The following is a 240,140-nucleotide window of genomic DNA, read 5'->3' as shown; positions in this document are numbered from 1 at the left end:
GGAGGGACCAGAGGCTAGCTCCTTGGGAGTCGGCACAGGCCACTTGTTCTCAGCTCCTCCTCTACGCCTCAGAGCTTTCTTCTTCTTGGGAGGCTTCCTGTCTATTGGAGTCATCTGTGCTGACCCAGTTCTTTACTGAACGGGAGTAAATTTTTGCTATTCTTCGGGACTATCACTTGGACTCTTTACCTCACAGGCTTCCAGGATTTATTTAATCCTGGTCTACTGATGATTTTTTCAGGTAGGTTGTGCCTGGGCCTGGCTGCTGGAGCAATTTCTGGAAGATTCCATTTTAATCATTAGTGGAGGGAGCTCTGTGTGCTGAAGCATCCCTTCCGTGAAGAGATGCAAGAACTCACTGTTGTCGAGGGTGGGGAGTCTGGTCAGCCAAGGCGCAGCTGGCTGCAGCCTAATTTGAAGTTTGCTGGTAAACTCCTGCAGCTCTCTCGGGGCAGGGGCTCTGACACGCCCTTTTGGTGTCCTGTCCTGTTCAGAGTCGTCTCTTTTCCCCGTTTGTCTCATTCTGGTCCACATGCTGCTTTCATTTCAGGGCACGAGCTGCTTCTCCTTCAGCCTTCCATTCTCAGTTTAGAGGGACTGACTGGACTGTCCAGGAATTGAGGGATGAGGCACACAGCCTGGTGCCCCTAACCTCATCCAACCTGGGCAGCCCAGCCCTTCCTTAAGTCAGGTGAGGGCCTGGAACCCACTTCAGCAGAGATGGAGAGAAGGAGCAGTACTCCTGAGGCTGTTGGGGGTGCCAGCATAGCAAGGAGCCAGTGCTGTTGGCTTCAGAAGGACTACGTTTGAGGATGGGTAAGACAGGAACAGCCTGAAGACAGCAGTGGTGGTTGGAGAAGGCGCCTCAGTTGGAGGCACTGCAGGTGAACTGGGCCCTGCCGGTAAATATTTGAGAACGAACTTTGTGCTAGGTGCTGTTCAACGCAAAACACTGCTGACAACAGAATTCATCCCTAGCTTAGCTGAGACAAGTCACTGACACATGCTAAGAAATGCTAGAGCAACATTAAAAGGATAGCAGTGCTGGATCATCGAAAAAGCAAGAGAGTTTCAGAAAAACATCTATTTCTACTTTATTGACTATGCCAAAGCCTTTGACTGTGTGGATCACAATAAACTGTGAAAAATTCTGAAGGAGATGGGAATACCAGACTACCTGACCTGCCTCTTGAGAAACCTGTATGCAGGTCAGGAAGCAACAGTTAGAACTGGACATAGAACAACAGACTGGTTCCAAATAGGAAAAGGAGTATGTCAAGGCTGTATATTGTCACCCTGCTTATTTAACTTACATGCAGAGTACATCATAAATGCTGGGCTGGGGGAAGCACAAGCTGGAATCAAGATTGCCGGGAGAAATATCAATAACCTCAGATATGCAGATGACACCACCCTTACGGCTGAAAGTGAAGAACTAAAGAGCCTCTTGATGAAAGAGGAGAGTGCAAAAGTTGGCTTAAAGCTCAACATTGAGAAAACTAAGATGGCATCCAGTCCCATCATTTCATGGCAAATAGATGGGGAAACAGTGACTGACTTGATTGTTTTGGGCTCCAAAATCACTGCAGATGGTGATTGCAGCCATGAAATTAAAAGATGCTTACTCTTTGGAAGGAAAGTTATGACCAACCTAGGCAGCATATGGACATTACTTTGTCAACAAAGGTCCGTCTAGTCAAGGCTATGGTTTTTCCAGTAGTCATGTATGGATGTGAGAGTTGGACTATAGGGAAAGCTGAGCACTGAAGAATTGAAGAACTGATGCTTTTGAACTGTGGTGTTGGAGAAGACTCTTGAGAGCCCCTGGGACTTCAAGGAGATCCAACCAGTCTATCCTAAAAGAGGTCAGTCCTGGGTGTTCATTGGAAGGACTGATGTTGAAGCTGAAACTCCAGTACTTTGGCCACCTGATGTGAAGAGCTGACTCACTTGAAAGGACCCTGATGCTGGAAAAGATTGAGGGCAGGAGAAGGGGATGACAGGATGAGATGGTTGGATGGCATCATCAACTCAATGGACATGGGTTTGGGTAGACTCCAGCAGTTGGTGATGGACAGGGAGGCCTGGCATGCTGTGGTTCATGGGGTCACAAAAAGTCGGACACGACTGAGCAACTGAACGGAAGTGCTAAGAAAAAAATTATAAAAGGATAACAGTGCTACTTAATATATAAATTGGAGGAAAAGTCCCTTTGATGAGGTGACATTTGAGCAAAGATTCGGAAATGAGATAATCATTTCCCAGTTGTACTTGTGTCTCCACCAGGCTACAAGGCTCTGACCTTGGTGGGGACCTGGTGTGCGAGGCCATCCCCTACCTTCTCACTTTTCCGTACTTCCACGGGCTGCCGCTGTCCACCCAACCCCGCCCCGCCCCGCCCCAACACACAAACACCGCCCCTGGCATGTGTGGAAGAGATGCACCTCTCCTCCAAGCCCTTGGGCGATCCAATCTCTGTAGAGTTCATTTTCTCAGTCGTGTCCGACTCTGCGACTCCATGGACTGCAGCACGCCAGGCTTCGCTGTCCATCACCAACTCCTGGAGCTTACTCAAACTCATGTCCATCGAGTCAGTGATGCCATCCAACTATCTCATCCTCTGTCGTCCCTTTCTCCCACCTGCAATCTTTCGCAGCATCAGGGTCTTTTCCAATGAGTCAGTTCTTCGCATCAGGTGGCCAACAAAGTATTGGAGTTTCAGCGTCAGTCCTTCCAATGAGTACTCAGGACCGATGTAGAAGCAGTAGAAACCACTGTAGAAGGCTTTCAGACACCAGCCTAAGACGACCATAGGCGGGGCGGAGCGGAGGAGCTTTGCCCATCATGGGGCAGATCAATAGCTCGTTTCGCCCACTGGATGCAGACGGGCCGTCCACATTTCCGTTCTATTTTGCCTCCGCCCCGCTAGGGGTCGCTGTGGTGCGCTGGAGTAGGCTCAGCGCGTCCCAGGCTAGGCGGAAGCGGCTTTCTGGCCTGCGCTTTATAGGTCTCTCTTGTGCTTCCTGTTTCCTCTTTTACCAAGGACCCGCCAACATGGTAGGTGTTTTGGCTCCAAGTTGGTGCCCACTAGAATCGTCCTCCATCCGCTGTTTCCCTCAGCTCCCAGCCCGTAAGGAGGCGCGCACTGCCCTGTGAGGCTGAAGCCTTCTTACGTTGCTGGTTTCCGCGTTGACCCCGCGCTCCACCACTGCCCGGCCGGGCCTTTACTGTACCGGGCTCAGCCCCAGCCCACGAACCCATCTCGGGTCAGGGTGTGACGCCGCGCTGTTTCCTGGAGCGGGGTGGTCCTGGCTCGCGAGTGACCCTATTTTCTCCACCCGCAGGGCCGCGTTCGCACCAAAACGGTAAAGAAAGCGGCCCGGGTCATCATTGAGAAGTACTACACGCGCCTGGGCAATGACTTCCACACCAACAAGCGTGTGTGCGAGGAAATCGCCATTATTCCCAGCAAGAAGCTTCGCAATAAGATCGCAGGGTGAGTCGAGTCTGCGTTCGGCTTCCAAGGCCTCCGTGGCCCCCGGGTGGGTCCTGGGAGCTGTGCGTCTGTGGGGTTTCTTGGTGAAGTTGTCTTGTGTTCACGTTGCATTGATACTTGGTGGTTTGACAGCAATGGCGCTTGGACGAAGTTAACCCCAGTCGATCTCTGGAAGAGAATATTTAAAGACCTACTTGATTTATTGCTGTATTGCGTAAATTGGAGCTCGAAGGAAAGCAGATGAGGGTTGGGAGGGATCGCGAAAGTTTTTTGGAGTATTTGGTGGTTTTACAAATGAACATGAATACAGAGGACAGGCATGCCTGGTTAAGCGGAGCTGCGTGTAGAGGTTCTGTTTATGTAGAAGATTCTTAGAGCCAGGACTCCCAAGATGATGATGACTCTCCCTTCTCACTGCGGGAAAAGAACTGAAGCTCCTACGTGCACATCCAGACGTGCTGTGTACCGTGGGGACCAATGTGTGTTCTTGGGCGCTTTGTAGCTACGTCACACATCTGATGAAGCGGATTCAAAGAGGCCCGGTGAGAGGTATCTCCATCAAGCTGCAGGAGGAGGAGAGAGAGAGGAGAGACAATTACGTGCCTGAGGTAAACTTTCTGGGGCTTACTCTGGACCTCTGGTTCATCCTGAAAGATAAAAGCAGGTCCCTGAGAACCGTTTCAGGTACTTGGTTTCCAGGGGCACCTCAGCTGCATCTCCATAGACCACCCCCCCTACCCCCACCCCCGCTCCTTAAGCAGCTGAGCTGTGCTTAGTGGCTCAGTCGCCTTGGACTCTTTGAGACCCCTTGGGCTGTAGCCCACCACGCTACTCTGTCCATGGGATTCTTCAGGCAAGAATAGTGGAGTGGGTTGCCATACACTTCTGCAGGGGATCTTCCCGACCCAGGAGTGGAACCTAGGTCTCCCATATTGCAGGCGGAATTCTTTACCACATTCTTTACCATCTTAGCCACCAGGGAAGCCCATAAGCAGCTGTTGGTGCCCGTAATCTGTTAATACCTGCCTGTATGTTGTGTTCTGCCCTGTTAGGATCATGTAAGTTCTGTACATGAGAACCTTGAATGATTGGTGACTTACCATGTCTTCTGGCTTTTTTTTTTTTTTTGCTTTGGCATAATATTTCTGGAGTACAGCTATAAACCCAGTCTTAAGGTTTTTTAAGTACTGAATTTGTGGGATACTATTCGATCCCTGGGTCAGGAAGATCCCCTGGAGAAGGAAATGGCAACCCACTCCAGTATTCTTGCTTGGGAAATCCCATGGATGCAGGAGCCTGGTGGCCTACAGTCCATGGGGTTCCAAAGAGTTGGACACAACTGAGCGACTTCACTTTCACTTTCTACTGTATCCCCTCTATGCTTCCCCCCTCCCCCAATTTTTCTTTCTCATTTAAGAATCTTGTAGAAAAGGCAGGGAAGGTGAGAGATTTTCTAACTCATTACTATTTGGGGCCTGCCTTGTTTCTCCTAGGTCTCAGCCCTGGATCAGGAAATCATTGAAGTAGATCCTGACACTAAGGAAATGCTGAAGCTCTTGGTGAGTGTTTGATGAATTCCTGAAGTAGGGTTTCCCTGGTCACCAACTATCAGTAGCTCTCTACTATCTGTAATACCACTGGGTAACACTTGTTGAATCTTTAAAATATATCAGGTAATCTCCACATTTTCTGTATGTTGTTTTCCTCACTGTATCCCTCGAGGCATCTCCTGTTGTTTACATTTTATAGATGTTGGAGTGGTAATTTCAGGTTAGTGGGCGGCAGAGGTGGGAATCCATCCACACTTGTAACCACTAAGCTAGACTACCTCCAGAGGGGGTTTAGCTGCTTGCTAAAGGTTGAGTTTGCTGTCCACGTGATGATAACTCCCAGATCTAGTGACCGTTGCTCTTCTTGCTCTCCTGTGTCCACATGCTAGCCACTCACATGAGCTCTGGTTTCATTTCTGGTGCTGACAGGGCACTGCTTGAGTGGTTCAGCTGTCTTCAGCACACTGATAAGTGTCTCTTCTGTGATTTATCTTAGTACTTCTGCATTTTGGTGAAAGCATGAGCTTCAAAGTCCAGGAGGCAGTTGATTTCGAGCAACTTCATTTTTCCCTTTTTTATGATGATGAAATGTTTAAGTAATAGCATGAATTCCTATATACCTACCACCCGGCTTCAGAAAAACATCACCAGTATAGCTAAAGCCTGTTACAGATTATTTTCTCCTGAAATAACCACTATCCTGGAATGTAGCTTTTTATTTTCAACTGTAAAATTGATCTTTGAGCATGAAATGAGGAATTAATTTCTGGTTATGTGGTGGGGCCTTGGTTTCACTGCACTTACATTGAGCCAGCTCAGAGGCAGGCCCTGCCCTTGTCCCACCACTCCTCTTCCTGCTTCACAAATGCTGACTGCATGAGTGATGCATCCTATCTGAGACTGGTCCTGAAAGTGAAGGGGCACTGCATTAGCCTTAGAGCAGTATTCTCAAAGGGATAGATTTTGCACCCAGGGGACATTTGGCGATGCCTGGTCACAGCTGGGGGTACAAGCAGACTTGTGGGTAAAGGCTGAGGATGCTGTTAAAAGTCTTAGAATGCACAGGACAGCTCCCTTGTGACTGTTGGGTTGTAGGATCCTTCAGATGGAGTCCACCCCCTTGTGAGTTTACTGGTCTGGGGTGGGGAGAAGGCTGTCAATTTTCTGCAGGGTCCCAGCAGTCTGACCCGAGCTGGAGGAGGTTGGTGAAGCGTAGCCTAATGGTGGTGCTGGGACTCTGGACACAGATCTTGCCAGAACAGCCACATTAAGCCCGTTTTTATCATTACAGGACTTTGGCAGTTTGTCCAACCTGCAGGTCACTCAGCCTACAGTTGGGATGAACTTCAAAACACCACGTGGAGCCGTTTGAGTCTTTCTGCTGTGCTGTAATATTTTCAATAAACCTCAGACAACAACCTTGCCTGTGTCATCTATGGGGTTGGGTCCTGGTGGAACTAAGGACAGGAATTCTTTCTCCCAGGAGAAGTGTCCTGCAGAGCACCTGTGGGCAGTGCCCATACAGACAGTGTATGTATGAGAAGGCCTGGTCCTGGCAGGTCCTGCATGCTCACTCTGCTACTGCTAAGTCACTTCAGTCGTGTCTGACTCTGTGTGATCCCATAGACGGCAGCCCCCAGGCTCCCCCGTCCCTGGGATTCTCCAGGCAAGAACACTGAAGTGGGTTGCCATTTTCTTCTCCAATGCAGGAAAGTGAAAAGTGAAGTCGCTCAGTCGTGTCCGACTCTTAGCGACCCCATTAACTACAGCCTACCAGGCTCCTCCATCCATGGGATTTTCCAGGCAAGAGTACTGGAGTGGGGTGCCATCGCGTGCTCACTCTGGCTTCGGGCAAAAGTCAGGAGATGCTTTTCCCTCTTTACCCCATGTGTCCTGTGTGTTTGAGCTCAGCCCCTCCTGGGTACATGCAGTTTGGGTTAGTGAACCTTCTTGTCTTGAAAAGGTAATGTTCCTCATATGTATGAGGGTTGGGTTTTCTGGGGATGGGAGATAGAATACATGTGGAGCACAGGAGACTTGAGTGTGAATGGATGTGTGTGTGGAAGGATCAGTGAGACCATGGGATGTGTCAGGTTAAGGGAGGCAGAGCTTGCTAGGTGGATCCTGGGAGATGGTTCTGAGCTTAGGGATCCTGCTGAGGTAGTGGGTCCAACTGTGTGGTGGAGAATGCTAGGTTGGGCTGGTCCTTGCTCACAAGTAGCTGGAGGAGCAGTTGGAGCACTCTGATCCTGGGAAACATTCTGAAAACATCTACTGTAAATACACAAAGTCATAACACCTGATATAATTTCTAACTTGAAATGTTGCAAGAATATAGTATAAAGAACTTTTAAATACTCTCTCCAGAGCTCTCAGTTCACATTTTCTCCCAATTGCTTTATATATTGTCTTTATATACACATCTTTTTTCTGATCCATTGGGATTAAGTTACAGATGTGCCGTTTTGTTTGAAATATCTTGTCAGTTTCCTAAGAACAAGGACATTCTTTTAACAGCCATAGATGAATGATCGTAATCAGGAAATCCACATGGATATGATAACTGCTACCTAACCCATCAATTGTGTCCGACCCCATGGACTGCAGCATGCCAGGCTTCCTTCACCATCACCAACTCCCAGATCCTGTTCAAACTCATGTCCATCGAGTCAGTGATGCCATCCAGTCATCTCATCCTCTGTCATCCCCTTCTGCCTTCAGTCTTGCCCAGCATCAGGGTGTTTTCCAGTGAGTCATTTCTTTGCATCAGATGGCCAAAGTACTGGAGCTTCAGCATCAGTCCTTCCAATGAATATTCAGGACTGGTTTCCTTTAGGATGGACTGGTTTGATCTTGCAGTCCAAGGGACTCTCAAGAGTCTTGAACACCACAGTTCAAAAGCAATTCTTTGGCGCTCAGCTTTCTTTATAGTCCAACTCTCGCATCCATACATGACTATTGGAAAAACCATAGCTTTGACCAGGCAAACCTTTGTCAGCAAAGTAATGTCTTCTGCTTTTTAATATGCTGTCTAGGTTGGTCATAGCTTTTCTTCGAAGGAGCAAGCATCTTCATGGCTGCAGTCACCATCTGCAGTGATTTTGGAGCCCAAGAAAATAAAGTATGTCACTGTTTCCATTGTTTCCCCATCTATTTGCCATGAAGTGATGGGACTGATGCCATGATCTTAGTTTTTTGTATGTTGAGTTTTAAGCCAGCTTTTTCACTCTCCTCTTTTGCTTTCATCAAGAAGTTCCTCAGTTCCTCTTCACTTTCTGCCATAAGGGTGGTGGTATCTGCATATCTGAGGTTATTGATATTTCTCCCAGCAATCTTGATTCCAGCTTGTGCTTCATCCAGCTGGGCATTTCGCATGATGTACTCTACATACAAGCTAAATAAGCAGGGTGATGATGTCCAGCCTTGACGTATTCCTTTCCCAATTTTGAAAGAGTCTATTCCATGTCCAGGTGAGTGCAACTGTGTGGTAGTTTGAGCATTCTTTGGTATTGCCTTTCTTTGGGATTGGAATGAAAACTGACCTTTTCCAGTCCTGTGGCCACTGCTGCATTTTCCAAATTTCCTCGGATATTGAGTGCAGCACTTTAGCTGCACTCGATCTCACACGCTAGCAAAGTAAGGCTCAAAATTCTCCAAGTGAGGCTTCAACAGTATGTGAACCAAGAACTTCCAGATGTTCAAGATGAATTTAGAAAAGGCAGAGGCACCAGATCAAATTGCATATTGAGTGCAGCATCATCTTTTAGGACTTGAAATAACTCAGCTGGAATTCCATCACCTCCAGTAGCTTTGTTTGTAGTGATGCTTCCTAAGACCCACTTGACTTCAGACTCCAGGATGTCTGGCTGCAGGTGAGTGATCACACCATTGTATTGTGGTTATCTGTGTCATGAAGATATTTTTTGTACAGTTCTTCCATGTATTCTTGCCACCTCTTCTTAATATCTTCTGCTTCTGTTAGGTCCATACTGTTTCTGTCCTTTATTGTGCCCATCTTTCCATGAAATGTTCCCTTGGTATCTCTAATTTTCTTGAAGAGATCGCAAGTCTTTCCCGTTCTATTGTTTTCCTCTATTTCCTTGCATTGATCACCGAGGAAGGCTTTCTTATCTCACCATGCTATTCTTTGGAACTCTGCATTCAGATGGGTATTTCTTTCCTTTTCTCCTTTGCCTTTAGGTTTTCTTCTCTAATCCATAGTCCAATGTAAAGTGTTGCCGGTATTCCCAGTAATTTCTTCCAGTTTTCCTGGTTGAGGATCCAACCCAGAATCACTGTATCTACTTTTCATGTTTTTTTCCTTCCATGTCTTTCATGATATTTTTGAAAAGTGTTGGCTGACTCCTTGTAGAATGTCCTTCAATTTCAGTTTGATGTTGTCTTGCACTTAGATTTAATTTAGGTTTTGTTTTTTTTTTTTAATTTTAGAAATACGGGTGGTTTGATTTAAGATTTTTTGACTAGTATGGTGTGGAAGTGACAGGCATTCAGTAGAAACTACTTCAGATAACTGAGTTTTTATCTTTTAACAGGTTAGGATAGTGGTGTAACTTATGACTGGGCAGTGGCAGTGAGCCACAGCTCCCAGTCAGCTTATGTGATCTCAAAGCAACAAATACATTTAACTATTCTGTAGTTATACATTCTATTTCAGTACAGTGTTCAGTACATGAGACATTCAATCACAAATTCGAGTCTGAGTGCAAGCCCATGGACTGCAGCACACCAGGCTCCTCTGTTCCCCACTACTTCCCAGAGTTTGCGCAAATTCATGTCTATTGAGTTGCTTATTCTACCTCTGATCGTCTCATCCTCTGACGCCCCCTCTCCTTTTGCCTTCAGTCTTTCCTAGCCTCAGAGTCTTTTCCAATGAGTAGGCTTTTCTGTATCGGGTGGTCAAAGCATTGGAGCTTCAGCAACAATCCTAGTGACTCTTCATGGTTGATTTCCTTCAGGAGTGATTGGCTTGATCTTTCACATATGAGAGATACCCAGTGCTTTATTACAAAGTGGACTTTGTCTTAGTTGATTTGGCTCAACTGAGGTTAATGTGTTAGGATGTTAAAAACAGCCTCAGGTAGGCTATGATATTCAGCCATGTCTGACTCTGCATCCCCACAGTTTGCCAGGCTCCTCTGTCTATGGGATTTTCCAGGCAAGAATAATGGAGTGGGTTGCCATTCCCTTCTCCAGGAGATCTTCCCTACCTAGAGACTGAACCGGCATCTCCTGCTTCTCCCGCATGGGCAAGAAGATTTATAATGTTCAGTAGGTTGTGAATTAAATATATTTTTGACTTAGGGTATTTTCAGTTTACTATGGGTTTATTGCAACATAACCCCATCCTAAGTCAAGGCACATCTGTATCACAGAAGTGATACTGTGTACTCGATGCATCATACTGAGAGACACAATATCTGTCACAGTTTTAGTGATGTTTACTTTGAGCGCTTGGATTAAGGTGTATTTCTCAAGTTTCTCCGCTGTTAAGTTGTAAGAAGGTGTTTTGAATTTTGTGGTTAAATACCCTGTTCTTCAACTTTTCACTCACTGGTTTTAGCATCTATTGTTATTTTACCTCCATGATTACCTTATATTTATTAGTATTGTACAGTAGGGAAGGAGCTTTCTCTTCTTCACCAAGAACATTTCTTTCCATTTCTTGGTGTGGAGTCGGGCATTCTCAGCAAGTAACTTTGCCTTCTAAATACGGCTATGTGTAAAGAAGCCTTCCCTCTTTTGGTTTCTATATGGGAGAGAAACTAGAGCTAGTTTAAAATGACTAGTGGGTAAGAAAATTAAAATACAAGGCTGCGTGCTGTGGTGTTTGCCGCGCTCCCCCACTAGGAGGCAGTGCCATCGCTGACCCACACCTGCACGCTGGGCGGCCTCTAAGGCCCCGTGCTCCAGGTGAATGAGACGAGGGATGGGAAGGGTCGGGGAGGAGCAGGGGCGGCACAGAGAAGCGGTTTCATTCTCCATTAACGTTGAGGAGCTTCTCCTAGGCCTTAGTTCTTGCATCTGTAAAATCAGCCCTGGGCTCGTTAGAACCTCCCGTGGAACTTGTTAAAAGCAGGCGGTGAGGCGCTGCCCCCAGCCAGAGATTGCGCGGCTTCAGGCGTGGTGGGGCGGGGTCGCGGCTCAGGTGTGTCCGCTCGAGGTGCCCGTGGGGCTAAGTGTGCTCGCGGGCAGTTGCATCCCCGCTGGGCTGGACGCCGCCGGACTAGCGTCTCTCCGGTGTTGTTTGCGTCTGATAATGTCTGTTGGCATATGGCATGAAATATGATAGACTTCTGCCTTTTGTGTCACCTACTCTGCTGCTTCAAGATTTCAAAGAGTCCCAGGAACGTTTTGAAGGTAATTTTCTTTTTTTCCCCTATATTGTCCTTGTGGGCTGTGCTAAGTCGCTCAGTCGTGTCCGACTCTCTGTGACCCCATGGACTGTAGCCCTCCAGGCTCCTCTGTCCATGGGGATTCTCCAGCCAAGAATACTGGTGTGGGTTGCCATGCCCTTCTCCAGGAGATCTTACCCACCCAGAGATCGAACCCATGTCTCCTGCGGCCCCTGAATTGCAGGCTGATTCTTTACCGCGGAGCCTCCAGGGAGCCCATATTGTCCTTAGTTTTGTTAAAGTACAGTTTTCAACAAAGTGAAATGACTGTCACACAGATATAAAATGAACTTGGTAAGTATTTTTTAAAACCCTAATTTTTAAAAAACCGGTGTTACAGTCAGTTGAAAGGAGAAGTCAGAGACAAATTTGGAGGAAGGGAATGTTGAATTTATAAATGGACACAAGACCGACTTCTTCCACCAGAGGGAAGTCAGCTAAACCTCTAGCCAACAGAATTTATTTACATTTGTCTGTGGAGATCAGCCCTGGGATTTCTTTGGAAGGAATGATGCTAAAGCTGAAACTCCAGTACTTTGGCCACTTCATGCGAAGAGTTGACTCATTGGAAAAGACTCTGATGCTGGGAGGGATTGGGGGCAGGAGGAGAAGGGGACGACAGAGGATGAGATGGCTGGATGGCATCACTGACTCGATGGACGTGAGTCTGAGTGAACTCCGGGAGTTGGTGATGGACAGGGAGGCCTGGTGTGCTGCGATTCATGGGGTCGCATAGAGTCGGACAGGAATGAGCGACTGATTTGATCTGATAGGTAAGAATTATTTGCATTGTCAGGCATCTACAACTTAGAGAGTTGTAAAATAGCTCTAAGACAGAGAAAGATGCAGAGCCTTTCTTTAGAATCTGAATCAAAACCCAGGTTGGGGATGGGAGGGAGGCTGGGGAGGGAGGGGATGTGTATATAATTATAGCCTGATTGGCGTTGTTGTATAGCAACACTTGTAAAAATCAAAAAACAACAAAAAATTTTTTTAAGTTAAAAAAAAGAAAACAGTGGTAAGAGGAGCTCCTCTGGCTGAAGCATGGGAGCTCTGCCAACGTCCTTCCCCCACTTGGCTGACTCACTGCTGTTGAGACAGTGTCTGAGCTCCTAGGTCATTCTGGCCCTCCTGGTTTCTACCATGGGACAACTTGGCCTGAGCTCCATGTCTAACTGAGAATCTGGGTCTCCCTGACAGTGGTCTTTATACTGAAGGTTCTCAGACCTTTTATGGGTTCCCAGGACGCTGTGAAGTAGTCTCTCTGACTGACAGAGGGGAGATAGAGCAACAGTCAGGGTCCTTTACCCGGTCTTTGAACAGAGCAGCTCCACTTCCACCTTTGTGTGTGACGAGGTTGATTTTAATATGCCCCTAAGGAGAAGCTTCCCACTGCCAAAAGTTTCTGAAAAGATAAAGGAAGAAAGACTCCCACCTGAGGGGGGGCCGGGGGGGGGGGGGGCGGCGGTCATTGTGTTTAACAATTGAAGCACAAGTTTCGCCTCTACCTGAGGGCAAAATTCGTGGAGGTATATCCTATCTCCGTGAATATGTGAATTCATATTTTGTGCATTGTCTATGTCATTAAGATTTTCAGTTTTATTAGTATATAATTGCAGTTTTTCTCTCATAAGTAGGAAAACTCCCTGTTACTGTGAATCATTTTAAATGTTACATTTGGTTTCTAAGTTAAATGTGTCAGGTGTTTGATTATTTTATTGATAGTTTCTGAAGTTTTAACTTTCTTTTTACTTGAAGTTGGCGCTTTTCCTCATTAGACGCTGGAGGAAACAAACAGCCGGATTCAATTGTGAGGAATGTGAGTAAAGCTCGTTTTCTCTTTTTCACCTGCAGGGGTCAGCAAACTGTGCCCAGCTGCCCGTTTGTGAATAAGCCGTGAACTAAAAACGATTTTCACATTTCTAAATGCTTTAAAACAGGGATCCCCAACCTCCAGAATCTAATGCCTGATGTTTTGAGGTGGAGCTGATGTCATAATAATAGCGTGAAAAAATTCCACGAAACCGGTCCCTGGTGCCAGAAAGGTTGGGGACCACTGCTTTAAAACCCAGCAGCAGCAAGAGGAGAATCCTGTGGGCTGTGGAAATTCTGTTAAATTGAAGTCAGTCTACATACAGAATTTCATTGGGACGCAGCCACATTCTTTTGTTTACAAACTGTAGACGGCTGTGTTCCTGATTCAGTGGCTGGATTTCATAGTTGCCACAGAGACAGTAACGAGGCACTGTGATCACTTCACACTACAGATTGCAGTTACACATTTATAACGCTTCAGTGTTGTGAGGGCCATACTGGTCACCATGTCGTCAACATTTTATTTTTTTTACAAATTGTTAGTGCACACTTTCATTGAAAAAAAGAGAAAAGTGGGCCTTCAATGTTAAGGTATGAGTGGCTCATTCGGTAGGTGGGCAGGGGAAGTGTTACCAGTGCTGAGTTTGTTTTCTCTGCACATGTTTCTTCCAGATAAATTAGCTTATTTAAAACTGTTAGTCTTTGGGTGAGAGTGGTTGTTTAAAGAGCTGAAAACATTGGGAGCAATATGAATAGTCAATTTAAAAAAAAGTAGATAATTCTGAATGGTTTTTCTTGACTCTTGATAAGTCAAAGAATGTTACCAATACTGCTCAGTTATGCAACAGTCTGTGCCAACTTTGAAGAGTCTGAAGAATTAGTCTGTAGAGTAATCTGCATGGAACAGCTACTGGTGAGAATATTTTTAAAGATGATAAATTACTGATTCAATAGGACCTGAAGTGGGAATTGGCTGAGCTAATGTTATAGCTGATGTTGGTAGAAATATGTGCAAAGCAGAAAGGACCTTATTTGGACAGAATTCAAAGCTTGCAGAAATGGAAAGTGTTTAAAACCTGTGCTGTTCATTGCATTACTCATTAATATATATTCTACAGAAAATAAATCTGTCAATTACTGAACCAGTAACTGTTCACAATGAATTTTACTCATAGACTTAATCATCATCATTTCCATGAATTTTGGTCAAGTGTTATTTAACTGTGGTAAAGTTTTTTTAAACATACAATATTTATTATTTTAACCAGTTTGGAGTACAGTGTACAGTTTGGAGGCATTAAATATGGTTACAGTGTTATGATAACCACAATTGCTATATTTAAAGCCTTTCATCATTCCCAACAAAAATTCTGTACTCATTAAACAGTAACTCCTTATTCCCCCATATCATATTTTGTTCATCCATTCATTTTATGGTGGGCATTTTGGTTGCTTCTGCTTTTTGGTTCTTGTGAATAATGCCACTATGAACACAGGTGTACAAATGGCAGTTCAAACCCCGGCTTTCAGTTGTTTTGAGTACCTACCAAAAAGTGGAGTTGCTAGATCATACGGTAAATCTATGATTAATTTTTTTGAGGAAATGTTGTACTATTTTCACAGCAACTGCACTGTTTTACATTCCTACTAGCCGTGCACAAGATTTCTAATTTCGCCACATCCTTGCCAAAGCTTCTTACTTTGTGAGTTTATTTTTTGATTTTTTTTTTAAAGTATTTTTATTTTTGGGTGTACTGGGTCTTTGTTGCTATGTGGGCTTTTCTCTAGTTGCAGTAAGTGGGACTGCTCTTTGTTGTGGTGTGTGGCCTTCTCATTGTTTTGGCTTCTGTTGTTGTGGAACACGTGGCTCTAGGTGTGCAGACTTTACTAGGTGTGGCGCGCGGGCTCAGGAGTGATGCTGCATGGGCTCAGGAGTTGCAGCGCCCCAGCTGCAGAGCACAGCCTCAGTAGTTATGGCACATGGGCTTAGTCACTCTGTAGTATGTAGGATCTGCCCAGATCAGGGATGGAACCTGTGTCTTCTGCATTATCAGGCAGATTCTTTACCACTGGGTCACCAAGGATGCCCCTGTTAGGTCTATATATATGCACACACACATGTATATATATATACACACACATACACACACACACATATATATATGTATACACACATAATAGCCATACTCATGAGTGTGAAGTGGTATCTCATTGTAGTTTTGATTTGCATTGCCTTAATGATTAATGATGTTGAGCATCTTTTAGTGTGTTGATTGGCCATTTGTATATCTTCTTTGGAGAAATATCTGTTCAAGTTCTTTGTCCATTTTTAAGCTGGGTTTTATTGTTACTGAGTTGTAGGAGTTCTTTGTATATTCTGGATATTAATTCTTTATTGGATGTGGTTTGCATGTATTTTCTCCCACGCTGTGGGTTGCCTTCTCTGTTGATAGTGTCCTTTGATGCACAAAAGTTTTAAATTTTGATGTAGTTCAATGAGTTATTTTTTCATTGCCTATGTTTTTGGTGTCATATCTAAGAATCCTTTACCAAATCCTCATGAAGAATTACCCCTATGTTTTCTTTCAAGAATTTTATGGTTTTAGCTCTTATATTTAATTCTTTGATACATTTTGTGATAATTTTGGGGTGTGATTATAGTTTCTTTTAACCTCTAAACTTTATTTTGTGTTGGGGTGTAGCCAATTAACAATGTTGTGGTAGTTTCAGGTGAACAGTGAAAGGACTCCTCCATTCATATACATGTATCCATCTGTGTTAATTTTTGTATATGCAGTGAGGTAGGGTGTCCAGCTTCATTTTCATTGCATGTGGAAGGCGAGTTGTCCCCAGCATCATCTGTTAAAGCGACTGTTCCTTTCCCCTTGATTGAACTTGAGACTCTTATCAAAAATCAGTTAGCCATGAATGTATGGGTTTGTTTCTGAACTCTCAGTTCTGTTCCACTGGTCTGTAAGTCTGTCCTTCCGTCAGTCCACAGTGTTTTGATTACTGTAGCTTTGAGTGAGCTGTGAAGTAGAAGTCCTCCCACTTTGTTCTTTCCAAGATTTTTTGTTTGTTTGTTTCCCTGGGCTGTGTAAGTTTGCTAGAGCTGCCATAGCAAAACACCACAGACTGGATGATTTTCTTACCATTCTGGAGGCTGGAAGCCCCACATCAAGATGTGAGCAGCTTTGATTTCTCCCGACTTTGATTTCTCTCTTCTTGCCTTGTAGCTGGCAGTCTTTTTGCTGTGGCCTCAAGTGGTCTTCTCTTTGCATGCACAGCCCTGGTCTTACTGTGGGTCCAAATTTCCTGATCATATAAGGACACCAGGAGGAGTGGATGAGGGCCTCATTGTGACATAGTTACCTCTTTAAAGGCTCTGTCTATAGGTGTAGTCACATTCTGAGCTATTGAGGGTTAAGACTCCTGCATGTGAATTTTGGGGAATACACTTCAGCCTCTTACATGGACTCCATGCATTTGAGGATCAGCTTTTCTGTTTTTGCAAAAGAAGCCCCCTGGAATTTTAATAAGAGTTGCTCTGAATTTTGTAGATGGCTTTGGGTAGTATTGACATCTTGACAATATTAAGTGTTCTAATCCATGAGCATGTGATGTCTTTCCACTTATTTACATCTCCTTTAATTTCTTAGAGGAATACTTTGTAATTTTCAGGGAACAGTTTCTTGTACTCCTTGCTTAAATTTATTCCCAGGCATTTTATTCTTTCAGATTGTGCTATTGTGATAAGTGCATGTGTGCTAAGTCATTTCAGTCATGTCCAACTCTTTGTGACCCTATGGACCATAGCCTGCCAGACTCCTCTATCCGTGGGATTCTCTAGGCAAGAATTCTGGAGTGGGTTGCCATTTCTTAGTTGAGGGGATCTTCCCTACCCAGGAATGGAACCTGTCTCCCACCTTGGCAGGCAGGTTCTTTGCCACTAGCACCACCTGGGAAGCCCATTGTGATGTAATAAATTTATATTAAAAAAAAGATAGATATTTGGTCTTTCTCCCCAGTTCCTGGCACAAAATCTTCTAAAACCCTTGGGATTTCCTGAGTATTAAAGATGGAAGCCCATGATTTATTATTTATGAAGAGAAGAAAAGTAAAAATATTAATCCCTCAGTTGTGTCCGACTCTTTGCACCCCATGGACTGTGTAGCCCACTAGGCAAGAATTCTCCAGGCAAGAATGCTGGAGTGGGTAGTCATTCTCTTCTCCAGGGAATCTTCCTGACCCAGGGATCACACCTAGGTCTCCTACATTGCATTGCATTTGGGCAGATGCTTTGCTGTCTTAGCCACCAGGGACCCCCCTTTTTTTTTTTCTTTCTTTTTTCAGGGACCCTTTTTTGTTAATTCATAATAAGCCCTTTTCAACCATACCTAAGTTTATGCTAATCAAGTGAATATTGATTGGGTATAGCTTCCAGATGGGGGCTGGTTGCTAGAGGAACCAACCAGGAGATTAGAGGATTGGAACTTTAAGCCCCATCCCTGATTTCTGTGGAGGGGAGTTGTTTAGTCATTCAGTTATGTCCAACTATTTGTGACCCCATGAATTGCAGCACACCAGGTTTCTCTGTACTTCACTGTCTCCTGGAGTTTGCTCAAACTTGTGTCCATTGAGTCAGTGATGCCATCCAACTGTCTCATCCTCTGCCACTCCCTTCTCCTTTTGCCCTCAATCTTTCCCAGAAAAATAGTGCAAGTAGCAATCTTTATCATGGCAAGGGGAAAAGTTTTATAATTTGGGTATCCACTTTAACAATGAACATTATAAGACTTTCCAGACTATCATAAACCCTTTCTAAACAATATTTTGATGGTGATATAATAGTTCATCAATAAACGTAGAGTAATTTATGTAACACAATCATTGATATTTTCACTGTTTTCAGTTTTTGGCCAATGATGCTGCAACATGCATTTGTATCTATAAAGTTCTGGGAGAGGCTGTTTCCTTAAAGAGATCTAGAATTGGAATTGTTGCATCAGAGGATGAAAGGTTGTAACTGCTCTTTAAAAGGTGGCATCTCAGAGAATCCACTGAGGCAGAGAAACCATCATCCAGGTGTGCTGAGCTCCTTGCTTCTTCACACCCTCACCTCTCTCATTTTCCACTGCCCAAGTTTCTTTTGTAATTAATTCAGTAGAAAATGAGTTTATATGGCATTTCCTCTATAACTCACGAGGGAGATTATTTCTCCATATAACTATTCAGTTCAGTCGCTAAGTCATGTCCGACTCTTTGCAACCCCATGGACTTGGGCACGCCAGGCTTCCCTGTTCTTCACCATCTCCCGGAGTTTGCCCAAACTCATGTCTATTGAGTCGGTGATGCTATCCAGCCATCTCATCCTCTTCATCCTCTTCTGCCTTGAATCTTTCCCAGCATCAGGGTCTTTTCCAATGAGTCAGCTCCTTGCATCAGGTGGCCAAAGTATTGGAGCTTCAGTTTCAGCAGCAATCCTTCCAATGAATATTCAGGGTTGATTTCCTTTAGGATTGATAGGTTTGATCTCCTTGCAGTCCAAAGGACTCTCAAGAGTCTTCTCCAGAACCACAGTTTGAAAGCATAAATTCTTGTCAGTTCTTCAGTGCTCAGCCTTCTTTATGGTCCAGCTTTCACATCCATTCATGCAGAGTGCTGAGAGGCTAGAAATTGAGTTAATCACCAGTAGCCAATGATTTAATCCATCACATCTATATAATTGAGCCTCCATAAAAACTGTTAAGTGATAGGGGTTAGTGAATGAGTGCTGGGAGGGTACATTCCATACTCCTTGGAGACCGAAGATCCTGTGCTCAGGCTCCTTCCAGAACCCACCATGTGTAACTCCTCAGTGGGCTGTTCACCTGTGTCCTCTATAATAAACCCGTAATAATAATGTTTTCCCCTGAGTTCTGTGAGCTGTTACAGCAAATTACTGAACCTCAGATGGGGTCAAGGGAGCCCCCAATTTGTAACCAAGTCAGACAGAAGTGTGGATAACCTGGGGGCTCATGGCTGAAGTAGGTGGATTGAGATTTTAAACCAGGGGGGGATTCTGTGCTAACTCTGGGTAGTGAGTGTCAGAACTGAATGAAATTGTAGGACATCAGATGTTGTCGACAGAGAATCTGAGAATTGCTTGGTGTGGAAAACCCACACACAGATATTACTGTAAATAGAATTGATTTCTCAGTTTTCTTTTCTAGCCATTACTGGTATATAGGAACAATTGATTTTTTTCAATTTTGAGAATTTGTTGATTAGCTTCAATAACTTTATGGTACATTCCTTGGGATTTTCTGTGTGTAGGATCATGTCACCTGCAAATACACATATCTTTACTTCATTTCCAATATGGATGCCTTTTATTTCTTGTCTAATTGCTGTGCTAGAATTTCTAGGACAGTGTTAAATAGCAGTGGTAAAAGCAGGCATTCTTGTCTCATTCATGAAGTTACAAGTAAAGTTTGCAATCTTTTCTTTGTGGAGCATAATGTTAGCTGTGTTTTTTTCGTAAATGCCCTCTATCATGTTGAGGAATCGTCCCTCTACTCATAGCTTCTGAGCATTTTTATCATGAAAGAGTGTTGGCTTTTGTAAATGCCTTTTCTGTATTAACTAAGATGACAGTATTTTTTCTCTTCCTTCTACTACTGTGATATATTACATTCATTTTTTTCTTATGTTGAATCCTTGCATTTCTATTATAAATTACACTTTATCATGGTATATAATCCTTTTAACACACTCAGTTTGATTTGCTAGTATTTTGTTGAGGATCTTTGCATTGCTTTTCATAAGCAGTAGTGATTTCTAATTTTCTTTTTTGTGATTATCTTGATATCACTTTGGTATCAGGGAAATGCTGATCCCATAGAATGTGATAGAAACTGTTCTCTCCTACTTTATTTCTTTGAAGAGTTTGAGAACTGGTGTCAGTTTTTCTTTAAACTTTTGATAGAATTCACCAGTGAATCCATGTGGCCCTAGACTTTTCTTTGTTCAGAAGTTACTGATTACTGAATCAATGTTTTTACTTGTTATAGGTCTAGTGAGATTTTCTACTTCTTCAGTCAATTTAGGTAGTTTGTGTATTTCGAGGAATTTGTCAGTTTCATCCAGATTACCCAATTTTAGAGCCCAAAGGATTCCAGTTCTTTCTTTTGTTAAACCTTGGCTGTTAAGAGCTAGGGTGTGAGAAAGTGTCCATGTATGGAGAGGTAAATATAAATGTATAAAAATAAATTTGTGTTTATAAAAGTGCAATTTGATTTAGGACTTAACAAATTCAGCTAGCAAAGCAAGTTACAGGTTAAGACTATTTTCCTTCTTAAAAGAAAATGAATATTTTTAATTAAAAATTTTTTTTAAATTATTTGAACAGGCAGCATGTACGTGGTTCACAGTTCAAAAGTTACAAATGAGTTTACAGTGAGCAGTTTCCATCCAGCTCATTTCCTTCATCCTGCTGGCTCCCCCTTTGCACATGGAGCCCTGTTGTCAGCTTCTAATGTGTCCTAGATATGTTAAACATACATGTGGCAGGTTTTAAAGTGTTGTTCAGTCGCTAAGTCATGACTTTTTGTGACCCCATGGACTGCAGCACACCAGGCTTCTCTGTCCCTCACCATCTCCTGGAGTTTGCCCAAGTTCATGTCCGTTGGATCAGTGATGCCATCCAACCATCTCATGCTCTGTCTCCCTCCTCTTCTGCCTTCAGCCTTTCCCAGCATCAGGGTCTTTTCCAGCGAGTCAGCTCTTCACATCAGGTGGCCAAAGTATTGGAGCTTCAGTACCAGTCCTTCCAATGAGGTTTGATTTCCTTTAAGACTGTCTGGTTTTATCTCCTTGCTTTCCAAGGGACTCTCAAGAGTTTTCTCCAGAACCACAGTTTGAAACCATAAATTCTTTAGTCAGTTCTTCATTGCTCAGCCTTCTTTATGGTCCAGCTCTCACATCCATACTTGACTACTGGAAAGACCACAGCCTTGACTAGACGGACTTTTGTTGGCAAAGTGATGTCTTTGCTTTCTATACACTGTCTAGGTTTGTCATAGCTTTCTTGCCAAGAAGCAGTCGTCTTCTGGTTTCATGGCTGCAGTCACCATCTGCAGTGATTTTAGAGCCCAAGAAGAGAAAATCTGATACTGCTTCCACCTTTCTCCCTTCTATTTGCTATGAAGTGATAGTACCAGATGCCATGATCTTAGTTTTTTGAATATTGAATTTTAAGCCAGCTTTTTCACCTCCTCTTTGACCCTCATCAAGATGCTCTTTAGTTCCTCTTTGCTCTCTGCCATTAGCGTGGTATCATCTGCATACCTGAGTTGGTTGATATTTCTCCCGGAAATCTTGATTCCAGCTTGCAAATTCATCCAGCCTGACATTTTACATGATGTGCTTTACATATATGTTAAATAAACATGGTGACAGTAACCAGGCTTGTTCTACTCCTTTCTCAGTTTTGAACCAGTCAGTTGTTCTGAATAAGGTTCTAATTGTTGCCTTTTGACCTGAATACAGGTTGATCAGGAGCCAGGTAAGATGGTGTGGTATTCCCATCTCTTAAAGGGTTTTCCATGGTTTGTTGTGATCCACACAGTCAAAGACTTTGGCGTAGTCAATGAAACACAGAGGTAGATGTTTTTCTGGAACTCCCTTGCTTTCTCTTGGACCCAGCAAATGTTGGCAATTTGATCTCTGGTTCCTTTGCCTTGCTAAAGTGAAAGAAAGTGAAGTTGCTCACAATGAAGATTGACCTTTTCCAGTCCTGTGGCCACTGCTGGGTTTTCCAAATTTGCTGACATATTGAGTGTAGCACTTTAATAGCATCATCTTTTAGGATTTGAAATAGCTCTGCTGGAATTCCATCCCCTCCACCAATTTTACTGGCAGCAGTGCTTCCTAAGGCCCACTTGCTTCACACTCCAGGATGTCTGGCTCTGAGTGAGGGACTGCACCACTGGGGCTGTCCAGGTCATTAAGAGCTTTTTTGTACAGTTCTTCTGTGTATTCTTGCCATCTTTTCTTGATCTCGTCTGCTTCTATTAGGTCTTTATTGTGCCCATCTTTGGGTGAAATGTGCCTTTGATATTTCCAGTGGTCTTGAAGAGCTCTCTAGCCCTTCCTCTTCTGTTGTTTTCCTCTATTTCTCTGCATGTTCATTGAAGAAGGACTTCTTGTCTCTCCTTGCTGTTCTCTGGAACTCTGCATTTAGTTGAGTGTACCTTTCCCTTTCATCATTGCTTTTTGCTTCTCTGCTTTCCTCAGCTGTTTGTAAAGCCTCCTCAGATCAATGACTTTGCCTTCTTGCATTTCTTTTTCTTTGGGATGGGTTTGTTCACTATCTCCTATACAATATTATGAACCTCTGTCCATAGTTCTTCAGGCACTCTATCTACTAGATCTAATCCCTTGACTCTATTCATCAGCTCCACTGTGTATTCATAGGGGATTTGATTTAAGTCGGACCTGACTGGCCTAGTGGTTTTCCCCACTTTCTTTAGTTTAAGCCTGAATTTTGCTATAAGGAGCTTATGATCTCAGCCACAGTCAGCTCCCAGTTTTGTTTTTGCTAACTATATAGAGCTTCTCCATCTTTGGCTACAAAGAATATAATCAATCTGATTTCAGTATTGACCATTTGATGATATCCATGTGAAGAGTCATCTCTTGTGTTGTTGAAAGAGGGTGTTTGCTATGACCAGTGCGTTCTCCTGGCAGAATTCAGTTAGCCTTCGCCCTGCTTCAGTTTGTACTCCAAGGCCAAACTTGCCTGTTACTCCAGGTATCTCTTGACTTCCTACCTTTGCATTTCAATCCCCTGTGATGAATAGGACATCTTTTTTGGGTGTTAGTTCTAGGAGGTCTTGTAGGTCTTCATAGAATCATTCAACTTCAGCTTCTTCAGCATCAGTGGTTGGGGCATAGACTTGGATTATTGTGGTGTTGAATGGTTTGCCTTGAAAATGAACCGAGATCATTGTCGTTTTTGAGATTGCATGCAAGGACTGCATGTCAAACTCTTGCTGACTATGAGGGCTGCTCCATTTCTTCTAAGGGATTCTTGCCCACAGTAGTAGATATAATGGTCGTCTGAATTAAATTCGCCCATTCTGATCCATTTTAGTTCACTGATTCCTGAAATGTCAATGTTCACTCTTGCCATCTCCTGCTTGACCACTTCCAATTTACCTTGATCCATGGACCTAACATTCCAGATTCCTGTGCAATACTGTTCTTTATGGCATCAGATTTTACTTTCATCACTAGACACATCCTCAATTGGGCATCATTTCTGCTTTCACCCAGCCTCTTCTTTCTTTCTCCACTCTTCCCCAGTAGGATACTGGACACCTTCCAGCCTGGGAGGCTTATCTTTTGGTGTCATATCTTTTTACCTTTTTATACAGTTCATGGAGCGCTCACAGCAAGTATACCGAGGTTTTTGCTCCATTCCCTCCTCCAGTGGATCACATTTTGTCAGAACTCTCCAGTGTGATGTCTTGGGTGGTCCTGCACAGCATGGCTCATGGGTTCATTGAGTTATGCAAGGCCCTTTACCACGACAAGGCAGTGATCCATGACGTGTGTCCACGCATTATTAAGACTCCCTCCCTTCAAGAGGTGTAGGTTTCATCCCTCTCCTTGGTTATGGGCTGGACTTAGTGACTCACTTAACAGAACATGCCAGAAGTGGCAGTCTGTAACATCCAAGACTAGGTCATCCGAATACTTTGTGACTTCCTTGGATTAACTGCTCTGTGCGAAGCCAGCTGCCTTGTTGGAAAGGCACTTTGGCAGCCTTTTGAGAGGTCCACCTGGTGAGGGACTGAACCCACAACCACAATGGGAGAAAGTCACCTTGGACGTGGGCCAAACCTCCAGCCCCAGTGACTGCACCCCAGATAACATCTTATTTTTTAATAGAGACATAATTCACATATTATAAGGTTTGCCCTTTTGAAGTATAATCATAGTGGTTTTTAGTATAGTCCCAAGATTGTGCAACCATCACCGCTATCTAATTTCAGAACATGCACATCATCCCCAAAGGAAGCCTCGTACCAATTCCCTCCCCATTTGTCTACCCCCAGCTCTTACCTAAAAATACATAAATAAGTAAAACAGTACTCATTGGTTTTGGGCTGCTGGGTCTTCATTGCTGTGCTCGGGCTTTTTCTAGCTGTGGCAAGCAGGGCTGTTCTTCATTGCAGAGCACAGGCTCTGGGCTCACAAGCTTGAGTAGTGGCAGCACATGGGCTTGGAGCTTGCGGCTCACGGGCTCGAGGGTGCGTGGGCTTCGGTAGTCGTGGCACACACGGGCTCAGCAGCTGCAGCTCATGGCCCCTGGAGCACACAGGCTTCAGTAGTTGCGGTGCGTGGGCTTCGTTGCTCCGAGGCATGTGAAGTCTTCTCCGACCAGGGATGGAACCATGTCCCCTACGCTGGCAGGTGGATTCTTAACCACTGAGCCAGCAGGGATGTCTCCACTAACCTGCTTTTAATTTCTATGGATTTGCCTGGAAATTTCATATAAACAGAATTGTATAATATTATGGTCTTTTGTACCTGGCTTCCCTCACTTAGCATCATGTTTTCAGCATTCAACCATGTTTCAGTATATCAGTATTTCACTCCTTTAAATGGCCTGATAATATTCCAATGTATGGATGATACCACATTTTGTTTATATATTTATCAGTCTATGAACATTTTGGTTGTTTCAGCTTTTTAGTTATTGTGAATAGTGCTGCTATGAACATGTAAAATTTTTGTATGAATCTAAGTTTTCATTTCACTTGGGTGTGTATCTAGGAGTGTACTTGTTGATGTCCCACGGTAACTTGATGTTTGACTCTTTTGAAAAGTTGCCAAACTGTTTTCCAAAGTAACTGCACCATTTTACATTCCAGCAAGCAATGTATGGGGTTTCCAGTTCTTCCACATTCTCAGCAAAACTTATTACCTGTCCTTTTTTGGTGATGTCATACTAGAGTGTGTGAAATGGTGTCTTATTGTACTTTTGTTGTGCATTTCCCTGATGGTTAAGGATGTTGAGCATCTGTTCATGTGCTTATTGACCATATGTGTATATTCTTTGAAGAAATGTCTATTCAAATCCTTTGCTCATTTAAGAACTGGATTATTTATCTTTTTATTGTTGAGTTATAAGAATTCTTTATATATTCTGTTTACTGGGACCTTATCAGATATATGATTTGCAAATACTTTCTCTCATTCTATGCGTTGTTTTTTTTCACATTCCTAATAGTGTCCTTTGAAGCACAGAATTCTAGGTTTTGTTGAAATCTGATTTATCTGTTTTTTCCTTTGGTTGCTTGTGCTTTAAAAAATCATTGCCTAACCCAAGGTCACTGTGATTCATGCCTGTGTTTTCATCTAAATACTATACAGTCCATGGAATTCTCCAGGGAAAAATACTGGAGTGGGTAGCTGTTCCCTTCTCCAGGGGATCTTTCCAATCCAGGGATTGCACCCAGGTCTCCTACATTGCAGGCAGATTCTTTGCTGAGCCACCAGGGAAGCCCAGGAAATAAGAACCACCAGGGAAACTTCTTCATCTAAAAGTTTTGTAGTTTTAGCTCTCATGTTTAGGCCCTTGATCTGCTTTGTGTTAATTTTTTTATGTGGTGTGATGTACGGGTCCAACTTTATTCTTTTGCATGGAGATATCCAGCTATCTCAGCCCCATTTGTTGAAAAGACTGTTCTTTTCCCCATTGGAAGATCTTGGCACGCTTGTAGGAAATCAGCTAATCATAAATGTAAGGGTTTATTTCTGGACTCTCAATTCTACCCCATTAACCTGTACACCTGTCCTTATGCAGATATTACACAGTCTTCATTACTGAAGCTTTATAGACGGTTTTGGGCTTCCCAGGTGGTGCTAGTGATGAAGAACCTTCCTGCTGATGCAGGAGACATAAGAGATGCAGATTCAGTCTCTGGATCAGGAAGATCCCCTGGAAGAGGGTATGGCAACCCACTCTAGTACTCTTGCTTGGAGAGTCCCCATGGACAGAAGCCTGGTGGGCTTACAGTCCATAGGATCACAAAGAGTCAGACACAACTGAAGCAACTTAGCACATATAGAAAGTTTTAAAGTGATGAAATGTGCATCTTCCAACTTTGTTCTCTTTCAAGATTGTTTTGGCTATCCAGGTCTTAGGTATTTCCATATGAATTTTTAGGATCAGCTTGACAAAAAAAAAGGCAATTGGGCCTTTAAAAGGGGTGGTGTTGAATCCATAGATCAATCTGTGGATTGTATTAGCTTCCTAGGGCTGCCATAGTAAAGGACTACAAACTGGGTGTCTTAAAACAACAGGGATCAGCTTTCTCTTAGTTCTGAAGATTAGAAGTCTGAAATCAAGGTATCTTCAGGGCCATGCCTCCTCAATCCTATAGGCAGATCCATCCTTGTCTCTTCCTAGCTTATGGTGGTTTCCCAGCAACCTTTGGTGTTCATTGGCGTGTAGGTGCATCACACGTGGCACCTTTTTATAAGGACACCAGTCATATTGATTTAGGGGCCCACCCTATCCCAGTGTGACCTCGTCTTAACTAATTACATCTACAAGTGACCCTATTACAAATAAAGTCACTTCTGAGGCATGGGGTTGAGATTTGAACATGTGGCTATTGGAAGGGTATATTTAATATACCAGGAGGAGCAGGGGGGCGACAGAGGATGAGATGTTTGGATGGCATCACTGACTCAGTGGACATGCATTTGAGCAAACTCCAGGGAAGAGTGAAGGACAGGGAAGCCTGGCATGCTGCAGTCCACGGGGTCGTAAAGAGTTGGACACAACTTAGTGACTGAACAACCACAACAGTATATATCATTGATTCTTTATTCAGTATTTATTATTGATTCAAACAGTATATATAGTTGATCTTTTTCCATTATAGATTATTAGATATTACCTATATTTCCTTAATTTCATTCTTAGTCATTCATAGTGTGTAGAAGTAGATGATTTTTTATTGAAATATAATTGCTTTACAATGTTGTGTTAGTTTGTGCTGTACATGCAGTGAAGTGATAGGCTTGATTTTTATATATTGAAATTGTATCCTGCAACCTTGCTGCTTTTGGAAGGAGGACATTTCCCCCTACCCCTTTTGAGTTCTTTTGGCTGGTGTAATAATCGAATAGACACAAAACAGATTAATGGGAGGGAAAGGAACTATTTTGTACACATGGAGGTCTCATACAAATGAGACTCCCAAAGTGACCAAAGCAGGATATTTTATATATCAATTCTGAACAAAGAAACAATTATTTGTGAAAATTTAATGAAGGGGCTTGTGCTTAAAGTTGTAAAACTTGTTTATACAGCTTTCTTAGCCTTGAATTCCCTAACTCTGGTGATAAGGATGCTTTCTGTTCTCCTGGTATAGGGAGGAGATTGTCTTCCCTCTTTAAGGGGGAAACAGGGAGGTCAGAGTATTTTTTATATCATTTTGTCCTCTATTTCTCAAAGAACTTCAACTCAAGATCATCAGTATGCCATGGTGGCATATCTTGGAGTGGCCTGCTCTGATCACAAGTGAAAATGAAAGTGAACATTGCTCAGTCGTGTCTGACACTTTGTGACCCCATGGACTATACAGTCCATGGAATTCTCCAGGCCAGAATACTGGAGTGGGTAGCCGTTCCCTTCTCCAGGGAATCGTCCCAAGCCAGGGATCAAACCCAAGTCTCCTGCAATGCAGGCAGATTCTTTACCATCTGAGCCACCAGGGAAACCCCTCTGATCCCCAACATTAGGTCTAATGGGTTTGTGTGTGTGTGTATTCCTTGGGGTTTTCTATATATAAGATCATATTGTCTGCAAATAGACATAATTTTAATTTTTCCTTTCTGATCTGGAGACTTTTCTTTCTTTTTACCCCCCAGTTTTCCTGGTACTTTGCCTCAGTACAATGTTGAGTAGTATTGAGAGCAGGTATCTTTGTTTCATTCCTGATCTTGGGCAGAAAGTTTCCAGTCTTGCACCACTAAGCAAGAAGTCAGCTGTGGGTTTTTCTATGTCTAGTTTATTGGTATTTTTTTTATCATGAAAGAGTGTTGAATTTTATCAAATGCTTCTTGAGATAATCGTGTAGTTTTATTCTTTGAGTAAAATGTGTTACAGTGACTTTCCAACATTGGACCAATCTTGCATTCCTGAGATAAATCTCACGTTTTTATGTGTAGCTGCATTCAGTTTGCTAGCGTTTTGTAGAGGATTTTTGCATCTGTATTTATAAATGACACTGATGATAGTTTTCTTGATATATATTTGTCTAGTTTTGGTGCCAGAAGGGTAATACTGACCTCACAAAATGATCTGGGAAGTGTTCCTTCCTCTTCTGTTTCTAGGAGGAATTTGAACGGAATTGGTGTTAATCCTTTTTTAGATGTTGGTAGAATACAGTGGTGAAGCCATCTGGTCTTGAGGTTTTCTTTGTGGGAAATTTTTTGATCACTACTTCTACCTCTGCTTATTATAGATCTATTCAGCTTTTCAATTTCTTACTGAGTCAGTTTCATTATTTTGTGTCTTTCTAGGAATTTGTACATTTCACCTAGTTATCTCAAGTGTTGTTATATAGTTATTCATAGTATTCTTTTATAATCCTTTTTATTTCTGTAAGGCTGGTAGTGTTGTGACCCCATCTTTCATTCATGATTTTCTCTCTTTTATTTTCTATCTAGCCCAAAGCTTTTCAATTTGTTCATCTTTCAAAGTATCAACTTCTGGTCTTGTTGATATTTCTCTATTGTTTTCCTGTCTTTGTTGCAATTACTTCTGCTATAATCTTTATTATTCTTTCCTAAGGTTTGCTTTGATTTAGTTTGCATTTCTTTTACTAACTTATTAAGGTAGAAAGCTGTTGATTTGAGTTGTCATCTTTTTAATGTATAATTTACAGCTGTAAATTTTTCTGCAAGCACTGCTTTCGCTACATTCCGTAAATTTTAGCCCCTTATATTTTCATTTTCATTCATCTCAAAGTATTTTCTAATTTCTCTTGTTATTCATTGATCTTTTAGTGATTAAGGATTATGTTGTTCAACTTCCACGTATTTGTGAATATTCAAATTTTCCTGTTATTTATTTCTAGTTTTATTCCATTTTGAGTAAAGAATATACTTTGTATGAGTTCAGTCCTTTTAAACTTATCGAGCCTTGTATCATGGCCTGTCATATTCTCCAGGCAAGAATACTGCAGGGGATCTTCCCTCCTCCAGGGGATCTTCCTGACCCAGGGACTGATCCTGTGTCTCGTGTCTCCTGCATTGGCAGGCGGGTTCTTTGCCACTATTGCCATCTTTGAAGCCTAGTTGCTTTATAGTGTTGTTCAAATCTATCTCCTTGTTGATCCTCTGTCTACCCATCATTGAAAGCGGGGTATGGAGGACTCCTCCGATGATTAGGAGTCGGACACGACTGAGCGACTTCACTTTCACTTTTCACTTTCATGCATTGCAGAAGGAAATGGCAACCCACTCCAGTGTTCTTGCCTGGAGAATCCCAGGGACGGGGGAGCCTGGTGGGCTGCCGTCTATGGGGTCGCACAGAGTCGGACACGACTGAAGCGACTTAGCAGCAGCAGCAGCCGATGATTATTGTTAAATGGTCTAATTCTCCGTTCAGTTCTTTCGGTCTTTGCTTCATGCATTTTAGTGCTCTCTTATTAGGTATATGTTTATAATTGTTAAATCTTCTTGATAGAGTGCTTCTTTTAGCATGATAAAATGTCCTTCTCTGTCCCTGTTAACAATTGTTTGTTGTTTTAAAGTGTATTTTGTCTGATATCAGTATAGCCACTGCAGTTCTCTTTCAGTTGCTGAGGGATAGATCATTTGTATCCTTTTAGTTTCAACATGTTTTGTCTCTGAATCTAAGGTGTGTCTCTTGTATTGATTGGATAGCATGTAGTTTGATTGTTATAACCGCCCCCCCCCTCAAAAAAAAGTCCCTTATGACAGTCTCCACCTTAGTTGCAGTGTTTGGTCCACTTGAGTGTCCTTTCTGACAAGGTGGGATTTACGCCTTCCTTTTGGCTATTTGTTTTCCCTGTGTCTCACATCTTTTCTGTTGCTCTATTTTTCCACAACTGCCTTCTTTCTGTTAAACAGATATTCCCTAGTGCACCATTTAAATTACCTTGTCATTTCTTTTGTGTCTTTTGAATTATTTTCTTAGTGGTTGTTCTGGATATCTTCATTTCTAATAATCTGATCATTGAGTTCAGATTAATACCAACTTTATTTCAATAACATGTAAAATTTTGCTCATACGCATTTCTATTTCTCCCTTGCTTTGTGTTATTATTATCCACATTAAATCTTTATATATCAGATGCCCACCCACATCCCAGTGCCATGGCATGTCACTGCCTTCTGACCTCCATAGTTTTATGATGAGAAATCGGCTGCTGCTCTTATTGAGGATGTCTTACACATAATATGTACTAAGTCACTTCTCTCTTCTGGCTTTTGAGATTCTCTTTCTCTGACTTTCAATAGTTTGATTATGATGTGTCTTGGTATGGTTGTCTTTGAGTTTATCACATTTGGAGTTCATTGAGCTTCTTGGGTCTGTAGGCAAATGTTTTTCATCAGATTTGGGCAATTTTCTGCCATTATTTTTCAAACACCCCTTTTGCCCTGTTCCTCTCCTTCTGGAGTTCTCCTTATGCTCTGCTGGTGCACTTGATGCTGCCCTAGTCTTTGAAGCTTTGTTCAGTGTTATTTTTCTTTCTGCTTTTCAAGACTGGTAAACCCGATTTACCTGTCTTCAAGATTACCAATTCCTTCTTGCATCTGCTGAACTCTGCTGTTGAATAGCTATAGTGAATTTATCATTTCAGTCATTGTACTTTATAACTCTAGACTCTTTATTTATAATTTCTCTCTCTCTATTGATACTCTCTTTGGTAATACATTGTGTTCATACTTTCCTTTAGTTCAAATAGTATTTCCTTTAGTTCTTTGAATATATTTTAAGTACCTGATTTAAAGTCTCTAGTCTGGTCTTTGAAACTATTTCTTATTGATAAGGTTTTGCCCCCTGCCCCGCCCAGTATCTGGATCACATTTTTTTTTGTTTCTTCGCATGTCTTGTGATATTTTCATGAAAATTAGCCACTTAAATTAATATAATGTGGTGGCTTTGGAAATCAGGTTCTTCCCTCATCCTCAGAGGTTTCTGTAGTTGCTGAAGTTACTTGTTGGGTAACTTCTCTGAACTATTTTTGTAAGGTCTGTATGCTTTTTGGTGTGTGTCCACTGACGTCTCTGCTTAGTTAGATTAGTGCTAACAGTTGGTCAAAGATTTCCTTTAATGCCTGGAACAATAAATCACCTGGTCATTGCCAAGGGGTTCTGTATGCTTGTCGTGGTATGCCTTCAACACTCGGCCAGAGACTTAGTAATATCTCTGCCTTGCACTTCACTTTCTGCTTGTAAAGAGCCTCGGTGTCAGCTTGTGGTGAGAGGGCCTTATCAGTTCCTTTCTGAGCATTTACACAATCCTACTACCTGTGCCTCAGCCTTCTGGATTCTGGGGAACATTTCAGATTTTCAAAGCCCTTATGGACATCTCCTGCCCTAGATTTTACTTTTAAACTTTTTGAGGTAGCCTGTTGTTTGCCTCAATAGCGTGCAGTAGCCATAGCATCAAAAAAAATTACCTTGAAATGTTTTTACCAACACCCTCAGGGAAAAGACTTTCCTCACTGGACAAGCTCCAAGTCTAATCAATTAGGGCAGCCTTGCAATCGAGGCTTCCGGGAGCTACCAGACAGGTCACATGATGGCAGTTCTGTGGGAATGAGGCTTTCAAGAAGCGCCGACCCCAGCTTGCCTCTCCTGCTGTCTGCCAGGCTGCTGTTTTCCACTGTGATTGTGGTTGTTGATTTTCAAGGCTATCATGGAGCCGGAGAGAGGGGGGTGGAAATAAGACAAGTTAAATTGCCCCAAAGCTCACTGTCGTTACTGAGTTTTGGTCACTTTTCTTGATTGAAACTTCCCAGATTGCTGAAATCTTCTGGTTAATTTCCAGATTCTGAAAAGCTGGTTCTGACCACTTTTGTCAGTTTTCTTACTGCCTTTCTGGAGGTTGGTTAGAATTTTTGAATGTCCTTACTCCACTTTTACTGATACCACTGCCTGGGTAACATCTTGACTGTAACTCTGAGAGAGAGACTAAACCAGAACCATCCTACAAAGGCACCCCCAAATTCTTGACCCACAGACACCGAGATAATAAATGTCTGTTCTTTTAAGTTGCTAAGTGTTTGAGTAATTTTTTAGGTCATGATACCATTTGTAAGGAAATACATATATTTCTCTCCTCTTGCTGCTGCTAAGTCGCTTCAGTTGTGTCTGACTCTTGGCAACCCCATGGACTATAAACCACCAGGCCCCTCCGTCCATGGGATTTTCCAGGTAAGAGTACTGGAGTGGGGTGCCATTGCCTCCTCCAGTGCATGAAAGTGAAAAGTGAAAGGGAAGTCGCTCAGCTGTGTCCGACTCTTCGCGACCCCGTGGACTACAGCCCACCAGGCTCCTCCGTCCATGGGATTCTCCAGGCAAGAGCGCTCTACACCGTGTTCTACAAGTTTTTTACTTAGTGAATAGTGGTTTCTTTCTTATTTCTTTAATGTTTGGCTGCATCAAGTCTGAGTTGCATCATGCAGGATCTTCTGCCGTGGCACACGGACTCTACTTGTGGCGCGTGTGCTTCGTTGGTTACGGCGTGATGACTCAGCTGCCCTGTGGCATGTGGCATCTTAGCTCCCCGACTAGGGATCAAACCAGTGACTCCTGCATTGCAAGGTGGATTCTTAACCACTGGACCACCAGGGAAGTCTCCCCCTTTCTTTTTTATGGCTCTCTCAGATATTGTGCATACATTTGACGAGTAACTTATGATGCATATCTGCCTCTACTCACTCAATGATGTATATTAAGACTGTGTCCAGTCTTCTGCTCTTTTAAATAATTCTGGATTGTGGTAGTTTTCTTTCTGGCACATGTGTTAAGTTTTCAAATGGGCCTGGCTCTGCCACATATGTTATATAGGAGCTGGCAGAGGCTTGATGACAAAGAGGTCTCTTTCTAGCCTTTCCTGCACCAGAGACGGGCTCCCACATGTGGCAGGCTATGTCATAAGTTGATGTCCTTACAGACAGGCTGACATAGACCTGTCTGGCTTGAGGAAAATGTCTGCTGAGGGGTGTTCCTCCATTCCTGTGATGGATTTGAAGAAAAAAAAAGCATAATGCTGGGATGAATAGTCTTATTTCTTCAAGATTTCTGTTATGTGTAGAAAATTCCCATTTCTAGTTTTGTGTTTGCCCTCTAAAACCTGAGCTTTTACATTTTGTTTCCATAGAAACAAAAAACCTGAATGAATCTAGTATTCTCCCACAGGACAGGCAGTTATCTCACTGAACAGGAAGTCTAGAGTTTTGAGGGTTCCAGGGCTGGTTGATAACACTGAAAACCCAGGTTTCTTCCATCCTTCACCATTCTCTCTGTTGGAGGTGGCTTCATCCTTGAACTAGGAACAATATGGCTGCAACAGTGCTGGGTATCACATCCAGACCCAACCCACCTAGAGAGAGGGGAGAGAGAGAGAGACTCTTTCTGTGGCTCTCTGGGGGGAGTGAGAACTTGATTCACAATCATTCTTGCAGATTTCTCCTTATGGCTTACTGGGCAGGATAGGGTCACCTGTCCATTGCTGAAACCGTCACTGATAGCTACAGGGTAAGCATTCGGTGCGGGAGGCAACCCCAGCATCAGTGAAGCAGAGATGGTGGCCTTCCTGCAGGCAGTGAGAGTTAGCATTAAACCTGAACTTGGAGCTTTGTTCTAAGGTCTTTATGTCACGTTGTTGTTGTTCACTCACTCAGTCGTGCCCACCTCTTTGTGACCCCGTGGACTGCAGCCCGCCAGGCTTCCCTGTCCTTCACGATTCCTGGAGCTTGCTCAGACTCATGTCCATTGAGTCAGTGATGCCATCCAACTGTCTCATCTTCTGTCGTCCCCTTCTGCCCTCAATCTTTCTCAGCATCAGGGTCTTTTCCAATAAGTCGGCCCTTCTCATCAAGTGGCCAGAGTATTGGAACTTCAGCTTCAGCATCAGTCCTTCTAATGAATATTCAGGACTGATTTCCTTTAGGATGGACTGATTTGATCTCCTTGAGTCCAAGGGACTCTCAAGAGTCTTCTCCAACACCACAGTTCAAAAGCATCAATTCTTTGGTGCTCAGCCTTCTTTATGATCCAACTCTCACATCCGTATATGACCACAGGAAAAACCATAGCTTAGACTCAGTGGCAAGCCACTCCAGTAGTCTTGCCTGGAAAATCCCATGGATGGAGGAGCCTGGTAGGCTATAATCCATGGGATCGCAAAGCGTAAGACACGACTGAGTGACTTCACTTTCTTTCTTTTCTTTCTTTCTTGACTATATGGACCTTTGTTGGCAGAGTAATGTCTCTGCTTTTTTTAATACGTTGTCTAGGTTTGTCATGGCTTTCTTTCCAAGGAACAAGCATCTTTTAATTTCATGGCTGCTGTCACCATCCACAGTGATTTTGGAGCCCAAGAAAATAAAGTCTGTCACTGTTTCCCTTGTTCCCCCATCTATTGGCCATGAAGTGATGGGACTGGATGCCATGATCTTTGTTTTTTGAATGTTGAGTTTTAAGCCAGCTTTTTCACTTTCCTCTTTCACTTTCAAGAGACTCTTTTGTTCCTCTTTGCTTTCTGCCATAAGGGTGGTGTCATCTGCCTATCTGAAGTTACTGATATTTCTCCCAGCAATCTGGGTTCCAGCTTGTGCTTCACCCAGCCTGGCATTTCGCATGATGTGCTCTGCATATAAGTTAAATAAGCAGGGTGACGATATACAGCCTTGACGTACTCCTTTCCCAATTTGGAACCAGTCCATTGTTCCATGTCTGGTTCTACCTGTTGCTTCTTGATCTGCATACAGGTTTCTCAGGAGGCAGGTAAGGTGTTCTGGTGTTCCCATCTCTTTAAGAATTGACATCAATTTTGTTCTGTTTTCCCTTTGACTGCCAGGAAACTCTAAGCTAAACTTGCTGCTACTTGGAGCAATTATGGGACATCCTGGCATGTTTTATCCTCCCATTAGCTTTTTTATCTTCATTTTTTAATTCTGTGTGAAATTTCTGGAAACTACATTCTTGGAGTGGAGCTTATTGAAAATAGTATTTTTAATTTTCAGTTTTTGAAAGTTAATCTTAAGGGAAACTTGAGTCTTTACTTTTTGTAAAATCATTTGGAAGGTAAATTTTTTTTTCTCTTCCGAAATCATTTTCTTTTTGAGAGCTCCACCACACCTGCAGGTCTGTGGCCACATCACTAGGTACCTGGGGATATTTTAAGCTGAACAGTGGAGTGAGAGACCAGTGCCTCATGTGAAGCCAATCTCTGTCCAGAAGGAAACATATTTTTAATATATGAAAATGCTCAGATAAATTCTTATTTCTTCTATTATTAGAAACACTGCCTACTCCACACTCCGTGAGCGACTCGCGCTCGGGCCCCCTCTCAGTCTCCGGGACAGAAGCGCCCGGCGAAGCCTCAGTCCTCCCCACGCCGCCTCCTGCATTGTTCTCGGCCTGCAGTGTTGTTTTTGGCCCCTGAGTTAATGCTATTGCTTCCTGACGGCTGAGTGTGTTTCCTCCTTTTCTCGGTTTTAAATAGGATCTTTTCCACGGGACAAGAATGGGGCCTTTCAGCTGGGGTCTGAGGGGTTGGTGAGGTGGGGGTGACAGGAAATGGGAAGGGTGGCTTGTGAGAACACCATGTTGCAGGGCCCTTCATTCTACAAAGAGAGTGTCTGTTAAACCTTTTCAAAATCAGCGTGCTGGGCCCAGACTGCTGAAGGGCAGGCTCTGGGCAGCAGGTCAGAGGGCCAGGAGGCGACGTGTCCAGCCAGCTGCTGGCAGTGCCCACACTGCCGGTGCACTGAGAGGTTTCGTTTTCTGGTGCACAGGCCTTGTGGGAGGAGCAAAGACGCGCTTTTCTCTCGTGACGCGAGCCGTGACCGTGTCGGTGGAGTGAAAGGGCTTCTAACTGTACGCACGTGATGGTCCCTGACTTTCTGAAATTTCCTCTTTTTATAGCAGGATGAGACAAACTGTTCAAAGTTTATTCAGCTTCTTCCTGAGCTTGTTGTGAGCCCATGGTTTTAATAACTCCTTTCCCCATTGTTTCTGATCCCGATCCTTGGGGACAAGGTTTCCTTGTGACTCAGAAGCCTGTTCTTCCACATCCAGTTATTTCTTTGAAGAAGATGGGGGAGCAAGACTGCTTCCTACTTTCCTTTGACCTTTTTCTCCCCTTGCTGGAAAGGTTCAGCTCAAACAAGGTGGGCAGACAGACCTTTCTCTCTGCTCCCGAGGGCAGCACCCACTCACCACTGTCCGTTCCTGCCGAGTCCTCTGTGAGGCTCAGGCAGGAGGTGGAAGGTGTGGAACACGGTTATTGCTCTGCTTCCCCCCGCCTCGGAGTGCCTGGGGGCTCAGGCCTTGCCCGCGGCCGCCCCAGGGACCCCAGCAGCAGGGACTAGAGCTGCGCCCTTCGTCTGCCCCCTCCCCGCCTTGCCCCTGACTGCCTCAAGCTTGTGTCGTGTCCACAGAATTAAACATGAGGTAGGCTTCACTGCAGAGTCCAGAGTCCACCTCCAGCTGCCTCCCTCCTCTGGTGTCCACAGGCCCTCAGCGGTCACATCCCCGTCTGGACTGGTGGTTCCCCTCTCGAATCCTGGTTATGGACTCACACCACCTCATCCGCCATTCAGATTTCAAACCTTGGAGTTATAGAAATAACCACAGGTATTACATTTAGAGAAACCCAGAAAAGCACAAGGCTGGCAGTGAAGCCCCAGTGACCCCTGCCTCCACAGACAGCCCCCGCCTCCACAGACAGCCCCCACAAAATGCCAGTGCATTTCCTTCCTTCTAGTTTTTTTTTCCTAATCACATGAATCTTCTCCTCTCCTTCCAAAATGGGTCATTCCATATTCTTCAATGAGTTTTCATTTAATAACACAGCCTTGAGGTTGTCCCGTTTCCCTGATTTACTAAATCATTATTTTTAGTGACTGCAAGCAACTCTGTTTTGGAATCACACCAAACTTTTCTTCTCAACAGTCCCCTTTGCTGGGCATTTTGATTGTTCCCAGTTTCTAACTTATAAACAGCTGTGGTGCACACCCTTGAGGTTTCCCTGTGGTCCCCATCTCGCTGGTTGTTGCTTGAGTTAGTGCTGTGTTCCAGCTTCCCCATCCCTCTCCAGCCCCTCCTGGCTTTGGCCCAGGGGCAGATTGTCTTGTCTCTTAAACTTGGGTGAAATTAGCAGGGTTTTGTTGTTCTGTTGTGAAATAAACTCTGTATTTTATATCATGCCTTTTCCACTGTGAGGTGATAAGGATATTTTCTTCATTTTTTTTTCTAATGCTTGTATGTTTAATTTTCACTTCTATAATTTTAAAAAAATTTTGGCTGCACAGGGTCTTAGTTGTGGCATGCAGGATCTTTGATCTTTAGCTCTGGCCTGCGAACTTGTAGTTGTGGCATGTGGGATCTCGTTCCCAGACCGGGGGTTAAACGTGGGCCCCCCCTGCATTGGGCGCGTGGAGTCTTAGCCTCAGGGCCACCAGTTGTGGTTTGGTTGGTAAGTCTTTCTGACTCTCTGCGACTTCATGGACTGCAGCATGCCAGGCTTTCTTCACATCTCCTGGAACTTGCTCAAACTCGTGTCCGTTGAGTCGGTGATGCCAATCCAACCATCTCATTTTCAGTTCTGAAGCGCTGGCACACTAGGAATCACTTTCTCAGATAGCTACGCAGTCCTCCTCACAACATGTATGGAGTAAATCCATCTTCCCTCCAGTGGTGTGGAGCAGCAGCTGTACTGTCCTACTGAGCCCCTGTGTCTGTTCTGATATACTCCTGGCTCTATTCAGTTTTATGTATTCATGTAAATAGGAGTCAGTGTCTCAGTGTTTTAATCATGGCAGCTTTTTATGTTTTCATGTCTTAGGCTAGTCCTTTCTCTTCACTCATCATTTTCAGAATGTTCCTGATTTTCCTTCATATGATAGATTAACATGAGAATGACAACTCCATTAAAACGACTTTGAATTCATAGAATAAGTTAGGGAGAAATTGACAGTTTTACAAAATTAACTTATCCTGAAAGTAGGGTTTGCCTTTTCATTTATTCAGATCTTTTACATTCCTCAGGAGCACCGTTCAAAATTCACATATGGACACAGAGTGACCCCTGGTCCCCACAGGCAATCCATGTCACCTGTTCCGTGTGTGCATAACCAGAGATTTTGTTTATGTAGTATTTAGACAAATGCTAGCATGTATGTGCATCATTCTGTGTTATACCTTGGCAATCTCTCCATATTAGCACGTGAGGAACCTTCTCATTCCTTTTTATACCTAAAAAAAGCATAGGATTCTATTGCAGGGACAAACCATCATTTATTTACTCATCCTTCTTAAATCATAGACATTTAAGGTGTTTTCAATCTTCTACTAGTACGAGCAGGACTGTCATAAACAATTCTGTGTATGTATCTTTTCCCACATATTGAGCATATCTTTGGGGTTTCCCTCGTGGCTCAGATGGTAAAGAATCTGCCTGCAGTGTGGGAGATCTGGGTTCGAATCCTGGGTCAGAAAGATCCCCTGGAGAAGGGAATGACTACCCACTCCAGTATTCTTGCCTGGAGAAAGAATCCCATGGACAGAGGAGCCTGGCGGGCTACCGTGCGTGGGGTCACAGAGTTGGACATGACTGAACATGGCTTTAGGAAGATGTTTCTGGAAGTGGAACTGCTCGGCCATGATGCACCTACAGTTGTGATCCGGGCACCCTCAGCAGTGCTGCCCTCCAGAGGTTATACCGTTTACACTCGCCGCCACATGTAAGAGTGCCTGTGTCCACACTCGACCAACACTGTCTCTTTTGTTTACTAACCTTAAAAGTGAGAAATATCTCAAATTGGTTCTACTTTGCATTTCAATCACTATCAGTGAGACTCAGCATAAACTGGAATCATTTTATGCTTTGAACTTTCTGTTCATATCATTTTCCTATTTTTTCCTACTGGTTATTGAGTTCACAAAAATCGGTATTTTGGGAAGTACACTTTTTGTAAAATGAATGAGAAACATTTCGTTTCTTTTGATTTATTGTGGTTGGTATCTAGAATATTTTTATAGCTGAGTTCATTACTGTTTTTTCATATGGCTTCCCTGTGTTGTATATATACCACTTAGACTTTCTCTACTTAACATATTCTCCTAGCCATCTAATCAGCAGGCATGGTGACCACATTAAAAAAAAAAAAAAAATGAACTATTTCAACATTTAGAAGAGTATAGTGATACATTTTTAAAAGACAGATATACCCATCACCAGGGCTTCCCAAGTGGTGCTAGTGGTAAAGAACCCTCCTGCCAATGCAGGAGATGTAAGAGATCCCTGGGTTGGGAAGATCTGGAGGAGGGCATGGCAACCCCCTCCAGTATTCTTGCCTGAAGAATCCCATGGACAGAGGAGCCTGGTGGGCTACAGTCCATGGGTCACAAGAGTCGGACACAACTGAAGCAACTTAGCATGCAGCACATACCCATCACCAGAACTAATGGTAACGTTTTGCCGTGTCTGCTTTAGATTCGTCCCTTTGAACGTCCCTCCAGTGACAGTGCCTCCCCTGCCCCTGAGATCACTGCCTTTGTGAAGTTGCAGTGTGCCCTCCTGGTCATGGTCGGGGGCCTTGACTTTGAGACTGAAGAACCCCCTCAGGCTAGCTGCACTGGAAGGGATTTATCAGAACTCTTGAATGAGTTTCCTGGAAAGTGTCCCTAAAATACAGATCAGGGCTTGGGCTGAGTCAGCTGCTGTGCCCCAGAGCCCCTTGCTTCCACTGCAGTCAGCGCTGCCAGTGGGGAGAATGCAAAGTCAACAGCTCTTCACGTGTTCTCCGTTTATGACGTGATTCTTTTAATTTTGGTTGCGCAGCACGGCATTAGTTCCCTGATCAGGGATCGAACCTGCACCCCTTGCAGTGGAAGCACAGAGTCCTAACCCCTGGAGCACCAGGGAAGTCCCTGTGCAACATTTCTACATAGAGCCTTGTACACTTGCATCTTTGCCCGTGTATGTGCTACGTCGCTTCACTCGTGTCCAACTCTTTGCAACCCTATGGACAGCTGCCCACCAGGCTCCTCTGTCTGTGGGATTCTCGAGGCAAGAATACTGGAGTGGGTTGCCATCCCCTCCTCCAGGGGCTCTTCCCGACCCAGGGATCCAACACTCGTCTCTTACATCTCCTGCGTTGGCAAGTGGGTTCTTTACTGGAAAGCCCTTGCATCTTACAGGGGAACCTAAGGGAGTATGGAGGGAAAAGCACTTGCTTTTCTAGTTTGTGTCTACACCAGGAGCTTGGTATCACACAAGCCAGTTCACAGCTTTGGTAAACTTCCTGAACGTTTTAATGCTCCTACTATTAATTTTTCCATGAGCAATAGAGTATTGTTTCGGGTATTCAAAACATTGACGCAAATGGTATCATACTGCAACTTAGCCTTTTCTTTCAGTATTCTTAAGCCTTTCCCTGTTGACATCTGCAGCTCTACCTCATTCTTTTTAACTGCTGTGTATTGTCTGTGTATTAGTTGTTATTGTGTAACTATCCTAAAATTTACTGGCAAGGAACAGTGTTTACCATCTCCCCGTTTCTGTGGGTAGGAACCTGGGGGTGGCTGAGGTGGGTCCTCTGGCCCAGGGTCTCAGGTGTCTGCTGCAGCTGTGGTCTCATCCAAAGACCCAGCTGTGGCAGAATCTGCTTCCAGCACACTCGCATGTTTGTTGGCGGCATGACTCCATGGTGGCCGTGGGCTGAAGGCTGGCTTCTTTACAATGTAGGCCTCTCCACAGGACAGCTCACAGCATGGCAGCTTGCCTCATCAGAGCAAGCAGATAAGAACAAGAGAGAGTGCAGGGTGGGTGTCACCGTCTGTAATGAATTGTGGTTTAGTCACCCAGTTGTGTCCAGCTCTTTTGCAACCCCATGAACTAATGCCCACCAGGCTTTGTCCATGGGACTTCCCGGGCAAGAATACTGGATTGGGTTGCTATTTCCTCCTCCAGGAGATCTTCCCAACTCAGGGAATGAACCCACATCTCCTGCTTGGCAGGCAGATTCTTTACCACTGAGCCTCCTGGGAAGCCGAGCAGGTTGAATAATCTCCCCCCAAATTCAAATACCCTGAAACCTCAGAATGTGACCTGTTTCTTGCTATTATTCCCTGCTCCCCCAACTATACCTACTTAATTTTGTCTGGATGTTTACCAATCTGTGCTTACCATTGCTTTCTATAGATACCCCACCTCCTCTTTCTGAACTCGTTAAAGAAGTACATCTTTCAGCAGTTTTTTTTCCCCATAGTGTTCTGTTCATGATTAACATATGTGCATGTCTGGAATAATCTTTATTTACCTTCGCTCTTGAACCAGTTTGGTATGTAATTCTAGGCTGACAATTTCCTTTAGTATTTTGAAATACTATTTGTCTTGTTGTTGCAAATAAGAATTCTGATGGCAGTCTAAACGCTCGTTCCTTTGTAAGCGATCTGTCTTTTCTCACGGCTTTCAGGTTTTTCTCTTGAAGCCGAACACTCTGCATTTTCACGGTGTTGTGTCGTCCTGTCTGAGATCTGACGTGCCCTGTAACATGAGGAGTTGGTTGTCAGGTCTGGAGGGACTCCCAGGCGCTCTCTGGACAGCGCTTCTCCCCACTTCTCCTCCCCGCCAGATCACCTAATTTAGACACAGTTCGGAGCATCTCATTCTACCCTCCATATTTTAACATTGGTTTCACATTTTCCATTTTTAATCTCTGTGCTACACATTGAGTCATTTCCTTAAATCTTCCAATTGGCTACTTCTCTCTTTAGTTATGTCTGGTTTTCTGGTAAACCTACACAGAAGTTTTCCATTTGTTTTAATGACTATGTTCTTCATGCCTAGAATGTCTCTCTGGTTCTTTTTCAGATTTTTTTTTCCCAAAACTACCTTGGTTTACCTTATGGTTTTCATTGCTTCAAACATGTTAAGTGCTTTCATCCTAAAGTCTCTTGCTGATTATTCTATCTCTGCCTCATGATGGTTGAGTTCCTCGTGGGATCACTCTCTTCTTTCCTGGAGGGGAGAGGACTTTCTTCCCACGTCAGTCAACAGTTACCAACTTGGGTCACCTGTCTCCACACAGGAAAAGGGGGGGTTTGTTTCCTTAGAGAGACCCTGAGGGGCTGGCCTTGTCAGACCTCCAGAGTGAATGGGCATCAGGAAGCCAGGACCATCCCTGGGAGCCCCTGTGCCAGCCCTCCGGGGCACATGGTCTCTCTGAATGGGCACCTAGTGGTGAATTAAAGGTATCGCTGAGAATTCTTCAACATATTCTGGCCCTTAGTGACCCCAAAAAGTCATTTAACTATTTATTTCTTCTGTCAAAAAAAAAAAAAGGTATCTTCTTTATTTATACGGAGAAAAAGATAGAGTATTTTAACTATAAGACTTCAAAGAAAAGGTGACACATGTTTTCTTTAAAACAAATACTTTAATTTCATTTTTATCTGGAAAAAAAGCATACAAGTTTAAAGGAAACAGCAAGATCTTTGACATGTCACTGTTGTCTTTTTTTTTAAACGGTACTATAACTTGTTCAAAATGTGAAGATACAGAACTGTTATAAATTTCTGGAATCAAAGACTCCAAATACAGATGAAAACAGATTAGTTATAAAATGTCAATTCACGAAATATTCCATTTTCTCTGTTTTTTATCAGGAATATTCTATAGAAACACTGTATACAAAATAAGGCAGACTTTTAGAAATTCAAGTATAAGAGTTTTAGGAAAAATAAGTGTGAAGTCCGATTTCTTTCACTTTGGGGAGTCGCCTGCAGAGCTGGTGTTGGGGCTCTGGCTGCTGCACAGAAGAGCCCTTTGGAGCGCTTCTGGGGCCACTAGTGGTTGTTCAGTCACTCAGCCGTGTCTGACTCTCTGCGACCCTATGGACTGCCACACGCCAGGCTTCCCTGTCCTTCACTATCTCCTGGAGCTGCTCAGACTCGTGTCCATCAGGTCGGCAATGCCATCCAGCCATCTCAACCTCTGTCGTCCCCTTCTCCTCCTGCCTTCAATCTTTCCCAGCATCAGGGTCTTTTCTAATGAGTCTGCTCTTCGCATCAGGTGGCCAAAGTATGGGAGCTTCAGCTTTAGCATCAGTCCTTCCAATGACTATTCAGGACTGATTTCCTTTAGGGTTGACTGGTTTGATCTCCTTGCAGTCCAAGGGACTCTCAAGACTCTTCTCCAACACCACAGTTCAAAAGCATCAGTTCTTCAGCACTCAGCTTGCTTTCTGGTCCAATTCTCACATCCATACATGACTACTGAAAAACCATGGCTTTGACTATACAGACCTTTGTTGGCAAAGTAATGTCTCTGCTTTTTAATACAGTGTATAGGTTTGTCATAGCTTTTCTTCCAAGGAGCAAGCGTCTTCTAATTTCATGGCTGCCATCACCATCTGCACTGATTCTGGAGCCCAAGAAAATAAAGTCTGTCATTTTTTCCATGTTTCCCCATCACTTTGCCATGAAGTGATGGGACTGGATGCCATGATCTTTGTGTTTTGAATGTTAAGTTTTAAGCCAGCTTTTGCACTCTCCCCTTCCACTTCCATCAAGAGGCTTTTTAGTTCCTCTTCACTTTCTGACATAAGGGGCAAATCATCTGCACATTTGAGGTTATTCATATTTCTCCCAGCAGACTTGATTCCAGCTTGTGCTTCATCCAGGCTGGCATTTCACAAGATGTACTCTGCATATAAGTTAAATAAGTAGGGTGACAATATACAGCTCTTAACATATTCCTTTTCCAATTTTGAAACAGTCTGTTGTTCCATGTCTGGTTCTACCTATTGCTTCTTGACCTGCATACAGGTTTTTCAGGAGGCAGGTAAGGTGGTCTGATATTCCCATCTCTTTAAGAATTTTCCACAGTTTGTTGTGATCTGCACAGTCAAAGGCTTTAGTGTAGTCAACAAAGCAGGTGTTTTTCTGGAATTCTCTTGCTGTGAGCCAACAAATGTTGGCAATTTGATCTCTGCTTCCTCTGCCTTTTCTAAATTCAGCTTGAACATCTGAAAGTTCTTTGTTCACGTACTGTTGAAGCCTAGCTTGGAGAATTTTGAGCATTACTTTGCTACCATGTGAAATGAGTACAATTGTGCAGTAGTTTGAACATTCTTTGGCATTGCCTTTCTTTGGGATTGCAATAATAATATACCTTTTCCAGTTCTGTGGCCACTGCTGAGCTTTCCAAATTTGCTGGCTTATTGAGTGTAGCACTTTCACAGCATCATCTTTTAGGATTTGAAATAGCTCAACTGGAATTCCATCACCTCTACTAGCTTTGTTTGTAGTGATGCTTCCTAAGGCCCACTTGATTTTGCATTCCAGGAAGTCTGGCTCTAGGTGAGTGATCACACCATCGTGGTTATCTGGGTTATTAAGATCTTTCTTGTATAGTTCTTTTGTATATACTTGCCACCTCTTCATATCTTCGGTTTAGATATCTTAATCTTTTTATGTTAGGTCCATTCCATGTCTGTCCTTTATTATGCCCATCTTTGCATGAAATGTTCCCTTGTTATCTCTAATTTTCTTGAAAAGATTTCTAGTCTTTCCCATTTTACTGTTTTTCTCTATTTCTTTGCATTGTTCACTTAGGAAGCCTTTCTTATCTCTCCTTACTACTCTTTGGAACTCTGCATTCAGATGGGTATATCTTTTCCTTCCTCCTTTGCTTTTCGCTTCTCTTCTTTTCTCAACTATTTATAAGGCCTCTTCAGACAACCATTGTGCCTTCTTGGATTTCAAAAGTTTTCCCAATTAACATCAATCAGAAAAGCCTAACATACACAAATTTTTTTTTTCACTTAAAAATTTACTTATTTTTTAAAATTTATTTTAGTTGGAGGCTAATTACAATATTGTAGTGGTTTTCGCCATACTTTGACATGAATCAGCCATGGGTTTACATGTGTCCCCCATTCTGAACCCCCCCATCCCATCCCTCAGGGTCATCCCAGTGCACCAGCCTGGAGCACCCTGTCTCATCCATCAAACCTGGACTGGCGATCTGTTTCATATATGATAATATACATGTTTCAATGCTATTCTCTCAGATCATCCCACCCTCGCCCTCTACCACAGAGTCCAAAAGACGGTTCTATACATCTGTGTCTCTTTTGCTGTCTCACATGTAGGGTTATTGTTACCATATTTCTAAATTCCATATATATGTGTTAGTATATTGTATTGATGTTTTTCTTTCTGGCTTACTTCACTCTGTATAATAGGCTCCAGTTTCATCCACCTCATTAGAACTGATTCAAATGTATTCTTTTTAATGGCTGAGTAATACTCCATTGTGTATATGTACCACAGCTTTCTTATCCATTCATCTGCTGATGGACATCTAGGTTGCTTCCATGTCCTGGCTATTATAAACAGTGCTGCAATGAACATTGGGGTACACGTAACATACACAGATATTTCTATAGTGCAGTAAAAATGTATCATTTATTTTAAATTTGCATTATGAAAATAAGTCTATACACCAAGTGATACGTATTTTTAATGACTATGAATCATGTAAATTTGGTCATGGCATCTAAAGTTGGCTTTGGCTTTGAAGTATTTTTAAATTCATAGAAAATAGTGAACTTCTAATAAAATAAATAAAACATTTTAATAATTGATATTAATAATCAACTTCAGAATTTCTTTGTCTTTTTCATTTGCCGTTTAATTTTAAAAGAGAAGTCACTTTCAGTAGTGTTCCAAAGTGAATGATTGCACCTTCTATGATGTGGAAAAGATCCTATTGCCATTAGCTCTTCTTAAGCGCTGAATATAATTGAGAGAAACTGCAACAAGAAATTCTCTGTCATCAGCAGAAACTCTGTCAGCGTTCTTGGCTGGGCCTCCCGAGCTCAGGTTTGGACAGACGGACGCTGATGCAAGCCGTGTTCTCTGAGACTCTCCGCGGAGCCCCAGCAGCAGGCTGGCACAGTGAGTGGACGAAGCCTCGCTCTACGGCAATGGCATCAGGTGGTGGTTAGGGAAGGTGACCGCGTCCCTGGGTGCTCTCGTAGGCTCTGTGCGTCGGGGGGCTGATTGGCTAATACTGAAAGGAACTCTGGCCGCCCTTCCCCGGTGACCACAGGGGTACCGCACTATTCGGGAGGTGGGCGCAGGCTCCGCAGCTTCATGTCGTCCAGTCCTTTCCAGTATTTAAAGTTGTTGTCGAGATGCTGCATTAACTCAGGCAGGTCTACAAAGGCTGCAAGAAAGACAAGAGTGTGATAAGACTGCACCTTCCCGGGATGCACATGGAGGCTTTCTAAGGAGAGGGACAGACAGGAGGGGACAGTGCTCCGTGCTCGGCAGACATGGAACAGCCCACGATAGGCTGAAACCCCATCTGCACCCAGTGCCCACCGCGCCTCTGCCACCAGTGGACAGAGTGGAGGGGGCTCGCCCGTTTTATCACCATTAATCAGCACCCTGGGGCCTGGGCTGCCTGATTCCAGCCCTGACCAGCTCTCTGGGGCGTCCCATCCCCCTTCCTTGAGCCTATCCCCTTCTACCTGCAGCTCGTGGCACGAGCAGCAAGCTAGTGAAGAAAACTTGGGCCAGGAGTGGCCACATCTGGTCTGGGCCCAGAAGCAGTGAGCAGAGCCTGCAATCTGGCCCGAGGCCCCAGCGCCTTCCGCCACCTCAGTCCTCCGTCCCCCGCCTCTCAGCATGGGCTCGTCTCCTGCTGACGGGATCCAGACTGGACATGGGTCTGCCTCCCGGCAGGGGCCCCTTGCCTAAAAGCCCTCTACCTGCCAGGGGGCTCCGCCCGCGCTGAGGGCTACAAGGAGGGCCGTGCCCCCGTCAGAGACCAGCCTGCCCGCAGGTCGGCTACTGGAGAAGGTGGAGAAGCTGGGTGAGGGGACAGCAGAAGAGCTCCCTCAGAATGTTGAATCCCGGGCTTTTGACCAGCAGCCCCTTCAGCCCCGTGTTCAATGCTCTCATCTTTGCGACTGGGACAACAGGTAGCCCCGGAGCCGGGGGCAGCTGAGGAGAAAGCAGAGAGCGCCCCATCTGCCGGGACCTCCTTGACAGCGCCTGGCTTCTCGGCCTCTGCACACTCTGAGCCGCTGAACATACTCTACAGTCAGAACAGCACTATGCGGTCCTTAACGTGGGCTCCCCATTACTGAGGGAGATACACTCGGTGCATTCTTACCATCCCAGGCATCAAACATGTCTGTGATGAAGTAGTCGATGAAAGAGATCTGGGATTTGGGGATGCTGCAGGTATTTCTGTCAAAAACCGGCATCACCACAGGCAAGTCCCGTTGCTTCTCTTCGTCTGTCTGCAAGGCAGAAAATGCCAGAATTAGGAGACCCCAGGACCAGGCTCCATGCCCACCAGAAGCATTCCCTCCACCAGAGCCTTTCCGGGCAGCCCAGGGAGCTCATGGGAGAAGCCGGTCACAGCGCCAGCGAAGCACCCGGACCCTCCATGACATGTCATGTTGTCCCCGATGGGACCACCCAACCCACATCTTCAGCACCTGAAGGCTCCTGCCGAAGCTCCTGCAGGTGCTGTGTGCAGTTCCTGCACTGCAGGAGCACAGCAGTCTGCCCAGCCGTCTCCCACCTGTGGGCATGTCAGGGGCCTGACCCAGGGCCACAGTGCGGAGAAACAGCCCCCCTCACAGAGAAGGGACGAGTGTCTGCTTCTTACCTCAGGCCAGATTGTTTCATTTAAAAAAGGTCTAAACACCCTTGAGGCAAAAAAGCTCTAGGATGAAGATTTTATGTACTCTGATAGACCCTTAGAAACATCTTCAGTATTCCAATAGTGTGTGTACAAAACTGGAAATATAATGAAGATCCTAGTGGGAAGTAGGACGCAAGTTTATCTTAAAAGATATAAGGGAATTTCTTGTTTTTTGTTTTCCTCATGTTGCTTTCATCAAAGGATCCAGGAGAAAGGATGAAGTGATGCCCAAAGGGTGATGATGAAGCAGGGGGTCCTTCCTGGAGTGAGGTATGAACTTGGAGGGTTTGACGGCGCCATGGGAATCACTGAGAGATCCCTGGGGAGCCAGGCAGCCAAGGATGAGAGTTAAATAGATGGCTACCCAAGGGGCAGGATGAGGGGTCTTGAGTGCAGGACCAAGTACGGCTGGGGTGAGCCAGGCAAGAGGACTGGAACCATCTCCTGGCTCTGGAGGCACAGCTATCCTCAGGGGTCCAGGGTATTTGTTCTGTTGGTCTGGGCAGGCTGCCCCTGTGGGCAGCTAGTGAGAAAGTGATGGAAGGGGCAGCTCAACATGGAAGACAGGCTGGGAGTTAACACTTAGGAAGCCTGGTCTGGGTGCAGGAATTGGTTCTCTAGGGGCACCCAGCAGGGAGGGTGGAGATCCTGGGACGAGTGGACCTGCTGACCAATCCTGGCTTCTCTGGACAGTGGTCAGTGAGAGCAAGGGCTGAGGATGGGAGGTATGCAGTGCATTCAGCCATCAGCCAGAACCTGGCTCTGTGAATGAGCTCTGTGGGCCATGTGGGGCTGTGGGAAAGTGAAGGACCTCTGTTAAGCGTCTAATACGGGGACCAGAATTCAGGTGTTCCACGGGAGCAAAAGAAGACCTACACTTGGGGCTGGAAGCCTGTCCCTCCAACGCTTATACCTGGACCTGTTCCCACAGGGCAAACCGGGCCAGTCCTCCTTGTCCTCCCAGCCCAGGGCTGTTCTGGACAGCTGGCCAGGAGCTGCCTCCCTGGTTCCGTTCTGCTTCTGTCTTTTCCGAGGCCTGGCAACCACAAGCAGGGTGGCAGGGACTGGTGAGAAGTTACGGCCACCTCGCCCTGCACATCGATGGGTCCGAGGCCCAAGACACTGGAAGAACTGGCTCCACAGCTGAAGGCAGGTGACTTTCCTTGGAAGTGACAGTGATTCGCTACAGCTCTCAACGTGAAATCTCCACTGGAGGACAACAGGCAACCTCTGGGGGTTTTCCCGGGAAGGGCCGTTCTGCACGTAGCACCATGCTGCAGAGACACGCTTGTGCGAGGAGCTGCGGACAGTGCTGGGGACAGTGCCAAGGAAGAGGCCTGGGCTCCCTGTGCAGGTGGGCGGTGCCAGACTCCGGGCCAGGGCAGGAGCCAGCAGGAGGGGCTGCTGCTGTTCCAGGCCTGGGGGCCGAGGCACACAAGCTTGGCTGTGACTGCTCAGGCCAGGCTTTCCTGGGAGGCAGGGCAGGGACCATCTACACCAGCTGTTGGGCCAGGAGCACACCCCAGGAGGTGTGGGAGGCAGGGTTGGGGGCTCTGGGCAGAGGATGAGTGGGGAATACTGCCAAGTCTGGGCTTCTGCTGTGGTGGAGCCTCTGCTGTCAGGCCAGTGCTGGCTCAGCAGGGTCAGCTCCGTGCGAATCTCTGCCCTGGTGCGTGTGTGGCAACGGGTGGAGGGTGCATAACAGCCTCAGATGCACAGCCCACCGGCCTGACTGCTCAGAGAGCAGGGCCCTGGGGTGGGTGCTCTCCTGACACGCCTTCCCTGGTCAGCTGTTCAGTTAAGAATCTCTGCACGTGTTCCTGAGGGTAATGAGCTGTAACTCTTTCCTGGGATGCCTTTGTCAGCTTTACGTACCAGGATAATAACAGCTTCAGAAAATGAGTTGGGAAATGTCTCACCTCTGTTTTCTGGTTTAATTTGTAAGACTAGCATTATTTATTCCTTAAATGTTTGACAGAATTCCTCAATGAAATGATTTAGAGTTTCATTTAAAAAAATCATGAAAACATTTTGACAAAAAATTTCTTTACTATGGACTTTCTTTACTATGGACTTTCTTTACTATGGATTATTAATCCTGTCAGTTAGGGTAAATTGTATTGACAGTTTTTAAGGTATTCATCCATTTCATCTAAGTGGTCACATTTATTGTGACATTCCTGATATTGGTGATCTGCATCCTTCTTAATTATTTTAGCTGTGTATTTACCAATTTTGTTAATTTTGCCAAAAAAAAATCCAACTTTTGGCTTTGAAAATGTTTATTATTCTTTTAAATATTCCTTACTTTTTATTTTATACTGGAGTACAATTGATTTACAATGTTGTGTCAGTCTCAGGTATACAGCAGAGTGATTCAGTTATACATGTATCTTTTTAAAAAAATTTACTGGAGTATGGTTCATTTTCAATGTATTAGTTTCAGGTGTATAGCAAAATGGATCAGTTTTTTTTATATATATATATATATATATATATATATATCCACTCCTTTTTAGCTTCTTTTCCCACATAGGTTATTAGAGAATATTGAGTGGTGGTCCCTGTGTTATACCGTAGGAGCTTGTTGATTATCTCTTTTATATACAGTAGTGTGTATCTGTTAATCCCAAACTCCTAATTTATCCCTTTCTCTTGAAGTCTGTGAGTCTGTTTATGTTTTGTAAATAAGTTCCTTTGTATCATTTTTTGAGATGTCACATAAAAGCTGATGTGATATTAATATCTGTCTCTCAGATTTACTTCGCTTAGTATGATAATCTCTAGGTCCATCCATGTTGCTGTAAATGGCATTGTTTTATTTTTTATGGCTAAATAATATTCCATTTTCTTTTCCATTCCTCTGTCGATAGACATTTAGATTACATCCATGTCCTGGCTATTATAGTGATGCAGTGAACACGGGGGTGCATGTATACTTAATGATTTTCTTAGGATATATGCCTAGGAATGGGATTGCTGGATTATATAGTAGCTGTTTTTAGCTTTTTAAGGAACCTCTATACCTCCATAATGGCTGTACCAATTTACATTCCACTAACAGTGTAGGAGGGTTCCCTTTCTCCAAACCCTCTCCAGAATGTATTGTTTGAAGACTTTGATGAACATTCCTGACCACTGTGAGTGGTAAATCATTAGAGTTTTGATTTGTATTTCTCTAATAATTAGTGATGATGAACATGTATGTCTTCTTTGAAGAAATGTCTATTTAGATCTGGCCATCTTTTTATTAGGGCTCCCTGGTGGCTCAGAGGTTAAAGCGTCTGCCTGCAATGCGGGAGACCTGGGTTCGGTCCCTGGGTCGGGAAGATCCCCTGGAGAAGGAAATGGCAACCCACTCCAGTATTCTTGCCTGGAGAATACCTCGGATGGAGGAGCCTGGTGGGCTACAGTCCATGGGATCGCAAAGAGTCGGACACGACTGAGCGACTTCACTTTCACTATCTTTCTATTGGGTTATTTGGGTTTTTTGATATTGTGCTACATTAGCTATTTATATATTTTGGAGATGAATCCCTATCAATCACTTCATGTGCAAATATTTTCTCCCATTCTGTGGGTTGTCTTCATTTTGTTTATGATTTCCTTTGCTGTGCAAAAAGCTTTTAATTAGGTCCCATTTATTTTTTCATTAATCTAGAAGTGGATCCAAAAAGATAACTGCTGTGATTTATGTTAGAGTGTTCTGCCTATGCTTTCCTTTAAGACTTTTATAGTATCTGGTCTTACATTTAGGTCTTTAATCCACTGAGTTTTGTTTTTGTGTATGGTGTTAGAGAATGTTTTAATTTCATTTTTTACATGTAGCTGAGAGTTTTCCCAGCACCACTTATTGAAGAGACCGTCTTTTCTCCATTGTATCTTCTGACCTCCTTTGTCATAGATTAAGGACCACAGGTGTATGGGTTTATTTCTGGGCTTTCTATCTTGTTCCACTGATCAGTATTTCTGTTTTTGTGCCAATACCACACTGTTTTGATGACTATAGGTTCGCAATATAGCCTAATGTCAGGGAGACTGATTCCTCCAGCTCTGGTTTTCCTTCTTGGGATTGTTTTGGCTATTTGGGGTCTTTTGTGTTTTCATACAAATTAAAAAATTTGTTCTAGTTCTGTGAAAAATGCCATTGGTGATTTGGGAGAGATTGAACTGAATTTGATTGCCTTGGGCAGTAGAGTCATTTTGATAATACTGATTCTTCCAATCCAAGAAGGCCAGAGGCATCCCAGAAATGGAGCCTGCAGGCTGCTGGGTGGGGACAGGTCTCAGTGCCAAAGTGGTGACCTCTAGGAGAGCTCAGCTGAGGAATTTACCACAGGGCCTCCCCCACTGGTGTTCCTGCCCCTGCAGTGGGCCACAGCCGACCCCCACCTCCAGGAGACCCTCCAAAACCTGCAGGTAGGTCTGGTTCAGGCTCTAACGGAGTCACTGCTCTGGCCTGGGCACCAGTGCTCATGAAACCTTGTGTGTGCCCTCAAGAATGGAGTCTGTCTCTCCCAGTCCTGTGGAGCTCCTGCACTCAAGCCAAACGCTCTGGGGGCTCCTCCCCCCGATGCCAGACCCCCAGGCTGGGAGCCTAACGTGGGCTCAGACCTCATTCCGGTGGGAGAACCTGAGCAGGTGTGGGATTTGATTACATCGTGAAAGTGCTCGTCCTCCTGTCTTGTGGTTCTTGGTCTTTGGGTGTAGAGCATCTTTCTAGGTAGGTGCCAATCCTTCTTTGATGAGGTTGTCCAGCAGTTGTGATTTTGGGGTTTTCATGAGGAGATGAGCTCAAGTCCTTCTACTCCACCATTTGCCCTTCAATTTTTTCTAGTGTTTCTTTACTGTTTGCTCATTTTTTTTTTTGCTCTTATGTTACTTCTTTCCTACTTACTTTGGGTTTACTTGGTCTCTTTCTAGTTTCTTAAACTGAAACCTAAGATGTTAACTTTAGGGCTTTTCCACTAATTATAAATGTCCCTCTGATAACTGTTTTGCTTGCATCCCACAATTTTAATATACTTTGATTAATTTCCTTTATCTGAACCTTAGACTATTTAGAAATGTCAGTTTCTGAATATTTGGTGTTTACCTAGGTACCTTATTCTTACTAATTTCTGATTTAATTCCACTGTGCCTGGAGAATAGATTCTGTATGATTTCAATTATTTTAAATTTACTGAATCTTGTCTGTGACCCAGCATGATGCATATTGGTGAACATATCAGTGTCCTTAATAAATATTCTGTAGACATGTGATACGTGTTTTATAAACATTAAGTAAGGTAAGGTGGTTAACAGTGTTGTTGGGATTATGTGTTTTTACTGATATTTTAATCTGGTTGTTCTATCAATTGCTGAAAGGGGGTACTAAAATCTCCAACCATGTTGTACTTGTCTCATTTATTTTGAAGCTCTGTTATTAGATACACACACACTTATGCTTATGTCTTCCTATAAGACTTTTTATCACTATGACGTCTCTCACTATCTCTGGTACTATTCTTTGTCTTGATGTCTGTTTTGTCTGAGATTAATATAGCCGTTCTAATCTTTATATTTACAGTCTCCATGGTATATCTCTTTCCATCCATTCACTTTACACCTCTCTGTTCTTTATATTTTAAGTGTGTCTTTTGTAGACTGCATGTAGTTGGGATTATTTTTTCAAGATCCATCCTGATGATCTGTATTGGAGGGTTTAGTCCACTGAAGTAAGTACTGATGATTAGAGCTGGAGCTCCCATTTGACTGTTCTCCTGCTGCTTTTGTATAATTTAATAAATTTTAGAATTCCATTATAGTAATATATCTATTAGCTTTTAAGGTACACTGATTGCTCTAGGGATTACTAAGTACATTTTGGGATTACTAAATATATCTTTCACTTCTCAGTCTACTGAGCTAATACTATAACACTTAATGTAACATGTAGAAACCCTGGATTCAGGTAGATCCATTTTACTTTCTGCCATCCTTTATGCTATAGTTGCCATATAGCTTATGGTTACATATATTATATCCTTGACAATTCAGTGTTATAACTTGTACTTAAAATAGTCCTATGTATTTAGAGAAATTCCAAGGAAAAAAACTTTTATAGTTAGTTACCCAGCTATTTATCATTTTTTAAAGTGTTTTTATCTTATTTTTACTGAGGAATTTGATAAATAGCATTATATTAGTTTCAGATGTACAACATAATGATTCAAAATTTTCATATATTGCAAGATGATTACCATAATAAATCTACTTAACATCTGTCACCATATATAATTACAGAATTTTTCCTATAATTACAACTTTGAACATCTACTCTCTTAGTAATACAGTACTGCATATTTGAAAGTTGCTAACTACAGTTCCCATGCTGTACATTACAACCCCATGACTTCTTTATTTTATAGCTGGGAGTTTGTACCTTTTGACTCCCTTTAACCATCTTGCATCCACTCAGCTAGCAACCACAAATTTGTTCTCTGTAAGATTCCACATATAAGTTAGATGATATCATAGTTGTCTTTTTCTATTTCACTTAGCATAAACCAAATGGCAAGAGTTCATTCTTTTTAATGGCTACATAATATCCCATTATATGTGCACACACATACCCACATCACCTTACTCACTGACCTATCAATGGGTGCTTAGGTTGCTTCCAACTTGGCTACTGTAAGTCATCCTGCGGTGAATGTGGGAGTGTGTGTATCTTTTGGGGTGATTAGTGCTTTTGTTTTCTTTGGATAAATACCCAGAAGTAGAATTACTGGATCACATGGTAGTTCTGTTTTTAATTTTTGGAGGCAGCTCCATAGTGGCTGCACCAATTTACATTCCCACCAACAGTGCACAAGGGCTCTCTCTTCTCCACATCCTTGACAATACTTCCTATCTTTTTGATAACAGCCATTCTAACAGATGTGACGTGCTATCTCATTGTGGTTTTGTGATTCACCATTTTCAGCGCTACTCTCTCAATCTGTCCCACCCTCTCCTTCCCGCTGTGTCTACAAGTCTGTTCTCTACATCCGCATCTCTATTTCTGCCCTGCAGATAGCACCGTTCTTCTAGATTCCACATATATGCACTATATACGATATTTTTCTTTCTTTCTTCACCCTGTATGCCATCTCTAGGTTTATCCACCTCATTAGAACTGACGAGTTCTTTCCTTTTACATACAATGGAATATTACTGAAGCGACTGAGCACACACACACCACAACTTCTTTTATCCACTCATCTGTCAGTGGACATCTGGGTTGCTTCCATGTTCTGGCTATCATAAACAGTGCTGCAGTGAATGCTGGGGTGCATGCATTTTGAGTGCCGGTTCTCTCAGGGTAGATGCCCAGCAGTGGAGTTGCTGGGTCACAGGGTGCTTTTACTCCTAGTGAGAGTTTAAGAAACCTCCACACTGTTCTCCACAGTTTGACAGTGTCTATTTTGCCTCCATTCTTGAAGGATATTTTCACTGGTTACAGAATTTTAGGGTGACAGTTTTCTCCTAACAACTTTTTAAAGATGATGTTCTGAGGTCTTCTGGCCTCCATAGTTTCTGACATGAAGTTAGTGTAAGTAATATGTCATTTCTCTGAGTGATTTCAATTTTGTTTCTGTATCTTTGGCTAGTAGCTGCTTGAGTATGACATACCTGGGCATGGGTTAGATTTGTTGAGTTTCTCATATGCATACAGATTTATCTTTCACTAAATTTGGAAAAATTTTAGCCATTTTATATATATATATATTTTTCCCCCACGAGAATTTTTTTCTACCTAGAGAAACTGGGAGGGGCAGCCAACAGTGTAATAACATCTTTAAAGTGCTATTAGGAGAAAACGTCAAATATCTGTTGAAAATATCCTGAAAGAATGAAAGCAAAGGCAAAATAAAACACATTTTCAAATGAGGGAAAACTAACAGAATTCACTGCCAGTAAGCCTGTAATATAAGCAATGTTCTTCAAGGACAGAATTTCATTTAGAACTCCACTTCTAGTTTTAAGTCCATTACTTCCTATGGTCCTCATGGTGTTTCTCTCTTTTACTTGAGGGAACTTCAGAAGCTGCATCTTACCTGAGAGAAATACTCTTCTGAGATGCGCGCAGCCCACTCGATGCACTGCTCCAGGGGCCGGCAGGGGTTGGACACGTCAGCACACTTGATCAGCATCCTTTTGATCAGAGTCCGGTTCTCTGGAGCCCTGAGCATGGTATTTATGGCTTCTTGATCTTTATCAGTTTCCTAAAGCATGAGTGGAATTCAAAGCAATCAAAACGGGACCCCAGGTACCAAGCCCTGTTTTACTGTTGTGGCCCCACCGTAACCACGGTGGGGCTCTGTCTGGGATCTACGGTTAGGGTCTCTCAAAATAGTGCCGGGGATGCTCTGAGGTTGGCCCTCACTCTGCAGTGGGGAAAACCAAGGTCCAGTGAGATTCCAGCAGAACCCAGAAGTACAGCGTAGCACTAGAGGCTGGCATGTCTACCTTTCCCCATCTTGACTCTTTCTCTGTTTCTCACAGTTGCCTTTTCTTTCTGTTCTATCACTCACTAAGTACTCAAAAGACTGGCTCTATCTTGTATTATTTACATTCATTAAAAAACACTGAACTGGAAAGTGAAACCTTTCTCTGCCCTTGCCACTGACGGTCCTGTGGTCCGCCAGGGGCTCTGCTGCTCCCCACCCAGCCCTGGGAGAGGCATGATCCTGGGAGTCCGCCACCGGTGTGCACAGCGTGTCGGATACACTGATGTTCCTAAACTCTGCCCTCACATTTTATGGTGGACAGAGGACTTAGTCATGGTCTTGTGATCTGCACTCACAAAGATATCTTGTGGTAGGCATGAAAATCAGTATAATTTACCATTATATTTTACAGATGAGGATGACAGGACTCTGAGAGGTGAAGAGACTCAGCCAGAGGTACTGAGCTGGCCCAGGATCAATGCGTGAGCCCTGCCTCTAGTCTGGACTCTTGTCTCTCCACAGTAGTGCCTGTGTCTGACTCACAGGGAGCCCCTCTGGATATGGAGCCTCAGCCCCTGGGGTGAGGGGCCTCTGAAACAAATTCAGGTTGGAAGAGTGAGTACCGGGTCAAAGACATGAGCAAGCATCTCCTCTGATTCTGAGCCACCAAGCAGCTTCCAGAGGAGTCAGCCACGTGGTTTCTGTAAGCAGTCACAGTCATCCCCTCTCGGTGGGGACAAGATGGGTGGGGGGGACCCTGAGCCCAGGCTGCCTGGTCTCCTCAAAAGTGACAGACACCGTGACCTCAGTGATTCTCATCTCCCACTGCCCACCAGCTTTGTGCTGACCCTTCTCTCTGTGCAGGTGTGTGACTACTGTTCTGTACTGCCCGCTGGGTGACTATTTTCTTCCACCTGCTATGACCCACTGGATCCTGGTTTCCAGTCTCTCAGTAAAAATCTAAGTAGTGACAGCAGAGAGGAGGAACATGACTGTCAAGGAGAATGAAAACTCTGCTGAGTCTGGAAACTTCCCAGAATGAATGGAGGAAGCCAAGTCTGCGAGGTACGTGGTTTCTTTCTGTGGGGTGGGGTCAGCTGGGGTATCTGTGCATGGGAGAATGACTGAGTCCTTGGAAAGGGCGTAAAGTCTGACAGACTGGAGAGGGTGAGGAGAGCAGAGTTCTCAGCAGGTTTCAGATCAGGTGAGACAGGGACAAGTCTGAAGGGTGATAAGCTAGAAAGCCAGGGACAGACAGAAGCCCCGGCCAAACAACTGAGCTGCAGCAGTAGAGCTGGAGTTCAAGGGCTGTCTTCTTAGGATGAGTCGTCTCTGTGCTCGGTGAAGACTGGCAGGGGGCGACAGGAGTGGGGAGGAGCCTGGGGTTGGTGGTCGGGCAGCTGTGGGCCTCAGGCGGGTGCTGCGCTCACACTGACCTAGCGTAGCGGGTGCTGTTTATCCAGAGCACACCTTGTGCCGTGTCCTCAGCGCTGCGCCTCGAGGGCTACTGTGCCCACTCGAGACAAGCAAGTGGTGAAAAAGAGCTGAGAACTCAGAATGCCTGCTTTCTCAGCTGTGGGCTCCTGTCTGGGGAAGCAGTTAATGTTCTTCTCTTGCCAGAAAGTTCTGGACTCCATGCCTCAAATCCAACACCACCAGCACCCTGTGGTCCAAGTCCAGGAGCCTCCCCAACCTCCTGTGACACAAATCAGCAGAGGACAGGTCGGCTGCACAATGGGCAGTGGCTGGCGAGAGACCTCGTGGTCTCCAACTGGCCCCAAAGTGCTCAGAGGCAGGGGACAGGGCAACTGTTGAATGGCCCACCTCTCTATCGTCAAGTCCCTTCAGAATTGTCATGCTTTTTCTTGTATGTCTTGCCAGGTCTTTGTACTTTAATTTCCATTGGTTAAAAAAGTATTTATATGCAGTGAGCCCAGTGCAGGGATGATAATACTCATGATCTCTTAAGCCCAGGTTTCCCCACAACACACAGGAGGAAGAGCCCTAAACACAGACTCCATTTGCAGTCAGCTCACTTACCTCTTCTTCTTCTAATGCTACCAAGGGCTTGTTGATGATGTTGACAAATTTGTTGACGTGCTCAAAGTGCTTTGTCATTTCTGTGGCTAAGACCATGTCAATGATACCCTGGCGCAGCGTCTGGTAGTCGTTCCTGTTTCAGACAAAAAAGGAGAGGCTGCTGCTGATTACTGATCCAGACCAGACAGGTGCTCCTGGAAACCAGCTGTGATCTAGGCCCTGTGTCCACTGCGGCTGAAATTCTAATGAACTGGGCAGCAGTGGCAGGCCATGCTTTAAAGAATGTGAAGGTTAAAGGTTGCTGCCTAGACTGCTATTAGTAAGGAGAACCTGAACAGAAATTAAAATGAGAATCTTTGGGCAAAACTATGGGGTTCCTTGGTAGCTCAGCTGGTAAAGAATCTGCCTGCAATACAGGAGACCCCAGTTCTATTCCTGGGTTGGGAAGATCCCCTGGAAGAGGGATAGGCTACCCACTCCAATATTCTTGGGATTCCCTGGTGACTCAAACTGTAAAGAATCTGCCTGCAATGCGGGAGACCTGGGTTCTATCCCCAGATCCCCTGGGGAAGCACATGACAACTCACTCCAGTATTCTTGCCTGGAGAATCCCCATGGACAGAGGAGCCTGGCGGGTTACAGTCCATGGGGCTGCAAAAAGTCGGACATGACAGAGTGACTAAGCACAGCACATGCGTAAGACTATAGATACAGTGTTCATAGTGTTCTCATAAGCAAAAGGCATGTAGTTCTTAAGATTAAAGAAAAGCTAGAACATAGCCAGCTGGGGTTATTAAGAACATATCCCACACAGAGGAACCTTGAGACCCAACAATCTTGGAGCCCAGAAACAGAGGGTGAACCATCTGAAAGCTGAGAGAATCAATGGTGCGTACCTGATGCCTCTTCCTCTAGCCCTTTATATTTATTTTAAAAATTTATGTTTTGAGGATGGAAACCATTTAATTAAAAACATAAAAGGTACAAAGAGTATAAACTGAACTCTATGCAGCTATGCTGTTCTTTTCCCTGGAGACAGGCATAGCTGTCAGGGTCTTGTGCATTTTCCAGCGATAACTGATGTATATGTAAGCAACTATGGAAAAACCTTTAAGTCCACATATGAAATTCTAAAACATAGAAAAAAAGGTTTTTTTTTTTAATCCCTTAGGTTTAATAACTTTCCTTAAAATCCCAATTAGTAAGTATTCCTCATGACAGATCACTTCTAACAGCCCCACCCTAGACAGTGAGGGCACCATCAAGAAGAGAAGACACTAATCTCACAGCGTCACCAATCAGACATGAGACGTTTGCTGGGCAGAGTATGTTGGGAGTCTGCCAGGCAGAGATGTAAGATGACAGCTTCTGAATCTGTCAAGGTGTTAGCCTTACACTGTTGTCTTGAAATGTTCAGGACAGAACGGAACTGAACCTTGAAAACATCATGCTTGTGAAAGAAGCCAGACACAGAAGACCACATCCTGGGGTGCTTCCAATCGTCTGAAATGCCCAGAACTCACAAAGCTACGGAGGCAGAAGGTAGATCTGCGACTGCCAACCCGGGGGCAGGACAGTGACTGCTCATGAGTTCGAGGTTCCTTTGGGGGTGATGGAAATGTAAATGTCGACTATACAGAAGACTGCACAACTTGGAATATACCAAAAACCCCACACGCTTTAAATGGGTGAACTGTATAGTACCTAATTATATCTTAACAAATTGTTTTTTAAAGAGCAAAAGTAAACATACTTTCCAGCTCACTGTTCTTACCGCTCCATGTTTTTAAAGATGTTGCATTTGTCGTCGCCGGTGGTCAGCTGGAAGGCCAAGGCCGCGTGGTGGTGCTCCAGCACAGCCATGTCGTTGTAGAGAATGGCCAGCTCGCTCCCGGCATTGCACAGGAAGGAGTTAGTCCTCCCGGGGTGGTCCACATCGTGGATAGTGGCTGCGATGAGGGCAGCAACCTCATCAAGTGGGTCTAAAGTTTGCTGAAAACAAGAGTTCTTTTAAAAATTGCGGCATGGCACTGAAAGCAAGGTAGCCTTCTGTGTAGTTCTCTTTCTGCCCTTCTGACTTTAAGGTAAGAATATTTCAAACTTCTGAGAAAAGCATAGTGTTGAGCAAATCCAGTTTTCCTAACTCTACTCAGAAATAGTTTCATTTTTGCATGTTTCAGAGGAAACATTATCTGATTCTCAGTCTCGCACAAGTTAGGGATTTACCAAGACACAGGGTGTCCTTACCAGACCGGAGTCACCTCCTCAGCCAGTCTGTCTTTAGACCCATCACATAAAAAGGTCCTTAGTCTGAGGTATTGACTTTCTACTTGGAACATTGATTTAAAATTATCAATTGGGAAAGTAAGATCCCACATGCCATACAGCATGGCCAAAAGTTCTCATTTAAAACTTTAAGTACAGAAGTGCAGGGTACTTTCTTCTAGTAGTCTCCATTTCTAATGTGTATATTCCTGTTTTCTGTATTTTGATTAGTCTGACTTGCAGTGAATTCTCTTGGTTGTTTCAAAGAACAATCCCAGATGATCACATTGCTCTTCTCATTCTATAGGTTTTGATACATAGGTTTCTCATTTTGTTGTTTTCTGTTATTTTTGATTTCTTTGTTTAACCCCAATTTGTTCGAAATATTTTCTCATTTGTAGTGGCTGACATTTTTAAAGTTTTTTGAAGTATATCAAAACTGTGTCTTAGTATCAAGATCATTTTTGGAAATATCCTACGAACACTTGAAGAAAAGGTGTATATCTAATTAACCAGGCTTGTAAATTTATTTAAATTGAAATTCAATAGTTTTAACTTAAAAAAAAGGTTTTTTGGCCGTGCTGCATGGCATGTGGGGTCTTAGTTTCCAGCCAGGGGCTGGACCTGCAGCAGCTGCACTGGAGGCATGGAGTTCAACCACTGGACCACCAGGGAAGTCCCCAGGGAGTTTTAACTTTAAATGGGTGAATTTTATGATGTGAATTACATCAGTAAATTATGTTAAAAATTAACTTATTAATAGCTTTCTGAATGTATATTTGTATGTTATCTATCAAGGAGTTTCAAAAGCATTAAATTACAGCAAAAATTAGGTTCCCTTTATGCTGAACCACATTGACGCAGATGTCTCTCCTCTGCCCTCTGTGTTCATACTTCATGAGAACAGACCTCTCCCTGGACTCTTGTTCTACCTACAGTCTTAGTCGTGACCTTTAGTAAAACAACAACAAAAAACCACCAAAGAACACAGCTAGAGGGAGGCTGGACTTGCCTGCCCTGCACTCGTGCCGGGAGGCTGACCTGTCTCATTCCTCACGAGGCCCCGATTCTCACTGATTCTTCCGCTTTCAGGTGCTTCTGAAAGTGAAACGGCCGTGCACCAGCGCTCCCTGGTCTTCTGTGCCAGTTTATGGCGGATGCTGATGGAAATACTAATAACACAAATACTCTGGCAAAGCAGTGCAGGTCTAGTTGCTGCTTCGAACATTTCCCTAATGAAACAATTTACAATGTGAAAAGCTTTCTTAGGAAGCTTGGTTTGGAAGTGGGCAGTGAGCAGAGTGCCTTGGATGGCACTTTCTTCTCTGACACTCTTACTGTGACACACTCACATTCCCTTTGCTCCTGAGCCCTCAAAGCTGGAGCTAAAGTGGCTCCTATTTGAAGGCGGAATGCCCAGGGCCACATTTGGAATTAATTATCCACTCCCCAGAGCCAGGGTGTGGTCCTGCTCCTCAGGAGGCCGCACCCTTCCCGGGCCAGACTGCACCCTATACCCTGCACCCTCACCCCTGCTGTGAAGCACAGGGCACCAACACAACTCACCTTGATCCTCTCTTTGCAGAGAAAGTAGGCAGTGGCATGCAGCACATCAGCAGAGTGTGTGGAGTTGTGGTAGGGGTTGGAAGCGTGATAATTGGCTTCGATCACCTGTAACCAGGATCTCAGCGTTGCCTCGGGGCATTTTAAGAATTCACAGACTCCGAAGCGAGCAAACACTTTGAGACCAAGGTAAATCAAAGGCCTATAGAGAAAAACATACACAGCATTAAATCAAAGTAGAGAAACAGGTAGAGTGTCTGATCTGTTCAGATCCAACAGGCAAACCTGAGCCAGACTTCCGGGAGTAAGCGGGACAGAAAGTGGAGCCTGTGAGGGTGGCCTGCAGGGGGCACCCTGTCGCCCTCTCTCCTGGTGGCCAGCACCAGCCCTGGGCAGAGCCCAGCTGCAATTCTGGGGGCACCTGCCTGGTGCTCCTACTGCCCTAACTGCTGCAGAGTCCTCCCGGCACCAAGAGGGTCTCTAGGTCAACGTGCTGCCAGGCTAACTGCGTCCTCCCCTGTGGCCTTGCTGGATGTGTGTCACTGGCCAGACGTCTTGTTGGAAGAAGATACCAGTTCCCCACGGCAGCACACAAGCCAGACGCTGGCACACATCATGTGATGGTCTCAACACTCTGGAGGTGGGGGTTTCCCCAGACAGGTGACCAGCTGGTGCCAAATGAGGCCTGTCCTTGAGAGTCACCGTCATCCAGCCTCTGGCCTTTGCTTTTGGCTCTGTTGAGGCAGTGGCCAAACTGGCTGGGCTCCCAGGACTTGGGCAGACTTGCCCTGTCCCAGCTCACATTAGGATGTAAACCAGTGCCCACAGCTTTGTTTGCCGCTGTCACTGGCCCTGTGGGGCACACAGATGCAGAATGTCTTAGAAGCTTGACTTGCTCTGAGTGTGAGCAAAGGGCAGGGGCTGTCATGGGGACCACCACCCACATGGGATGAGACCTGACGAGTCTCCTGTAACGGCCCCTCTCTGCCTGTCTGCTGGGGTTGATGCCTCACCCTCCTGAAGGGCAGCGCTGGCTGGCATCAGGTCTGAATGCCCTTCCCGTGTGCCAAGCCAACCACACTCCTCTGGCTGAGTGTTCTCCAGTGAGGTATAAAATGGGAGGGGAAACCCAACCCTTCCCTGCTCTAGGGGACCACACTCAGGTCAGGATGCTGGAGTGTGGGGTGTCCCCATGCCTGTCACCAACACAGCAACCAAGATCTGGGGACAGCTCTTATCAGCATGTACATCCATGTATTATTTTTTTGGTTGTGCTGAGTAGCATGTGGGATCTTAGTTCCCTGACCAGGGATCAAACCTGAGATCCCTGCATTGGAAGTGTGGAGTCTTAACCACTGGACTGCCAATGGTTCTGAGCTCTGAAATGAGACTCTTTGCTGCAGTGTCAACATATCACTACTTAATACCTACAGGAGAAATTAATAACCGTATCTTACAAAAAGAAAACCTCTGCTACTTGGAGACTCCAAGTAAGTCACTTTCTCTCTCTGTGGCAGTCATGGCCAGGCGAATTCCCCTTGGCTTCTCCCTGATCCCTTGCTGACGCTGAGGCCCTGGAGACTCAAGGTATCTGCTGCTCTTTCCCTGGGGCCTCCTCCCTGACCAGGGACCGGCTCTGGGCAGAGCCTACACTCCCGGAGAGGCTTTCTCCACACTGGCCCTTGGAATCAAACTCCCTGTCTGCTGAGCTTCCGTGGGCTCACCTTTTATGAGTGGCAGCCTCCAGTTCAAAAATACTGAAGTCCCAGTACTCCTCCTTTTCCATGGCCCGAGTTATCTGTGATGGAACATCATGAAGGGAGATGGGGACAATGCTGCTGCTGGGAGCCTGCTGAAGGTCTGCAGGGTAAACAGAACGGGATCAACAGGCTTGATGGCGTTTGCTGTCCCTCAGGGGGAGCAGCAGAGCTTTGGGGGCGGATGCTTTGTTTCTTCGGGTTTATGATAAACCAAAAACTTCTTACTGATAAAAAAAAATCTCAAAATTTTTATCTGAAACTTTATCTTCATTACTTAAGTGTGGCTATAATACTAATGAAAGTATTAGTCACTCAGTCGTGTCCGACTCTGCAACCCCATGGACTATAGCCTGCCAGGCTCCTCTGTCCATGGATTCTCTAGGCAAGAACACTGGAGTGGGTAACCTTTCCCTTCTCCAGGGGATCTTCCCAACCCAGGGATCGAACCCAGGTCTCCTGCATTGCAACCAGATTATTTATTGTCTGAGGCACCAGGGAAACCCCAATAGTATTAGCTAAAATACTAATAGCAATCCAATACATTAAAAAGGAAAAACTTACTTTTTGTTGAAAGAACATACTCATTTCCAGATAATCTTCGCAAACCATCCTGATAAAAATCAAGGAAATAAACAGGGAAATCAAAAGTATTCCTTACTCCTTGAAAACCCAGGACAGCCAGTCACAGAGGACAGCTGCGGGCGGCTGTCTCCATCCACACGCGCACACCGAAGCTCCCCTGTGATCACCCGTCTGATGACTGCTGACAGCCTTACTGGTATGAAATCTAGTGGCTTTAGCAAGCACCAATTAGGCAGGGAGGTGAATTTTTATTTCTGAACTTTGTCACCAAGACAGAAGGTGACAGATGGTAATGGAATGGTCTGTTTTCCATAGAGCTGGAGGCCTCTATCCTAGACAGCTGGAGGCGGCACCTAGAGCCCGTGGTCCAAAGCCTCCAGCTAACAAAATGATCCCCCAGCCTCCTCCCACGATGTCACCTAGTCTGTACAGGACACTCTGGAGGGAGCCAGTCGTCCTGTTCTGTAACACGGTATCAAACACTTCGTATTTTTTTCTGCCCCAGTTTTCAAAATCTTCAAGTTTTATTTAAATCAACTACTTGTAGAGCCCTTAAGTAAAAATGGAGACCCAACGCAGCAGACAAGCTGGCTGTCCTGAACACTCTCCTCCTTCTGTTCCAAGCTGAGGTCCCCCGTACCCACCACCCCCCTGGATAGGCAGCAAGTGGGTGACGGCTCAGCAGGAGGGCAGCTGAGCCTGGGCAATGCATGATCTATGCCATGGCTGACCCCACACACAGAGCACTGTGTAGGACAGCTTGTCAACAAGTGACCTCTGAGAAAACGAATGAGAGCAGCGGGATGGAGCCAGCGGCCTGTCAGGACACTCACAGACACCAGGCCCCCGACGAGGTCATTGGCGTGAGGATCATCGTCCTTAGCACCGAACTGTGGTGAATATAATTCAGTGGTTCTTAGAATTTCCAACACACGGTCTAAAGCTTCTGTCACAGGCATGGGACTGCTTTCCTGGGCAGCATTGATGATATTGATGACCTATAATAATACGGAAAGAAAAGTCCTGACTTTCATCACCTTAAAGGCAATGTGAGAGCAACCCAAAGAGTCAGGCTGGCAGCAGGACTCATTGTTAGCTTAAGAAAGCCAAAGTGCTCCTGCCACCCTCCTCCCTCCTCAGAGGCAGCAGCTCCATACACCTAGGAGAACCTCATCACTGCTGCGGGTCACTGTGTCACCTTGGTGATGGGCGCCTCGATCGTCATGGAATGGATCCGGGCCATGGAAGAGTGTCGTCTCTGGCTGGAAACTGTGGAGAGACCAGGTGGTACAGGGATCAGGGTGAGCGTGGCCTCACTCACTGCCTCCCACCCTCTTCCAGGCCCGAGTGAAGGGGCAGGACCAGAGCTACCAGGTGGCTCAGCTCCCTCCCCATCCTACCAAGCCCAGGATTCTGGCAGACCAACTCTGCCTCCTTCAGTTCAAGGCACTGGGAGGCATGTGACCCCCTAGACTGAACCTCTGAGGTCACAGGCCATCGAGAGAACAGAGGAAGCAATCTAGCAAGTCGAGGCCACACATTAGCCTCTCTGTGTCTGTAACAATAACGTTTTATAATTCAGCTTGCTGCTACCCAGGAGAGAAGCGTTCTGAAAGACAATGCCACACAGGCCCTTTGTTTCACGGATGGCGGGAACAATACATACAACTCAATTAACTGAAATCTGTATTTCTGGCTCAGTTTTTCAAGGCATCCTTGGGTGCTTTTCACTGTTCTGCTTGAGATAGTTACCTAATCCGTCTAGATTAGCTGAGGTAGGTGGCAGTATTATGCTCTAATGTTTGTTAATTTTTTGTTGCTCCTGTCAAGACTCAGTTCCTCTGGGGTGGGGAGAAGCCCGGGCGGTGAACAGGCAGGAAGACACTCACGTGGTGTTCTGTCTCTCCCTGAAAGCCCCACTGTCCAGCCACATGCTGTTTACCAAGGGCCAGAGAGGACCACACACTGCTCTACCCGCCTGAGATGTCGGCCTTATTTTACCAAACAAGGGCCTGAGGAGAAACCACCAGGACTAACCTACTCAGGGGCTCTCACATGCTTCAAATTGCAGAGACCAACAAAAACTACCTAAATCTAATGTTGGTGACCAGCACATGGATGCTGTCCCATTTTACCCAACAAGGTCATTAAACCAAAAACAGAAACCACTATTCTATCACTATGTCATAACAGGACTTATTCTCATTAAAAAATATAGTGAAGGTGACATATAAAAACCAAACAATACAGTAAATACAATAAGGTGAAAAAGAATAAAGATTGTTGTGACTATGTTTGCAGAAAATCTGAAAGACTCTACAAATGCTACACTTACAATCACTAAGTTTATCAAGATTACTGGGTGGAAGGTCAATACACAAAAAGTCAATTATATTTCTACATATTAGCAACAAACAACTGGAAACTAAAAAACCATTATGACAGCATCAAAAAAATCAGTATTCAGGAATAAATCTAACGGATATCTAAGTGTAGGACTTCTATACTGAAAATGCGAAACACTGCTGAGAAAAAAAGACAACCTAAATACAGACAAAGAGCATGTTCATGTTTTGAAAGACTCAGTATTATCAAGATTTCAAGTTTCTCCAACTTGATCTATAGATTTAAGACACTCCCAAATAAAATCCCAGGAGGTGTGTGTGTGTGTGTGTGTACACTAAGTAGCTGATTCTAAATGCTATATGGAAATGCAAAGAACCTAGAATAATCAGGATAATCTTGAAGAACTTTACCAGATATCAAGACTTACCATATAACTGTAGTAACTGATCATGGTATTGGTGCAAGCAAGGACTAACGGAACAATGAAACAGAACCCATGAGTCCAGAAACAGACCATATATTTACAGTCAGCTGGTTACAAGAATGATACTATAGCAAAAGATGGATTTTCCATATGGTGATGGGCCGGTTTGGGTTTCCCTGTAGGGAGAAAATTCATCCTTGATCCCTACCCTCACTCAATATAAAAATTGATTTGGAATGAATCATAGAGCCAAAGTGAAAGATAAAACAATAAGGCTTATAGAAGAAAATGTGGGAAAAGTCTTCATGACCTTGGGATAGAGAAAGAGTTCTTAAACACGACACAAAAAAGCACTATGTGTAATAGAAAACACTGATTAAATGAACTTTAAGATTCATTAAGAACCTCTGTTCATTAAAAGACTATTAAGAGTGAAAATGCAATCCACAAACTAAGATCAGTGTGTCTGGAATACTTATATCCACATCTAGAATATGAAAAGAATTCCTACAACCAACAAGCAAGAGATAACCCAATGAAAAAAGTGGGCAAAATTTATGTATATCACTTCACAGAAGAGGATATCCAAATGGCCAGTAGGCATATGAAAGGGGTGTCACATGGAAAATTAAAATTAAAATCACATCTGGTAGAGTAACTATAGTTTAGAGCCTAGTGTAACCCAGTGTGAGAGAATGAGGAGCAACTGGAACGCTCGAAGATGAGGGATGGCATGAGGCACAGCCCCTGCCGGGAGAACTGTGCACAGGTGCCCAGAGGCCCAAGGTGCCAGTGCTAGGCGATGGACCCACATGTCCACAAAGAAAGACCTGCACAGAAGCATGCACAGCAGCCTTACCCTTAACAGCCCTCAAATGGAAAGGTCAACACAAAAGGACCATTCCTAAGAGAATGGATAACAGATCGTGGCACATACAATGAAGTACTACCAAGCAATAGGGAAGAACCAACTGCTAACCACCCCCAGCAACGTGGATGGACCTCCAGACGCGAAGACGAGTGAAAGGAGCCATGCTATGTGCATGCTGTGCGACTCCATTTCTGTGAGGCACAAGAAGAGGCCAGATTAACTCGTGCAAGAAATGAGTGGATGCCTCTGTGTGGTGGGACCTGTGCGCGAGTGCAGGCCTGCAGGTGTGTATTTTCTGAATCTATTTTGGGGTGGGTGGTAACAGTCTATACAGGTCAACGGCACAGAACTGTCAAAACTTATTGAACTCAACACTTAATATGAATTATATGTAAATTTCAAGGCAATCAAAAAGAACAAAGGTTAAAACCCAAAAACATTAAAAGAAAAATGTTTAACTCTTCAAAACAGAGAAAGGGACGAAGGAATGCAAAGGATGAAGAGGAGTCACAGTGTGGCAGCGAAGATGGTCTGGGGCACCCGAGTGACCTCTGCTCTGCTCAAGGGCCGTGACAGGGAGGACCATGGTGAAGATGGTGCCAGCAGCTGCCATGACCCCTGCCAGGCACCACACACACTCAGTTAATCCTTACGTTGTCCCCTGTGGACCGCAGAATTATCCCCACCTGATGACGTGGAAATGGAAGAACTCAAGTCCACCCCCAAGGCTGCACAGAAAGTAGATGAAGCTGGGACCTGAACCAAGGTCAAGCTGAGGCCTGCACCCACACACTTCCCTGTACCACCTCTGCCCCCTGCCCCTGCAGCAGAGGGGGGCATCTATTCTTTATTCCCTGACTCCATCAGAAGGGTCAGATGAACCTACTGGCAAAGGAGTCAGGGGCGAGGGAGAAACGCACGCAGACTTCTATAGGGGCCCCCTGCCTGCTGAGCTTGAGGGTGGGGCAGTGACCCAGACAAGATGAGGAAGGGAGCCTCATGTTTCCACGTGCCCACCACTCAGAGGAGCACGTTTTTCCCCTCATCTTTGTCACCTACCTTCATTTGTTCGAGAGGCAACAGTTTTGACATCGAGGGAGCTTTTTCTCCTGTCTTTATGTTTGCCTGACTGATTATCTGTGGAAATAAATGATAAATTACCTCCATGAAGAGATTTTAACAACATATTAGTAAAATTACCAATATGAAAGCTTTAAAAGACAAAATTTAAGATTTAGAATGCCATTTAGGATGCTGCAAAAATCAACACAGTACACCAAGATGAACTCTCTGAACAACTGGGTTTAAGGGAGACCAACTTTCTCAAAAAATTTTCCACTCACCATAAACGAGGGTCTCAGGCCACAAAAACTGTCAGAAATGAACTCAGGAGAATTTCACCTACTTCTACATAGTTGGGCAAGTGGTGGGAAAATTTTGATCCCCGTCCACCCTTGTCCCAAAGTGAAAAAGTCTTTTCTGTGTTTTTTCTACAATACAAGCCCTAAAATGTCCCGGGGGAGACTGTGCCTCTCTTCTGGAGGCAGGACAGGGAGCGCTGGTCTGGGGTCTACTTCTCTGCGCCCACTTCCTGTGGATGGCACCACTGACCCTCCAGCCCAAACAGGAGGGGTCCGACTCCTCTCTCCCCGCAACCCCTCGCCAATCAATGACAAGGCCAAGGTAACCTTCCTTCCTGAGCCCTCCTCGGTGTCACCCGTGGTGCCAGGCCTCTCCAGCCTGTCCTCATTTCACAGATGAGGACATTGGGAGCCCCGTGAGATGAGCTCGTCTCTGCCTTCTCCTGGCTTCCTCCCTGGACTCTTGCTTGCATACAGGATCCGGCCCTTGGTACTCCTCTCCACCATCCAGAACCTTCTCCACTTGCTCGCTGGTACATTCTCCTCTCTGTGGGCACTGGTAATGACCTTGCCAAGGTCGCTGATGACCTCCCTGTTGCTACCTCTGAAGGACTCGAGTCAGTCGTAACCTGACTCGTCTGACTTGTGTACTAGACACCAGTCAGTGCTAGACTGAGCTCGCTTTCTGGAACCTCTGGTCCACACACGTCCACCCTGGCTTTCTCTGTGCCTCTTGCTGTTCCTTCCTGGTCTCCATCACCAAGTCTCCTGTTCCTCAGCACCCTGTTGTTCCCATAGGCTCATCCTCTGCACCCCCTTCTCTTCTCAGACAGCACAGTCTCCTCATTCTTCCCTACAGCCTTTACTCAGTCCCGTGCTGCTACTGTATTCTGGGCCTTTCTCCCGAGCCCCAGACTTCCATCCTCCCCAGTCACTCGTCACTTCCATGCGGACGGCCCTCAGAGCTTCAGAAGAGCTAGCCGTCTTCTCCAGGCCACTCCTCATCCCAGTCACTGGGCAGCATCTACCTGTCCACTCAGCTGGAGGCCAGTCGTCCGTGACGCCTCCCTGCCGCTCTCCCTCAAGTGCGCAGGTGTGGTAACTGTCTAGATTCTACCTCCTAAACATCTCTCCCCGCTCCTTCACTGTCCAGGCTCGGACACCTGTCATTGTCCTCTGGGTTACAGGGACAGCCTGCCTCACCGGTCCTACCAGGCCCAACCTTGCCCTCTCCGACCCATTCTCTCCAGACAGTGCTCACTCTTCTGATTAGAACATTTTAATGGTGCTTCACTGTTTTTAGGGTCAGATGTAAATTCCCCAGTGTGGACCCAGGGTCCCTTGTGTCTGAACCTCGTCTCTCCAGCTACCATGAGTTACCTAGGATGTGCTAGGCCACCTCCCAGACCTCTCTGCCGTGGCACTAACTGCTCACCCCCACTTAGGAGGGCGCCCCTCCCCGGCTGCCTTCTCCTCCCTCTCTGCCTTCTCCACCTGGTTAACACTCCGTCCTCTTGGAGATGCAGTTCAGGTATCCTGCCCTCTGGGGAGCCTACCCCTAATGCCTCAGCCCCAGCCCGACCCCACCCCGCCAGGAACCACTGGCTTTACTCTGTAGCTCACTAATTGTGAACGACGTGAAGGCAGAAATGACGTTCCCCGCCCCTTCCTGGGTGACCAGCACTGCCAGCACGTTGCAGATGCTCAACAGACACGCGTCTGCTTCTCCACACATATGCACACACACAAACCAAAGCACCACTAACAAACCACTCCGAGTCCATGGCTCACCTGCTCAACACCCTCAGCACCTTGGAGGTAAAGAGGAACTCCCTGGCAGTCAAGGACAGGAGCAGTGTGCTGGCTGCAGCCAGCCGTTGATCTCTCGCAGTCTTGACCACATGTGAGCTGCATGGGCACAGCTCTCCTGTCTCAGGAAGAGCCTTGACTCCGCTCTTCCACCTCCAACCAGGGACACGGTGCCCACCCAAATGCTCATTACCCCGTCCAGCCACACCTACTCTCAACCACTCAGACTGTGGTGTCTCCTTGCTCTGAGCTCAGAGGAGATCCATGTCCAAACAGCAGGCAAGAAGCTGCGCTGTGACCTCCTGCAGTTCCCTTCTTCTCCCTTTCTGCCACTCAGCAAACATTCGCTGAGCACCTGGGGCAGGTCAGGCTCTACGGCAGGCATGGGGATGTGAAGACGACTGAGGCTGCTGCCTCCAGATGGAGATCCTAATTTCCCCCCAATACCGAAGGACCCTCCACGATCCCACCTCCTTCCCACCTTTTGTACTGGTCGGAACGTCACCCCGCTCTTTCTAGAACACACTCTGCACTCTCCCTCTTCCGTCTAGACCACTTTTCCTCTGCACCCGTCCCCTCCCCTCCAGTCCACCTCTCCCTGTCTGGAACCTGCCTCGTTCCCCTGCCCTCCTCCCCTGTAACGGTCATTTTCGACCACGTGCTGTGTGCCCCTCTGTCCACATGGCCCTCTTCTTTTCAGGTTAAAGCCTGATCACTCCCGGGGCGCCCCGGGGAACTGTCCCAGCACGTGCCTCAGACTCCTAGAGCTGGCCATCTGGGCTTGAGTGCCAGCTGACCGCTTCGTAGCTAGATGTCCGGGAGCAAATCATGGGGCTTTTCATCTCCTTGTCTGTAAAAAGGGAACCTGGTCTGTAAGGTGTCTCCCGCACTTAAGTCCTCCGGAGACAGCCCTGAGGTGAGGCAGGTCTGATGGGGTGTCCCTGCTGAAGACATGTGGTCCGACACCAACACCACTGCCTCTTCAAGCATCAGGCTGACAGACCACACTCTGCTCAACACACTTCACGGACGTGCACGCACTGGAGGTAAGACCTGCCCAGGACACCTGTCAGAATGCCCACCTGTGCTCAGGACCCAGGAGTCGGGGAGAGAGATGCTGCTACAGCGCTAGGAAAACACAGTCCCACCTACGCACCAGGTGAGCTCATCGGAGGTAGGGCTTGTTTTCAGTTTTTCCAAAGCTCAATGAACCCTAAGGATGAATACAGGGCACCGTACCTGCGTAACTGTCCGTCTGAACACATTCAGCTATCGTCTCCGCCTAGAAATGAATATCAGAAGCCATTAGTTCTGAGTGCCTGGTGACGCAGTAAGGGAAATCTTGCTGGGCCCCTAGGGCCCCCAGGGCCCCCCCTACATACCTTATTGTTGCCATTGCACACTCTGATAATGGACACATAGTGTCTAATTTTTCTGCAAGTAGAAAACAATGCATTATATTCCTCCTGGCCCACAATTCTGGTGGAGAGCTAGCTAGTTTTTCTAAAAGCATCTCTCTTTCACAACACACACAAGGCTTGGAGAGAGCAGTTCTATTGCTTGTGTTCAAGGCTGCCAATAAACAAATAAGAGTCCACATGCATTCCCTGGTGTTTCTGGAGAAGAGAGGCTGACTCTTCAGTAAAAATAACAAAATCCTTCCAAGTCATCACAACATACAATAAAAAAAATACTCAGGTTTCAAAAATATATCCACGTTAGCCAACCAAAAGCCTTTAGTTCTGTCACATGTTTTCATGTTTACAAGCCTTTACTCTGATGCTCGTCTTCGAGTTTCAGCAGCGTCTGCTCACAACACTCGTGGAAACAGTCACAGGCCCCTCTGGGGTTGAATGTGCGCATCTAGAACCAGGCAGCTGAGGTTCTCTTGCGAGTTGCTGACTCTCCTCACTTATTTACTGTTCTTTCCATTTTTCAGCTTTTCCCCTTGATAATCCAATCCCTACACAGTTAGCCCCCACCCAACGAGGGAAGGACATAAAAAGGCAGAGTCAGAACAGAGAGCGCACACAGAGCCATTTCCCTGAGGCAGTCGCCAGCTGGAAACCAGGTCTGCTGACCAACACGTGAGCCTCATGGGCAGTGTGGGGGTCTGTAGCACGGCTCCACCAAGCTCTGTGACCAGGCCCTGGGCTGAGCCCACCTCTCTCAGCCTCAGCTTCCTCATCTGTCAACCAGAGACGGTCACAGTGCCACCACTGCAGGGCCGTGGTGAGGAGGAGGAGAAGGGACGCCCAGCAGGCCCTGAGCACCTGCCCAGGGAGGGAAGGGCTCCCAGACAGCAGCGTGGTTACAACACTGTCTCCACACCTCCTCCTTGTCTTCATGACCAAGAACATACACTAGGTATGATTTTACATTTTGACTTTTGTATTTATCATAAACATTTTCTCCTGTGATTTAATTCTCTATGATCATCATTCCTAATTGTGGTATATTTTATTGTTGAGTGTTCTGCAATTCACACTCAATTTTCCACTGTTTGTATTATTTAACATAGATTCCGAGACAAACTATGACACTTTTAGGCTCCTGATATATACTGCCTTTTCCAACCTGTGGTCACACCTGTTTCATATGAGTTTCTATAAATGACAGTATTGGAAATACTTTATCTAATTTGATAGTTCTGTGCAGAAATGATACAGAGGCTACCAAAACCAGATGTGTGCATGTGCTCAGTCATGTATGACTCTTTTGAGACCCCATGAACTGTGTAGTTTGCCAGGCTCCTCTGTGCATGGGATTTTCCAGGCAAGAATACTGGAGTGGGTTGCCATTTCCTCCTCCAAGGGATCTTCCCAACCTAGGGATCGAATCTGAGCCTCCTACACTGCAGGCAGATTCTTTACCTGCTAAGCCAGACAGAAAACTTTTAAATATAGAGTCCCAGTGAGTGTTCTTGGCACAAAACTCAGTGAGGTGGCATCAGATTTAAATGCTTTCATCTTTTATGTATGTGCTCACACAGCTTAAGCAGGACTGTTGGAGTCTGGTGGCTCTGGGCTGCCAGCAGGAGGGTCGGGCTGTGACCATGGGGAAGCCACCCTGGAAGGTCACACTTTGGTGGTAACTGACCTGGTTACCAGTCCTTCTTAGAAGTTTCCATGTGCAGTTCTTAACTTACTTAAGTATTTAAAGCATATGCTGCAATAAGCCAAACATGGTATACTGACTGAAGTACTTGTTTTTCCTACTTACCCTCCCTGTCCAATGACAGGTATTATCTTCACATTTTGTTGTACGTTATCTCCATTTTTCTTCCTGACAGAGTAAATTCCTTGCCATTCCTATAAATGGAATGTGAGCATCATTATACACTGTGTTCCAAACATGAACCTAAGAACATCCTCCACCCCAGGCTCCTGTTCACTCCCAGTGGCCACTAGAGCAATTAGGAGAACAAGATCCAGCTCAGGAGGACAATTCAGCCAGTGACTCTGCTTAGATAGCAGAGTTGCCTGTAAGTTTTCCAGTCAAATGGAAACAAAAAGTATTTGCTCAACACAGATCCTATTTCTTAGCAAAAATACAACAGAAGTCAAAGTTTCAGATCCTGAAAATAACAAAGTCCTACCTAGAAAGCTATCATGAAGAGAAAATCTGTAACACTCACAAACTCCTCACCAAGTGCTGACACACAGACGGCCAGTAAGTGGCCTGTTTGGTTTGGCACGTGTCTGTCTGTCTGCGCTCCTCTCAGAATGACACGAGGCCTGCACCTCCCTCTACTCCAGGGCCAGCTCGGCAGCGAGCGGGACGTCTCTGACTACTGGGACAGGCCCTGCGTGGTGGGGTCCGCGGCCTGAACAATTCCATCATCGCCATCCAGCTGTCCTACCCGAGGGTGAGCACAGAGCTGGCACATGGTAAACGGTCAAGGACCACTTGGGGCCTTCGTTTACTGACCAGAAAAGCTAGACCAAGGTCAGACCATGGAATCCTGGCGGCCAGGCTGAGGGACCTGAGCGCTCCACGAGGGGGTGACGTCATCGGCGCGACGACCTGGCGAGACCGTCTCCAGCAGCCGTGGGACTGCCTGGGAGTGGGTCCCGGGTCGGGAGGCCTCACTGCGCTCAGCCACCGCTGTCTCGGAGTGTGGGGAGGAGGCCCTGAGCGTGCTCAGCACCAGGCCGTGGACCCAGCCCTGCTGATGGATTTGATAAAGAGGGGACGAAGGGCGAGGGAGAATCCAAAACCACTCCAGGATTCAAAGTCCAAGCAGGTGTGAAGACAGTCAACAAGCAAAGACAGATGAGGACCCAGAGACACTGGGTTTTCTGTCAGTGGGGGATGAGAGAGAATCATCGCTCTACATGTTGGTTCCAAGATGACAGCAGGTGTTGAGACAAACCTTGGAAAAGACCTTCGGGTGAAAACTGGGGAATGGGAGCCATGTATGCAGAGGAGGAAGGATGCGCAACGACACAAGAGCTTTTGAGGGACCAGCAGGGGACAAAGCGCCCTGTAAATCTGGGAGGAAAGGATGGGAGAGGGGAGCTGGAGCGGTGAGTGGGAGACTCCCGGGGGCTGCAGAGGGCACAAGGGGTGAAAAGCCGGGACTCCCTGGTTGCCCAGTGGTTAGGACTCTGCACTTCCACTGCTCAGGGTACAATCTGCACAGCGCAGCCAAAAGAAAAAAAATTATAAAAAGCTGAAGGGCTCCCTGTTTGCAATATTTTCCATTTGAACATCACTGGAATTTCTCCTGTGCCCCCAAGAATATCTGGCTGGTTGGACACCTAGAACCTGACACTCCAAAGTCCCCACCCATCATCTGACCTGTGAAGGCTCCAGCCCAGTCCCCAGCACAGGTCTGAACCCTCTCCACGGACCACAGCCCACTGTTTGTCCAGGCTGGCCCCTTCTCAACAACCCCTTCTTCTCCCTGGGAAGACTCCATTAGAAAGGCCATGTATCTTTCTCCTCAAAAAAAAAAAAAAAAAAACAACTGCCCAGCTAAGTGGTCTGTCCTGCTTCAGGGCCAGCCAACTAGGAATGACCAACGACGGACACGTGGCAGCTCTCACACTCTCCCCAGGAACTCAAGACCATGCAGAACCAATGCCCTGGCTCCGTTCTGAAATAAAGCAGTTAAGTATAGAGCTTGATAATAGGATAGTATGTCATATTCTCTGCTCACAGCAAACACAGATGTTAGAGAACACGTGTCCTACTGTTGGCGTTTGAGGCCCTTCATACCTAGTGCCCCATGGCATGACTCAGGAGGTGAGACGCTGCCCACAGGGGTCTGGGGGGATCCCTGGGCCTGCAGCTAATCCGCTGGATTCCCCCATCCCACCCCATCTCCACTTGCTCTCCTGAGAGGGAGAGGAGTGCCTCACTGACCCTGCTGCTGCCAGATGGAGGGGTGTGAGAGCCCTCGTGTCTGTGTGACACCCCACAGAGCCTTGCGACAGAACCGCAGGCTGACCCCGTGGCTGCCCTGGACCTGGGCACCAGGACTGGGGAGGCCACCATGGGTCTGCATGGCTGCTCTTCTGTGGCTGCCTTTGGAGGACGGCCCCTCAGACCAGCAAAGAAACACCAGTGGGCCTGCGTTCCTACCTTCTCTTTGTTTATTACCGCCTCTTTCTCTTTCCAGAGAACCTGCCACTCATTCGGGTAAGAAAATCTTCATCCTTGACAGAAGGAAGAGCTGAAGGAAATCAGGATGCGTGCAGCGCCCACATCAGCTACTCCCCAACGGTGCACCACCCGGCCCTGCAGCTGGCCAGTCCCTTCCCTGTTCTCACTGCAAAGCCACCCCTGAGCGCACAGGACACCCACCCACTCACAGGGTCCTTGGCAGGCCCAAGCCAAGTGGGGCTATGAGCCCTGCACAGCCCTTCTGCCCCTGCTGGTAGCCTGCCCTCGTGGGTGACCAGACAGGCATGGGGCCACGTGCCCCAGGGACAGGGCTTCCATGGGTCTCCAATGGCCGGCAGGACAGCAGCTCACAAATTTCTCAAATGTTTTAAAAAATCATATTCACTGTCCCAACTCCTAAAAGTTAAAAAGAGCCCAGCAGAAAAGCCTGAGAATGACTATGGAAAGCAGTGGCCTTTTCCTTCCTGGCGTGTTTTAAAAGCTAATACCAGTGAGGCGCTGACAGAAGCCATGGTTCAGAGAGAGAAACAACCTCCAGCTGGAGCCCGCCTCTCTGCCTGTCCTCAGTACCGTGGAACTGCGACTTCTCCTGTCACAGTTTATCTGTCTGTTCTGTGTCCTGGAATGTATTCTCTGAGCAGTTTTTCTCTGCTCGTCTTTCTATACGGGAATTCCGCACAGTGCCTGACATTCAAAAAATGCTGACCAAGTGAACAAGGCCCAGAGAACTGATGGGCTCAGCTGTGTTCTGAGAACGTGTGGATTCACTGGCCATCCTTTACCCTGACCGCTGGAAATATCCATCACTGACAAGATTAATTATTAGAAAGATCAACTTACTTATTACAAAAATGAAAACAATGACTTTATGTGTCAAAGTTACTCTTCCTGGCTGGGCAGGTTGTATGTACTTTCCTAGCCTCAGTTTCCTCATCTGCAAAGTGGGCACAATAAGGATAACACCACCTACAGTTCCCCAGGCCTGAGGTCCCCCAGCTTTGGCAGTACTCAGTGAGTGCTCAACCTCCTTCCACCCCTCTCTGTTTGTGGAAGGGACCAGGGTGCCACTCTCTTACTCACCTTGCATGAATTTATAGTATCAAGCAAATCAGCCTTTTTTTCGTTTATAGGCACTTCTGCTATCTCCTTCCCTATTAATTCACCTGACTGATAGCCCATTGTCGTTTCGAACGCTGGATTTGCATACTGGGAGGGTGGGGAGACAAAAGAAAAAATCAAGTGAATTAAAAGAAATGTTGTAAAGAGGACAATCAAAGGTGTTCAACCTAAACCATCATACTTTCCCCCCAGAAAGCCAGGAGCCTGGCGCTCACTATGACGGTTCTCAAGCTACAACAGCACAAGCCCAGGAAAAGCCTGGAGTCTGGAGAAGCCTCTGCTCTAGTGATGCTGGGCTGGGCTTGCTGCCCCGTCCTCCTGAGGCCCAGGGAGGGCGGTCGGCTCGCTCCCACTTAAATGCCCTTGGAGGAAAGGCACATGGAGACAGCTGGGGCTGCTGCACAAAGGCTGTTGGGATTTCGATACTGAAAGAAAGCACTGTCTGGGAGTCTGACCCACCCAGCCCCTACTTCCAAAAGTCACTTAGCTCCTCCCAGGTTTCAGTCTGCACACCTGTTTAATGGGGATGAAACATTTATTTAGCCTCTTTCACATGATGCAAATGAAAAATGAGTTTGGAAAGCAGGCTGTGACAGAGGAAGTGTTTACAAATATAAGGCTTTACGGTTAAGTTTCAAATAGGACTGTAAGAGTACAAGAAAATGCCTGTGAAAGCTGTGTGTGTGCTAATAAAAATAACAAATAATGACGATGATAAACAACAGCCATGCTGTTTAAGGTCTGTTTTCCTTGCTAGGCACCACAGCAAGCAAGTTATACACATTAACTCATTTCAGTCCTCAGAACATCCTTACGAAAGGCAGGTGGTTGTCAGCATTAATATTATTCCCATTTGTACAGACGAGAGAGCAGATTCAGACAGATTGAGTAACCTGCCCGAGGATGCTCAGCTCGGGAGAGGCCGAGAATAATGGAACGCAGGCCTGACTGACACCAAGCCTGTGCTCTCAACCACCGGCCAGTGTCATGTCTCAGGGCCCTGACTCCTGAATGTGGACATCATCAGACTCTTTACCAAGAAAGTCACAGTTACAGTGAAGAACTGCAGTGCTCATTACTAAAATCAAAGTGGGGCTCACTCTCAGACACAAGGAACATTCCCCTGGCACAACTCCCTCTTTTGCTGTCATCTAGAACACGTGTTATCTGTTTGCTGTTATCTGAAAGCCATGTGACCCTCTTTTACTTTTTAATTTTATTGAAGTCTAGTTGATTTACAATATTGCTTTCACTGTACAACAAAGGGACTCAGTTATACATACACATGTATCTATTCCTTTTCAGATTCTTTTCCCATATAGGTCATTATAAAACACTGAGTAGAGTTCCCGGTGCTGTCCTATAGGTCCTGTTGCTTATCTATTTTTTTAAAGGTTATTTCCTTTTACTGTGGACCATTTTTAAATGAAAGCTATATTATCTTAAGTCACTTATATGAAGCCACTTTGCTAATAATTTGTTAAGTAGCTACTAGATTATTTTTGAAATTTTGAGTAGTGTCCAGTAAATTTCTATAGTTTCTATAGTAAACTACCATCAAAAACAGTTAAGAAAGGAAAGCGCACACAGCCCTTATGGGCAGGGCCTCTCCTTGTTGCAACAGTCTCTCCCCACCCAGCTCCAAAGTCCTGGATAAAAGCCCCTCCTCACGTAATAAACAAGCAAAAAGGAGAGAAAAAGTAAACGCCAGTGCCATATGTCTACAGAATACTTTCCAGCACATTAAGTAATTATTAGAAAGAAACTTTTCTTACCCCAGAGGGAATTTATCTTAGACTTTGTATTTTACAGATTTTGTTCTGATAAACCTCTAAGGAAAAACCGGTCCCTTGAACTTCAAAGAGAGAAAGAAAGAAAAAAAAAAAATACCAAAGGGGTTCAACCCTAAAAATGCACACAAACCAGAAATGCAGGACAAACTTCCAAAATAACAAACCTGGATAATGTGGTCTTCACTTGTAATTTCAATTGCTTCTTGACTTTTCTCTAATGCAGCGAACATTGAATTACAAGCCCTTTATGGGTAGAAAAGAAAAAGGACTGATTAATATAAATATTATAAAATGAATTATAGTCTTAGGATACTACATTAACTTACTTGAGTTCTTTGATTATAAAGGTAACTGATGCTAACTTGAGAAAAAGAAGGGGTTAAGATTAAAAAGCAGAAGGAAGAAATAAACGCCTCCTGCAACCCCGCCACTTGGGATCACGACTCTGCACAACCTGGTGCTCTTCTCTCCATTCCAAGGACAGGTGGGCCGGGGGAGCCCACACAAGGGTCAGAGCACAGCCCTTCACTGGCTGTGGGACGTGACTCAACCTCCCTGGGTGTCTCCCTTCTCACCACATGCAGAGTCCTCATGAGGACTCAAAGAGAAAGCAGACTCAAGTTTTGGCAGAAAAGAGGCGGCCCATCGTTTGCAGCTGCCACCTTCAACAAATTCTTTTCACAAAACAGATCACCAGGATCACTGGCTTTGTTCCCTGCTTCTACTTAGCCTTATATTGTGAGCATTCTCCCTGTCCTTGGTGGTTGAAAACATTTTTGAGTTACACAGGTAACAACGGTTTTTTTTTTTAATTAGAAAATGAAAATAAATGAAATACTACATCATACCCACTAGGATGGCTATAATCAAAGACAGTGTTGGTAAGGAACCCTCATACACTGCTGGTAGGAATGTAAAATGATACAGCTGCTTTGGAAAACAGTCTGGCAGTTCCACAAGCTGTTAAGCACAGAGTAACCAATTTTACTCCTAGGTAGGTACCCTACAGAAAAGAAAACATACATCCACAGAAAAACTTACAGCCCATAAGTGGAAACAACCCTAATGTCCATCAACTTATGAATGGATGAATAAAATGTGATGTGTCCACACAATGGAATACTATTCAGATATAAAAGGAAACACAGTCCTCACGTGTGCCATAATATGGATGAATCTTAAAAAACATTATGCTAAGTTAAAAGAAGCCAGTCACAAAAGGGCCACATATTGCGTGATTCTATTTTAATGAAATGTCCAGAATAGGCAAATCTATATATACGGAGAAATTAGATTAGTGGTTATCTAGGGCCGGAGGTCATGGAAATGTTCTAAAACTGTGGCGGTGGTTGCACAACTCTGTGAATATACTCAAAGCCACTGAACGGGGCACTTCAAATGGGTGAATTGTATAGAACGTGAATTATATCTCAATGCTAATGCTGCTGCTAAGTCGCTTCAGTCATGTCCGACTCTGTGCGACCCCATAGATAGCAGCCCACCAGGCTCCCCTGTCCCTGGGATTCTCCAGGCAAGAACACTGGAGTGGGTTGCCATTTCCTTCTCCAATGCACGAAAGTGAAAAGTGAAAGTGAAATCGCTCAGTTATGTTCAACTCTTAGCGACCCTGTGTACTGCAGCCTACCAGGCTCCTCCGTCCATGGGATTTTCCAGGCAAGAGTACTGGAGTGGGGTGCCATTACCTTCTCCTTATACAGATTTATATCTCAATAAATCTGTTTAAAAATAAATGAGATTAAATCATCTGAAATCCCAACACCTACACAAATCAATTGGTGTTCTAGGCAATTTCTTATATAAATATACATGCAAAATATATATATATTTATAAAAATATAATCATACCCTACAGTTTTATAATCTTGTCCCACTGAAAAAATATATTAATATGTTTCCATATCATTAATTAGTTCCTTATCATCACTTTTAATAACATATGTAATATTCTAAAGTTATATAATAATTCATTCAAACAAATTTTCCATTACTACACATTTAGGTTGCTTTCAGCTTTTTTTTCTTTTTTTTGCATATGCCTCAGATGATGAAAAAAAGAATGCAACTGTCTACTTCTTCATAAAATTCGTAATTGTTCATATAGTGCTGTTACATTATTCCTGGTATTACTAAGCTATCTAGGTAAATAAGACAAAACAGCTTAGCCGATAAAAACTAGTCCTTCTTTCTTGGCATATATGTGAATTAGCCCAATAAAGCTATTATTTAAAAAAACAAGAATGAAAAATAAGAAGTTTCTACCTCTGATATAGCAAGCTAGGAGGAGATGGATCTGTGAGAAGCCCTACTGGGTTTTATCACGTTTTTAAATTTTTGCTGATCTGGTAAATAAAAAATGGTGAATCATTTTAATTTCTTTGGTTACTACTGAAGCTGAACATTTTTTTCATGTTCACTGGCCATTAATAACTCTTATTATGACATGTCCTTTGTAATTTTTTTTCCATTTTATTATTTTTATTACTATTTTTTAAATTTTATTTTATTTTTAAACTTTACAATATTGTATTAGTTTTGCCAAATATCGAAATGAATCCGCCACAAGTATACATGTGTAATTTTTTTATACTGGGTGTTTCTATCTTTAAACTGATTCATCAAAGCTCTTTACATATTTAGGATATTAATCTGTCTGTCCTGAACGTTATGAATGTATTTTTCCTAGTTTGCTATTTGTCTAAATTTTTAACATTATGTGGGCTTCCCAGGTGGTGCCAGAGGTAAAGAACCCAGCTGCCAATGCAGGAGATGCAAGAGATGTGGGTTCAATCCCTGCGTCAGGAAAATCCCCTGGAGGAGGAAATGGCAACCTACTCCAGGTTTCTTGCCTGGGAAGTCTCATGGACAGAGGAGCCTGGTGTTAAGGTATTTTTACCATCTGAGCCACCAGGGCTTCCCAGGTGGAGGTAGTGGTAAAGAATCTACCTGCTAATGCAGGAGACACAAGAGATGTGGGTTCAATCACTGGATCATTTGATCCCTGAGTTGTAAAGATCCCATGGAGGAGGAAATGGCAACCTGCTCCAGGTTTCTTGCCTGGAGAATCCCATGGACAGACAAGCCTGGCAGGCCACAGTCCATAGGGTTACAAAGCGTCAGACACGAAAGAAGCAACTTAACACACAAGGTGTTTTCACTGGGACAAGCTTAACATTTTTATCTTGCCTAATCTGCTTCTCTTCCTTTATGCAATCTTTTTAACACCACACTGGGTTTACCAAGGCTTCATTATCCAACGACATATGTTCACTTACACTTTTAGTACTTTTGTGGCCCTACTTTTTAACATGATGCACACTGCAGTTTATTTTGGAACTGGGTGTGAGATTGGGATATAACTTAATTTTCTTTCCACATAGTTAATAAATTGTCACAATTCTGTTCACTGGAAAAATTTACCCTTTCCTGTGTGGATTTGAACTGCCATGGTGAACATATATACTTATGTTCTCAGTTCTTAAATACACTCATGCTCGTTTCTAGACTTTACATTTCTAGGTTACTGATCTAGCAGTAACACAGAGATGCTTGTGACACATAGCTTTTTAGTGTGCTTTAGTATCTCAGATGAAGTCTCTCTCTATGGCCCTCAATTCTCAGCCCCACACCCGCCCCTTCCCTGTCCTATCATCCTATCTCCCTGCACAGCAGACCTCTCCCTCTGGCTGTCAGCTGGCACACCAGAGACAAAGCACAGCATGAGGAGAGACGGTGAGTGCAGCTCTGAGGCTGTGGGTTACAGCCAGAGGATGACCTTTGTCCTGTGCCACGTGTGAGAGCTGGGACGAAAGGCAGTTAACCTCCCTGGGTATCGGTTTCTGCCAACAATAAGCTCCATGGCTCACAGCGGGACTGTGGCAGCCAAGCTGTGGAAGACCCAGGAGTAAGGAAAGGGGCAGGCTCAAGGCCAGCCATCCATCTCAAGCTACCCTGAAGAGTTTAGCAACAAAAAGGAGCTCTTTTGTAGACCTCACCAGCCCTGAAACATCTCTGCTCACAGCACTTCTCTGCTACCTCACGCTTCATTTCGTTTCGTCTATGAAGTATTTTCTTCTCCGCATGTGGTACCCTGTGCTGGTCCCCGCCAATCTTTATACTCCAAATTCTAACCCCCTTATCTCCCCCTGAGCATGTACAGACAGAGTGATTCCATTCTCTCTTGGATCCTGGTAAAGGAAATGTCAAACAGAACCCAAGGAAGAGACTGAGGATGAGAAAGAGCTACTGACATTTTTTTTCCACTTCTGTCAACCTCAGATAATTTTACTAATTTTGCTGCTTTTCTCACTCTACAAAGAACTAGGTTTATATTCTTTTCAGGTAAAAAAAAAAAAACTGTTTAGCAAGAGCAAATTACAAAATGTTTATTGTAGAAAAGAAAACATGTCACCTACCGGAAATATGTATGTACATATCAAAAAGAATTTTTAATTAAAAAACAAAACAGGTAATTCAATATATATACTTTCACATCCTGCTTTTTCATTTGCTATTATTTTGGTGCCCCATCTGTTTTTTTTTGGCTGTGCCATGCAGTTTGTGGGATCTTAGTTCCCCAACCAGGGATCAAACCTGGGGTCCTGGCAGTGAGAGTACTGAAATTCAAACACTGGATCACCAGGAGTCCCCACTGGAGCCCCGTCTTTAAACGTTAAGTCTCACATCACTAACATGCCTATCTGTTAGACATCCAGGCAGACTCTGAAAGTCTTATGCAAGGAGAGGTGCTTTCCCTCCGCTCCATCCTATTTTAGCAGGAAGTCAGTAACAGCCACAATGGAGCCAGCTGCCCACACTCAAGACCTCAGTTGCAGCCACACCCTGGGCGGTATGGTGGGCTCTCCCGAAGCAGCAGAATTACCTGAGTTTCAGCTGTGAGCGCACCTCTCCAAACTCCAGCTGGAGCAGTTCATTGTAACAGGCCATGGGGCTGGGGTTTTCTATATACCTCTACAAACAGAAAGGGGATGGTGTGGATCAACACACGTGTACCTTTAAATTATTATACACAAATAATGCTTTCCAACAGACTTCTCAATTTGGTATCTGACATCTAAAAAATAACTTATCCTCAATGATAAACAGGAAATGAGATGAAAACTTACAATACCAAATCAGCATTTAAAAAATAGTGCTTGCACATACCTGAGAACATATTAAGAAACCACTGAATTGTATACTTTAAGTGGCTGAATTGATCAACTGTACCTCATTAGAGAAAAAAAGGCAGAAAGGAGGAAAGAAAGAAAAGGGAAAGTGTTTGCTGGAAAGAGAAAAATAAAATTAAAAATCTTTAAAATAGTTTTTTAAAACTAGTATAACCATTTAACGGAACAGCACGCGGTGGTGGGGATGTGAACGTATATGGAATGATGCACAAGATACACCGTCAAGTGAAACAAAGACATGGAAAATCATGTTATAATTAGTTATGTATTTCTTCTATAAAAATGTTATATCAACTTTAAATAAATAGCTGAATTACATGGAAAGTGAATTGTATCTCAATTAAGTAGTCAATAAATGAATAAGAAAAACAGGGTTCATTCTTGGGCATATCCAGAGAAAACTATAATTTGAAAAGACATGCACCCTCAAGTTCATAGAGGCACGATCTACAACAGCCGAGACATGGAAGCAACCTCCTAAGTGTCCACTGACAGAGGAACGGATAAAGAAGGGGTGTGTGTGTGTTAAAGAAGGTGTGTGTATCCCCAAGTAAGAAGGGGTGTGTGTGTGTTAAAGAAGGTGTGTGTATCCCCAAGTAAGAAGGGGTGTGTGTGTGTTAAAGAAGGTGTGTGTATCCCCAAGTAAGAAGGCGTGTGTGTGTGTTAAAGAAGGTGTGTGTATCCCCAAGTTCATAGCAGCACTATCTACAAAAGCTGAGATGGGAAGCAACCTCCTAAGTGTCCACTGACAGACAAATGGATAAAGAAGGTGTGTGGGTGGGTGTGTGTAATAGAATATTACTCGGCCATAAAAAATGAAACAATGCCATTTGCAGCAACATGCATAAACCCAGAGATCAGCATACTAAGTGAAGTAAGAAAGAAAAAGACAAATATCATATGATACCACCTATATGTGGGTTCTAAAAATATAAAAATGAATTTATTCACAAAACAGAAACAAACTCAGACATAGAAAAAAAACTTACAGTCACCAAAGGGGAAGGGATGTGGGGATGGATAAAGTAGGAACTTGAGATTAATAGGTACACCCTACTGTATGGAAGACAGGAAAACAAGGTCCTACTATGTATCACAGGAAACTACATTTCAGTATCTTGTAAAACCATTAATGGAAGAGAATCTGAAAAAGTATATATACATGTATGTATATACTTTGGCCACCTGATGCAAAGAGCCAACTCATCGGAAGAGACCTTGATTCTGGGAAAGATTAAAGGCAAAAGGAGAAGGGGGCAGAAGAGGATGAGATGGTTAGATGGTATCACCAGCTTAATGGACACAGATCTGAGCAAACTGGGAGATGGTGAAGGATGGGGAAGCATGGCATGCTGTAGTCCATGGAGTCACAAAGATTCAGACGTGACTGAACAGCTGAAGAACAGCATATATATATATATATATATGACCAAATCACTTTTATGTACACTTTTCTGTGTTGTTCTAACACAACAGTGTAAATCAACTATTCTTCCACTAAAAAAGAGCTCAAGGGAAAAAAACCAGGGCTTAAGAATACTTTTCTTTCAGTGCCTTGAGCTATGAGGATTTTTTTGATGTCTACATGTCACTGGTAGAGGCTAGAATATGCAAAAGGAAGAAATTTATTAACGCAAGTCCCATTTATATTAACTTTTGGAGTCTCGTCACTTAGATGAACAGTATTTTGTCCTCTTTCGAGCTGCACAAGCTCACAGTAAGCAAAAACACACTTGCACACCTCTTCGCAGCTGTGTCACAGAAGTCACTCCCACTAGGCAATATTTCCCTGTACTAACATCAAACAGCAGCTCAGCTAAGCTGACAAAGGATCATCCTTCACAGCAGAGGGACTTGCAGAGCCATGGCTTCCCCCAGGCGCTCCTATTCCTGCGGACACTAACCATTCTCTACATGATGAAAACATCTCAACAAAGCAGACCACATGGAAATAGGAAGCCTGAGCCCATCCCACCAGATTAAGAATTTCATGAAGACATCTTACACATCACTATGTACCATCGCATAATTCCACTCTGCTGTAATATTTGTATTTACTTGCCCCCGTTTCTGTGGCACACTCTTGATTTCACCTGCTCAACACATGGATAATATTCTATCTGGTGAGGAGGAAGCTGAGGCCTCAGAGGTAGGGTATATGAAGGTCACTATCCACAAGCCAAAGCCAGACCAGCCTGGGGCATGGGGCCTCTTGTGGTGCTCCTTCTACCACCAGTGAAGGCAGACATCCCCCTGTTGGAACCATGATCTTATCTGTGTGTCAAGTAACCTAAGAGCCCAGCCCCTGGTTCATGTCTTAGAGCTGTATGATCCTCTACGAGGCCCTGAAGCTTCCAGAGCCTGCTTCCTTACCCGCAAAACAAGACCACCCTACATCTCTGACAATGACCACGAGAAAGCACTGTGCCTGCAGACTGCTGCATGAACACACAGCAGTCACTGCAGGCCCCTGGGAGGGAGAGCCAGGCCTGCTGGCCCTGGGCATGATGGTCCCTAGGCCCACAGGCCAAACACAACCATTCCTAGCCACACAAGTCAGACAGGGGACATGCCCGCGAGCTCCCACCAACTGGGAGGGCTAAGAGTGCTGGCCTTGGGACGTCCTGGCGGCTTGGTGGTTAAGAACCCACCTGCCAGTGCAGGGGACACAGGCTTGATCCTTGGTCCAGGAAGATCACACATGTCACGGAGCAACTAAGCCTCACACCACCACTACTGAAGCCATGTACCCTAGAGCCTGTGCTCCGCAACAAGAGAAGCCACTGCAATAAGACACCTGTGAACCACAACCAGAAAGGAGCCTCCATTCGCTGGGACTAGAGAAAAAGCCTGTGTAGCAATGAAGATCCAGGAAGGCCATACATAAACAAAATTATTAAAAAGAGAGAGAGAGAGAGAGTAATGGCCCTGCAGCTCTCTCAGTCAGTCACGACCCCACAGGAACACCCAAGAACACTGCTCATCTGCACAGGTGCCCACCGCTGACAGGGCAGGAACAGCGGTGAGATTTCTGGGGCACAGAGTGTGCCACGCCAGGAGACAAGAGGTGGGGGACCTGAGATGGGCAGGGGTCCCCAGCTATCCCCGCACTTGCCCGGCCTCACCTGTTTTGCAGGCGACATCCTGGGACAGGGAGCCATGTGTATCGTGTGTCACAGCCTCCTGTGCATGTGGCCAGAGTTCTCACTGGGTGTGTACATCCAAACATCTTTATCCCAAAGGTGGATGTTCAGGCTAGAAAACCAGTGCATGTGGATAGAAGGACTGCATCTTTCTCCTGCCGTCTGCTCCCCACCTTGCTACCTCTGCTTGGCTCTGTGTCTAAACATCCTGTCTTTCCTGCCTTCTGCAGGTTTCATTCATGTCCTGAGGATTCCATGGGGTTGTGGAGGGTAGAGAAGGGCGTCAGGCCAAAGGAGCTTCAGGAATCAGGCTGCTGTTCCTTCAGCTTGAGCAGCAGCTGGTCTCTTCACCCCATCCCAGCCCATGAGAGTGGTAGGGCCACTAGCACCCAGCCAACTCAACCTGCCTCTCCCCAGAACACATCACCCACACGGGGGCCCCCCACCCCCAGTGCATCTGCATCCCTGGCTGCACATTAGAACTCCCTGCAATCTAAAAAGTAACACCAGCGTGCAGGCCCCTCCCCAAACCAACAGAACCAGGACCTCCTCAGGGACGCTTCTGAGGGAGTTCTAATGCACGACTAGGGCAAGAGACACCAAACCCTAACCTCAAGGTTCTGGTTCAAGATGGCAAAGTAGAAGGACGTGCGCGCATCTCCTCCTGCGAGAGCACCAAAACTGCAACTAGCTGCTGAACAACCATCAACAGGAGGATGCTGGAACCCACCAAAAAAAGATACCCCACGTCCAAAGACAAAGAAGAAGCCCCAATCAGATGGTAGGAGGGATGCAATCATGATAAAATCAAATCCCATCCCTGCCAAGTGGATGACCCACAAACTGGAGAACAATAATACCAAAGAAGTTCTTCCGCTGTTGTGAAGGCTCTGAGCCCCACATCAGGCTTCCCAGACTGGGGGTCTGGCAAAGGGACTGGGAATCCTGAGAATCTGACTTGGAAGACCTGCGGGAATTGATCACAGCACTGCCACAGAACAGGGGGAAACAGAGACTCCACTCTTGGAGGACACAAACAAAATATCTGGTGCACACCATGACCCAGGGGGAGGATGCAGGGGACTGAACCAGACCTACCTGTGACTGTTGGAGGGTCTCCTGCAGAGGCGTGGGTTGGCAGTGGCTCACCGAGGGGACAGGGACACTGGCAGCAGCAATCCTGGAAGGGGCCCCTTGGAGGGCGCCATTAACCCTACCAGAGAGCCTGTAGCCCCCAGGGCTGGGTTGCCTCAAGCCAAAAAACTAAAAGGGAGGGACTGAAACCCCGCCCATCAGCAGATAATTGGATTAAAGCTTTACTGACCCTGCCCACCAGAGCAACACCCAGTTTTCCCATGCTAGTCTCTCCCATCAGGAGGCTTACACAAGCCTCTTAGCCTCATCCACCAAAGGGCAGACATAAGAAGTAAGAAGAACCACAATCCCATAGTGGCTAGAATGAAAACCATATTACAGAAAGTTAATCAGGATGAAAAAGCAGAAGGTTATGTCCCAGATGAAGGGACAAGATAAAACCCCACAAAAATAACTAAATGCAGTGGAGACAGGCAACTTTCCAGAAAAAAAAAATTCAGAATAATGATAGTAAAGATGATCCAGGATCTTAGAAAAATAATGGAGAAGAAGCAAGAAACATTTACCAAAGACCTAGAAGTAAAGAACAAACAGAGAGGAACAATACCCTGGAAGGAATCAATAGCAGAATAACTGAGGCAGAATGGATAAGTGACCTGGAGACAGAATGGTGGAAATCACTGATGCAGAACAGAATATACAAATAAGAATGGAAAAAAAAAAAACGAAGATAGCCAAAGGGACCTCTGGGACAACATTAAATGCATCAACATTTGCATTTTAGGGGTCCCAGAAGGAGACGAGAGAAAGGACGGGAGAAGATATCTGAAGAGATAATAGCTGAAAACTTCCTTACCATGGGAAAGGAAATAGTCAACCAAGTCCAGGAAGCACAGAGAGTCCCAGGTAGGAAAAACCCAAGAAGGAGCAAGCACACACAGTGATCAAACTGACAAAAATTAAAGACAAATATAAAATATTAAAACAGCAAGAGAAAAACAACAAACAGCAAAAAAGGGAATTCCCATAAGACCATCAGCTGATTTCTCAACAGAAACTCTACAAGCCAGAAGGGAATGGCATGATATATTGAAAGTGATGAGAGAAGAACCTACAACCAAGAATACTCTACCCAGCAAGACCCTCATTCAGATTTGATGGAGAAATCAAAAGCTTTACAGACAAGCAAAAGTTAAAAGAATTCAGCACCACCAAATTAGCTTTACAACAAATGCTAAAGGAACTTCTCTAGGCAGGAAACACAAGATAAGGAAAAGACCTACACAAAATAAACCCAAAACAATTAAAATGGTAATAGGTCATAAATATCGATAATTACTTCAAATGTAAATGGATTAAATGCACCAACAAAAAGACATAGACTGGCTGGCAGATGAAAACATGTGCATGTATGCACTTCCTCTTACCACATCAGTCTACTTAACCCCCAAACCCTATGAAATTATTTTATACTGTTCAGCTAATCATGTTTTCCTTATGGCTTGCAATTGTAATGATCTTTTATTTTTTGTCAGACTATTGATTGTGAAAACTGATAAATATCTTTTACTACAGGGATTATGTAACTATCATTTGCTTAATACCATTGTACTATGATTGGTCAACAGAAAATAATAGAATTCTGTATCACTAAAACTACCATTTAATAAGAAAATCTGTAATCACTTTTTAAAATCCAGATGTGTATCAGAATGATCTTGGAATTTTTTGAAAAATACAAATGCCCAGGTTTTGCTTTTTCTCTCCAAAGCTCCAGATGTGTTTCTAATGAGCAGCTATGTTTAGAAACAACTGGATTATATGATGATCTTTTACTTTTATCTAGATGGTTTCACTTTTTCTATTTCATATTCAGTGTTCATATTTCACTTAACGTTTTCCAATTTCTCATCTTTTTTTAATGTTCTTTCTCAAGCCTTTACCAAGTGCAGTCAAAAAGCTTTTGTAAACATAAATAGTATGTATTAGATATATTTTAGAAAACATAAATGTTTGCCTATCTAAAACATTTATGACATTTTGATTCTACTTAATTGACTTAGTATGAATAGGATGCTAGATTTCTAATTTATATTCACTCAAAACTTTGACATAGTTCCATGTATTCTGGCATATAGTATTACTGCACTGCTAAAAGTCTAGAAAGTTTATCTTAGTCACATTAAAACAATTTTTTTGAATGAGGCTTGAAACTTCTAATCCAATTCTGAGGATATAAAGAAATACAATATTATAAAAAACAAACAAGAAATTAACATGTGATACAGTATTATTAACTAAATACAGATTTTGTTAAATTTCACAAAATTTTGTTAGTGTCCATTATTTGTTTTCATACCTTATTCAAGACTCCACACTGTATTTAATTACACTGAGCAGCTTCAGATGCATGCAACAAATTCTGGTAAATTCTCTTTTCATTTTTATTCCAATACAAATATATTTCTAATTTTCCTTGTTATGGCTTCTTAGATATATCCATCATTTAAAAGTGGACATTTAATTTCCAAATGCCTGGGATTTTTAAGGTATCATTGATATTAATTTCTAATTTTGATACTAATTTCACATTTAAATGCTTTCTTATCTTGAATCACCCTGTGTTTTTTCAGTCTTCTTTATTGAGGCTCTCAATGGCTAAGTCAAAGATCTCTCTTGGTAAAGTTACACTTCACTTGAAAATATGTGGATTGGGTTATTCTCAAATATCTTTTGATATTGATCTCTAACGTAATTTCACAGTGATAAGAGAACAGACTCTGTATGATTTTAATAACTTTAAACCACCAAATTTTTGCACCTGGTCTTATGTCCCTGGATATCTATCTTTCAGTGTCTCCTAGTTTATAATCTATGGGAGCTTGAATAGAATTTGTATCCTACTGCTGTGTGAAAATTGTATAATAAATCATAATTATTTCAAATTGGTTCATGGTGCTTTTCAGGTCTACATAAGATTCTACTTCTCTGTACATGCATTCTATTAATTTAAGAGTTTGATATTGAAACTACAACTAAAAAATCTTAATTTATCTACTTAAAAAAAACAATTGTAATATATATACTGGAACTATATGTAACTTTGTTCTGTATTTTCCAAGTCTCCTGTAAATGTGTTATCATGTTTTCATAACTGAAAAAATAAAAAAGAGGGGGGAAAAATCCCTAACCTCTGAGATTTTAGTCAGGAAGCTTAACTGCCAAGTCCAACTGAGGAGGTAAGCAAGTGTGCATCCACTGTGGATCCTGCACTATGGCCATTTACAGAAAAGCTGTCTGCCCTATGAATCCAGAGATCACAGTGCAGTGATGGCTTTCAGGTCTGAGGTTGGGCTCAAGCCTGGGCCACACTGCCTCCCAGCCATGAGACTTGGGAAAACCACCTTGCCTCCAGGCCTGAATGCTCTGCAATCTGTGCCCTCTGTCACCTCAGTATCCTTCTGATACCTGACAGTATGGGACTCTGCGTGAGAAGACAAGTTACCTCGTGTGGTCTTGGATGACTGGTCACCTAGTTGGATTCGTCACTTACTAAGTGGTGAGACTACTACATCCATATTTCCTAAGTCACAGACCTCTAAAATGACTATTTCAAACCTGTACTTTTTGCATGGAAGTGTTTTTCATAGAGACATGCACTTAACCACAATTCTGGCAGAGGCAGCAGGGAATACCTTGATTAAGTAGTGCAGGTGAGAGGGCAGGGAGAGAGTATGTGTCAGTAACCTTTGAATTTTACAATTAGTTTAATGATAACACAATTGTACTATGAAAACACGAGGCCCATGGTTAACTAGACTTTCTACCGGGATATACTTTGCAGTCCATGAAGCTATGCTGACGGACTTCCTTGTACAGAATTTTAAACACGTATTTCCAATATTGCTTATACAACTTCATACAAATAAAAAGCTTAATGACTCCTGGCAGCTATCAGTTCAGTTCAGTTGCTCAGTTGTCCAACTCTTGGTTACCCCATGGACTGCAGCATGCCAGGCTTCCCTGTCCATCACTGACTCCTAGAGCTTGCTCAAACTCATGTTCATCGAGTCGGTGATGCCATCCAACCATCTTATCCTCTGTCGTCCCCTTGTCCTCCTGCCTTCAATCTTGCCCAGCATCAGAGTCTTGTCTAATGAGTCAGTTCTTCACATCAGGTGGCCAAAGTACTGGAGCTTCAGCTTCAGCATCAGTCCTTCCAACGAATATTCAGGACTGATTTCCTTTAGGATTGACTGGTTTGATCTCCTTGCAGTCCAAGGGACTCTCAAGAGTCTTCTCCAACACCACGGTACAAATGCATTCATTCTTCAGCACTCAGCTTTCTTTATAGTCCAACTCTCACATCCATACATAACTACTGGAAAAACCATAGCTTTGACTAGACAGACATTTGTCGGCAAAGGAATGTCTCCGCTTTTTAATATGCTGTCTAGGTTGGTCATAGCATTTCTTCCAAGGAGCAAGCGTCTTTTAATTTCACGGCTGCAGTCACCATCTGCAGTGATTCTGGAGCCCAAGAAAACAAAGTCTGTCACTGTTTATGGCAGCTATAGGTAAGCAAACAACTCGAGGCAAAATGAATAATCTGTCCTCCTAGTTTCATTAGCTTCACTGGGAAGTCAGAAACATCAAAGGTCCTTGTTAAGAATGGCCAGTTCTGTAGCCTAAGAGTACTAACACAAGGAACTTCAGAGTTCTCAGGGGAAGTTTCTTCCTCATGTGAATGCTTCCCTAGGCAGTTTAAGGAGGGGTGACCCAAGGATCCGCTGGGAACAGGTGACCCACAACCTCCAACCTCGTATCCTTATGATGCTCACCTGCACGCTGGCTAGCATGGCTGTTCTCATACAAGTTCAACTGGAAGTCAGGGAATGCGGACAGGTGCTGACATGTGTGAATGTTGGCGAGGGTGGTGTCAAAAAAGGAGAACCACAAAACTATGTAATAATAACAATGTAAAATTTGTATATAAAATGTGTATTTAAAACAAAGTCTTAAGTTCCACCATATCTGATGTTGATATTGGAATTCCTGTGTTCCTTTTGTTTGCATTTACTTGTTACCTTTTTCTTTATTATTAACTTCCTTTTATCACTATCTTATAAACAACATATAATTGTATTTTCATAACCCAGTCTAATGGCTTATCCTTTAATGGGAGAATCCAGCCCGTTTTCATGCACTTGCTTTTGCTCCCATCTTACTCTGTTTATCACTGATTTCGCACTGTTGTTTCCTCTTCCTAGGATATGCCAATGGGATCCAGTTGCTAAAAATTCCATACTTCTTGGGCAAGGGTTGCTGCAAAGCTTAAAGGATCTTGGTTCCTTGACCAGGGATTGAACTGTGGGGCCTCAGCAGTGAAGTGTGGAGTCCTAACCACTGGACCACCAAGGAATTCCCACAAACTCCATATTTTATTAATTCAGTTCTTTTTAAAAACAATTTATTTTTGGCTATGCTGGATCTTCGTTGCTGTGAGGGCTTTTCTGTAACAAGCTGTAACAAGCAGGGTCTACCCTCTAGTTGCGGTGGGCAGGCTTCTCATTGTGGAGCACGGGCTCTAGGATGTGCGGGCTTCAGTGGTGGCGGCTCCTGGGCTCTACAGGCTCAGTATTGGTGGCTCATGGGCTTAGCTGCTCTGCTCCAGGGCACGTGGAATCTTCAGGGACCAGGGATCAAACCAATGTCTCCTGGGTTTGAACCATAAAACTGTGTAATAAGAGTCTAAAATTTATTAGATTATTTTAATAACCTAAGTGGATTTAGATTATTAAATAAATCTAATTTATTTAATAATAAATTAATGTATTTTATTTAGGCAGCAGGTGCTTTACCACTGAGCCATCAGGAAAGCCCCCAGAAGTTTTCTTAAACTTTTCTATTATTGGTTACTTTCCTTTTCACTGATCTCAAACGTAGACACAGATTTCTTTACTATTATTTGAAAACAAGATACCAATTAGTTCCAGAACAAAGTCTCTCCCATGAGCAGTGCTGTAGTCTGCACATTTCCCACAAAGAAGAAAGCTTCAGAATCCTTTCACTGCCCACCCACTTCCCTGTCCGCGAGATGAGCCACAAGAATGCGTTTACTTCCACTTTGTCCCCTGAAACCTTGAAGACACCTAGGGCAGGGTGTACTTAGATACCCTAGAATTTAAAGACTGAGGTATTATTGGATGTTATATAGTTACATATAAAGATACATATTCTACACTACACACACACACACAAATGTGTGTTATGTGCACACACCACCTCTCTCCAATACTTTCTCCCTCATCTTAGAGTTCTGTTCTACTTCATTGGTTGAATGGTTGAAGTCCTTATTTAATTATTTTCCTCAGACAGGGCTTCTGGGGAAATACATCTCTGAGTTTTATGTATCAATATAATGCCCAAAGGAATGCCTCTTGTGCCCTGCTGGGTAACAATCACTTGGTTGCTGTCGGATTCTCAGGTTATGGTCATTTTCCATCTGTGATCTCTAGTCAGATGAGATGCTGTTATTACTGCTTTACACAGTAGGAAAAGATGCTGGTGCTGGGCAAGATTGAAGGCAAAAGGAGAAGGAAGCGGCAGAGGATGAGATGGCTGGAGGGCATCACCGACTCAAATGAACATGAGTTTGAGCAAACTCCGGGAGATAGTGAAGGACAGGGAAGCCTGGTGTGCTGCAGACCATGGGGTCGTGAAGAGTTGGACACGACTGAGCGACTGAACAACAACAAGTGTGTTTGTGTTCACCCCACATTCAGGTTCTTGCTCCTCTTTCTTGTCTTTCAGGCCTCCCACTTGGGACTTAGGACTCATCTTGCTTCTGCTTTAAGTACATCCTCCAGAATTGTCCTTTGAGAATCTGCTAGTTACAAATTGCCTCAATTTTCATATTTCTGAAAGTCTTGATTTCACCTTCATTTTTGAAAGTATTTATGCTAAGTATAAGGGATCCCAGGTGGCACGGTGGTAAAGAATTTGCCTGCCAATGCAGGAGACGCAATCCATTGTAGTTATTCTTGCCTAGGAAATCCCATGCACAGAGGAGCCTGGCAGGCTACAGTCCATGGGGTCACAAACAGTCAGATATGACTGAGCAACTGAGCTGAGCACCTGAGCACAAGCTAGGTATAACACTCTAGGAAGGCAGTTATTTTCTTTTATCACATTGAAAACACTACTCCACTGTTTTCTAACTTCAACCTACTGCTGCCGTGAAGCCAGCTGTTAAGTCTACTGCTCTAATCTTTTTCCCCTCTGGCTGATTTTAATAGTCTCTTTGTTTGTTTTTTCACTATGATATGTCCTCTTTTTATTTATTCTACTTTGGAATTCTGGGATCTGTGGATTATAGTCTTCCATCAGTTCTGGAAAATTCTCTTCAAATATAACACCCCATTCTCTCTCCTGTTCTTCCAGATCTCCAGTTATACAGATTCTAAACCATCCGCTCTATCCTCCACTTTTCTAAACTTCTCTAACTTATTTTCTGTTTTTAGATCTTTGTGCCACATGCTGGATAATTTCTTCTGACCTACTAAGTTTTAAAATTTTCAGTTATTATATGTGCATTTCTCAAAATTCAATTATGTTCTGTTTAAAATTTGCTACGTCACTTTTTATAGCTTCCTATTCCTTGAAGATATTTCCAAGCTTGTCCTGTCTTTGTCTCTTTACATATAATAAGCATAATCATTTCACAATTTTATCTGACAATTCTAATTTCTGAGGACTGTGAGGGCCTGCTCCCGCTGCCTCTCTCCCCCGCTAGTTCCCACTTGCAATGCTGTGTTTCCTGATGGATGGGTTAATGCTGACTGAGGGCTGCCTGCCGCCCTTGAATGATTATTTGCAGAGACTCTCTGAGGCCGAAGAAGAAGGAATCTCCCTCTGGGAGGATGGGTATTTGCTTCTTCCAGATACTCGGTAGTGCTACCAGCCAGAATCAAGGGGTCTGGTTTCTCCATGACCTCATTGATATTTGGGCTACAAGTCTGCCCAGTGATCAGCCTTACGTGAGCTCTCTCCACCATGATTCCCAAGGCTCACTAGCAACTAGCTGACCTGCATAAGCTCTTTGGCTTAAGAGAAACCAAGAGATTAGAGCCAGGGGTAGAAAGAAATGGAGCCATGTTGGGGAGGTCTTACTTCCAGAATCCTTGAATGGGCTTTAAAGTTGCATGTCTGCCTGTAAGCATTATGACAACACATCCTACGGTACAACTTTTAACTAATAAGTAATTAAAGGAGATTAATTACTCATTAATTAATTAGTTTAATTAAAACTAATTAAAGGAGATTTTTTTATGTTTAGATGCATTTAGTAGGCATAGTTTTGAGCAACTGAGAAAGCAAAGTATCGTGGATTATTAGATTACCAGATTATAAAATTAAATCAAACTATAACACAGCACAAGGACAATTTTCTTTTTCAAATTAATTCAAAACTATTGCCAGGCTCTAAAGCTGAGATAAAATAATGTGTCATGCTGAATTGCACTTGCATAACAAAGAAGTGAGTACATACCCTTGTGAAGCCAGCAGCAATGAGGGACATTACACACGACTCCTCTCTCTCCACTCTTGAAAAGAACAAGTACATGGTTAGAGACAGTTTTGTCTAATCAGGTACAGCTCACATCTTTATTTACTAATTTATATAATATTATCATTGGCATATAATGAATAGTTTTAGATGAATTAGATTAACATACAAATCAAATGTACAAAGTTAAAACAATTTTCTGTTTTAGTTTCACACTGGCTTTTTGGCAATAGATATTAATGCTTGAAATACAGAGATTACACTAAGAGCCAGAACACAGGAGTGAGCACGTAGCTATGTGATATGTAAAAATTTTAATTCAGACTAAATTATTTTTATTCTTTTCTTACCTCCCATTTTAAAATGAAATATAAGGTTTCCCCGAATTATGTATAATGTAAATTCTCATAGATATTTTAGAAGTCCCTAAGAAATATATCCGGAAAACATTCATACTTCAGGAATGGCATTCTCCCTTGGTTGGCCCTGTTCTAAAGTGAAAGACAGTCCAAAATCACAAAACCTAGTGTGAAAATACAAACTCCAGCCATGAATTTAACTGCCAAAGTGAAAGAAAATGAGAAAGAGGAAAGGGCCAAACTAGAAAGGGTGATGCCTATCACAGGACACAAGCTGATACTCAGGCCTCTGTTAAGAACACACATTACACTGACATCTGAATTTCAACACTAAAAAAATAAAATTATCTTACCTGCGTACTACACCAATAATAACTGTGTTTTCTGAGAGTTTTGATGATCTGATTGACCTTTAAAAAAAAGTTTTAAAATAAATTTAAAGCAATTCTTTAAAAACTAAGTACACCTAAACCTAAATTTTGGTAGAACAGTTAAAGTTGGGGGAAAGCCAAAGATCCCTCCATATTCTGGAGTCACCTTCTTGGCTAACCTGACCTTTCTTTCTTCAGGGGACAAACTGCTAACCAGTGGCCCGTGGTGACCCTCAAAATTATGGAGCATGAAGACAGCAGCCAGCTCTGATGACATGCCTTCTATTTGTTCTTGTTCTGGTCTGAGCTGTTTCAGATGGAGAATTTTCCCTACCTGGGGAATCTCCCTTACACGAGAAGGGTCATTCGTCTCTTCCTGTCAAAGGAAGATGCAGGTCTACATGTATCACAGCCAGCGGATGGCAACCGTTACAGTGGGGGTGAGGCAGCCCGAGGCCAGCTCTCCACTGCATTCTAAGCAGTGCAGAGAAGGGCTCCTGAGCAGGAGGCAGGCACAACAGTAACAATAAATATTTAAAACTCAGAAATGCAAAGTATTCTTATGCAACAGAAAGAGGAGAATCAAACCTCACAGGCAAAATTAAGAACAGAAGACTGACTGCTCTACTGAAGTTACCCAAGGAGTATGAGGCCGCCCTTGGATGGCAAGCAGATCAAACCAGTCACTCCTGAAGGAAATCAAGTCTGAACATTCATAGGAAGGACTGATGATGAAGCTGAAGTTCCAATGCTTTGGCCACCTGATGCGAAGAGCCAACTCATTGGTAAGGACCTTGATGCTGGGAAAGATTAAGGGCAGGAGGAGAGGGGGATGACAAAGGATGAGGTGGTTGCATGGTATCACTGACGCAACGGACATGAGTCTGAGTAAACCCTGGGAGACAGTGAAGGACAGGGAAGCCTGGCTGCTCGTGGGGCCCATGGGGAAGCCTGCGCTGCCGTCCATGGTGCTGCAGAGAGTCGGACACGACTTAACAACTAAACAACAACGAGGCTGCCAAAGGGACTGAATTTAACCCTTCTGGAGAAGCAGCTCCCAAAGAAGCCATGGGGAATGAAAATTCAGCCATGAGATGAGAGAGGGCAGAGATAAACATGACGGAGAAGAGCAGAAGCAATATAAACTGCCCACTGAGACGTGCAATGGCTTTGACCCACCCAACACTGCAGGAAAGAGCAGGACTCTCTGGAGAAGAGGAGCCAGGCCATAGGAACGGGGAGGAACTTGGCCCCTGGCCTGGAAGGAAGACACACATAAGAGGGTGACTGCAGATGGAGGGGTATGCAGAGGGCTGGATTTGGACTCCCCCTGTCAAGACAGAAGCAGGCTGGCCCTTGGAGGATGTGTCCACGATGGGACAGAGAAGAGCCAAGACTCACGGCCTTACTTCAGTTCTGCTGGTTCAAGAATCACTCCTGTCACTTCTGAATCACAGAATATAGAAAATGACTGGCATGACTATTTCTCCACTGTCCCAAGGATGACACATTACCATTCCAGATGTGTAAGGGAAAAGCCAAGTCATCATATGCAAAGGATGCCTCAGTTTGGGCAAACTTTTTCTGCAGAGGGCCAGACAGTAAGTATTTTCGGCTTTTCATGTCATATGGACTATGTCACAAGTACTCAGTCCTGCCCCTGAAGCATGAGAGCAGGCACACACAAAACATAAATGAATGGGCCTGCCTGTGCTCCCCTGTGCTCACCCCTGCCTCAGGGTATTGAGGCTAAGTTTTCTTCTGGAGCTCAGGCAGAGGAAGGCTCAGAATCCAACAGTATATGCAGAACAGCTCTGAGGTTGGGAAGCTGCTCAGTGATGGAGATGCTTCTCCATCTCCAGGGAACAACCAGTCTCTCTCATGGGCCACACGGCTCATAACACATACACACTCTCTGTCAACATTTTTGCTTTTCCCAGTGTCCACTCTAGTGCTATAGCTTCCATTTCTGCCTAGCCTCTCCAAAGGGAACCAACTTAAAGGGCGCTTCTTGCATGGCTCTATCAGAGAGGTCACTGCAGGGCCTGCTGACCAGGCCCCAGTCCCACCGTGGTTGCCTGCTTGGAACAGAGCCGAGCTTACCTTCCTGGAGCAGGAGCCATGGAAAGGGCTGTGTGAGCTCAGAAGCATAACTGGCATGGCAGACACTCACACAGATGGGCCCCAGCCACTTTTCAAACCTACTGGCTGATACTCACCACAGCACTAACCTTAAACAGGGAATGAAAGATGTGGACTCACAAACAGTAGTTCCATGGCTCTTTAGGACATTTCTAGTTGTTCATCTGTTTATATTTCTATCATATCATGAAGATTTAGAGGGAGAAATGGCAACTTTGAAGTATGCCACCAGCCACCTCAAACCAGCTCATGTCTTTTTACAGGAGAAACAGAGATCTGAGTGGTAACAGAGCAGGTAGGCAACCACACAGATGACCTCAGTAAGCAGGTTGGGACACAGGGATAAGGGACATGAGGCTGAGGACAAAGTGGAAGGAAAGACCATGTTTCCCAGAGACAAGCACATCCCTCCAAAGGAGGTCTAACACTGTATGAAAAGGCAGGGGTGCTGTCCACTCTCACCACTATTATTCAACATAGTTTTGGAAGTCCTAACTATAGCAATCAGAGAAGAAAAATAAAAGGAATCCAGATTGGAAAAGAAGTAAAGCTCTCACTATTTGCAGATGATGTGATATTATACATAGAAAACCCTGAAGATACTATCAGAAAACTACTAGAGCTAATCAGTGAATTTAGCAAAGTTGCAGGATACAAAATCAATACACAGAAATCACTTGCATTCCTATATACTAACAATGAAAAATCAGAAAGAGAAATTAAGGTATCAATCCCATTCACCAATGCAACAAAAAGAATAAAATATCTAGGAATAAACCTACCTAAGGAAACAAAAGAACTGTATACATAAAATTTTAAGACACTAATGAAAGAAATCAAAGATGACATAAACAAATGGAGAGATACTCCATGTTCCTGGGTAGGAAGAAGCAATATTGTGAAAATGATTATATTACCAAATGCAATCTACAGATTCAATGCAATCCCTATCAAATTACCAATTTCATTTTTCACAGAACTGAAACAAAAAATTTCACAATTCATATGGAAACACAAAAGACCCTGAATAGCCAAAGCTGTTTTGAGAAAGAATGGAGCTGGAGGAATCAACCTTCCTGATTTCAGATTATACTACAAAGCTACAGTCATCAAGACAGTATAGTACTGGCACAAAACAGAAATACAGACCAATGGAACAAGATAGAAAGCCCAGAAATAAACCCACACACCTACAGGTACCTTATTTTTGACAAAGAAGGCAAGAATATACAATGGAGCAAAGACAGCATCTTCAATAAGTAGTGCTGGGAAAACTGGGCAGCTGTGTAAAGGAATGAAATTAGAACATTTTCTAACACCATACACAAAAATAAACTCAAAATGGATTAAAGAGCTAAATGTAAGAAACTATAAAACACATAGAGGAAAACACCGGCAGAACACTTGATGACATAAATCAAAGCAAGATCCTCTATGACCCACCTCCTGAAAGACTGAAAGCTGCTCAGTTGTGTCTGACTCTTTGTGACCCCACAGACTATACAGTCCATGGAATTCCCCAGACCAGAATACTGGAGTGGGTAGCCTTTCCCTTCTCCAGGGTATCTTCCCAAACCAGAGATCAAACCCAGGTCTCCTGTATTACAGGCAGCTTCTTTACCAGCTGAGCCACAAGGAAAGCCCAAGAACACTGGAGTGTGTGTAGCCTATCCCTTCTCCAGGAATCGAACCGGGGTCTCCTGCATTGCAGGTAGATTCTTTACCTCAGCTCCTAGGGTAATGAAAATAAAAACAAGTGGGACCTAGTTAAACTTAAAAGCTTTTGCACAGAAAAGGAAACAATAAACAAGATGAAAAGACACCCCTCAGAATGGGAGAAAATAATAACAAATGAAAAGATTGACAAAGGATTAATTTCCAAAATATACAAGCAGCTCATATAACTCAATACCAGAAAAAAAAAAATCAATCAAAAACTGGGGAAAAGACCTAAACAGACATTTCTCCAAAGACATACACATGGCTAACAAACACAGGAAAAGATGCTCAACATCGCTCATTATCAGAGAGATGCACATCAAAACTATAATGAGGTACCACCTCAAACTGCTCAGAATGGTCATCAACAAAAAGTCTACAAACAATAAATGCTGGAGAGCGTGTGCAGAAAAGGGAGCCCTCTTGCACAGCTGGTGGGAATGTAAATTGATACAGCCACTATGGAAGACAGTATGGAGATTCCTTAAAAAACTGGGAATAAAACCACCATATGACCCAGCAATCCCACTCCTAGGCATATACCCTGAGGAAACCAAAACTGAAAAAGACACATGTACCCCAATGTTCACTGCAGCATTATTTACAATAGCTAGAACACTGAAGCAACCTAGATACCCATCAACAAATGAATGGATAATGAAGTCGTAGAACATATATACAATGGAATATTACTCAGCCATAAAAAGGAACACAATTGAGTCAATTCTAATGAGGTGGATGAACCTAGAGCCTATTATACAGAGTGAAGTCAGTCAGAAAGAGAAAGAGAAATATTGTATACTAACACATACATATGCAATCTAGAAAGATGGTTCTGATGAATTTATTTGCAAGGCAGCAGTGGAGAAACAGACAGAGAACACTTACGGACACGGGGAAAGGGGAAGAGAGGATGAGATGTATGGAGAGAGTAATATGAAAACTTACATTACCATATGTAAAATAGATAGCCAATGGGAATTTGCTGTATGTCTCAGAGAACTCAAACAGGTGCTCTGTATCAACCTGGAGGGGTGGGATGGGGAGGGAGACAGGAGGGAGGTTCAAGAGGGAGGGGACATGTGTATACCTTTGGCTGACTCATGTTGATGTTGACAGAAAACAAAATTCTGTAAAACAATTATCTTTCCATTAAAAAATAAATTTAAAAAAAGGTAGGAGTGTATTCTAGGCTTTTTCTGGTCCATAAGAAAGAAGAACTGGCCAGGAAATAGAAATGTCAGGAACCTGGATTGAAAACTAAGCCTCTTTACCTTAGAATTCATGAAAACCAAGAAAGAAATGACATGGTGCCATCAAGATGTACCCCCAGATGTGAGGAAGGAAGACTTCAGGAAGTCAGGAGAAAAGATGGGGCGTGAGTCCACAGCGTGATGTTCTGCAGGCTGCGCAAGCACAATGGGAAGCCCCTAGAACCAGGCTCCCTGGTGTGACACTTGTGTCTGACTCAGCTGCGCACAACAGAAAACTCTAGAGAAAGCGGCTTCAGCAAGACTCAGCTCCCACATGGAAGATGTGCAGAGGCAGGGAATCCAAGCTGCTATGGCACTTTGCAACATCAGGAACCTGGCTTCTCCTGTCCTGGTTTCTTCCCATAATCCAAGATAGATGCCGAGCTCTAGCCATAATCTAGAGAACCGTTAAGGGCATGCTTCTCCCTTCATGGACACTTTCCAGACAATGCATGTGACATGCCCACTGCCCAGCGGCAAGAAAAGCTAGGGGGCGCAGTGTATGTTCCAGGTGGCTGTCTTCCCACCCAAACACTAGAAATTCTACTATTTAGAAAAGAGTAGGGACTGCACTGGCGGTCCAGTGATTAAGATTCTGCACTTTCACTGCAGGGGGCGTGGGTTCGATCCCTGGTCAGGGAACTAAGATCTTACATGCCCCATGGGACGGCCAAAAGAAGAAATGAAAAGAGCAGAACTGGATATGGAGAGGGGAGAGGGGGGCGGGCAACTACCAGTGTCAAGATGCACCAGGAAACTACAAATAATTCTGATGATGGTCTTGACACGAAACTAGAGGAAGGCCACAAGCCGGAGGCTTACTGTAAGAACACAGCAAAGCCTTTCCATGAGTTAAATTTTACAAAAGCCCAACTCCATCACATGTACTTTGACACTGTTCCCTCTGCCATGGGGAATGAGGTTCACATGGACAAGAATGGAATTTACAGTAGTAAATAAAGGATGATCTTCAGACCACGGTAAGTGCAGAGATGGTTATGAAAGCATCCAGCACTCTTGAGTGCAGTCTCGCTTCTACACTTAACACAGAACATTCTGTCCATGTATGTGGGGTTTCTGTGTGGTGCTTTATTTCCCCCATCTCCTTTTATAAAAATTTCCCCTTTCATTACGGTGCCCTGCTCCTGTTGCACAGAGGAGTATTTCTTCATTTCTTCTGAGGACACTAAGTGTATGTCTTCTAAAAGGTTCTTCGGTGGGGGGAGGGGGGCGGGTTTGTGGCAGCTTTTAAAAATAGATTTATTTATCTGGCTGTGTTGGGTCTCAGTTGTGGCATGCTGCGTCTTTAGCTCTCGCCTGAAAACTCTTAGCTGCAGCATGTGGGATCTAGTGCCCTGACCAGGGATGGAACCCAGGCCCCCTGCATTAGGAGCACAAAGTCTTAGCCACTGGACCACCAGGGAAGTCCCTTCAGTTGCTTATAGAAAATAATTTTCTTAGTCTTTAAGGCCATTCTTTCCCCCTCCATTACTTGGCAGCTTTTCACAGGGCCCCATCTTTGCTCTTGAACTGGAGCATCATCAACCAGGCAGCATGTCTGTAGCAGGGAGGGTTGGAGGCATCTCCCTGGGCATTAGCAGCCATCCTTCTCTTAGGTCTGGGCCTGCAGAGCAGTCAACAGGAGCAAGTTCATGCTCAGAGCGTGCCGCCAGCTGGTGTGCACGGGTCTGCTACACAGAGTGGCCTCCTGGCCTGCTCTCTCTCTCCTTCTCTAAACTGAGAATTAATGCAGTTCGCTGCTTTGATACCACAGTAGGTGAAGGACTGATACCAGGCTCCTCACACCTCCAGCCTTCTTAAACACAGCAAGAGAAACCAGATATTTGTCTGCCTCCCTCTGCTCCCTGTCCTGTGTTTCCAGTGGATGTAGAAAGCGAGTCACAGAAGTGGTGGTGCTCGGCTCTGGTTGGTGGGTGTGGCTCCAGCAGCAGGCTCAGAGGTACGAAGTCGGAGTGAAGGTAGCTTCTTCCCTCTTCCTTCCTCTAGGGCCTGGGATTTCCGCTGCAGAGGACATTCCTGGAACAGGCTCCTCTACTAGTCCCCATAGCATAAGAGACTTGGCAGGGAACCTGTCCTCCTCTGTCTCCCGACTTCTGACACATCTGTCATCTTATCTTGGTTTGCTAATGGCTGTGGTCAGCTTTTGTCGCCATGGAAAGTTGGGAGGTGGCCCTGGCCTCAGCGGGCTGGCTGGGCTCGGCCCTGTCCATCTCCTACTTCACTCTCCAGGTGGCAGCCACGACTGCTGAGAAAAGTCAGCAACTGACAAAAAACCCTACTCAGGGGTGTTGATCAGGTGTCCCAAAAGGAAGATGAAGGGACAGACAGAGCTCCGCCAGGGCTAAGGTCTCGTGAGACGTTTAAGTGGAGAGCAGGTTCAGGAGGGAGATCCTGGACAGAGTCCTTGAAGGGACAGTCAAGCAGGCAGGAGGGAGATCCTGGAGAGAGTCCTTGAAGGGACAGTCCAAAGTGGGCAGGCCCCCTTAAAGGGATGATCTCAAGGGACATAAACCAGGTAAGGGCCAAAATGGAGACGAAACTGACCAGCAAGATAAATCAAGGCCCATTCTTGCCTCTAGAAAACTCGTTACAAATGGCACAAGGGTCCCTCCCCCTTGCAAATCCTCAGCCAACAAGACAAATATGATGTGGTAGAAAACAGCTAGTGAGAGACACTCCGGATTCTCGACGGGGCTGTGACACAGCCATCAGGAAGGGAACGTGACTGGGGTGCGTGTGTAGAGGTCAGCTCTCCAGCCAACACAGGGGGGAACACTGCTCTGCTTGCTCCACACTCGTCCTCCCAAACCTGTGGGCTTTTCAGTTCTGGAGCCAGGCTGACAAGAGCTCCTGACTGGAGGAAGGTATGGAGAAGAGACCCTCTTTCTGGGACTGGAATATGAGACCACACTTTGTGACAGCAGTGAGGATGTGCCACCCCGAAAAGACCGTCACTGCCCTCAAATGTTGGAGAGTGGGGGAAAGGGATTAGAACTGCTCTAGTGACCCCTGGGCCAAATATGGACAAAGCTGGGCTCAACACGGAGAACTTCTGAAACTCAGGACTGCCCCTTGGGACCCCTAACCCCCAAGAGAGGCTAGACGGATGGTGGTGGGGACTTGGAGAGGACATGCACACATGACAGTCTATATGTCTCTAAAACCACATAGGAAGCAACTCGAGCCACTTTCTCTATTTTCAAACTGTAAAACTGGACATTTATATATCAATAAAAATTTACGGAATAACTTACCCTATTTGTTTACAGGGCTTCCCTGGTGGCTCAGATGGTAAAGAATCTGCGTGAAAAGTGAGAGACCCAGGTTTGATCCCTGGGTCGGGAAGATTCCATTCCCAAAATGTATAAAAATAGAACATTTTCCTACCTAAAAAAGCGGAGCATAATTGCATGTTATATGTATTGGTTGTTGTTTATTCACTAAGTTGTGTTCGACTCTTCTGTGACCCCATGGACTGTAGCCCACCAGGCTCCTCTGTCCATGGGATTTCCCAGGCAAGAAACTGAAGTGGGCTGTCATCTCCTCCAGGGGATCTTACTACTCCCAGGGATTTGGAACCTGTGCTTCCGCCACTGGCAGGCAGATTCTTTACGAGGGAAGTCTTATATGTATTTTTCAGTTCAGTTCAGTCGCTCAGTCGTGTCCAACTCTTTGCGACCCCATGGACTGCAGCATGCCAGGCCTCCCTGCCCATCACCAACTCCTGGAGCTTACTCAAACTCACGTCCATTGAGTCAGTGATGTCATCCAACCATCTCGTCCTCTGTCGTCCCCTCTCCTCCCACCTTCAATCTTTCCCAGCATCAGGGTCTTTTCAAATGAGTCAGCTCTTCACATCAGGTGCCCAAAGTACTGGAGCTTCAGCTTCAACATCAGTCCTTCCAGTGAATATTCAGGACTGATTTCCTGTAGGATGGACTGGTTGGATCTCCTTGCAGTCCAAGGGACTCTCAAGAGTCTTCTCCAACACCACAGTTCAAAAGCATTAATTCTTTGGCGCTCAGCTATCTTTATAGTCCAACCCTCACATCCATACATGACTACTGGAAAAACCATAGCCTTGACTAGATGGACCTTTGTTGGCAAAATAATGTTTCTACGTTTTAATATGCTGTCTAGATTGATTATAACTTTTCTTCCAAGAAGCAAGCGTCTTTTAATTTCATGGCTGCAGTCACCATCTGCAGTGATTTAGGAGCCCAAAAATATAAAGTCTGCCACTGTTTCCCCATCTATTTGCCATGAAGTGATGGGACTAGAGACCATGATCTTAGTTTTCTGAATGTTGAGTTTTAAGCCAACTTTCTCTCTCTCCTCTTTCACTTTCAACAAGAAGCTCTTTAGTTCATCACTTTCTGCCATAAAGGTGGTGTCATCTGCATATCTGAGATACTGATATTTCTCCCGGCAATCTTGATTCCAGCTTGTGCTTCTTCCAGTCCAGCGTTTCTTATGATGTACTCTGCATATATGTTAAATAAGCAGGGTAACCATATACAGCCTTGACGTACTCCTTTCCCGATTTGGTACCAGTCTGTTGTTCCATGTCCAGTTCTAATTGTTGCTTCCTGACTTGCATACAGATTTCTCAGGAGGCAGGTCAGGTGGTCTGGTATTCCCATCTCTTAAAGAGTTTTGCAGTTTGTTGTGATCCACAGTCAAAGGCTTTGGCATAGTCAATAAAGCAGAAATAGATGTTTTTCTGGAACTCTCTTGCTTTTTCCATGATCCAATGGATGTTGGCAATTTGATCTCTGGTTCCTCTGCCTTTTCTAAAACCAGCTTGAACATCTGGAAGTTCACAGTTCACACACTGTTGAAGCCTGGCTTGGAGAATTTTGAGCATTACTAGCATGTGAGATGAGTGCAACTGTGCAGTAGTTTGAGCATTCTTTGGCATTGCCTTTCATTGGGATTGGAATGAAAACTGACCTTTTCCAGTCCTGTGGCCACTGCTGAGTTTTCCAAATTTGCTGGCATATTAAGTGCAGCACTTTCACAGCATCATCTTTTATGATTTGAAACAGCTAAACTGGAATTCCATCACCTCCACTAGCTTTGTTCACAGTGATGCTTCCTAAGGCCCCCTTGACTTTGCATTTCAGGATGTCTGGCTCTAGGTGAACGATCATACCATTGTGATTATCTGGTTGTGAAGATCTTTTTTATATAGTTCTTCTGTGTATTCTTGCCACCTCTTCTGAATATCTTCTGCTTCTGTTAGGTCCCTACCATTTCTGTCCTTTATTGTGCCCATCTTTGCATGAAATCTTCCCTTGGTATCTCTACTTTTCTGGAAGAGATCTCTAGTCTTTCTCATTCTATTGTTTTCCTCTATTTCTTTGCATTGATCACTGAGGAAGGCTTTCTTATCTCTCCTTGTTCTTCTTTGGATTCTGCATTCAGATGGTTGTATCTTTCCTTTTCTCCTTTGCTTTTCGCTTCTCCTCTTCTCACAGCTATTTTTAAGGCTTCCTCAGACAACCATTTTGCTTTTTTGCAATTCTTTTTCTTGGGGCTGGTCTTGACCCCTGTCTCCTATACAATGTCACGAACCTCTGTCCATAGTTCATCAGGCACTCTATCAGATCTAATCCCTTGAATTTATTTGTCACTTTCACTGTATAATGGTAAGGGATTTGATTTAGGTTATACCTGAATGGTCTAGTGGTTTTCTCTACTTTCTTCAATTTAAGTCGAATTTGGCAATAAGGAGTCATGATCTGAGCCACAGTCAGCTCCTGGTCTTGTTTTTGCTTACTGTATAGAGCTTCTCTATCTTTGGCTACAAAGAATATAATCAGTCTGATTTTGGTACTGACCATCTGGTGATGTCCATGTGTAGAGTCTTCTCTTGTGCTGTTGGAAGAGGGCGTTTGCTATGACCAGTGCATTCTCTTGGCAAAACTCTGTTGGCCTTTGCCCTGCTTCATTCTGTACCCCAAGGCCAAATTTGCCAGTTACTCTAGGTGTTTCTTGACTTCCTACTTTTGCATTCCACAGTTTAAAAAAAAAAAAGTAGAGCATATATTTAAAATGGATAACCAAAATAAATAAATAAAGTAGATAACCAACAAGGTCCTAGTGTACAGCACCAGGAACCCTACTCAGTGTTATGAGGCAGCCCGGATGGGAGGGGAATTTCAGGGAGAATGGATACATGTACACGTGTGGCTGAGCTGCTCTGCTATGCACCTGAAACCACCACAATACTGTTAATCAGCTATACTCCCACAGAAAACAAAAAGTTAAAAAAAAGGCAGAACATAACTACCACAATTTAATCTCTCCCTTAGAGCCCTGGACGGTCTAGCAAGGCCATGTTTATAAGTGTGAAGGTCACTGTTCTGCACACACCTGTGGCCAGGTATGGACTTGAATAAGACTATAAAGGAAGCCAGGGTTTCCTCAGCACCTCACCCCTCTCACCTCTTCTATCTGGGCTCTCTGGCCCTCTTCAAATACCTCTCCTGCCTCGCAGCACTCCATCAAGACTATAAGCACCATGTAACTGAGACATTTTCTTCCCTTCCTCTGGATGCCATCCATCAAATGTTTGAGAGAGAAAGGATCGTGGAAACCAAATGTTCCAGATTTACAGCTAAGAAAACACATCCTCAGAGAAGATGTAAAGTGACCTGAAGGCCAGAGGCTAGGCCCCGGGGTCAGGACTCCCTCCACACCTCCGCAGCCCTCACGGGTGCACTGCCAGATGGCATGTCTGACAGATCTGGCTCCAGGGACAATGTTACTGTAATCAACCCGACAGGAAAGGGACACAGGCAGCACAGCAGGCCTGAGACCAAGGCCGGGGGCAAGTCTGAACAGACGTGGATCACACCAAGGCAAAAGCTACCCTGTCTGACCACCTGACAGGTAAATTCTCAAGTACACAGGAAGTCACCATGTACCTGTAAACAGCCTTTTGATGGGATGTCAACTTCTTGTCAGCTCAGTTTTTAAATCGTTACATTAATATTTAGCTTTTCATCTTTTCTAGCTCTTAAAAGCCAAGATTTAAACATCCCTAAAATTAACTCTTAGCCCCATCACTTCATGGCAAATAGATGGGGAAACAGTGGCAGACGTTATTTTTTTGGGCTCCAAAATCACTGCAGATGGTGATTGCAGCCATGGAATTAAAAGACGCTTACTCCTTGGAAGGAAAGTTATGACCAACCTAGACAGCATATTAAAAAGCAGAGACATTACTTTGCCAACAAAGGTCTGTCTAGTCAAAGCTATGGTTTTTCCAGTAGTCATGTATGGATGTGAGAGTTGGACTATAAAGAAAGCTGAACGCAGAAGAATTGATGCTTTTGAACCGTGGTGTTGGAGAAGACTCTTGAAAGTCCCTTGGACTGCAAGGAGATCCAACCAGTCCATTCTGAAGGAGATCAGCCCTGGGTGTTCATTGGAAGCACTGATGCTGAAGCTGAAGCTCCAATACTTTGGGCACCTGATGGGAAGAGCTGACTCATTTGAAAAGACCTGATGCTGGGAAAGATTGAGGGCAGGAGGAGAAGGGGACGACAGAGGATGAGATGGTTGGATGGCATCACCGACTCAACAGACATGAGTTTGAGTAAGCTCCGGGAGTTGGTGATGGGCAGGGAAGGCTGGCATGCTGCAGTCCGTGGGGTCGCAAAGAGTTGGACACGACTGAGTGACTGAACCGGAACTGGAAAATTAACACATTATAAAATTTTATATTCAAATTGTGATTTGTCTTCCCCCAAGTAAAGCCTCCTTTTAAATAAAACTGATATTTCACTTTTGCTTTGCTTCCATCAGCAACAAATGACTTTTCTTGAGAAAGTACCTTTCTTAGATTTATGTCTGCTACACAAATTCTCTCATGATATTGATTTTCTGCAAGTATTAAAAACAAGGCACATTTGCCTAAGACTGGAAGACAGTTTTCAAATGTGTTGTAACTTTTAAAACATCTAGAAAGTGACAGTAACTGTTGCTGCAGTCCTATGCAGGTGACAGTTGTGGTTCATGACATACGGGATTTCATCTTAACCCTTAACAGTTTACATTAATATTTTCTTACTGCTTTAAGCAACGCGAAACGCAACAAAAGAGATAAAGACCACTCCTAGAAGTAATAAAATTCTAAAGTGAAAGTGTTAGTTGCTTAGTTGTGTCTGACTCTTTGTGATCCCATGGACTGCAGTCCACCAGGCTTCTCTGACCATGGGATTTCCCAGGCAAAAATATTGGAGTGAGTTGCCATTTCCTTCTCCAGGGGCTCTTCCCAACCCAGGAGTCAAACACAGGTCTCCCACACTGCAGATGAATTCTTTACCGTATCAGCCACCAGGGAAGCCCAATAATATAGTCTAACGTCTTGTTCACTTTACAAGCATGGAAGGCACCTTAAAAGACAGTGAATTCAACTGAATGTATTTCAGGACTGCATTTATTGTCACAAATGCCACAGGACTCTCGAGGCCCACTTCTCAGGCTCACCTGCACAGTGCCTCAGCATCCAGATGTCGGGAATTTCTGTGATCTATGATGATGATGTCATGGTGTTTGTCCAAGAAACAGGCGAGGGCAGTCTGAGCCTCCTTGGTAACTGTACACATAAACCCTGCTTTTTCACACGCCCTGCAGAATCCATTACACTGGTTATCTTCTTTGGTAAACACTAAAAGTACCTGAATCAAAAAAGCATGAACACTTCTTTAAAAAAAAAAAAAAAGATGCTGTTAGAACTGTGATGTCTTAGAAGCCCACAGAAAACTCCCAGGTGTTTTCAAGGCAAGTATACAGAGGTAAGCATTACAATCTGTTGAGTAAATCCTTTTCCTCCATGTAACTCAGCAACGTTACTGCTCAGCTCCCTGAAACCAGTGCTATTCTAGCTGTTCTGAGTCTGGAAGTCAAAGCATGGGTCAAATGCTTATTTCTTTTGCTAATAAGCCCACTGGAAGAATCAACAAAGACAGTATTTCATCTTAAAACCAAATTGATCAAAACACAAATTTTAGTTAACAGGAAGTTAACTAGGTTAAGTCCTTAGATGGTAAACACCAATATTTCAGTCAAGCTCTTAAAATACTTAATACTTTAAATAATATTTAAAGTATTAAATAATCTGACTCAAGACTTCATAATTCCTCCAAGTTTAAAAAAAAATACTACTTTGTTTGTAAGAGAGGAGATTCAAAGCAGACCAAAATGTGACACTTTCAAACCTGCTCATTTAGTGACACGGGAACAGCTCCAGGTGCAAGAAGCAGCTGGCTGTCCCTGTGCCCTGCCTGGGCAGGTGAGGCCTGCGGCTGCCTCTGCCCTGTGCGGCCAGGTCCCTGTGCCAATCTGGTACAGGCGTGCCGCCCCATCCCCCTTCACACCCAGGCTGACCAGCCTCAGGAGAAGAGAATGCAAAGCCGACAGAAACCCTGTTCCTGAGGACTGGGTTCCTCTAAGCTTACTCGGGTGCACAAATACAACAAAAGCAAACAGCAAATTTCCACCAGTGTTTTTCACATATTAAAAAGTCTAACAGTTTGTGTACGTGAGGCATCAGGTCACTTTGGAGCTTAATTTCAGTTGGTTATTTTGTTTAAGATTTTGAACTAGAAAATTTGCAGATAGTTTCTCTCTGCTGGAGCTGATTCAGTACCCTTGCACAGACTACGCTTTTACTCTGTTTTAGAAAATTTCAAACCTACAGGAAGTTATGAATGACAATGAATGCTAGTGACCCCCTCTTCTAATTTCATGAACTGGTAACATTTTACACCTTTGCTCTCTCTTTCCACACACACACACACACAATTATTATTATTTTTTTGCTGAACCTTTTAACTTTTAAAGTAGGTTGCAGACATTTCTTCATCTGTAAATACAGATGATTCATACAGAATAAATACAGAATAAATTCATCTATATTTCTAAGAAAAAAATATTCCCTGATATAACTCTGGTACTGCTATCAAGTTCAGGGAATTTAACATGGATCCAACGTTTTATCTAAAAGAGAAGATTACTTTCAGTGTATACCTTTAGATCCTTTCCCTCCCCATCTTTAGAGACAATTAAGGTGAGGATTATAGCGCTGTGTATTATTACCTGGAGTTGATCTGGATGAAATCTCATGGGGCCAAATTGCACATCAGCTATTGCTACCTGAAAGAAAAAGATCTGCTTAAAATTAAAAAGAAAAAAAAAAAAAAAGATAAACTTGCTTAAATGTTGCTCTCTCTAATCAGTGCCACAGATGAAAGTGAAATTTCTACTCTAGAGAGAAATTACATAAATACTTATTAGATGGAGGGAGCCCAGATTTCTCCTTATAAACCCCAGGAAAGGTAGAGCGCAGAGAAGGACAAATAAAATGTGTCTGCTCTCGGCTTTTCTTTTTCTAGCTGTGTGTGACTCTAAGTGAACTGCCCACCTTCAGCCTCAATTCCTCACTTGTTACAGAGATCAAGAGGCATATAATTATAAAGAACCCCACAAATCAGACACTGAACGAACACCGGGTCCTTCCATGTCTATTTCCATCTTTCCCCTGACGGACAATAAACCCTTACATCTAAAACGGCACAAAAATCATGAAATCCAGTGAGCAGAACCACAGGACATCAGAACCAAAGACACCTTCCTTATATGCGATGGTTATCAATAAATGCTTATTGGAAATTCCCCGGCAGTCCACTGGTTAGGATTCCGCACTCTCACTGCTGGAGTCCGGGTTCGATCTCTGGTAGGGAAACTGTGATCCCACAAGGCACACAGAGGAAAAAAAAAAAAAAGCTTATCTACTTGAGAACTTAAAACCAACACACAAAGATAAATACAGTATCATTGGGGACTTCTCCGGTGGTCTGGTGGCTAAGACTCCACGTGGCCAACGCAGGGGACCCAGGTTCGATCCCTGGTCAGAGAACCAGATTCCACATGCCTCAACTAAGAATTTGCATGCCACAAACATAAAAAAGATCCCATGTGCTGCAACTTAGGCACAGCACAGCCAAATACATAAGTAAATTAATAATTTTTTAAAATACAATGTCATAACCCAACCCCAACAAGTAATAAGAATCACAGTGCCAATGGAGAGCTCAGCATACCTGGGTGCTGCACTAAGGGCTGAACATATGTTATATCTCACTGCATCTCTGCAACCTTATATCTCACTGCATCTCTGCAACATGCCGGGAGTTCACACTGGGAAACGGAGGTTCCAAGTACTTCGTTTAAGGCCACACAGTTGCTGGGACTGCGCCAACCAGTCTGTTTAGTTCTATAAACTGTGCTGCAAGCCCAGGGCCACTGGAAGGGCTGGGAAGTCTGTGCGCTACAAAAGGAGCACAAGGGAGGCGGAGTGGAGGCTGAAATCCAGCCCCAAGCCATGAGCCCCGGCCCTGGGCTGCTACCCGGAAGAACAGACACATTTTTGCAGTTTCTCCAGAAACACTGTGAGTGTTGGCAGGACTCCTACACTACTTGAGGCCTCTGGGTGATGGTACGATTTCAAACCAAAAGCACAGCAGCAGTAGAACTAGATCTGGAAACCTTCTCACAAGATAACTTCCTACCTGCCTGCCCAGGTCACAACTCTCCCCTCAAGAAGTGATCTGCTGCTGCTGCTAAGTCGCTTCAGTCGTGTCCGACTCTGTGCGACCCCATAGACGGCAGCCCACCAGGCTTCCCCGTCCCTGGGATTCTCCAGGCAAGAACACTGGAGTGGGTTGCCATTTCCTTCTCCAATGCATGAAAGTGAAAAGTGAAAGTGAAATTGCTCAGTCGTGTCTGACTCTATCGACCCCATGGACTGCAGCTTACCAGGCTCCTCTGTCCATGGGATTTTCCAGGCAAAAGTACTGGAGTGGGGTGCCATTGCCTTCTCCTATCCTACAGTAAATCCATGTAACAAAACCTGTGGAGTGATGGAGGACATCCGTGTCTATTTCTAACTGTGAGAAGCTGATATCTACTAATTATGGGACAAAGGCTCAGTCTCCTTGCTTTGTAGGGACCTCATCTCTCAGAAGGTGTAAGAATGAGGGTTGCTGCTCCTCTAGACCCGAGACTGAGGACGGACCTCTGCAGTGTGAAGGAAGGGTGAGCACAGACATCCCATGGCACCGTCTCTCCTCCAGAGCTGGGCGGCCACAGGCCAACCTCATCAGGAGCCACAGATGGATGCTGCCAGAATTTCTGAGAGATGATGATCCAGGAGGCCCCAAGAGAGTCTCAAGAGAGAGAGAGGCACTCTGTACAGTCACTCTCACAAGGCATTCATTAGGAAGGAAGGCAAGAGGCACCAAGAGACACCAAAGAACAATGAGGTTTTTGTTGCTTTTTATTAAGAAATGAATGAAATCAAAGAACAAGAAATGATAGAAGCCTACTCCATGAAGAAGACAGTGAAGCCACTGAGGAAGAAGGAAGAAAATGACAGGAAAAAGAAGGAAAATTCATTTTGCTAATTTTCTACAGTGTTGAGAGGTGGAGTTTCATGAAAGAAAAGAGAAAACAGTCAACAAGAGGGCTGTGTCACCACCCAGGATAAAGCAGCTGCAACACTTGGGTCCTCCATGTGAACCACGGGCTGCAGCCTCTTACAAAGGATGCTCATGACATTTGCTGTGAAGGATCAAGGAGATAAAAAAATGAAGTCTGAAAGGGGAAGAAAAAGTACTTATGAATAGCATAAAAATATGTACCAGGTCACAAAGAAAACCTTAAAACATATTCCTAAAAGCAAAACTTGTACAGTTTTTATTTCCAACCATAAAGCAATCAAACCAAAAATAAAAACATAAGAAATAGCCCCTCCCTGGAAATTTTAAAAATATTAACTCATGTAATTGCTGGATCAGAGAGGGGAATACAAACGCTACCTATAGATTACTTGGAAAATAATAAAAACAAGAATATAATGTAACGAGGCCTACAGGATACTAGGAAATTTTACTCAGAGGCAAAACTTAGTCTTAGATCTTTCTGTCACAAAAAAAGAATTAAGTAAATATACTAAGCTTCCAATTCACTAAATTTGAGAAAATCAACCGTTTAAACTTTAGAAGTAGGGGAGAGAACAATAAGTTAAAGGCAATAATTAGCAAAACTTTAAAATGCTAATGACTAGCTTGATTTTTAAAAATACATATGTATTTGTATATAGTGTTGGTCACAAGCTGAAGGACAAGATAAAAATATGGGCAGCTAAGGGCAAAAGTCCCACTCCTCCTGGGAAAACCATTCTGAGGATATGGTCTTCACCAAAAGTGGATGAAGCAACTTTTACGAAGGACAATGTAACTTTATGATCTCAACTTATAAAAGTAACTCACCATTGCATTAATTCTAAGAAGGAAAAGAAGCTCCAGATTGTCTTTAAAGATCTTAGATTCCACCTCAATATAATTTTAGCAGTGTCATTTCAAACATTAATGTCTCAGCAATTCTATTTTGTCATGAACACTGACTGTATTTACTTAACTTGACTGCAGTCTAACCTTACATCCTGTCTATGGGGTATGTCCGGCTCTCAGGACCTCTGTTGAGCGGTGTACCGGCAGGGCCAGACAGCTACTTACCATTGCCCCCCCCAAAATAACCACCACCAGGAAATCTGATGACATTACTCAGCAAGCAGACGTCAGCAGCTGGTCCTCAGAGAGTAAACAACTTCCCAAGAGCTCTGGATTAGGGGATCGGAATGACTAGAATTGGTGGATCCATTCTTTCTTTGTGTATCAAAATCAGAATCAAACTGACCTAATACTTCAGACCACGGCCCTCTTAATTTTTTATTTTTCATATTAATTTTAGAAGGGAATAGTCATTTTCAATTTTAATAACACAGCTATCAGCTTCGAAAGCAATTGATACTTTTAGGTAATATAAAAACAACAGTATATTTGTGGGCTTATATTAGTAATTATACAAGGGGCTGAGTTAGTCTTTCGGGTTTTTTAATATTTATATGTTTGTTAAGATTTATTGTTAAATTGGGATATTAGATTAGGATGATGTTTGTACTTTAATAGTTCAAAGTAATTTTTTGTTAATATGGCTCATGGAAGTCTAAAATAAATTATTATTAGACGCCTTGATGAACCACCTTTCAGTGGTTCTTTTGTTTGCCTAACTGACCTAACATCATGACACTGCAGGGCAAAGTTACCGTGTTATGAATCTTGATCACAGTGGGAGAGGACAGGAAAGAGATATATAATTCCATCCTGTCTACATATTCTACTCCCCTGACCCTCCCTGTCCTGTCCCTTGCCTGCTTTTTTTTTTCCCTGTAGCTTTAGTTCCCATTTCCCACACTACATATTTTGTTATCTTCTTATTAAAAGAGTGTCTCAAGATTTATCTGCCTTATTCATTGCTAAATTTCCAATACCCAAAACAGTCCTTGGCACATGGTAGGCAGTCAAAAAATATTTCTGAATCAATGTTTACTCAACAGCTAATCTTTTTTAACCAATCATTTATCTAAAAATCATACTCATACAAGCTTATACATAACACGGGTACATAACACAGCACTTCCAGGTTTCAGAGTATTTTCACTTATTAAAGGAACACAAAGAAAGGGAGGAATCTTCGGAAAAGCCTGAACACCAGGAACCACAAAAGAATCATGTGATCTATCTTTTTCCTACATCCCCTTATTAGAAACAGAAAGTTATGCTGGGATCAATTTATATTAATTGTTTACAAACCCAGGAACTACAGTGAAGATGTAAATCAGATTTTGTCTTCAGCCTAACTGTCCGTGCCCTCCAGGCTTGCGGGTGCAGCCAGTGGCTGGCTGTCTGCCTCTGCCTCTCCCAGCAGAGTGGCAACTTCATCAAAGGGGCCCAGCCTGGTAAAGAGTCAGGTGTGTTCTTAGGTGGGAAGAGTCAAAATTAGTTCAGACATTTGTGGACCACAAGGCATGCAGAGAGCCAGGTACTAGGAGTGAAAAGACCAAATGCCCACCCTGTCCTTGAGTGGTAGCAGGGGAATACGTAAATGATGACAATGTGGTGCAGGTTTAAAAGAGAAAGAAGGTGTCTGAAAGTGAAATTGAAGTCACTCAGTCATGCCCGACTCTTTGCGACCCCATGGACTGTAGCCCACCAGGCTTCTCTGTCCATGGGATTCTCCAGGAAAGAATACTGGAGTGGGTTACCATTTCCTCCTCCAGGGGGGTCTTCCCGACCCAGGGATCAAACCCGGGTCTCCCGCATTGGAGGCAGACACTTTAATCTCAGCCACCAGGGAATGTCCCTACCCTATGAGTAGGATAAGCTCATCAACTCCATTTTATTGATGACCAAACTACAGCGTCCCTGGAGGAGGAAATGGCAACCCACTCCAGTATTCTTGCCTGGAGAATCCCATGGACAGAGAAGCCTGGCGGGCTACAGTCCATGGGGTAGCAAAGAGTCAGACATGACTGAACCACCACCACCACCACCACCAAACTGAAGCTTAGAGCAGTATGGTTAAAGCGCTGGTAACAGGCAATGGTGGCAACTGGGTCCAATTCTTGGGAGCTTAATTCTCGTGGTCTTTTCATGATCTACTGGGAAAGACACCTGACTGTAATCTGTATCTAACTGAAACAAGACAGGAACCTGGAAAGCAGCATCTGTCCACTCCACAAACCTTTGTCAGGCACCCACAAGGTATCAAATGGTTTCCCAAGCACTGGGCATTCAACAGAGACCAAATAACATCTCTACACAGCAGGGAGGGATCTGATGGAGAGTAAGTGGGCTGCTGTTTGGAATCAGAGTCAAGGAAGTCTCTCTGAGGTGGCACAGGGTGGCACTGTGGAAGGTGAGATTTGGACGAGGAGTCAGCCATGCCGGGAAAGGACGGGGGGCACCAGGCAGAGCATAGGACTGGGGGTGGGAACAGGGGAGACATCTGAGGAAAGGAGGGGGAGAGAGGGAGATGAGCTTAAGGCCAGGCAGGAGCTGTAAGATGCAGAGCTTTCTAAGCCGGGACAAGAAACCAGGGTTTTATTCTAAATTTCATGAAAAGCCACCAGGGAGTTTTACACAAGGGAATGATATGATCCAATTTTTGTTTTCTAAAAAGATCCCTTCAGCTACCTGTGGAGAAGAGTCAGTGAGAGGGTGAGAGGGGAGGCAGAGAAACAGGAATAAAGCTCTTGGAGTAGTAGTCCAGGTAGGTAAGAGAAGATGCTTGCTTGGCCTGGTAGTTGCCATGGAGATGGGTAGATGAATCTGCAATGTTTTGGAGATGGACTGATCAGGACTTGTTGATGAACAGAATACAACCAAATCCACTGATTCCCAGATACAGCTGTCATATCTGACTAGAAGTTTTGTATCTGCGTTGTGTAGAAATCTGGGGTTCTGAAGCAGGGCATCCTGGTAGAAGCGGTGTGGATCTGCTTGGTCTTTTCCAGATCCACCCACAAGATGGCACCAAGAGCTACCCTGAGGCAAAGCTCCCTCCTAGCTTCTTCCCCTGGTCCTTGTCTCGGGGCAATCTAAGCACTCCATGTGTACGTACTAAGTTGCTTCAGTCATGTCCGACTTTTTGCTACCCCCTGGACTGTAGCCCACCAGGCTCCTCTGTCCATGGGATTCTCCAGGCAAGAACACCAGAGTGGGTTGCCACTTCCTCCCCCAGGGGATCTTTTCTACCCAGGGATCAAACTCAAATCTCTTCTGTCTCCTTCACTGGCAGGTGGGATGTTTACCGCCACCTGGGAAACCCAGTATCTACTTTCAATGTCCTAGTCTCTTCTCTCCGCTTACCTACTCTTAATTTGCCCTCCAGTCAATTTACACAGCACATATTTACAAGAAGCCTTTTATGTGTTACCTCAATTGGATTCCAAAATCAAGTCACAGGCTACAGTGAAACTGTTCAGGCTCTTTTTTCCCCAAACCCCATAGTGTTGGGCAAAAAATGGTGTCTGGATTAAATGAGCTATTTAAAGAGCTTAACACAATTCCTGATAGTGAGTAATGTGCAGTAAATTCTAAATATCTACAGAAAAGGTTTTCCAAGAAGTTTTTGCTATGAAAGTATACTTTTACTAACACACACACACAGAGGCATTTTTAAAACTATATTTTTCCAAACAGCTATTTCTTGCAGAGCACTCAAGTAATCGCTAGTAAGAACCATGAACATCATAATACCTTGAAATACTGTACAAAATAGGACCCACTTCTTAAATATTAATGTAGTTGGTACAGGGGACAAATCAAGGTTTTCTTGAAACCCTTGAAGAGGACTGACTGCCTCTGAAGGTGAAAACAGAAAGAACCAACCCAGAAAAAAATGAGGCTAGCCAACTGAAGGATAACCCAACCCATGTGCCTCTCTTTAACTGTGTCACTGAAATTTAAGAATCCCTCAAATCCAACAGCAGAAATCTGAGATGTAACATCACGGAGGCCAGACGAGAGTCTACTTCTCACCCATGCATACCTGCTTAGTCGCTCAATTTGTCCGACTCTTTGCAACCCTCTAGACTGTAGCTTGTCAGGCTCCTCTGTCCATGGGATTTTTCAGGCAAGAATACAGGAGTGGGTTGCCATTTCCTTCTCCAGGGAATCTTCCTGACTCTCCCGTGTCTCCTTCACTGCAGGCAGATTCTTTACCTGCGGAGTCATGGGGGAAGCCCACTTCTCCCCCAGATCCTCCTAAAAGAGGAGAATGACCACTTGTATGAACTGGTCAGAACGAGAAGAAGGTTATACAGGCTGCCAGGGAGTGCAAAGAGAGACGCCGAGAACTCAGTGTTATTGACTCAGCTCCCTCCCAGAGAAAACCTGAATCCAGAAGGCATGGATGACGTGCATTCAAGAGGATATTCCTGACCAAAGAAGTAAGTTAGCACCTTGCCTCTGTCTGGGACAAGTCTATTTCCGGCATATTTTCATGAACAGGTCATGTTTATTGCGCACCCGGCACACTCAGACAGCAGCCCACCTTGTTCAGAAGGCCCCAGCTGCCTGCCTGCTAGCTGACCACACCAGCCATCCCGAAGCAAACACCAGCCCAGGTTTTACCAGGTTAGCTTCATAAACCTCAATGCTCTCTGAAGTGGGTTACACTGAGAATGGCAACCCACACAACACAATGAATTCTCCACTATCACCCAAGCTTCCCTTCACCAGGGAAGGGAGGTGGGAGAGAGAGGGGTTTGAACTCTGACCTCTCTTCCCTCAAAAAACGGTAACTTTAGGCAAGTTTCTTCGTTTTGCTAAGTCTCGCCTGGGAAAAGCAGTGGCTGTGAAGCAGAAATGAGTAGCAGATTCGAAGCTCTCTGCATGGTGCCGGCATAGAGCCATTATCACTAGTGAAAGGGGCTGCATACACATTCGCAGTGCCCCTCACCAGCTTCCAGAGCAAGGACGAAATCCTTACTAGGTGTGGAAGCTAAACACGTAGGTGTTGGCAGAAAAGTGGGCTTCCAAACTGAAAGCTATTTGAAAAAGACACAGAGTTAACACTGCTCATCCTCACCTCCTTCCTGTGTTAAATCATCAGACGCCCTGAACACAGCAGTTCTCAACCCGAGGGTCTACTGTTGAAACCATCTCCCAGTCCTCTTTTACGAGGGCTATCCAGAGAGTCTCAGTAATGGGCCTACATGGTTTTGTTTAACAAATAATACTGGTTTCTTTAAAACTTTCTTTTGGAACATTTTTCACTACTAATTATATCTAATTCCAAATTTCAAATAACCAGCTCAGAAAAATCCAGGAAGAAGTCATTTTCGGTTTAGAAAACTGAACTCTACTCTGAGTTTCAGAAGAGAAACCACTAGGAAAAGAGGGAGGTATATATTAAATAGTGAAGACAGTAACACTATCAACAGAGATGAGGAACCCGTGGGGCAGATGAAAGCCTTGGATCCAGGATGGGGGTTCAGCATTGGGGTTGAGGGGAGAATGGCTAGAGCCTTGGCCCTAAGTCATGGAAAATCCCTGCAGTGCTCACAGCAGCAAACAGCCCAGGCGAGAGGCTCCCTGGGGAGGCTGTCTTCTCCCAGGGCTGCTTCTTCCTAATGGTTTTAAGCTAAAATCTTGACCAGAAGTTGTCTTATTGTATTTTTAAAATGCATATTTATAGCCTCCAAACTACATATATATATATATATTTAATAATTTTATTTTGGGCTGTGTGGGTCTTCATTGCTGCACGGGCTTTTCTCTAGTTGAGTGGGGCTACTCTCTAGTTGTGGTCCGCAGGCTTCGCATTGCTGTGGTTCCTCTTGCAGAGCACAGTCTCTAGGCACGCGGGCTCAGTAGCTGCAGCTCCTGGGCTCTAGAGCACAGGCTCAACGGTTCTTTGCCTTTTCTAGACTACCAAGCAGTTGGAATCACACAAGTATGTACCTTTTCCAGATTGGCTTCTTTGACTTAGTAATATGTATTTAAGGTTCTTCCGTAACTTTTTTGTGGCTTGATAACTCATTTCTTTTCAGTACTAACTAATATTCCACTGTCTGGATGTACCACAATTTACCCTTTCACCTACTGAAGGACACCTCAGTTGCTTCTAAGTTTTGACAATTATGAATAAAGCTGCTTAAAAACATCCTTGTGCAGGTGTCTGCGTAGTGTACGTTTTCAACTCCTTTGGGTAAATACAAGGAGAGCAAATGCTAGATCTATGACAGGAGTCTGTTTAGTTTTGTAAGAGGCTGCCAATCTGTCTTCCAAAGTGGCTGCCATTCTACATTCCCTCCAGCACTGTTTACATTTCCCACCCCACCCCGGCCCGTTGCACCACATCCTTGTCAGCATTTGGTGTTGTCAGTGTTCCAGATTTTGGCCATTTAAATAGGTGGGGAGCAGTATCTTACTGTTGTTATAATCTACATTTCCCCTGACACATGATGGGGTGCATCTTTTCATATGCTTATCTGCTATCTGTATATCTTTGGTGAGGTGCCTGTCAAGGCCTTTGGCTCATTTTTTAATCAGATTATTCATTTTCTTTTCTTTCTTTTTTTAATTGGAGTATAGTTGTTTCACAATGTTGTGTTAGGTCTGGCTGTAGAGCAAAGTGAACCAGTTGTACATATACTCATCTCCCCTCTTCCTTGGATTTCCTTCCCATTTAGGCGACCACAGAGCACTGAGTCGAGTTCCTTGTGCTATGCAGTAGGTTCCCATTAGCTATCTATTTTATACGTAGTAGTGTGTACATGTCAATCCCAGATTGTTCACTTCTAATTATCGAGTTTTTAAGACTTGTTTATGTATTTTGGACATCAGACACTCTCTGACATAAATTGCAGCAATATCTTTTTTCAATCCATCTCCTAGAGTAATGGAAATAAAAACAAACGGGACCTAATTAAACTCAAAAACTTTCACACAGTAAAGGAAACCATGAACAAAATAAAAAGACAATCCACAGAATGGGAGAAAATATTGGAAAACAGTACAACCGACATGGGATTAGTCTCCAAAATTTACAAACAGGTCATGGGGCTTAATATTAAAAAAAAAAAATTTAAAAAATGGGCAGAAGACCTGAATAGACATATCCAAAGAAGACAGATGGGCAAGAGGCACATGAAAATATACTCAATATCACTAATTATTAGAGAAATGCAAATCAAAACTACAATGAGATAGCAGCTCACACCAGTCAGAATGGCCATCGTCAAAAAATCTACAAACAATAAATGCTGGAGAAGGTATGGAGAAAAGGGAACCCTCCTAGAATGTTAGTGGGAATGTAAATTGGTACACTCTCTATGCAGAATAGTATGGAGGTATCTTTGAAAACTAAAAATAGAGCTACCATACTGATCCAACAATCCCACTCGGGTATATACCCAGAGAAAAACATTTGAAAGGACACACGCACCTAATGTTCACTGCAGCACTGTCTACAAAGCCAAGACACAGGGCAACCTACACGTCCACTGACAGCTGAACGGACAAAGATGTGGTACATATCTACAACAGAATTCTACTCAGCCACTGAAAAAAGAATGAAAATAATGCCATTTACGGCAACACAGATGGAACACAGATGGACCAGAAAATTATCATACTAAGTCAGTCAGACAGAGAAAGACAAATATTATATGATATTGCTTACATGTAGAATCTAAAAAAAAAAATAATTAAAATAAACTTATTTATAAAACAGACTGACAGATTTACAGAAAAAATTTATGGTTACCAGGGAGGAAGGGGAAAGAGGAGGGACAGACTGGGAGTTTGGGACTGAAATGTACATACTGCTATATTTAAAAGAGATAAAAGAACTATGGTACGGCACAGAGAACTTTGGTCAATATTCTGTCATAACCTAAATGGGAAAATAATTTGGAAAAGAATAGATACATGTTTATGTATATGTATAAATTAATAACTTTGCTGTACACCTGAAAAAAAATTCTTAATTAACTATACTCTAATATAAAATACAAATTTTAAAAATGTTTGGTAGAATTCACCAATAAAACAATATGGGCCTGGGGCTTTCTGTTTTGGAAGGTTACTGACTACTGACCCAATTTCTTCAGTAGATAGGTCTATTCAGATCTATTTCTTTTCACGTGTGCTTTGGCAGATACTGTCTTCTCAAAGAATCGGTCCATTTCATCCAGGTAATCAAAGTGCAAGCACAGAGCTGTGAAAGTATTCTTTTACTATCCTTTCAATTTCCATGAGATCTGTAGTGAAGTCTCCTCTTTCATTTCTGAAATTAGTAATTTGTATCTTCTCTCTTTTGTAGTTAGCCTTCCACAAAGGCTAATACATTTTACTGATCTTTGCAAAGAACCAGCTTTTGGTGTCAAGGATTTTCTCTACTGATGTCTTGTTTTCAATTTCACTGATTTCGGTTCTTGTTGTTCGGGTGCTCAGTTGTGTCTGACTCTTTGCAACTTCATGAACTGCTGCACACCAAGCTTCCCTGTCTGTCACTATCTCCCGGAGTTTGCTCAAATTCATGTCCACTGAGTCAGTGATGCCATCCAACCATCTCATCCTCTGTTGTCCTCTTCTCCTCTTGCCCTCAGTCTTTCCCAGCATCAGGGTTTTTTCCAACGAATCAGCTCTTCGCATCAGGTATTGTATTGACCATGTAAGGTGTTGCATCAAAGTATTGGAGCTTCAGCTTCAACATCAATCTTTTCAATGAATATTCAGGACTGAATTCCTTTAGGATTAACTGGTTTGATCTCCTTGCTGTCCAAGGGACTCTCAAGAGTCTTCTCCAGCATCACAATTTGAAGGCATCAATTCTTCAGCACTCAGCTTTCTTTATGGTCCAGCTCTCACATCTGTACATGACTACTGGAAAAACCAAAGCTTTGACCATAGGGACCTTTGTCAGCAAAGTGATAGCTCTGTTTTATAATATGCTGTCCAAGTTTGGCATAGATCTTCTTCCAAGGAGCAAGTGGCTTTTAATCCTGTGGCTGCGGTCAACGTCTGCAGTGATTTTGGAGCCCCAGAAAATAAAATGTGTCACTATCTCCCCATTCATTTGCCATGAAGTGATGGGACCGGATGCCATGATCTTAGTTTTCTGAATGTTGAGTTTTTAGGCAGCTTTTTCATTCTCCTCTTTCACCCTCGTCAAGAGGCTCTTCAGTTCCTCTTTGCTTTCTGCCATTAGAGTGGTGTCATCTGCATATCTGAGGTTGTTGATATTTCTCCCAGCAATCTTGATTCCAGCTTGTTGAGTCTTCCAGCCTGGCATTTAGCATGATGTACTCTGCATATAAGTTAAATAAGCAGGGTGACAATATACAGCCTTGATGTACTCCTTTCCCAATTTGGAACCAGTCCATTGTTCTATGTCCGGTTCTAACTGTTGCTCTTGACCTGCATACAGGTTTCTCGGGAGGTAGGTAAAGTAGTCTGGTATTCCCATCTCCTTAAGAATTTTCCACAGTTTTTTGTGACCCACATAGTCCAAGGCTTTAGCATGGTGAATGAAGCAAAAGTAGATATATTTTTGGAATTCCCCTTGCTTTTTCTACGATTCAATGTATGTTGGCAATTTGATCTCTGGTTCCTCTGCCTTTCTAAACCCAGTTTGTACATCTGGAAGTTCTCAATTCATGTACTGTTGAAGCCTAGATTAAAGGATTTTGATAATTACCTTGCTAGCATGTGAAATGAGTGCAATTGTTGGTAGTTTGAACATTCTCTGGCATTGCCTTTCTTTGAGACTGGAATGAAAACTGGGCTCTTCCAGTCCTGTGGCCACTACTGAGTTCTCCAATTCGCTAGCTTATTGAATGCAGCACTTTAACAGCATCATCTTTTAGGATTTGAAATAGCTCAGCTGGAATTCCATCACCTCCACTACCTTTGTTCATAGTAATGCTTCCTAAGGCCCACTTGACTTCACACTCCAGGATGTCTAGCTCTAGGTGAGTGACACCATCGTGGTTATCTGGGCCATTAAGACATTTTTTCTATAGTTCTTCTGTGCATTCTTGCCACCTCTTCTTAGTATCTTCTGTTTCTGATAGGTCCTTGCCATTTCTGTCCTTTATTGTGCCCATCTTTGTGTGAAATGTTCCCTGGCTATCACCAATTTTCTTGAAGAGATCTCTAGTCTTTCCCACTTTATTGTTTTCCTCTATTTCACTGCACTGTTCACTTAAGAAGACTTTCTCATGTCTCCCTGCTATTCTCTGGAACTCTGAATTCAGTTAGGTGTATCTTTCCCCTTCTCTTTTGCCTTTAGCTTCTCTTCTTTCCTCACCTATTTGTAAGGCCTCCTCAGACAACCACTTTGCCTTCTTGTATTTCTTTTTCTCGGGGATGGTTTTGGTCACCACCTCCTGTACAATGTTACAAACCTCCGCTTATACCTCTTCAGGCACTCTGTCTACCATATCTAATCCCTTGAATCTATTTGTCACCTCCACTATATAATCATTAGGGATTTCATTTAGGTCATACCTGAATGATCCAGTGGTTTTCCCTACTTTCTTCAATTTAAGCCTGCATTTTGCAATAAGGAGCTGATGATCTGAGCCACAGTCAGCTCCAGGTCTTGTTTTTGATGACTGTAAAGAGCTTCTGCATCTTCAGCTGCAAAGAATATACTAATTCTTATTGTTTTTCTTTGGCTTACTTTGGATTTAATTTGCTCTTCTTTTCCTCTAAGTTTAGATTACTGATTTTAGATCTTTCTTCTTTTCCAACATGTGCGTTCAATGCCACAAAATTTTCTCCATGCACTGCTTTTGCTGCAGCCCACAGATTTTGATAAACTATGTTATCATTCTCATTCAGCTCAAAATATTTGAAAATTTATCTTGAAATTTCTTGTTTGACTCATGTATTACTTAGAAGTATATTATTTAATCTCCGATTATTTGGGGATTTTCCAGCTACCTTTATGTTATTCATTTCTAGTTTAATTCCACCATGGTTGGAGGCCAGACATTGTTTGATTTCTAGTCTTTGAAATCTGTTAAGATGTTGTGGCCCAGAATGTGGTTCTAATAAGTGTTCCATAAGAGCTTAAGAAAAATGTGTATTCTGATACTGCTGGATGAAGTAGTCAATAGATGTCAATTTTATCCAATTGACTGATGGTCCTATTGAGTTCAGGGCTTCTCAAGTGGCACAGTGGTAAAGAATCTGCCAGTTAATGAAGGAGACACAGGTTCAATCCCTGGGTCAGGAAGATCCCCTGGAGAAGGAAATGGCAACCCACTCCAGAATTCTTGCCTGGAAAAATCCCATGGACAGAGGAGGCTGGCAGCCTACATGTACTTCACGGAGTCGCAAAGAGCTGGACGTGACTCAGCAACACTATTGAGTTCAACTATGTCCTTACATAGATTTTTGCCTGCTAGATTTGTCCATTTCTAAAAGATTGGTGCTGAAGTTCCCTACTATGTTAATCCACTATCTCTCCTCGCAGTTCCACTGGTTTTTGTCCGATGCAGTCTGATGCTCTGTTGCTGGGAGCATATATATTAAGAACTGTTATGTCTTCTAGGAGAGTTGATCTCTCCATCATATGTAGTGCCTCTGTTCAGCTTTACTCATTAAAAGCTTCCCTGGTGGCTCAGATGGTAAAGAATCTGCTTGCAATGCAGGAGACCCAGGTTTGATCCCTGGTCAGGAAGATCCCCTAAAGAAGGGAATGGCAACCCACTCCAGTGTTCTTGCCTGGAGAATTCCATGGACAGAGGGGCCTGGCAGGCTAGGGGTTGCAGAGTTAGACACGACTGAGTGATTAACACACAGCTTTAGTTGTTAGGTCAGAGTGTTGACTTCCAAACACCTTATATACAGAACTGGAAATCAGAAGTCCAATACATTTTGAATAAAATTACGTGCAGGAAGTCTCAAATTATTATCCAAATATACTTGTTAGATGACAGTAGCTATAACTGTATAAGCATTTTGGAAAGTAGGAAGTGTCTAAGGGGATGTGCATCTCTGAAATGCTGCAGAGAGGCCAACCTAGAACCATCTTCCCTGGGCCCACTCCCTGCTTCCTCTGACAGGTGATGGGGCTGCAGGAAGCAGGCAAACGGTCCTTATTAGTGCCTTCAAAGCAACCACTGGTTAATAACCACGGTGATTTGAAGGTGTTATTTTAAGCATTTTACACTTTAATATGCTAGACTTATTTATGTGTGGTAGTTTAGTCAGTTTCAGTTATGCTTTAGGAAATAAGTTCAGCATTTTGAGTTCACTTATAATGAATTGTAATCTTTCCCATTCGAAATAGTAAGAAATGACTCCTACTTGAAATTTTCACTTAGAGTACGTGATGTTCAGGAACCAACTATTAAGGTTAAGCCAAAACTGCCTATGCATACCCTACATTCCAGAGGTGAGAATTTTGGGTCTATTCACAAAGATCTTTAGGGGACATGTGCAAAGATGTTTGTCCAGGGTTATACAGTGGCAAGGAGTTACACGTGATATGGATATATCTAACTGGGGGACAGTAATATGATAGACCCTTTTTCGTTTTGCTGCACCAGGATCTTAGTTCCCCAGCCAGGGATTGAACCCATTCCCCCTGCAGTGGAAGCACAGAGTGCCAACCAGTGGACCACCAGGAAGTTCAATGTCACAGATCTTAGAAGCATATGCTAAGTGAAAAAAGAAAACAGAATGAGATCTGGAATACAGTACTATTTATATAAATTAAAATACTTAAGTACGTAACAAAACATATTTTCTAAGAATACATAAAAACAAAATGACACACAGTAAATACATTAGAACGGTCACCTGCGGTAGGCAGGGAGGGGGTGGAGAGCCAAATAAAGACAAGCCAAACAACAAAATGAGAGAGGAACCCTGGGAAATACGCAAGGATTGTTAAACACGAAAAGCAATAACCAGGGGAGGGAGGAGGGTTCAGGATGGGGAATACATGTATACCTGTAGCGGATTCATTTTGATATTTGGCAAAACTAATACAATTATGTAAAGTTTAAAAATAAAATAAAATTAAAAAAAAAAAAGAAAAGCAATAACCAAGCTTCCCTGGTGGTTCAGTGGTAAAGAATCTGCCTGCCAATGCAGGAGACACAGGTCAGATTCCTGATCTGGGAAGCTCCTACAAGTTGTGGAGCAACTAAGCCCAAGCACCACAACTATTGAGCCTGTGCTCTAGAGCCCGGGAGCCACAACTACTGAGCCCACGTGCCTCAGCTGCTGAAGACCACGTGCCTGGAGCCTGTGCTCCACAACAAGAGAAGCTACCACCATGAGAAGCCCGCGCACGGCAACTAGACAGTAACCCCCTCATTCAACTGCAGAAAAGCCCACACAGCAACAGATCCAGCACAGACCAAACAAACAAATAACAAAATAAATAAAAATTATTTTTTTAAAAGTAATAACCATAAAGAAAAAGATTAATAAATTAGATTTTTTAATTAGGAGTGTTGTTCATCAAAAGACCCTAGTCTGAGACTGAAAAGGTTAAGTAACAGAATGTATTTGCAAAACATATAACTGAGAAAGGATGCATACCCATGATATATAAAGAATGCCTGAAGATCAGCAAGACAAAACTAGACAACCCGACTGCAGAGAGTCTTGCACAGACGGATGATGTTAATACGCTAGGAACTGGGAAGGATAATTCAGTCCTCTGTGTCGGAATTCCAACCAGGAAAAGAAAGTGAGCTCATCAAGAATTTAAGTTTTAACAATTTTATAAGAATGTATGTAAGTAGGAAATTTGAACAGATATTTTAAACCTTATAAAACATAAACAAATGTCATTCGCTAAAATCTCTTCTATTTTAAGAGAGTTCTTGAGAGAAAATGGAAAAAGCATCTGCATTAACAATTTGTGTATCTACAAGGGGAAATGAGTTACTTATGCAATTACTACACAGTAGAAAGCTTTGTTTCCATAGAGATTATGACACAACTGATTTAGGCCTTAAATTAGAATATTCCGATTTGAATTGAGAAATGATCTTTTTGTCTAAATGAATAGTGTATTCAGTGCGAATAAAAGCTCTGCACATCTGCTGATATCATTTCCTCTGCACTTCAGTAATAATTAATAATGAGAATACATCCACACAAGTCCTAAAAATGAATTCATACCCCTAAAGTTTCACAAGTGCCTGAAAATATACAGGGAATGACACATTTCTACAGGATGTACGAAAATACATAAAGAACATAAAACATTTCAAGATGTCTTCCTGCTCATTTCACATCTATTACATTTAAACAGTCTTGTGAACAGTAAGACCAAAAATGTCAATTCTGTTTTCCTTCTGTCATCACTACCTGAATTTAACAGATAAACTATACTGTGGGAGATGGGAGGGGTAAGGAATGCATATTAATCCAAAGCACAAAAATATCAGAATGTTAAGTTTCCAAAGGAATGAAACATCATACGAGCCATAAATACAGTATGTGTAAAATCCTTCAATGGCCCCACACTGCCCAAGGTAAAGCCTGGACTCTGTTACGGCATTCAAGGCTCCTGCAGTGCTTAAAGCCTGAACTTTAACTGCCCCAGTCTCTCAGAACTCCTTGGAAGTCCACGTCTCTTGCTGCGGCCACGTCACTCATTTGGTGTGGCACATTCCTGACTTCTTCCTCTTCTCCCCTAATTCCTCCCCATCTTTCTAAACTGTATCAAGGGGAAACCCTACCTACACTTCTGGCCCCAACCTCCATCTGGATGAAGTGTCACACACCAATGTGTTTCCAAGGCATCCTGGGTTTATCTCCATCATAGTGGGATTATATGCACTTGTTTTTCCTACCAAATTGGCTTCTGAGTTCTATTCACTTTTTTTTTTTTAATTTTATTTTTGAACTTTACAATATTGTATTGGTTTTGCCAAATATCGAAATGAATCCGCCACAGGTATACATGTGTTCCCCATCCTGAACGCTCCTCCCTCCCCATACCATCCCTCACTTTAAAAAAACTGGAATCTAAGAAAGTAGAGCCCTTGGTAACTGCTGAATCAACTAATGAATTCTGAACTCAATTACTAAATGACTGAAATCCCCAATATTGCCCCATGTTTCCATATTAAATGTTCCTAAAGGAAATACCTAAGAAAATAAAGGATGAACAATAATCCCAGATGTTAGAGTAATATCAAGATGGACTAGGTTTCCTGATAGGCTTCCTGATAAGTCACTCTGCTCTCTTTCTAATTTCACTGTGAGATCTTTCCAGCTGAATGTATGTTCCATCTCACTCTCAAAGGTCTCCAAAGCAACGATCCAATCTTTAGTTTTGTTACTGGTAAGTATATTCTCAATTAGTCCAATAGTCAAACTAAGTTCTGCTTGATTAGATTCTTGTCTTGCTGCTGCTCTGGGCATTTTGGCTCTCCAGTTGAACTGCTCTTGTCAACCACTTTTGTTTAGGTATCATAGAAAGGGCCTGACCTCCTTTTGAAAAATTGTTTTCCATTAAATTATAACATATAATAAGTGAAAAATAGCATTGGTTTTGAGCATGCATAATGGACTCTCAAAAGAAAGCATGATATAAAAAAACAGGATGTAAGCCCTCTCTACATCAATCAAAGGCACAATTTTCATATAAAAATGTTAGGATATGACCATATGACTTGTGGAAAAATGTGTAAGAAAAATCAATAAATAAAAGCAAAAATATTTTGGAGACTAATAACAAATTTTGAATGTGTACCTATATACACTCAAAATATCTTTACATACCAAAGTAAATAAAACTTGAATTTTATCATACTGATTTAATAGTGTAGGAAAACTTTCCCAATAAAAAGACTTATTAGAGAAAGTATTAGAGGGGACTTCCCTGCTGGTCCAGTGGCTAAGCACTCCCATGTGCGCTAACCACAGAGGGCCTGGGTTCTATCCCTGATCAGGGCACCAGATCCCACATGCCGCAACTAAGACTTGGTGCAGCCAAATAAATAAAAAATATTTTTTTAAATGAAAAAGTGTTAAAATATCAAACATACATGGCAGTGATAAGGAATAAATCTAAAACATGAAGTTATATTCCTAAATCAGCCTCAGAAAATAAATGACGGCAGACCACTTCTGTAAGTAGCTACTTTCATTTATTCTACATTAATTTCTCACAAACAATTTTCAGTAAACAGGTGGCTGAAGGATTTTGGGAAACACACAGATTCCTAGCACACTTAAGACTTTTCCAGAGAAAGACACTATGGGAATCCATGGTGGGGCTAGCTTAATTTACCATACTATAGGTAGTCTGAAAAACGACTTTCAACAGAAAAGAACAAAAAGTCTGAATATGTGGTTTTGTTTTCATGGCCATTTAACTTGGATTAGCTCTACGCACTGCCAGGCAGAGCAATCACTTCAGGGCATCTGAACTGTGGTGGATCTGAAGTCAGGGCCCCACAGGAATCACTGAAGATCTGCTCACAGAGGTGAATGTGCTTGCGGAAAGGGGATTCAGAAGAAAGTGCTGATAGTGAATGAAATGCATGAAAGAAATGTGGGAAAAGTTTTATCTCTATGGCCCTTCTGGAGGTGAACACTGGAGAGTTTGATATTCCAGTGAGCCAAAAGTTTGCATCTGCAACTGGTATGTTGAATATGCCAGGCTCTTGTGCAGGGTAACCAAAAGTGACTTTAAATCTTTTCCCCACTTTAAACCTGTTAATGGAAAGAGTACTTCCTCTACTCCTAAAATGAAAATGTCTGTGTCTATATCTGTGAATTTTGTTGTTCAGTCGCTCAGTTGTGACCGACTCTTTCCAATAGCCTGCCAGGCTCCTTTATCCATGGGATTTCCCAGGTAAGAATACTGGAGTGGATTGCCATGCCCTCCTCCAGGGGATCTTCCCAAGCCAGGGATCAAACTCCCATCTCTTTTGTCTCCTGCATTGGCAGACGGGTTCTTTACCACTGAGCCACCAGGGAAGCCCAAAACAAAGATAAGTCTTGTAAAATTTTCTGCCCTTTTTTTTTTCTTTCATAATTGAGATTTTATTGGTTGTTTTGAGGATCAGTACATAGACATTTCAAAATGTACGCAATTCTTCACATATGTACCAAAAATCTAAAAAATCATGTAGTTGTATTTCTTAACAGTTATTCCAGTGACTTTCCAGCTTAAAATTTGGAGCATATTTTCCTTAACAGGATATTAAGTACCAATACCTTCAAATATTGATATGCTGTTACATCCTAAGTCCCACTGATTCACATTTTAATATCATATACAGTACATACTCAAACTGTCAATCGTTCACAGCACATTAAAGAAGTAACTAGGAAAACTGGATCACCACAACCAAAGATGTAATAGGGTGCACAAAATCCTGACCAGGAGAGCCAAGATCAAGGAGTGAGTGGTTTGCTATAGGAAATACTACTACCAAAACAATATGGGAAGAGAAGTAATTTAAAGTGTTCAAGACATTAAATGCACAACTGACTCCAAACTGCCATTCATTATGCTTTGTATTATAGGATATAAAAGCTATCTCCCATCTATGGAATGTTAAGCTGACACCCAAGACAATCAAAGCCTCCCGTATTCAATATCCCGCTATTTTCTGGTTGTACCAAAAAATAAGCAACCAGCAAGTGATTTCACCTCTAATAAAAAGCATTTACACTTTAAAAATGGGATAAGGTGGGATTCCCTCCTTTTAAAAAATGTTTTTAGAGCTACTAAAAAACCTGCATCTACAAAATAGTTGATAAAAATATTCCTCTGGATTATACAAGAAGGGAACAGGGACCACTGAGAGGACCGAGTACGGTATGAGTCAGACTTGGCTTCTTCTGCTTCATCAGAGGTGGGCTCTCCTCGTTTTCAGTCTCTCCATTTTTTGCAAGTAAGTTTTCTTTAGTCTCTTGGTTGGCCACTTCCACCTGTTTTCCCTTTGCTTCTCTTTTTCCTTTTGTTTGCACTTATCTGTCTGAAGACTTATCCTTTCCCACCACCTTTTTTGGCTTCATTTCCACTTTTGCAGGAGCCGGTTTAGGCCGATCTCCTCTTGTGCTCCTCCTTTGTGACCTTCCTCTCGGGTATCATGGCGCAGGGCAGGTGCCTGAAGGCCGCAGCTCACCGAGAGCCTTTGCAAAGCAGAGTAGCCTGACCGCTGCCTCTCCTCCCCGCTGCCAAAGCTGCTAGGACCCATGGTGGGGGCGGTGGGAGAACCAGATCTGCCCTTTCTATCCTAATCCTAGAGTTGCATTTTGTTAGTTTCCTAGGGCTGCTGTAACAAGTGACCACAAACTAGATGGCTTAAAACAACAGCAAGGCATTCTCTCATGGTTCAGGAGACTACAAGTCCAAAATCAAGGTGTGAGCAGGGTTGGTTCCTTCTGCAGGATCTGAGGGAGAAGCCATCTCACGGCTCTCTCCTAGTTTCTGGTGGTGGCCGGAAGTCCTTGGCTGTGGCTGTGTCACTCCCATCTCTGCCTTGGCCATGGCAAGGCCCTCTTAGAAGGACAACAGTCATTGGATTTAGGGCCCACCCAAATCCAATATGGGGCGTCCCAGGTGGTGCTAGTGTTAAAAAAACCCATCTGCCAATGCAGGAGGCATAAGAGACCTGGGTTTGACCCCTGGGTGGGGAGGATCCCCTGGAGGAGGGCATGGCAACCCACTCTAGTACTCTTGCCTGGGAAATCCCATGGACAGAGGAGCCTGGCAGGCTACAGTCCACAGGGTCACAAAAAGTTGGATACAACTGAAATGACTGAGCACACATAATCCAGTATGACCTTAATGAACTAATTACACCTGCAAAGACAATTTTGAAGTCAGTCACAGTCTGAGGTTCCAGTGGACATTCATTCTGAGGACACTACTCAACCCAGTACACTAAGTCACTCGTATAGCCTCAATTTAGTAATTAAAAATGGTCAGTCTACTTCATTCACATAAAGCTCAAATGTGGCAAAACTAATCTGTAGCATATTCTGGCAGGGAGGTAGTTGCAGGGGGCGGGGGGAGGCAGTGGGTGACTGAAAGAGAATACCAGGAAGCCTCATGGGTTCCTGGAATGTTCTAGCTCTTGATTGGGATGCTGGTTATTACATTTACCAAATTCATCAGGTTGTACACTTCTGAGTTACGCATTAACTGCATTAACTTTCAAAAAGAGTTTAGGTACTTTAACAAGAAAACCACCCATCCAGCAGCTTAACGGCTCTTCAGTTTTCGGCTGAGGAAGGTTCTCTCTCCCCAAGCAGGGTAGGGTGGGCAGCATGCCTCCAGGGGTGTCACTCCTCCCCCCCACCTCCTCCCCTACTTGCCAGCTGCTTCTAAAGGAGACAGGGAGCGAAGGACCAGAGAGGAGGTCTCCACTGACTGGTACTATTCGCCTATCTCTCACTCTAGGAGCCTGCTGAGTTTTAAAGCTTTTTGTCTCAAGGAGGCAGAGTTTCGTGGTTTCTCTGGGGTGTCCAACTGTGTCCCTCCCACTGCAGTGCCTCTGCTGTTAGGGATCCGTATCAGTGGAGTATGTGATACGACTGATGACCTCCAATTTCCACTTATATTTACTGACATGATAGTCTGTGGCCTTAGTTTCATCAGTTAGTTCTGTTACCCTTTGTAGAGACTGTTTATTTTCCTTTGTGTCTATATTTTGATATTTAGGTTTATAATCTAGTAGTTACTTTTATTAATAGCTGGAAAACATCTTTCTTTGGAGGGTATCCCCATGAGGAATGATGCAATTAAGGTATTTTCTTCTCTTGCACCATCGCTCCACTATCCTATTTTAGTCCATCATACTATATAGCATGTTTAACTTTGTACTCAAATATGTACCTCAGTTCAGTTCAGTCGCTCAGTCGTGTCTGACTCTTTGCATGAATCGCATGCAAACCCATGAATCGCAGCACGCCAGGCCTCCCTGTCCATCACCAACTCCCAGAGTTCACTGAGACTCACGTCCATCGAGTCAGTGATGCCATCCAGCCATCTCATCCTCTGTCGTCCCCTTCTCCTCCGGCCTCCAATCCCTACGAGCATCAGAGTCTTTTCCAATGAGTCAACTCTTTGCATGAGGTGGCCAAAGTACTGGAGTTTGAGCTTTAGCATCATTCCTTCCAAAGAACACCCAGGGCTGATCTCTTTTAGAATGGACTGGTTGGATCTCCTTGCAGTCCAAGGAACTCTCAAGAGTCTTCTCCAACACCACAGTTCAAAAGCATCAATTCTTCGGCGCTCAGCTTTCTTCACAGCTTTCTTCAGCGCTCCAACTCTCACATCCATATATGACCACTGGAAAAACCATAGCCTTGACTAGACGGACCTTTGTTGGCAAAGTAATGTCTCTGCTTTTGAATATGCTATCTAGGTTGGTCATAACTTTCCTTCCAAGGAGTAAGCGTCTTTTAATTTCATGGCTGCAGTCACCATCTGCAGTGATTTTGGAGCCCAGAAAATATACCTACACCTCTATTAGTTTGTCTGTTAGCTGTAAACGATACCCTTTGAACCTCAGCTATTAGAGATGAGGGGAAAAGATTCTAAACTTACAACTGTCTTCTTTCCCCTTCTCTCAAATTTGGTTAGATAAAGAATTTCATATTTTCAGGTCATATAACCTTTACTTTCTGTTCTATTGCACTGATCTTCAAATTTGTTTCAACCTACAGGTAAACAGAGCTTGTAGCAGTTGTTTTGCTGGAGTTTTTCCAGTTACCACTTGGTGGACTGAAGTTTGTCTTTGACTAGATTCCTTAAGAAGAATTCAGGGGAATATTCTTTCTCAATTTCATCTATTTAAGAACTTGTCTTCTTAAAAAATACAATTTCAGTGAATATAAAATCCTTGAGTCAAACTTACCTTCTTAAGGATTTTGTCAGTCTTTTCCCAGATTGACTGATTATAAGCAGCAGCCAAATTTTCCCCTTTTATACATTAGTCCATCTTTTGGCCTAGTTGTCCAAATAATTTTTTCTTTTCTTTTTTTTTTTGACCGTGCTGGATCTTGATTGCTGCACAGGCTTTTCTCTAGTTACAGCAAGTGGATGCTACTCTGTAATTGCGATGTGTGGGCTTCTCATCGTGGTGGCTTCTCTTGTTGCCAAGCATGGGCCCAAGGGTGAACGGGCTCAGGAATTGCTGCTCCCAGGCTCTAGAGCACAGGCTCAATATCTGTGGTGCATGAGTTTAGTTGCTCTGCTGTATATAGGATCTTTCTGGACCAGAGATCGAACCCATGTCTCCTACACTGGCAGGTGGATTCTTTACCACTCAGCCACCAGGGAAGCCCCCAAATTGGACTTGGAATGTAAAGCTCAGTAACTTTACTGGGATGCCCTGCAAGGCTGGCCATTCATTGCTAATTTTTCCTGAGTATGGTGCATCCTTTCAAACTACAGATTCAAATTCTCTTTTCTGGACACTTTTGATGCTTTACATTTTCAAATTTTTGTCTACTGTTTTTTTCCTCCTTCAGCAAATTTCTGTACTTTTCATTCATAACTATCAGATTTATAAACTATTTTCACTTCACTTATTTACTTCACTATTTTCTATACATTGTCTTATGTCACTGCTAACTCTGCCTTCACTTCTTAGATGGCTTTCATTTTTAGCTTCACATTCCTGAATTTAGATTTCTTTGCCTGCCGACCTGCCACCTCTTCCCAAAGTTCCTGTATTTCTGATTTGTGCTCCAACTCTTCACAGCAGTGAGCTGACTTTTTTCTTTAACTTGTAAAATATTTGGTCAAATTTTCACTTGTTCTGTGCCAGTGTTTCTCTAGTGAGTACTGTTCATCGTCAGCTCTTTATTTTCATGTTTCTTCATCATTAAAAAAAAATAATTATGTTTGGTAAGATCCTGACCTGGTCCATTTTTTTTATCTATCTTGGTTTAGCTATTTGAAGAAGGTTCACTTGGGAGAGGAGCCAGAGCCACGTCCAGGGGGGTGGAAGTACTCTTTCCTTTTCTGGTGTACGTGGGCACTCAGGGTGGGGGGAGATATTCTTGAGCTTCTCGTCCCCCACCCAGGTGGTTGTGGGCGCTGTTCACAGCAGAGTCCTGTCCCTCCTGCCCCCACAAACACTACTTGTGTAAGTCCTCGTTCAGTGCACCCTCCTCTGCGTCTTGGAATCAAACTGGATCCGGTAAAGCTCCCGCCACCAGCCTGTGCGGTCGCTTCCACTCTTTCAAACCAGACGTTTTGGTTCTAAACCCCAGGGTGTATCCCTCACCTTGGAAAGTGCTATTTGCTAGTTGAGTTTTCTTTTCCAGAGGTCTGCAGCTACGAGTGTTTTCTACTTCCTCTCTATCCCTGGTCCAATCTTTCAAGAACTTTTTCCACTTGTTTTCTGGTTTGGGGTTGCAGACATCTCCTAATTTCTCCAAAGACAGAGTTTTCATTTCCAGGATTTTTTTCAACCCCCTCCCTAGTTGCTTGGGATAATTTTCAAGGGAAGTATGAAGAAAGGCTAACTTTACCACGTTCAAATCTTAAGTTTTCCTTTTTTTCCTCCAAAAAGAAAACGCTTTTATAGTTTCTTTGAATCTAAAGTAATACATGGTCACTCCAAAATCCAGACAGTACAAAAAGGATGCAAAGGAAAAAAGAGCTGTGACCTGAAATCTATCTCATTAACCTAAAGTAGTACTCCATGTTAGCAAATGAGCACATATCCTGATGCACACATAAATCAACTTTTCCCACCCTTTCCCTTAAAACTGAGAATTTTCTTGCAAATACGGATCTAAGTTACAATTTTTAATAGCTACATGATATTCACAAGAACTTCCTTTTAACTGAGAGTATCATGAGACACTGAAATGTTTAAACTTTAAAATGAAACAACCCAATAAAACCAGAAGTTGTGCCTCTTTAAAGACCAAATTTTCCACATTTTAGTTTCTGTATAAATCTGAGAAAATGAGGGACTTATTCCACTGGCTTTTAGAAATAAAACAAGGAGGCCTAGGTCTTTAAAAGCTAGGTTACTAAGGGTTCTTTTTAAAAGTTACTGTCTCCAAGACCTTTGTTCCCTGTATATAATAAGTACACTGTATTTTCCTGGTTTCTCATTTACAAGAGGGAGAAAATCCAAGCAACAAAATTATCCAAGTTTTATACTAAGGACAGTCTCTACAGGTTATTAATCAAGAAGAAAGTCTAGAGAATTTCAGGGTGCTCCTTTCACAACCCAAGGTGAGCCTGCACCATGGTGTCAAACCAGGGAATGCATGCAAATTGCCTGCAGTCTGAGATTTCATTAAATTGCCTTTTCTAATCCATTTCCTTGATTATTGACAATAGAGACTTAGAACTATATAAACACTGACCCTCAGAGCTGGTTGGAGCTGTTCAGTAAAGAGAAAACATTCTGTTCTTTCGCTCAGCAGACCACAGAGACATTTTTTCTTTCTACAAAACATCCCTGACACAAATAAGCAAACCTCCAAATGGCAGAGCACTGGCAGGCACCAAGGAACGACAGTTGTGAGTGAATATTATTCACAAAAATACTCCAACAAGTACTTGAGCATAGCCTGGAGGTTAAGATATGCACCTTACAAAACTGGGCAACGCCTGATTCAGCAGTAAAGCAGTCAGGCCCAAGAAGACCTGGAGCTCAAGAAGCATAGTGATCTGCCTCCAATGGTTTACTATAATCAAGCTACCACCACCAATAACAGCCTGTAACATCTGGGTGTTTACTATGTACCAAGGAATTTCTAATTCAATACTCTCATTAACCCTATGAAATAGGAACTGTTATCACTACTCCTGATTACAGACTAAACAGACTCAACAACGTTAATCTGTAAGTGGGGGAACGGAACCTGGAACTAGAGCTGAGTAACACCCCAAGACCCACACCTGCACTGCACCACACTGCCTCACGAGCTAAACAGTTAACGGAACTCAGAAAAGGGGTAAGGTGCCTTTGATCAAGAAAGGCACAAGAGGCGAGAATCAGGCTGGGTCTGGAGAGGCAGGCTGGACTTGGGCGAGCAGGCAGGCAGAGAAAGGGCAAAGTTCTTGTAAGCAAAAGCATACAGAAAAGGAAGGCAGAGGCAGTCTTTGACAGCCATGTGGGTGATGCTAATTACACAATCTCCTCCCCCTCGCCCGCCCCCTCCCGCGTCCCATCTATCTGGCAAACTCCCGTTCAAGAAATTGGAGGACGAGATGTGTGAGAGACAAAGATAGGAGTCCGGTCCCAGTTCTGCCTCTCATCATTATGTGGCCTTGGGTTAGTCACTTACATCTCTGGGCCTCTGTCTGGTCAGCCAAGTAAGGAATGTAATGGGCAATCACGTTCAGGTACCATAATCGTATCCCATGTATTTTAAAATCTTTTAGGATATATAAATTTCCTTTTGTAAAAAGGATATGAAATTAGGTATTTAATCAGCAGGTTTGGATACGAAATTGTCATTCCTTCATCCAACAAATATTTATAGAGCCACTTTTTATGGGCTAAACCTTACTGAATACTGAGGTTATAGAAATAAAAATATGGATCTTATCTTCCAGAAGCTAAATATAGAATAAACATAGAAGGGCAAAAAAACATAAAAAAAAATAATTACAACACTTTGTGAATGTTTAACAACAAACACTTGTACAGAGCATGGCTGAGAAGTGACTGATTAACCTGCCGGCAGGGGGGCAGAGGGAGACGCAAAATTCTTGACTGTGTTCAGGAGAGTGATGCCTACTCAGGTAAATCCTCAAGGAACTGCAGGGCTGTGCCCAGTAAGGAGAAGGAAAGGAGCATTCTAGAAAAAGAAAATGTTATGTACCAAGGCAGGCTGGAGCCAGCATGTTCAGAAACAGCCAGTGGCTCATTGTGGTTGAGATGGAAGATTCCCTGGTAGGTGAGGCCGCAGAGGGTTCGGGTCAGAGAGCAGACGGCCAGGTTCACCAGCAGGCCTCAGCAGTTAGCAGTGCCCCAGTCAGGTGAGTACTCAAGGGCCCAGGCACAAATTCCAGGTAAAAATAATAAAATGGCTCCCAACCCCCAGCAGCAGGTTCGAGCCGCTCCCAAATCCCCGACTCTGATCACAGCCAGAACCAGAAGTGAGCAACTAAGTCTCACAGAAGGAGGAGACCAGTGGGCTGGGGGACTGGTGCGGGCAGCAGCTGGGACATCAAGGCAAACTGGGTCGGGTTCAGTGGAGGCTGAGGTTCAGGAAACTCAAGATACCTCACAGGCAGGAAGACAACTCAGGAAAAGCCATGACAGCCGCTGTCAGACTTCTCAAGGACTTCATACACGGAGAGAAAAGCTGAAATGGCTGTGGGATTTCGCCTAGTAGGCCCAGCCCATAGAAGTTGACAGAGAGGTTCGAGCTGAATGAAAGACAGGAGAATGCCTGAGACGGCCTCTGTAGGATGCCTTCTCCACAGCATCTCCCCATCTCCTCCCCGCTGGTGCTTCATGCTGTGGCCCTCTGTGGAGCACAGGCACCTAGAGCCCAGGGCCAATGGGACCTGAGGGGCAGCCTGCTAATGGGGAAAGCCTGACTGTAGCCCACCAGGCTCCTCTGCCCATGGGATTCTCCAGGCAAGAATACTGGAGTGGGTTGATATCACCTCCTCCAGGGGATCTTCCTGACCCAGGGATTGAACCCAAGTCTCTTGCATCTCCTGCATTGGCAGGTGGGTTCTTTACCACTAGCGCCACTTGGGAAGCCCCAATGGGACACAGTCTGGTGGGAAACCGCTTCCTCCCTGTTGAAAGAGTGAATGAAGCTTTCTGGACTTCCCACTGGTGACTCAGTGGGAAAGAATCAGCCTGCCACACTGCAGGAGACACGGGTTCCATCCCTGGGTTGGGAAAATCCCATTTGCTGTGGAGCAAACTAAGCCCATGCACCACAACTACCGAGCCTGAGTTTTAGAGACCGGGGGCCGCAATTACTGAAGCCCAAACGCTTCTAGAGAAGCCACAGCAATGAGAAGCCCACACAGCAATGAAGACCCAGCATAGCCAAACAAACAAACAAAAAAAAAGTGAACCTTCCTGCCTGAGACCATATCGTGTGAGTACATGATGCTGAGGACAGAGCTGCTGCCCTGCAGTTGAAGGCAGACAGGCTGCCTCAGGGATACAGAATTAACCATCCCAGGACCCCTCCTCCAGACTTTTTGTTACGTGAGAAAAGTAAGTAGCTTTGTAGTTGTGAATGCTGTTAGCTGCAGCACAGACAGTCCAAGACTCAGAGAAGAACAGACCAGAAGGGGCAGCTTCAAAGAAAGGTCTTGGCTGAGGCCTGGAAGGGAAACTGTAAAGCAGAGTCTGGCACAGAACATGTGTCTTCCCCAAGGTTTCACTACTGGACCTTCTCATAGTTTTACTCAGCATCACCAAAAGTATCCCAGTAGGGGGAGGAAAAAAAAGTGGAAATAGAATGCTGTATACTTGGGAAGAAGTAGGATAGAAGGTAAATGCAATGGGCACTGTAAGTACAGAAAAGAACCTTTGGTTTAAAAAATATCTCTGCAGGGACCTCCCTGCTGGTCTGGTGGTTAACTCTCTCAGGTCCCAATGCAGGGGGCCCAGGTTCGATCCCTGGTCAGGGAACTAGATCCCACATGCTGCAACTAAGACCTGGTGCAGCCAAATAAATGAATAAATATTTTTTAAAAAATCTCTGCAAATTTGTAAATGATGCACTGATGTTTAAAGAAAGTTTAAAAAAGACCCATGAGTTCTCCAAAGAAGACATATGGATGGCCAATAAGTACATGAAAAGATGTTCAACATCTCTCATTATTAGAGAAATGCAAATCAAGACTACAACAAGGTTTACTTTATACTAGTCAGAATGGCCATCATTAAAAAGTCTGCAAACAATAAATGCTGGAGAAGATGTAGAGAAGAGAGAACCCTCTTGTACTACAGGTGGCAATGTAAACTGATACAGCCCCTATGGAGAACAGTATGGAGAGGTCTTTAAAAATCAGGGATAAAACTACCATATGACCCAGCAATCTCACTACTGGCCATATATATGCCCTGAGAGAACCACAATCGAAAAAGACGCATGCACCCCAATGTTCACTGCAGCACTGTTCTCAACAGCCAGGACATGGAAGCAACTAGATGTTCACTGACAGATGAATGGATAAAGAAGTTGTGGTATACATATACAATGGAATATTAGTCGGCCATAAAAAAGGGATGAATTTGAGTCAGGTGAACTGAGTTAGATGAACCTTGAGCCTGTGAGAGTCAAGTAGGTCAGAAAGAGAAAAACAAACGTAATATATTAAAGAATATATACGGAATCTAGAAAAATTTTTACAAATGAAACTAATTGCAGGGAAGGAATGGACACACAGACAGAGAACAAACTTGTAAACACAGTTGGGGAAGGAGAGGGTGGGACGAAGTGAGAAAGTAGCATTGGCATATATACACTGTCACGTGTAAGACAGACAGCTAGTGGGAACCTGCTGCATAGCACAGGGAGCTCCGCCTGGATGCTCTGTGATGACCTAGAGGGGCGGGATGAGGAGTGGGAGATGGGAGAGAGGCTCAAGAGTGAGGGTTATATATATATATAGTTATGACTGATTCATGATGTTATATGGTAGAAACTAATACAACATTGTAAAGCAATTATCCTCCAATTAAAATAATAATAATAATAAAACACCCATGAGGACAGACTAAAGTTCGAGGCAAATACAAGGTGTGGAGGGAAGAGAAAAGCAATAAAAATAAGAAACGTTAACTTCCTGACTGCAGCCAACGCTAAATTACTTATTTTTAAATTTTCATTTATTTTTACATTGGGGAAATTCTTACAATTGTGTGTTGTTTTCTGCTGTACAACAACACAAATCAGTCATAATTTTATATACACACACACACCCCCCACTTCCCTCTTCAGCTCACCTCCCTTCCCTCCCCCATCCCACTCCTCTAGGTCATCACAAGCACCAGACTGGGCTCCCTTCCCCAATTTATTAAGAAAAGAAATTTTAATGGAAAGTTGGGTCATTTAAAAGAAAATTCTTGGCTTAAGGAGATCTTACTACCTATGGTTAAAATAAGTAACTGACAAAATATGTCAGTTATTATTAACAAAGCATTTCAAGGCTGGCTGCCTAAATGAAATACCATTCATTCTCCAGAGGGCTCTGCATGGTCTTTAATTGATGGGCGTTTTTATTCTTTGTATCTCTCTCTCCTAAGAGCCTACTTTCTGCAGCCATCAATCCTTTCTGGTGGACTCCAATTTAACTCAGTATTTACTAAGTCCTAAACACCCACACTGAAATATGCTGCATGCAAAAGAAGATTTTAAAAAATAAGAAAGACAGGGCTTCTCTGGTGGTTCAGTGGTGAAGAATCTGCCTGCCAATTCAGGGGCTTTGTCTGTCAGTTTCCTAAAAGGGTGGGCAAGAGGTGTGACATGAAGAGGGCATACTTCTCTTTGTAGATGGTCCCTGGTCTGGAAAGATGCCACATGCCACAGGGCAACTGATCCTGTGCACCACAACTACTGTGCCTGTGTTCTAGAGTCTGGGAGCCACAACTGAGCTCACACGCTGCAACTACTGAAGCCCACACGCCCTAGAGCCTGTGTTCCACAACAACAGAAGTCACTGCAATTACAAGCCAAGAGAACACACTGGTCATAGCAAGCACCCACTTCCAGCAACATAAGAGACGACTCTACACATGGACATCACCAAATGGTCAATATTGAAATCAGATTGATTATATTCTTTGCAGCCAAAGATGGAGAAGCTCTATACAGTCATCAAAAAGACCTGGAGCTGACTGTGGCACTGATCATGAGCTCCGTATTGCAAAATTCAGGCTTGAATTGAAGAAATTAGGGAAAACCACTAGATGATTCAGGTATGATCTAAATCAAATCCCATATGATTCTACAGTGGAGGTGATGAAGAGATTCAAGGGATTAGATCTGGTAGACAAAGTGCCTGAAGAACCATGGATGGAGGTTCACAACATCGTATAGGATGCAGTGACCAAAACCATCCCAAAGAACAAGAAATGCAAGAAGCCCGCGCACTGCAACTACAGAGCAGCCCCCACTCGCCGCAGCTAGAGAAGAGCCCATGCAGCAAGACGACACAGCACAGCCAGAAATCAATAAAGAAATCTTTTTAAAAATCAAATAAGAAAGATAGTGTCTGATGCTCTCAAGCAAACTACAGGTGTTTGAAAAGAACCAGACAAGCCCACAGGGCAGAGCAGAAGGGAATTCTTTGTCTTGCTGGGAGCAGGTGTGGGAGGGGTCAAGTAGGAGATGGGGTTGGAGATGAGCCTTGAAGGACAAGCAGGCTTTCCAGACGCCAAAAGGGCAAAGAGGAGGCTACAACTCAAGTCACACAAGCAAGCAAGAAGTGAGCTTTCTCCCTATCAAACTGCCAAATACTAGCAACAGACGACACTTTTGGTAGGAGTATAAACTGATAAAAGACAATTCAGCAGTATAAAGTATCTCTAAATGTTCATGCTCTTTGATTTAGCAGTTCAAGTTACATAAACTTCCCTAAAGAGAAATCATAGTATTTTGTATCAAATGCATATATTACATACTCAGAAAAACTTGAGAATAATGATGGTGTGGCAAAAAATATTTAATTATATGGAGGGTCCCCACAACATTGTTTATAACAGTCAAATATTGTCAGCAAGTAGTTAAGTTCTATCCGTATACGATGTGATGCTATGAAGTGTTTAAAATAATATAAGTACATTAGTTGGCATGGAATGTGTTAACATAAGTTTTAAGAAAGGTTTCGGGAAAATGTACTATAAGAGCCCATCATTTGTTTTTAAATGTATATATAGACATAGAAAAATGACAAGAAGGATATGCAACAAAAAAAATTCAGTGATTTTCTCTGAGTGGTAAAATAACAGACAATTTTTATTTTGACTTATTTGTATTTTCTAGCTTTCTAAAGTGAACCTGTATCATTTTCACCTTGAGGAAAACATAGAATTATGTAAGTTTTCTAAGATATCTGAATTAAAATGTTGTCTTTTTTATGGTACTACCCCTGATAGCTCAGTAGGTAAAGAATCCAGCTGCAATGGAGGAGACCTGGGTTCGATCCCTGGGTTGGGAAGATCCCCTGGAGAAGGGAAAGGCTATCCACTCCAGTATTCTGGCCTGGAGAATCCCATGGACTGTGTAGCCCATGGAGTTGAAAAGAGTTGGACACGACTGAGTGACTTTCACTTCACTTCACTCCTCAAATACAGTACATTTTGTGAGATGACAGTGAATGTCACTGCTCAGTCAACTTTACACATTTCCTTGAAGGGACAGAAGTAACTGCAGGGAGGAGAGAGGAAAGCAGATTCCTAGCAGAGTCCAATATCAATACTTCACCGTGGTTTCAACACCAACGGGGGACACCTCTCCTGAGACCGGTCTACGGCAAACTTCCCTTTCCTCACAGCGGGGTCATTCTTCAGCCAACATATCTTTAAATATTTCCTGACCATCTACAGAGAGAAGTATGCCCTCTTCATTTCGCACCTCTTGCCTACCCTTTTAGGAAACTGACAGGCAAAGCTTAGATTAAAATTCCAAGGAGGGGACTTCCCTGTTGGTCGAGGGGTTAAGACTCCACCCTTACGATGCAGGGGGCGTGGGTTTGATCCCTGGTGGGGGGCCAAGGGGCAACTACTGAAGCCCGTGTGACACGACGAGATCCTGTGCACCACGACAAAAGACCCCACAACCCCACACGATGCAACCAAGATCCCACGTACTGCAACTACGACCCAGAGCAGCCAAACAAATAAATATTAAAATAAAAAGAATTCAGGAGACGTTCAGGCTGCCAGTCCAGCCCATAGCCCATTCTGAAGCGCACTCACTCTCCAACGGGACCTCAAGTTTCTCCTGGTGGGAGACAACAGACCCAGACAGGAAAGGCCTCAGAGGCAATAACGATCAATTCCTTAGGCCTTCATCAGTGACCAAGAACTAAACATGGTAACCTATTAGCTGAGGTGTTAAGAGATAAAATGTGGTGTTCATAAACCAAATTAGATGTTACTACAGTTAAGCAGTGTTTCAGAAAAACATTTTGTAGAAATGTAAGGAAAACAAGTTACATCATGAACCAGAATATACAGATACACACAACTGAAGCACCAGTTTCACACCAGTATTTATTCTTACTACAGGGGCCACTTCTTTATTTTATATTCCATTTCATTTAAAAATAACACAGGGATTTCCCTGGTGGTCCAGCAGTTAAGATTTCACCTTCCACTACAGGGGGTGCACATCTGACCTCTAGTCGGGGGAGGCCAAGATCCCACATGCCTTGAGGCCAAAAACCAAAACACAAACCAGGAGCAATGCTGTAACATATTCAATAAAGACTTCAACAAAACAAAAAATAAGATAACCTGTAACGGTTTTTAAGACAATCACACACTTTTCGACCCTGACCTCTCCCCCTGAATCTGGGCAGGGTCAAGACTGTTTCAGACAGAGAATATATGCTCTCTGGACACTTCCTTTAGCAACCTTCTCTCCTAGAAAACCAGCCACCACGCTGTGAGAAGTCCCAACCAGATGGAGAGGCTACATGCAGGCACTCTGGTGCTCTGCTCAACCCCAGTGGGTCCCCCATCAGTCTTCACGGCATCCCAGCCCCAAGATCAGATATGCGAGTGAGAGAGACTTCAAAGCATTCTAAATTCCAGTCATTTGAATCACTCCGGGCCATCTGAGGCCCCAGGCCTCCTGGAATAGAGACAATCTACTCCCTATCATGCCTGTCTGAATACCTGCTCCCAGAATCCATGAGTATAAGAAAAAGACTGTCGTTGAATGCCACTAAGTTTGGGGTGGGTTGGTCACAGCCATAATAACTAGAACAGTGCTAGGCATAACCTGCAAACTCGATGTCATGATCCATCCGGGCAGACTGGTTCAGAGGACACTGACTCAGTACCAGAAGCCTGGCATGCAACCAAAGTTTCCGCTGAGTCTGTGCACACCCAGACAAGCTGAAATTTTTACAACTGGGAGCAAACGGGGTGGATGGAGTGGGGTAAGGTAGACAGTGGAGTGCTGGACCCCATATAAATGTGCCAGCATCAGAAAGGTTTCCAGTTCACTCAGGCCAAACTCTGAAACATGGTGAATGATGCTGAAAGCTGGATCACGTTGTTCTCGTCTGACTCTCCAGGTGTCCCCAGCTTCTGAGGGATGGCACAGTGCCACTGCAGAACAGCTGACAGAACGGATACTTATGGGTCTCCACGAAAACGGTTTGGTCTAAAAGCTGCCTATTTACTTATATCCACTTTCAATGCTGTCAGAGCCCTATGGTTTCAGACTTTTCTGTCAATGGATAACTTCTATCTAAATATAAACTCAGATCAATCTGTTAAGGATGAGCAGATTCTTAAAAAGACAGGATGGGGATGAAAGCATTTCTGATGAATGGAGAATGTCCAGTGGGTCTGGGGCCAGAGATTTTAACTGTCATTGGGCTTTTCTTTAATTGGGCTTTTCTTTCTTTAAATGTTATCCTAATATTACAGTACTGCCTCTGAGGAAAAAAGCAGGAAATTCATGAGTAGCACAGGACTGCCAGGAAGGACAGCCTCAGATGGGAACTGTGAGGAAACCCCCCCAGGGAGGGGCAGCGAGTTAAGCACACCCTCCTCATGGAAGCAGGACCTCTCAAGGGACTGGCCTCGAGGGAGTGCCCCTTGAAAGGAAAGGTCCAGATCAGAGAAGTAGTGGGAGTAGGGGCTGAGGGGCTCTCAAGTCACAATTCAGGTGACTTCAAGGGCAGCAGATCTGATGCAGGACTTATGGTGGCCTTGGGATATGAAGAGTCTATATTAGATTCTCAGTGACCGCAAAACCAAGAACACACACATCTGAGCTTGAGACAATGGAAGGTCAACCAGAAAGGTAAACTGGAAACCAGTGAAGAAGCCTAAGCAAACTTAACTGATTTATACATGTCTTCCCCTAACCTCTAAAGGAAAATGTTGTACTGTTATTACCTGAGAGAAATCTGGTTTGAGTCCTTTTTTCTTTTTTTTTAATCTAGATGTACTGCTGCTTGATTAATTCTTTAACGTGTAATGCGCACAGGTCACTGGGTATTTGAAAAACTGTGTCTGGGGCAACTGGTAAATAAACTGAAGTCACTGTTGATGAGAGCAGGGAGCAACCACAACTGCAGGCCCATTCACACATGTAAGCCAGTGAGCACCAGCAGGAGACAGACAGGAAGTACAGAAAAAGGCCTGCTTTTTGCTTGGCATGTAGGTACTCGGTAAGAATCCACAGGAGAATGAAATACATGGACAAAGAGGCTAGGAATTTTGGGGAAACTGGGAAAGAATGAAGACAAACTAGTTTCTTTTAACCTCTTCTACTACATGCAGAAGGGAGCAAAAGGGAAGTTAACAAAAACAGAAGCCTGAGCAGGATGAGGAGATGGACTGTGGCCTGCATAGACATTAGCTGGTCACTAAGGAACAACTCACTCACCTGCATGGAACTTGGCTGCTACTGCTACTCAGTCACTAAGTCCTGTCTGACCCTTTATGACCCCATGACCCCACCAGGCTCCTCTGTCCATGGGATTCTCCAGGCAAGAACACTGGAGTGAGTTACCATGCCCTCCCCCAGGAAATCTTCCCAACCCAGGAATCGAACCCATGTCTCTTATGTCTCCTGCATTGGCAGGTGGGTTCTTTACCACTGAAACACCTCCTCAGCCCAAGGAACTTGGCTAAGTTCAAACTAAGAAAGAGTCTTGTGACGTCAAAAAAAGATTCAACATGGGCTAACAAAGGAAGGTCATCTGTTAGGGAAGAAATCACAAACTAGAGCAAACTCACTTAGGAGATGGCAATTCCATACAGTTCAACCAAATGTGTGCCAGGCGCTGTGCCCAGGATGCAAAGACACTATCCCACCCTCCATCAAGGAGGTTACAGGGTCCCGGAGAGAGACAATGAAGATATACAATGTGCAGGAAAGGGGGCTACAGGAAGAAGAAACAATGTCAGCAAAGACTTACTGACCACCGTTTGGAAACCCAAGCAAACGGCACTCTCCCCTAACCTCCAGGCATCCGTGGAAGCTGTGGACAGCCAGTTCCAGCACACATCCACAGTCAACCTTGGCAGACGATCTGTCACCTTCCCTGAAGGTGTCCATGCGCTCCTGCTGCCCGGCTTCATCCCTGCTAAACTCTCCCTCCTTCCCTGAACTGGGACAGTCAGCCCTCCCCTCCACCAACTACGGCCTGCTGTACCCTGGTGGTGTCAACATCCAGGTTCACAGCCCTTCCAGCAACTCCAAGGTCCCTGACAACCCCCGACCTCTACCTCCACCCTACTCCACGCCAGCCTCTCATCACCCAGAACTGTCTCGCAGTGAAACGCTAAACTCCAACGTCCTTCTTCTCTGACATATACCTGGCTCTGCCAGCTCTCTGGAACACTTATTCCTCCTCCTTAATTCTCTGACTTCTAGTCCTGTCACTATTCCTTCTTCCCAAGTCACCACCTCCCATCCTGTACAGGCCACATGGTCCACTACACAGACCACCGCTCCAGAGTTCTACACTCCCAACCCACCTGCTGGTCTCCCACCTCCTCCTGCCTTTCCAACACAGTACGTGGCAAAGCCACACGCCCCAATCAGTGCAGCTGCTCATTTCCTCTATTTCTATACCGGGACTGCTGGAGAAAACCACACAGCTTTACAGAATGAGGCCATCTCTACCCTCAGATGCCTGGAAGCATTTCTGCGAGCCCAGCCAGCTCTTCCTCCTTCCTATCCAGGGATGTCTTCAAGGTCTGTACCCTCTCACTCTCAGGATATGTCTTCTTCACTTTCAAGATATGATCTAGCTCCTATTTCGTAAGAAAAATGAGGCAATCAGGCCACAATTCCTTCATATTTGTGCCTACTTCTAATCTATATTAAAAAACGATGTTCACTTCCACACTCACATTGTTCCTTCCAACGCCTTCCTAAAAGAAATGTCCATCCTCCTGCTCAGAGCCCAACCAGAGGACCCTCTGCCTTAATCATTAATCTCTCTACTGACTTATTCTCTTTGGCATGTTAACATGCTCATAAATAGCTCTCACTTTAAAAAGAAAAAAGAAAAAAAGAACAAATCTTCCCTTAAGCCCTTTGGCTATAATTCCACGACATGCTACCATCCCACACACACCCTCCTGAACGAAGCAACCTCAACTAGCTTAATCTACATGACACAGAACAAACCAACTAGACACAGCTCCCAATACGCAGACATGGCTGTCTGGACCAACTGGTGCTGGAGCTCAGAGGACAGCAGACAGGCAGAGGCAGCTCAGTGCCCACCCATGCAGCAGCGGGGAGAAATGGACCCAACCAGTCCTCTCTATGGGCTTCCCTGGTGCCTCAGCAGTAAAGAATCCACCTACAATGCAGGAGATGCGGGTTCAATCCCTGGATGGGGAAGATCCCCTGGAGAAGGAAAGGGCAACCCACTCAAGCATTCTTTCTGGACAGAGGGGTCTGACATGCTAGAGTCCACAGGGCTGCAAAAAGTCGGACACAGTTGAGCAACTGAACAGCAACAAGTCCTCTCTAAGGAAGTATAACAGAACCGCCAAGGACCCGCGTGCCTGGACCACTGTCGAGACCTACTTGCTCTTTTCCATAAAGCTGCTGTACCTCAACTAGAAAGGCAAGAAGCAGACCTGGAGTAGCTGAAAAACAAAGCATCAAAGCATGCTGCCCAGCATCTACACTTCCCACTTGGTGATCCTCATGGGAACTCTTTCAGGCAAAAATTATTAACGGGTAAGAAAACTGATTGGTCAAAGTTCAAAGAAAAAAACGGGACATTTACATAGCTTCAAAATACTTGCCCAGAAGTTATCCATTAATTTCAAAGGCAGAAATGTGTTAGGGGACCCAGCAGACACCATGTTAATCAAGGAAGCACAGTGAGCAGCTTCCATAATGGAACAAATGTGCCCTCCGATACGAGGCACTGAGGCGGCTGCAACGTCACTTGTGGTGGTACTCCAACAAAAACGCATGGTCTGAATCTACTATGAGAAAACATGAGACAAACCAAAATAACCACAATGCTACAAAGTAAGTTGCTGTACTCTTCAAAAATGCCTAGATCCCAATAGACAATTACCAAGGGACTGTCTCAAACTGAAGGCTAAAGAGACAATGACCACTATATGTGTGATCCTGGGCTGGATCCTAGATCAGAAAATATAATAACTTTCTCTTTGGCTGCAGAGGAAATTAGTGAGAAAACTGATGAAATATGAATAACATCTATGGATTAGGTAACAGTATTGTAACAACATTAATCTCATGATTTTAATAACTGGATTGATTACAGAAAATGTCTTTCAGAAAGAGAAGAACAAGCTGCATATTAACGCATATATATGCACTGATGCACTATATATGCATCATAGGTACTGATGAACCTATACGAAGCCCAGCAATGGAGATGCAGACAAAGACAACAGACTGTGGACACCACCGGGAAAGGAGAGCGAGGAACTAACTGAAAGAGTAACACTGAAACCAACCCTACCATGTGCAAAACAGAGAAGCCAGTGGGAATCTGCATGTGACACAGGAGCTCAAACCTGGTGCTCTGTGACAACCTAGAGGGATGGATAGGGTGGGAAGCTGGAGGGAGGTTCAACAGGGAGGGGACACACACACACACACACCCCCCTATGGCTGATTCGTGTTGATCAATGACAGAAACTAACACTACTGCAAAGCAATTATCTGCCAGTTAAAAATATAATTTAAAATGTTAAGGGAACAAAAAATGTTTTTGCTTTTAGGAAACACACTGAAGTATTCTGGGGTAAAAGAGTGTCATATCTACAGCTTACTTTCAACTGGTTCTGAAAATAACAGCAATATGGATGCAGAGAATGAATGATAAAAACACCTGCTAAAATGTCAGCATTCGGGGCATCTGAGTGACAAGTATGCAGAAATTCTCTGTACTATATTTTTTACAACCTTTCTGTTAAATCTGAAATTATTTATTTTAAAAATTGTTTGTTTTGTTTGTTTTTTAAAGCCCAGTGTTGTGAGAACTATAAGGAAAAACTGGCGAAAACCACAACTGTAGTGAAGGACTTCAAAATGCCACCCCCCTTGTTTGGCAGATTAGGCATGTACAAAACAAACACAGACACAGGATTCAGAAGATTAATAACCCCTTGATTTAACTGACACACTCAGAACTTTGTACCTAACAGAGAACATACATTATTTGCAAATGACCATGGCTATTTAAATAAAGGGACAATAATGAGCCTCCTTCCTTGACTCAAAACTGACTTCAGCGGTAGCTCCATCTGTGGTGTGTGGGTCATCACCTACAGAGTGCCAAGAGAAAGGGGCTCAGGAGGAATTCTAGACACTCCAGAGAAAACCCCCCAGCAGCCTTGTAAAGATCCAAGAAGAGCCTTTTAAAAACTTTTCATTATGAAAACTTTCAAACATACACAAAAATAAAGAATGGTATAAAGAACCTCCACATGGCTCAGACTCAATAATCACCATCATTTGGACACACCTGCTGTATCTATGCCTTTTCTGATACGGTATTTTAAGGCACATCTCTGAAATTTTTCACTCCTAAAGATTTGTGTGTGTGTCTACTTTTCTACCCGAAAATTCCATTATTATGTCTAACAAAATTAAAAATAATCTATTAGTATCTATCATCCATTCACATGTCCCTGACACAAGAGCTTTTAACTCCTAAGTTTCTCACACCAAGACCCTCAGCCCAGAATGGCAGACCATCAGTGAAATGACTGCTTCAGAGGGCAGCCTCTCTAGACAAAGACTCAGAGAGCCTGGACCACTCCCACCCAACTAACTATGCTGCTGAGACTCTTACACAGAACAGTTTCTAAGTAACACAAAAGCATGAAAATCTAATTTTATTTATTTATTAAAAAAAATTATTGAGGGGACTTTCCTGGTGGTCCATTGGTTAAGACTCTGTACTTCCAATGTAGGGGGCCAGTGTTTGACCCCTGATGGCACAACTAAGATCCCACTTCCGTGCAGCATAGGCAAAAAAATATTTTACTGAATGAAAATCTGTTTTTAAGTGGGGGAAAATATTTTCACTGTAGAGTCAAAGAGTAAATGTCCTATCCCAAAATAAGAATGATCGAAGAACGTAAAAAATTAGCAAAGAGAGAACTATCAATTCTCAAAAAGATACATGAAAACTATTCAGTCTTACAGTAATCAAACGAATGCATATTAAAATAATGACTTGCTATGTGTCATCTAAATTAGCAAAAATTTCTTGAAAAAAAATTCAGTGATAGCAAAAATACGGCTCTGTAAGTGGGTACAATCTTTCTTGAGAACCATTTTTTCAATATGTTCCAAAACTCTAATTCTATTTCCAGGAACTGTGCTAAAGCAATCACAAGAAGACTTCCCTGGAGGTCCAGGGCTAAGAATTCACCTTGCAACGCAGGGGACAGGTTCAATCCCTGGTCCAGAAAGATCCCACATGCCACTGAGCAACTAAGCCCAAGTGCCTCAGCTGCTGAAGCCCTCCCACCCGTGCTCCACACCAAGAGAAGCCACCACAATGAGGGAAGCCCCGCGCACCGCAACTAGAGAAAGCCCAGGCGCAGCAACAAAGACCCAGAACAGCCAAAAATAATCAATACATTTTAAACGAAAGGAATCATAAGAAATACACACCTAACTAAATAAGAATTCAAAGCAGTATTATTTATTTCTAATACCAAAAAGAAGATGTGGGGAAGAGGTGCTGAAGCATCTCAATGTCCAATAGTAAGAGACTGGTTAACTAAACTGTAGCATTAAAACAAAAGTACTCGAGATTGGTGCTGCTCAAAGAGTGGCCCACAGACCTGCTGCTACCAGCTCACAATGAAATAAAGACTTTGAGCCAGAATGTGAATCAACCACAAAAAATTTTTAACAGCAGGATATTCTCAATGAAGAAATCAGCGTGTTGATTTACACCTGGCACAAACTCCTGACCTTGTCCCGAGACAGAAACGGTCTGCCTACGTGACTACCTGAACAGCACCACTACAGACTCAACCTCCCAAAATCACATCCCAAGGTTGCCCACATCTGTCCAAATCTACTGCTACCACCAAGCCCAAACTACCTCTGTGACTGGACTTAGCCTTCTGCTACTTATGTGTCCCCTATAATCCATTTTCCACTCAGCAGCCAAAGTAACTGGGGCTTTTTCTCCCCCGGCTTCATTCAGAGAGAATCAAAATGATCATTTTGAAATGCCCATCAAACCAGGCTTATTCAAGATACACTGCAAATACATTTAAAAATCTTGAAAAAAAATTTTTTTCTAGAAACAAACTGAAATTTATAAAAGTGGACAAAACCAGAACAGGACAATAACCAAAGGAAAAATTGAAAAGGTTATACAACTAGCACTAGCAAAGGTTCTAGAGCGTGGCAGGGGCGTCTCACACTCACCCATATTTGGTTCTCTCCTGGCACACACAAGGATTACTCTTCCCACCCCATGCAAGGAGGCCATTAAGCTAGTTCTACCCCAAAGACTGTGCACTGATGCATGTCAGTGAGGCACGTACTGGATAGTGTGCAAGTCACCAGTGTCTTCTGCACCTCCCACAGAAAATCCTGAACGAGGTGCTGAGATGGCAATGACGTAAGATGGCAGAGCCCCTGATAAACCTTCATTTATCTTTTTTCCTATACAATTGTTTTTAAAATTAGAATTATACAGTAACAGTTCTACTATTGTTTAAAAATAATTTTATTTATTTATTTGGCTGTGCTGGGTCTTCACAGCTTCTCAGGCTTTTCTCTAACTGTGGCGAGCAGAAGCTACTCTCTGGTTGGGGTGTGCAGGCTTCTCATTGCAGCAGCTTCTCGTCTTGGGAAACACAGTCTCTATAGTTGTGGCGCACAGGCTTCGAGGTTCCAAAGCACAGGGGATCTTCCTGGATCAGGGATTGACCCCATGTCTCCTACACTGGCAGGCAGATTCTTTACCACTGAGTCATCAGAAAAGCCACTACTATTTTTTAAATCACTTAAATATAGTATATATTTTCACATATTTGAAGACAGCCATTGAAATTTCATCAACTATTGAGAAAATGATTAGATACTATACTATAAAGTTGAGAGCAACAGATGATCAATTTATTACAACCATCCTTGAGTATATTCCTACCCCACTTTGAAAGGAAAAACAAATAAAAAATTTCTCCATGTAATTTCTTGCCACTGTTCCTTTTCTCAATGTAAAAGTCTGCTAAAGTTTAAGGAAGAAAATGGAGGAAAAACTAGAAATTTCCTGAAAAACTAGAAATAAGATACTATTTTATATTAAAAACAAAACACTTTCTTTTCTATTTTACACTGCACTGGAGATACCATCTAATGTCACCGGGTCAGTTCAGTTCAGTCAAGAGACTGCAATTAGTGATCTAAGAACTGGGAAAGAAGAGGTAAAACAATACACATAATATCATAGTATTACCAAAGACTTGATGGAAAAAATATTATAAATCAGAAAATGTAGCAGGTTATACAATAAACATACCAAAAACCAATGGGCTTCATTTACAGGAAATTCAGTTATAAAATACAATCAAAAAGAAAACACTACTTATAAAAGCAAAAAAAAATTTAAACTTAAGCTTAATAAGACCCTCTATGCAGAGAAGTATAAAAGCATTCCTGAGGGTCTTCTCTGGTGGTCCATGGACAGAGGAGCCCGGCAGGCTACAGTTAGCAAAGAGTCAGACACGCCTGAGCACTCATGCACACACACACCAGTGGTTAGGACTCTGTGCTTTCACTGCTGGAGCTCAGGTTCAATATTTGGTCAGGGAACTGAGAACCCCAAGCCAATAAACAGAAGAAACAAACAAAAGGCCCTAATCTATTTTTTAGACTCTAATAGATACTATATGTTAAAACTATGACAAAGCTGAATCTTTCATTTTAGGCAACTGCTGTTTGTTGAGTGTTTATAATTTTTTAGGCATTGAGCAGATTGTTTTATAGTCATCATGTAATCAAACTGTGATGACTACCCTTACTTTAAAAATAAAACACTTGGGCTCAGAGAGGTTATGTGACTTGCCAAAGGTCAAAAGGCAGGGAGAGGCAGTGCTGGGATTCAGACCAGTACCGCCTGGCTCTACAACTCGGCTCCTGACCACTTTACACAAGAAGGAAAAAAATCTACAAAATCATCCAACAAACCAACTTAATGTAAATGCACTGTCTTAAACGCTTCTTTCTGGGTCAATGAGAGCAAAGCTCTTGGCTTAATGCTGCCGGTCAGAACAGTATATGAGAACTCTCCATTTTCCCACATCAAGTTGAAAGGGACAACTGAAGTTCAGAGATCAACATAGAAGATATTTACATTTCTTTCAAAGTTGCTTCAGAGAACAATTTAGGAGGGAAGTGTAGGGAAGACAGCCAAGATTTCAATACTAAGGAAAGAAAAAGGAAATAGGGACTCTGGAATGAACTTCCAGGACATATTTCTCAGGCTTAAAATAGGCTTGACCTTAGGACTGTCATGAGAAAAGCCAGGAGAAATGAAGTCATCATATATAAACTGTTTGTCCTCAATAACATGACTAGTGGGCACAGAGCTCAAAACTAGGTTAAGGGACAGTGGCTGGTCAGCCAGCTCTGTATCATTCTTTCCACTCCTCTACAGGTCAAATTTGAAGGCAATTAAAGTCACCATAATCTCAAAACGTTCCACACAATCTCATAAGGAAAGTTCAAGCTCATGGCTCCTTCAAGCTTGCACTTCACCCACCTAAAAGTAGAAAAGCATGGAGAAAAAAGGCTGCTCCCTTTAAAGTCAGCACACTCAGTTTATTCATTTGACAACTAGCAATGGATGTGAGCTCTGGGGCAGCCCTGGAGACACCGTGGCTGGTGGAGCCAGGCCTGGCCTCTGTCCTCCTGGAGCCTCAGGAGGCGTGCGTGCGTGTTCAGTCACTCAGTTGGGTCCGACTCTTTGCAATACCATGGGGTGTAGCCCACCAGGTTCCTCTCTATCCGTGAGACTTCCCAGGCAAGAAAACTGGAGTGGGTTGCCATTTCCTTCTCTTGGGGATCTTCTTGACCCAGCGACTGAACCCGAGTCTCCTGCATTGGCAGGCGGATTCTTTACCTTTGAGCCATCTGGGAAGCCCCTAAGATCAGAAGAGGCCTGCAAACACTCACACAGACATGTGGCGTCAAAGCTGTGCTTCAGGACATGGTGCCAACAGAGCCTGTGACAGGAAAACTGGACCCTGCGTTACTGGAGAAGGGAGGCAAGCAGGTCATCACGGGAGACTCAAAAGGATGAGAAGGAGCGAGGGCAGAGGGAGCGAAAGACTTTTACATTTTAGACTGGGGTGAAGGCACGTGCCAAGCAAGTCCTGGAGACCAGACGGACAGATGTTGTACGTCCACGAAAACTCTGACTCGAAGATGATACACAGCTGAGGTTCTTAATACAAATTTTACACTCAACAGTTGGCTTCTGAAATTCATCCACGCTGTCGCATGTGGCATGGTTCTTTATTTCCAGTGCTGCAGAGTAGTGCACATATCTCTGTGGGGTATATATCCAGGAGTGGAATCGATGGATGAGAGTAAATACTTCTGAAAGGTCTTCCAGTATTCTATCAAAAGGTGGAAGGGAGCTAAGGTGGTCTCAGGTTAACTTTCTACAAGACTGGCGCCTACTCACAAAGTAAAAATTCCTCTTCCACTTGCCCACCCAACCTTCTCCATTTTCAATATCCCCCGCCCGAAACAACAAAATCTCTCTCCCTCTCCCTCTCTCTCTCTTTCACACACACACACACACACACACACACACACACACAACATCCCAGGAAGAACAAGGAAAAACACGCAAAAGTCCTGTGAAGGGCACTTCCTTCCTTTTTCTTTTTTCAGGACTCAAAAATCTGTCCCTCCCATGTGCCCATTGTCAGCAGAGGAGCCCTGAAGACAAAGGACCGGCTGGCCTGGGAGGTGGCCAGGCGGGCGGGCGGCCTGCCTCACAGGCTCACGAAGGTGGAGTAGGTGCCTGGCTCCTCAGACACTGCAAGAGGGAGGCTCCCTCAGGCAGGAAGAGACCAAACCGGCACACAATGCTGGCAGACCCTGCCTGAGGGAGCCTCAGTGAAAGGCGATGGCTCAGCATTGGGCAGGATGGGGCAGGGTGGAGGTGGCAGCAGAAGATTCAGGGAGAGGGTGGGCGAGGGTGGGCGTCTGCCAGGTGCTGGGACCTCACCCTTGTGGCTGCAGGCAGAAAAGGGGGCTGGGGCCAAATTCAACAGAGGCCTCAGCTGTTGAGGGGAAGCCAGGGCACTGGCAGGAATCTAGGAGAGAATGTCAGAGCCAGACCCACACCTGGCAGTGGAATTAAAGATGGGAGTACGTCTGCAGCACCAAGGGCCAGTTGCCAGAAATGAGACTGTCCCAGAGCGTGGAACTTGGATGACTTTAATTTCCTCCAACTAAATTCCACTCCAGTACTCTTGCCTGGAGAATCCCACGGACAGAAGAGCCTGGGGGGCCCCAGTCGCAAAGAGTCGGATACAACTGAAGCAACAGAGTGCACACACACAAACTGCGGGGGAGGAATTACACATTGAGAAGGAATGGTCAGGTGGGGCCAAACAAATCTAGCCAAGGTCCAAGGAGAAAGGCACTGACAAGAAGCCAGGCAGACCACCACAGGTGTCAGCAGACTGGGAGTGGAATTCAGAAAAAAACACTAAAGCAGATGTCATTAACCTATATTTCACTGCCACAACCCAGCATACGTCACCTGGCTCTGACATCTCTCTGGGCCACCAGCTAGCTACACGACAGAGACTGCTGGGAAAGCCCTGGGATAAAACTCCGTGAAGGCCACAGCTGCTCTCCTTCAAACCATGCTGTCAGAGGGAGGCCACTCCTCATCCCCCCGCATCACCCTGGTCAGCCCCCAGCTCTGACCGTCTGAGATCTGCACCACCCCGAAATGCCACGGGCCGCTCACACTCATTAAGGGCCCTGGCCTCTCAACATCAGCCTTCTCCACTGCGAGTCCTAGGCAAGGCCACGGTCCATGTGGCCACGCCAGCACACCAGGGTTCCTTCCATTTAATTCTGACTGCTCCCAGGTCCACCCCACCCCACTCAGGACATCAACTAACAGAGTGTCCACCAGCTTTCTATGACCACATATTCTTTTTTTTTTTGACCACATATTCTCAATTCATCACTTCTGTCTCCTATCTTTTCAGTTTATGCTAGCAATAACCACTGTTAACAAAAGTAACAAATACTAAGGAGCGTTTACTATGTGTTAGGCACTATTCAGAGCACTTGACGTGTACTGACTCACTTAACCCTCACAGTTCTCCTGGAGTGTGAATGCAGTTATTATCTCACATGACATGACTTGAAACTTGAAGTGAAGAAGGCGAGTAACTTTCCCAAGGTCTCGCAGCTCTAAGTGGATACAGAGAGCTTTGAGAACAAGTGGTCTGGCGCAAAGTGTGCTCTCGCTCTCTCATTTCCTTACATTCTACTGAACACGCACAGAGGAAAGTGCATATACCATAAATGCACTAGTAGGTGAATTTTCACAAACTGAACACCGTGCACAACCAGCACCAGATGAAGAAGCCACACTCCTAGTGTCCTGGAGGCCGTCGGGCTCCCCTTCCGGTGCCACTGTGTGCCTCTAAGGGCAGGATTCGTCTACCGCCTCCAAGCCTCTCTGCTGGCCTCGCTGCTCGCCGCCGGGGCAGGCTGCTGTGGACAGTCAGCAGAGCTGAGAGGGGCCACATGGCAGACGCTGCGCTCAGCACTAGGCTCGTGTTCCCTTCACAGGGATTACCGGGTCTCAGCCCACCTGTTCTCCTGGGTGCCCAGGCCTCTTCTTCGGTCGGGTACTCCCGTTAAACCCAAACTCACAGCCCTTACTCTTGCCCTCTCATCTGCCTTGTCAATAGCTAGTGGACATTCTGAGAAATGCCAAACTCTAATTCCAGATGAGCCCAACTGCCCAGCTCGGGCCCACACACACAAGACTGGCTGAGCACTGCTGGAGTCACATGACCTTGCAGGACGGTGTCAAGGGATGGCTGGGGGCCCGTGCAGCCCACGGTGCTCTCTGTACATCCTGCACACTCCTTCTCCACTCCTCCGAGAGGCAGCTCCCTACATTCCCCCTTCTCAAGCCAGCTTCCCTAACCCCATCCTCCCCCCAGCACAGTCGAGTATCGCACTCCAGTAGGCAATCCTAGAAACGTTTCCCATATGCAAATTTCAAAGGCAAACTAGAAAAAAAAGTTATTAACCATAAAAGACAAATGGACTAATAAGATTCTTAACTTTTAAGAAATTTCATGCAAATTAGAAAAGAGCTCCTTCCAGGTTCTCCAATAGCAAATGGCCAAAGTAAAAGACAATATACAAGACAGCAATTATAAATATCTGGAAAAAGACTTCTAATCAAAGAAATGTAAATAAAATTGGCCAAGATTAGAAAATGATATACCTTTTATCAATAAAAATATCCTTCTTTGTTTCATTTAAAAATAAATTTGTTCTACTGTTTTAAAAAAAAAAGTGGTAATATCATTCTCACAGAGAATGAATTTTAATCCCTGAATCCACTTAGCGGGAGCCTGGGCCCACGGACTCTGGTCTGACCTGGAGCCCACGTGGAGCATGATGCCCTCAGCTTGCACTAAGGGGCCCTTTCCACCGTATTTATTACGTGAACATTATTGAGAGCCTTGACCCTCAGAAAGGGCCCAGGAGGGGGGTTTCTTCAGGCTTCGGCTCAGAAACCACCTTCCCCTGAGTCACAAGCCCCTGTGACTTCTTGGGAACTCGGGCTGTTTTCCCATTTGTGGAGGCTGCAGAAGCTCCTGCCAGACGTGTGACCCAACCCCCTGGTGACCGCCCAAGTTCCCCTGGCGGGCGCTGCTGCACACAACCTGACTCCCGCCTGTCCCTGTGCTCCCTCAGCCCCAGTCCTCTCTATCTGTTTGCTTTTTAAGCCTACAGTAAGTGTTCTTTACCTCAGATCTCTTGAAATAAGCACAGGAGGGCAGCTCTAATGATGGGGCTGTCAGCCCTCTGCTGTTCTCCGAACTGAGTGAGTCAGGCGGGACCTCCACGGTTCACATTTCGACACCACAGTGGCAGGAGGTGTCTGTGTGCTGAGCTGATGGCTTCTGGCTGTGCAAATTAGCTTCCTGAACAATTTCTAAATACCAGATTATTTTCAATTGCCTTAGTGAGTACCACATAATTCTCCCAAATTGTTCTTTAAAGAACACCATGTGGCAATTTTTTTTAAAGATAGAGCTACTATAAAATCAACAAATTTGACAAACTGTTCTAATTTCAGAAAGGCTTAAACACTTCAACTCAAGAAATAAAGAAGGGACATATATATCTCTATATACACTATAGAGATAACACTCAGCTATATAAACCAAATGTATCCTGCAATGTGTACGATATATTTATTCCGTAATATTTTCCTGATGAAAAAGAAAACTTTAGAGAAGTTGCTAAATAAAACACGGGAAAAGAAAGCATATGAACTATGTTCTGTTCACTTTGGTAGAAGATAAATAAAAATTCTGAATTTATTCTTCAATGAAATTATCTTTCAATTCAGAGAGAAATCATTGTTTAAAGGGTTTAAAAAAAAAAAAAAGGAGAAGAATGTTAAAAAATACTTATCTCAGCTGTAATTCCAGGTAACTGAGAAGTCAAACTAGGATAACGTCCATTGAGGTTCTGCTTGGGTGTTCAAGAATTCGGAGAAACATCACAGATACGGTAGCAACGAGCCAAAGCAGAACTTAGAGATCCAGATTCTATCCTTTCTCTTTCCCTGTTCCCCCTCCCTTTCATGAGATCTTTCATAAGTTCTATCAGTCAGGACACAGCTGGCCGCAGGTAAAGAAAACTAACCTCAAATACTTTATGATGAAGTGGATTTATGGACTCATGCAAATGCGAAGGGCAGGGTGAGATCTTCCGAGCCTCAGGATCAGTTCCCTAAGGCTCTGGCTCTGTGACTGCAATTCCCCAAGCCTGTTCCTACATGAGCTGGCAGGGTCCTCACTGGGGGGTGGAGGTGGGCACATCCACCCTCCAGTTACTGCAGTCTGACTGAGACAGTTTATGTCATGTGGCTGCCTCTGAACTCTGGCTTCAGCTTGGGTGATGCGTCCACTGCTGAACAAATGACTGTGGCAAGAAGGACATGAGAGAGCCCCCTGGAGCTGGGGGTGGGCTCAATCCCAACCAAACTTTACTAGTGCTCTGCACAAGAGAAGGGAAAGGAGAAGAATTACAAATGTTTCCAAAGAGGTGTGGTGGAGACTGGCTGGCTGTTGAAAGCCAGTTCCTCTCCTTGCTGGGCACAACTGGCGTAGACGGATCATATTCCCCAGCCTCCAGGGCAGGGAGGTGTGGCCAATGGAACGGACAGACATGAACTATTTCCAGGTCTGGTCCCTCAAAACCTCTCACCCACAATCTTTCATGCTCTTTCCCCTTCTGCAAGCTGTCTGTGCAGACAGGCAGGGTGATCTCAGGGAGCCGTGTGTTGAAGATGGCAGAGCCACAAGATGGAATGAGCCTTAGTCTCAGAGCTGCCGCTTAGAGAAGAGTCCTCCACTGATTGGGAACACCTATTTTAAACTTTGGGCTTCCCTGGTGGCTCAGTGGTAAAGAATCCACTTGCAGTGAAGGAGACATGGGTTTGATCCCTGGGTTGGAAAGATCCCCTGGAGAAGGAAATGGCAACCCACTCCAGTGTTCTTGCCTGGAAAATCCCATGGACAAAGGAGCCTGGTGGGCTATAGTCCATGGGGTTACAGAGTTGGACATGACTTAGTGACTAAACAACAACAATTTTAAACTTTACGTGACTGAGCAACTTCTTTGGAGGTTAAGACTTTTGTTTATTTGGGGGTTTGTTACATCAGCCTATCCTAATAGGTGAAGAAATTAAGGTCTGCAAGTTTGAATGACTTGCCCAAGATACACTTAACTGACAAACACAAAAACAGGATGCAATGATCCTGCCACAAGAATGCAAAAAGGGAAGAGAAGACAAGTGACAGATATAAGCACCAGATAAAATGAGAAGTGATGAGCAACACAGCATCTTTGAGGCACAATGCACAAGTAAGGAAGCAGGTCAACCGGGAAGCCCTTTCTATGTCCAAACTGGTAGAAATTTCCCCACAAGTCATCCATTTTTCTCTTACCGAACAGAATTACTGGAAAGTTTCTCTGGTAAGTGAGAATGCAAACTGCCTCTGAGTCACAGCTAGGAACAATAACTCTCATTACACATAAAAGTGGGATTAATTCTCAAGCTGAAAAGCATTTGGGGACTTGGGCTGGATCCCAGTGTAGGGGAGGCTACTGTCTGTCTGACCAACACTCCTCTCTTCCTATGAGAGCTGCTCCCATCCAACTTTCTACTTCGGTGAAAGCCGCTGCTCATCAGAGAAGCCACTGCTGGCCACTGGGAAGGTAGATGTTCCGAGCTAGGCTCGTCTTGGTTCCTCCTACGGACTCTTAAGTAGAGTTTAGCCTCTACTGGAAGAGACTCAGTCCCACTCCACTGACAAAGCTGTGAAATTTAAAGCCAAGAGCTAGCGGTGGGCACTGCTTCTTGCTAAGCAGAAAAAAGCAGACCAAGACATGTATCCAGAGAAAAACATGATCTGAAAGGATGCATGCACCCCAGTGTTCACTGCAGCACTATTTACAAGAGCCAAGACATGGAAGCAACCTAAACGGATATTTACGGAAGGAGGGATAAAGAAGATATGGTACATCTATACAAGGAATATTACTCAGCTATTAAAAAGAATGCAATAACGCCATTTGCAGCAACATGGATGGACCTAGAGAGTGTCATACCGAATGAAGTGAGTCAGAGAAGGAGAAGTATAGTATGACATCCCTTATATGTGGAGTTAAAAAAGAAATGATACAATGAACTTACTTACAAAACAGAAAGAGACTTACGGGCTTAGAGAACAAACTAACTGTTTCCAGGAGGGAAGGATAGGGGAAAGGGCTAGTTAGGGAGTTTGGGATGGACATGTACTCACTGCTATATTTAAAATGGATAACCAGCGAGGACCTACTGTACAGCACAGAGAACTCTGCTCAGTGTTATGTGGCAGCCTGGATGCGAGGGGAGTTTTGCGAAGAATGGATACACATACGTGTATGGCTCAGTCCCTTGGCTGTTCACCTGAAACTGTCACAACACTGTTGATCAGCTCTACCGCAATACAAAATAAAAAACTGAAAAGAAAAAAAAACAAAACCCTGACTAATATAATCAGCAAAACTGCCTCAAGAGCTAAGACAAAAAAGTTCACAACATCTCACAGATCTCCTAAAGTGAAATGAAAAGCACACAAGTATAGCAATGACAAGTGCGGAATCAGAAACCAGGGCACTGGGGTTTAACCCAAGTGCTGCCAGCTTCCGGCCAGGAAACCTCGGGGAAAGTGTTTTAAACCTCCCATTTGCCTCGGTTTTCTTACTCCTACAGGGGAGCCTTTAGGATAACACCAAGCCCACTGGGTTTCCTTGAGGATTAAATGAGTTAATGCACATGAAGCACTTGGAACAACACCTGGGATGCAGTGAGCAGTCAACATGTGCGTTACTGTTACGCTCCGTCAACATCAGCTGACGGCTGTTAGTGACCCCCAAGCAAGTCAAGGTGGATCAAGCCAGGTGAAAGCAGGCACCACACTGACCACAGAAGAAAACACGTCTGTCCCACACTACCCCACCGTCACAGCACACCATCAAATCCTGACGCTCTTTCCATCTGTAAGGAAGGGACAACTTCAGGTGCCCACTAAGGATAGCAACCACCTCAGGCTCTCTGGGAGGTGAGCAAGGATGCACTGTATCAGACACCAGCATGCCCCTCTGTCCGCCAGGGTATCTGTTCTCTCCAATCTCCTTCAACTCCCTGGGCCCCCAGGAGCCACAGTGAGATAGCAGGGTTGGGGGCGGCAGGGACACAAATGCAGCCTCAGACCTGCCCATGGGGACCTCATCCATCTTCTGAGCATGCGTGATCTTGACCATTTGAACCCTTCATCCCATCTTAGGCTTGTCTTCCCTTCCCCACAAGGGAATTTCACAAACACAAAAATTTGAGGGTACTTGTTCCAGACATAAGATGCTTCCTATGACAATCACCTACTTCCTTCATAGAGCTCTGCCTTCAAAGTTATTTTTGCTCTCTCTGCTGATTAAGTTGGGGAGAAATTCTCAGCAGAGTGCTTTTCTGGAAACTGCACAGTTTATTAAGTCCCTGGAAGTACAAGGAAGAGCTTGAAGCGTTCAGTCTGTAAAGGCATGGGATGAAGCTAGAGGAGGATGGGTGTTGAGGTCATGGAAAGGAATGGGCAGTGGGCAGCCACAGAGGGTCTGAGGCAGAGAATGGCACGACCCCTCTGCACCTCCTCTGAACTTCTGCCTCCAGACATCTGCATGTGGGGCCCGCTTCTCTGGAAACTTGGAGATGTGGAGAAGGCTAAGAACACTGGGAGGGGGCAAAGCCCTCAGGACACCCATCAAAAACCCCCAACTCCAAAGCAACCTGGTGGGGAAGAACAGGGGCCCAGCAAGAGTGTCAGGCCCACAGGGCTTTCTAGAGCCTAGCCAGGGGTCAGGAGTGCTGCTGCAACTGGCTAGCGCCTGCCCACTGGAAGAGTAAGGTCAAAGCCCTCTAGCCCTGACCAGAGACCCCCTCTGGCCAGCCTACACGATTCTATTCCAGCAGAAACCAAGCACAGTAAGCAAGCTTTCACACTGTAGCAAAGCTAGCCATATAAACAAGTGACCCCAAACCAAAGCTGTGTGATGACCCGGGAGTACCCGGGAGATCCATTTGGGATCTGAGGCATAAATATCCTTAGCCTCTCAAAACAAACACAGGTTTTGGCACTGAAAACTGTTTTTTGGTTTACAGGCCAGCAAACCACGGCACCGCTGTTTATTTTTCCATTATCTGTATATTCAGCAGCACCGAAAGGACCGTAACAGCTTCCTACTCTCCTAACCCACTGGTGAGAAAATGCAATTCTGATCCATAAGCAAACAGACACCAGAAAAGTCTGTCACGTTTATGGTGCCTGACAAGTATCTTTCCACGCCTTCTCTCCAACACTTGTTTCAACTATGAGGAACTGTGGTTCACGGACAAGTGACACAGCTTGTCCCAGCTGAGTACCAACACCAGAATGCAAACCCAAGTCTGATGCCAATTCCCTCTCCTCTTTGACTGTATCACTGCAAGAGGTATGTTCAGATTTCTGGACAAGCACTGGAGAATCAAGGGTTGGGAAGACACAAACAGAGGCAAGCCAGTTCCCTGGCACGTGTACCCTAAAGTGGGGGCTACGAGCACTCGTCTCGCGTTACTGCCATGCCTACTGCAGACCCTGGTGCACAGGGAGCTCTACGTAAATGTGGCCTGAATGAAGCAAGACTTTGTTATGATCCAATACCTCGTGGTCCAATAAAGAATCAGGGACCATCATGCCAACTCACCAAACCAGAGTTCTTCATGGAGATGGAAAGTTGAGGCGGAAATTCCTACACTGGGGAGAAATGAGACCAGAAGACCTCTAAAACACTTCCAAATCAGCCTCTGAAAACTAATCTCACTGGAGATCAGAGTCTCGTAGAAGTACTGACTGACTTTTTTGAGTATTAAAAGTGAGTGTATGTTGGCTCATACTGTCACCTACCAGGTGTCCCCATAAGAGTGTTCTGAGCCTCTGATAACACTGCTCGACTCACTGCCAGGCTGACCAAACCTCATGCACACCTTCATCCCAGGCAAGGCTTCACTGCAGCTCACTTCACTTGGAATCTCTGGCTTTTAAAGACTATTTCTTAATGCTAGAATAACAAAAAGACATGACTTCAGCGCTTCGGGAAGAAAAAGAAACAAAACCTTCTGCTTTTACCTACAAATGTTAGGGCAGTAAAGAGAGCTGGTCAAGTACGTATTGAATGACTACATAAATACTGTAGGTTCCCTGCATGCCAACTCCAAGTCCAAACGTATGAGTTAAAAGCGAATAAATACACAGGTATAAAGAGAACAAAGACACAGGTATCTGTAAAGCAACTATCCTTCAATTTAAAAATTAAAAGAGAGAGAAAGACAGATATCTGTACATGACATTAAAATGAATACAGAACCATTCCGCAATACGCAACTCCATTAACAATATCCAAATTCTGATACCCAAATGATATCAGAAATTCCACGTGTTTGATTTCTTTTTTGCTTCTGATACAATCAAACCGCTAGACGGAGAAGGCGATGGCACCCCACTCCAGTACTCTTGCCTGGAAAACCCCATGGATGGAGGAGCCTGGTGGGCTGCAGTCCATGGGGTCTCGAAGAGTCGGACACGACTGAGCGACTTCACTTTCACGCATTGGAGAAGGAAATGGCAACCCACTCCAGTGTTCTTGCCTAGAGAATCCCAGGGATGGGGGAGCCTGGTGGGCTGCCGTCTATGGGGTCACACAGAATCGGACACGACTGAAGCGACTTAGCAGCAGCAGCAACAGCAACAGAGTACACTATGCCATTTCCTCCTCCATAAAATGGAAGCTTGGCAAGAGTAAAGTTAAACATCTCACTAAGTAATAAAATTCTAACAAAATGAAAGATTTCGATACGTAAATGTAATTTATCTGGCCAAATTCATAAATAAAAATTTTACAAAAAACACAATGCTTTTTCATTACAGACTCCCCAAAAGGTCTTAAAACGTGCTGTACCAGAATTGTTTTTAAATCAAGACTCAAAAATAATAGATTCTCCATCTAAAAATAAACCCTAATAAAATGATCACAGATATGCATAAAAACTTAAGATCGACACGGCAGCACAGCGCTGCCATGTAAATTAGGTTTTGAATAACTTTTAATGACATGGGAAAATGCAGTGAGCTCTCTGTACCCACATGTAGAGAACCCACAGGTACACAGGGCCCACTGTGCTATACTATTTTATACAAGGGACTAGAGCATCCACGGACTTTGGCAAACCACTGGGGTCCTGGAATCAATCTCCTGAAGATACCACGGATCTTTAAAAAAAAAAAAAAAAGATAACCAAGGATCGACTACAGTTTCAATTTATTATTAAATTTAAAAGTCAGGATATAAAACTGTACAAAGTACCTGCTTAAAATTTACATTTAAAAATTGATTCAATGGATACACACTACTATATATAAAATTATAAACAACGAGGACCTACTGTATAGCATAGGGAACTATATGCAATATCCCATAATACTCTATAATGGAAAAAAATTTGGAAAGGCTATATATATATATAACTGAATCACTTTGGTGTACACCTGAAAACTGTAAATCAATTCTGTGTGTGTGTGTGTGTGTGTGTGTGTGTGTGTGTTAGTTGCTCAGTTGTGTCTGACTCTTTGCGACCCCATGGACTGTACTGTAGACCACCAGACTCCTCTGTCCATGGAATTCTCCAGGCAAGAATACTGGAGTGGGTTGCCATTCCCTTCTCCAGCGGAGCCTCCCGACCCAGGGATCAAATCCAGTCTCCTGCATTGCAGGTAGATTCTTTACTGTCTGAGCCACCAGGGAAGATTAAATCAACTATACTTCAATTAAAAAAAAATAGCAAAAAACAATTTTTTTAATGTAAAATTTCCTATGCATGCATAAGAACAAAGAATGCAAGGAGTTACTAATATATTATGTACAAATATCTTGAAGCATATTGTCTTAAAACCAAAAGCAAATATCACAGCTCAGGGTGAAGAACGAGACATGTTGCTATTAACATCAGGATAAAACGAAGATGCACATTAACACCATTATTATTTAACAAAGTTCTGAAACTCCAAGCCAATAAGAAAACAAGAGATGAAGTATTACTTTTACAAAGGAAAACACAAAACCATCAGTCAGCTAATAACGTGAACATTTACCTCAAAAACCCAAGACACTATACAGTTAAAATTCATATATTTCACAACAACAACAAAAGACAATCAACTGAGAAACTACACAATTGTTTACTAAATTAGGTAACATCAATATATTTCATCTAATTGAAATAGTAGATTTAATGAAGATTCTGGCTACAACAGAATTATCCTATTAATAAAAAGGAATGAGACCCATATTAAAATATTTAAAGATAAATGAATAATAAATTCATACTTATGACAGAAGAATCCTATAAAGCTACCGATTCTTCTCAAATTACAGTGGATTTAACTCCAATACAGGCTTCCCTGTTGGCTCAGACGGTAAAAGTCTGCCTATAATGCAGGAGACCTGGGTTCGACCCCTGGGTTAGGAAGATCTCCTGGAGAAGGGAATGGCAAACAATTCCAGTATTCTTGCATGGAAAACTCCATGGACAGAGGAGCCTGGTGGGCTACAATCCATGGTGTCACAAAGAATCAGACATGACTGAGTGACTTGCACTCACTAACTCCAATACAAACAAAATCTCCCCCAAATTTGAGAGTAGAACAAAATCATTCTAAAATTGATATGGAAGGATAGAGAAGAATGGGTTAAGGAAGCTTTCTTTAATGGGGCATAATAAGAAAAAGGATTAACCTTATCAGTTCAGTCGCTCAGTTGTGTCCGACTCTTTGCGACCCCATCAATCGCAGCATGCCAGGCCTCCTTGTCCATCACCAACTCCCAGAGTTCACTCAGACTCACATTCATCGAGTCAGTGATGCCATCCAGCCATCTCATCCTCTGTCGTCCCCTTCTCCTCCTGCCCCCAATACCTCCCAGCATCAGAGTCTTTTCCAATGAGTCAATTCTTTGCATGAGGTGGCCAAAGTACTGGAGTTTCAGCTTTAGCATCATTCCTTCCAAGAAATTCCAGGGCTGATCTCCTTCAGAATGGACTGGTTGGATCTCCTTGCAGTCCAAGGGACTCTCAAGAGTCTTCTTCAACACCACAGTTCAAAAGCATCAATTCTTTGGCGCTCAGCCTTCTTCTTCTTAACCTTATCAGACACTATTAAAACATATAAAGCTATAAAAATGAAGTCAGTGCTGTAACAGGGCGAGTAAGTATAGGTAATTAAAAATAGTGCAAAGATATGATAAAGGTGAGAGTATAAATCAACTGCGAATAAAAATAATCATCCACATAAAAAGATGCTGGAATAATGACTATTTTGGAGAGTTATGTCCACCAGGGAAGCCCTAAAAGTAATATTTTAAAACCCAACACATTCATTACCATTTGAGGCACCAACTCCTTACTATTAAAACTGTTAAAGGGAAAAATCAAGCACTTATACCTTATACTTATACCTTTCCAATAGGAACTGTATCTTATAGTAGTGACAGGCCTAACCGTTGAAGAAACTTCTGCTTTACAGAAGAACACTAACTACTTCATGGAAAAGTAAAATGAATTAGGAAACATCATTTCCTAATACCAGGGAGAACTGTTACTTTAGATAAGGATTATCAAGTGGTGCTATAAAGGAAGGGAGGCAGGGAGAAAGAGAAAGCTTAGGTGAACAGCTTATGGTGAATTAAACATTTGTAGGCACTTCCCTGGGGGTCCAGTGGTTAAGACTCCACACTTCGCCGAAGAGGGTGCAGGCTGATCCCCCATTGGGGAACTAAAGTCACAAATGCCCTGGGGCACAGCCAAATCAATAAATAGACAGATACACTTTAAACACACACACACACACATCTATATTATGCCAAGGGCCACAAGGTCACCTTCTAGTCATATGAAGAGAATCTACAAGTTCTAGTGGAGTAATCAGATGGTCATCACCCTAACCCAGCAGTCAATCTGAGCATCTGTAATGGTGGGCCAACAGGACATCGTGTATTTTCTGATGTGATTTGTGACTTGCCAATGATACAGCCTAACCCAAAACATCTAACTTTAATCCATGTTGGATGTGATTTCTAGTTTATAGGAAATACAGCAGATAGAGGGGAAAAGAAGGAACCAGTAAGATGAATCCAGAAATCAGGACCAAGGAAGTGGTCAGGTCTCTTCAACAACTCAGTGTAATGTAAAAGGTGGGGATGGGCAGGCTAGTTTAAAAGCAAGGTAAGGGTCATGACAAGCAGATGCAATGCAGGAGACATTTCTGGGATCACTGGGGATATTGGTATGGTATGATACAGCTATTAGATAAAACAAATTACTGAAATGGAAATATGCAGATTACTGGCTGCAAAAAGTCTATTGCCAAACAGTATGTACTTATGGTGGTTCCTCAAAAGATTAGAAACAGAATTACTGTATGATCCAGCAAGTTCACGCCCCAAAAGAATTGAAAGCAGGAATTCATAGATATGTATACCCATGTCTGTATGCAGCGTTATTCACAATAACCCGGACACAGAAGCAATCCAAGTGTTCATCAATGGATGAACGGATAAACTAAATGTGGTGTGTGCATACAATGGGATATTATTCAGCCCTAGAAACGAAACTCTGATACATGTTACAACATGGATGAACCCTGAAGACACTGTATTATGTGAAATCAGACAGTGACAAGTATGTGCTCTATGGTTCCACTTACATGAGGGACCTAGGGTAGTCCAAAGGGAATGGTGGTTGCCAGAGGCTGGGGAGGAGGAAATGAGGAGTTTAACATCTGAAGTTTTAGCTTTGGAAGATCAAAGGATTCTAGAGGTTGACAGAGGTGGAGACTGTAGAAAAATGTGAATGTACTTAATGCCACTCAATTGTACACTTAAAAGTGATTAAACTGGTAAATGTTATGTATACTTTATAATTTTTTTTAAAAACCATTATGTACTGTGTAATCTAATTTCAGTGGAAAAATGTAATTATATACAAAGATAGATGGGGGGAGGACAGGGAGACAGGGGAGGGGAGAAGGAGAAGGAGATGGAGGGGGAGATAAAGAATCTGGAAGGACATGTACTAACATGTTATAATAAGTGATCTCTAGCTGTGGAGGCACTAGCTAATTTTCCATACTCTGTACTGCCTCTGTAGTAAGAGAGGATGTTGTATAAAGCAAATAGGAAAAAACATAAAAGGAAGAGTATAGATTTGATTTCACAAAAATATAAAATGTTTACAATTTTAAAAATAAAATATTCAGTAAAGAGAAAAAGACTAGAGAAAAAGATATGCAATAAGCATGAGTGATCAAAACTTAATTCCCAAACACATTAGAAAGCTCTTATAAAATTTTTTAAATTCTAAAACCCAGAGAAATAGGCAACAGACATAAATTCAGTGAAGGCAAAGTTCAAGTGTTCAAAACACACTTGGAAAATAAAAAGGTAACCATAAATGAAATAAATTATAACTAAAATACCAATACAAAATATCACTCTCCCACAATCGGATTGTTGAAAGCCTAAGAAGCACTATCATATACTCCTGTGATATTAAAATTTGATCACATCTTTCTGGAGGGCAAGTTAACAATGTGGATCATGAGCCTTTAAAAGTTAACAGTCATGGGACTTCCTGGTGTGCAATAGGTAAGAATCCGCCTGCCAATGCAGGGGACACGGGTTCCATCCTTGATCCAGCAAGACTGCACATGCCTCAGGGCAACAATGCCCGTGTGCCGCAAATGCTGAGCCCACGCACCTAGAGCCTGTGCTTGAAGCAAGAGAAGCCTCCTCAATCAGAAGCCCACACACCACAGCAAACAGCTGCCCTGGCTCCCAGCAACTAGAGAAGCACGGCGCAGCAACAAAGACCCAAACAAAAAAGTTAATAGTCACAGTACTATGAATCACTCATACGTGAAACAGATGAATCTCAAAAACATAATGCGAAGTGAAAGAAATATTATATAAAAGATTGTATACTACATACTTCCACTTACTGCGAAACTCTTAAACAGACAAAGCTCACCTGTGGTGGGGAAAAAAATGAAAAGGTGGTTGCAAGGATGGCAGGAAAAGAGCCTGGGAAGGAGCAAGAGTGAACTTTCTGGAAAGACAATATTCTAACCTTGACAGAGGTTTGACTTACACAGATAAATGTATGCATCTGTCAAAACTCAGCAAATGCACAATAAATGTTTATGCATTTGACTGCATATAAATTTTATCTCAAAAGAAAAATCTAAATACTGGACTAATTAATGATATACACGCTGCAATATTTTAGGCAAAGTCTGCTGCTGCTGCTGCTGCTGCTGCTGCTAAGTTGCTTCAGTCGTGTCCGACTCTGTGCGACCCCACAGACGGCAGCCCACCAGGCTCCCCCGTCCCTGAGATTCTCCAGGCAAGAACACTGGAGTGGGGTGCCATTTCCTCCTCCATAGGCAAAGTACAGATGTCTGCAATTACTTTAAAATGCATCAAAGGAAAAAAAAATAAAATAAAATGCATCAAAGGAAAAGGAAGTAGAGACGACAGAGACTGACACACGCTTGTCTCCTGGTTTCTGTGGGCACTGCTTTCAAGACTCCCTCAGATACCAAGCCCATGGATGCAAAAGTCCCTTATATGAGAGGCACCGAAGTTACACATAACCTAAGTACAGCCTTCTGTATGCTTGTACTTTGAATGGCTTCTAGATTACTTATACTACCTAATACTATGTAAATGTTACATAAATTGCTGGAAACACAATGTAAAGGATATGTAAATCATTACCACAAGGCAAATTCAAGTTTTGCTTTTTGGAACTTTCTAGATTTCCCCTATCACCCCCTCTCACACCCTCAATGGTTGAATCCCCAGAGGTAGAACCCATGGAAACAGATGGATGAGCATATATGATAAAGTACAGTAAAGAACATATATGATGCAACATATATGCAAGTAGAGTAAAATGCTACCATAAAATACAGGAGTTTGGGGTATACAAGTGTTCACTGCAAAATTCCTTCAAGAATTTTGACATAGTGTCTAATGAAATGTTAGAAATATTAGAAATACTAAATTATAGTCAAGAGCCACGAGGCAGTCCTCTGGAGTGCTGGAATATTCCCTCCTGGTCTGGGTGGTCATTATATGTAGCATATATGGGTACAATTCAATCAAGCCACACTCTTTAAGATTCTATATACTTTGCTAACTGCATTTATACGTCAAAAAATGTTTAAATAAACAGCATTCAGAATAGGACTTCAAAGCATATGTAATTAATATACTCAAAAAGATAACAGAGTATGCTCTAACCAAAAAAGAAAGAAAACCATGAATTAGCAGTTATAAAAAGCACACACCATAAATCTTGAACACAGAAACTGCAGCATTTAAAAACTCAATGGACTAGATAGCTGAGCAGACCCTGAGGAATGACTCAGTGAGCTAAGAGAGTTCAAAAACCTTTACAGATGCCAGCACAGAGATGGAAGCACAAGTAGTAAAGAAATACAGCACAAAGATGTGCCTAACTCCCACAGTGGGAGCAAGCTGCAGAAGGGGAGTGAGGAATGGAAGAGCACCAATCCAAAGAAGAACAGCTAAGTGTTTCCTAGAACTAATAAAGAACAAGTAAAGAATAAAACTATCAAGAAATATTTTAATTAATCTACATGAATGCAAGGCAACACCACCAATTTACGCGTTATCTATCTCCTGATTATGCAATTCAAGTGATCCATGTCCTTTTGCAAGTTTTCTAAGAAGAATATTACTTTTGTAATGAGAAAAATAAAAGCTTACTTTTCTTGTTTTGGTTTGTGGGGTTTTTTGTTTTCTATTTCACTTTTAATTGGAGGGTAACTGCTTTACAATATTGTGTTGGTTTCTGCCGTACTACAATGTCAGTCAGCTCTAAGTATACACACGTCCTCTCCCTCTTGAGCCTCCCTCCCACCCCTCCATGCTGTCACAGAGCACTGGGTTGAGCTCCCTGTGTTATAGAGTAACTTCCTATTAGCTATCTATTTTACATATGGTAATATATATGTAAACACTTATGAAATAAATCCAGAACCACGAGACAAGAAAGGCTTTTCTAAAAACTCCCCAGCCTCTCTTTCCTCTGGCTTCTACCCTATGCTATTACAAGAACCTGCTGCTGAAATAAGTTACCACGACCTTGGGCAAGTCATTTGATCTCTTTAAAGTTCTGCTTCTTTTAGGTCTTCAACAGGGAAAATAACACTGTCCTTTCTACTTCACAGGAGTTTGGAGAACATCAAATGAGATAATGGATAAAAACTGCACTCAGTATAATCTGATTTCTCTTCAGATCAAATAAATCTTTCCCCTTTTAATGAAGATTTCCATGGAGAGAAACAATTCTGAGATTCACAGTCCAAGAGAACAAATTTCTTGTTACCAAAGGGGAAAGAGGGGAGGGATAAATCTGGAGTTTGGGATTAGCAGATACAAACTACTACATATAAAATAAACAAGGTCCTATTACTATATAGCACAGGGAACTATATCCACTAACTTGTAATAAACTACAATGAAAAAGGATATATATATAAACTTGTTCACTTTGCTGTCCCCCAGAAACTAATACAGTGGAAAGCAACACAAAGTGCAAACCAACACAACAGTGCAAACCAACTATATTTCCATTTTTAAAAACCAGCAGCCAGTCACCTGGACAGCACAGTACAAACGGAGGCAGGCCATCAGTCCTGAGCTGCAGACCCCGTCTGCACCGCCCCTCACCCCTCACCCTCACCCCTCACCCGCTGAACCCACTCCACTCCCCAGCCGGCTGGCGGGCAGGCCCTGCCTCCCTTCCCAGAGCACTGCACCACACCTTGCGCCTGGCCCAGCACCACAGCCCCGAGACACGCCCCACCTCCAGCGTCAGTGCATCTTCCTCCTAAAACTTCATATAATATATTCATCCTGCAACCACAGTGTTGAAAATGAAAATGCTGAGGTTCAGAGGATGGACTCCGAACGCCTCATCCTGGCTTTCAAGCCTCCCCTCCTGCCCCTGGTCAACTCCTCACTGCCTGTGGAACAGTCAACTCTCTACCCACCCAAGTCCTCGGGTCTTCTGAGCCGAGCCCCAGGCAGGCCAAGCCCCTCCCGCCTTCCGCCCTCTGCACCGATGATGGGCCCAGACCAAGATCCTGCCTGTTCCCTGAACACCCACTCCACCCCTCAGGCGCCACCCTCACTTCCAGGTCACAGGCCCCACCTTTCCAGGGAAGACTACTACTGTCCTGAGGGCAGGGCCTCCTGCTTGGCTCCAGATCTTCTGTAGGAGGCACTCAAATCAACCTGCCAATCATTTCAGTCTGTAAAATAAACTTTCTCTGCCTAACTGAATTTTATAGTAATTATTTCTCTGGGTTTTCTTTACAGTTTTAATATAATATGCATGTGCATATCACATACATTCCTACATAATATACTGCTTAGCTATTAATCTTTAAAAGGGTCACACTTTACAAAGTCTTCTCTAAGTTTTCTTTCAACATTGTTTTGAGACTGGTCTATGTTGACACCGGTAGCTATAAGCTATAAGCCATTCATTTTTTTGCTCGTTTTCCCTGAACTTTGAACTTTCTCTTTTGTATTAGGGTGTAGCCAATTAACAATGTGATAGTTTCAGGTGAACAGCAAAGGGACTCAGCCACACACATGTATCCATTCTCCCCCAATCCCCACTGCCGTCCAGGCTGGCACATAACACTGAGTTCCATGTTAAGCCATTCATTTTCAAAGCTGAAAAGCATTCTTTTGCACAGTACAACTTATTCATCCATTATGTTGCTGAGGGATACTTGTGTTTTATCAAAAAGGTTGCTATTATCAATAAAAGCAATGCACCTATGAACATTCTTATCCATATCTCAGCACACATGTATTTCTAGGGTTAAAACTGCCAGGTCACAGGGTCGCATGTTTAGCTCTCCTTGGTAATGACAATGGTTTTCCAAGCAGTTGAACTGATTTACACTTTTACTTACACTGTTGAAGAATTCCTCAAAAATACTGTCAGGTTTTTAGAAGACACGGAAGCAACCTAAACATCCACCAACAGAGGGATGGATAAACAAGATGTGGTACATAAATACAATGGAGTATTACTCAGCCATTAAAAAAAAATGGAATAATGCTATTTGCACCAATATGGATTGAATCTAGAGACTGTCATACTGAGCGAAATAAGTCAGACAGTGAAGGAGAAATATCGTATGACATCCCTTACATGTATAATCTAAAAAGAAATGATACAAATAAACTTTAAAAACAGAAAGAGACCCACAGACTTGGAGAACAAATTTATGGTTGCCGGGGTGGAGGGAGGCATGGGGGGCAGGGTTAATTGGGGAGTTTCGGACACACACACACACACTGATGGGTTTGAAATGGACAGCCAACAAGGACCTGTTGTATAGCACGTGAAACTCTACTCAGTGCTGAGTGGTGGCCTGGACGGGAGGGAGATCTGAGGGAGAATGGATATGTGTGTATGTATGGCTGGGTCACTTCACTGTTCACTTGAAACTGTCACAACACTGTTAATCAGCTATACCTCAGTACAAAATAAAAAGTTAAAATACTGTAAGGCTTTTAAACATTTGCCCATTTGGTGGGTATAAAATGTTATTTCATTGTGGTTTTAATTTGCATTTCTCCAATGAGGCTGACATTTTTCACACATTTATTGGCCATTTGGTTTCCTCTTTAATGAGCTCCTTGTCCAAGTCTTTGCTTATTTTTCAATTAAACTTTTTCTTACCTATTGTAGGAGTTCTATATATATTCTGAATACTAATCCTTCATTGGTATTAGGTGTTGCAAATGTCATCTTTCAGTTTATGGTTTCCTTCCTTTTCACTCTCTTTTGCTGAGAAGTTCTTTATTTTAACCTACTTGAATTTATCACCCTTTTCCTTCCAGGTAAATGCTTTGAGTAACTTATTTAGTGCAAACAGGAGACTTTCTCATTTGGGCTTCCCTGGTGGCTCAACGGTAAAGAATCCACCTGCCAATGTAGGAAGCATTGGGTTCAATCCCTGGGACAGTTAGATCCCTTGGAGAAGGAAATGGCAACCTACTCCAGTATTCTTGCCCAAGAAATCCTATAGACAGAGGAGACTGGCGGGCTACAATCCATGGGGTGGCCAGAGAGTCGGAGGTGACTTAGCGACTGAACAACAGAACCCAGAAACCGTGATGACACATTTATATTTCCTTTTAATATACTGTTAAAATGAAAACTTCAAAAAAGGAAGTTATATAAACAATTAACACATGAAAACATTCACAAAATGATTAGCCATCAAGGAAATGAAAATCAAAACCACAAGGACATATCACTACACACCCACCAGAATGGCTAAAATTAAGACTGATAACACCAAACTGGGGCAAGGATGTAGACCAACCAAACTTTCATTATACTCTGTTAGTGGGAAGGTGAAACTGGGGAACCCTGAAGAAAGGTCAAGCAGTTTCTTAGAAAGCTAAACATAATAGATAATAGCTATCCTATGACCCAGCAATTCCACTTCTTGACATTAACCCAAGAAAGATGAAAGTACATGCCCACGTAGTAATTTATACCAAAATATTCATAGCAGCTGTACTCTTAATAGCCGAAAATGGAATGCAGGCCTAGCATCCACTGACAAGAGAATGAGTACGTGAGCTGTGATCTAGTCACACAACAGAGTACGACTCAGCAAGAAGGAGCCACCTACTGACCCATGCGACACAGATGAGTCTCAAAAATACTATGCTGAAGCCTTAGACAAAAGAATACATTCAAGGCTCTATCTCTATGAAGCCTAGAATAGGCAAAAATACTTTATAATGGAAAAAAATATAAGAACTGTGGTTGCTGATGGGTAGGGTTAGGAATGGAGAAGGAGCACAGAGAACTTTCTGGGGTGACAGTAATATTCTGTATCCTGACAGAGATTCTGCATTACATAAGCATACACATTTGTCAAAAAAAAGAGACAAATTTTGAATTCTAGGTGATATACATAGTGAAGTGTTTAGGAGTTAAGTATATTGATGTATGCAACTTACTTGGAAATGGCTCCAAAAATAAAACAGATTTCTGGGTGGACAGAGAATGATAAAGCAAACGAAGGCAAGTGTTGCCTATAGAATCTTGGTGGTGGGTACACACGTGAGAATTCTTTCAACTTTGCTATATGTTTGAAATTTTTCAAACTAATAAAATATTAGGGGAAAGATAAAAATATATTTTTAAAAGGAAGAGATTTGCTTTAAAAAAGAAGCAGATAGAGGGTTTCCCTGGCAGTCCAGTCCACACTGCCAATGTAGGTGGCTTGGGTTCAACCCCTGGTCGGGGAACTAAGATCTCCCACGCTGTGCTGCACAGTCAAAAAAAAAAAAAATTAAATATAAGCAAATATATTTAAGCAAAGTTTGTCCTTGAAAAAGGTACCTGAAAGAAAAAGATCAATCCTTACATGTACTGGTGCTTTGGAATTAACAAAACATATGCACACAGACTATTTTAAATGATCTTCACCAAAATCCAGGTATTCTAGTCTCATTTTATGCTTGAGAAAATGTGGGTCAGAACTTGCTAAATATCACACAGCTGGTACCTCATGGTGCTGGCTTTAAAAACACACACCTGTGGCTCCTCCACTTCTCTTCTTTCCAACATACCTCACTTGGGAGCCGCTATAAACCTCAAACATGTGAAGACCGTGTGGAAACCGTCCATGGGCCTCCAGCCCTTCGCTCGTCCCAGGAGCAAAGGACAAGGCTGAAGCAGTGCTGCACTGACGTGCAGGACACGAAAGGGAGATGCATGCTGACAGGCAACGAGCACCATCTTAACTGAAGGTGAATTTTCAACCCACACAGAATAAAAGCGGACCGTTCCCGCTCTGTCCATGGGGTTCTCCAGGCAAGAATACTGGAGTGGGTTGCCATGCCCTTCTCCAAGGGATCTTCCCGACCCAGAGACTGAACCCGGGTCTCCTGCATTGCAGGCAGACTCTTTACTGTCTTAGCCACCAGGGAAGTCCTGGTGTTCTTTGAGCCCATCCAGAAAGTGTGGGGAAAGCTGAGCTTGCCTTTCCGTCTACGCGGATGAGGCCTGTAGCAAAGAAACTCCAGCACAAGACTTGTCAAAACAGCTCTCTCCCAAGATAGTCCAGCACTCATCTTATAGAGCAGAACAGAAGCAGAGCAGAGGGACGGGACCCAGGCACGTTTGCTCAACCCTGACACGGCCAACATGAGAGGCAAAAGCTTTACTGATCACCCTGCGGATTAATCACTGGCTTCAGGGTATTTTGGCTTTTTGTTAAAGCATAACACACCCCAATAATTTCTGTTAAATTTAAACAGGTGAGATAGATCCATGGAATAGAAATAAAAGCCCTTTCAGCCTTAGAGACGGGCGTATTTATCCAAACACCTACTCAGTGCACCAAACGCTTTGGGAACTGTACTGAAACCAGTGCATAGCCCCTGCCCTCCAGAGGCCTATCATCAAGCAGCAGGCTTGGGAGAGAAATCTGAGCCCACGAGAGCTATAGGAGAGGTGGCAAGAGCAGAGGAGAGTGCAAGTGCAACCGAGGGCTCAAGACAGGACATGTATGTGTGGAACTGGGGGCAGAAGAAGGGGTGAGGGGTTGCCCTCCAGGCTGGCTCCTACGGAGGTCCTAGCTAAGGAAGGCTACCTGCAGCCTGAGCAGGAAAGGGAGGAGAAAGCAGCCCCAAGGGATGCCTGCCGACTGATTATAGAGAGTTAAGAGGGGAGATTAGAGGCATTACCTGGGACAGGGCCAAATACAGCTGCAACATCCACAGACATGAGAACCTAAGCTAGGACTGGATCTCCACAGTAAATCAAGACTTGAAATTTTAATAACAGATTCAGGATGCCTGCTTAAAGCCCAGGTGGACCCACGATGCTCATAGCTGAGTGGGAGGCCAGAGAATGGTGGATGTAACACTGGGACAGGTGGTTGGTTATCAGAGCAACCAGCCAGGAGATAAGCACCAGGAACAACGGATTTGCATCCCTGCTTAACTGTTTGCCCAGGGTGAGTTTCTAACCTCTGGCACCTTATCTGCAGAAAGGAAATGACACCAGCCACCTCAGAGGGCTGAAGAGAGATAAGGTCCGCAAGGCATCCAGCAAAGTGCCTACAATACAGGAGGCATCGAGGAAAGCCAGGTGCAACTCGGACGAAGAGCTTGCACTCCAGAACCTCAGAGTCCGAGGCCTCCTACCACCGACCCCTGTGCACGGAGAAACCAGGCGGGAGCCACCAACGGTGGACACACCCAAGGGCTCACCCATGTGCCAGTCAACTTCTCCCTCTGTTCTCTGATTTCTTTTTAATTTTTAAAAATACTCTGTCCTTTAAGGCATTTTAGGTAATTCTGAGATGACTGCCTCACCCCATGGCCTCACATCCCGAACCATCCCCTACGGAAGAACCCAATCCAAACAGGCAAGCAGTCCAAGGGGTCACCAGCATCACAAGACACTTGACAGGGAACGTTTGTGCCAGAAGGGACCGAACACTCACTTCAGCAAGGAGACAGTCAAGGCCAGCCAAGGGTAGGTCTGAGCTGACAGAGCTGTGACCTTCATCACATCACGCTTTTACAGTTATGGTGGTAATGACATTAAGCACTAAAAAAAAAAGTGTATAATACAAAATATTTTATGTATATAATAGGCATTCAAGAAAATTTAAAAAGCAGTTATCTTTATAGCTAGGCTTAGCAAGATAATGAGATTCTATATACCAAAAGGCATAAGAACACAAGGGATTAGAGAACTCAGAGCCCATGAGCTCAAGATAAAATTCTAGTCACTTACTTCAGGAACAGAAAGTTGGGTCCCATTTTCTCAACTATGCTTTTACAGGGAAACTTTCAGTACTTTATATAATCTATAATTCAAGGGTCAATGACCCTAACTTGGGGGGGGGGCGGTGCAGGGAGAGTGGTCACTCAGGTCACACAAAAAGAAGACTTCACTTTCTTTTAGGGAAATATAAGAGTTGGATTAATCCACTCTATATATTAACAGCAGACAACAAATTTTACTCCAGAGCTAGGAAACACTAAGAAACCAGCAAATTTTGATGGCCTAGGATGATTCATGTCACCAATTTTATGGAGGATGGTGGGCTGGCGGGGAAAAGGAGGGAGAAAACACTGGGAAGAAGGAGAAGGTGGTGAAAAATTAGAGAAAACTAGGTGGAGGGAAAGAAAATGACACAGCAAATACTAGAGAAGGACAAACGGCGAGTCAGCCTGAGAGCTGACGGCAGTAACCCCTGGTCAGAGGTCAGCGTTGGCCGCGCTGTTACCGGTCACCTCTGTGTACTGCCCACCCGGCTGCACTAATCCTTAAGTCTTCACGGGGAAATCTGGGCTCACCAGAGCAAAGACGGATTATTTCCTGGGTACAAAAGCGCTGAAAGAGGAATACCAGACACTTGCAAAAACTCAAGTCTAAATTCTACAGCCTTCACTCTAGTTAAAACTGGCTTCTATTTCTCCTTTACTAGGACTGGCTGGATTTTCCACTTCTAACAGCCTAGTTCACACAATTCTCCAATTCAACCAATGTCTGTGGAAGGCCTACTGTCTGGGGCGGGGGAAGGGGGGTGGACAGTGGGGCGAGCACAGCAGAACAAAACAGAGGGGCTGCCCCTTCACAGGGCTGATGAGTGACACAGGGGGAGGGCGGACCCACCTTTAGTTGTTCCCTGCGTGTCTCCAGAAAGGGAGCGGGGGAGCAGAAGGTCTCCTTGGACACTCCCGCCCCCACACTCAGATCTTTCAAGGGCAACTCAGAGTCCTAGCCAAGGAGAAGGAAAACGGAGTAAATCTAAAGACTGACAAGAAAATATTAAATGTTACAGTTAAAGTGCACCCTGATTCAAAACAAAACAAAACTGTAAGTGTTCAAACTGAACACAGCATTCATTATCTGTAACCACAGAGACTATAACTCCTGAAATGAATAAACAGCCAGCGTATTTTTAGTAATACTTAAATGAGTTCATAAAGATGAGCCAACCTCCTGTATTACGAGATCCTGAAGTACCTTTGGAATCATTAAGAAGCAAGTTATATTTACTGAGTTGTACTGTTCAGTATATTTCTTGCACTTTGAATACTGGTTATCTCATGTTAGGAATCACGACTTAACATGTGGCCTGCCTAAGGTACACCGCAACAAATGGGCTCCATAATCAAACACGTTTGGGAAGTGTTGCACATTCTAAATACGGCTTGGAGGTTCACAATGTGTTTCAGGAAATTAAGTTTTCGACAAATCCTGTATTAAAGAAATCTGACAAATTTAGCCTGAGCCAGTATTTCCCTAACTTGACCACAGACCCTTTATTCATTTAATACTTATTAATGGTCCACAAATTGCTTCATGGAACACACGTGGGATACGCTACAGGTGCAGGGGATGCAGTGCTTAATTAATCTGAAAATACAATTGATTATCAATCTCCCAAGCATTCTGATGAACTGGTGTTTACTACATGGTATAGAAATACAAAAACTTCCCCAGTGAATTTCTGACTGGAATTCACTCAATAAGCTGACTTACTATATTTTAATAAGAAGTTATTTTTTAATGAGCTAAAATTGGATCTTTGTATGTTTATATAAGGGAATTTAAGTTCATTGTGTAATAATTTGACTTTGCTAAATTGCTGAAAGCTTATCTTCTCTAAACATGGGTTTTTAAATTTCCAGAACATACTGAGTATCTTAATTTCAGAAGACTCATTCCTTTAAAGGGAAAAATAGTGAATTAAAAATATGCTGATATTTACCTCTGCCTGTCACTTGACAGGGCGCGACCTGGCGACTAAACCACCACCATCACTTGATCTGGGCTCCCTGGTGGCTCACTAGACAGGCCTAATCACAAACATCTGTAACTGAGATGTGGCATCAACATGCTGGAGTTCATGAATAACAAGCATGGGACTATTGATTCTGTGGCTGTGGTGTTATTTATAATTTGGCTCCTCCTCTTGAAAAACTAACCTTAAATCCTGCACCGGAGGTTTTACAGAATCCAATTCCAGTGACTGAAAACGTTTCATCATTCCGTTAACAACAAAAATCAAACTCAACATTTATTTAGCACCTATTATATGCATGCCACTGGATTAAGCACTGTAATGATGAATGTATTTTTCCGGGTCCCCACTCAAGACAATGGTCTGACAAGACTCTTAGAAACTCAGGGGTTCTCCTGACAATGTGGGTGGCAGAGAGCAAACCGCTGCACTTACAGATGCTTACAAGACACCTGAGTGAATTTAGGACATCCACAACTGCCCCCAGTAGGCCAATAAGGCACAAGACTTCTTGAAAAACTACTGGTGTTAACTAAAACCTTACTATTACTTAATGCAAGATAACCAATATCAGATCTGGGTCAAAAACTTGACAGCAGTTAAAGCTTCGCTATTCAACTTCACCTGTGTAACACTTTAAAAAAAAGAAAAAGCCAGTTAGGTAGCTTACTTAACCCACAAGCATTACAAAGGTATTAAGTGCAGCTTAGGTAAGTAGTTCAAAACTATCACAGAGTTCTTCAATGACTCTAGGACTCCCAAATCGGAGGAACAGAGTGAAGCTGAATTTTCAGAGAGCGTATGAGAGGGGAAGAGTGTTGCATCTACGTTATGCAACACTGAAAAAGACTTTTCACTTTCATGTAGAAAAGGAATGATGACTGCTGGAAATTTAAGAGAGAAAATGAACCAATTTCTAACCCTCTAACTGGAAGATCTAGCAGTAAGCAAGAAAATCAAGACAATTCTACAAATTACTCTTAAAACACAGCAGCAAAGAGACTGATGAGCCTCAACAATCTATATAGCCGTGCATACAGGAATATTTCCCCCTAGATTAATACATAAACAAAAGCATGAATTCCAGCTCTAAAATTTCAAATCAGAGAACCAAAAAGCGTCTGCAGTCTGTCTTCACGAACTTTTTTTCCTTTTTTAAAAAAGGAAAAACACCTTTCCTTTAGAAAACCTTAACAAAGACGAAGCCCAGAAACTTTGGCAAAACACAGTCAAGGCAACAGGCGCTGGAGAAGACACGCAATTTAAAAAAGTTACCAAATGTCCCAGTAAGACTGGTTGATAAATTAACTTCGTTCTGCTGAATGCTTCAAAAACTGCGTTTCTGATAGTATTTTCTAATTACACAGGCTTTAAGAACAACATGTATGCTAATAAACGGGGACCTCAAATACATGTGCAATGAAGCAAAGCTGATATTCCAGATTACATTTTAAATAGTTCAAAGAAAATGGAAAACTGCAACTGCAGGCTTGCGCAAAGCCCAAACCGGGAAAACACAACTGGGCGGCAGGGTCCAGTACCCCGGCTTCGCAGGCTGGCCGCCCTTCCCTTCCACCGGGAGAACCAGAAGAACAAAGTTCACACTGACTGAACGTTCAGGGTCGCGCCAGAATATCCGGGGCGGGGGGCGTCCTCCGCACCCGCTGTCCGGCAGGGAATGGATTCAAGCGCCTCGGTCAAGTTCACAAGACGGCACGACAGACGTGCCCCAGGAACCGACACCGCGGTTCAGGGAGCGTCCTCCTCACAACTCGGCTAAGCGGGGCCCCCAGGACCGGGGTCGGTCCTCCTCCCGGCGCCGCCCGGGCCAGGACAGTCCGCGGGCGTCTGTCAAAGCCGAGCGAGGAGGGCAACGCGGCCGAGGACCGAGCCCCGCCCGGCCCTGCGGGAAGGCTGCCGCCCCGCGGGGCCCGAGTTTCACCGCGGACCGCAGTCCCGGAGCCGCCCGCCCGCCCGGCGCCCCTTTACCTTGCTGCCGTTGCCTCCGCGAGGCTCGGACTCTGCGAGGCTGGAGCCGGGGGCCCGGGTCGAGGCGGCCGTCTTCTGGCCGGGTGGGAGGCTCGGCCCGCCGGGCGGGAGCGGCGCCGCCGCGGGGCCCGGCACGTCCTCGGCCTCCTTGCCGCCGGGGTACACCCCACGGCTCTCGGAAATGTGGATGCTCGGGGCGCAGCCCATGCTGGCGGCAGCGCCGCGGACACGCTGGCGGGCAGCCGCGATCCGGTCAGTAAACGGCCCGCCCGGCGCCTCGGGGCCGCCGCGTGCGCCGTGTCATCTCCGCCTGGGCGGGCGGCGGCGGCGAGCGCGGGTCTCCCGTCAGGAAGTGCGGCCGCCCCTTTTATCGCGGTGCGGGCGCGGCGGCGGCGGAGGCGGCTGCGGCGGCGGGGAGGGGGCGGTGGGGCGGGCAGCGCACCGCGGCCGCCCCTCCGAACATGCCCTTCCAGAGGAGGGAGCCGCCGGCCGTCTTCCCTCACATCGCCGCGCTCGCCTCGGCCGCGCCGCGCTTCCGGGGAATTTCGGGGGAGGAGATTTGCGATCTCCCGGCCCGAGAGCCGACAAGTCCCCGCCGCGCGAGCGACGCCGCCCTCGCCGTGAGGCGGCGCGACCCCCCAGGGGAGGTGTGCTCCCGGCTACGCCCGCTCCGGCTCCGGAGGCGCTGTGGCCGGCACCTCCAGAGGCCCCGGGCTCCCACGTCCCTCCGCCGGCCGCCCCACGGATAAATGCCCTTGGTCCGAGGGCTGGTGGCGGAGAAACCTAGACTAGATCTCTGGCGGTTGAGCGGTGCGGGCCGGAAGAATCCCGTCGGGACAGCAAGGCCGCGTCCACCCCAGGAGGGACGGAGGGACGCGGACCTGAGGCCGCGCCGTCGAGAAGCGCTGAAGCGGCGGCGCTCGCCCAGGAGCTGCGGGCGACGCGGCTCCGGCTCCGCATTCCGGGCCGGGTCTTGCCGGCAGCACGCCGCGCCCAGCCCCCAGCGGTGACCTCCAGCGGGTGCTGGCGTCAATGCAAAGCAGCTGGGGTGCCCGCCGCCGCCTCCCGGCTCCGCCCGCCACGGAGCATGCGCGGCCACGACGGGAGGGGCGCGCGGCCAGGCTGCCGGAGAGAAAACGACTTACCCATGGCTGCACGTGGTCACCCCTGAGCCAGTGGTCTTGATCTCCGGCCTGAGGCCACTAAAACCCATACCGCAGGGTTCGAATCCCGGCTTCGGAACTTAGCAGCTGTGTGACTTCGGTCAGGGCCCTGTCACTGAGCCATTCAAGAGCCAGGAGGGCGGGGGCGGTGACGGGTGTTACTGACTCGGGCTCAGTCCGTGTCCTCGCGCGCCAAGACCTGGAGCCCTAGGCCCGCCTACACCGGCGACTGGGAGGCTGGGATGACAAGAAGCCACATTTCGTGTAAGGCTGGGGATGCCCTCCTACTCGTCCTTAACCAGAGGAGGCCTGTGATGACGCCAGACGCGTTGGCAGAAGGGCACCCCACACACATCGCCACCCGCTCACTGTGTGACCTTGGGCGAATCCCTTAGCCTCTCTGTGCTGGGTCTCCTCCCACGATAAACTGGAGGGTGGCACCCCTGGGTGTACATCACGTACCCTGGAGTTGCCCACCTCGGACCCACCCTCACTCCCGCCCCTCCATCCCTGCGGCTCGCGGTTAGCCGAGACCCCGGCACAGCACGGCTAGTCCCTTTCCTCTGCCGCCGTCCACACCTTTCCCTAGCGCGGCCCTGGAACGACCCTGAGGTGCCGCCCACTCCCGCCTTGGTCCCGGCTACTCTGAAGACCTGGAGGGGTATTCCGGGCTGGAGTCCCTGCTGCGGCGCTGGCACTCCCGCAGGGGCTCCAGCGCCGGGTACCCTGCGGCGGCTCAGGCTTCACGGTACCAGGGAACCGAAGATCCACAGCCCCCGTGCCCCCTCCAGCAGGGATCTTTAGGGCCCGAGGTGGGCACCGGGCAGTTCCCCGAGGGCAGCCGAGCAGAAAGGCCCGGTAACCGGGGAGCAGCTTCCCGCTACCCGCTACCGCTATCGGCCCTCTTTATTAGCCTAGCTGGCCCAATCCACTGGCACATGATTTACATTATCAAGTTCAAGCACATTTAGCAATAATCATAATACCCTCCCTGCCTTATAAAAGTACCAACGGCTTAATGACGATGTCTTAAAAGACACAAGGGATGATTTTTACTATCACCAGTAATTCTACCAAAACTGCAGTATTTTCTGCCTCAGTGCTCCTGGATTTAGAAGGTAATTTTTCCAGGCAGAACCTGACTCTTCTAAATAAAGAGTAATTGGTGAAGAAAATGCTTTCAACCATCATAGAGTTTGAAAGTCTGTCTCAAATCCTCTGTCCTCCCTGCCCTGCCTCACTGAGAAGTCTGGCCTTGATGACTACCAGCACTGACCTTGCCTCCTTCCAGCACTCCAGGGTGCCTCCTGGGCCCACCTTCTAATACAGGACATTGTTGTCCTGGCCTCTCTCTGGAAATCCTTGAGCCCTGCTCTAATTACGGGTGAGGACACTTACCCCCAGCTGACCCTGATCCCATTATCCATAGCTGGCCTCCTGCGCTGCCCTGTGCTGTCCTGAGCTGGTCACTTACCCTCTGTTCTCAGAGAACTGTTGCATAGCCACATTAACTGATTTCCAGGTCTGCAATTTAGGAATGCTAAACTTAGAGACCTAAAACCAAGAATGAAGTAGGAGAAGGCAGGAATGGTGGGAGACATTTGCCTACTTCTGGGGTCACAAGGAGCAACCCCCCACTCACTTTCATCCATACTCTGGAACTCAGTCTGGAACACTCCAGGAAGTCACAGCTTCCCCCCTCACCTCAGCTTCGACTGCCTAGCATCAATTCCACCACAGCCCTCCTTCCCTGGCCATCATCTGAACCTCAAAGTCCCTGAACACTTCTCTACCCAGTTTCCCCAGACCTCAGTGACAAGGGACACAAAAGGAGTCACGGTGACAGAACTAACCCAAACCTCACTGGCATGTGCCACTCACTGGCTCACCCAGGACTCCTGAGCCCCTGTGAAGAATCCCTCCATGTGGATGTGTGTGGAGAGAGCTCACACACAACCCCACTCCTGCTACAGGAGAAGCACCCCCAGCCATGTGGGTACCTGGAAGTTGGTGGCATGCAGGAGAACATACTCCCCCACCACCCCAATCCATTCTCCCCTACAACTGCAGGGACCCCCAAACAGGACTGCTTGACCCCCCACCAGGCTCAAACTTGTCAATGAATGTCGACTTCAGTTCTTATTCTGCATGAGGTCAACGGGACTGGGAAAGGACTCAGCCAAGGGACAGAGGCCAGCCTGGCACCCCCACTCCCACCCCCCCACACACAGGCCATTTCCAGGAGACTCCTCAGTCCTCTGACCCCCTCCCCAGTTCATGAGAGACATGAAGATGCAGCGTTCCACGCAGCTTTATTCTATGTAAAACCCAAACCAGCTTATTTCCCTCGCCTCTCACTTGTAAGCTGATCCTTTTCTTTACAACTGGTGCTCCCTCCGGCTTTATTTCCTCCCCCGGGAGTCAGCATTCAAAGGCTGCTCCTGGCAGCCATGGCACCCAGTGTTCCGCTCCTCTCCTTGCCTCCCCTGAACTGGGCTGGAAGCAGCCAAGAGCGGGAGAGATCCCACACCCTGAGGTGCGAATCCCAGTCCTGCCACACGCCCTCTCTCCAAGCCACTTTCCTTCACTGTAAATCTAGGATTAATGATATCTACCCCTCAGGGATTAAATAGGCTAACTGATGTCAGATGCCCAGAATAATTACTGAGCGCCTGTGTCTTAGCTTTTGCCAGCTTCTCCTGGGTCCTTTCAACACCATCTTCCTGCAGGCCTGCCCCTAGACTGCCAAAAACTGCTGGAGGAAATAAAATTACCCAGAGGATCCATACCACTATACATCTGTGGCGTCAGACTTCGGTTCATCTCTCTAAATTGCAAGGTTTTGTACAATGTGATTTTTAAATCTTCTTAAATCACGTTCATATGTGCTAGAAAAATAGTAAAAAAAAAAAAAAAAAAAATTAAACTTAGCAGAAGTATATAAAATGTGCAGAGGCAAAGGAAAGCCTTTCTTCCTTCCCCACTCCCTTCCTTCCGTAGAGGTAACTATTGTCAACAGTTTGGACCATATGCTACCAGACCTGTTTCTATGTTAAATAATCACACACACACACACACGCACACACACAGCTATTAGAATATCACAAGCAGGGCTGCAGTGAACATCCTCGAATGCATCTTTTTCTGTTAAGATGGACTCCTAAAAGTTGAATTGTTTGGTGAAAAAGTATGTACCCTCTCATCCCATCCCAGCTCCAGAAGGGATGGAAGGAAATGAAAACATAGAGCTGGGCTAGCTGTGCGATTGAAAGGGGGAACCCTTTAGCCACGCCCTCTGCACCTGGGTAGGGAGGATCTAGCCACCCCAGATACAAAACTTCTGTTGATCACCCTTTCCAGGCCCCTGGCCGGCTTACATTCATCTCTCTCCGTACTCCCAAGCCCTGAGTACTGTGTTTGAATGTTCCTGCCTTTCTCGGGTAAGGGACTGGGTGATCCACCCTGAGGGCCAGAACCACAAGGAGAGAGCAGCAGTTCCCATAGGTGAGGACGGCAGAGAGAAGCCCCCGGATGCTGTCCTCTGACTCCACAACCCAGGCTCACCCCAGCACTTCTCTCCTCTGGCTCTGGACCTTGGTACTCAGGATTCTCCTGGAGCTTAGAACTGACCACCCACTATGCACCCCTTTCTCAGAATGACCATATTCGCTCCTGCCATCTCAGACTCCCCAACAAGGGGGCTCTGCCTCCAGTGCTGGCTCCCCGCCACCCTTGACTCCAACCACACTCTCCCACCAGGTCAGGGGGTCACACCTCTCCCACCTACTAGAAACAGTCTCAGATTCCAAACACTGCTGTATCTGGTTGTAAAGGTCAGAGCCACACTCTGCCAGTTCAGCCAGTGTTAGTTGCTCAGTTGTGTCCGACTCTTTGTGAACCCATAGACTATAAACCACCAGGCTCCTCTGTCCATGGGATTCTCCAGGCCAGAATACTGGAGTGCGTTGCCATTCCCTTCTCCAGGGGATCTTCCCAACCCAGGGATCGAACCCAGGTACTTCTTGCTTCATTTCCTCAGAATACAGGAAGGGAAAGGGAGCGCAGATCAGGGCCTCAGATGCCACTAGGACCATCTCACAGTCCTGACTGCTCGACTCTCGACATAATTTCTTGTGATGCTGAAAACATGACCTTTAGGAACTCCCATCTCTACCTTCCCAGCCCCACAATGACACTGTCGGTTTCCACTGCAGAGTAAGTTCCTTGTCCGAGGTTCCTAATTTGGTAGGTTCCCTACCCTCAGGACCCCATGCTTAGAGAGGCCCCAGTCTTGGTTGATGCTCAACCATCTTGAAATTCCTAACGAGTGTTGAACAAGAAGCCCCATATTTTCCTGTCACACTGGGCCCCACAAGTTCTGCAGCTGGTTCTGCCTCCCTCCTCTGAGAAGTGCTTTGTTCAGGTGCGTGCAGGGGAAAGAAGCACAGGGTAGTGCCAGCAAAGAAGGTGGTGTCTCAGGAAAAATTCACAGGGCCTTCCCTGAAGGTCCTGCTGTTATTTCACAACAACAGTCCTTGTCTCCATCTGCCCTGGACCCAGCACCCCAGCCCGGCTCAGCCTCTGGCCTCACCCTACCTCCCTGGCAGGTGGGACAGGCCTCAGGTTGCCTCAGGAATGGTCACCTCAAGAAGCAGGCCACAGGGGTTGGATAACTGTTGGCTTCCCCTTTGTGAGAGCAGGAGTAGGGGAGCAACACAGGGTCCCCCAGCCTAGAGGAGGAGAGCAGTGTGTCCAGACAGCCCTGAGATGGGACCCTGATGATACTAGCCAGCCAGACTGTGTTAGGATTTCTGCCAAGCACACCACGTGTGTGACCTCATTTATTCCAAAGGCACTGAGGCTTTTTAGAGCGAGGGCTGATGCAGGTCTTTAATAACCCAATACCTATCCTCTATAAAGGCTATGAAAAACAGAAGGATGCTTCTTTAATACAATTAAGTGTATTTATTTCCAGCTAAGAGCTTTCAAGACATTTAATAGTGAAGCCCTAGAATACTCCCCAGGGCTGGGACACAGCAGGTCTACTCTAAAGAGAGTCCCAAGACCAAAAAGCACTTGAATGGAGCATAATTAATGGATTCAGAAATAAAACAAAGGGCAACCACCCTCGCTACTGTTACCTAGTGTTGTCTAGATGGTCTGAGAAATGCAATGAGGTACGGCTTAGAAATGACAGCACAGATATTTGGACTGGAGAGAAAATTGATCATTAATGGTGGACAATATAGCTTTATATGTAAGATACTCAGTAATCAATGCAAGAGTTATTAAGATGAAAGATTTCTCTAAAGTGACGAGATTAGAAGTAAATAAGTGAGACTTCCCTTCTTTGAAATGAGAAGCTGAATCACAAAATGTTAGATCTAAAAGGGACCGGGAGGACTTCCCTGGTGGTCCAGTGGTTAAGAATCCACCTGCCCGTGCAGCAGACACTGGCTCGATCCCTGGTCCGGGAAGATTCCACATGCTGTGGAGCAACTAAGGCCGTGCGCCACAACTCCTGAGCCAGCGTGCCACGGCTTCTGAAGCCTGCCCACAACAAGAGAAGCCCACACGCCAAACAAAGAGTAACCCTCCATCACTGCAACTAGAGAAAGCCCGAGCAAAGACGCAAAGAACCAGCGCAGCCACAAATAAATACATAACTTAACTAAGTAAAAGACTGATACTCTAGACTATCAATGGCCCGTCAGAAAATACAATGACAAAATGGAACCCAGGTTTCCCCAGACTTCACCTGGGTCACCGTGGTGGTCATAACCCACATTTTGCTGGCTCTTTCCCCTCTACTAAGGCAGGCCTCCAGCCACGTTTCCCCCAGTTACTTCTGGGAGTGTCTGAAGGTGGGTCTGAGGGAAGGTAGTGAGATCACCCACCATCCTCTCGTTGCTGGTACCCCTGTACCGTGGTAACTGCAGGGCCTCTGGCACAGACTCCTGATGCTGTGAGAGCTGAGGCTCTGGGGTCCTCAGGGCACTGAAGCTCCTCAGGGCACTGGGCTCCAGGCACACACTGGGGGAAAAGGACACACTTACAGGGTCACCAGCCATGTATCAGTTTGCCCAAGACTCTGCTGGTTTGAACACTGAAAGTCCTGCACCCTGGAAACCCACAATCCAGGCAAACCAGGCTGGTTGATCATCTTACACCTCCTTCATACACATGTATGCACTCACACACGTGCACATATAAACACACACACAATGTCTCACATTGTCTCCTAGGCCCGAAAGCCATGCTGTCTGTGCCCTGTGTCTTGCAGAGTTTATATCTGGGCAAAGAGCCCTTCCGGGCTTCCTTGATGGCTCAGCAGTAAGGAATCCGCCTGCAAGGCAGGACACTGGGGTTCAGTCCCTGGGTAGGGAAGATCCCCTAGAAAATGAAATGGCAACTTGCTCCAGTATTCTTGCCTGGAAAATCCCATGGACAGAGAACCCTGGTGGGCTCCATGGGGTCACAAAGAGTCAGATATGACTTCATGACTAAACACACACACACACACATATATATTAACATTTAAAAATTCTATGACATTCAAATATCTGCATCCATATATGAAGTTTTACTGGAACACAGTCACACCCGCTTGTTTACACATTGTCTATTGTTAGGGAAATTAAATAAATCATTTTGTTTAGGCTTAGGAAGCAAAGCAGAGCAGGCCTCTGACCCTTGCTTCTAACCTGCCTGGACACTGCCCTGACTGTGAGTGACTGCCTGCTGTGAGTACAAGACTTGCAGCACCATAGATAACATGGGGGAAGCATTTTGAGATTAGTGAGCCCCTGGAGGGGACCTGGCCAACCAAGCCCCAGGCTTAACAACATTCCAAGTTTTACAAGACAAAACAAACAGCATTAAAATGAAACCAGGCTTGCGATTTGGTCACTGATGATGATATCAGTTTGAGTCCTGGGATTATAAGCAGGAACCCAGAACTGCAATCTTTGAAGTCTTACCACGGAGCAGACATGCTGCCTGGGACCTGGGCTTCAGATGTGCTGACAAGGGACTTGCCAGCGCTGTTTAAGTCTGGATGTTGGTCAAAACCCAGTTTGATGATGTGTCCTCTGCTTTTTATATTTCTCTTTTCTTTTAATGTTAGTATATTGAAAGTAAGTTAGATAATTCTCTAATAAATATATGTATTATTTATTTGTATATAATGAGTGGCTTCTTTTGTTAACAAATCCTTTAAACCTGAGACGAAAGTGAAAACTTTGGGCAAAACATCTATGGCTACTTTTGCAACCCTTCCAGCGTCAGTCCACAGACTTCCTCTTGGGGACTCAGACTCACACCCGTGCCTGGGTAGTGCAGGGAGACCCCAGAGCCTGGTGACTTGCCCTGTGCTCCACCCTCACCGGACAGTTTGCTCCTTCCCACCCCTTCCGTCAACCTGCCGCAGCATCAGCTAAACGTGGAGCCTGCCCTACATAGAAGCATCACCATCTACATCTCCCCAAAGCCCCATGAGGTTAATGTTATCTACTGGGGGGGACAGGGAGGCTCAGAGAGGTTAAATAACCTATCCTAGGTCACACAGACACCAGACAGCAGAACCAGGCTGCCCGAGCTGACGCCAAAGCCCAACCTGTCCCTACTGTGCCAGCATTTCCACAAAAATAAGCTTTGGCTTATTTTTAATAAGTTGTTGTTCTTGTTATTTAGTTGCTAAGTCTTGTCCAGGCCCATGAACTGTAGCCTGCCAGGCTCCTCTGTCCATGGGCTTTCCCATGGACATACTGGAGTGGCTGACATTTCCTTCTCCAGGGTATCTTTCAGACCCAGGGATGGAACCCACATCTTCTGCATTAGCAGGCAGATTCTCTACTGCTGAGCCACCAAGGCAGCCCTGATAAATAAGCTACATATGGGAAACTGAGGAGCTGAACATCATGGATACTCGAGAGGCAGAAAGTGAAATATGACACATCCCAGAGCAAATACAGGCTGCTTCACTACCAGGATAAATGGGAGATGAAATGCAGGGCAGCACACTGTTTACCAAAAGTATTTGGGGCTTTTGAAATGTCAGCCGCGATGATCGTGAATCACTCCTCTTAAAGCCCTTAATCCAGAGTAACCCTCCTTTTTCCGCTGGCTCCTCTCCTGATTCATCGAGTTGCCTGAATCACCAGCCCAGAGTTCTGGGTCTCAGGCCTCCCAGGTTCCATGGGAAAATTGTCATTTGCTTCCCTGGGGAGGTGTGTCCTATGTAAGTGTTCCCAGGCCTGCCTGCAGGGGAGAGAAGGCTTCCGAGGGGGAAGACTCTAGCCTAACAGGCAAGTGTAGCTTGAAAAAGTCAAGGTGACAGGCGGAGTCTGATTATCATAACCAGGGTCCCGGATTTATCCCCTTGTGCACAGTCTCTCTTAAGTGTCTAGCACGTGTAGGCACTAGGCTGGATACTGGGGACACAGCGATGGCAACATAGCCCCTGCCTATTAATGGAGCTCATAAGCTGCTCATAAGGCAGGCGTCGTTCAACTTCGTAAGAGTATAATTATAAGTTGATGAGTGCTGTGACGCACGAGGAGCTCTGAGAGTGTATCACAGCAGGAAATGACTTAACCTCGGATAGAGGAGGGTGAGCACCAGGATGTTTTCCCTAAGCTGAAATATGACTAGATAGCTATTCTCCATGCCCAGCACCCATTCATCCTTATTGTTCAGTCGCTCAGTTGTGTCCAACTCTTTGTGACACCATGGACTGCACCACACCAGGTTTCCCTGTCCTTCACCATCTCCCAGAGCCTGCTCAAACTCATGTCCATTGAGTCAGTGATGCCATCCAGCCATCTCATCCTCTGTCGTCCCCTTCTCCTCCTGCCTTCAATCTTTCCCAGCATCAGGGTCATTTCCAATGAGTCATTTCTTCACATCAGGTGGCCAAAGTATTGGAGTTTCAGCTTCAGCATCAGTCCTTCCAATGAACACTCAGGACTGATCTCCTTTAGGATGGACTGGTTGGATCTTCTTGCAGTCTAAGGGACTCTCAAGAGTCTTCTCCAGCATTCATCCTTGAAGCTACCTCATTTTCACCTCTAGTATAACCTCAAGCTATTTGGGTGGAATATTTAGGATGCACCACATCCCTGGCTATAGAAATTAATCTAGAAATAGGCACATGATCCAATCCAGAGTTAATGAGTGTCAGTGTTATTGGTTGAACCCCTGATCAAGCCATACCTAAAGTTAGAACTACATTTGGACTTTTCAGCTTTAACAACTGCTGCTTTTGATTAAGCCTCTTTGTGGGTCTAAAATTTTGGTCTCTTGCAACTAAAAATGTCCTATCTGAGCTACAAGGATGAGTCAGAAAGTCATATATAGGATATATAATAGTGAGTGAATGAGTGAGTGAGTGAAAGTCTCTCAGTCGTGTCCAACTCTTTGTGACCCCATGGACTATACAGTCCATGGCATTCTCTAGGCCAGGATACTGAAGTGGATAGCCATTCTCTTCTCCAGGGGATCTTCCTGACCCAGGGGTCGAACCTGGGTCTCCTGCATTGCAAGCAGATTCTTTTCATCAGAGCCACCAGGGAAGGGATCAGCGGGCAGGAGGAAGGGAAAAGCCAGTCTGGCTCTGGCAGCATCGTGGCAGTGGCTGTGGCTGGGTTGGTGGCAGCAGTAGTGGGGGGTGGGGTGAGCATAGGGGGCAGGACCTCTAGCAGCTCAGCAGTGAGGCGTGTGTCCTCCTGGAGCCAAGCAGCTTCTTGACCCCTGGGAAACACCCTTGTCACGTTTCTATGTCTCCAGCTCTTTCAACACCTGTTGGCCCATTCCCCTCATTAAATTGTTACCTTTGCCTGAGATATCTCGAGAGGTTTGTAATTTCCTGGTTGGCCACTGATGGATGTAATCACCGATGGGGTGACTGTTATGAACCGCTGCTCTCATTGGCAGAAGGTGTTACTCCCAGTGGCTGCCAGGGTAGTCTGCTGGCTTAGGAAATAGCAGATAAGACAGAGGAAGATGGGGTTTAATCTTGCTTGCTCTGCCTTGGGAGCTTTTAACCACTGTGCTACAGCAACTTCTCATTAAGGTTATACTGAATTTGGAGGCAGACACATTTCAAGGGCTTGAGTTAACACAGAAGAATTATGTCCCAGGATGACCATGGACTTGCGGTGACTCCAGAGAAAAAATATTTTCTCAGAGAATCAGATGTGTAGTTCCAGACTTGAAATCACCCAGGCTGGAACCAACAGCTTGTGATGAAATAGTTTGTCTGAGAGTCAGAATTACATTCACCCCTGACTGCCACCAACTCCTGGTGGAGAAAGGCCATGGACTGGAGAAAGGCCCCCTCACTCTCAGGTCCCTATCTATAAAAGGAGGAGCCCAGCCATGGCAGACAAGGTTTGTTTCCTCCCCGACAGGTAGCTGTCCCTCTCTCACCTGCTTCCCAGGTCCTTCCCAGTCCATGGGGTGATGCTTGATTGGTTCCAGCCAATCGTGGTCATGCCTTTCCCCACATCAGAGATTGGTCTGGTCATGAGCATGTGACATACCCCTGGCCCATGCGACGTCTGGGGTGCTCTGGGGGTGTCGGGGGTGTGGAGAGGGGTCTCTGGGAAGGTGTGCTCACTGAAACAGAAACACAACAAAGACACGTGGGAACTTCCCAGGTCGTCTGGTCGTTAAGACTTCACCCTCCAATGTATGCGGTGCAGGCTTGGTCCCTGGTCGGGCAGCTAAGCTCCCACATGCCTCGAGGCCAAAAAACAAAACGTAAAATAGAAGCAATATTGTAACGAATCCAATAGACTTTAAAAATGATCCATATCCAAAAAACAAGAGAGAGAGAGAGATTGGTTGCTTTCTTCCTCTGGAATGACTGGGTGAGAAAAGGATGCTCGGAGCCATTTCAGCTACCTGGCCCCTGTGAGGGGACAGCCTCCAACGCCTGAGAATGGTGGCACGGAAAGATGGACCGAAACTGTGCCGTCACTGTCCCCGGGGCATCAGAGACCTGCGCAGCATCTGAACTCCTTGTTATGTGGTGTAAAAGTTTCATTGTGTGAGCCACTTTCAGTTGGGTCTCCTGTCATCTGCAGCCCAAAGCCCTCTACCTGACATACAAGGCCACCAGTTGAATTTCCCTGTTCTTTTACTTTTTTTTTTAATTAAAAAAAAATTTATGTATTTATTTATGACTGCGCTGGGTCTTTGTTGCTGCCTGTGGTCTTTCTCTAGTTGCAGCGAGTAGCAGCCACTCTCTAGTGGTGCTGTGTGGGCTTTTCTTTTTTAAAAAAATATCTATTTGGCTGCTCTGGGTCTTGGCAGTAGCATGATAGATCTAGTTCCCTGACAAGGGATCAAACCTGGGCCCCTGCACTGGGAACGCAGAGTCTTAGCCCCTGAAGCACCAGGGAAATCCCTCTTTTTTTTTTCAAACATTTTATTTTGTATTGAGGTATAATCGATTAACAATGCTGTGATAGTTTCAGGTAAACAGCTAAGGGACTCAGCCGTACACAGACACGTATCCATCCTCCCCAGACCCTGGGCGTGCAGACTCAGCAGCTGTGGCCCATGAGCCTAGTTGTCCCACAGCATTGGGATCTTCCCTGGACCAGGGATTGAACCCGAGTACCCTGCACTGGCAGGCGGATTCCTAATTACTGGACCACCAGGGAAGTTCTCCCTGTCCTTTTTAGATCTAACATTCTTTGACTTGGCTTCTCTTTTCAAAGAAGGAAGCAGGGTTGGCAAGAGGGGACTTGTCCAAGGCCACACTGTGTGTGACAGAATTCAGACTCCAGGCTGCTGCAGCCTCCCCCACCTTACCTGCTTTGTCTGAGCCTTACTACAATGATGGAGGTCAGTTCTTGTTTCTAAGAAATGCTTCATCATGTCACTCACAACTTCTCTGAGTGGGAGGGGAATACAAGATTGGATAAAGACGATCCTAGATAATCTCCCGCCCTGCAGCCTGCCCCTCTGCATGTGTGCCCTTGAGACCCAGAAGAACATGTCCAGAAGTCTGGATGGGGGCGGGATGTTTTCCCAGCTCGTAATTAGTAACCTTGGTAGTGAGGGTGCTGCCGGCCTCCATGGACCCCCCCGATGACTGTGCTCCCAGCTGCAGCTGATCAGAGGATCAGAGTTCAAAAAGAGTCCTTTTCCTTCTGAAAAGTGAGAGCCCGCCAGCACCCACATGAAGGATACAAAGAGCTCAGGGAATCCTGATTTCTGGCCCACCTTTAGGAGGAGAACCTTGCGTTAGTCTTTCAGTCGTGTCCAACTCTTTTCGACCCTGTAGACTATAGACTGCCAGGCTCCTCAATCCATGGCATTCTCCAGGCAAGAATACTGGAGTGGGCTGCCATTCCCTTCTCCTGGGGATCATCCTGACCCAGGATCAAACCTGGTCTCCTGCATTGCAGGCAGATTCTTTACCATCTGAGCCATCAGGGAAGCCCAGGAGACCAGACTTGTGTAAATTTACTGTTCTCCTGGCTCTTGGTGGCAAATTCTGAGATCCTCTTGGTTTCTGGCCATCCAAAGGACAGAAGCTGGAAGTCTCTGCTGGAATCAGCTCCATTCCAAAGTTGAGCAAGGAATCTCAGACAGGAGAGAAGGAGGGGAAGGATTCCACCCCTCCACAGAGACTTAGTCACAGACCTAGCTGGAGAAGCAGGCAGCACCAAAGTTGTATCATTACAGCAAGCAATTTTCTTTTCTTTTTTGGCTGTGCCACATGGCACATGGGATCTTAATTCCCTACCAGGGAACTAACCTGTGGCCCCTGCAGTGGAAGCTCGGAGTCTTAACCACTGGGTGTCATTGTTTACTTGCTCAGTTGTGCCCATCTCTTTTGCGACTCCATGGAATGCAGCCCACCAAGCTCCTCTGTCCGAGGTATTCTCCAGGCAAGAATACTGGAGTGGGTTGCCATTCCCTTCTCCAGGGGATCTTTCCAACCCAAAGATCAAATCTACATCTCCTGCATTGCAGGTGGGTTCTTTACCACTGAGCCACCTGGGAAGCCCCTTAACTGCAGGACTGCCAAGGAAGCCCCTTTCTTTTGTATTCTCACCTAACTGTGACTACTTAGGCATGTAAAAGCCAAGTTTTCTTTCCCCTTGCAGTGCTTGTTCTTAGACCCTAGATGACCAAGTCAGATTTGTGAAGTTTGGAGTGATGGCCACAGGGGGGCCTGCAGCCTAGGAACCCACCTCTCCCTCTTCCCTAAACAAGGCTGGTGATCTAGGTTTCCTCTCTTGTATCTGCCAAGGGCTTAGGTTGTGAGTCACAGAATCCGACACTGGCTGTTTTAAGCAAAAAAGGAATTTGGGAGAAAGGCTATCAGGATGCTTCGGCCTCTAAATAGCACAATAATAACAGGACTTCTCATGTTGAATAACAAGAAGCGAAGCAACAGGTGCTCCAGGACTGGTTCGGTGGCTCAGAGGGGTCACGTAGTTCCCAGCCCCCAACATGACCCGATGACCCTCACCTCCTTGTACCTGCACCCTTGTGTGATCCCTCTCATGTTAAGTACTGCTGTGATGTGAAGATGACAGGACACTGCAGAAATGTCAGCAGGTAACTTCTAAGCTATGAAGTCACTGTGGTTTCTACCTTGCTCTGTCCCTTGGACAGCTCACTCTGGAGGAAGCCAGCTGAGGTGGGGTGAAAGTGTTACTCAGTCATGCCCAACACTCTGTGACACTGTGGGGTGTAGCCCCCCCAGGCTCCACTGTCCATGGAATTCTTAAGGCAAGAATACTGGAGTGGGTAGCCATTCCCTTTTCCAGGGGATGTTTCAGACCCAAGGATCAAACCAGAGTCTCCTGCATTGCAGGCAGACTTACCACCTGAGCCTCCAGGGAAGCCCGTGGTGGGATGAAGACTCAGGCGGCTCTAGGAGAGGCCCATGTACAGAGGAACTGGGGCCTCTAACCAACAGCCTAGGAGGGCGCCATCTTAGAAATGCACCCTCCAGACCTGATCAGGCCTTCAAGGGTCTGCAGCCCCAACCAACAGTCTGACCACAACCTCGTGAGAGATCCAGGCCTGAACCACCAGCTTAGCCACACCGAGCTGGGCCTCGGACTGAAATTTTGCATCTAAGCCTCACAATACCCATGCACTAGTGTTATTGTTTCCCACAAGCAATGGTAAAGAATCTGCTTGCCAGTGCAGGAGACACAAGAGACGTGGGTTCGGTCCCTGGGTTGGGAAGATCTCCTGGAGAAGGAAATGGCAACCTACTCCAGTATTCTTGTCTGGAGAATGCCATGGACAGAGGACCCTGGCAGGCTACAGTCCAGGGGGTCAGACATGACTGAGCACACACACACACACACACACACAATATGCACACTGTGTATGGGTTTATTTCTGGGCTTTCTATCTTGTTCCATTGATCTCTATTTCTATTTTTGTGCCAATACTACACTCTTTTGATGACTATAGTTTCACAATATAGCCTGATGTCAGGGAGACTGATTCCTCCAGCTCTGTTTTTCTCTCTTGGTATTGCTTTGGCTATTTGGAGTCTTTTGTGTTTTCATACAAATTTAAAAAAAATGCTATAGTTCTGTAAAAAATGCCATTGGTAATTTGACAGAGATTGAACTGAATTTGATTGCCTTGGGCAGTATAGTCATTTTGACAATACTGATTCTTCCAATCCAAGAAGGCCAGAGGCATCCCAGAAATGGAGCCTTCAGGCTGCTTGGTGGGGGTGGGTGGGGGGGACAGGTCTCAGTGCCAAAGCGGTGACCTCTAGGAGAGCTCAGCTGAGGAATTTACCACAGGGCCTCCACCACTGGTGTTCCTGCCCCTGCAGTGGGCCACAGCCGACCCCCACCTCCAGGAGACCCTCCAAAACCTGCAGGTAGGTCTGGTTCATGCTCTAATGGAGTCACTCCTCTGGCCTGGGCCTCACTGCTCATTAAACCTTGTGTGTGCCCTCAAGAATGGAGTCTGTCTCTCTCAGTCCCGTGGAGCTCCTGCACTCAAACCCAGCTGGCCATCAAAGCCAAATGTTCTTGGGGCTCCTCCCCCCAATGCCAGACCCTCAGGTTGGGAGCCTAACATGGGCTCAGAACTCATTCCTGTGGGAGAACCTCTGCAGGTGTGGGATTTGATTACATCATGAAAGTGCTCCTCCTCCCCTGTAATTAAATTGTCTATGATCATCATTTCTAATGGTGGTGTATTTTATTGTGCTGTGTGCTTAGTTGCTCAGTCGTTTCTGAATCTTGGTGACCCCATGGACTGTAGCCCTCCAGGCTCCTCTGTCCATGGGATTCTCCATGCAGGAATACTGGAGTGGGTTGCCAATCCATCCTCCAGAAGATCTTCCCAGCCAGGGATCAACCTTCCCAACCCAGGTCTCCCACATTACCATCTGAGCCACCAGGGAAAGGGATTCTGCCGGGCCAAATTCTGAAACTCATCAGGACAAGGAACTCCTTTCTATGTCTGTTCCATTTACTTCCTTCCTGGAATAGGAATGTCTGTAACTATTATCTTCTGTATTAGGCAGTTAGAATAGGAAACAGGAGTTCCAGAGTGGCGGTGGCTAAAAGACAAGGAAGGGAAAAGCCCGCAAAAATAGAACAAAGGAAGGTCCAAGGACCAGAGTGAGGACCTCAGGTAGAACAAACAACACTCCTGGCCAGCCCAATTTACATAGGGCAGGCCCAGGGGGAGGAAAAAAACAAATAAAAAGAGGAGCCAAAGGGCTCTCTCTCTTCCTCCCTCCCTCCCTACCTCCCTCCCACACACACACGGGCACTCTTCTCTTTGCGTCTTTGGGTCGACATGCCCTTACGCCTCGAGGATGGATTTTCCTGCTATTTTCTAAATAAAATAGAGTTGTAACACGGAGCTGTAACACGGATTTGTCTAAGAACTACAACACAGTCCGTTGGAGACCTGAGAGCTATAACACGGTCTGTCCAAGACCCGAGAGCTGTGACACGCCGAGGGCTTTAATGTCCGTCACTCCACATCTTTGTTGTGACGAGAGAGAACCCAGGAGCATACACTCGCCAGACATCTATGGTGCCGTGACTCGGATTTAACCTGGCTGAAGCAACCTCAGCAGGGCCGCAAAGAGGCCAAGCACAGCAGGAGCCAACTCAGCGAAAGCTCCGGCAGTAGAAGTGGAATGCAAAGAAAACCCAGTGCAAGGGAAGTGACAAGAGGCCTATCGTGCTGGAAACCGGAACACCGAAAAACAAACTCAGCAGAAAGCTCACACGGCTCAGTCTCAGATTCCAGAAAACCTCTGGTTAAGGTAGGAGGTCCTCGCTCCTATAGCTGAAGGGACATATGCCTAACAAAATCTTAATTCCTTTACAATCTCTCGTTTCTTGTTTCCTCGAACCAGCCCCCACCCCCACCCCCCCCAATTGGAGAACAGGTGGGCGGCAGTGGGCGCAGCTGAGGGACTCTGGAGAGGCTGCTCTCTGGTATGTCCCAAAGGCACTATCTGCTGAGCCCCAGTAGCTGTTACCCAAGCCGGTGGGGGTTCTTCTGTCCTTACTCTTCTTTGTGCCAAGGATCAGGCCAATGAAATTGTGAGCACCAGTCAGATATTTAGCAGATTTTCCAGCAGGCTATGAAGGGGATTCCTTGCCACGTTTTTCCCACTGCTTTTTCGTCCTGTCCTTCAGCTCTCTCTCCCGATACTTGAGCCCGGCCAAAAGCAATAGGTAAGAGGTAGATTGCTTAGGATTCAGAGAGAAGCACACTCTGCAGGGTGCAAGCCATGGAATGGGGCCTGGCTAGGTTTTGCAAGCGCGAGCGCCGGGTAAATTCATATGCTAATGAGTGGGAGGATCAGCGCAGCCATTGGGGAACCACCCACTCCTCTGTCTCCTGACAGTGCCTTAGAGCTGTCCTGCCACCTCTGGGTGTGTCTTTTGGTTTATAGATTGGGGATTAAGGTTTACTTGAATTTGACTTGTCGTCTTGGCCCCAACTGATTTTCATCAGTTTACATTATGCGCTTATGCTATGTCATTCTTTCAAAGGTTGTGCTCTGCCCCCTTCCCTCCTGTTTCATGCTCTTTTCCTGAGCCCCGTCCAGACCCATAATGTCGCCTCTACAATCTTCTGGAGGTACAACCAGAAAATAGATGGCCCTTGGGAGGGAAATGCTCTATAATATCCAACCCCTCTAGATATTCAGCCCTTCATCTTCCATGTTTCCTACAACATATGCAACACCAGCATCTCTCAGTGAACCCGCTAGGGCGGGCGCCAGGCACACAATGCCTGCTAGAAATCCATCAGCTGGCATCCCTTCAAAGGCAACTGGGCTTCCAGGGATAATGTTTGCCACTTTGGGAGTTAGCCCCGCAGTCCGTTTGGGCCCAAACCCTTACCACCCTTCTCCTAAAGTTACAAACATACCCTTGGATCAAATCTCCACTCCACTTTTATGGAACATCTGGTCTGTTGCCTCTTAACAAGTTTGCTCTTAAGCCAATTACTAACTCCTATAATCAGGACCCTACCCCCTTGTAGGCAACATTGCTCCACCCAGCCTATTATTAAAATACCTTAATGTCCCTAACAGGGCCAGATAACCCACTCCTTTGTCACTACTTCTGTTATTACCTAAAGTGGGTCTATGACAATGAAATGCTTACCAGGGGATACACCCTAACCTGGTCTTAAGAAGGACTAGGGGAAGAAATCAGTGACTTACACTCCCTTAGAGTAAGAGGACAAGGCTTATGACTGTTACACTGTTTCCCAGTCTCAGGGCACAGGCTTGGATTGCTTTACATCATGATATCTATTCCCATCTACGGTGGACAAACCAGCAATGAGTTAAGATCACAACCCCTTAATCCTACCCAGCACTGGTCACACTGGAGACCTTGGGGACGCCCAACTCCAGTCCGGGGGTCCCAGGAAGTCGACCTGCCTTGACATGCCTAGGGGTCGGTCTTCGAAAGGTTGTCACGCCTCAACCTGCTTCGGGATCCGCCAGTCCAGGGGTCCCAGGAGGTCGTCACGCCTCGACCTGACCAGGGACCCAACTCTTGGGAGGCCAACTTTCCTCGACCTGCCCAGAGATTCGATCTCCAGGAGGCTGTCACGCCTTAGCCTGCCTGGAGATCTGCACTCCGACCGGGGGACACCTTGCTTTCAGGTTGCAACAGTACTGGGTAGGATAAGTGTTAGGTAGGTAGAATAGGGAAAAGGAGTCCAAAATGGCGGTGGCTAAAAGACAAGGAAGGTCCGAGGACCAGAGTGAAGACTTCAGGCAGAACAAACAGAACAAACAGCACTCCTGGCTAAGCCCAATTTGCATAGGGCAGGCCCAGGTGGAGGAAAAAACATATAAAAGGAGGAGCCAAAGCGCTTTCTCACGGACTCTCTCTCCCGCGTGCGTGCGCTCTTTTCTTTCTCTCTCTCTCTCTCTCTCACTTTCCTGCTATCTTCTAAATAAAATAGAGCTGTAACACTGATTTGCCTAAGAGCTGTAGCACGGTTTGTCCAAGACCCAAGAGCTGTGACGCGCCGAGGGCTTTAATGTCCGTCGCTCCAAATCTTTGTTGTGACGAGACAAAGAACCGCGTGACAATAAGCTTCAAAAAGACTCACCCCTAAGGAAGTCCACCCATGGAAACTGAAGGAGGCCTATTAGTTTTTTTCTTTTTCTCCCTGTCATGACTGTCTTTTAGATGGGAAATAACCAATCCACTTCCTGGCAGATGCCCTTGAGATGCATCCTTGATAACTGGAAGCTGTTCGATCCTCTAAGGAGAAGTCGCTTAAAATTCTTTTGTGCCACTGCGTGGCCACAGTATCCACTGGGGGACGAGGAACACTGGCCTGAGGATGGGAGTTTAAATTACAATACTATCCTGCAACTAGAAGTATTCTGCAAAAGACAAGGGAAATGGACAGAAATCCCTTATATCCAAATTTTCTTCCAACTAAGAGATATGAAAGAACTCTGTCTTAAGTATGGGATTGTTGTACACCCTAAAAGTGAGCCCACTAGGCAAATGGTGTTAGGCACAGGCAACCAAGAGAAGGAACCCCCCAGCACCACCCCCCCCCCCCCCCGTAAAGGCTCACCTCCCATACTCCCAAAGAGACTGGAGCCTTCCATAGCTCCCGAGTTGCCTGGTGCTCCTTCCTTGTATCCAAACGTGCCCCCATATCCAGGAGCACCCCCTCCACAAAAGCCAGCTGGAGTATGTCCCTTAGTTGAAACTGGAGGAGAATTTGGACCAACCTGGGTCCATAAGCCCTTCTCCCTCTTAGAACTAAGACAGATCAAACAAGACCTGGGAAGCTATACAGATGACCTAGGCAAATATATAGATACATTCCAACATATTACCTTGGCCTTTGACTTGACGTGGAAGGACATCATGGTCATATTTAGTCAAACTTTATGTGACCCTGAACATACTAGGGTCTTAAAGGAAGCCTGAAGGTGTGCAACAGGACTTCACACGTCAAGCGATAAATACCCAGTAGGGGAAACTGCAGTCCCCTCCTCCGACCCTAATTGGAATTATAATGACCCTGAGCACATCTGGGAAAAAGATCATATTCTAATCTATGTGAAGGCAAGACTGAAAGCAGCCCAACAAAAAGTAATTAGCTGTGCCTGGGTCTCAGCAATAACTCAGGAGCCCAATGAGAACCCCATTGCCTTTCTGGAAAGGCTAAAAGAGGCCCTCCAAAAGTTTACCAATCTGGATTTAGACTCTTACGAGAGACAGGTGATTTTAAAGAACAAATTGGTGTCCCAGTGTGCATCAGCTGTCAGAATTAAGTTACAACAGTTACACCAGCAGGACCCTGCTGTCTCTTGAGATGAGATGGTCCAGACCGCCACCATTTATAACAGAGAACAGGAGAAGGAGGCCCAGGCCCAGGAGAGGGAGAGAAGGAAAAAGACAAGGCATGCCCAGATGCTGGCCGCCCTCCAGGGAAGCCCTATGGCAAACCCCGAGTCCTTGAAGGACAAGGCACGAGGCAAATGCCTAATCTGTAGACAGGCGGAACATTGGGCCAGAGTGTCCAAACCGTAACAAGTCTCCTAAAATGGCTTGCCAAAAATGCCATCAACTGGGACATTGGGCGGCACTCTATCCTGGGGACCCAAGAGCCTCAAGGTCAAGCGCCAAGCCTTCCCTCACAATGGTTCAACAGGACTGAAGCGACCCGATCCAGCCAGCCCGCCTGTCACAGATAACCATCACGGGGCTGGAGCCAAGGGTGCAACTGGATGTGGCAGGTAGGTCTGAGAATTTTCTTTGTTGACACGGGGGCTACCTACTCTGTCTTGATCTCCTAATCTGGAGCCTTCTCCTCCCAAGCCTGTACCATTTTGGGTGCTACAGGAAAAACAATTACTAAAAGATTCACTCAAGCACTTCTTTGTTGCTGGGATGGACAAATATTTTCCCACCGGTTTCTGATGGTCCCTGAGTGTCCTACTCCCTTATTGGGAAGAGATACACTCACTAAACTGGGGGAAAGACTTGTGATGGGAAGCTTTTCAGCCCCTAGAGCCCTACAGCTTCTGATTACTACTGAAGAACCCATTACACCTTCTCCAATAGAGAGGGACCAAAAACTATGGGAAGACAAAATTAACCCCCATGTGTGGGACCAGGGGATTCCTGGACGAGCCCACCAAGCTGAACTGGTCATCATTGTTCTCCGAGATCCCACTCGGTTTCCTAACCGGAAACAGTATCCTCTCAAAAGAGAGGCTCAGGAGGGACTACAGCCTTTAATAAATAAATTCCTTGCTTGTGGGCTATTGGTCCCCACCAGTTCGCCATGTAACACCCCAATCCTCTCAGTAAAGAAAAAGGATGGAACCTGGCGAATGGTTCAAGATCTCTGGATCATAAATGAAGCTGTAGTCTCCCTCCATCCCACAGTACCCAATCCCTATGTAATTTTGGGAGAAATCCCACCCAGTGCCAAGTGTTTTACAGTCTTGGATCTCAAAGATGCATTTTTTTTGCATCAGTTCAGTTCAGTTCAATCGCTCAGTCATATCTGACTCTTTGCGACCTCATGAATCGCAGCATGCCAGGCCTCCCTGTCCATCACCAACTCCCAGAGTTCACCCAAAGTCATGTGCATCGAGTCAATGATGCCATCCAGCCATCTCATCCTCTGTCATCCCCTTCTCCTCCTGCCTCCAATCCCTCCCAGCATCAGGATCTTTTCCAATGAGTCAATTCTTCACATGAGGTGGCCAAAGTATTGGAGTTTCAGCTTCAGCATCAGTCCTTCCAATGAACACCCAGGACAGGTCTCCATTAGGATGGACCGGTTGGATCTCCTTGCAGTCCAAGGGACTCTCAAGAGTCTTCTCCAACACCACAGTTCAAAAGCATCAATTCTTCGGCGCTCAGCTTTCTTCACAGTCCAACTCTCACATCCATACATGACCACATAGCCTTGACTAGACAGACCTTTGTTGGCAAAGTAATGTCTCTGCTTTTCAATATGCTATCTAGGTTGGTCATAACTTTCCTTCCAAGGAGTAAGCGTCTTTTAATTTCATGGCTGCAATCTCCATCTACAGTGATTTTGGAGCCGAGAAAAATAAAGTCTGACACTGTTTCCCCATCTATTTCCCATGAAGTGATGGGACCAGATGCCATGATTTTAATTTTCTGAATGTTGAGCTTTAAGACAACTTTTTCACTCTCCTCTTTCACTTTCTTTCTTTTCTTTTTTTTTTTTAGCACAGGCCCATGATTCTTTATCTCCTGGGTCTGCGACCCACATCTAATCTGGTCGAGTAACCGTAAACATTGCCAAAACGCCCAGAGTACGCCTAGGGAAGCCGGCGGTCACTGAGCACCAGAGGAGCCGGGTAGTGTTGCCTGCAGGGAGTTGTAGGCTGACGGCCACAGGCGTTTGCGCAACCTCCTTGAGAGGACTGTGGGATGCTGTGCCATGTAGATTGAGCCTGCAACAGCTACTGCAGGACCGTGGTCGGAAAACACAAATCTGACCTTGCTTTCTTGCTTGGAATCATTTGGCGAGGATGAGTTCTCATCACTCAAAGGATAAATTCATAGTCCTAAAGTAACATTGTGTCTTTTTCATCATGATTTAGTACCCGTGGTAGCCTTAACATTTCCTAACTATTCTTCAAGACGATTCTGGATGCTTCCTCCGAGAAAGGGACTTGCTTTGGACTTCTCTTTTCTGTGCTTCCACAGCACTATCTTACAATTCTCTAATACCATATACAATCACGGCTAGGTTTCCCGAGCGCTTACATGGTCGTTCTAGCCTAAACTATTTACCCTCACCAGCTCAGTAATTTTCACACAACAGTTTGAGACAGTTGCTGTCAGTCCCATTCTGCAGATGAGGAAACTCTGGCCTAGAGACGTTCGTTCACTACTCAGGGACAGTCTCCCACTAGACTACGAGTTCCAGGCTGGCACCGAAAGACCAGATATTTGCTTTTCCGCGGGCCACGCCCTGGGGCAGGGTCTGGTGACGACACTGCGTCCCATGGTGCTTTGCCCGCCAGCGCTGCCATTGGCCCGGCCAGTCGGCTCCCTTCCCAAAGTGAGGTGCCCTGTGGTTGCCTGGCCCCCGGGGCCCGGACGGAGACCAGGTCTGCGACTAGAAGGCTCTGGCCAGTGCGGGGAAGACGCTACGGTCAGTCACGGTTCCTGGGCGACAGCGACCTCCGCAGGCACGCCAGCACCCGCCAGGTGAGGAGGGCACCCAGGTCCGCGTCAGCTGTCGAGCCGCTCCACGCCCCTTGGTGCCCGAGTCCGCGACCCGGCCCTCCCAGGGGATAGTCATCGCGTCCCAGCAGAACCCATCCGCGAAGAAGAAAGACCAAAAGGGGAAGAACATCCAGGTGGTGGTGAGATGCAGGTAGGGCGAGCTTGCAGGGTTCCGAGCCCTGGGCTTTGCTGCAGGGCTCCTTCCTGTGCTGTCCGAGGAGAGGGATTTTGTCTGCAATTTTCTGAATGAACCAGACCTTCCTGTTTCATAGTTTCCTGCGTTCTAAAATTTTCTTCAGAAATGTACACTCCATTTTTTTCACGAGTTGCAGCAAGATCCCGTTTCAGACACTCTATCTCTTATGTATATTCCTTAATCAGAGCTTTCTTGGTGAGTTTCTGGTTAATTGAGTATGAGTTTCTGGTTAATTGAGGCTTATTGAGTATGTTCTTTGCTCTATGAGAGCAATGTACTCAGAGTTTCCAATGTACTCAGAGTTTCCTCCAGATTGAGAGATGCAGGAGAAACTTTTGCAATGATAAGATGTTCTTGTCCGTCCCCCAAGAGAGTCCTGGAGGATTCTAGTCAGGTTAGATTCTCGATAAGGAACATGAGGTGTTCTTTCTACAAGAGCAGTAATAACCCTTCCCAGAGTCAACAGGGACTGACTGATATTTCCAGCTTCCCGAGCTCTCTTGTCGACTGCTCCAGAACGGCCAATGTTTTTCTCACTGCCTGCAAGATCAACCAAGTTCAACTTTCCAATTTTAACAAGCTCCTCTCCATCAACTGTGGTTTCTTTCTTAGGTATTGTAACAGAGAAAACTGAGTGGGATCGACTAGAGCAGGCGTTCATCAAAGTTGCTCGGCTGTCTTTTTGCTGCCTCCTTCTCCAAAATTTGATAGACTTCATCCTTGTTGTGTACTGTAATTTCTTCTAAACCTTTGATTATCACTCCCCTCTTGTTATGGGGATCATCAAACATCTGCAGCCTCTCAGAAACATCAGAAGACGGATTAAGGAGATCAAAGAGCTCTTCATTATAGATTTCCAATAGCGACACTTTCACTGAAAATTCAGTACCATTATCAGTAAGTTTCTCAAAGATGTGATGAGGAGTACGTGGAATTATACCAGCCAAAGGATCCTCCTCCCAAGTATACTCTTCATTAGGGAGCTTTCACCTTCCATTGTAAAGGTTTTGCCTGTGCCGGTTTGGCCATATGCAAAAATAGTGCAATTATAGCCCATAATAACTTCATCCAGAACTGGACAAACAACACTTCTGTAAACGTCAATTTGTTTAGTATTTGCTCCAAAAATCATATCAAAAGTGTGTGTTTTCCTTGAGCTTTTGTCCACCAGTCCTCCAGTTCGAACACTAACTTCCTTCCGAACACTAACATTCTACTACCGAAGGGGCATTAGCTTTCCGCTCTGTCAAATTAAATGGTCTGCATCTCACCACCACCTGGACGCTCCTCCCCGCTTCATCCCTACCCCCGCAGATGAATTCAGCTGAGACGCCATGACCGTCCCCCAAGAAGGCCGGGCCACGGACCCAGGCGCCATGGGGCGCGGAGCGGCCAGGCGTAGACCGGGCACCTGTGGAAATCGCCATCGCCCAGGAACCGCGACTGACCGCAGCGTCCACCTCGCACCAACCTGAGCCCTCCAGCCACAAACCCAGCCCCCGCTCCAAGCCCAGGAAACAGCAACCACTCTCAAAAAGGAGCCGACTGGCTGGGCAAACGGTAGCGCCAACCCTCCTTCACTTTCATCAAGTGGCTTTTTAGTTCCTCTTCACTTTCTGCCATAAGGGTGGTGTCATCTGTATATCTGAGGTTATTGATATTATCCCAGTATCTTTTTGCCTTTGAGTGGGAGGCCCCAGGAGAAAAACACCAACAGATGACTTGGACAGTATTACCTCAGGGGTTTGGAGATAACCCCAACTTGTTTGGACAGGCCCTCAGCTGGGATCTCCTAGATCTGGACCTGGGACCTAATGGGAAAATATTACGTAGATGACCTACTAATCTGCTCTCCAGATGAGAAAAATGCCCAACAACATGCAATTCAGGTTCTAAACTTTTTGGCAGAAAGGGGATATAAAGTCTCCCACGCTAAGGAACAGATGGTTGAGACAAAGGTCACTTACCTGGGAGTTCAGATTACACACGGGTCCAGGAGGCTGTCCTCTGATCAGGTACAAGGAATCCTCCAGTTGTCCTCTCCCACGACTCGAAAACAATTGCGAGCTTTCCTGGGGCTAACTGGGTATTGTAGAATCTGGATACCCAACTATGGTCTAATTGCCCAACCCTTATATGCAAGCTTAAACAGATGGGTTGATTCAATCCCACTGATGTGGTGAACTCCTCAAAAGAAGGCAGAGGCTACAATAAAACAGGCCTTAACTCGGGCACCTGCCTTGAGGTTGCCAGACCCAGAAAAAGCATTCCAACTTTGTCCATGAAAGAGAGGGAATAGCCTTGGGAGTGTTAACTCAAAGGTTGGGATCTGAGCCCCAGCCTGTAGCTTACTTATCCAAGAGGCTCGATCCAACTGCCCAAGGCTGCCCTCCCCATCCCCCCACCCCCCCAACCCCCCGCCTTCTAAATCTTGCAGCTATTGCAATCATGATAGAAGATGCTTTAAAACTCTCCTTTGGGGGCAAACTAACTATTTTTACCAGCCACCAAGTAAAACAACTCCTAAATGGGAGAGGCCATCTGATCAAAGAATCCTCAGATATCAAGTAATGCTGATGGAAAATCCGGGCCTCACTATATCCCCGTGTGAGGTTCTTAACCCAGCCACCCTCCTGCCAACCCTCTGAGGGCTCTCTCCCCTTTCACTCTCGTCTAGAAACCTTGGACCACTGAACAAAACCCCAAGAGGGATTATCGGAAGATCCTCTGACCAATCCTGAGGAAATCTGGTACACTGATGGAAGCAGCTTTGTCTTGGATAGAAAAAGAAGAGCCCAGGTATGCAGTAATCTCCAATTTTGAGATCATAGAGGCTAAGCCTCTGCCACCAGGTACTTCAGCCGAATCACCTGAGCTCATAGCCCTGACTCAAGCTTTAGAGCTGGGAAAAGGAAAAAGAGTAGCCATTTACACTGACTCCAAGTCTGCCTTTCTGGTGCTACATGCACATGCCGCCACGTGGAAAGAAAGGGGCCACTTGACCACCTGAGGGTCCCCAATCAAATATGGTGATCAAATTCCTAGATTCTTGGAGGCAGTCCATATGCCCACTGAGGTTTCAGTCTCCCACTGTAAAGGACGCCGAAAAGGGAGCACAGAAATGGCACGAGGGAACCAAGCAGCTGATCAGGCAGCTAAGAGAGCAGCATTACAGAACAATGACCTAATAGGGCTTGCCACCCTAGTTCCACTAATTTGCCAGAAACTCCTTCATATACTGAAGGTGAGACTCTTAAAGCTAAGAGTGGGGGCTTTCAAGATCATGTGGTGGTTCCAAAAGGAGGGACTCCCTTTTCTGCCTGGGAACCTCCAATAGAAGTTGGTTAACTCCTTACATGCCACCACTCATTTAGGGGAAAAGGCCCTCCAAAGATTACTAGAAAGATTCTTCAGAGGAACAGGCCTCCAAACAACTATAAGGAAAGTTGTCTCCTCTTGTCCCACTTACCAATTAAACTACCCCCAAGGAGCTCGAAGACCCCAGCTGGCCCAGCCCATCCAACGACTTGGGGCCTACCCAGGAGAGGACTGGCAGATGGACTTCACCAGATGCCAGTTTCTCAAGGGTATAAATACCCATTAGTCATGATAGATACATTCACAGGATGGATTGAAGGCTTTCCCACCTGGACTGAGAAGGCTGAGGAGGTGGTAAAAAACTGCTCCATGAAATCATTCCAAGATTTGGTCTTCCCAGGTAATTACAAAGTGACGATGGGACATCATTTACTTCTAAGGTCACCCAAGGGGTCTTGAAAGCATTGGGCATTCCTTATTATCTCCATTGTGCCTGGAGGCCTCAGGAGGTCTTCAGGAAAAGTAGAAAGAGCCAACCAATTCTTAAAATCAGTGATAAAAAAGATAACCCAGGAGACCTCCACACCTGTATTGCCCATAAGGAACAGGTTGGTCTTAGTCCTTATGAGATGCTATATGGGAGAGCTTTTGTTTATGTCAATGACCTCTTCCTAGATTCAGAGGTTCAGACCCTCCAGTCTTATACCATGGCCATTGGGCAATTCCAACAGGATATACGTTTGTGGGGTATGAACTAGGACCCAAAAGATTCTAAGGAGTCACCACTATATGCTCCAGGGACTCAAGTCCTAATTAAAGTCTGGAAAGATGGGTCCCCAAAGGCTCAACTCCAGCCCACATGGAAGGGCCCCTAGCCTGTAATACTTTCTACCCCCATAGCAGTCAAGGTACCAGGACATGACTCCTGGATTCACTGCTCACTAGTCAAGCCATGGAAGAAAACAGAAGAGGACACTCAATACACCTGTGAGCCCTGGGAGAGCTCAGATACCTATTCAGGACTACAGATGAATGCCATTCTAGTGAACACCCCCAAAATCTGGTTTCTGGGGATAAGATTTCTCAGGATAGCTCTATAGAGCCAACACAGCTTGGCAGGGATTGTACTCCAAAACAGACAGGAGATAGATACTCTGATCCCTGAACAGGGAGGGACTTGAGCCATCCTGGCGATGGGAATTTGGAGTTGGCTAATGTGATTCATGGGGTCGCAAAGAGTCAGACACAACTGAGCGACTGAACTGAATTGAACTGAATGCCCCTACTAGTCCTTGTTATCAGAGAAGGCAATGGCAGCCCACTCCAGTACTCTTGCCTGGAGAATCCCACGGATGGAGGAGCCTGGTGGGCTGCAGTCCATGGGGTCGCTAAGAGTCGCACACAACTGAGCGACTTCACTTTCACTTTTCACTTTCATGCATTGGAGAAGGAAATGGCAACCCACTCCAGTGTTCTTGCCTGGAGAATCCCAGGGACGGGGGAGCCTGGTGGGCTGCCGTCTATGGAGTTGCATAGAGTCAGACACATCTGAAGCGACTTAGCAGCAGCAGCAGCAGCAGTCCCTGTTATACCATATTGATGCTGCTTATGATTGCTCCATGTATTATCAGTTGTCTAACCCGTTTTGTCTCTGCCCAGGTCAACAAGCTACAACATGCAGTGCCAGCTCAACAAAGATATAAAACTACAGCCGACCACGGAAAATATCACTCACCCTTAGATGGACACCGCTCTAAGGACTCTGAGACTTGAGACTAGCTGAGGGGGAGGCCCAATACCCCTTGCCATCCTAGTTCAGCAGGAAGTAGCCAGAAAGACCTCGACACCCCTATTCCCAAATAATTGGGCCTCCCATCTCTTAAGGGGGGAATGTTAGGAAGTTAGAATAGGAAACAGAGTCCAGAATGGTGGTGTCTAAAAGACGAGGACAGGAAAAGCCCACGAAAATAGAACAAAGGAAGGTCCGAGGACTGGTGTGAGGACCTCAGGTAGAACAACACTCCTGGCCAGCCCAATTTACATAGGGCAGGCCCGTGGGGAGGAAAAAACATATAAAAAGAGAAGCCAAAGGGCTCGCTCTCACTCTCTCTCTCTCTCTCCCTCCACCCCCCCCCCCCCCCCGCCCCGCCCCGACACACTGGGGCGCTCTTTTTGTGTCTTTGGGTCGACACGCCCTCACGCCTCGAGGATGGATTTTCCTGCTATTTTTTAAATAACATAGAGCTGTAACACGGAGCTGCAACACTGATTTGTCTAAGAGCTATTACACAGTCCGTTCGCGACCTGAGAGCTATAACACGGTCTGTCCAAGACCCGAGAGCTGTGACACGCCAAAGGCTTTAATGTCAGTCACTTCACATCTTTGTTGTGATGAGACGGAACCGAGGAGCATACACTCGCCTGACAATAAGCCTATCCCATTGCTGTATTTTGGAAGCAAGGGCCCTGTTGATGTCATGGTTCACTGATTCACAGATGTAAAGGAATTTTGCCCTAAGGTTTGACCTGTTGCTGATTTAGATGATCTAGATTTTATTGTTGAGTGTTCTGCAATTCACACTCATAATTTTCCACTGTTATTATTTAACATAAATTCTGAGACAAACTATGACACTTTTAGGCTCCTGATATACGCTGCCTTCCAATCTCTGGTCACACCTGTTTCATAATGAGTTTCTATAAATGACAGTACTTAAAACACTTTATCTAATTTGATACTTCTGTGCAGAAATGACACAGAGGCTGACAAACCAGATGTGTGTGTGTGCTGTCATGTCTGACTCTTGAGACCCCGTGAACTCCTCTGTGCATGGGATTTTCCAGGCAAGAATACTGGAGTGGGCCGTTCATCTCTTGCAGTCTTGACCACACATGGGCTGCATGGGCACAGCTCTCCTGTCTCAGGAACAGCCTTGACTCCGCTCCTCCACTTCCAACCAGGGACACGGTGCCCCGCCCAAATGCTCATTACCCTGTCCAGCCACACCTACTCTAACCACTCAGACTGCAGAGTCTCCTCTCCTCTCTCTGAGCTCCAAGGAGATCAGTGTCCAAACAGCCGGCTGAGAAGCTGCGCTGTGACCTCCTGCAGTTCCCTCCTTCTTCTCCCTTTCTGCCACTCAGCAAACCTTCGCTGAGCGCCTGGGGCAGGTCAGGCTCTACAGCAGGCATCGGCATCGGGGATGTGAAGACGACTGAGGCTCCTGCCTCCAGATGGAGATCCTAATTTCCCCCCAATACCGAAGGACCCTCCACGATCCCACCTCCTTCCCACACTGACCTTTTGTACCAGTCAGAACGTCGCCCCGCTCTTTCTAGAACACACTCAGCACTCTCCCTGTTACGTCTAGATCACTTTTCCTCTGCACCCATCCCCTCCCTCCAGTCCACCTCTCCCTGTCTGGAACTTGCCTCGCTCCCCTGCCCTCCTCCCCAGTAACGGTCATTTTCGACCACGTGCTGTGTGCCCCTGCTGTCCATATGGCCCTCTTCTTTTCAGGTTAAAGCCTGATCACTCCCTGGGTGCCCCGGGGAACTGTCCCAGCACGTGCCTCAGACTCTTGGAGCTGGCTGTCTGGGCTTGAGTGCCAGCTGACCGCTTCCTAGCTAGTTTTTCTAAAAGCATCTCTCTTTGACAACACACACAAGGCTTGGAGGGAGCAATTCTATTGTTTGTGGCCGAGGCTGCCAATAAACAAACAAGAAGGCTGCCAATAAACAAGAGGCATTCCCAGGTGTCTCTGGAGAAGACAGATTGACTCTTCAGTGAAAACAACAAAATCCTTCTGAGTCATCGCAACATACAATAAAAAATACCAAGGTTTCAAAAACGTACTCCATGTTAGCCAACCCAAAGCCTTTAGTTCCATCACGTTTTCATGCTCACAACCCTGTATGCTGATGCTCATCTTCAAGTTTCAGCAGACAGTCTGCTCACAACACTCACGGAAAGAGTCACAGGCCCCTCCAGGGCCGAACGTGTGAGTCTAGAACCAGGTGGCTGGGGCTCTCATGAGCTGCTGACTCTCCTCATGTATTCGCTGTCCCTTCCATTTTTCAGCTTTTCTCCTTGATAATCCAGTCCCTACACACCCCAACATAATTTTAGTTTTAACATTTTTAGGTGTTTGTATTATACTATTATTACACTCTTTTTTTTTTTTTTTGCCACACTGTGCAGCTTGTGGGATTTAATTCCGGGTCAGGAATCAAACCTGTGCCCTTAGCAGTGAGAGCTACCTTGTTTCTACCATCCTTTGGGGGATATTCTTCTGAGTGTGTTAATGCTGCAGAATTACTGTTTTTTTCATCACTGCCTGCAGGTCAGAATCTCAGAGTCGAGTAGCTCTGATTCTCTTCCTCTTTCTGAGGCCTTGATAAAACCTTAAAATAAAACCTTAAATCCTTACCCAGGGAATTCCCTACACTCCATTTTTACAGTTATGCATAATCATGATGGAGTCATATAGTGTACTATGATTTCCATCCTTGCAAAATGCTTTGGTTTTCCCTTGAGTAAATAATTGACTTTTGTCTGTCTACTCGCTTACTTATATGGGATCCCAGACTTTGATCTATCCTGACCTCTCTCAAGAGGCTGAGACGTTCCTAGGGCATTTCTTAGGGGTGCTGTCACTTTCATTTGTTTGTAAGTGTCCCTCCAAAACCTCGTGACCTGCTCCAGCATGGCTGAGTTGTCCTCTGCACTCAGCTTGGACAGCTGAAGTGAAAATACTTTCCCACCCCTGTACTAAACATTCCCAGGACCAGGCAAATTAACTCACCGCTGGGCTTCCCCAGTGGCTCAGCTGCCACATTTCCAGACTGAAGTCAGTTCCCAGACCCAGAGGCCTCTGATGAACGGGCAGGCCTGGTGTCCTGAGGAAGAGACCTGCAACACTGCTGCAAATACAGGCTATCTACATCTTCCTGACTCCTCCCCAGAGGGGCTCTGGAAGGTCACGTATGCCCTGGAAAAAAGGAAATGCCAAGACCTTTGGAGATGGCTGGATGTTATCTCCGAAGTGACGTGCTTTCCTAGGAAATGTTCAGAAAACCTTTAGGAAGCCAAAGGGCTTCCCTGGTGGCTCAGGTGGTAAAGGATATATGCCTGCAGTGCTGGAGATGTGAGTTCGATCTCTGGGTTGGGAAGATCCCCAACAATATGGGGAGATTCCAGTGCAGACACGACTGGGCAGCTGAACACACCCAAGGGCTTGTGTCCCGCTGCCTCTTCCCCCTAAAGCTTCACTTCACTCTTTACCCCCCGACTCATCCCTACTTCGCCCACAGAACCCTACTGAGGTGCCTAAGAGGCTCCTCTCGCAGGAAAGAGGATTGATCTGGGGACCCCAGCGCCAAGAGACCTGGGGTCTAGGTTACTTTTTAAAACTCAAGGCCAGCAGGTCGGGCAACCATCCTTTGGTTGAGCTAGGATGTCTGGTCACAGCCAGACAGCACAGGTTAAAGAGGGGGCTCAATTCAGGACAGTCAGCATGGCTGTTCAGTCCCACTCCAGGTCAGTCACGGGATCCAAGGCTGCCTAGACTCCAGGGATGAGAGAGCAGCCCAAGTCAGGGAGGAAACTAACTACGCTTTGGCTTTCTTTGTTTTCCTTTAATCTAATGGTGATGCTATGTGGGAATATAGTTGATTTGCCATTTGGTGCCTGCGGTCATTATACAGCCGCCTGATTCAGTAAGACATATATTAACATATGTCATATCTGTTCTTTTTTGGATTGTTTTGCCCTAGAGGTTATTGCAGAATTTCAAACAAAGTTCCCTGTGTTTGTGCAGCATCTGTTAGATACACAGATTTCTGTGTAAATGTGGAAGAATGAAAGAAGGAGATAATCCTTGTGGACTACCTATTACAGATACAGCTTTTTGGGTATATCTTAGTATCAGCCTCCCAATTCATCCCTGGCTTTTCCCTTTTTTTGGGAAAACTTTGTGTTTTAATTCTCAGAGTCTCTTCTTGTGTTGTAAATTACTTACCCTGTATTTCTTTTTTAAATTTTGCCTAGAAGAGACATCATCTTCTAGTTTCTTCGTCTATTGCTAACTTTACTTAAGTGTACGATCCTCCAAATTCCATCCTTGTGGGGACCATTGGCAGAATTTCATAATTTCAGTGGTGGTTTTTCATGTCTCAGTAAAGCCCATTGTGTATAAGTACCACATTTCTTTAAGATTTAATCTGTTCATGGACGATTTTTTGGGTTAGTATCTTGGCTATTGAAGTCGCACTGCAGTGAATGTTGGCTTGCATGTGTCATTTTGAATGATGGCTTTTCTGTAATATAGGCCCAGCTGTGGGTATGAAAATCCTAGGCTTAGCTCTCTCGAAATTTTCTTTCTGGCCTATTGAGGCTATCCTTTCTAGGGACTGTTGCCAATGTCCATTCCCACTGAACGTCTGTGTGTGTGTGGGGGGGGGGGGTGGTTCCATCACCTCTCAGCTCTCTCCACCATTTACTGTTTGCAGATAGGATGGCTCTCTGTCAGATGCGATTTGGTTTCTTGTTGTCATTTTAACTGACATTCCTCCTGTAATAACTAGGGAATTTGAGCATCTTGTCTTGTGGCTGTTTGGTTTTTGGTTTTTTCTTTTTTTTCCCTTGAAAGATGAGGGAAAATTTGCCTGTTTCAATTGACTTCTCATAAGTCGGTTGTGTTTGGAATTTATTTTTGCAATACCCACCACAGGACCTTTCCTGAGGGCAACGCCATTAGCAGCCCCACAAGCCTTGTGAATTGGAGGTGCCCTTAGCTCTGGATGGCATCACCGACTCGATGGACGTGAGTGTGAGTGAACTCCGGGAGTTGGGGATGGACAGGGAGGCCTGGCGTGCTGCAACTAAGGACACGACTGAGCGACTGAACTGAACGGAACTTAGCTCTGGTGGTCAAGTTGTAGTTATAGGACCTGTCCACAAGGCGGCAGCACTTCTCGATGCCCGACTCTGGTTTGTGTCTTGGCAACCAGAAGTACCACTGCAGTGAACGCTGTCATGCATGTGTCATTTTGAGTGATGATTTTTCGTAATATAGACCCAGGTATGCAGCCATGAAATTAAAAGACGCTTACTCCTTGGAAGGAAAGTTATAACCAACCTAGATAGCATATTCAAAAGGAGAGACATTACTTTGCCAACGAAGGTCTGTCTAGTCAAGGCTATGGTTTTTCCAGTAGTCATGTAGGGGTGTGAGAGTTGGACTATAAAGATAGCTGAGCGCCGAAGAATTGATGTTTTTGAATTGTGGTGTTGGAGAAGACTATTGAGAGTCCCTTGGACTGCAAGGAGATCCAACCAGTCCATCCTAAAGGTGATCAGTCCCGGGTGTTCATTGGAAGGATTGATGCTGAAGCTGAGACTCCAGTACTTTGGCCACCTGATGCGAAGAGTTCACTCATTGGAAAAGACCCTGATGCTGGGAAAGTTTGAGGGTGGGAGGAGAACGGGACGACAGAGGATGAGATGGTTGGATGGCATCACCAACTCGATGGACATGAGTTTGGGTGGACTCCGGGAGTTGGTGATGGACCAGGAGCCCTGGCTTGCTGCAGTCCATGGGGTCGCAAAAAGTCGGACACAACTGAGACCGAACTGAACTGAAGCGCTGGTGGTCAAGTTGTAGGTACAGGAAATGTCCACAAGGCGGCAGCACTTCTTCATGTCCAACTCTGGTTCCACATACTACCAGAGCCTCAGGCAAAGTCAGCTTCTTGGGCTGTGAATTAAGAGTGAAATGTGCCTGAGCAAACACCTGAGGGCTTGAGTCCCACTACTTCTTCCCTCTGAAGCTTCACCCCTCCCTGCTAGACTGTTCTGCACCTGGGACAGCGCTCCCTGCTGTGGTCCTAGTAAGCGTCACTCTCAGGAAGGAGGCTGCAACTGGGTACCCCAACGCCTGGTGGTGCCTTTACCCTGGTCCTCAAGGCCAGAGGGTCAGGCCACCATCTTTGGGGTGCACTAGGGAGTCTGGTCCCAGCCAGAGAAAAGCAGGCAGCACAGGTTTAAGGGGAGCCTCTATGAAGGACACCATTCACCTTGACTCCACATCAGTCCAGCCCTGGGTCTCGTGCCTCCTCAGGCTCCAGGGATCGGATAGCATCTCAAGTCAAGGAGGTTGGAGGGAATTTCTTTTCTTTCCTTTTCTTTTCTTTCATCTCATGCCGATGCTATGTTGAAGTCTAGTCAGTTGCAGTTTTGTGCTTGTCCTCAGTATACAATGGACTGATTCAGTTATGACATATACATACAGTTTTTGTTACTTTCTATTGATTCTTTTGCCAAGAGGTTATTGAACAAGGTCAAGTAAAGTTCTCTGTGCCGAACATCAGTTCGCTTTGGAGTAACTATTCAGTTCAGTTGCTTAGTCATGTCCAACTCTTTGTGACCCCATGGACTGCAGTACCCAGGTTTCCCTGTCCATCACCAACACATGGAGCTCGCTCAAATTCACGTCCATCGAGTCAGTGATGCCGCCCAACCATCTCATCCTCTGTCGTCCCCTTCTCCTCATGCCTTCAATCTTTCCCAGCATCAGGGTCTTTTCCAATGAGTCAGCTCTTTGCATCAGGTGGCCAAAGTATTGGAGTCTCAGCTGCAGCATCAGTCCTTCCAATGAATATTCAGAACTGATTTCTTTTAGGATTTACTGGTTTGATCTTCTTGCAGTCCAAGGAACTCTCAGCAGTCTTTTCCAACACCACAGTTTAAAAGCATCAGTTCTTTGAATCTCAGCTTTTTTTATAGTCCAATGTTCATATCCATACATGACTACTGGAAAAACTATAGCTTTGACTAGACAGACCTATGTTGGCAAATTAATGTCTCTGCTTTTTAATATGCTGTCTAGGTTGGTCATAGCTTTTCTTCCAAGGAGCAAGTGTCTTTTAATTTCATGGCTGCAGTCACCATTTGCAGTGATTTTGGAGCCAAAGAAAGTCTGTCACCATTTCCATTTTTTCCCCATCTATTTGCCACGAAGTGATAGGACTGGATGCCACAATCTTCATTTTTTTAATGTTGAATTTTAAGCCAGCTTTTTCATTCTCCTCTTTCACCTTCATGAAGAGGCTCTTTAGTTCCTCTTCACTTTCTGCCATGGTGGTATCATCTACTTATCTGAGGTTATTGATATTTCTCCCAGCAGTCTTGGTTCCAATTTGTGCTTCATCCAGTCCAGTATTTTGCATGATGTACTCTGCATATAAGTTAAATAAGCAGGGTGACAATATATAGCCTCGATGTAGTCCTTTCCCAATTTTGAACCATTCCATGTTGCCATGTACTGTTCTGAATATTTCTTCTTGACCTGCATACAGATTTCTCAGGAGGCAGGTAAGGTGGTCTGGTACTCCCATCTCTTTAAGAATTTTCTACAGTTTGTTGTGATCAACAGTCAAAGGCTTTAAATTATTAGTGAAACAGAAGTAGATGTTTTTCTGTAAGTCTCTTGCTTTTCCTATGATCCAACGGACGTTGGCAATTTGATCTCTGGTTCCTCTGCCTTTTCTAAATCCACCTTGAACATCTGGAAGTTCTTGGTTCACATACTGTTGAAGCCTAGCTTGGAGAATTTTGAGCATTACTTTGCTAGTGTGTGAGATAAGTGCAATTGTATGGTAGTTTGAACATTCTTTGGCATTGCCTTTCTTTGGGATTGGAATGAAAACTGACCTTTTCCAGTCCTGTGGCCACTGCTCAGTTTTCCAGATTTGCTGGCATACTGAGTGTAGCACTTTAATAGAATCATCTTTTAGGATTTGAAATAGCTCAGCTGGAATTCCATCACCTCTACTAGCTTTATTCATTGTGATGCTTCCTAACGCCCACTTGACTTTGCATTCCAGGATGTCTGACTAGGTGAGTGATCACAGCATTGTGATTATCTGGGTCACTAAGATCTTTTTTTGCACAGTTCTTCTGTGTATTCTTGCCACCTCTTAATATCTTCTTCTTCTGTTAGGTCCATACTGTTTCTGTCCTTTATTGTGCCCATCTTTGCAAGAAATGTTCCCTTGGTATCTCTAATTTTCTTAAAGCAATCTCTAGTCTTTCCCATTCTATTGTTTTCCTCTATTTCTTTGCATTGATCACTGAGGAAGGCTTTCTTTTTTTTTTTTATTCAAATATTTGCATTATTTAATTTATTTTTTAATATAAGTTTATTTATTTTAATTGGAGGCTAATTACTTTACAATATTGTATTGGTTTTGCTATCTCTCCTTGCTATTCTTTGGAACTCTGCATTCAAATGGATATATCTTTCCTTTTATTCCTTTGCCTTTTGCTTCTTTCCTCAGCTATTTGTGAGGCCTTCTCAGACAACCATTTTGTCCTTTTGCATTTCTTTTTCTTGGGGATGGTCTTGATCATGGCCTTCTGTACAATGTCATGAACCTCTGTCCATAGTTCTTCAGGCACTCTGTCTATCAGATCTAATCCCTTGAATCTATTTGTCACTTCCGTTGCATAATCATAAGGGATATGATTTAGGTCATACCTGAATCGTCTAGTTGTTTTCCCTACTTTCTTTGATATAAGTCTGAATTTTGCAATAAGGAGTTCATGATCTGAGCCACAGTCGGCTCCTGGTCTTGTTTTTGCTGACTGTACAGAGCGTCTCCATCTTTGGCTGCAAAGAATATAATCAATCTGATTTCAGTATTGGCCATCTGGTGATGTCCATGTGAAGAGTCATCTCTTGTGTTGTTGGAACAGGGTATTTTCTATGACCAGTGCGTTCTCTTGGCAAAACTCTGTTAGCCTTTGCCCTGGTTCATTTTGTACTCCAAGGCCAAACTTGCCTGTTACTCCAGGTATCTCTTGACTTTCTACTTTTGCATTCCAGTCCCCCATGATGAAAAAGACATCTTTTCTTGGTGTTAGTTCTAGAAGGTCTTATATGTCTTCATAGAACTGTTCAACTTCAGCTTCTTCAGCATTAGTGGTTGGAGCATAGACTTGGATTACTGTGATACTGAATGGTTTGCCTTGGAAACGAACAGAGATCATTCTGTCATTTTTGAGATTGCACCCAAGTACTGCATTTAGGACTCTTTTGTTGACTGTGAGGGCTATTGCATTTCTTCTGAGGGATTCTTGCCCACAATAGTAGATGTAATGGTCATTGAATTAAATTTTCCCATTTAGTCCATTTTAGTTCACTGATACCTAAAATGTCAATGTTCACTTTTGACATCTCCTGTTTGACCACTTCTAATTTACCTTGATTCATGGACCTAACCGTCCAGGTTCCTATGCAATGTTGTTCTTTACAACATCAGACTTTACTTCCATCACCAGTCACATCCACATGGGTGTTGTTTTCCCTTTGGCTCAGCCTCTTACATTCCTTCTGGAGCTATTTCCCCACTCTTCTCCCGTAGCATATTGGGCACCTACTGACCTGGGGAGTTCATCTTTCAGTATCCTATCTTTTTGCCTTTTCATACTGTTCATGGGGTTCTCAAGGCAAGAATACTGAAGTGATTTGCCATTCCCTTCTCCAACGGACCATGTTTTGTCAGAACTCTCCACCATGACCCCCGTCTTGGGTGGCCCTACATGGCATGGCTCATAGTTTCACTGAGTTAGACAAGGCTGTGGTCCCTGTGATCAGTTTGGTTAGTTATCTATGATCGTGATAAGAGCTTGTGGAAGCTTCCTGATGGGAGGGACTGGCTGTAGGGGAATCTGGGTCTTGCTCTGATGGGTGGGCCCATGCTCAGTAAATCTTTAATCCAATTTTCTGTTGACAAGTGGGGCTGTGTTCCCTCCTCAGGGTGAGGCTGTGGCCCCAGGCCAAACTATGGTAGGGGTAATGGCGACCCCCTTCAGAAGGGCTTATGCTAGCACACCCTGCAGCTCGCAGGACTGTCGTATTCCATGCCCCTGGTCACTGCTGACCCACGCCTCCACTGGAGACGCCTGGACACTCACTGGCAAGTCTGGGTCAGTCTCTTGTGAGGTCACTGTTTCTTTCTCCAGGGTCCTGATGCACACAGGTTTTGACTGTGCCCTCCAAGAGTCTGTTTCCCCAGTCCTGTAGAAGTTCTCTAATCAAATCCCACTGGCTCCAAACTCAAATTCCCTGGGGGTTCTCCGTCCCTTTGCCAGATCCCCAAGTTGGGAAATCTGTTGTGGGCCCTAGAACTTTTGCAACAGTGTGAGAACTTCTTTGATATAATTGTTCTCCAGTTTATGGGTCGTCTGCTCTATGCTCTAATGGTGACCTCCTCCAAGAGGACTCATGCCACATGCGGCGCCTCCCAGGACTGCTGCAGCCAGAGCCCCATCCCCGTGCAGCCACTGCTGACCTGTGTCTCCGCAGGTCAAAGGCAGGTCTGGCTCAGTCTCTGTGGGGTCTCTGGGTCCAGGTGCACACCAGGTTTTGTTTGAGCCCTTTGAGTGTCTCTGGCAGGTATGGGGTTTGATTCTAAATGCAATTGCACCCCTCCTACCATCTTGCTGAGGCTTCTCCTTTGCCCTTGGATGTGGGGTATTTTTTTTGGTGGGATCCAACATTTTCCTGTCAATGGTTGTTCAGCAACGTGTTGCAACTTGGAGTGCTCGCAGGAGAAGATGAGCACCCGTCCTTCTACTCTGCCATCTTTTCTACTCCGTAATGATACGCAGATGATACCACCCTAATGGTAGAAAGTGAAGAGGAACTAAAGAGCCTCTTGATGAAGGTGAAAGAGGAGAGTGAGAAAACAGGAATAAAATTCAAAATTCAAAAAACTAAGATCATGGTATCTGGTCCAATCACTTTATGGCTAAGAGATGGGGAAGAAATGGAAACAGGCTCCAAAATCACTGCAATGGTGACTGCAGCCATGAAATGAAACACCTTACTCAGAACTCCAAAAGATGAACCACAGACTGGGAGAAACTATTTCCAAAACACATCATAGAAAGGATCTGTGCTCAAATGATACCAAACAGTTCCTTAAAGCTTGATAAAGATTGAAATACATACCTGGCCAAAGAATATAAACAGATATGTACGTAGAAATTTATATCAATATATAGAGAATTGTTTATATCTCTCTGTAGATAGATGTTTACACATTTAGGTAGATAGATATTTATCTCTTGGTAGATAAATATTTACTTTGCTACATAGATAGATATTCTATAAAATTAATAACTTCCATAAAATTAATAGCCTCCATAAAATTGAAAAGTTCCATAAAATTAAAACTTCCATAAAATGAATAGCTCTCATAAATTGAATAACTATCATATATTGAATAACCCTGTATACGAGACAGCAAAAGAGACACTGATGTATAGAACAGGCTTATGGACTCTGTGGGAGAGGGAGAGGGTGGGAAGATTTGGGAGAATGGCATTGAAACATGTGAAATGTCATGTATGAAATGAGATGCCAGTCCAAGTTCAATGCACGATGCTGGATGCTTGGGGCTGGTGCACTGGGACGACCCAGAGGGATGGTATGGGGAGGGAGGAGGGAGGAGGGTTCAGGATGGGGAACACATGTATAATTTTAAAAAAAAAGAAAAAGAAAAATGAACCTTACAAAAAAAAATTATTAACTTTCCTAAAATAAATAACTTTCATACATTAATAATATTCATAGAATTACTCACTTCCATCCAATTACTCACTTTCATACCATTAAAATAAACTTCTTTAGAGAATTAAAACCTTCCTCAGAAAAATAAAAATTACAAAATTAAAAACGTCTACTCTATGAAACACCTCATTCAGAAAATCAAAAAATGAACCACAAATTGGAAGAGACTATTTTCAAACCACATATCAGATAAAGGATCTGTACTCAAACGATACCAAACAACCGGAATAAAATTTTGTAAGGATTGAAACACACACCTGGCCAAAAAAGATAAACAAGGAAAGAAGGACTAGGGTGGGGTAGAAACAGCCCCTTTAGACAGCCAGCCCTCTGATCTGACCTTCCCACACCTGGGCTGATATCCTGAGAAAATCAACATTCAAAAAGGCATGTGCACACTGGCCTTCACTGTGGCACTCCTTACAATAGCCAAGACACAGAACCAGCAAGATGTCGCCCGCGGGCTAAAACTTATAGAAGGTGCAGTACATGTAAGTAATTGACTGTCACTCACCCGAAAGAAACTGCCACTGAAACTGAAATAACACCACTGCTAGCCACAGGGATGGACCTTGGAAGATCACACACTAAGTGAAGCCAGCCAGACAGAGAATGACCATAGCATATGAGTCCATTCTAGAAAGTTTAAAAAAGCAGATACAGGGAACTAATTTACAAGACAAAAAGAGACTTTGAGATTTCCAACACAAACAAAATAAGCCAAAAGAAATGAATAAATAAAGGCTTTATCTCCTTCCTTCCATCCACTGTGCAGAAACTCTGCATCTCTAATAGACACTCCACAAGGACCTGAGGATCATCACACGGAACTTTACTTGAGTTTGTGCAATATCCTCTATGGAAAAGAATTGAAGGAAACAACAGATATGCTGTCTGTATATGTCACAACTGACTCAGGTGGCTGTACACTGCCAACAAGCACAAACCGGAAAACTGTCCCAGCACAGCTACCCATGAGATTAAAGAAAGGGAATTACTAGTTTATACCCTGCCACCTCCTTAACTTGGGCTGATAACTCATTCCTGGAACCTGAGTAGACTTGAGTCCCAGGGCTGGATTGGGGTGGGGTTGAGACAGGCCGGGAGGTGCCCTTCATTGACACCCCTGTTAAACCTGCACCGTCTGGCTTGCCCTGGCTGGAACCAGAATCCCTAGTGCCCCCTAATGATGGTGGCCTGACCCTCTGGACCAGGGTAAAGTCACCAAGAATCCAGGTTCACTGGTGCTGGAGTCCCCAGCTGAAGCCTCCTTCCTAAGAGCGCAGCCTCAGCAGGGAGCCGTGCCCCAGGTTCAGATGAGGCTGGAGGGAAGGGGCTCAGCTTCAGGGGGAAGCACTAGTGAGACACAAGCCTCGGGATGTTTGCTCAGGCACATTTCACTCATTCATAGACCAGGAAGCCCGCTTGCCCTGAGGCTCTGGTTGCAGGTGGAACCAGAGTTGGGCATGAAGAAGTGCTGCCGCCTTGTGGACGTTTCCTGTGACTACAACTTGCCCACCGCGTGTTTACGAGCACCTCCAATTAACAAGGGCTCTGGGGCTGTTCCTACCAATGCAGGAGCCACAGGAGACTCAGGTTCCATCCTTGGGTTGGGAAGATCCCCTGGAGAAGGAAATGGCTACTCACTCCAGTATTTTTGTCTGGAGAATCCCACAGTCCATGGGGTAGCAAAGAGTTGGACATGACAGACTAACACTTTCACTTTTTTTTTTAACTTTCCTCCCACAAATAGAGAAATCTCAGAATCTCTGTGAATACACAGAAATCTGTATCACTAACATATACACAGAAATCTATATCTGTAAGAAATAATCTGCAAGATTATCTCCTTCCTTGCTTCCTTCCTCCAGATATAAACAAAAGTCTGTATGTCTAACATATATTACCAAAATCTGCATCTTTAACATATACACAGAAATCTGTATCTCTAATAAATACTCCACAAAGACCTGATGTTCATCACAGGGAACTGTGCTAGACCTTCTGCAACTCCTCTGTGGTAAAAGAATCCAAAAAGAGAGATATGCTGTATGTGTACATCATAAATGAATCAGGCAGCAGTATAATGAGGACACTATAATAATTTCTTGGGCTCCAAATTCACTACGGATGGTGGCTGCAGCCATGAAATTAAAAGTCCTACATGACTAATTTTCCAGTAGTCATGTATGGATGTGAGAGTTGGACCATAAAGAAGACTGAGCACTGCAGAATTGATGCTTTTGAACTGTGGTGTTGGAGAAGACTCTTGAGAGTCCTTTGGACTTTGAGGAGATCAAACCAGTCAATCCTAAAGGAAATCAGTCCTGAATATTCATTGGAAGGACTGATGCTGAAGCTGAAGCTCCAATACTTTGGCCACCTGATATGAAGAACCGACTCATAGGAAAAGAGCATGATGCTGGGAAAGACCAAGGGCAGGAGGAGAAGGGGACGACAGAGGATGAGATGGTTGGATGGCATCACCGACTCAATGGACACGCGTTTGAGCAAACTCCAGGAGATGGTGAAGGACAGGGGAACCTGGTGTGCTGCAGGCCATGGGCTTGCAAAGAGTCGGGCACAACTGAGCGAGTGAACAATGACAACAAAATCAAAACTACTATGAAAAGTCACCTCACACTGGTCAGAACAGCCACCATCTGAAACATCTACAAAGAATCTGTGCTGCAGAGCATGGAGGCAAAAGGGAAATTACTACAGTCTTGGTGTGGATGTAAATGGGTACAGGAACTATAAAAACCAGCAAGCAGGTCCTTTATAAACTTAATATCCAGAAACCACATGGTCCGACAATCCCACGTCTGGATGTGGACCCAAAGAAAATCAGAATTCACAATGACCTATGCACCCTTCTTTTCAGGGCAGCACGGTTAACAACGGCCAAGAACTAGAATTGCTGCTGGACAAAATAATGGCCTTCTCTGCCCACTGAAACCAAATAAAAATTACGGAGACAGAGTTTGGAGGAAACAGAAAGTGACTTTAATTCTCAGCCAGTGGAGAGAGGAATACAGGAGGCTCGTGCCTCAAGAACTGTGTGCCTCCCCACCATGAGGAGTTTAGGGGCTTATATAAGATGAGGGCTTCAGTCAGGAATCAGTCATGAGGAAAGCTGATAGGGTCTTGATTCCTTCCTCTTGCATCATTTCAGACAGTCATAGACTGACACCAGTAACCGAGTAATTGAGTCTGGGGTTCGGGGGCTCTGCGGCCTTCTTTCTGAGGTGCAACTACAAGCGGAAGAGTAAACACCAGATAGGGGATGTATTTAGCACAGAGTCAAAGGAAAATGGGTGCAAAGTGTGGCTCCTGCAGAGTTAGGGGGCAGAAAAGCAAACTTAGTCACAGACACGCAGAGTTAGGAGCACTAAAGTGAAAAAACTAGGAATGTGCGGGTCTGCTCACTGTTCTCTTTATCGTCTGTGTTCTCAGGAAAGTGAAAGAAAAAACTCGTTCCTCTTTTTCTTCCTTTTCCCTGCAACAAATTCAACCAAGAAATCCATCAACAGAAAAATGAGGACCGAGTAGTGCGCCTCTGCACTGGAACACTGCTCAGCCGTGAATCAGAACAGAATAACGCCATTGACAGCAGCGTGGATGGACAGTGATTACCAGACTCAGTAATGCAAGTCAGAGAGAGACAAATACCACAGGGCATCTCCGACAGGTATAGTTTTGAAATGAATACAAATGTCGGATATTATGCAATAGAAACAGACTCACAAGCTTAGAAAACAAACATGATTATCCAAAAAGATCTTAGGATTGAGGGATAAATTAAGATTTTGCAAATACCACATGCTCATTAATATATATTGAACAGTTGATCAAAATAAATACATTGAAACATACAGGGTAGTCTACGGAACACATTTTAATCATCTATATGGGAAAGAGAACCCCAAAGGAACTGATAAACGTCTGTGTATAAGTGAATCAAGCTCCCATATGCCTGAAACAAACACAATGTCAGAAAGCAACTCTACTGCCAAATAACAATGTCCAGAAAAAGGAAAAATTAAAGTGGACACGAAGAAATCCTGCCTCCTTGTGGACATGTTTTGTAACAGCAACTGTGCTGATTGGCACTTCCTATTCCAAAGGTCCCTGGGCCTGGAGGTAAGTAACAACTGCCCTCCAGTTGTCCCCCAAGGGTGGTCAACGAAAAAGAATTCAAAACTGGGCCCATGTTCAGGGAGCTGATTTCACCTTTAACTCACGCCCTTTAAGAAAAAAATCACATGACATGATGTCAGCATCGCTGAGGAAGGCCTGTCAGTCCTACAATGAGCCATCACCTCACACCGGTCAGAGCGGCCACTGTTACACACACCACAAAGGTTAAATGCTGCAGATGCTGTGGAGGAAAGGGAACCCTCCTCCTCTGCTGCTGTAAATACAAATTGGTGACAGCCAGTCTGGAGGACTGTGTGCTGGTCATTTCTGATGTGCCCAGCAGTAAGCGGCAGCAAGGGGGACCTGGAAACAGGGTCGCAGTTTCCCAGACCAGGAGTCCTAACCACTGGACCACAGAGCCAGCAGTCAGGGCTAAGGTTCCTAGCCCTGCCTGCCTGGTCAAGAATGAATTCAGGTGAGGAGATAGAAGGTGGAAAGTAAAGTAAAAAGTTTACTGAAAAGAAAAGTATATGCAGAAGGGTGAACGGGCGAGCTCAGAGACAGAGTTTTGCCTTTGGAAGCTGATATTCTTTAGAAGGGGCCAGTTCTCCGGGTCCTTGTCTTCCTTCAGGCCAATCATCTTGCTTTGTCTCCCCCCACCAACCCACCCAGTTACTGTGTCTCAGGACCCTCCCCTGGGGTGCACACACACACCTTAGCCAAGATGGATCTCAAAGTGAAGGCTTCTGGGAGGAGCAAGACTCATTATGGCCTGGAATCATCCTCTGACTTTTGACTCCAAGGAGCCTTTCTGCTGCACACATATGTTCTCCCTTATCCTTTACTCAGACAGGGTTTTGCCTCTCTTTGTCCTTGCCAAGATTATTCCCTTGAGGTATTTACAAGAGACAAAGACTGGCTATTTACCTGTTTCTGTTGTTACTTCAACTTCCAAGCGCAAACGGGGTTGGTTGTATATTTCTCAACAGGAACCTACCTATGTTGCCTCAGGAAATGAAAAGAAGAGGCCGGCTGATTGTGAATTTCCAACCTGGAGCCCATCTATCTCCTACCTCAGTGGTTCCTTCAATAGTGGAAACGAGAATGAAATTAGAATAGTCCCAAACACCACACACAAGAATAAACTCCAAATAAGATAGAGATAGAAAATTCCAGAAAAACCTCTACTTCTGCTTCACTGATATGCTAAGGCCTTTGACTGTGTTGATCACAACAAATTGTGGAAAATTCTTAAAGAGATGGGAATACCAGACCTTCTTATCTGCCTCCTGTGAAACCTGCATGCAGGTCAAGAAGCAACAATTAGAACAGGACATGGAACAACGGACTGGTTCAAAAACTGGGAAAGGAGTAGGTCAAGGCTGTGTATTGTCACCCTGCTTATTTAACTTATATGCAGAGTATATCATGCAAAATATTGGACTGGATGAAGCACAAATTGGAACCAAGACTGCCGGGGGAAATATCAATAACCTCAGATAAGCAGGTGACACCACCCATTATGGCAGAAAGCAAAGAGGAACTAAAGAGCCTCTTGTTGAAAGTGAGAGGAGAGTGAAAAAGCTGGCTTAAAACTCAACTTTCAAAAAACTAAGATCATGGCATCCAGTCCCATCACTTCAAGACAAATAGATGGGGAAACAATGGAAACAGTGACAGACTTTATTTTCTTGGGGCTCCAAAATCACTGTGGATGGTGACTGCAGTCATAAAATTAAGACGCTTGCTCCTTGGAAGAAAAGCAATGACAAACCTAGACAGCATATTAAAAAACAGAGACATTACTATGCCTACAAAGGTCCACCTAGTCAAAGCTATGGGTTTTCCAGTAGTCATGTACAGATGTGAGAGCTGGACAATAAAAAAGGCTGAGCACTGAAGAATTGATGCCTTTGAACTGTGGTGCTGCAGAAGACTCTTGAGAGTCCCTGGGACTGCAAGGAGAGCAAAGCAGTCAATCCTAAAGGAAATCAACCCTGAATATTCACTGGAAGACTGATGCTGAAGCTGAGGCTCTAATACTTTGGCTACCCAATGCAAAGAGCTGACTCATTGGAAAAGACCTTGATGCTAGGAAAGATTGAAGGCAGAGGAGAAGGGGACAACAGAGGATGAGAAGGTTGGTCAGCATCACCGACTCAATGGACATGAGTTTGAGCAACTCTGGGAGATGGTGAACGACAGAGAAGCCTGACATGCTGCAGTCCATGGGACGGCAAAGAGTCAGACATGACTGAGCGACTGAACAACAGATAAAGACCCCACCTTAGTATGGCTCAGTGGTGAAGAACCTGCCTGCCAATGCAACAGACTCAGGTTTGGATCCTTGGGTCGGGAAGATTTCCTGGAGAAGGGAAGATAAAGATCTAAATGTAAGGTTGGATACTATGAAATTCTTGAGGAAAAAATACAGGCAGGAGAAGCTATGACATTCATTGAAGCAAGCTCTTTTGGGATCTACCTCTTAGAACAATGAAAAATAAACCAAAAATAAGAAATCAGCCCACAAGGTGTGGCCCTTCACCACTTGTCACCAGCCCAGTGATGCTCCTAAGGGGCAGAGAAGAGGGAGTCAGGTGCAGCCGCAGGCACTCTTGCTGCCTGGAGGGGGTGGTGGTGGTGGTATAGTCACCAAGTCGTGTCTGACTCTTGTGACCCCATGGACTATAGCCTACCAGGCTCCTCTGTCCATGCGATTTCTCAGGCAAGAATACTGAGTAGATTGCCATTCCCTTCTCCAGGGGATCTTCCTGACCCAGGGGTCGAGCCTGCGTCTCCTGCATTGCAGGTAGATTCATTTACCACCGGAGCCACCAGGGAAGCCCTGCTGCCTGGAGGGGACTTGTTTATAAAGACCTCAACCCAGGCGCTGCTGGGAAGGGCTGGCAGACTCATCCAGGGCAGCCAATCCTCACCCATCAGGGGCTCACAGTTGCAGAAAATGGGCCTTGTCGTGCTGGCCAGGTGCAAGGAACAAGTGTGGGTCTGAGGGTTGGGATAGACATGGGGCTGCAGTTCTGACTTAATTTCTAATCATTGTATCTAGCCCAGGAGTGGGAGAAAATTTCAAGACCTTCTCCTAAGGAGAGGAACCCAGGAGTCAGGGAGAAGAGGGGTGGTAGGTGCAGACAGGGTGCAGTGGAAGCCTCTGAAGACCCGCTGGAAGGAGGGCGCACAGAGTGAAGTCCAGGGTTACTGACCTGCCCAGGAGCAGCTAGCTGTTTTAGTCCAGGTCCTGCTCTGAGGTGCTCAGAGCCAGCTCTTCCTGACCTCAGGAAGAGGGCTGGGAGGTGCTCTGCAAGTGTGCTCTGCACAGTTCCTGTGTGCTGAGCCCTGCCCAGACAGGCCCCCTGCCCTGGGAGGGCTCTGCCCACGTTAGCAGAGGGGCCCCCTGCCTGCCCTGGGAGGGGCCCCCTGCCTGCCCTGGGAGGGGCCCCCTGCCTGCCCTGGGAAGGGCCCCCTGCCTGCCCTGGGAGGGGCGTGTGAACAGGCTCCCTCTCTTTGCAGCTGGCACAGAGCTGCTTAGGATGCAGATTAAAATCAGCCAAGGACAGAGGTCAGGAGCAGGGTCAGGGGTCCCTCAGGTGTGGACACGCAGAAGTCCAAGCTTGCTATGCTCCCTCCATGACACGGGGTGTTGAGGCAAGGAATACAACTGTATCCTAAGGGCCGGCTGACCAAGAAGATGGCCAATTAATGTCTCCAAATAAGCATCTTGTCCGGGTCTGGATGCCAGGTTCTTTTACAAATTAGAGAAGGAGGAGGTGAAGAAACAAACTAAAAAGGCCATTAATCTTGCAAATATCTGGTAGAAAGGCAAGCCTCAGGCAGGGGATGTGTTAATTTCTCCCTTCCTGCCATCTACAGGCAGACAGGGTTCTGAACAAAGGCACTTCAGTTTAGCAGCCAGGCAGAGAGGCAGGATTCTCCCAGGCAGGCCGGCCCTTAAGTGTGATTATAGTAACAAAAGTAACAGAGCAAGTCAAAGACACAGTTCCAACAGTTGTGGAGTCAGGACTGGCTTACTCCTGAGCATCCTAAAGTGCAGGGTTTACTCAGGTCCTCCCACTGCCCTTGCCCTTCCCCTCCCCCAGCGCCTGGCACCACTCACCAACTTCCTGTCTCTGGATTTGCCTGTTCTGGATGTTTCTTGTAAATGGAACCATATAGGTTGTGATTATTCTGGGCTGGATGTTGGTGTCCTCCCTGAAAATTCACAGGTTGAAACCTAACCCCCACGGTGATGGTGTGAGGAGGGGGGCCTTGAGGAGGTGATGAGGTCATGACAGTAGAGACCCCATGAATGGGATTAGTGCTCTTATGAAACAGACCCCCAAGAGGCCTCCTCAGCCCTTCCTCCACGTGAGGACGCAGTGAAGACCCCGGCCCACACCAATAAGAGAGCTTCACCAGAACCTCACCATCCTGACGCCCTGATCTCAGACGTCTGGGCTCCAGAGCTGTAGGGAATGCGTTCCTGTTGCTGAAGCCCCCAGCCTTCTATTTAGCCATGGCAGCCCAGGCAGACTAAGACAGTGCGTCCTTCTCACTGAGCATCGTGTTCAAGGGGCATCCACATTGTAGCCTGTGTCAGAGCTTCACTCCTTTTCATGGCTGCGTCATATGAAGCTGTGCTGGGAAGTGGCTAGAGATGGAATGATGGGGGGTCATCAGGAGGTGGATCACGACAGTCTTCATGAGCCACGATGAGGAGCTGACACTGCCTGAAAGGACGCCTGGACCTCCTGCCTCTTAGCCACCCAGGTACCTGTGTACCGCTCAGCTGTCGTCCACGGCGTGTCCTGAGTCAGTGCCGTCATGAACTGGCCTGGTGGGCAGTGGCAGATGGTAGAAGATGAGATGTACCAGGACCCCCAGGAAGGTATCCAGGCCAGGCCAGTGTTGAAGATGAACCAGCCCTGCCCGCTGCCACTCATGGGGTGATGGGCGTCCCACCCCCTGCCCACCACTGGGTGCGGTGGCCTCTCCCCTGCTTCCAGAGCTGGGCCCTGCTTGCCCCCGTCCCTCTGGTCAGGAGGTGTTTTGACAGGCCATTCTAGTGGGACCTCAGGATGGAGGCTTTGAGGGGCCCTGCTCAGGAGCACACAATCAGTGGGCATCTACTCCTGCAGGGAGGGCCACAAGGGAGCCACATGCTTGCTGGTGGGCGTGAGAGCAAGCACCAGGCTTAGGGACTGCAAACCTGCAGTGGTCTGGCCTATTTCTTTTTTTTTTTTTTCCTAATTCAATTTAAATCTGACTCAAAGTCACTATACCGCTGAACTGGTAAGACACTGGGTCTCAGGTAGCACACTCCGCAGTCCCGAGAATCCATCTCTTGCTTCAACAGGGTTTGGATGAAACAAACCCAGGGACGCCCCTTGCTGTTCCTCCACCAAGGGACCCTCCTCCCTTTCTTCCAGTCGCAGTCTTTGGAATCAGCCACTCAACTATCCTCGTGCCTTGAAGCGAGTAAGCCTGTGCAGCACAACTACTAAGCCTGCGCTCCAGAGCCCCCATTTGCTGCAACTGTTTAGCCCACATGTTGCAACTACGGAAGCCGGGTGCCTAGAGCCCCTGCTCCACCGCAAGAGAAACCACTGCAGTGAGAAGCCAGCGCACCGCAACTGGAGGGCAGCCCCGGCAGCTGCGACTAGAGAAAGCCCTTGTCAGCAACGAAGGCCTACCACAGCCAAAAAAATAAAATAAATCAATATATCTTTTAAAAAAAAATGCTAACCAAATACATTTTTAACCCAATAGTTGTCACCATGACAAGTACATAATGTGAACACAAGGTTTATATGGGATTTGGCATTGCTGTGAACTCTCTAACAAACATGCAATTTGGAGTGATAATAGAATAATTTTGTCATTTCAATTTGTTAAAGAACTTTTCCTCTTATACAGGCCATTCACAATTTTTAAAAATGTATATTTTTATCTCACTAACTGTTAAGTCAGCTTGGGGGTTGTTCTGTTCCATGTGTTTTCACCCCAGAGCCCTGGCTGGCCAAGAAGCCCCTCTCTGACTTGCACCATTCTCTAGGGAAGCAGGCCGGTGTGATGGCTCAGAGTGCGGCCTTGCACTCCAGCAGGCCTGGGGTGAAAATCCGGCCTCATCAGAGTTAGTGCTCACAACACCTCTGTGAGTTAACAGGTCATTTTCGGCTCATTTTACTGATAAGCAATCCAGAGGCTGATCATCTTGCCCAAGGTCACACAGGGGTATGGAGGCGTGAAGCCGCAGCTCAGCCATAGGCGCACCTGGCTCTGGAGCCCACCCTCTCACTTCACCCTGCCCTTCTGCTCCTGCACGGCAGACGCCGGTCTGCCAGCTAAACG

The 240,140-nt window shown here is 44.9% G+C and overlaps 2 protein-coding genes, 1 long non-coding RNA gene, 2 other non-coding genes and 1 pseudogene across 11 annotated transcripts; 4 read left to right on the top strand and 2 right to left on the bottom strand.

Moving 5' to 3' along the window:
• Positions 1 to 3,015: 3,015 nt before the first annotated feature.
• On the top strand, positions 3,016 to 6,464 carry RPS17 (ribosomal protein S17). Its single transcript, NM_001099210.2, is given in 5 exon segments — positions 3,016 to 3,057; positions 3,345 to 3,496; positions 3,999 to 4,104; positions 4,990 to 5,055; positions 6,338 to 6,464. Coding segments are annotated over 5 exon segments (408 nt in total). The 5' UTR covers positions 3,016 to 3,054; the 3' UTR covers positions 6,419 to 6,464.
• A 6,476-nt stretch (positions 6,465 to 12,940) lies between these two features.
• LOC100848639 (uncharacterized) lies at positions 12,941 to 60,557 on the top strand. Of its 3 annotated transcripts, XR_009492241.1 has the most exons (6): positions 47,869 to 48,549; positions 49,211 to 49,633; positions 56,347 to 56,496; positions 57,166 to 57,456; positions 57,618 to 57,818; positions 60,211 to 60,557. It is a non-coding gene; the product is annotated as an uncharacterized lncRNA (long non-coding RNA). The 3 variants fall into 3 exon arrangements; XR_009492242.1 differs by lacking the exons at positions 47,869 to 48,549; positions 49,211 to 49,633 and adding an exon at positions 12,941 to 13,278; XR_239114.5 differs by having other exon boundaries at positions 47,869 to 49,633.
• On the top strand, positions 33,312 to 33,459 carry LOC112443332 (small nucleolar RNA SNORA12). The gene has a single exon (XR_003031669.1). It is a non-coding gene; the product is annotated as a small nucleolar RNA SNORA12 (small nucleolar RNA).
• Positions 42,969 to 190,322, bottom strand: PDE8A (phosphodiesterase 8A). 5 transcript variants are annotated; one of them, XM_010816946.4, is made up of 22 exons: positions 189,718 to 190,322; positions 114,307 to 114,363; positions 112,696 to 112,886; positions 99,044 to 99,100; positions 98,314 to 98,368; positions 85,218 to 85,306; positions 80,482 to 80,560; positions 78,486 to 78,611; positions 74,997 to 75,085; positions 73,157 to 73,208; positions 73,014 to 73,056; positions 69,664 to 69,741; positions 66,162 to 66,232; positions 65,797 to 65,961; positions 64,943 to 64,991; positions 64,346 to 64,481; positions 62,625 to 62,823; positions 60,568 to 60,800; positions 58,794 to 58,926; positions 56,361 to 56,528; positions 47,740 to 47,869; positions 42,969 to 46,785 (listed from the first exon to the last, which is right to left on the bottom strand). In XM_010816946.4, the coding sequence occupies exons 2-22, from the start codon at positions 114,331 to 114,333 to the stop codon at positions 46,679 to 46,681; spliced, it is 2,277 nt and encodes a 758-aa protein (XP_010815248.1). In that variant the 5' UTR covers positions 114,334 to 114,363; positions 189,718 to 190,322; the 3' UTR covers positions 42,969 to 46,678. The 5 variants fall into 5 exon arrangements, with proteins under 5 accessions (XP_010815248.1, XP_010815247.1, XP_005221869.1 ...); XM_010816945.4 differs by lacking the exon at positions 189,718 to 190,322 and adding an exon at positions 188,573 to 189,109; XM_005221812.5 differs by lacking the exon at positions 189,718 to 190,322 and adding an exon at positions 188,573 to 189,109 and having other exon boundaries at positions 60,568 to 60,785.
• Positions 177,983 to 178,102, top strand: LOC112443353 (U5 spliceosomal RNA). The gene has a single exon (XR_003031686.1). It is a non-coding gene; the product is annotated as a U5 spliceosomal RNA (small nuclear RNA).
• A 22,233-nt stretch (positions 190,323 to 212,555) lies between the features above and the next one.
• Positions 212,556 to 214,015, bottom strand: LOC101902060 (kinesin-like protein KIF11; annotated as a pseudogene).
• Positions 214,016 to 240,140: the final 26,125 nt, after the last annotated feature.

Source organism: Bos taurus, chromosome 21 (assembly GCF_002263795.3).
Source record: "Bos taurus isolate L1 Dominette 01449 registration number 42190680 breed Hereford chromosome 21, ARS-UCD2.0, whole genome shotgun sequence".
Classification (NCBI taxonomy): domain Eukaryota; kingdom Metazoa; phylum Chordata; class Mammalia; order Artiodactyla; family Bovidae; genus Bos; species Bos taurus.
Note: the sequence above shows the minus strand (reverse complement) of the source record. Positions and strands in the feature narration are given on the sequence as shown.

Coding starts and splice junctions, on each gene's coding strand:
- PDE8A (XM_010816945.4), bottom strand. CDS start 188,779: ATGGGCTGCGCCCCGAGCATCCACATTTCCGAGAGCCGTGGGGTGTAC. Junction 73,209..74,996: donor CCTGTCATTGGACAGGGAGG/GTAAGTAGGAAA, acceptor TTCTACTTGCAG/AAAAATTAGACACTATGTGT. Junction 46,786..47,739: donor CATGTTTGATGCCTGGGATG/GTAAGAATGCAC, acceptor TCTTTCTTGCAG/CCTTTGTAGACCTGCCTGAG.